This window comes from Musa acuminata, chromosome BXJ3-6 (assembly GCF_036884655.1).
Source record: "Musa acuminata AAA Group cultivar baxijiao chromosome BXJ3-6, Cavendish_Baxijiao_AAA, whole genome shotgun sequence".
Classification (NCBI taxonomy): Eukaryota; Viridiplantae; Streptophyta; class Magnoliopsida; order Zingiberales; family Musaceae; genus Musa; species Musa acuminata.
This window is the reverse complement of record NC_088354.1, coordinates 2,957,880-3,199,884: the sequence shown is the minus strand read 5'-3', so window position 1 is coordinate 3,199,884 and position 242,005 is coordinate 2,957,880. Positions and strand designations below refer to the sequence as shown.

At 38.5% G+C, this 242,005-nt stretch overlaps 21 protein-coding genes, 4 long non-coding RNA genes, 1 other non-coding gene and 1 pseudogene across 47 annotated transcripts; 11 read left to right on the top strand and 16 right to left on the bottom strand.

The window, feature by feature from the left end:
* Positions 1-1,533: 1,533 nt before the first annotated feature.
* On the bottom strand, positions 1,534-76,796 carry LOC135640441 (protein SWEETIE-like). Of its 8 annotated transcripts, none has more exons than XM_065154872.1 (48): positions 76,587-76,796; positions 74,545-74,752; positions 72,173-72,279; positions 67,303-67,539; positions 67,102-67,191; positions 66,944-67,031; positions 64,274-64,338; positions 63,633-63,737; positions 61,403-61,492; positions 61,242-61,322; positions 58,981-59,049; positions 54,955-55,080; positions 51,709-51,812; positions 47,210-47,342; positions 47,018-47,124; positions 46,072-46,185; positions 45,816-45,983; positions 45,587-45,673; positions 45,289-45,382; positions 44,618-44,686; positions 44,404-44,526; positions 44,241-44,309; positions 44,048-44,152; positions 41,964-42,052; positions 36,527-36,683; positions 31,066-31,215; positions 30,790-30,839; positions 30,566-30,665; positions 30,424-30,480; positions 27,865-27,932; positions 27,080-27,173; positions 23,043-23,272; positions 16,196-16,343; positions 16,037-16,105; positions 13,625-13,681; positions 13,333-13,419; positions 13,112-13,240; positions 12,625-12,825; positions 12,081-12,539; positions 10,361-10,423; positions 8,106-8,203; positions 7,920-8,010; positions 7,597-7,735; positions 4,254-4,567; positions 4,027-4,176; positions 3,788-3,952; positions 2,922-3,047; positions 1,534-2,802 (listed from the first exon to the last, which is right to left on the bottom strand). In XM_065154872.1, exons 1-48 carry the CDS (start codon positions 76,746-76,748, stop codon positions 2,002-2,004), a joined length of 6,693 nt encoding a protein of 2,230 aa, XP_065010944.1. In that variant the 5' UTR covers positions 76,749-76,796; the 3' UTR covers positions 1,534-2,001. The 8 variants fall into 8 exon arrangements, with proteins under 8 accessions (XP_065010944.1, XP_065010945.1, XP_065010946.1 ...); XM_065154873.1 differs by having other exon boundaries at positions 4,027-4,173; XM_065154874.1 differs by having other exon boundaries at positions 7,597-7,732.
* A 446-nt stretch (positions 76,797-77,242) lies between these two features.
* On the bottom strand, positions 77,243-81,831 carry LOC135641873 (beta-xylosidase/alpha-L-arabinofuranosidase 2-like). Its single transcript, XM_065157656.1, has 7 exons — positions 81,116-81,831; positions 79,811-80,092; positions 79,218-79,387; positions 79,019-79,116; positions 78,532-78,882; positions 78,054-78,470; positions 77,243-77,960 (listed from the first exon to the last, which is right to left on the bottom strand). The coding sequence occupies exons 1-7, from the start codon at positions 81,533-81,535 to the stop codon at positions 77,389-77,391; spliced, it is 2,310 nt and encodes a 769-aa protein (XP_065013728.1). The 5' UTR covers positions 81,536-81,831; the 3' UTR covers positions 77,243-77,388.
* Positions 81,832-92,523: 10,692 nt separating this feature from the next.
* LOC103986803 (transcription factor ILI5-like) lies at positions 92,524-93,075 on the top strand. Its single transcript, XM_009404904.3, has 2 exons — positions 92,524-92,681; positions 92,773-93,075. Exons 1-2 carry the CDS (start codon positions 92,580-92,582, stop codon positions 92,926-92,928), a joined length of 258 nt encoding a protein of 85 aa, XP_009403179.1. The 5' UTR covers positions 92,524-92,579; the 3' UTR covers positions 92,929-93,075.
* A 3,124-nt stretch (positions 93,076-96,199) lies between these two features.
* LOC135641893 (small nucleolar RNA Z162) lies at positions 96,200-96,290 on the bottom strand. The gene has a single exon (XR_010497831.1). It is a non-coding gene; the product is annotated as a small nucleolar RNA Z162 (small nucleolar RNA).
* A 1,352-nt stretch (positions 96,291-97,642) lies between these two features.
* LOC135640996 (uncharacterized) lies at positions 97,643-108,960 on the bottom strand. 3 transcript variants are annotated; one of them, XR_010497516.1, is made up of 14 exons: positions 108,532-108,960; positions 107,906-108,022; positions 107,453-107,517; positions 105,559-105,664; positions 105,399-105,467; positions 104,426-104,485; positions 104,129-104,258; positions 103,863-104,056; positions 103,573-103,757; positions 103,177-103,304; positions 101,134-101,408; positions 99,964-100,204; positions 98,080-98,926; positions 97,643-97,967 (listed from the first exon to the last, which is right to left on the bottom strand). XR_010497516.1 is itself a non-coding variant. In XM_065155929.1 (13 exons), exons 1-13 carry the CDS (start codon positions 108,796-108,798, stop codon positions 98,139-98,141), a joined length of 2,625 nt encoding a protein of 874 aa, XP_065012001.1. In that variant the 5' UTR covers positions 108,799-108,960; the 3' UTR covers positions 97,643-98,138. The 3 variants fall into 3 exon arrangements, 1 of the variants encoding a protein (XP_065012001.1); XR_010497517.1 differs by having other exon boundaries at positions 97,643-97,959; XM_065155929.1 differs by having other exon boundaries at positions 97,643-98,926.
* A 711-nt stretch (positions 108,961-109,671) lies between these two features.
* On the top strand, positions 109,672-116,298 carry LOC135641185 (AP2-like ethylene-responsive transcription factor AIL7). Of its 5 annotated transcripts, none has more exons than XM_065156335.1 (8): positions 109,672-109,821; positions 110,060-110,942; positions 111,048-111,130; positions 115,141-115,235; positions 115,317-115,390; positions 115,478-115,528; positions 115,811-115,896; positions 115,982-116,298. In XM_065156335.1, the coding sequence occupies exons 2-8, from the start codon at positions 110,170-110,172 to the stop codon at positions 116,122-116,124; spliced, it is 1,305 nt and encodes a 434-aa protein (XP_065012407.1). In that variant the 5' UTR covers positions 109,672-109,821; positions 110,060-110,169; the 3' UTR covers positions 116,125-116,298. The 5 variants fall into 5 exon arrangements, with proteins under 5 accessions (XP_065012407.1, XP_065012410.1, XP_065012406.1 ...); XM_065156338.1 differs by having other exon boundaries at positions 109,702-109,857; positions 115,814-115,896; XM_065156334.1 differs by having other exon boundaries at positions 109,702-109,857.
* A 2,683-nt stretch (positions 116,299-118,981) lies between these two features.
* LOC135640168 (transcription factor TCP15-like) lies at positions 118,982-120,853 on the bottom strand. Its single transcript, XM_065154361.1, has one exon. The coding sequence runs from the start codon at positions 120,177-120,179 to the stop codon at positions 119,058-119,060; it is 1,122 nt and encodes a 373-aa protein (XP_065010433.1). The 5' UTR covers positions 120,180-120,853; the 3' UTR covers positions 118,982-119,057.
* A 9,774-nt stretch (positions 120,854-130,627) lies between these two features.
* Positions 130,628-141,775, top strand: LOC135641297 (uncharacterized). Of its 3 annotated transcripts, none has more exons than XR_010497712.1 (4): positions 130,628-130,810; positions 134,258-134,394; positions 140,220-140,531; positions 140,798-141,775. It is a non-coding gene; the product is annotated as an uncharacterized LOC135641297 (long non-coding RNA). The 3 variants fall into 3 exon arrangements; XR_010497713.1 differs by having other exon boundaries at positions 140,675-141,775; XR_010497711.1 differs by lacking the exons at positions 140,220-140,531; positions 140,798-141,775 and having other exon boundaries at positions 134,258-134,513.
* LOC135641296 (gibberellin-regulated protein 6-like) lies at positions 134,624-135,975 on the bottom strand. Its single transcript, XM_065156603.1, has 4 exons — positions 135,610-135,975; positions 135,436-135,480; positions 135,294-135,327; positions 134,624-135,029 (listed from the first exon to the last, which is right to left on the bottom strand). The coding sequence occupies exons 1-4, from the start codon at positions 135,676-135,678 to the stop codon at positions 134,848-134,850; spliced, it is 330 nt and encodes a 109-aa protein (XP_065012675.1). The 5' UTR covers positions 135,679-135,975; the 3' UTR covers positions 134,624-134,847.
* Positions 141,776-150,002, top strand: LOC135641298 (uncharacterized). The gene is made up of 3 exons (XR_010497714.1): positions 141,776-142,852; positions 148,059-148,179; positions 149,674-150,002. It is a non-coding gene; the product is annotated as an uncharacterized LOC135641298 (long non-coding RNA).
* Positions 144,193-145,565, bottom strand: LOC135641295 (zinc-finger homeodomain protein 9-like). Its single transcript, XM_065156602.1, has one exon. It carries the CDS (start codon positions 145,228-145,230, stop codon positions 144,271-144,273), a length of 960 nt encoding a protein of 319 aa, XP_065012674.1. The 5' UTR covers positions 145,231-145,565; the 3' UTR covers positions 144,193-144,270.
* Positions 150,003-150,628: 626 nt separating the features above from the next.
* Positions 150,629-152,023, bottom strand: LOC103986797 (transcription factor MYB94-like). Its single transcript, XM_009404893.3, has 3 exons — positions 151,791-152,023; positions 151,491-151,620; positions 150,629-151,404 (listed from the first exon to the last, which is right to left on the bottom strand). The coding sequence occupies exons 1-3, from the start codon at positions 151,921-151,923 to the stop codon at positions 150,819-150,821; spliced, it is 849 nt and encodes a 282-aa protein (XP_009403168.1). The 5' UTR covers positions 151,924-152,023; the 3' UTR covers positions 150,629-150,818.
* Positions 152,024-156,517: 4,494 nt separating this feature from the next.
* LOC135639854 (protein FEZ-like) lies at positions 156,518-158,261 on the bottom strand. Its single transcript, XM_065153826.1, has 3 exons — positions 157,946-158,261; positions 157,547-157,848; positions 156,518-157,476 (listed from the first exon to the last, which is right to left on the bottom strand). Exons 1-3 carry the CDS (start codon positions 158,127-158,129, stop codon positions 156,751-156,753), a joined length of 1,212 nt encoding a protein of 403 aa, XP_065009898.1. The 5' UTR covers positions 158,130-158,261; the 3' UTR covers positions 156,518-156,750.
* A 4,019-nt stretch (positions 158,262-162,280) lies between these two features.
* Positions 162,281-167,179, bottom strand: LOC135586543 (uncharacterized). Of its 3 annotated transcripts, none has more exons than XM_065157635.1 (8): positions 167,052-167,179; positions 166,342-166,636; positions 165,623-165,694; positions 165,051-165,115; positions 164,783-164,936; positions 163,693-163,782; positions 163,516-163,605; positions 162,281-162,637 (listed from the first exon to the last, which is right to left on the bottom strand). In XM_065157635.1, the coding sequence occupies exons 2-8, from the start codon at positions 166,621-166,623 to the stop codon at positions 162,515-162,517; spliced, it is 876 nt and encodes a 291-aa protein (XP_065013707.1). In that variant the 5' UTR covers positions 166,624-166,636; positions 167,052-167,179; the 3' UTR covers positions 162,281-162,514. The 3 variants fall into 3 exon arrangements, with proteins under 3 accessions (XP_065013707.1, XP_065013705.1, XP_065013706.1); XM_065157633.1 differs by having other exon boundaries at positions 166,342-166,666; positions 167,052-167,168; XM_065157634.1 differs by lacking the exon at positions 167,052-167,179 and adding an exon at positions 166,758-166,930 and having other exon boundaries at positions 166,342-166,666.
* Positions 167,180-168,306: 1,127 nt separating this feature from the next.
* On the bottom strand, positions 168,307-170,665 carry LOC135641620 (aquaporin NIP2-1-like). The gene is made up of 5 exons (XM_065157134.1): positions 170,486-170,665; positions 170,173-170,397; positions 169,253-169,447; positions 169,108-169,169; positions 168,307-168,761 (listed from the first exon to the last, which is right to left on the bottom strand). The coding sequence occupies exons 1-5, from the start codon at positions 170,621-170,623 to the stop codon at positions 168,503-168,505; spliced, it is 879 nt and encodes a 292-aa protein (XP_065013206.1). The 5' UTR covers positions 170,624-170,665; the 3' UTR covers positions 168,307-168,502.
* A 1,965-nt stretch (positions 170,666-172,630) lies between these two features.
* LOC135640243 (uncharacterized) lies at positions 172,631-173,276 on the top strand. Its single transcript, XR_010497222.1, has 2 exons — positions 172,631-172,808; positions 172,875-173,276. It is a non-coding gene; the product is annotated as an uncharacterized LOC135640243 (long non-coding RNA).
* Positions 173,277-175,774: 2,498 nt separating this feature from the next.
* LOC135641327 (malate dehydrogenase, chloroplastic-like) lies at positions 175,775-181,486 on the bottom strand. The gene is made up of 3 exons (XM_065156676.1): positions 181,471-181,486; positions 181,253-181,394; positions 175,775-177,284 (listed from the first exon to the last, which is right to left on the bottom strand). Exon 3 carries the CDS (start codon positions 177,246-177,248, stop codon positions 175,998-176,000), a length of 1,251 nt encoding a protein of 416 aa, XP_065012748.1. The 5' UTR covers positions 177,249-177,284; positions 181,253-181,394; positions 181,471-181,486; the 3' UTR covers positions 175,775-175,997.
* A 10,790-nt stretch (positions 181,487-192,276) lies between these two features.
* On the top strand, positions 192,277-198,076 carry LOC135640731 (beta-1,3-galactosyltransferase GALT1-like). Its single transcript, XM_065155445.1, has 7 exons — positions 192,277-193,172; positions 194,483-194,718; positions 194,826-195,107; positions 196,173-196,301; positions 196,397-196,576; positions 197,155-197,262; positions 197,498-198,076. Exons 1-7 carry the CDS (start codon positions 192,422-192,424, stop codon positions 197,711-197,713), a joined length of 1,902 nt encoding a protein of 633 aa, XP_065011517.1. The 5' UTR covers positions 192,277-192,421; the 3' UTR covers positions 197,714-198,076.
* An 857-nt stretch (positions 198,077-198,933) lies between these two features.
* On the top strand, positions 198,934-200,525 carry LOC135639383 (GDSL esterase/lipase At1g74460-like). Its single transcript, XM_065153118.1, has 5 exons — positions 198,934-199,263; positions 199,350-199,480; positions 199,572-199,811; positions 199,893-200,142; positions 200,214-200,525. The coding sequence occupies exons 1-5, from the start codon at positions 198,978-198,980 to the stop codon at positions 200,420-200,422; spliced, it is 1,116 nt and encodes a 371-aa protein (XP_065009190.1). The 5' UTR covers positions 198,934-198,977; the 3' UTR covers positions 200,423-200,525.
* Positions 200,526-202,175: 1,650 nt separating this feature from the next.
* LOC103986789 (glucomannan 4-beta-mannosyltransferase 1-like) lies at positions 202,176-205,269 on the top strand. Its single transcript, XM_009404884.3, has 11 exons — positions 202,176-202,318; positions 202,449-202,613; positions 202,684-203,027; positions 203,110-203,208; positions 203,298-203,550; positions 203,651-203,761; positions 203,830-203,966; positions 204,082-204,195; positions 204,280-204,479; positions 204,567-204,767; positions 204,850-205,269. The coding sequence occupies exons 2-11, from the start codon at positions 202,607-202,609 to the stop codon at positions 205,016-205,018; spliced, it is 1,635 nt and encodes a 544-aa protein (XP_009403159.2). The 5' UTR covers positions 202,176-202,318; positions 202,449-202,606; the 3' UTR covers positions 205,019-205,269.
* A 437-nt stretch (positions 205,270-205,706) lies between these two features.
* Positions 205,707-206,648, top strand: LOC135641265 (E3 ubiquitin-protein ligase MPSR1-like). Its single transcript, XM_065156527.1, has one exon. It carries the CDS (start codon positions 205,792-205,794, stop codon positions 206,542-206,544), a length of 753 nt encoding a protein of 250 aa, XP_065012599.1. The 5' UTR covers positions 205,707-205,791; the 3' UTR covers positions 206,545-206,648.
* A 50-nt stretch (positions 206,649-206,698) lies between these two features.
* Positions 206,699-207,784, top strand: LOC135641266 (uncharacterized). The gene is made up of 3 exons (XM_065156528.1): positions 206,699-207,079; positions 207,175-207,242; positions 207,308-207,784. The coding sequence occupies exons 1-3, from the start codon at positions 207,013-207,015 to the stop codon at positions 207,431-207,433; spliced, it is 261 nt and encodes an 86-aa protein (XP_065012600.1). The 5' UTR covers positions 206,699-207,012; the 3' UTR covers positions 207,434-207,784.
* Positions 207,785-211,461: 3,677 nt separating this feature from the next.
* On the bottom strand, positions 211,462-220,624 carry LOC103986786 (transcription factor MYB117). Of its 5 annotated transcripts, none has more exons than XM_065157053.1 (6): positions 218,710-220,624; positions 214,943-215,779; positions 214,528-214,737; positions 212,911-214,455; positions 212,452-212,811; positions 211,462-212,026 (listed from the first exon to the last, which is right to left on the bottom strand). In XM_065157053.1, the coding sequence occupies exons 4-6, from the start codon at positions 213,281-213,283 to the stop codon at positions 211,812-211,814; spliced, it is 948 nt and encodes a 315-aa protein (XP_065013125.1). In that variant the 5' UTR covers positions 213,284-214,455; positions 214,528-214,737; positions 214,943-215,779; positions 218,710-220,624; the 3' UTR covers positions 211,462-211,811. The 5 variants fall into 5 exon arrangements, with proteins under 5 accessions (XP_065013125.1, XP_065013124.1, XP_065013127.1 ...); XM_065157052.1 differs by lacking the exon at positions 218,710-220,624 and having other exon boundaries at positions 214,943-215,230; positions 215,568-218,686; XM_065157055.1 differs by lacking the exon at positions 214,943-215,779.
* Positions 220,625-220,761: 137 nt separating this feature from the next.
* LOC135641581 (transcription termination factor MTEF1, chloroplastic-like) lies at positions 220,762-223,436 on the bottom strand (annotated as a pseudogene).
* An 82-nt stretch (positions 223,437-223,518) lies between these two features.
* On the bottom strand, positions 223,519-227,412 carry LOC103986785 (uncharacterized). Its single transcript, XM_009404878.3, has 6 exons — positions 227,048-227,412; positions 226,881-226,976; positions 225,778-225,996; positions 224,723-224,819; positions 224,099-224,161; positions 223,519-223,983 (listed from the first exon to the last, which is right to left on the bottom strand). The coding sequence occupies exons 1-6, from the start codon at positions 227,408-227,410 to the stop codon at positions 223,790-223,792; spliced, it is 1,032 nt and encodes a 343-aa protein (XP_009403153.3). The 5' UTR covers positions 227,411-227,412; the 3' UTR covers positions 223,519-223,789.
* A 4,620-nt stretch (positions 227,413-232,032) lies between these two features.
* On the top strand, positions 232,033-234,155 carry LOC135639831 (transcription factor MYB106-like). Its single transcript, XM_065153780.1, has 3 exons — positions 232,033-232,669; positions 232,736-232,865; positions 233,051-234,155. The coding sequence occupies exons 1-3, from the start codon at positions 232,297-232,299 to the stop codon at positions 234,033-234,035; spliced, it is 1,488 nt and encodes a 495-aa protein (XP_065009852.1). The 5' UTR covers positions 232,033-232,296; the 3' UTR covers positions 234,036-234,155.
* A 358-nt stretch (positions 234,156-234,513) lies between these two features.
* On the bottom strand, positions 234,514-240,043 carry LOC108953173 (uncharacterized). Its single transcript, XR_010497050.1, has 3 exons — positions 238,101-240,043; positions 234,971-237,008; positions 234,514-234,862 (listed from the first exon to the last, which is right to left on the bottom strand). It is a non-coding gene; the product is annotated as an uncharacterized LOC108953173 (long non-coding RNA).
* Between the last annotated feature and the right edge of the window lie 1,962 nt (positions 240,044-242,005).

Sequence of the window (242,005 nt, the reverse complement as noted above, 5' to 3'; positions counted from 1 at the left end):
AAAATAAAAGATAAAAAAATAATTTTAATATTTGATAATGGATGGTGTCAGTGGACGATAGTGTTGTTGGCGTTGATGCCGATATAATTGTCTGGCCACCTTCAATGATGATAAGATTCACTCTCATTGCAATGTTACTCGTCTCCATAAGGAGCACATCGCCAACCTCATTGCCACCCGCCCTGCGCTATCCTGTTTCAGATGCTGCTTGACAACTGTGTCATCATAGATGATGGTGACTATCGTAATGCATATGGTGAAGATGGGGGTTGCCTCACCACTAACCCATTGGGCGAATCCCAGTTTTGACTCAAAGTTAGGATCGCCAGAGCTCTTATTGCTTACCCCATTGTCATATCATTTCTAGCACAACCTCATGCCAAATGGCACCGCTAAGATAATTACATTGACACTAATGCAAATGGCTAACGACCCTTTTATCACTCAATAATTGTATCGATATTGATGTAGATGTAGAAGAATGAAAGGATCGCTCGACAAGAGGTAGTACCGAAACTGCCACGATAGCGAGGGGAGTGGTAGGAGCTTTGACAACCTTAGCTTCAGGTCGAGGTTGGGATTCACTCAACAAGTCAACATTGAGGCAATCATCATTTTCGTCGTAGACGTCATGGCGACCACCACCATCTGCGTCGACACTTGGCAACTACGTCAGCATTGATGCAACTATACAATAACATAGGGTGAATAATGATGAGGTCAATAGCATGCTCCTCATGGAGACTGGTGATGCCATAATGAAAGCGAATCTTATCGTCATCGAAGGCAATTAGATAACTGCATTGACATTGACGTTGATGCCCGCCGACCACCAAATGTTAAAATTATCATTTTATTCATTATTTTCATATTTTCATTGATAAAACTAATATCGTTAAAATAATTTGATCTAAATATTTTACTTTTGTAATTATAAATATTTCAATGAAACTTTTTAAAGTGTAAAGATTAAAATATAAATATAATTAATTAAAAAAATAATTAGCCCAATGTATATGCCTATAAGTATGTATATATATATATATTATAGAGAACCAATTATAATAAATTAATTAAACATATATATATATATATATATATATATATATATATATATATATATATATATATATATATATATATATATATATATTCATAATTTTTCTCATGTTCTTTCTATTTGATAGGTATCATATGGGTTGAAAAAAAAAAAAATATTTCATAAGAGCAATTATTATCTTTATCCTAATAAACTATCAAAATCTTTAACAATTAAACCAGCTCAGATTTCGCTGACTACCGATGAGAATAAAAAGAAAGGTTAAAGCAGCCACAGCTCTGCAACTTGATTTAGCTTCTGAATCTGCACTTACCTTTTGCAGACATATTGTTGCTGATCCTCCTGTCAAAAACATGGAGCACTACATTTAGATTTAGCATGTGAATATATTGATGAGTAGTAGACAAATGCCTCATAAAACAAGTGTTGCTGCGAGCCACATGCTGGATCAATATCCAATTATAACGAGAATGGATCTGACCGAACCACTCAACGATCTCAAATTCCATCAAACCAGTCGTAAAATTTTGACAAGAAACCTGACGGTGCTTTAGGGTGATGGATGTTGATTTAAGATACAAGCTATGTGCCACTCCTATTTATGCCATATAATTCCAATGAATGATAAAAAAATATACATTAGAAACCACAAAAGAATGACTTGGCATCCAAGAGCTATGTGCCACTCACTGGAGCAAAATCTACCTCACTAGCTAATACAATGAATTATTGATTGTCGAGTATTAACCATAATCTAGGTACCCTCTGCTTCCTGCTCGTGCAGGCTGCCTGACTCTATGATGTTCTGAGCCGGTTGCAATGAGCCAGTCATCCTTTCAAGCCCAAGTAATGCTTTTGAATTCACCTCTGCCCTCCAGGGATGAGTTAAGGCCATCAGCCTCTTTTTGATTGTCGTTTTGTGCAATCAGCACATCATTAAATTACTCGTCGGAGTCATCACCATGGTCCAAACGTACTGATTGAACCTCACCCTCATACAACTGACATTGACTACTCTTGTTCCTTTCAGTATCCTCGGAAGCAGCAGGCATTGCATCATGATGCATCTCAATGCAAACATCACTAGCCTTGTCCATTGCTTCAACCTCAAATTGAACTGCTTTACCTTTTTCCTTGGTCGGTTCCTCATCCTTGCATAGCTCAGTAGATGGTAATGAATTATGCACTGTACTTGTACTGTCCTCATTTACCTCACTACTCTCGTGATAGAGATCCTGACAACTTCTATCACTAGTATCTTCTGCGACTCGCTCATTGGAATATCGGGTACTCGAGCCTTCCTCAAATTCTTCCATGTTAAGACTCATCATTTCTTTGGTTTTCCCAGGAGATACATCCTGTGCATCATTGTCTTGTTCACACACATTAGGTTGCAACAGATCATGGTCATGGCCATTGTTTTGATTGAGCAGATGATTGTTGACAGTTGAAGGTTCATCACATAGAGCTGGCTCAGATATGGTTTTGCCATCACGTGAATCAATTGCAGTAACAGATGCAGCATTAGCAGGAAAAGATTGAAAGGCATCCCAGTCATCATCTTCATCTTCATCCTGAGCATCATCATTATGTTCTTCATTGTCATCATGCTTGTCAACTTTTGCTTGTCTAAAATCTGAAGCCTGCACCTTGCTTTTGTTTTCTGCATTAGGGGCAGGTTGTATATTCAATTTGTCATGCATCTTCATCTGACCTTGTCCGATGGAAGCACGAATCATGTCCTGAAGATGCAAGATCAGTTTATTAGTTCCGTATTCACATGTAAATGACTACATGTAACAGAAGAAATACAGGTACTTGAAAGCAAAACTTTAAACAAATTTTTCTCTCAGTTTAGCACCTGAAATTGCTGCCTTTTCAAAACTGGCATTTCCAACATTGAATCTCTAATGTGAGTTGCAGCTGAAGGAATCTGAACAAGACGAGAAACCATCCTCTTCGTAGTGGTATTCACCTCATTCAGTTCCTAAAATATAATGCATCATGAGAGAACATTAAGACAAACAAGATGAAAGATATTCTAACATAATGGTCAATTTTTTCATTTTTCTTGGCAAACAATAATAAATGGCAAAATACTCACCAAGGGAGAACAAACCAAGTCAAAAATTTGGCCATTATCTACAAAAGTATCTGAACCTAGAACCACTTGAGAATACTTTGCTTAGGATATGCTATATGCTAATCACCTTGATGGTTGGCAATTGCTTCTATCAGGAAACAAGTTACTGTGGTATAAGAGGCAGAGGGCAACTTGAAGTGTTGTTTGAATATTTGGGAACTCCTTTCCAAAGCTACTTGGAACTCTACTAGTTCTAACCATGCTGAATTTTCATGTGACTAGCTGTAAAGAGCATAATTTACTTTGGGATAAGTTTCATTTAAAGAAATGGAGGAGGTTTGTTGATTCCAGTGGGTTTTGCAAAACTCTTGTAGAATTGCGGCCTTCAATCAATTGCCAATCACATAATACCAACTGTCCTTTCCCTAAGAAGGTTAGAACACTGGCCTTCAATCAGTCTTTCATTCCAAGTTACCTTACGATTTTTTTGTGGTCTGGGATGTGGAGGAAGATTATAGAAACTTGGAGGTACTGCTTGATGTTTAGTTTGTTACCATTTGTTGGGAAATTTGGAATGAAAGAATCATAGTATATTTCATGAGTTCAACTGAGGCTGGAAACTACTGATCTATTGGAGAAAGCACCTGTGAATGACATCCACTGCATTGAGAGAATACAAGGTATAAGGCTTCCAGCAGCAGCACTGTAATATGACGCTGGCATTCACGTGCTTGTGCAAGAGTATGAATGAGGAAGAGCAGCTTTAAGCAGTCCTCACTGACAGCTAGCGATTCCCTGCTTACATCCTCCTTCATAAAAAAATAATTTTGTAAGGCATGGGCAAGTTGCATGTTTGCGTGTCTAAAAATGCTAACAAAATTACCTTCCATGTCCGCTGGATCAAAAAGAAAAGATTTCCAAGCAACTCTCCAGTGAAAATCAGAATAAATGATTGATTCTTCCGATGTGAGCCCTCTGCCAGTTCCCTTTGTGCATTGGTTTTAAGCACATGAAGTCCTAATGCCTGAACCTGCTAATTAAGATTCAGTCAGTTGTGTTTTCCTGCAATTATCAGGTTATGGAGGCCAAAAGTTAAAATAGTCTTGTAACCTGTATATTGTTATTAAGAATGATATCGCTGATACAGTTGGTACAACTCTTGAATATGCTAATCCAGATGATATCATCGATTGCACTATTTTGTCCAAGAAGTTTAATTTCATGAACCAGTCTAGCAAGAGATATTGTTTCTTCAAGATAGAAGACAAGTATCTTCATGAGAAGTTTGCATGACTCATTAATTCTGTTGTCCACAATCAATATCCTTTTAATGCAGTCTCCAGACAAAGTTGCCAGCATCCTAGCCCATGTTCCCAAGACTGTTTTTAGAAGGGTGTTATCATCACTATTATGTTCAGCATCATCTGCAAAATAGGACAAGGTACATGTAAGAGTTGCTATGTGATTTTAAATACTCGACGTTTAGTTTCAACTATTATAAAACAATAATCTGCATAAGACAAGTCACAAATATCCAGGCCTAATACGATGAGGGAAAAATTCAATGGAGTAACTCACAACAAGGGTGTGCATGTTCCTAGGATGCTATAGTAACCATCACTGCATGATGCACTGTAACAAGTAAGGACTAATGATTTTTCAACCCATGATTGATACGTTAACTTGCTTTTGGTAGCTGAGCAAGCTTAGAATAAGATGCTAACCCACAAATTTGACTAGAAGAGAAAATAAGGCCTACAGCCAGACATTCATATAAAAGATTCCTCGTAATTTCACATTCAGCAAAAGATTGCTAAAGAAAGAAGCAGAAGAATAATATTTGGTTTAATTATTTTATCAAAGCAAAAAGTCTATTAACACAGTAAGAGTACCAACTACTTCATGTCTTCCTCTAAGCATGTCTTCAATTAACATAATTGCTAAGTCTATGCTGGTCACAAATAGCAGACATTTGGCCAACTCTTCAGTCATATAATTGAACAAAGAAATTCTGTTAAGAAGATGGCCAACTCAAGTAAAGTTTTCCACCTCTACTACACAGAATATCACTTCATGCCCTTTCACTTGAGCACAAATTTGTTGGCTTTATAGTCATCAACAATGACGAACAATATAAGCCTTAATGCATATAACTTCTCCCAGTTTTTCTTCCTCTACCATACCAATTGAGCATTAGGTTGAGGAACAGAGAATATCCATTAAATTGGTCATAGCCACTCATCACACTCATTTGAATTTTTTAAACAATAAAATGATCAGGAGACAAAAGACACAATACATGTAAACTCCATTTTAAGATACAGAAGAATCAATGCTGTCTCTTTGGTTCACTTTATAAGAGGATATGATACAGTGATACAGTCAAATATTAAATAAGAAAAAAAAAGTAAAAGACAATTTGTTCAGCCTTGCACCTCTTGGGAGGATTCATTGGCCTTAATCTGGCGTTAAGCTAGGTCAATGGTTAGATAATCATGATGGTTGAATGACCAAAATAACCTCTCAACACAGACAACTGTTTTGTTAACATGGAGGAAACAGGTTGGTATCATCCTGCAATAGACCTCGTTAGAGAAATTATGGTTACTTTGGGAAATCAGTTACATAGTGTACAATGATTATTCTCCTAATTCAAGACAAATGAATATATCTCAAACGAGTTCAAATTCATAATTTAGCTACAAGAATCTAGGATGAAATAAAAAAAAAAGAAATTTAACAATTTTTATATAATGAAATATTGAGATAGACCTAGGAAAAACGACAAGATTATCCCTTTCCAAAAAAGTTGACTAGCTTCAGGTCTCGGAAATAATCTCTTTTCTTGCATGCATAAGGTTATATACATTAATCAAGACCAGACCTTGTCTTGGAAAGAGCCACATTCAGTTGGTTGTCCTTTTAGTTTTAAAATTATGATTTAACTAATTTATTTTTTTTAAAATAAATCAATTATTCTAAGATTATTTGGAAGCTAAAAATAGATTTAAGGAAATCTAAATAAGTAACTATTTTTTTATATTTTCTTCACCCTTTTTTCTCACTTCTGCTCTGCTTTCTCTTATTTTTGCCTCCTCTTCCACCTTTCATCTTCTTCTTTTATTCTCTTTATTTTTTTTATTGCAGTGCGCTTGGAACAACAAAATTTCTGACTATCTCTTAATTCCTTCACCCTGAAATTCTGTGAGCTTGCCGTCTCTCTCCTCTCTCTCATAGCCCTCTCTATGATGACTTAGTCATATAATTAGTTGCAAAAGGCAAGCATCAATTGGGGTTGGGTCACATGCGGTCATAGGCAATGGGCTAAAATGTAATGGCAGACAACTAGATAGGTTTCTAATTTCTAAGCCTCTTCTCGCATACTATTGCTCCCCATCACCACTTTTGCTCTTCTATTTTCATAGCAAAATCTATTAAAATTGACTTGAACTGTCAGAATTGACGGAGTCTGGCCCATTCAAGACCGATCTAGCCAAATTTCAATCAACACTATTCGAGTCTGGCTACATCAGGCTCATCCTGCATAATCTCAAGCCAACATGGACATGATGGGATGAAGCACCAAGTCAACAAAACAGGTTAGCAAATGGGAGAGGAGAGTAAGGGAAAAGAGAGAGGAGATTAAGGGAGAAGAGAAGAGAGATGAAAATCAGTGAAAAGATTAAAGGGTCTGACTTGCTGGATCCTCCCTCCAACTTATTCAATATTGGCTGTCACCATCATCATAGTTCAGAGCCTCACTGGTTTATCCAAAATAAGAGGAAAAGGATATACTTCTAGTATGGTGTTGCCTTTAGCCAAATCTCATTTGTGGGAACCTTCACAATGTCCAAGGCTTCGATGCTTTGTGAGATCATTGAAAAGTGAGATATATATGGGGAACATATATTAGTGTAATTTACCCTAATACATATGAATAACAACCTAAAAGAAGGATTGCAGTTGGTGATTTTCGTAGAGATTGAATTGACCTCTTATATAAACTGAATTTAAGTATTGATCGAATCCCTTCTCCAAAGTCATATTAAAACCACTGAACATAGAAAGGAAAAATGCTATCTTATTATTTTATGTCAAATGCAACCCACAATTGTAAAGTCCTACTTTCCAGAAGATCTAAAGGCTTAATATCTAAGTTACTGTAGGAAATTGTCTTCCATTTTTTTCTCGAACTTACATCATTTTTTCCCTTGATATTTACATTCTACATTCTAGTGCCTGCAATTTGGAACTATGTATCATTCCCAATATCTAGGATGGGAAAAAAAACTCAATTGGAAGGTATAACCAGATAAGTCAATTTACTGTGGTCATGCATGCTATTGAACCCTGCATTCATCTTATAATCAAAACTAAACATTTGTATTTTCTACACAAAAATAAGCATACATCTAATATTAATACAAGGACAGTAAATAAGTCAAATACATACATCTTAAAAGATCTTTTAGTGAAGGCACTATAGACTGAAGAAAATAGGCTACTTTTGACAAGCTTAGGTCGGTTGAAGCTCCTATAAACCACTGATGAGGGAGCGATACAATTGCCAGTATCAATTTCCATTTTGTCTGCTACAAAGAAATGTCAACAATTAGTATATAAATAAAAAGATACGGATAATAAGCATGGAAAATGTCAAACTGTAAATGGACTGGAAAAAATTTGTGTTCTATCCACGATATAAGATGATATGATGTCTCAAAAACTAAGCATGGGAAGTAGAAGCATAAGCTGGCATGATTAAATTTAACTAACCTTTTGCTTTGTTCTATATGCTATTTTTTTAGCAATAGCAGACAAGTCAACAAGCAAATCCTGGCCACTGAAATAATGAGTTGCATCCCTTCTTTAGCATTTAAGTTAAACATGAAAATAAAAGTTTAGTCATAATGACAACCAAACAGCTATAAGTAAATATGAAGTTATTTGCAAAGCTACTACCTTTGAAATGTTACTGTGAGGTACTTGATACATAGTTCTGTTATTGAAGTTGTGAAGTCTTCCGACTCAAAAAACGCATCAGGACAAAACTGGACTATCTGTTCAAAAAGCATAAATCATTATAATTAAAAGCTCATGCTACCAATGCCACAGTAACAGAATCAGCCAATTTGAAATAGATAACTCTTGCTTCTTGAGGCAAATATACAAACCATGTTATGAAACTTATTTACAAGAAAAATGAATTTTCTGTATGTCTGTGTCCACAAGGTCAGCAAACAAGACAAAGTATGAAGAGGCACCAATGACCAGAGTTTCTTAATCGCTGAAGTAAACTCACCTTAAAAATTATTTTATGGCTCAAAATTGTGTCTGACCTGACAAGAATGTATTAGAGATGTTATTGTTGTTAATCAGATCATTAAGATAATAAGGAGATTAAGCCTTGATATGAGGATATTAAGGTTCACAAGAAATGAGTCCCACCAGCTGTAGGTTTGGGTTTGCAAACACCTGTTTGTGGGAATCAATAGATTGATAAATCATCATAACAAGTTGACATGACCGAATGACATTGCTTACTATGCAGTGGCAGTTAAGATCTACATGCTCAGGCATCTATTACTGCCCATTTAGTTGCACCTTACTTGCAAAGAATTGAAAGTGATGTATAAAGTGTGACGATTCTCAACTCCTTTAGGTTCTTGTGTTTGATTGTGAAAAGTAAGAAAAGTGACATTAAATTCAACCATGATATGAACATCAAAGTCAAAAATTGAAAATTTAGTAATTTGAAAAATAAAGCTACAACTTTAATGCCAAAAACCTACGGTGAGCAATGAAAAAAAAAAAAGGTTGAGATCACTAACCAGGTATTCTCTTTCATTTAGTACCATCTAAGTCATTCTTAAGAAAAAAAAAAAGGTTCACAAAAGCTTGTTAAACTTCTGATGTACCAAGTAGGGTTCATGTCATTTCATTTGTATTCAACAAAAGAGTCCCAGGTGACACACCTTCATACTTTGGATCTAAGACACCAATATGGCATAGTACAAGGTATGCAATTTCGTACCGTACCGAAGTTTCGACATTCGTTTGGTACGATACGAAATTGTATACCGAGCGGTATACCGCTCGATATGTATATATATATATATATATATATATATACATATATATACATATATATACATATATATACATATATTTCATTCCGTCCGATAACGGACGGTCTGTGTACCGATAAACTGACGGACCAGTATGTACCACCCATACCGGACGGTATTATTCGAAATTACATACCTTGGCATAGTACAGATTCACTGACATGCAAAATCTAGAAAACATATGATATGACATGGATATACAATAAAAAATATTTTAAATATGTAATATTTTCTATATGACAAAGCCTGAAGTTTATTTGTAGTCTAGAAGGGTAGTTACATATCATGAAAATTAATAAGAAAAGAACGTGTTTCTAACTATTCACCTCGCAAGAGATTATTTTATGGCAACTACTACTCCAGGAACAAAAGATAACAAGAAATTAACATAAATCAATTAGAAGGTTATGTTAGTTTTGTTAACGATGAAATGATGTTTACTAAAAATGACATAAAACACTGTATTAATATGTCCCATCTATTGTAAAAATTTAACATTCAAGAAAACTAAGTTCTTCCAATAAGTAACAATGCGATATCTATAAAGATCTTCAAAGAAAGTCATTTTTCAATAATTATAAAAATAATACGTTATGAAGTATCAAACATGGATCCTAAAAGTATTATATCTGACATTTATCCTAAAGCTAATTCAAAGTATCTGCATTTTATACAGCACACTAAGGGCCATGTGCATTTACTAAATTTTTTTGTACTTTCTCATAAAATGGATATTTGACAGTCAAATGCAGCATAGAGTTACAGCCAGTGTTAAAAGCAAAAGAACTGGATCAAGAACAAACTCATCAACATGCTTGTTTATTCCCTTGTATGATATGACTAAGGTATATCTTCATTTATTAGGTATTGATATTTCATTTAAATAACAGAAAACATGAACAAGAATTAGTTTATAGTGATTTTTGGAATACTTTACATCTAATTGAAGCCTGTATTCCAGAATTTCATAGTGACATTGTACTAAAGCTGGCTATGCAACCTAGGATAATATGGAAAGTAAAAAATTCTCCCACTTATGTTTTGTGCATCCAATGGTAAACTTTAGTTGAAGCATCAATTGTACATTACCTGTGATAATAAAGATATGACAAGCCCACTCCTTGAATAAGCTATGTGAGAATACACAAGAAGCTGCACCCATGAGTAGATAAATCAGTGGTACATTCTCTGCCAAGAATGATGCTATAACCATATGTATCTAAATACTCCAAACCAAGGGTACCACACAATTAATAGAAAATTGTACATAGCATACTTGCATTAGTACCCAGATTTGAATTGCAAATGGCCCAGGAGTAAATGTGGCCCAAAGAATTTCTTGCAAATGCAATACATGTGTATACATAATTTATTTTTAAAGTTTGAAGGACTAATCTAGTTGATAAGATACACTAAAATGGAGACATTTTGTTAGTTTGATACCAAAAATTATCTGTTTGACGGCAAAGAAAAAGCGAATCATAAAGATTTAATAAAGAAGAATCAACAGAGGCCTCCAAAACTTGACAATGTACTAGATAACTCAGATGGAGCTTACAAATTATATCTGTTTGAAGGATCAATGAACACATCAAAGGACATATAAAATGTTAAGAAAAGTTGAGAGATTACATGGAGAAAAAGGATAAATGAGACAGGTATCGAGGATTCAACATATCAAAGTAGAGTGCAATAAACAAACTAAAGACCTATATATAAGTCATAATATTTTTGTTTATTTAAGAGCTATTAAATAAAACAGAGAACTTATATGCAAATAAAAATATTTTAAGTATTCTTAAAATATAATAACTAATGCAAATATTAATTGTATGCGAAGTCTAAATAAACATGAAAATGACTTCATATAGATTATAATGATTTCTAAGTTATACAAAATAACAATCAGACTAAAAAGTTCATAGAATGATAATCATATAACTGAGGGATGAATATATAAGATACATGATTTGTACGATACCATAAATTTACAAGGATTTATGTGCGGAAAATGATAAGACTGCTTTGTTAACACGAAAAAAAAAATCAAAGAACGATTAAACAAATATACTTCATATCCCTATATTCTTGATCCATTAAGTAACTTTGGTTCAGACCAACACAGAAGGATTTAAATATTGCCTCAAAGTAAAGGGCCCATCAATTAAAGTGGGATTGGTAATGATAAGGCTAGGCAAATGGAATAAGCTAAACATAAATAGAAACACTATGCTGAGTCCCATAAGAAATAGATGTTCTTATAGGAATTAAATAGAATATCCACTAATTTGTTTTAGGTATTCATACTTTTTCTGTTTTTTTTAGGTATTCACACTTGATGCTAATGCCATTCACATCCAATGTGGAACTGTTAACAGTTTAAGCTGGCCCACCAAAAATAGATAATGAATAGTTTGTATGAGAGAATATTCTTGTGCCACTCTTAGTGGATGGTAGTAGATATACACATGCTCACAAACAGAGGAACACATACAACACACCCACATATAGACACATAAAGATATAAAGGTGTTCAATATTTCAGAGGAAGTGACTGCATTTGGCCAATATTATATCGAAACACAACTTGATAATTAATACAATAGCAACAATACAATTAATTTTAAATTTTCTAAAATTTTTATTTAATTATCTGGATGGTACACATCTTGTACACCTGGTATATAAATATGATACTGGTCCAACAGATTACCAAAAATGTCGAGTAATTATTTAAATCCTTGATTCTAAGGGTGAATTTTTATCTTATGGTTTGTTTTCCAGAAATACTATAAATGTGGTGCTTTACCTGAAGGAGCTCAGTGCAAAGTTCTGATGAAAGAAATCCATGGTTGAAAAAAGATTCATTCACAAGAGACTGAAGTACTGGTAGAGCAATATCACATGAAGTCATTGAATCACGAGTCCCTTGCGGCATTGAGACACCACTTCTCTTTTCATCAGCAGCAAAGAACATTTTAACTTGCATATCTGATACAAGTTGCTGTCCCTGAAACATAATCAGCTGTGACAGCCCCCACAGAAAGTGGAATTCGATAGCTTCCAACCTGACCATGCTGTGACCAGACAGGAACATGATTTTGTTTGAATCTTCATCACTCAACTTTAAAGAGTCGTCTGTTTTGAACTTTGCAGGTACTGCATCCAGAACTGTTGCTTGCAGAATTAGTGGCCAAACTTCATCTAAACACTTTTTCACCTCGACAGAAACCACGGCAAATTGAATTCCATCCAAGAACGGTGTGTACTGTAAAAAACATCCATAAAGTGGTATGCATAAGTATTACAATAGTCTCTTTCTTCAAAAGAACTTGGATATTTCACATGCTTACATAAAATTTTGAATGCAAGCCAAAACAGATGTAGGTATAGTCCTTGAGGATGCTAATCCAGTACTTCCCCAAAATAGTTGAGCTGGAAGAAAACAACGGTACCAACTGCAAATACTCATGAGGAATATCTTCCTGCTCCTTCAATAACTGATAGACATAATTCTTTATGGAGGCATGGGCAGCCAAAAGTCTGATTTTGATCTATAGAAGGAATATAGTCATTGATAAAGATCATTATATTTCCAAAGAAATAGAACCAATTTATATAATTTTTTCTGGATGGAAGAGCAATAGCACAATGACAATTACACAATTCTCATTGAGCATTCCCCCAGTTCAGAGATATAGGAATATATAACTTCAGTGTGAAGTTCATGAGAGTGCTACGAAGTAATAGAAATAAAAAAACATGATGCCTAGCAAAATAAACAAAACAGATGAACCTGGAATTCATGGCCCCAGCATATTTTTCTCAAACAAAATTTACCTTGCATGCAATCCATTCAGCAAAGGATGGATAATACAAATCTTTTACTTCATCGAGTGGCCGAGAAATCAAGGCATACATGCGGCTAAGGGCAACCTGATCTCCACTAATGATTCTGCTAGTCACGATCTGAAATTTTAAACAGAATTATTAAAAAATTTGCATCTTACAATGGTAAATTGATGAAAATGAGGTTTAAGAATGGAAACGTAAAAATTGACCTTTGTAGCCAGTTCCAGACCAGCTTCCAAGAGAAGAGGACCAGATGAAGTGCTTATTGCAGATCGAACAGCAGACACAAGTTGAGCCTGTACCATGATGAGCAACTAAACTTGAATGCCTAACACTCATGGAACCTCTACCTTTTTTATCAGCAACCACTTGTCTTATTGTTTACTGTCACCATCTTGTGACAAAACGAGGTAGATTTAAAATTCAACTTAGTTTTGAAGTTACATATCAAACTAGTCAAAGAATATGTTTCTAGAAAGGAGAAAAAAGAAAAGAACTGACCTGATACTGCTCCAACAAGAGGTGCCCAGGGAGATCTGGGTCCGATGTACTACCAAACTGAAACATTATAACAAAAGGTCAAAATTCCAAAATGAGCCTCTTTTTAAAATTGCTTCCATAAGCCATAACACTCAAACTATTTGCGGTTAGAGACACGAATCTTTTCTGGTCGCTGAGCTTTATCTAGTGCATTAACAGTAAACAAGCTAAAAGCAGCCAAATTATGAGCACCATTTGCAAGTAACAGAATTAGATAATATGTCGTGACACACCAGGAAGACAGAAATGGAGGCTGGTATTGTTCAATAATGCATAGCCCGTCTCTCTTCTCAAGAGAATTGGGTTAATGTGCAATGAAAAAACTGAAGAATGCAATACAACCATATCACATGAAGAGGTTATTTCTAACTAAATGGAAAGAGAACATTTTTGTTTTTTTTCTTATTCATCAAGAAAAAGAAGCAACGAGGGAAAGCCTTAGCACAAGAGTGATGTTGCTCCTTTGTGCCTTGCTAGCGACAATTTTGGACATGGGGCAAGACAAACCCTTACCAAGCCCAGGCATCAGCCCTATGCATTGGATTTGGACCACCCTTCTTTCACAAGACAAAGATTTAGACTTCAACGCTTTTAATATGAGCACTCTGTATTTTTCATTAAGTACACTTTAACCATTGTAAAGTCCATAATCAACACCTCTTTCCTCCCTTTATCCTCAAATCTCCAATGAGGTTGCCAGTGATTGCAAAAGGCGCTCGGGCGCTCGCCTAGGCGCTCGGGCGAGGCGAGGCGAGGCCCGAGCGCCTCGCTAATGTCCCAGGCGGCGCGCTTCAATCAGGCGCCGCCTAGGCGCTCGCCCGAGCCCAGGCGCTGGGCGCTTCGGGCAAGCGCCTGGGTAAACCGAACCAGAATTTTAGGTCTGGTTCGGTCCTGGTTCGGTTGTTAGTTGGTTCAATCGAACCAACTAAACCAATATAACCCCAACCCTAACCCTAACCCTAACCCAACACTAACCTGTTGCCGCTGCCGATCGCGATCTCGTCGCTCGCTGCCGCTGCTCGCCGCTGTCGCTGCTCGCGCCTCCCGCGAGCCCTCTCACTGGAGGCGCGAGCCCTCTCGCTGCTCGCGCCTCCTGCGAGCCCTCCTGCTGCTCGCGCCTCCCGCGAGCCCTCTCGCTGCTCGCGCCTCCCGCGAGCCCTCTCGCTGCTCGCGTCTCCTGCGAGCCCTCCCGCGAGCCTTCCCGCTGCTCGCGCCTCCCTCGAGCCCTCCCGCTGCTCACGCCTCTTGCGAGCCCTCCCACTGCTCACGCCTCCCGCGAGCCCTCTCGCCTCCTTCGAGCCCTCCCGCGAGCCTTCCCGCTGCTCGCGCCTCCCTCGAGGCCTCCCGCTGCTCGCGCCTCCCTCGAGGCCTCCCGCTGCTGCTGCCGCTGCCGCCGCTGCTGCTGTTGCTGCCGTCGCTCGCCGCCGCTGCTTCCTCGTTTCTCCGTCAGCAGGTTTATACTGTTAATGTGATTATATTTATTAATTATATTATATATTTTTATATTTTTATTTAAAATTTTAAATAATTATATTTATTAATTATATTTTATATTTTTATATTTTAGCGCCTCGCTTCGCTCGGGCGAGCGCCTGGGCGAGCGCCTAGCGCCTCGGGCGTTTTTGGACCTTGGCGCCTTTTGGCGCCTAGCGCTTTTTAAATCACTGGAGGTTGCTTCTTTTTCTCCACCTAGATGTCAAGAGTTCCAACCATGAAAGCAACCTCTCTGCTTGTTGGGTTAAGGATGCAAATACTTAAAGTACCGATGACTTGACATTGGCAGGAACCATGTGTACTGGTCTGTCCATGTTCGCCAAACAGAAGGCCATAAAACAAATCAATTTTCCTTAATCATCTAGCTCCATCAAGTGAACAAGAAGCAAAACCCAATTTCAATGGCCATTTGTATACAAGGTCATTCCTAATGGTGTTGTATGAAATATAAATTATTTGTTTATATCTATTTGTTTTTCTATATCACTTGTGTTTGACTACAACAATAACCATAGATATAAATTATTTGTTTATATCTTTATTTTCAGATATATCACAAGTGATATAGCTAAAATGATCACATTCAAACTGTCTCTGGGTTTAGAAAGAAGCTAGACCAATCGTTCTGTCAAGACCAATTAGTATTCTGAGAACCTTTCAATTCAAAATATATGTACAATTAAAAACTCATTAAAACTTTATAACATATTGCCTATTGAAGTAACCAGTAAGCCCCAAGTGGTACCAGATCAAAGACTATAAAATCTGCTAAACATACAACATTTCAGCATTTGATCCAACACCAATAATGTGCAATAGCAACAAACTGTTTTCTAAATGGAATGAGAACCTTATTTAAATCAATACACTTTATGATACCTTGTCCATTATAATGCTTAGAACTCTCACACCTATGGATTGCATGCCTTCAAACTGGCTAGTGCTTATCTGTAACAAAAGAATATCATAAATTATCCAAACAATGAAACCTTGCATCAAGGAACCCAAGTAACACAAAAACCAATTTAGAGCAACAACCTGATAGGAAAGTGAGACTAACTCTTGTAAGTGCAGCACTAGCCAATCAGTTGACAAATTATGCTCATCAGTTACAGAACTTCTTGCCAAAGAAATATCAAAATGTGCTGGGTTTGATCCAACAGCTGTTGGTAGATAGCTCAAACACCTACATGTAATAAAGATGATGCTATTGTGATAAGTTTGTCCATCTTTCATCTCTCAACTGAAGATAATGTTATTACACAGCTACTGAATAAGCAATTAGTTTCAGACACTACCAGAATAAGTCTAGATAATATAATCATGTTGTTCCCACAAAAAAATGAGAAAGCATAGAAAAATACATCAGGTGATTACAAGCTTATATTCATTCAAGTTAAATGGAAATATCTGGCATAGAATATTGTCAAACTCTTTAAGATATGGATTGCATGGCAACTGGCAGGTGCCAGTGTGGGCCAAAACAAACTGAACTAGGAAGCTGTTGGCACGCTCCAAGCTATCCCGGCCCAAAGATGCATCACAACTTCCTTTCTTCCTACACCATATAAGAACCATACCTGTCTGATACTGGTTTTAATTACCTGTCAACCGGTACAATATCAAAAAAACTATTTTTACCTATGCAGCTTGGTATCACTAAAAAAGATAATAAAAAGGCATTGTACCAAACAGTAACAAGCTGTATTGAACACGACCGATGCTTGATTGGACCATTGAATACTGAACGGTGCCTATCAGTCAGTGCTTTAAACCTAAATAATGACCTTTATCTATCTCAATTTTCAAGCAACACTAGATATCTTGATGGAAAATCTTCAACTCAAAGCGGTCGACAAATTGCGTTGAGCATTACTGTGCAAGAATGGGCCATCCTTGCACTCTTCACAACTTCTCTTCCTCTACCGTCAATAACAATTATATGTAAGAGTGGCTACTATCTCAAAATGAATTATCTTGAAAGGACACTAGCTACATGGTTCATGCATGTCCCTCAATGGATCAGCTAGTTATACTGCCAATGACAACAGAATTTGATGTCTAAATATGGCAATGACCATGAACTCAAAGAATAACAAAATGCACACATATCAGTAAAAGCTAGATATAGCTTGTAGTGAAGTCTATAGAGTAGCTTGTGCTTCTCCAAAAGACAATCAATTGAATAATTCTAACCATAATAATTTAACATTAATGGAATTGACAAATTGGTCGGATACCATCCTATAAAAAACAACATATATATATATATATATATATATATATATATATATATATATATATATATATATATATATATATATATATATATATATATATATATATATATATATATATATATATATATATATATATATATATATATATATATATATATATATATATATATATATCTTGCCATACCACGGAATACGGACCTGTACTGGGCGATACACATTACATGACCCTGTATCAACCGATATGAGGTCTGTACCGGTTGGGACAATCAAAATCTGACTGTTATCGACCTATGTTGATCAGTAACGGTTGGATTTTGATCAATACCGATCAAGGGCTGAGATTGCTCTGTTTTAAATTGTCCATTTGACTGTTTGAACCAAAAGAAAGGGTTTTTAAACCTTTTCCTCCCCTGTCTTTCAACTCATTTCACTCTCTCAAACTCTTCAACTCTCACAAACTCTCTCACTCACATCTCTCTCTTATTCTCATATTTTCACTTTGTTAAACTCAACAAAGCTGTGATTTATGAATTGGATCAAATTTTGAGCAGTTCTTCAGCCAAATTGATGAAATCAACTGATTTTAGATAAATCATCCAATATACTGGGCCAAATGAGACAAAAACAACCAATCTTACCAATTTCATCTAATTCTAAGATTGGTTTAGTTGAAAACCAGCTCTTAACTATCATTAATGACATTTATCCATTTTTTTTAAGAGGACGAAGGTTTAATTTTCTTTGGACTCTGTAAAAAGATGATAGGGTGAGATAAATGATGATCTTTCAACCTTTGATCACACATAGTTTTCTTTGTCTTCATTTATTTTTTAATGTTTTTCATTTTTTTGTAATATTTTCTTCATTTTTTTAAATAAAAGTCTTTAAGCCCCATGAATCAATTATTCAACAAGATGGAGAGATTAATAAAATATTATTCAGAGAAAGAACAATGGGGTTAAATTGATGAGGAAGACAAGAAGTGTTAGGAGTCTTATTTGATCATCAGATACCTTTGACATTAAAATGAAGATTTTATTGGATAGTTGTTAGACCAACAATGCTTCATGGATCTGAGTGTTGTCAGTTAAGAAACAACATATACAAAAGTTCTGTGTTGCCGATATGAAAATATTAAGGTAGATACATGGAGTTAATAGAAAAGATAGGAAAAAATATATTTTCATTCGTGAACAAGTAGGTGTTGTATTGATAGAGGATAAAACGAAAAAAAAATCGTTTAAGATGGTATGAACATATGCTCAGGAGACCCACAAATGGGGTTAGAAGATGTGAAATGATTACTATTAGTGATATAAGAGGCAAAGGGAGAGCTAAAATGACAATAATAGAAACTATAAATTAAAATTAAAATGCTCGAAACTTATAGATCTCAATAGTGACAAAAAAATCAATATAGTCGACCCAAGGACTTTATGGCTTTGTTGTTGTTGTTGTTGTCTGTGTTTGTTTTTTTCATGATCAAGAGGTGGGGGGAGAGAGGGAGGGAAAAGTCTTCTTTAAGATCCCAGTGGAAGCATAATATTCATGTTTTAACTGTTTCTTAGCTAAGTTTTATACTCTTCCACAATTATTTGACTCATTAAGGGAACATGCTTTAGATTTCATTGTGACTTGATCACCAATACAACCTCAAATTATTCCATTTAAAGCAAGGATTGATGTGTCGCCCAGACCAGTACAAAACGGGCGTTACGTATCCGTCCGAACGTTAACAAGTACGCGGATCGCACCAAGTCCGATCCGACCATATAAAAAGGAAAGCAATTTTCATGACTCCTTGTTAACCCTAATATTCTTGTGCATGCCACACGTTGCCACCATGCACACCTCCGGTACACATATCGCCATGCACCTCCGCCACAACCTTGCCGCACACAACTATGGGTACACCTCTTCCTCAGCTCCTACACTTCTTCCTTTCTCTTCCTCCCTCCTTTTGTGCTTCCTCCTTTTTCCTCCCCTTCCTTCTTCCTCCACCATTCCTTCCTCTTCTCTTTCTTCTTCTTCCTCGATGAAACACCAGTATATACCAGTGTACTGACACATGGCACACCAGTATTGACGAGTTTGTACCAATATGATTAGATCACCGAAACGAGTCTGGTACTCGATACAACGATCGTTGATTTAAAGGAAGTGAACAACTTTTTATTAAAGAAAAACACCTGATTCCAAAATGCCACATTTAGGTTTTACTTGGTGTTCTATATTTCAAAATTAATATCAAATGAATTTTAAATTTAATCCACGTTACTAACAATCAACTATGCATATTACATATTGTCAAATTAATTGCATGCTTTACAAATGGAGATGACAAAACTAAAACCTTTTTAATACTCTTTACACATATTCTTAAAGTTTGGGGTTATGTGCTATCCACACTTTATTAATCTCTTCTAATAGATCTAAATTCCTTAAGTAGCCACTTGTTATAAAAAAGAAATGAAAACTTCATGATCAGTGCAAGAAGATTTCTAACGAAACAGGTTTAAAAGGTTCTACGGGTTTAAAAGGTTTAATAAACGATCTTCACTTCCCTATCCAGTGATTGAAAGAGGCGCTCGGGTGCTCGCCTAGGCGATCGGGCGAGGCGAGGCGAGGCCCGAGCGCCTCACTAATGTCCCAGGCGACGCGTTTCAAACAGGCGCCGCTTGGGCGCTCGCCCGAGCCCAGGCGCTGGGCGCTTCGGGCGAGCGCCTGGGTAAACCAAGTGACCGAACCAGGATTTTAGGTCTGGTTCGGTCCGGGTTCGGTTGTTAGTTGGTTCAATCGAACCAACTAAACCGATATAACCCTTACCCAACCCTAACCCGCTGCCGCTGCCGCTCCCGATCTCGCTGCTCGTCGCTCCTGCTCCCGCTACCGCTGCTCGCGCCTCCCGCGAGCCTTCCCGCTTCTCGCGACTCCCGCTGCTCGCGCCTCCCGCGAGCCCTCCCGCGAGCCTTCCCGCTGCTCGCGACTCCCGCTAGCCCTCCCGCTGCTCGCGCCTCCCATGAGCCCTCCCGCGAGCCTTCCCGCTGCTCGCGACTCCCGCGAGCCCTCCCGTTGCTCGCGCCTCCCGCTCCCTTTCCCTTTCCCGCTGCCGCCGCTCGCCGCTGCTTCCTCGTTTCTCCGTCAGGCTCAGTATACAGTATACTCTCAATATTAAGTTTATTTGAATTTTGAAATGATTAATTTTCAATACTGTTAATAGATTAATAATATATTATTTTGATTTTAATGTTGTTAATTTTTATTTTGATGTAAAATTTTATTGTTTTGAATTTTGAAACTTTTTGTTAATGTGACATTGTGATTTTGTATCTTAGATTTTCTTAATTTAATAGCATATTTTTATTTAAAATTTTAAATAATTATATTTATTAATTATATTATATATTTTTATATTTTAGCGCCTCGCTTCGCTCGGGCGAGCGCCTAGCGCGTCGGGCGTTTTTGGACCTTGGCGCCTTTTGGCACCTAGCGCTTTTTAAATCACTGTCCCTATCCCACTCACTATCTTTGTCATAACCCTACTAGACAAGATAAATAACCCATTAATTTGATAGGCCAAAACCACTAGCCCAAAATAATTAAACTCAAGTAATGGTAATAGGCTCATGTAACTCTCATAAGTTTTTCTTTCACTTCCAACGTGGGACTCAATCCCCTCATCAAGAACCGACATAACTTCGAATCAAATGCTAGCATAGTCCAAGTGTGGTCCCCTTGCTCCATGTTGCAAAATGTCTCTAGCCCCATCCACAGCCATGAGTAACTATTTCCTATTTTGATATCTTATATACCCCAATACAAGGTCGGCCCTAATACCATTTGTTACGATCCAACGCTATTGCAGCCCATTAGGGCAACTAACCTAAGAATTTTGTTGAGTTTGAATCAATAGTCCATAATGCTTAAACCAACGTAGTACACTCATCAAACTCATATAAACCAATTCAAGTCTTAGATTGTGTGTTGGACTAAAGTTTGAGGTGTTACAATCTTGCAATTATATGCTAGGAATAAAAGAAAACCAAAAGTAGAATATTCGATAGATAGGCTATAGAGGTGAGAGTAATTAACAAAGTCTGCCATTAAAAAAAATGAGTGTAAAATCAACATCCTTAAATACAAGCTAACCTTTACCAATCCATCTATTCTCTTTCAACTTATTTGTCAACATTATTTCGTATCTTATTGAAACAAGTTTTGGTAGGCACACATCCATATCTTTTGCTCCAAGAAAGAAAGGATTGCATGCTCTAAATCTTTCTGTCTGTCTTGTTTGTAAGTCATAGGGGACCCATATTTGCATTCTCAAATTCTGTTAAGCTTCTAAGCTAAAAAATTTACCCTATAAAGTATAAAGCATAGACATAGAAATTGGACACCAAAACATGGTATGGATAAGCTGATCCATTATATCTTAATACGATAGGATATGACTTGACACAAATACGACAAGAAGGAAAAAAACTCCTAACATATATAATACTATTTATCACAGATTAGCATTTACTTGTGGTGGACTACATTCTTGCATCTCATAGTAAATAATTAATAAATTATCATCCAATATATTAATCATGAAAACAATTATTTTTACACAGTAACTTGAGAATGTAAAGAAGGATTTTTAGTAAATGAACATCACTATTCTGATTCTGTTAATGATTTATTAGAAGCTTAATACAAATGATAATACAGACTACAGAGTCATATATCCATCTTATGTAAAACCAAATATCAACATATAATATAGGCAAAGTTCTCCAAGGAATCCAAAAGGATCTGATCTTTAAATAATTATTTAAAAAATTAAATGCTTTTTCAATACCCTATAAATATTGTTATATAATACATATCTAGTAATACAAAACAAGCATGTCAATACCCAATAAATATTGTTAAGTATCAATGATTCATAGGTTTTAGTTTACTAAGTGGTACAAGGCTCCAGCTATGCATTTTTATGATAATCCTAAAGTCATAATTTTTTGATCAGAAACCTAAATCAAGTAGAACTCCTAAAGATATAGCTTCCGACTATATCTCATATCTTGACACCCAGGAAAATTCTACATGGTCCAATCTTACTGGCTGTGAATGATTGATTAAGTACTACAGGATACACAAGCTTTCTGCAATACACTAATCTCTTACTCTATTTGCATGTACGTTAGTGGACCTCTTTATAATTCTTAATAGAGGGCATTTAATATTTATGGAGGTAGCATGAATCTCAAGGATTAATAGCTATCGCTTGGTTTAGAGGACTGTGTAGTGGCATTCAGATTGTCTGATTGGTCTTATATAAAATTTTCTGAACACTTCCTTTTTGAACCGCTTTCATGCATCAAAGAACACTGCATTATTCATCTATATCTTTTGGTCACAGCATACGGACTACATCTATGGACCTGAGCCTGAGGAAACCTTTGGCCTCAGCTGCAGAGAAGAGTAGTAACATCAAGAACCAAGCAAACTAAAGTTTTCAAAGATGATGCACGTTAAGAACTCTTAAATTCAGCCTTCATCCTTACTGCTCTGGAATTCTTAGGATAAGAAAAATGTCAAGGATAATTAATTTAAATAAGTAAATTAAATACAAATAGAATATAAAGAACATCACATACTCTGCAGCAAAAAGCCTGGTTCGATATCTGATATGATTTTCTCTCTTATAGACAGAACCAAAGGTTGAAGTGGAACCATGTATCTTCTCCCCTTTAGAACTAGCTATCATGTCTTCATCATCTTCTCCAAAATAAGATGCAGCATCACCTTCAGATGCACCATTTGATTTATTATTACCTGATCCTGAGTAGTTTTCAGAAGCAATCCTTCTAGCTGATGTTGCTAGAACCTAGCAGTACGTTTAGGACTTTTACCATTAGTAAAGGAAATTTAAGTAATGCCTCAAATAAGTAGTGATCTTGATTTTAGATGAAGAGGAACATAAGTGAACTAAATGGAACCCATGCATCAACAATACAAGCTGTTGTGATTATCTTAAAGATTCATTTAATTTCTTCAAAAGATCATAACAAAGATGCAAGGCATGCTTGATAGCATCTTATTTCAGTTTGCAAGACAAACTAGCATGATAAGACACGTCAAACAATTATGAAAAGAAAATTTTGGCAAACAATTGAATTTATCAAGAAATTCACAGCACATCAATTGTGAAAATTATTAGAAATGTGAATGGTTGAACCATGGTTCGCTTTACCGGTGCGTATCGGTGTATTGACCAGCTGTCGGTATAATACATACCGTATTGTACCGAGCGTACCAACACATAATACATGGGGGCATATCAATGTACTGCCCATACTAGTTTCCTGTCGGACTGGTACCTACCGCCCATACCGAGCGGAATATCACAGTACAATGAACCTTGGGTTGAACTATTCGTGTCAATATTATAAATGAGAAATTCACATGGAATGAGGGTAGGAGGGTACTTGTCAGTGTCCACAAAGGAAGCGACAGATGATACTACCAGAGTTCTCAATGTATTTAAAGGTTTAGCATCGTTCGACAATATGTGAGTAAGGATACAATATTATAAACAAGGTCTACCATACCGAAGCGTACCGCCCGTACCGGGCAGTACATACCGGTCAGACAGGTTATCGATGCGCGGACCGCCCGGTACCGCTACAGTACTATACTATAGCATTGCTACAGTTCTACAATACTATACTGTAGCACTGCTACAGTATAAAATAAAAAAAAAATATTTGGTACATCAAGGCGTACCGCTCGGTACGCCCTGATGTACCGCTTGGTACCATACCATACCGAGCCCGGGTCAAAACGCTGGTATGGTACGGTACAGCGAACCTTGATTATAAATGCATTAGGTTAAGAGATAACAAACAAGCCAAGTAAAATCAGAAAATTTATTGTTTGTCCAATATTAATTATCCCATGCATGTCTAAAGCATTTTCTGGACTTCCATAAATAAGTAGCTCATATATTTTCTCATATCTTGAAGACTGGAACAATCTAGTAATAAATGAATTTTCAAGACATAGTTAAGATAAAATTCCTTAATGCATGCTGTTTATTGATGATATTATTTTGACTGGTGAGAGTCTAGATGAAACTACTTCTAAACTTGAAATATGGAAACTGAGGATTCTAGACTTGATAGTCTAAGACTGATTATGTGAAGCTCGACCATCACAATATCAAATAAAAAGTGGGGGTTATAATTAAAATATATGGCCAAAAATCATGAAAAATAAAAGTTTATATGTTTTGGATCAAAATGATGGGTAAAAATATTGTTTATTGAGTTAAATTGAGATAATTTAAGTAGAGATGGGCATTAGGAGTGTTGTGAGATTGTCATGCACCCACCTACCCCTAAACTCTAAAAAGATGTTATGTTTGTCATATAAAGGCATGTATGATTTAGGATAAATAACACCACAAATCCATTAACTTTAGGACAAATTTTAGCTGGGTCCACCAACTTCAATTTTTTATTGGCACCCTAAACTTTAATTAATGTTTCACTCAAGTTCAACTGTCAGCTTTCATCTATAACCCTTGTTGGAAAGCTGAGGCAGTAGGGTAAGAACTGATTTAGTAAACTGTCGTTAATAAGTAAGGTTCTGATTACCGTACTGTACCATAAAGTTCTGAATACCGTACTATATCAATGTACCGATCAAATGTCGGTATGATTTGTACCGAGTTGTACCAAGCATACCAACATATAATACACTAAGGTGTATCAATGTACCGCCCATACCGAGCGGTACGATACAGTATTGCAAACCATGCATTAATGTTAGCATGCCAAACATGACTTGACTCGCCAACTAACACAAGCAGGTCATACATTTACATTTATATTTATATTTCATGCGTATTAAATATTGAAAGATATTTCTGATAGTAAAATAAGTTTAATTAGGTTTTATTAAAGTTATTGAATACTGAGATTAGTCATTTTAATGATGATTTAATCAAAATTTGATCGATTTTATGTCAATTCAATGTCTTTAATATCTATTAGGGTGTTTACCATATTTATAGTGTTGAAAAAAAAGTAATTAATGGATAATTAACTATGTTAATCATATAATAAGTATATCTAATTTTGATTTCATCGTAATTTAAACTATAGTGGATCAAATTACGTATTTAATACTTCTTTTATGTGTTTGACATTATTATGATAGTAAAATAGATTTAATTAGGTTTTATTAAAGTTATTTAATGCTACGATTAGTCATTTTAATGATGATTTAATCATAATTTTATTGATTTTAGACCAATTTAATATTTTTAATATCTATTAGGGTGTTTGACATGATTATAATGTTGAAAGAGAAGTAATTAGTAAGTAATTAACTATGTTAAGTAGGTGATTAGTATATCTAATGATGATTTTATCATAATTTGACCCATATTCGATCAAAATTATGTATTTAATGTTTCTTTTATGTATATAACATATTTATGATGATAAAATAGGATTAGTTATGTCTTAATAAAATTATTTAATGCTGTGATTAGTGATTTTTAATCGATATTTGCTCAATTTAATACGTTTATACTTTATAGCTTATTTGATTTAAATTTGGTAAGATCACGGCACCAAAGGAACAGCCACATGATGATGCATGGGTTCATGCCAAAAAGATAGATGGGAACCATCATCATTGGCAATGTATTTATTGTGACTACATTGGCAAGAGTGGAGGAATAACTCGGGTGAAGATGCATTCGACCGGCGAGTATCCTGATGTTGCAAAATACAAGAAGACTCCGACGGAGATCTGTAAATTATTTCAAAGCAGGCTACAACAAGCAAAGAAAGATACATTAAAAAAGAAGGCAAGAATTGATGAAGAATATTATAGGGCTATGTAAGAACTAGTTTATGATCAGTATGAGGGTTGCGACGATCAAGTCGACCCGAATCTCACAGCTGGGATTTGTGCATCATTGAAGCATCAGTATACGGTCGATGAAGCAATAAGACATCGACGACCTAACTCACAATTGGAGAATGACAGTGGTACTAGAATCCAGAAGTCGCCCAACATGACGTAGCCAACTGCTCTGTAACGGACTTGTAACAAAATAGTCTAACAATTCAAATAATTTTTCTGCGGATATTTCAATATTTACAGAAAGACAATCCGTAACGGACTGAAATACGAACCTTGCACAAGACTATTCCTCAAAGCCTGAAAAAGATATGTGATATTATTCTTGCCTAATTTATATTGATTTTGCTAAACTTATACTATTACTATATTTATTTTTAACTTAAAAACCCTATCCTAACTTTTATTTATTTTAAGGTATTTTCGAAGGATTTTACACCTAAATTAGGTGTACTGTTCGGAATGCCCTGGTGTACTGCTCGGTACACTGTATCATACCGTACCAAGCCAAGCTCGAAACATGATCCAATTAGAAGTTCCATGGTTGAATTCATGAAGGGAAAATGTAAAGGACTAACATGCTTAGAAAGACATGTTAATGCATGTGAGAAAAAAATTTAGAACCATGGCAAATTTAAGTTGGCCCAAGGAAATAAATCCAATAACATTCTACTATCTATTTAAAACTTTTTTCAGAGCATTAATTAGTAATAATACTCAATCAAGCAAAATACACCAAACTAGTGTCAATTTATACCTTATTATAAAGAATATTCATCCACCGTGATGGACAAGAAACACATGATATGTGAAGCCACTGAGTGATTGTTGAACAGACCAGATTTACAATCCTACAGGAGAAGAAATGACTTCATTAGCATACTTTTATTTTTACGAAGCAATATTGTAATCTGGCATGTCCTTTAACAGAAAAACAGACACAAAAATATCTAAATAAGTTGTAATGCACACATTGCACATCATATGGGATTTCAATTGGGACATGTTTTAAAGACCACATCATATGAGGACAAATATTAATCTAAATGCTTTCATATTTAGAAACATAAGTTAGGTCAAATCAATTAAAATAGCATAATAGAAATAAAAAACAGTGACAAACTGGGCAAATAGAACATGTTATAAAAGATAACAAGTGTGTTATCCTTATGATACAAACCTCTTATTTTTTCATATTGCTAAATAAATTATGGACAACAGTTAGGTTCTGCATTACAATGAACCAAGTTGAGCTCAATAAAGTCTGACAATATTCTAAGAATGGAGCCAATTGTAGAGCTAAGGCCTTGGAGTCTTGAAACATGAAAAGAGTTGTCTGAATAGCAGTCTTGAAACATGAAAATTCACTCATGTATTATTCTGATGGTTCCATATATTTAGTTGAATTATCCAAATTCCCTGATTTTATTTTAAGTTCTACTGAAAAAAAGGAAAAAATGCATGCATATCACCATCCCTATTTCAAGACAATTTACCTGTTACTATATCAATAAGTAAAAAAAGTATGATTCTGTAACCTACTCAGAGTCAGTTTCCTCATCAAGCAGACTGAACAGGTTTTCTTCGATATTTGTGTCAATCATGGCAACCTGTCAAAATAAAACTAACAGATAAATAAATGTCTAGTCTGGACCCTGAAGTACATCAATATTTAAGAGACAACTGCCACAATTATACCTAAAGACATGATTTCAGTAGAACACCTTTTTTCTATATCTTGTGCTAAGCAAACTACAGAAAAACAAAGAGCCTAGTAAAAACAAAATGGTCTAGTAACCCCCTTTAACTCTCAAGCAAACATTTTAAGCCAATTGTCAAGCAAGTAAGTCAAATACCTAACAAGACAAACAACTCATAGCTCATATCTTAGTACATCATTTCATCATTTAGTGCCATGAACAGATATTCCACCTAAAAAACAAGAATGGCACTAAAATAATAATAGATTTGCCACAGAACAAGCTTGTATAGTGCTGATATCCCCATGATTGTTCTTGCAAAGCAAAATACTGAATTAGCTGGTTTCTAATTCAATAAAGTTTAATACATTTGGTCGATAGATCTACCATTGATTCACTTGCTAAAATTTGTGGCAACATAGAAAATAAAATCCAAAGAGTGAAATGAGAGGTCTTTGTCAGATATTAGTTTTAAGTATAAAAGCGCCATATCTATTGTACTGTTATCTCTATAACACCCAAGTTTAGCCTACATCCATATTATCCATCACTGATCCAAGATTGAAAACAATATTTAAACCTGCAATATCCCAAATATAGTTCACACGCCTCTCTTGTGGTCAATGACAAATCCACTCCCACAATAAATAAATAAATAAATAGAATAAAATCAACAATAAAGTTAGACCTGGTCACCCCTGAACCATTTACAGTTGTTAAATACACAATAAAAAATATTTTTGAGAATTCTTTTCCTATTTAGTGTACTTGGCAAGCAATAAAGAATTGTATTCAATATATTTTCTAGAAGTAACTCTGCTGTGCATGGAAATGGAGTTTGGTTTTTATAAGTTAATGGGGACCAATCGGGTTTTCTAGCCTTTATTAAAACCGTTTTTTGTTTTTATTTATCTGTGCTTAAGCAATTCACTATGGCCTTATTTATCCTAAATTTTAGCTGTTAAAATATAACAACTTTTACAAAAAAATTTCCATCACAGAAATGACAAAATTCAGTTCATAGGTAAGATTATTTCTAAACTGATCATCATTTCAGGGAATTTTTTTCCAAAGAGCAGTATTGATACACCTTTTTTATATTAATTTGTCAAATTTTTTTTCACAAGCTTTTCTTTAAGAAGATGGCAACCAGGTGTCAATTGCAAAACAGAATGCTGGGCATAATGGATCCGACCATGCATCATTGGCTGGGCAACTGTAATTTCTTCAGATAGAAGGGAAGTGAATTGATAGTTTGCCAAAGGCTACCAAATGTGGCCAAATGCACTAAGTTTTCTCACGAGATATTATGTCAGATCCATAGGAAAGAAATGCAAAAGGAATTTAATAAACAAGCATGTGAGCAGCCCTAATCTAAGGACCCAACCCTAGATTTTACTCACAGTGTCAAAAAGAACATGGAAGAACTTAGACGAGGAAGTGGATGAGATCCAATAATGCATTTCTACAAATAAGCAACAGGACCTCTACAATGCAACCTCGATGTTATAGAATGCTGTAGGATAAGCATCATCAACTTCCCTAGTATCTACCAGTATGGTATGGTCCACCCAGTATCCACTAAACCGGCAAAGAACTGATAAACATACCACTCCTTAGTGGGTAAAAAGCCTAATATGACTTCAGAGCAGCTAATTCCAAGGTACTTTGGGTCAGGTTAGCTGCACCTAACATCTTAATACCTAATCTGGCTCAAATAGAACATATTTTTCACTGTCCAGGCCCATAGGGCTCGATCACAAGCATCTTCACCTTGAACATGCAGTATGAGGCAGATGGACAGGAGTCTCCTCTCGCATCTCCAATTGAATCTGTGTCATAGGTATAACAACATGAAGCTGGCTTTCTTAGCTGATAAAAACTTTCAGTTAGCTACAAGATCTCTGGATTAAATCCCGCTTCCATCGCTTAACTTAATTGAAAACAAGCTCTCTATCCTTCACCACTTACCTTTATTGGAAACAAGCTGTCTATTCATATTTGGAGAAAGGTGATCTTTCCCAAACCCCGCATTTGATGGAGCCACATGAACTGGGTTTGTCCTTTTAGGACTCCAACCTCTTGACCTATTTCAACTGGTAAGTGCCTTCACTTTATGAAGTTCTTTTAATATTTTTTCCCATTGGTACCAACTAGTATAACATGGTGTATTGATATAGTTTATGCCTCTATGGTACCATACCAGTTTGGAAGGTCCTTGAGACCTTTAATGGTCAATATTTGATATCTCGATGTCACAAATCCCATCCTGACTTGGATGATGACAGCATAGTATACAACAACATAACATAGTATATGTTACTTGAAATTTTAATAAATACTATGACTAATCTATGGATTATGACAAACTAATGGCCACAGATTCATAAGAGCTCCTCACCGGATCTTTTTCAATAAGATGACGAAGGGTTGACACAGCAAGGTGACGAAGAATAGGCTGTTGACAAGATGCATAAGCATATTACAAATCAAAATGGAAACAAGAAAATTGCAGACATTCTCTAATTTTCTATTAGGAGTACCTGTCTCGAGTAAAGAGTTGGAAGAAGATTCTGAACATGGGAAAACACAGAAGCAGCTTGTGGAGCAAAAAGGACAAGCTGCTGTGTGAATCTGACAGACCTGCAAATATTAATAGCCTATTATGTGCTATACTTGATATTAATAGAACACTGCTTAATACTCACAAAACCCCTCAATATAATCAAACTAAAAGAAACCTTCTCAGATTAAAAGAAATACTTACTCAAGAACAGTTGATGTCTCTTGGCAAGAGCTTATTTCTGCAATAACAGACTGAAAGAAACAAACATGTCACTTTGCAAAAATATGTATACATGCAAGAATAAATGTAAAAAAGCAAAGAGCTATATAACATTATAACCTAAACTAGTCAATTTCTCAGCCCAAGTACTCTGTAAGCTAAATCATATACAGGATTAAAAAAAAATCATACACAGTATTGTTGGCAACATGAAAAACTTGAATAAAAAAAATTTAATCCATTAACATGGTAAATGACCTTGCAACGAGAAAAAAATATACTCCTTGGAGCAAGCTCAGGACCAACAACAGCAACTATAGCATTGATTAGACGCCCTATCTCCTGCCTAAGATCGACCAATCCGCTCTCCTCTGCCATAATTATCTCCATTGCAAGGAAAAGTGTTGCCTGCATAACACAATCAAGGAAGGCAAGTAATGTTATGGCCAATCATTTGTACAAATGTGTGTTAGATGCAATATTACATGTCCAAGTATAATAATGTATTTACTCAACAAATCACCAAGGTTTTTTAATCTCACCCATCAAGTACCAATTCCCACCATATGCATGCCTTTGAAAAAAAAAAGAGTGAAATTAATTGGTTATTAGGGGCTTTCTTCTTGACATGATCTTGGCCAGTGATTTCAATAGGCGCTCGGGCGCTCGCCTAGGCGCTTGGGCGAGGCGAGGCGAGGCCCGAGCGCCTCGCTTCACTTCCAGGCGGCACGCTTCAAAGAGGCGTCGCCTGGGCGCTCGCCCGAGCCCAGGCGCCGAGCGCTTCGGGCGAGCGCATGGGTTAAACCAAGCGATCGAACCAACGTTTTAGGTCTGGTTCGATCTCCGGTGCTTTAGTTGATTCAATCGAACCAACTAAAGCACCGATATCAGTTGCCGCTGCCCAACCCTAACCCTGCTCGCATTCACGCTACCGCTGTTGCCGCTATTGCCGCTCCCGCTCCCGCTACCGCTGTCGCCGCTCCCGCTGCCATTGCCACTGTCACCGCTCTCGCTGCTGCTGCTCACTTTTACTACTGTCGCTGCACCCTCGGTCTTCCCTAACACTCCTCTTCCTTCTCCAATTTCGAAAATATACTGTTAACAGTATACTAGTAATAGTAATGTATTTGTATTTATTAGATTAATAATATATTATTTTGATTTTAATACTGTTAATTTTTATTTATTTGAAATTATTGTTAGGTTTCAGGATAACTGGCAAGTATACAGAGCAACTCAATAAAGTCTCCAATGGCATCAAAAAAATATCCTGCATGGAAGTATAATTATCTGAAGGATCCGAAAGATCCTAATGCAGTGACTTGCATATTCTACAATAAGACTACTATAGGTTGTATTTTTCGTGTAAAACAACATCTAGTAGGAAATTTCAAGAATGCAACAGCTTGCAAAAAATGTCCACCTGAGGTAAAAGAAGAGTTGCTGAGTTATATGAATGAAAAGAAGACACAAAAGAATGAATCTTACGGGAATTTATCATAAGATAATGTAGAACATCTCAGGGAAAAATAAGAAGATTATTCTATGAGTATTAACCTAAATGGAAAAAAAGCATACGACAAAAAAGGAAAAGAAGTTATGAGTACTAAGAAGGGTAAAAAAGGACCAATGGATATATATATGTTTCAAGGATCCCATAAGCAACAAAGGCAAGCAGGAGGCTCAAAATTTAGACAAACAAATATAAGTGATGCTTGTGATAAAGAAATAAGAGGAAGAACAATTCAGCACATTGCTCGCTTCTTATATCAGGTTGGTCTTCCCCTTAATACAATTCGTTTAGACAGTTTTAAAAATATGATTGAAGTTATTGGAAGATATGGTACGGGATTAAAACCTCCAAGTTATTATGAGATCCGAGTTACATTGTTGCAAAAAGAGTTGAATTATACAAATGATTTACTAAAGGGTTATAAAGAATCATGGGCAACACATGGTTGCTCTATTATATCAGATGTTTGGATTGACAAGAGACAAAGGAGTATAATTAATTTTATGTTTAATTGTTCTTTAGGGACTATGTTTGTAAAGTCAATAGATGCTTCATCTTTTGTAAAATCTGGAGACAAGATATATGATTTATTTAACAACTTCATTGAAGATATTAGAGAACAAAATGTCGTTTAAATCATAAAGCAACTATGTATTAGTTTGTAATATTCATCTTTTGAATTTTTTAATTATTTTATCTTCAATTAAATGTGTTAAACTCTTAAGTCTTATCATTTTTGTTATCTTGTGTCTCATGTAAATTGTTTAAAACAAAAAAACAACACTTATATTGGACTCCATGTACCGCACATTGTATTGATTTAATATTGGAGGATATTTGAAAGATCTTAGACATCAAGAAAACCCTAGAAAGGACAATTTTTATCGTTGGATTTCTTTATAATCATATTGGGGCTTTGAATATGATGAGAGAATTTACAGGGAACAAAGAATTAGTGATATATGGTGTCACCCGATTTGCTACTTCATTCTTGACATTACAGAGCGTGCATCGTCAAAAACATAATCTGATAAACATATTTACCTCTGAGAAATGAGTGACAAGCAAATGGGTAAAAGAAGCAAAAGGCAAGAGGGCTACTGATATCATCTTAATGTCATCCTTTTGAAATCATTTAGTTTATATATTAAAGGTAATGGGCCCTCTTGTTCGAGCCCTTTGGTTGGTGGATAATGAAAATAAGTCTGCAATAAAATATATTTATGAGGCTATGGATAGAGCAAAGGAGACAATTAAAAGGTCTTTTAATGAAAATGAAGAAAAATATAAGAAAATTTTTACAATCATTGACGAAAGATGGAATTGTCAACTTCATCGTCCCTTGCAAGGATATTATTTGAACCCTGAATCCTTTTATAAGATTAAATTTGTTGGGTTTGATGCAGAAGTTTTGGATGTGTTACATCAGTACGTTGCAAGATTAGTTCCCAGCCTTAAAGTTCAAGATAGATTATTCGTGAATTATCTTTATATAAAAATGCCGAAGGTCTTTTTGGAATTCCAATGGTTGTTCGATCCAAGACAACTACGTCTCCAGATATTAATAATTTAATATAATTAATTTCATATATATTATGTTACTATGTTATTGCTAATAATAACATAAATTTTGCAACTGAATGGTGGACTCTATTTAGAAATTCCACCCCGAACTTACAGCAATTTGTTATCAAAGTACTTAGTTTGACATGTAGTGCTTCGGGTTGTGAGCAAAACTGGAGTGTCTTTAAGCACGTAAGGATCACTAAATATTTTTATTTTAATTAATTAATTTATTTAGATAGATGTATTAATATATTTTTACATTATATAACACGACAGATTCACTCGAAGAGAAGAAATCAGCTGGAACATTAACAATTGCACGATCTTGTTTACATAAAGTATAATCAAGCTTTGAAGGCTCATCATGATTTGCAAAATATAATTGATCCAATCTCATTGCAAGATATTGATGATTCAAATGAGTGGTTGGAAGGAGACATGGGTGCTAACTTGCAAGATGCTGAAGACGAGCTTGTATTTGAAGATGATAGATTGACATGGGGAGATGTGGCAAGAGCTTCAGGTGCTGGAGAATTACAAACATATACAAGACAGATAACAAAGAGAAAAATGAGTGCAAAAGCATCAAGCTCGACTCCTGCTATTATTGAAGACATAAAGAATGAAACATATTTTGATGAAAAGGAAGGAGTCGAAAGACAAGAGAAAGAGGAAAAATTCAATAAAGATGATTTGTGTGAAAATGACGATAATATTGATTATGATGAATGACTTTGATGTAAAATTTTATTGTTTTGAATTTTGAAACTTTTTGTTAATGTGACATTGTGATTTTGTATCTTAGATTTTTTTAATTTAATAGCATATTTATATTTAAAATTTTAAATAATTATATTTATTAATTATATTATATATTTTTATATTTTAGCACCTCGCTTCGCTCGGGCGAGCACTAGTGCCTCGGGCGTTTTTGGACCTTGGCACCTTTTGGCGCCTAACGCTTTTTAAATCACTGATCTTGGCAAACATATATGTAAAAACCTGTGTCATTAAATACTGTGGCCTATCCTCAGGATCACATGATTCAAACAAAGTCCAGACCAAAATCAGCACTAACATTTTGACCAATTCCTTTGATTGTGATCCCATGGCATTTTAACAAATAACAGATGTATAAAGCATCGATCACTTGTATTCTATGATTTGGTAAATCTTTTCATGTTTCGTAATGATTATGATTTCATTAGACATTGAAGCTAACTCAGATGTCAAACATGAGATACCTTCCAAACTTAGGTCAAAAGAGGATGAATATGCAATCATATAAAAAATATATTTTATTAAGGAATCTATGAAAATTTCTTAACATGCCAAAATGAGCATGATGGAAGTGCATGCAGGTCATTCACATAGAAAATGATGTTTAAATTATGTCTGTCAATCATGAAGGTGGAGGGTTGCATTACATGTAGGTCATTCACATAATACCACTAGTGCCAATCCCAAGCCTGAATGAAAAAGGTGGACGGTTGCGTTAGACCACTAATAGACAACCTGCATAAAACTATGCCAAATCTCTTGAACATGGATCATAATCAATTTTAATGCATGGGTCTTGCAAACACACTATATCGATATACAATTTCATTATATCAAGAACCTCGACCCACCAACCAATGACAGACTATATCGATATATAGTTTCATTATATCGAGGACCCCAACCCACCAATCAATGGCTCACGACATTCATTTTGGTGGTAGGACCACTACAACAAATTCAATTAGGGAGACCAGTACCGGTCCTAGATGTATCATTATGAGTCCGAGGATGTACATATCTTCGTTTAGAATCTCATTTATTGTTTTATAGTCTTAATTTAGTTTAAATCTGTCTAATTAGATTGTATATAACCAGAAACGGGGATTTTATTGAATTATAGTATTATTTAAATGTTTCTTACAAAATTCGGTTCATACCAATGTATCAGAGTGTTGATACACACAATGTAAAAACCAATGCAAGCTAGCTGCAAGACCAAGCAAATTGGGGTTGCCAAGGCTACTACATGCCCCATACAAATTACCTATATGAAATATAAACCAAAAACATGGAAAATTTTGAACATTGCAGGAACATATAATCAATGGTTGCACTGTTGCAGAGCTGTGATAGTGCACTGTGAGAGTATACTGGGTGGTATTCTGACTTGTACCTCAATGTTAATTAAAATAAAAATGATGAATGACAAGTTTTCGACAATGAGCTACATGTTTTTAAATGAGTATTTGATATACTAATACTCAGTTGGACCAGTAAATACCACTCCATACCAATTGGTTGGTTCAAAATTTGAGATCTTGACATAGGCAATATGCCAATTTTACTTTAGTGAAGGCGTAAACAAAGGCTTATGGTTTCTGCCCACGGTAGCGTGTGGTGTAGCACGAGAGTATATAGAAATATCATAAGAAAACAAAATTACCATTTGAACCTCTATGTTCATAATTAAATAAAGAAATTAATACTTATTAAATGTTAAACAAGTATTTAATGCAAGAAATTAGCAGCCAGTCCTCTATAATAAAGCGAACTGAATTAGTTGGTGCCACATACAGAAAACCACACCATCATAACAGGCATCATATAAACACAGACTACAAATTTGCAACTAGGTACCTGAATTTGAGGGACATATGATAAACCAGCAGCTTCGATTATCAAAAGAAGAGAATGCAAAGCCCACAACTGCAGGCTAGCATTTGAACTCTTGGCTAACAAAGAAATTGACCTGACAGCTGAGGTCACCAGAGTAGTTAATGCTATTCCTCCTGCACTGCAGACATGTACCGAAGAAATCATCTATCAACTTCAAATTCAACAATAGAAAATTACTTATATATAAAAAGTTATAGCAACAAAACACTTTCCTACATCAACAAAAACAATTCATGTCAGCATTTACAGTACATAAGTGAAAAAGAATAGTTGGAACAATTATCATTTCGCAAATTATTTCCACAATGGATCAAGTTTCAAGGAAGTTCCTTGTAGGTTTCTGGTCCACCAAATAAAGGCTCCAAATTTGAAGGAAATACATTATCAGCATGGCCCCTACACAACATGGACTACCATGCCATCATCACTATGTCACAGTGAAGAATTTCAATGCCATCAGCACCACCTTTTGCTGACTGGATGCTGAAACAGCACATGCTGGTGTCCCGATTGACACTTCACAAATACAATACCAATGCCACTAAGAAAAGGAAAAAATGAAAAGGGAAAAATCAATCTAGAAAGTAGAGTAGAAGGGCAAACAGATACATAAAATCAGCACAAGAGATCCTCTTATTAAGTCTCGTCCCATTGCAAGTTGCAATAACAAATTGAGATGTGGCAAAGACATGGACTCACCAAGGAGCCGTGATGGAATTTTGTTGCAAACCATTCCCTCATCACTACCGAGTTATCCAAACTGAGCAGTGGCTGGAAACAATTTTTTACATAAAAAAACAAAAAAAGATAACTTGATTGGGCAAATGGCCATTTCAATGGCCTGCCCCCTCATCAGAAACCAGCAGCAGCTAATTTGTAGATCAATTGGCATGACAAGACTGGAGAAATCACCACAGATAAGTTTATGTCAAGCATGAAGCAGGAAGTATTGCAAGAAGAAACATCCTAGAATCCAGCAGTCAATCAGATTTCATTCATAAAAATCAATCCAACCACAACCAATTATATTATGATTTATTCATAATTCGTTTAAACTTGAATACAAACTAAAAAAAAGCTAACATGTAATGTGATAATCATGAGTGTATATCAGAGTTAACCAGATCTACAGCGGTGAAAACCTATTCTGAACTAGATACCTTGGCTGCATAAATCTTGTCCACAAGATCTGGACGATCTCTAATCATAGATGATCTAATAATGGTTCAAACACAGTCAGATGGTGACATATGATGCATCATGAACTCATAATCAGAAATCTACTACCAATTATTGCCTTGATGGCTGTACTCATCTTTTCCTTGGAATGTACATATAAAAAAGAACCTAAAGATATTCTGATGTTCCAGTTTATGCCTGTGATCAACCATCTGATCTTCAACTGGTTGCTCAGATTCACTATTTTCACCAACTATTTTGCACATTCACTTGATCTTCCCAAATTTATACACAAGTAGTCCCCTTAACATTGTTCCTTTTTCTTTTTACTCCATTACAACAAGTCATAAAGTTTGAATTATTTGGGGTTGGCTACATATATCTTTTACTGTCATTGAGCACTATAGGAAGTTATATCCTTGGTTAAATTAAGAGTATCTAAATATTTTTTTTATGGTTTGTAGCAAAGTGGTCTCCTTATACCTCTTCTCATACGACAAATAGTAATTATCTCAACTCTTCTAAACAAAGCATCTATAGGTCTTCTTAGCACATATCTATACCATCTTAAACAAGTCTCCCTCTCTTATTCCTCTATCAAAACCACACCTAATTCTTCATACTCCACTGAAGAGAAAATTTCTTTTTTTTTCATAATCATCTATAAGAAAAGGGCTGCTAAGTTACATTCAATTATATGATAAAAAAATTTTGCTAAAAGTTTTTAGCTAAACAGCACCATGAATCTTCAATTCCAGTGATGATATGTCATTCTTGAAATGACAGTTACTTTATGTACCCATGCATTCCTTGTTGGATGGGTCTGATAAACAGGTCAACACTATTATACGGTTGAGAACCTACGTTTCCTCCATTAGAAAATGTGTCACTTTGGCTTCTGAATAATCAAGAGCTAAAAAAGGTTGGATTATCAGCTCTAACGTGGAATGATCCAAATTGTCCAAACAATGGAGTTGAAGGCTGAAGGAAGATTTAAAATTCTAAAGGCCAGATTTGATAGGAAACAACAACACTTAATTAAAAATAAAAACTCAATATATCAATTCTTAATTGAGAAAAAGGTAGAAATTTGCAAGTTTATTCTCCAACACTAGATAAAGAGAATAGCGATAACATAAGATAATGGATGCAATACCATTCAGTTGAATCCCACACTGAAATGGAAAAAGACAAACTAATTTACATGAGCTAAATGGGTGTACAAGTAACTTGCCTTAAATATATTGGGTCAATGTTTCAAGCTCTGCAAGCTCGTAGACCAATTATTCCATCAAACCAAGTCATGTCAAACAGTAACAATGTAGACATAGCATCATGTATAGTAATAAGTCCGAGTAGGATAGAGTAACCGGTGGACGGGTGGATAGGGTTGGAGGCACATCATGGTTTGGAAGTACATTATGGCATGAAGCTGCCACTAGTGGACCTAGGGTTTAATTCTGGACAAAGTAAAGCTTCAATAAGGATGTCAAGCACGTATCTGCAGAGATTGCAATATCTTTAATTTATTTTCACATCAGAATAAAGAAGAGACTTGAATTAATTTATAAGGATTAGATCATTGTACTACCATTGACTTATGGTTAAGTATTTTGGGTATGTGGTTCACGCTATCAAGTTATTGTGTGAGTTATCCCACTGAATCGGATTGAACTGGGTCGTGACAATGGAAGTATAAAAATAAAAAAAATTAGGCTTTCCAGCCAAACAAAACAAACATTCATTCTGTGAAATCAATCCAACTACAACCTATTGTACAATCCTTTATAACAATATTTTATATTCCAGTCTTAACAAGACAAGCCCTAACAAGACAAATCTAACTCATAGGACAAGGCTTTCTTTTCCATACAATAAAAAACCTGACATAATCCAAGATCCCAAGGACCTCTAGAACCTTTTAAACCAAGAAATGCAATTGCAGCTACTGGACCCACATATTGGTGGTCCATGCCAATACGGGTCCGATCCATTCTAGTATACCGATACACGGTACATCAGAACATACCACAATATTGTAGGGGAAAGGAAGAGGAGGGTAAGAAGAAGGAAGAGGGAGAAGAAAGAAGAGGAAAATTAGGTACAGGTGGAGAAGAGGAGGAAGAAGGAAGAAGAAAAGAAAAAAAGGAAACAAACAAGAAGGAAGAAGAGGAGGGCATGAAGGAGGTGAAGCAAAGGGTATGCCAAAGCATGTGGCAACAAGAGAAGAGTGACACAACTCCTCACAAGGAGTCATGTAATGAGCCGAGCCCTAGCGCGGGTCAAAAGAAGAAAATATACATTGTAGATATAGTGTACCAGATCAGACCACCCAATTTGGGCTCCATGTACCGATCGATGATCGAACCAGCAAATATCGGACATACCATACCGAACCAATCAAGTTTGCACTCCATGTTCTAAACTCAGATGCCAATGTGTTAATAACTTCTATAAACAAAATAATACCTGAAAGTAGCTTTGATATGATTGATACCAAGGATTCAAGAACACAAAAAAAAACTATTTCAATGCTTCCTTGCTCTTAATGAAGTAATAATTTCACATGATTGATATCCACTTTGCATTATTGCTATTAGAGAGTTTGTACTACCATTTAATAGGCAGAGCTTGAATGAAATTATTATAGTTAATAATACAATTGTCATGATCCATACTGCTCTAACTCAAGTAACAATTCCATACGATCAATTTCCAATTTTCTGTATTGCTACCAAAGATAATCCACCACCATCTGATAACAAGAGCATTCTTAAATCGTTCCATAAATTGTATAAGACCACTATATGACCCATTTAGGTAGCAGACAGATCGACGCAAAATGACTAATATGCCCACCATGAACTGAAATTTCACCCGAAACAATATGGTATGGGCAGCATGTACCAGTTCATGGGCTTAGAAAAACCAAGCCTACCTGTTTTACGCAAAATGGTTGATATGTGAGGCATGCCGGTCGGTACACCTCACATAGTGTCACTCCCAATAGTCCAATTGACCATTGGGAGCTGTTTGGGGCTTATAAAATCTCCTCGTACTCCCACTTTCACTCACTCTCATTCACTCTCAAGCTCACTCTCACTCTTTCTCAACCTTTCTCGCTAGATCTCTCAATTTAGCGGATTAAATTTGTTTAATCTCCCTAATGGTCAATTAGTGAAGGTTAATTTCGATAAAAAAGGATTCAAGCTTGAGATCTGGTGGAACTTGTCTTCAGTTAAAGGTATTTTCCATATCTTTCTATTTTTCTTTTCTATTTCATTTAATTAGCACGAAGAATATTGGTAAATCTTGATTCATTAGGGACTAACGATTAAGTAATACTTAACTATAGATATAATGATTAATTAATCAATAGGGACTTATGATTCGATTAGAATGGTAGCTGGTAGATTTCCCTATGTTGCAAAATGCATTAAGATTCCTCTACATATAAGGAAAACCATCCATGCAGAACATTATATGGAAAAAGTTAAAACTCTATAGACATAGACCGAAGAAGAAGCAGAGTATAAGCATGCTGCCATGGCACCGATCTATGATCGTTATGAGGGTAATGGCAAGGGTCAACGTAATGATGTTGACTCAAACCTTGCAGCTAGCGTCCATGCCTTCCTGGAGCAACAACGCACACCTATAAGGAAGTTATGAGATGTCGACTAGGCAACTTGTGTAGTATGACCATGGTAGTGGCAAGGACAATACAAGTGACCCAAGTCAATTCAACATAACTCTTTTCACTGCAGGTGATTCATTCAAAATATCTCTTTTCTTTGTAGGTGATTCAAAATCATTGGAAGCAACTTCTTCAATGAAGGATGATGCCACAAAGTGCTTCCTCGACGGATTTGGAAAGATAAGGATTTTAATTGAAATTCCTTATAGCCTAGAATTTTCTATTGATTTATGGCTTAGATATACTTTCTATTTTTTTCTTATTAAATTGAAATTTATACACCAACAAATTAGGAGAATTTCCTTTTTTTCAAAAAAATCCAAAAAAAAGTTTTTCCAAATTCATTTAATTTTTCAGCTTTTTCTCGAATTGCCAGTCTGTGTTGGTGTACTGACAGGTACATACTGGTTCAGCTAGGGACCGATAAACATGGATAGTATGAGACTAGTAATAATGTTTAATATATGAGGGCGAATTTACATTACAAACTAAATAAAGAGAAATGAAATTTAAAAAGCTCACCTCCGATAAATACAACCCAAAGAAAGAGCAATAGATGCTATATAACTTGGATCCGTTGCTGCAACTATCTCTCCAAGAAGAGACCGAGTCTGATCAACAAAAGTGATTATACAATTTAGAACATAAAGAAGGAAAAAAGTACAAGAACTTGGACAAAGTAACCATCTAAATTTGTTAAAGAGCTATTTTAATAGTAGATGTCACATCAAAATCACCAGCCCACTAATGACATGACAAAAAATAAATATTTCAAAATATTCATCTAAAAATTGAACTCACACAAAGTAAATAAAATTGTATAATGCAAAGAAAGTCTGGGTTGAGAAACTATAATAATCAAGAATATCAGAGACATCAGAAGCAAACAAATCAGCGAGTATTAGAATTTCAAGATATTATGACATTAAAAAAACAATGATATGATATCAAGAGATTCAAGGGTACAAGATGTTAAGGACAGTAAGAAAACACTACTTAGCTAATGGACCATTAATAACTAGGTGGATCAAAATCACATTGTAGTTTCGTGCTACTAACTTGTGACAATTCAACTTAAAACAGTTCACTACGATATGGCACTTTTTGCTTTTGTTTGTTTTTAATTAACTTCTATTTGAACTGTAAAAAGCTTGAAAGGAACAGTGTCTAGACAATTTGTGTTCATCAAATAATCTCCATCCTCTCACAATTAAGTTGTATTCAGATCCATAATAGTTAAATTTAAAAGCTACAATTTTACAATAGTGTGATGCACAAATCTAAAGATATTCATGGAATTGGGAAAGCAAGAAAGTTGAACAGATGTGTGTGAGAAGACCAAAGGTTCAATGATCCCAGACGTTTAAGAACTTTATGATCACTGCCAGTGCCATGTGATAACTATTTAAGAAATTCAATAAATCAAAAAAACATGATCTTTCTACCATGTAACAGCTGCCTATCATAATGTAACTAGAGAAGGAAAGGTATCACAAGACTGAGGACACATATATAACAGGAAATTATGCAGCACTTGATAATAAAATTCACAAATCTCAATCTACACTGTCTTTTGCCTCAATCTAGACTTTCAATAAAATAACCACTCAGATACCAGTAAACAGATAAGCATAAAAATGTCACATTTGACTTTTGCAGAACCATGTAATGCAAAAGACTGACTCCACAACATTTCATTTCATATAAATGCATCTTTACAAGATGTAGATCATGTTTTCCATATAACATGACTGGACCAAAAAGCATACTTGTCCAACTAATACATTGTTACATGCACAAGATATGTATACAGTTGTTTGTCAAAACGGATATACATATAGAGTCAATGCATGTGTAAGTGTACCATCTTAAAGATAGTTTTCAAAATGAGGCTGGGAAGGATGCTTTTAGTTTTGTGCTTAGAAATGCTGCTGGTAATCCAGTTTTTGCTTCTTGCAGTTGCAGGTTCATGAAGCACCAAAGCACACTCTATTATAAGGCTCAGGCTACTATGAGTTGCAAGGCCACTGCTAAGAGTTCACTGCACCCAGATTGAATCTGACTTAGAGCAACTAATTCGTATACTGAAACACAAAGTGGCAACTCCTTGGGCTGTGGTGAATGTAATTAAAGTCATTTTTACCTTGCTGAGGTTCTTTTACGCCTATTTTATTAAGCATGTACATAGAGAAGGCAATAGGGTGGCCAATTGGTTAGCCAACTATGCTACTCTCTACGTGTAATTATTTTAGAAGAGGGAAATGGCCCTCTAAATCTTCCTGTTTTTTATTATCCTCTGATAGAAGGGGGATACCTGTGAACACGCTTTACAAAGTAACATATTTTAATGTTTTCTTGGAAAAAAAGATGCTTTTCAATATTTAGTGTAAAGCATTCAACTGACTTAATCCCAGTTTGGTAGTAACTTGAAAGTTTTGACAGAGACTGTTAAGAATATAGGTAATATAAAGTTGAACCTTTGTAGAAAATTATACAATAGTCTGGCTTCACCTGGACAGAACGAGAATTGTTGATAATACAATAATATGGTTTTACCTGGACAAAATGACTTAATCTTATAATAGCATCTTATATGTCAAACGCACCAGCTTTGCAGTAAAGATGTCATTTCCAAGGCGAGCCAGTAAACCAAGACCCTCACATGATGCTCTTCGTTGGGCTGGAAAATTTTCACTTTCTGCAAGAATACCCTGTAGATTTACAGGTATGAATATATCAAACAAAGAACCAAACTAGCCGTCTCCAGGAGATATTACAGAAAATTACAATGATTTGCACCTGGAAGATGGACTGAATGGTGCTTAAAACCTCAACTGTCAATGTCTGGTTTCGTAAAGCAAGCAGGGACTGCACACAAGGATAATCTATCACATGGGCATCAGAAACAATGCAATCCTTCTAATATATTAGTCTATGAAAATCTAAAGATGTTAATTGACACCTTTAACCCTGCTAGCATGCCTACGCATGCATTTGTTACACTGGCCACATGCCATGGTTGCTTCTTGCTGTTCTTTATACATTGATCAACTTTGTTAAGAAGCATTAATTTCCCACCATTATCCTTGAGGTGAGAAACAATAAGAAAAACAAATATTAAATATTAATATTACAAAATATCATATCCATGAAATATGACCATTGTAATTGCGTACCTGCGTAGCGAACATGGTCCCAAAGCACAATAGCATTTGATTAACCAACATTTTGCTGATCGACTCAGACTAAAATAAAACATCACAAATCACAATTAATTAGCCAAATCAAATAGAGACATTTCAACATAATACAAAGGTAAAGAATAAAAAGACTTCCATATTTGCATAAAATGAATCTGCATCATTGAGAGAAAGCAATAAGTGAAAGGTCTACATAGGAATTTCATTTATGTAGCAAGTGCCATGAGCAGGGAACAAAGAAGGATAAAACTTTTGGTAAAGAAGTCATTATTTGTAACCAATGCATTTTCCTTTTATCTACTTGTATTTCTGTTCAAAGGTTCAGTGTAAGTCACGGCTTACTTGAGAATGTACCAAGAAGATCAAGAACATCTTGAAACAATATATGCCCAAAACTAAATTTAGCTGTTCCGTAGCTTCTTAGTTGCAGGGTTGGGTTCAAGTTCATAACGTTCAACAATAAAAGCAATGTAATTCTACAGAAAAGATTAACCACAGACTGATTAGCAATGAACCAACATGTGAGGCTATTACCCGAGGAAAGATGCAAATGTGTTACAGATAGTTCAACAATAAAAGAAATGTAATTCTACAGAAAAGATTAAACACAGACTAATTAGCAATGAACCAACATGTGAGGGTATTACCCGAGGAAAGATGCAAATGTCGTCATCCCATACACATGGCATTAGTCCATCTTTGCCACCATCAAAAGCTCGAAGCTCATCTTCATACCAATCACTGAGCATTAACAATAAATAAGGTTATTAAATTTGCTTCAGGTGAATAACAAAAAAAACTGTATCTAAACAGGGTTTGGCAAGATATATGAATAAGATTAAGCAAATCTTAAGCAGTGTGACAAGAATTATATAAAATGTCAGTCATATCAAGAATATTACAGTATGCCGATAAAGAGTGCATGCAGTAAAATGAAAGAAGTACCTCCCAGGTACCCAAGGGCCTAAGCAAGCATCCTTCTTATCTAACAAGGTTCTCAAGCTCGAGCTTTCTTCATATCCCGATGGATCACTTTTTATGCAAGTCACCGCAAAAATTTAACAAAGCCAGTTTAACAAGTAATGAAATGCATATCAATATCAGTACAAAGATTGCTCAAAACACTCAACAAAACAACTTCCACGATACAAAATAGCAACTCACTTTAACTTACCTGAATGGAGAAGTGCATATTTCGATGATTTGCTGATGATCAGTTTCATATGCCATAGGATTTGGAATAGACTGATAAGCCATCAATGTTCTGGCAGTGAAGAGGGCTAAAGCAGACTTCATATTTGGTAATTGCTTTGAGGAAAAGAATGAAATATAGAACAAAGCTCTGCAAAATTTTAACATACAGAATTTAGAACAAGCAAGCTGAGAAGAAGAGCAGCACCAACAAAAAAAGGAGAGAAAGATGAATCTACCCGCTGAGGTATGCCAATACGGGTTGAAGAAGAACTCCATTAATAGCTGCTACTGTCGGACAAACAAAGCTTCTTATAAAGGCAGTTAGTGCCTCAACTGCAGCCGACAAGACACTAGAAGAATAGAGAAGTTGAAATGTAAAAACTAATAATATACCAAAAGATAGATGTTCTTGCAAATTAGTTGAGAATCCATATGAAATAATATACATGCACCATTTTCCATATACAAGCACATCACCGATCCCTAATTTAGCCCATTGTTGGGCTCAACTCAATGAAAAAGTGATGCTTCAACCCAAGGATTGAAATATCGTACCATACCGGAGTTTCGACATTTAAGACCAATGTCTTAAATGTAAAAATTTCTTGAATCCTCAACCTTTAGTAAGTGGATATGATACTATTCCAATATTTCAAGTTTAAAAATTTATCAAATGAGGTTTTAAATCTTCAACCTTTTACACAATTTGACATACAATCCAAAATGGTATGAAACAGTTCTGATACTGATCGGTAATGATCAGATTTCGATTGTACTGATCAGCATTTGGGGCAAATCATGTCCCAATGAGACCGGCTGTATTGAGTCAATTAGCACTTAAGACCAATGGTGACTAAGCTGTACAAAAATAACAAGATAAACTAGTCTAGCACAAATGAGGCTGATTATCTTACAAGTCTTTAAAAAATCTAAATATACTTTCATCAGATACTTAAACTATTACAGTTATAAATTTTAGCTAGACAAATAGCAAAAAAGGATTGAGCTGTGTCAGCATTTAATGTTCGATGTCTATCTAAACCATTTTCAATCATCATATTTTGCAGAGTTTCCAAATTCTAGTTTCAAAATAAGGACAGAAGCAAAATTACTCTAAAATGGACACAGTAATATTGCAAGGATGAAAATAGAAGAACCATCAGAATGTTAATTCAGTCTTACTATAGTTCTGCTGCCAAATCTTGTGCCTGCCTAAAGTAGGATTCAGGATTTCCAGCAAAAGGACCGGCCCAAAGTAGAAGAACGTCAAAAACTTGGTCTTCCAGTTCCTGTATATCATGATAAAGCTGAAGGTAGCACAAGCAAAACATCTGTCAAACTCAGAAGTCAACTTTCTAAAAGCATCACACATACCTCTTTTGGCATATTTGCTACAAGAGAAGCCAAAAGTAACCAGCCAGCTTCTTTCTCCACAATAGCAGCAAGAGGATTACGACTGAATGAAGAGAGCATCTTTTTGGAAACTTCAAAGACAGATTGGGGCAGCCTAGGCATAGCATATTGCAATTCTTATTGGTCAAAATGTAGACAGTTGAGCTACTCATGTTTAATACTGAAGATTTATTTTCAAATACCAAACTATAAATGTTACAAAAAAGAATAAACAAATGCTGAAAACAAATTTAATAAAAATGATACTACACTTCTCAAATCGTAACAAGAAGAAAAAAAATAGTCATAATTTTAAAAGGTACCAAACAAACATGAATCTAGGAATTTGACAGTGGGCCCATGGGTGCCGAAGGAAAAGACCTAATTTTGAGCAATATGTTATGACAATCATAACAAGTCATATGACCCCCAACCATTTGAGGTAAACTAAGATCTTTCTCTCCATTGAGTTCTATGTCATCTGTGGCATTACCCCTAGTTAAATTAAAAGCAATCAAATCTCTTTTTGTTATCTCCAGACATGAACTGCCATGCAGAAACAGTACGAAACAAGTAGTACGCAAGTGTCCGAAGGCTGGCCAAAAACCCAATGAGAAAGTTTCGACCGATACACTTGATTTGTGAGGCATACCGATCGGTAATAGTCGGATTTCGCTTGTACCTGATCGAAAACAATTGAATTTCAATAGGCAACAATAATTTGAGTCCCCAACAGCCAATTTGACCATTGGGAGTCCTTTTGGGCTTATAAAAGCCCCTCCCTTTCCCCCTCTTTCACTCAGTCTTAGTCTAACTCTTTTTCCTATATTAGAGGCTTAAACGTATTTAATCTCACTGCTTGCGATTAGTGAAGGTTGATTTGGATGAAAGATGGATTCAATCTTGAGATCCTATGGAATTTGTCTTCAATTAAAGATATTCACCATCTTTTTTTTAAATTTCATATAATTTTCCTAAAAAATATAAGTAAATATTTATTGATTAGGGACTAATGATTAATTAAGATATAATTAGAGGCAAGAAAAATTAGCTTAGATGGATCATGCATTGACTTACTCTACCATGATTAATGGACAATTAGAGGCTCCTTAATGCATGGTTAGGTAGATTTTTTTCTTTTTTTAGTAAAGGCCAAAGGGTAAGTGGTGAAGGCAGCAGTCAACCACAGGACCTTGCGATAAAATCCAAGGTTCGCCATACCAAAGAGTACCGCATATTGGACCGATAAAGGACCAGTATGGGTGATACATACAAGTTTGTTGATATACTCCACTATATCATGTGTCAGTATGTCGATACAATTCGGTACATACCATACCGATAACTGATCGGTACATTGGTATGAACCGGTAAGGCGAACCATATGATAAATTATCAAAGTATTTGCCCGATACCTTTCATGGTTACATAGATTGAGCATAATTAAAGTCTAATGAGTGGTAATTAAGGAAATTAAGCATATTGTATCATGTTTTGACTTCTTACATGAATTCATGACTCGTTCTACCACATATTACAACAAATTAGAAGCTTATTATTGCATGATTAAGAAGAATAATTAATCATAATTAAGAAAAAAAATTAGAATTATTTTCTTACATTTAGACCAATTAGGTACTAATTAGGTTTAATATACAGTTAATCATATATGATTATTGTTGTTTGAATATGAAATTATTGGTGGAAAAAGGGTTTATTCTTGCATTTAACAGGATAAAGGCTAATTAAAGGATAAAGCATAGTTTATACACGCCACCAAAATTTGAGATCACAGAGCTCAATGATCCACGCACCTTGTATAGCTAGAAGGATAAAGGAAAGGGAAAGACAATTGACAACTTTGAGTAGATGCGAAAAAACCTTTATGGCATCGACATTGATAGGAGCTCATCATATTCATAGCCTTCATATGATGGAAGAACTTATAACCAACAAATGTATGGTGTTGATTCGTATTTTCAGAGATTGTCATTCTTACGGTCCAACCTCCATAGCGCCACATACCTCTTTCATTCTAGGACATATGTTAATAATAATGTTGAGACAATGACTCTTAATACGTTGATACATTAATGTCACATAATTTACCATTATATTATATCATGGGACCAATTCCAAGATTGGGTCCAACAAATAAATCATATCAACATACAGCTTCAATAAATCGAGGATCCCGATCCACCGATTGCAAGTCATGCCATTGAGTTTGGAGGGAGAAATGGGTACATATCAATATTATCTCAATAGTTTTCTCTACTCAATTCTTAGAGTTTCAACACCTAATCCAACATCTCAACTCTTTTCTTTATACATGATCCAAGATCAACAAAAGCAACTTTCTTTTATGGAGGACATGATAAAGTTTTTCCTCAATGGATCTAAAAGGATAAGAATTTCAATTTTTTATCCTTATAGCCTATAACTTCTATTTATTTAGGCTCGGATATTCTTGATTCATATATACCAAGAAATTAGGTGTAAAAACATTGAATAGGATTTTTTTCATTTTCAATTTGCTGTTTAGCATTTTATCGAATTGCTTGGATATTTATGCAATTTCTTATATTGCAACTTATCACGTTAAAAATGATTCAAATATTTATTTTTTTTGAATTTCCATTCATTTAGCATATTCTTGATTCAAACATATTAATTAGGCATAAGGACCAATGAAGTAACACACAGTACACCAGCATCAACCAATACACACCAATCAGCCAAGAGACCGATATGCATGGTCCGCCTATGGACCAACCAACAATTCATGTTTCTAGCAAAATTTTCTTATTGTTTTCCTCCACTTCTCCTTGAACCATTAATCTTAATTGACTCAACTAAGACATTTCAAGTCTTGGTTGTACCGGCCAACTAAGACAATTTTTAATTGTTTGGTGCCAAACAAGATTACCTCTTGGTAAACTTGCTCCTGGGCTTACCAGAAAATTTCAAGGATCAACTTTGCCACATGTTTGTTCGTCAAAGGAACTTGATTACCACTAATGGCTGATTAGAAACTTTAATAACAAGTGTGAGAAAGAGTGAGACTGAGAAAGTAAATGATTGAAAGCGCCAAAAGAGGCCCCAAGCAATTTGACCCACCATTGGGGTCAAACTTGATTGATTTAGCACAACATGATTAAATTCAAGTTGATACTGACTATTGGGGTCAAATTTGACCCAGTTTGGCTTGGTATTGACTAAATTCCAATCGATACCGACCTGTACCAACCAATACAGCATAAGATTCAACCATATCAGTTGATACATCACCTGTACCGGTCGATATCTCTCAAAATAGGGTGGTCCACTGGTCTACCCAAACAAGATGGTCCACACAAGGAATGACATCTCGATTTGACTAGTGGTGTCGATCAATGGTTGGACCTCTACGTAACAATCAGCACCGGCGTACCATTTGTTAGTACATCGATATGTACCAACAAACCCAAAAAACCATCAAAAATGCCTGAAAATGTTTAGAAAATAAAGAAAATCCTATTTTAATCCCTTTAAATAAAATTTAATACAATTTAAATTAGATTTCAATAAGAATATAGTCAAAATAACATTTAGATAGCGAATTTATCTTTTTATTATTTTGAGTAGCAACTTTGCAGCATGTTCTTTTTTTTTCAACAATGTTGAATCATCTACGAAGATACAAACAATATTAGATTACGTATCAGACATATAGGCTTGATCTTCCACCAAATGATAAGTTTAAACATTTTAGTTCCTCCAATTGAAGCTCTAAGGCTAGAATCACCAATTAGGAAGGCCAATTAAGAAAGAGTATACGAAAGAGTGAGAAAGAGGGGAAAACTTATGTGAGAGGGAGTGAAAGAGGGGAGTGAGGAAGCTTTTAAACCATTGAACCAGGCCAAAATTAGGGTCCCTAGGACAAATTCTAGCCCTTGATGTGTATCGGTCAAGATCTGGCCATTACCAAATGAAACATGTTGATAACAGTCATGTTTCGGCTATTTCGTCCATTTTCTTGGGTGTACCAAGCGGTACACCCATGTTCTGCCCGATACGAGGCGGCCTATGTGTCGATCGCTAGCTACACTGGTACGTAATGCATAAACCATACCATATCATGTGACATTGCAATCCTTAGGTCCACGTATCGATCAGCAGGTGGACCGGTACATATTGCCGACTTCATACCATTTCAAGCTGTACATCAAATAATGGTCCTACATGGTGGGAGTCTTATAGAACCAACACAAACCATTAGCTTAACAAACTAATTTTTGCTAGAACCCTTATTTTTAGGGAAAGCAAACATAAAAAGCAAATGACAACTACAATGTAGATCACAAAATTCCAAAATACAGTCACTTGCAATGTGCCAATATATAAAGATATGCCTTTTGTCATAAATATAAGAAAAACTTTCTTGCAACATGACAAATGCAACACAAACTATAGAGCTACTTTCAGGACCACACACTAACCTTGCAGGATAACCGAGAAGTAACTTAGGCGAGATAGAAACAAGTGCTGCTAGAAGTGTGGCTTGCCCATGCAAAGAGTTGAGCTCAAGATTCAAATTTGTCCCCTACTTAAAAAACAGATTCATGAGTATGACTTCTAACATTCCAGATCAAGAAACAGCATTGGCGAACATCAATATCAAGATAATGAAAATAACCCACAAGAAAACCTTTACAGAAAGTTATGAACAGGTTTGAGTACAACAAAAGTGGAGTATCACATAAAAAAGTTAGTATTTTTCATTTAACCTGATCAAGGAACCAGCCATCAATTGCAGCACTAAGCAAAACAAGTAACCAAGGGAGACTAGAGAAATCAAAGAACAATCGACTATGCATAAAACCACCAAGGGTTTATGAGTACAGAAAAGAGCTGGTTGATTAAAAAAGCATCAAAAGGGTACAGGTGCAGAAGGTCACTAGTTAGTAGCTAGATAAACCATCTTAGCTGCACTTTGAGAATATGCAGCCTGGCAGGAAGCCACCAATTTAGCTGAACTCAGAAAGAATCTAGCACCCCTCTTTACTCATGTACCAGAATCTGCTGCTGTAGTCTGTACAAACACAGAGGTATGAAAGGAACCACTCCTAACGCTGGATCAAGAGATCGGCAGACCATTGAGAGGCAACCGTATTTAACTCTTATTATTGGCTGACCAACTCTTCACTTACCCTTTGCTGTTCTTGAGACTTGGGAAAGAAAGTAGTACTCATGAATTACCAATCGGGAGAATCAATGAATAGGAACATAGAATCAATTCCATTTTTTGTAGAGGGTATCAATTCCTAATCTGCTCTAGTTCCTGGTATTACACTCACTCAATGTCCTTGCAACTGCCATTCTTTCTCAATTGAAAAAATGACAAAGTCAAAGGTGGAGCAGCTACCATTAAGAGACCAAGTCCATCCTGTGTAAGTTGCATGTTTTAAACACGGCAACAACACTCGAGACCCGATACAACACTATATTACAACTTCACTTCGTATGCATCAAGTAACCTCACTGAATTTTGGATCTCCACCATTGGGATTTTATAAAATATCACATTAGTAGCATGATGTTTGTATGAGACAACATTAGTCAAGGTCCCTAGCTACTCAATAATTCCAATCTAATATGGTCTCTCATCCAAATTGGAAGTCATCACAACATTGATTGGATGCATTTTATAGAGAACCAACAGGTAGAACAATCTTCACTCCTATGTGGGAGACTTAATCTAGTCAACTCATGTTCAACCAACCTCCATATTTATCACATTATATCTTCCTAATCCCTAATTGTGATAGGTCTTCTCCTAAATGAACCAAAAAGAAACTGCAAAAATATTATGTTTCACAAATTGAGGCAGACCAAACATATTTATTAAGAGCAAGGATCATAATTTTGTACCGTATCGGAGTTTCGAACGTAGCTCGATACGGTACAAAGTACCAAGTGGTACACCAAGGTGTACCGCTTGGTGTGTGTGTGTGTGTGTGTATATAAGTAAAAGAAAAAAAAGGGCTTGTCTGCTCGTGTGGGGATAGTTTCCTTCTCCCTGCGCAAAAAAGCGCGACGAGGCAATGTCACCGCCTCGTTTCTTCTACCGCATTGGGAGAAGAAATGTCACCTTGACGAGGCGACGTTTCTTCTCCCCGCGACGTTTCTTCTCCCCGTGTGGATGAGGAGAAGTCGCCGACGACGTCGAGGCCTCGTCACCTCATACGAGGAGGAGGCAACATCTCATCTGCGGCGTCCGGCGAGGGAGGGCGACAGCGGATTGGGATCGTCGAGGGAGAGTGGCGTCGGATCTCCAAGTTCTCCCTTTTCTTCTCCCTCTTCTTTCTTCTCCCTCGATTCTCCCTCGGCTAATGCCATATAGTAACGAGCGACGACAGTCGAAATCGACCGTCACCGATCGATTTAGGGTGGTAACGAGGCAGAAGCAGCCCCAATCGACGGTACGGTAGCGGGCAGTCCGCGTACCGGTTTACTGGCGGACCAACACGTACTGCCCGGTACGGGCAATATTATTTGAAATTAAAATCCTTGATTAAGAGTAAAGATCTATAGAAAAAAATATTATCAATATTCAAGAATTTAATCAAGCACTATTTGAAAAGCACTCGCCGCTGTCGCTGTCGCCGCTCGCGCCTCCCGCTGCTCGTCGCTCCCGCTCCCTTTCCCGCTGCCGCCGCTGCTGCCGCTGCCGTTGCTCGCCACTCGTCGCTGCTTCCTTGTTTCTCAGTCAGCAGGCTCAGTATACAGTATACTGTTAATATTAAGTTTATTTGAAATGATTAATTTTCAATACTGTTAATAGATTTTCTTAATTTAATAGCATATTTTTATTTAAAATTTTAAATAATTATATGTATTAATTATATTATATATTTTTATATTTTAGCGCCTCGGGCGTTTTTGGACCTTGGCGCCTTTTGGCGCCTAGCGCTTTTTAAATCATTGGTTCCATCAACCCCAAAACAAGTGCTCTAAAAGTCGTGGATCCTCACCTTTGGGGCTTCCAACCAAGAAGGCTCCGATTTCCTTATTCTCCTTACAGAATGATGATTAATTTATAGACAGTAACGTCACCTAATTAGCTACCTCACTTCTATTCCATTTTTTGTTTCTTTTTAAAACTATACTCTACTAAAAAGAAAATGCTTCTGCACACATAATTTATTTTATTAATCAAACAAAGCTTAGTAGGCTTGCCTAACATTTATTAATAAGACTATCTTTGTAGTCAAACCTCCAAATTTCACATTTTCTAGGAGACCATAACAATAATTATAATTGCTACACTTGTTTCAGTTACTAATTTACTATCAACTAGCATAAAGAGAATACAACATTTAGGTGATCTTTATGTTTAATTTCTTTAGTTCATTATTGATTATCAAGTTAACTATAAACGGTAAGAGCATACAAATCTAGAATCGTGAATACAAATCAGAGACATGTCTTACAAAGCCACTATCAGTTGTAGTTGTAATAATATTTTTTATTCATTTCTTTCAGAAAACCAAACTTAGATAACCTAGACGTAACAGAAATGCATTTACAAAGTTGAGGCATTAAGCATAAAGTAAAATGCTTATTTCTAGGACACAAAAAAGTAGTAATTAATCGTTGACATAGACAGAACTATGACACATTAGGAAAGAGTAAATGAAGAATAAGAATATAAGAAAATACCCAAACTCACTAACTAGCATCACCTTTTCCAAAGATCCACTTTCTCTCAGAGCATGTAATGTTGTCGCACCATATGATATTAATCCACCAACACAAGAGGGATCCACCTTTGCCAATGCACGCAATGTCAATGCAGCTTCAATGCGCACCTGCAAAAAAAGGTCTGAGCCTCTGTACCATAGTATCTATAAAAAGTATAAAAAATAACAGAAAACAACATAATCAGAGCTAAGCTAAAGGCTTATTACTGGAGATACCAACTGTTAATGCTAGCGTTCAGCTAATTAAAGATCTCAACAGACGGAACCAATTTCATGTAGGGTTATTGTAAACATAATCATGTTTCAGGACTATTTCTAGCATATTTAACTTATCAAATCATAGGCTTGAATTACCTATCAATTGGTCATCAGTTTGGGGCCTGGTTCTAGCATCGTGATAAAACATAACAAATAATCATTATTTTATATGTCATTGACCATTTCAATAGCTTTTAACTAGGAAATAGAGTTCAGACTTTTTTGCTGTCAATTTTGATCAGTTCCAATTAAGATTCCAAACAAAAAAAGGATAGTTTGCCCCATAATGAGTTTACTTCACTACAAAATGATCTGATGCTATCAGAACCACCAGGCTGCCTGCCATTGATGTATGGTGCCTTCTTGTTATGGCGTCGTATAGATAACCAATAATTTCTAGAAACAGTTAAGTAGAGAAGAACAAGATAAAAAGAGGAATTTTTTTCTATAACATGTTTTTGATGCAACAGTAGCATTAGTTTTCTTGGCAGCAGTTACCACAGAATTAATCCAGACAAATTTTGCATGTCTAACTTTAAAGTTTTAAACATAATAAGATCTTAAAACCACAACAATTGGTTGAGTAATAAGATCTTCTTTTGGCATGAACCACCAATTATCAGCACTATTAGCCAGTTCATAAAATTCACTGTTCACTTAAGAGATTCCTACACAATAAGCAAAACTGGCTATCTTAAACTGACATACTGACAGTTGCTTTCCTCTTTATCACTGGTAGAGGACATCCAGATGCAAACAATTAGAATTTTTATGTATTTGGAATCCTGAAATGGTAAACACATTTCCCTATGTGAGGATAGGAGGATAAGTCTTCCATACATCAGATTTTTTATATCCACTTGTTCTCTCACCCCAAAAAAATGTGTCGCTGATATAATGACAGTTACACATTGATGCATACTTACTTTTCAGAGAACACTTATAAGTTTGCATTTAATGGATCAAACAAATAGAATATAGAAGGATCCTAAACACGTAAATTAATTTAGAAATAACATGAAAAAATTTCTCCCTTTGCAACCCATTATGCAAAGGAGCTGGTATTATCACAATTTTTTTGCTAACAGAACTTGGAGCTTATGTCCCATTCTCTATGGCTAGCCTTTTCTTCGGTAGCGGCTTGTGGATTTGACATGGTCATATAAGTAGAAAGAAACTAGAGTGCAACTGAACAATAATCCAGTGCGGTTCCTGGATCAGAACTAAAATTTTGCCTTTCAATTCATCATGCAAATTACTAGACAGAAGCTTTAGCTTAGGGTAGAATCGAATTAAACCAGACAAGGGGTTGAACACATCAGTTATTGTATGATCTTAAACATAGATTTCTTAAGAACTGCCAAGATAGACCAATATATGTTGCAAGCATGCCGAGTTAAGATTCAGGTAAATTATGGTGAGGGAATTAAATGAACATTTTCTGCTTAACTGGTGAATTATTCTCCAAGCCTTTACCAACTTATCTTCACTCTTACTGTTTCTGGCAGATAATTGTGGTTATCATGTCATTTCTCATTCATCCCCTGCTATGCCAGTGTTGAATAGCATTAGAAAACAATTGTGTACTAAGAGACAAGGTGCTGAAAGTCAAATGAGGTAGTGAATATAATAGGATAGTTTTGATCTATACAAGGTACAAATAGCTAATTTCAAAAGAGACGGTCGACTCAAAATCGCAATAGATGGTGAAAATAGCTAAGATCATTGGCTTCGGTCAAGTCCTTTCACTTCACCTGACCTCAAAGGAAAACCATACTACATTATAATAAGCAACAGTATCATTTTCCTCATCATAGTCATGCCCATCAAACTGCTAGCATGGCAGGTCATGTTCAAAACCCACAAAATGAAAAAGCATCCCATGCTAGTGCAGCTGTGCTGCTCATTCAATATTGATACTCTTATGACTTATCATCATGGCACCAGCATGATACAACCTGATATACAAGAAAACACCAGCACGATAGCACCAACAACATTGTATACTAGGAAATGGTTGGTAAACTAGAAAAAACTTTGGTTGATGTACTCACAGATATATATCATTCTGGTGGGAAACAATGCAATTGCTAAGAGAAGTATCCCTTTGAGACATTTTTTATAGTCTTGAAAATTGAAAAGTATACATGTCCTAAGAAATGGTTAAAAAATCCTATGTTAAAAAAAATTAATTTTTCATTCCAAGTAGACAACTTGTTCCTCAGAAGTAGTTTATACTTTATATGGCATACCGAAGCTTTAAATCCAACTTACAGAAGATTGTTAGAGTTAGAAATTGAATTGCAAAATAGAGTAACCAACCAACTCCTGGGAAACCATAAGGTGTCTTGCAAATTATAACTTTCAAGTGGGGCCTGGATCTTCAAAAATCGAAGATTACATATACTCAAGAAAAATAAATACTATAGGAGGATCTTCTAAGGAAACCTACAAACCAGCAATTACTATAGCTTTGCTTAGCTGAGCACCACATCTGATGACCAGAGCTGGTATCATCATTGTGTTTTATACAAGAGTTTGAGATAAGGTATTCATGGGGACATGTTGTCCAACTGCAGTTGAATTTATGTCTTAGCGTTGTTAGCTCACCAAAGGGCATCTATCAAACCAAGATTTTAACTACCAATCAGAACACTCCAAAGAAAGATTTCAAATACTGGATGGACCAGTTTGTTCTGACCAATATCTACCTATTTAACCAACAACAGTCAGCATTTTTTATTATTTTTACATTGATACTAGTGGTACAGGTTGGTATGCAGGTCCATATACTAGTATCAGACTGGTCCACTCGAGTTACAGGAATCAGTATTGGACTGAGATTTAAATCCTTATACCAAACTATATAGACATCATCTAGAAGCCAGCAAGATCTCACTAATGTGGAGTTTAAACACAATAATTAGCTTAATTTATTTCTCTTTTTAGTTTCGGTAAGATCCAAATAGCCTAGATATGGGGTTATCCATATCAGTTCTAACTTGATCTAAACTGAATTTGACAAATTCTAATTAGAATATGTTAATTAAGGTTTGAAGCATGCTTGTTTTCATAGTGCTTAGATTCCAACTCTTTTGCCTTTGCTTTCACAGTGCTTTCTGGCACAGTTAGCATGCCTCTTTGGTGGTTGACGCAGGTAAACGATTATTTAATCACCTGTCAGAACCTCCAGTGTATATATACATGGGCATGTGTCAAAACCTTTGTAGCACACTATGTTTTGGCCCACACCAATCCATGTCAATCTTGGCACCAAAATCCTTGGACCTTGGTGAATCACTATGTTTTCATTAATTTGTTTATGATTCAATAACTTACATCCATTTGGTAGTTGTATATTTATCTGATGAAATGGTTCACCATAAGATCACAGTTGCAAGCTCTCATAAAATAGGACTGCATTTATTTCTCATTTCATCCACAATTGGTGTAAGGAAAAGATTTAATAATTTGTTTAATTCAAAATTTAGAAGCTTGAAGTTACAAGCTTTCAGCATCAAATCTCATGTATGTATAACACAAAAATAAAATGCAGCAAGCTTATCACCAGGACTTGACCAGATTGTTCAGACCTTATTTAACAAAAGATATGAAAGTTAACTACAACTTATCACTTAGAGATCGCCATATCTCTTTGAGTTGGAACACCTGGCATATATATAAGTCAAAAGTATCAACTTAGATAAGTCAGGACAAAGCTCGTGCCCATAAGCCTCGTAAAAAGCTTACATGTGATGAGGAATCGCATAAGGCTCCCACAACTGTGTTATCAAGGATGTTTTTGAATTCAACTGGAACCTGCACATGTCAAAACAAAGATAGAATCAAGTATCAACATAATGAATCACAAACAAAAAGGGCTATGACACTATTGACATGAATCCATTAAGTTTTGCAAGAAATCATTGTTTGAAGCATTTAATTAACTGCAAATATGCTGGACAGCTAATGTCACATGTGGTATGATTTAAGTGCTATAAATCAACATTACTATCCATGGTGCAACCATCGATCTCATTTCAAACCTCCAAAGTAGGTGCAAGTACCAGAAAAAAAAACCGTAGGAAAGAAGGGGGATTGCCCTGGAAACTAAAAGACAAGTTTTTGTGGGAAACAATGCAATTGCCCCAGAAGCTATTGTATGCAAATAAAAGCATTTACCAGATTGTGTGCACCATACAGTAGTGACCAAGATTCAATAAAAGATGGTACACACCCAACACTATATCATTAGGCAAATAACACAGCAAAAGGTGTCGTAGACATAAGTTGGACTATCAGATACAAGGTGTCATAAACCTACAATGTATTCAATGAATATCAGTCAGTACCATTGCTAATAAGGCTGTACCAAAGTGAGGCAAGTTACCATATATGTAACTGAGTGATGCCCAAAGTAGCAGGCCAACCTTTTTTTCATATTTTCTTCTGTTCAACTCTTCCCTCTAGCTTCATCCATATTAAACACCATCTTTTTTCGCTGATGTACTCTTCCATCTTTATATATGTGTAAATAAGAAACAATCCCAACTTGACATGAGAAAGCAACATCAACTGGAACCAAACACAGAGGATAGTCAACTAGTTCCAAGCAGCTGTCCTTATTTCCAGCAGGGTCCACGAATGATGTCTAATTAAATGATGATGTGGCAGCCATACAGATGCCTAATCAGCAACATTTGGACCCAAAGATGATGTTGACCAAAGATAGCAGCTCGGCACTTGGTTTGTAAAATTGATTTTCTGAAGGTGATTAGAAAAATCAGTCGTTAAATGGTACGAAGGAGTCTCAAGCCTATTCCTAACTCATCAAGGACTACTCAGATAAGGAATCTATTCCAAGTCAAGCTGGGAATGAAATTATTCCAGGGCAAGCTTAAAGCTTTCTAATTCTAGAAGCTGGGAATTAGAAATATTTCAAGAGCTTAAAGCAACTAGAATTAGTCATAAGGAGCTGAACCGATTAGGAGAAACTATCACTATTCCAATCAGGAAAGGAGAAGGTCGTGATACTGTAGCACTGTTGCAGCATGGAAATAATATGCTATTCCTGCTAAAGCCTATTCCTGTCTTTGTTATCCTTCTTTCATAACATAAAATTTTTAGTTATAGGACTTTCAAACAAGCTTGGGGCTTCTCCGCCTCGAATGGAAGAAGCACAAATTAGAATTTTCACTACTAACATTTGAGTTCATCAAAAGAATTGACAGAATCTTTGTCTTAAAAATACCATATTTAACTTTCAAATTTCTTACAAAATACAAAATTGACACATCAAGTAAAACTTTATACTTGCTTGTTTCTTTTGCAAATAATATTATCTTGATGTTCCTTGAATCCTTCTGCAAATGTTTACTAAAAATTTGAAATGACTGATATTGGAATGTCATACTAGAAAATACCTAATCAAATTATGATATAACTGGGTAAGGCTGCATACATTGTCCCTTCCCAAACCACAGATTGTGGTACACCCTTTTATTTTAGCATGTAATGATATTGGAACGTGACAGAGACTTGAATCGTCGTATCTAGTTCCTTGAGAATATATAACTTCTATTTATACAAGCTGTTTTAAGCAAATAAAGAATGGGAAATTTTTGACATATTATATACCATATAACTAGACCAAACGGGCACCTTGGAATCTATTGAAGGAGTAAATTAAAGCTTAAAGCCATATCTTTTTTGCTAATCCAACCAAACATGAATTGTTTCGCTTTTCTGAACACAATGCATCACCGACTCTAATTAGTATGCCACATGCACATCATTCTGATTTCTTCCAACTTAGACATATATGTCAGAAAAATAAGTCTAAACATCACAGATACTTCTAGTATGATATAACTTTTAATGCTAATTAAAGTTGAAGATAAATATTGTACATGAAACGTGTTTCAGAAAACATAATACCCATTTTCCAACCACAAGGTTCATGATATATCAGGTCTCTGGGTATACAAAAATGGTGTTATTTAACATCTTACCTCACCCAAATTGTTCAAAAGATAAGAGAGGATACGCAATGTGGCAACCCTCATTGATGGACTACAATCAGCAGTCTCCAGCTGAAAGAGGAAAAAGAAAAGGAATGAAATAACAACAAACAACTCGATACAATTCCATGAAATTAAAAGCTATACCAAACCTTTCTACCCAGAAAACCCAAAAAGCTGCGTTGAGAAGACTCGGTCAACTGGTCTGCTATGCCAACCCGTAGAACATATAGAACACAGGCCTTCAAAATCAAGATATAGTTTTAGGCTTTGCGCTAAGCAAGAACAAAACAATATGAAATCAAACATATGATATAATATTTTGCAGATCTTGTTTTTAAGATTGACAGCTTAGGTATCAGCAGATCATGTTAAGTGGATGTCATATTGATACAAACATGTCTTTGAAGCAACAAATCATGAAACATTCAGGACAAAGCAGGGAACATTTTGTCCTGCTTAATGATACTTGTATCCAGATAACCAAAAGGAAGTCAACCAACTGTTGACCAACCCAGAAAATGTAAATTTAGAGTATCTGAATGTATATGTTGTTCCAATAGCCACTCAATAACTATCTCTGTTGAGACATCCTAGTTGTTAATGTAGGCCTCATGTTTGAGTCCCACATGAGGGCATCTTGTACGCGGTTTAATGTGATGAATAAAAATTATTTTTACAAAAAGGTTCAATTACTCATATAAAATAGGCCTATAGCCATGTGACCTAGAATGCTTAACTTCATGATATTAATAGTGAGCAACCTAACCTTATATATCAACATAACTCCTTGCACTTCCAATATGGACCCAATCAGAGCATCAAGGCAACACAATCCCCTTCACTCAAAGGACTGACATCTTCATCGAGGCCCAACACATAGCCTGTTTGTAGTACAACATTTGATTATACCAAATCACAATCTGACCAGACAGGTCCACTACCTTGGAATGCCTTTTAAGTATGATTCATCTTACCGGTCTGTACCAATGTATCGATTGACTATCAGTACGATATACCGAACCGTACTGATGTACCAACACAATGCACGATGGGGCATACCAATAAACCGATATGTGCCCGTATCTGTCCTTTATCAAACTGGTACATACTGCTCATACCGAGTGGTACACTCCAATACGATGAACCCTGCTTTTAAGTATATGATTGATTCACCCTATTTTATTTGAAGATTTAGTTTGTTAATCTGTTATTAAAAAGAGTAGCAAGAAGGTATAATATCTGATGGAAAGTGGACATCACAAAATGTATAATCCTGGAAAGAAGAAAGACATTATTAGAAACGGTGTAGATATGGAGATCAATGCTTGAATACTTAAGATGATACTTATAGTTTGCGTATAACTTTGTCAACATGTATATGATCATTTGAAAGCAGAGACTGTGACCTTGGTACTTCAAGAAAACAAAGGATCAGAAACCTAAATAGACCAGGTCCACAACCAAGCCCTGTCTATCATTTGGTCACTCATTAGGCACTTCATTATGAACCTGATCCATCAAGTATATTTCTTTGAGATAAAAGAAAATTCTTCTCTAGTCAGGATTTTTCCTTTCCTTGATGAAGGATAGCATGGATTAAACCCTTTGATATGAGCCAGACAAATGATAGAAATATGTGATGTGCTAAGGAAATGAATGATGATACTCACTGGGTACTTTCAATACATGTCAGATTCTTCAAAACAATCTTAGATACATAAACCACTTACACTTGTGTTAATTGTTGACATATGCATCTAATACTTATGTCACCATTAAACATGTTCAATACAGGTAAAATGTATGGATTCTGGAATTTTGACGTAATGTTTATAATGTCCTTAATGTTTTGATAGTTGTGTGAATGTTTTAAATTGCATACATGATGATCGTTTATTATTCAAAATTTCAAACTGTATGTAATATTTTTAACATATTAGATTTATAATGCATATTTATCATTTGCGGCGTCTACTTGCAGTGCTCTACTTTCTATGATTTGGCATGCTAACATGCTGTATGATGTCACATTTGTGTCCTTTCTTAATAAGCTTTTATTGGGTTTCTTATAGTGAAGACAGAGGGTTTCCTTCAAGTTCTACGATCTAGCAAGCAACTTAATAGGAAACAAAAGTGAATCAGACATATAGTAGAAAATTATATCTCAGTGAAAAATATGATTTAGTTAACTATACAAACAAATGTCAAGCAGACCAAAAACTACCCAAGGTTGCGTTGCATCTCTTCATATAGATAATTATCCAAACCTAATACAGTTGTGGAAACTTTCATAGACAATTAAATCCATATGACGGATGAAAAGTAACTTCAAATTGAGCTACACGAGAAGACTCCTGTTATCGAGGAGCAAAAGAATACCAGCACGTGAGGATCAGCAAAATCATTCCCTTTAAGAATGTCCATCACAACTAAAGCAAAATTTTGAAGTTCACTATCTGGGATATTATACTTGTGATGAAGAACCTGCAACATGTAATACCACAGTGGAGATAAACACTAAAGTACGGATTCAACCAAGCAGCCAGCAAATTTAAGAGGCACTTTCACAATTAATTATAAGAATATATGTTAAGTAATCCAAGAAGAAATGTAAAAACAAGAATCATTCTGAAGTAATATCCAATAAAATAGTTAATACAGAGTACAAATTGGCTCACATTCAGAATAAAAGATCATGCTGAAAAAGTAGAGAATTTTGTATATTTCTTCCTTTGACAAGGACAACAGTGATTCACAACCAGTTGAACAGAGAAACCACAAAGAGGTAAACAAGTCAAAAAAACTAGCAATGTGTAGAAGAAAATTATGTCTAACAAAGGATAAAATGATTATGTACCTCTTCCTAACATTAATTATCTGAGTATGAGCTACAATACTTCTTCATAACATTGATAATATGGGTATGAAACTGAATTAAAACGATGATACCTGGTCACAGATAGCAATGTGAATAAGCTCCCTGACCACAAAAGGAATTAGGAAACATGGAATAAACTTACCTGTAGAAAAGATACCCATGATAATGTGAGGCCAACCCGAAGGTCCTTTGCACGAACTCCGCTTGCTGTAAACAAAAAGGAGAAAGAAAAGTGCAAAAAGAGGATATTAGCAGATATAGAGAAATACAATCAATTGAGTAGAAATGGTCATATTTGATAGAGTTTTTTGCAGAGAACAGTCAACAATTTGCTCGATGAAATGTCAAACAACTGCCTCTCAAAGTTCAATAAGAAAAAAAGAACACATATGAATATCCAATATTCACATAAAAATGTTTTCTTGGTTTCCTTTATGCTACTTTCCTTTGTACCATCTACATATCATAGGTTGTGAACTGAAAACAAACCATATAATGGTAAAGAGTGACTTGGAGATTCTTACAGGTGTTAGTCAGATAATTGTATTTGTTGTAGTGATACCAGATACAAGCTGTTATGCAAGATCACACAAATTTGTAGTCACTAGAATAATTCTTTCAAATTAGCATCCTTCAGAAACGACGACTTATCCATGGTAAAACCTTGGTTGTTACTGCTGTAACAACCCTAGTTTGATCCCACATCAGAAGTGAGAGAAGTTTGCAGTTAGTCTATAAAGACTGCCACTAATTGGGCTTAGTCAGACCATATGACTCTATGAATATCAAGTTAATAGATTATCTATCCCATTCTATTTGAGTGGTGACAAATGGTATCAAAGTTGTCTTAGTATTTGATAACAGGGGCCTAAGTAGAAAAGGACCACCCATACAAAGCATTGAAGGCACATCAAAAATGTGAATTATTGTGCTGAGCATCATGTGCTATGATTTGATTCTAGGATATGTTGACTCTCAACGAAGACGTCAAACCCTTAAGTTGGAGAAATTGTAACAACTTTAATTTAATCTTACATTAGAAGTGGGACTGTGGGAGAAAACTTGAGTTGATCAACCACTTAAGCATTTAGGGCCACATGGTTTTAAGCAAGGTCTGCCATACCGAATCGTACCGCCCGGTATAGGCGGTACGTACCGGTCCGACAGGTCAACGGTACACGGACCGCCCGGTACCGGTCCGACTGTAGCAGTACACTGTAGCACCGTAGAAGTGCAGCAGTACAGTGCACTGTTGTAGTGACTGTAGCGGTACATTGCATTGTTACAATACACTGTAGCACTGCAACAATACAGTTACTGTTGCAGTGCACTGTTATAGTAGCAGTACAATGCACTAGTACACTGTAGTAATACATTGTAGCAGTGCTACAGTACTCGATGCACCTGAGTATACCGCTCGGTACACCATACCGTACCGGTCCCGAGCCCAGGTCGAAATACCGGTATGGTACGGTATTGCGAACCTTGGTTTTAAGCCTATCAAATTAATGGGTTATATATACCATTCGGCCAAGTCTAAACAATGACAAAGCATATCATCAATCCCACACAAAATTTGGACTACTCAACCATCTCTTCCAAGCATTAAAGGTATCTTCATGCATGTGCCAGCAGCCCTTTCTTTCTTCTCTGTTCTTTTCTTTTCCTTGCTTTGCTTAGTAATGAAATCGCTGTTTTGTACATTATTGCAGCAAAGAATGACAAGATATTATCTGCTTTTTACAAAAAAAAAAAGATATTATCTGCTAACAATACACAGAAATTCTGAACACAAGTTACAAAACACTAACAGATCACCGACTAATCAGATTTTAGTACATGAATTTTATAAAACAATATTCACAACTGTATATCACTCATTTCACATGCAGCTATCATTTCACACCCCATTAATTCTCAACTAGATTCCAACAGTGCACCTCAATTTGCACAACAACAACAGAACAAATAGAACAGAGAATAAGAATCAGAATAACTGAAGCAGTGAAAACCTATAGGTCAATCAATAAACAATAAAACATAGTCACACAATGTAACAAGTATTCATGAATAACAAAGTTAAAATGAAACATGTTAAACTAAAAAGCAAAATCTCTCTGAACCAGTTCAGGACTACAGTCAACCATTTAAACATTTAAACACAACTCCACTGGACACACATTGCTGAAATACATGCATGCACGCCAAAATCATAAAGTATAATTCAAGCAAGTCAAGACTTAAAGCCTATCAGCCAGCACACATGCAAGTCAAGTAACCAAATTCGTAGCAGAAGTCTGTGGAATGCAAAAAATATATATAAGAGTTATTTTTTATTTTGGACACTAGACGGAGCTGGAGCAAAGGCAGAAGCAATGCCTTGATATGGCAAGAGGTCGTGCTGACCACCATCAGCAAAGCACAACATCATTAGGCGATGCCACCACAGACTTGATGGTAGAGGCCAAATGGGAAAATAGGAAAGGAAAGATATTAAGAAGTGCCTACCTGTATAACATCTGGCCTAGTTTTATACTAATCTGTCAAATTTCAAAAATTAGTCGTGCCAAAAATCCTACCAAAGGCAAATCTAGTCAACAGGGAGCTTACCTTCAAAACTAATGTGTATGTAGAGAACATCTACAATATTAGTTTTATTTTCTCTCGCAACCAAGAAACAGATGTACAAATTTTAGCCAGGTTTGGTGGAGCATCTAGAAGAAGAGGAACATGACCAACCAAATTGTAGGGAGAGCATTTATTGCAGAAGCATAAATAAGTCATGCCAAAGAAAGGAACAATCAATCTTTACCTCTAACAAATGGTAATATAAAGTGCTTTTGCAAACCATCCTCCAACATCCGTACAGGAGCTGGACCTTTATTCCCTTGTTGTTTCACCTAAAAAGATATGTTTTCTCAAATTTTACCTCATGTGACAAACTTCAAAATATAGTGGTTGCTGATTTACCTGTGCGTCAGGATTCATTGCAAGAGCAAGCAAACCACCCAAGGCTTCGGCAAAAGCATCCCTAACAGATGAAACAGGATCATCAAGAGCCTAACCAACCAAAAAGAGGACAAGGTTGAGCAAATGGATAGATTAAAGTTATGCATAAAAAAATGTTAAGGGAAAAAATCATGAACCAATTTGGAGAAAGAGACAGCATACTTTGAGGCAATACAAAATAGAATTTTCAAGCTCTGTGACTCCTAATCCAGGTCCACCTATACTGGCAAATGCCTTCAAGCATCTTGCTGCAGCCATTCTAACGATGAATGATTTGTCACTTACACCAACACGCATTACCATGCGGTATGCTTCTGAATACGCCGTAGAGGGACCACTTCCACCACATCCTTCCAATGCATTCCCAAGCATTTGTAATGCATCTTTTCTAACAAAATCCTGAAGTTATGGTTTAAAAATTATAAGAATTGCTTAGGAAGATAAACATAATGCTTTCTATGTGGTAAAAAAAAAAGAATAATATAAGAACAAAAACTGATGGAAAATCCTAAACTAGAATATGAACCCATAAAGCCTTAAAAATCAATATCAAGAAATTAAGAACATCATGGTAACCAATAAAAACAGCAATATCAAATAAAAAAAGTAGATGCAAGCATGAATCAACACAATGATGCCATATACATCAGTGATCTAGTCAAGATCTAACCAATCAAGCAATTACAGATCTATAAACTAAATCTATCTTTGGTGAGCCAGACAATTAATTCTAATAATTCTTGCTGGGATGCAGAGGGAAGGGGTTTGATTTACAGAAGAACCAGAAAAACAAGAAAAGAACATATGCCAATGGTCCGTATCTAACTAATCAAAACAATAACAGATTCATACACTATATGTTAGTTTGGAAACTTGATAGACAATTCTGATTATTAATGCTAGATAAAGGTAAGAGCTTTGATTGATTAAAGAACAACAAACAAAAAGAACTAATCCAATTGTTTAAGCAATTTAATTTTTAACTGTAATAACCATAAGTAGAACATACCACTATTATATTTACATCTGATAAACAGATTATTTTTGGCTACCCAGAATAATCAAGATGTGCTCACATTTATATAAAATAACCTGTTGGCCGCCTAACTAATTGGGGTAAATATATATTATATACAGCCTTCTGCCAAACCCATCTTGAGAATAGCTGTTTGGAAATCCAGAACCTCAATTAGCCTATGTCTGTCCTCATTTAAACATCTTTGTCAGAGACCAGGAGTGTAGTTAGTGATTAAAAGAAACTAGAAAAGAAAAAAGATAAATATAGAGAGAAGGGAGAAGAACTAATGGACCACCTTGTTCAACCTAATTAAGACTCATTTAGGACTCACTAGAAGCTGTCGTGTCAATCTATTAAAAGATGATGATGATTAACATCATTCATGACCTGCCATCAAGTTCACCAAAAAAACAAAACAGTATGACAATTCTGTTTTGAACTCTAATTCATTATTAGAACCTCACATTTTCAAAAATTACTTCATGCTCCTGAACATTTGTTCCAACCTAATTATACAATTTACCCACACATCAACTTTTGTCACAAAGACTAACCTAAACCTTGGGTTTAGTAAACCAAGAAATTATAAATTTTAATCTAGTTTCACTTTGTGTAAATTTGCAATGTTACTTTAAACCCTAATTTGCACAGATAAAGAAAAAAACCCTTTAATTGTTACGTTCTTTACTAAACAAAGAAGATGCCTTGCCCTTGCCAACATGCAATGATGGCTGCAATACAAAACATGGAGATAGAGAAAATTGCTAAAGGGAGATGGGGAATTGACAACCAACAGATAGGTGATCAGTGATGAAGGAATAGAAAAGAAGGGAGAGGATAAAAGGAACAAAAAAGGAGGTTACTTTCTCTTTTTAATTTCAAAAGATACTTGCAAATGTGTAAAACAAAAAAATTACCTAATTATTGCCCCCTAGTTTATGGCAGTGTATTACCCAAAGTGCAATTAGTCTGTCAACTTCAGGGGACAGGATGTAATTTTCTGTAATGTGAAGTTCAAATATCACAAAAGGAGCCTTTTTAAGATGAAATGCTCACTTGTTAAAAACATAGATGGTGCAACAAAATCGGCAACCACATACTCATAGTATCCTAACCATATGGGGATAAATACATAGAACTTTTACAGCCATCAAATAGATCTTTTACAGCCATCAAACTGTACTGAGAGATATGTCAACAGAGAATGGTCTAGCCAATAACACAAATACCAGTTCAGCTAATTGTCCAACTAATATCAATCATATTTCCCAATAATACAACTAGAATTCATGTTTAGATACTCACCAAATGGATAAAAGTTATAACAAAAATCTGATGCAATTCAAAGAAGAATTTTTTATGGGATTAGTAAAAACCAAGGAATTATCAAACTTGAACCCAAAACTAAATTTTGTATATCGAATGCAATTACCACAAAGAAACTACCACATTGCCCCATGTTGCATTTGGGGAAACACATGGAAAAATTACCGAAAACACACAAAGAGAACAAGAAGGGGTAAAAAGATGCATGCCACCAATACAAGTCCAAAAAATGATGAAACCAAACTGATAAAAATTCCAGTAAAACAACAGAAGATATAAAAATGCAACTCAACACCGACGTTCTATTCCAAGCATCGTTTGCAAGACCCATCTATGACCTAAATCATGGATTAAAATTTCAGTCTGGTACTGACACTAGCTGGACTGATACAGTACCAACGTCATACGGTGTATTGAGTGTCAGTATAGATCAGTACCGATTGCCAACATTGTGTCAGTATAGATCGGTACCAATTGCTAACACTGTGTCAGTATAGATCAGTGCCAATTGCTAACATTGTGTTGGTATAGATCGGCAGCAATCGGTAACATCTAGAGAATCTGGACCACTATAAGCAAAAAGAGACAAACAGAACAACATACAGGGGAGGAGGCAATCACACTGACGACAACCCAGAGGAGGCAGTGACAGAGTTAGGGAGAAGGCAGTGATGTCAATGGGAGGAGGCAAAGGCGGTAGAGCCACACGTGAGGTAATTCAGGAATCAAGATTAGGAAGTCGGGGACAAGGATGACGAACACCAATAACAGGCAGTAGCTTACCGCCCATTACAGTCAATACCTGGTAAGTGCAACCAGGCAATAAGCCTGGTATCGAATCAGATCCAGCGACGTCACCCAGTTTCACTATTTTACCTGGATCAGCATGCTGGTCAACTATCAAACAGTATATACCAAATTTGTACTGACAGCTAACCGATTTCTAAACCTTCACCTATACAAGGATGAACACAACATGATAAGATTCTTCAGTCCTCAAATGTGTTATCGTGAACATTGTCTAAAGACTCTAAACTCTAAACATCAGTAAACTAGGGGAGAAAATAGCTCAATGTTGAAAATAGGATAATGCAAGCATAGTTAGCATGATCCAACCCAACACTTAAAAACTGATCAAAACAAGATCATAGATTTCCAATAAACAACAGGACATACAGATGTACAACTCAACTCAAAACTTTATTCAGTCCTTAAATACGAGCAATCCTCAAGTTGAACTTAAATTCTGAATACCTAACATCAGTAAACAGGCAAAAAGAACATTAGATTGTTCGAGATGCGACAGTAAAAAAATACAAGGTGTTCATGCATGGATTGCAAGTAGTGGATTCAAACCATAATTTGAACTTGGCCATGCTACACTGAGACCTACTACAAAATGGTCGGAGACTCAGAGTAACCCAGTCCGGCAGGTTGAGTCGTTCTTACCCAATCATCTGGTTCTATTGGATCCCAACTGGGTTCCAAATATATTTGGGCCAAGTTCCAGCCTAATTCCAATCAAGTGTCTTGGTCAACCATAGATAGACGGTCTCAATAAATTTCCAAATCTTCGCAATTGTTTTCTTATTGGTCCCACCAGTTCTCAACTATAGCAACTAGTTTGCACTGCTCCAAGCCAACAGTGCACCTATCGCGACCGATTTTGGTCTTGAATAATTTTCAACTAGCATTAACTGATTTAGTTGTTTCCTTATTCATCTCAGCTAGTTATTAACAATCCCAACAACTTTTGGCTGAACTGGACAAATATCGCACCTGTTGTTACTATCTTTCATGGATCTCAAACAATTTTTGAAAGTTTTCAATGATTTGAAATCATTTAAAAGGGCAACAAAATATTTTGAAGGCCAAATTCAATGCCAAAACCTATAGCTGATCTCAAACCCAATTTAGATCCTAGGAACCTTAATAGAATTGTGCAAGTTGCATGAAACACGTGGAACAAGTCCCCAAGCATCAATAAGCTCTTAGATCTCATACCTCCGCATGTCTTGTACGTGAACGATAGAATCATATCATCGACAAAACAAATATGATTTCACACCACTGACACACAATGTAGGGAACCGAACTCAATTCGTTCATCCATTTCTTATTCTATATTTCAATGTTCTTACATCTTTTTATAGGGCCAAATACAAAAAATGTAGAACTAAGTAAAATTATAATTGCATCAAATCAAATATATGATTAATTCTTTCCTTCAAATAAAATAATAATCTTGACTTGATTTGAAAAATAATCTTCCTCTCTTCATGATGACATTTTTGATTGATAAACTTTGAGATAAAGATAAATCTTCATAATATCCTCAATCAAGATCTGTAATTTTCAATTACAATCACAATCACCTTGATTTCTTCTAATTTTTTCAACGTTTGCTTCCTTCAGAGTAACCTAGGAAACTTATGATTTATGTGAAATAACCCTAAACTAATCAAATTTAAATAATTTATTTAAACAAGTGATAAACTAAATTGGTCTCAATGTGAAAGATAACTACATCACAAAGCGACCAACACTAGTGTAGCTCTATAATATGTGGCAATCATTGTAAGAACATAATTTAAATTATTTCATCCGCATTCCATTCAAGAAGAATAAAGTAAGTAGCAACATAGAAACACAGAGTAAAACAAAAGAAAGATGCATCACAGAAAGTACCTCATAAAACTTCATTAATTTTGCAGCAAGACTGGTTGTTTCTGTCAAACCTGAAGTAATCCTACGCCCAAATAAACTATACAATTCTCCCAAACAATGTGCCACACCTTCACCACAATTTAGAAGAAAAAAAGAACAATAAGAATGCAGAAATATTTTGTCAAAGAAGCATAAATATTGAAATAAATTACAAAGCACTAGGAGGGAGTTGGTCGATTATGCTACTAGGTACAAATAAATCAGTAGTTGGGATCAAATTTTCAAATGTCAGTTCAATACCAGTTTCAACTTGTTGGAGCAATATGACACTCAGATAGATAGAAGATAAGACCATGCGACCCGGTATCACTCAAAAACTAACCAAAAAAGAAATAAGACTGGGAAACCAAACAATGCCATGTGAGGTCCACTACATTGATTGGCCAACAAATAACAATAGGTATATAGCAATTTGACCAGTATTTAAAACCATGCTTGGGATTTTACCATATCGAGGTTTTCGTAAGCTTCAAACAGCTATATACCATGTTAGATATATTAGTGTTGTATAAGAACCCAAGCAGATAGTACTCAGCTCTTAAAAGGCAAAGAGTCTGCCAACATCTTTAGCATAAATCTTTTGAACTCTACTAACTATACTTGTGGGAGAAATCATGGGTCGCCTTACCGATCCATACCGGTGTACCGACCGACCATCAATACAACATGTATCGATTCATACCGATGTACCGACACATGATATGGTAGGATGTACCAACAAACCGATATGTACTGCCTATACCAATCCCCTGTCGAACCGGTATGTACCAAGTAGTATGCCACGATACGATAAACCTTGGGAGAAATTGAGAAAGAGCTTTTTATTTCACATAAACCTTATATGAGTTATCACAAATAACCCCATTACCATTGTTTGCATTCTGACCCAGCGAATGACATCATAAGTTGACTTTTACCCCACGTTGTCAACACCAAGTAACAACAATAGAGTATCTTAAATATTTCATTGTTTTTCTTGATAAATATAAACTTCACAACAAAAACTCCAGTGCAAATGAGACACCTATGTACCCAATGAAACGACACCCACGTGGTGAATCATGAACAATGACAGATACTCCATGCACCCAATCAAACACCCAAAAATTAGAGAAAAATTCGATAATAATGTCATTTTTTCAGCCATAATTAATGGATTGGTGTCGGGTAAGTATTTAACCGAGCCCAAAGAGTGGGAGTGTATTAAGAAGAAATTTGATGAAATCAATATTTGGGTGTCTCAGTGATCAAAAATGGGTATAACAAGCATTTTTATAAGGGCTATGTGATTTCGTTTCTACCTTGTCAATTTATGCACCTGGGTGGGAGTATTAAGAAGAAATTTGATGAAATCAATATTTGGGTGTCTCGGTGATCAAAAATGGGTATAACAAGCATTTTTATAAGGGCTATGTGATTTCATTTCTACCTTGTCAATTTATGCACTGGGTGCCAAATTGGGTGGGTACGCAACTTGTGCCCATGTATTGCCTAGACAGTGATTACATGATGGCTATGACAACTGCATGCCGCTAGGCCAGAATGGGCATCATATATGTGACATGTGCACACCACATCTTAGATCAGCAAGCACTCATCGAGCATTTTTTTCAATAGATCAAAAAAGTATCATGGAGAATGTTTTTCACTATTCCATTGATGTTCTTGGACATCAATGATAAGTAATATTCAAATACAAGGGCACTACCCAGGTTGTGATGCACATTCAATATTCTTTACACTTTACAGCCATGATGTGCAGGATTAACTGATCCTAATCTAGTGGATATCAGTCAAGACTAGACTCAAAAAACCCTTGATTGTTTGAAGATCATTGGAAAAAGCCTTCAACTAATCCTGATCCCACCAGTTCTAAAACCTTAGCCATCTGATTATTTGAAAGTTGGTCAAAACAATTTTGACTAACCACATCAATCCAGTTTAATTTGCACTCAAAAACCTGAAAATGCAACTCTATTATACAAAAGCATTTTTTCCCATCATATTTACCCAAATAAAATGATAGCTCCTATTATGGTTGATTATCCTATAATAAATATATATCATGGATGTTGCTCATGTATTTTTAAATCAGTTTCATATGATGTCATAGACATCTATCAATCTCTTCCATCCTTATGCATATCTATGGATCCAATTTAGTGGTTGTAGGATCATAATTTTTACCATCCCACAATATAGAGACATCTTACTGGAGTCCCTTTATAAGATATCATGTGGCACTTAGTCATCAATGCAAGAACTTTTATCAAAATAAACGGTCATTTTAACTTTGATGAATCCAAAGTATAGCCAGAGTTTGCCATTTTAACCTGCACAAGAGAGCGGCTCACTCCTTTTGCCATCAGCTAGCCATCCTTGGAGACTGCTAACTCTAGAGTATATAGAAATTCCATCACCTTTTGAAATTACTCTCCCCATTGCTAGTGAGGCAAGTCTTCTAACAGGGAGTCGTGCCCCTAGAATAAGCAAAGAGTAGAGTGCATCCTCACACTTCCGTTGCCACTGTTGTATAGATTCCTGCAACCATAACACCTGAAAAGCTTAACACCAACCATGCAATTTCATTCCACCTACTGGCATGGAATAGTCATCCCAACACAACAACAAAATGGTAACTCCAAACAAAAGAAATTTTCAAAATGGATAAACAACATCCTCTGTCAGCAAAAACACGACAAAGAGGATCTTTTCTACTCTTCCAATACTTAATTTTGAGTTTCATCCTAGCGATACTTGCGAAAAACATCCATAAGAAAACAGATAAAAGGCCAGAAATTTTAATGGAAAACAGATACAGTGGTCTAGGACCTGACAAGAACTGCCAATTCAGAATGCAAGTTGCATGCGACATATGATACGCTCAGGAAAGTCATCAACAACATTATCAAGCAATACAGTGAAAAAGAATCTACTGTGGTTACCCAATTCTTAAGTTGGAAATTATCATAACAATTTCTGTGGTCAAATTTCCCACAAAGTTGCCTTTGAGAAAAAGAAATTATCATAAATCCACACAATGGCCTGCATTTGTGAAATCTACAACAGGGCTTCGGAGAGAAACTTCAGAAGAACTAACCATGGGCTCATCTTTGATAGAAGAAAATAGCTCAAAGAGGTGATTGATGCAGAGGGCATCGTAGGGAGTTAAGCATGTCATGTGGAGTATTGTTGGTGATGACAAGTGGTTGCTAAGGTACTTATAGGCATCAAACAACTTGAGCTGGGTGAAAAGGAAGCCATTTAAACAAGATATCTTTGGCAGCCTCACCCCTCACTATGGGAGGAGGGAAAACTTAAAAATGAGAGAGGGAGGAAAAGAGAAGCACAAAAGTTTTTTGTCGAAGGAGAAATGGAACATAGACAAGAGACTTAAATAAACGAGGTTAGTGGAAGTGTTCATTCAATTTTCTTGCAAATACTACACCCTGCCACATAGAATTTGCATGTCTTTCTTTCTTGTCAACAATTCAATACCATATTTAATTGGTGTCTGACATTCACAACAGGAACCTTTTCTGTGGGTCAGGCACAATGTATGTGCTTATACACATGATAAGAAATAAAATAGAAAACTTCATTGTCATATGTGAGTTGAAGATCGCAAGTATAAGAAGCCCAAGAAAGTCCACAATAAAAAAATTTTCCAAGACTGCTAGTATTGTCATATCTAAAACTATAATTCAAGCGACATGTTGAAATATAAAATTATCATCACATGACAGGATAAGCTTTTATTATTTGTTTTCAAATGATTTTTTTTTAACTTAGCTTACTTGACTATAATGAAGTTGTTGTGACCTCAACCATGGAGCAAAACTTTTTGAGTGTTTTGTCTAAGAAAAACTGGCAGAAGTATCACCAAATGTCAGTAACAATTGGCTTGTGGCATTGGGAAATTCATACGTATGTCCAAAGTAAACTGGAAAAAGAACCAACGACCACCAGACGATATGCGTATTGCATTTCGCAAAAACAAACAAGAGGAATCTAGCCTTGGAAGATGTTCAACGAGTGTTTTCTTCTTTTCTTTCTGTTTCAACATCAAGGGAAGTCTTAGTCCAGCCCAATAAATAGCGCACGGTGGTGGATACCCAGACTTCCAACTAACATCCTCCCAGCCTAGATCAAGACTGCCAAACTGGAGTCCTGAGTACGAAAGATGATGCCCTACGGAAACGCTCAAGTGCCCTTGATTAAGGAAACAACACCAAGCCCATGCGAGCCCTAATCTTAAAAACAATTTGGAAATCCCAAGATCTCGCACCACAACCGGCGAAAATCTTCGCCATCACACCGGGAACAAGCGACAGGGAAGGCGGACGGGATATTAGAGAGGCGGAGCAGATCTTACCTTGGGCTCCTCTTCGATGGCAACGACGAGCTCGGAGAGGAGATCGAAGCATAGAATGGCATCGGGGGGTTGCTGAGGAGCGGAGGCGACGATCGAGCCCAGCTGCGCAACGAGAACGCCGAATCGAGAAAGGGGAATGGCGTCGGCCTCGCGCCTCGCCATGGAGAGTATGGAAACCGGAGAGGCTCGCAAGGCTTCTGTGGCGACAGAGCTAGGAATGGATCTTGGAACCGGAGAATGTAGGCGGAGGTCCGAAGAGTCACGTGGTGATCACGTGAACCATTTACGATTTCAAATATTAAATTTAATTGTGTTATATGACACTACAAAGTTTTCAGATATATGTGATTAATCAATAAATCGACGGTCAGTATTTAATCAATCGTTGAGTGAAAATAATTCTTTTACTATGCTTCTGATATTTCCTTTTTTTATGTTTGCGATGACGTGGCGCGAATCTTCACAACCACGTATGCAAAAATGTTATTAATAATATAAATTAATAATATAAAAAACAATATACATTTATGAACAAATTAAATTTTGCATGTTGATTTTGGATATTAACGTAATATTTTAGATATAATAATGTTGATTAAAGTTTTAAATAATACATACACAATGTGCAATTTATCAACTCATAAGACAATTAGAAATGAAGAAATCCATAAATATTTTCCCCATAGAGAGGTAAAAATTAATTCAAGGTTACAATTTTGCAATTGTAGGAATCAGAATGGTTACAGTTCACTAAATTCTTCTGTGGGGAACGGATTATTTCCACCGGAAGCTCTCATGAGCCTCAAATCTTCAAGCTCAGTGAGTGCTTCAAGCTCCCCGCATGGAGGACATGAGAACCCAAGGCCAGCTTTCGGTTCCCGAGCTCATCCACCACGCTCAAGTCCTTGCAGACATCGACCTTGAACACCACATCGCCGGCCGCTTTAGGCCCCAAGTACACCTTCTCGAACCCCAGCAAGTGCTTCCTGGGTGCGTTGTGCACCGCCGGCGGAGACGAGAAGAGGAAGACGGTGTGGCTACCCGCCATGCCTCCCGAGTTCTGCACTCGCAGGTGCACGTCGAATGCTAGGCCGTCGCATGCGTTGCCGGCGAGGTCGACGGAATTGCACCGTTGAGAGTAGCAGGAGTGGCCCTCTTCGAGGGGGATTGAGACCATCTTGGGAGCTTTTACCAGGTGATGGGTGTAATCGGTGTAGCTCAGGCCGTCGCCGAACTCGTAGACAGCGTCGCCGGTGTAGAACCGGTACGTTCGACCGGGGTAGTCCGTGGACGGATCCGGCCTCATGCGCATGTCGGTCATGGGAACCGAGTCTGCAAATGATTGAGGATACCAAGTGACAGGGAGCCTTCCACCTGCAGATGATCGAGGACACCGAGTCACAGACACAAGGAATCAGGATTCAGTCTGGATCAATCCTCTCTGCTAGATTCGACACTGGAACTTACTTGGATTGCAGTGTCCGAAGATGATGTCGGCTATGGCAGCTCCGCCGGCTTCGCCGGGGTACCCCACCCAAAGGATGCTCGAGATGTCATCACTGGTCTTGGCGAACGAGATGTCGAATGGGCCGCCTGACATGATCACGAGGATCACCGGCCCCTTGGCCACCTCCGCCACCTCCGTGATGAGGGACGTTTGCTGGCCGGGGAGGAGCAGATCTACCCGGTCGAAGCTCTCCCTCTCTATCGACTGGTCGGCTCCGACAACCAAGACGGTGGCGTCCGCCGCGGCCGCAGCCGCCTTCGCCGAGTCCAACTGGAGGTCGTTCCCGGCGCAACCCACGTTGGCGCACCCCGGCGCATACACGGTCTTGACGTTGGCTGCTAACCCCTGCAGCGGAGTCGTATACTTGCATGGTGTTCCTGAACACGAGCACGTTAATATGGCCTCATGAATCAAGAAGCAAAGCATTGCCGTTAGTACCTTCATAGTTGCCGATCATGGTGAAGGTGGCGTTAGCATTGGGGCCGATCACGGCCAAGGAACTGATAGACTTGGTGTCGAGGGGCAGAGAGCCCTCGCTGTTCTTGAGGAGGACGATGCCCTGCCTCGCGGCCTCGCGAGCGAGCTCCTGGTTCGCGGCCGTGCACACGTCCTTGGAGCCGAGATCACCGTAAGGGAGCTTCCTAGGATCGCCATCGAAGAAGCCTAGCCGCATCAAGACGGCGAAGTTGTTGGCGATCGCCTTGTCCACGTCTTTTTCCCTCAGCTTGCCTCCCTGAACCGCCGCCAGAGTGTGATCGCTCAAGAAAGTTCCACAGTTGAGATCAAGACCTGCACTCGAGATCAGCAGACCATCTTCGACATGACAAAAGTGGCCTTTGTTGCAGAGGTTCTCCACCGAAGAAGAAGAAGAAGATAGACTACTTTCTTATCCGTGCCAGTACGGTTGGAAGAAAAGGGACAATACCTGCTAAGATGGTAATGGCTGCAGCATCCTCAGGAGTTTTGGTGTAGTGCTGTCTACTGTAGAGTTCATTGACAGAGTCACAGTCGGAGACAATGTAACTGAAAGCATCGAGTTCAGCATTAGATTCTTGGGGAGAAATCATGCATATCTTAACACGAATGTAATATACGAAATCCGAAGCGACGGAAGAAGAAGATACCCATTGAGCTTCCAGTCTCCTCTGACGGTCCCAGCAAGGAGGTCTTTGTCTGCACAAGTGGGGACTCCATTGACTTGGTTGTAAGAGCACATGACACTGGCCACATTCCCATCAATCACGCAGCTCTTGAAAGGAGGTTGGAAGGTGTCATCCAAGTCCTGTTTTGTCACCTACCAAAACAACCAGAATTGCACATGATGAAGGAGATCAGAATTATCACATTGAGCTCGGCAAATCTTTCCCATAATCAGTAATCATCAAGCATGTTCAACTGTGGAAAAAGACTTATATATGATGCATTCCTTAATCTTTGTACAGATATTGGTCGGTTTAAGAACATAAGATGGCAAACTCATGTATATTTCTTTGTGTTTTGCTTTTTGCCAAATGGAATGTTCTAAGAGTAGCATATAACAGCATGCAAGAACAAATATGAACCAAACAGTCAATACATTTGTTGAAGCCTTTCGGATTCTTACAGATATATGAAAATGACAAGTATTTATTTCAAGATTGATGACAATCCACCAAAATATGCTCAACATTTGGAATATGTTAAAGCAATCCATAAAATCTTGTCTCCAATTAATTACCTTAGCATTGAAGGTGTATCTTTCGATGCCTTTCCAGTTATCGACATCATAGGCAGTGTAATGCTTGCAGCAAGCGGCAACTTTGAGCTTGTCTGGATCATCTGCCTCCTGCAAACCCCTCACATATCCAGTGGCATACTTGCTTGCAAGCACAGGATCCTCCCCTGGTGTCTCCTGCCCTCTCCCCCACCTTGGATCTCGAAATATGTTGACGTTTGGGCTCCAATATGTCAGTCCTGCAAGACCCACATTGTGCATTGCTCGGGCTTCGGTCGATACTACCTGTAGCCAAGCACAGGGAGAGCCATTACCAAGACATCGATGCAGAAGCTACTCATGAAGAGATTTGTTTTTGTGAAAGATATATATGTTCCTTCTACCAAAACAAAAGCAAGACTATATTTCAGTCCTTAAGATAAAGATAAAGGAGAGATGGCTAAGACAAGGGTTGGAACATCAGGGACCATGTCGCCACCACCCATATTATTTACTCCAGCCAAAGACAATGACATCTCAACAATGGCGAAGTGGTCACCAAAGACAAACCTCTAATCCATGTAGAAGACGAACACACTACAGTGTTGAGAGACATGTAAAGGTATCATACTTAATGATAGTAGGCAAGCGGATGGAGCAGCAAAGCCAGTCTATCTATGATCTGAATTGTGTGGTCTTCGAATCTATTGTGCTCGCTCATCGCATATCTCTAACAAAGTGATGCAGAGAAATCTAATGATGATGGCGTATGTATGGTAAGAAGCGCAAAAAAAGAAAGGAAACGAGAGGACAATCATGAAGACCAACTTTCCCTCTGTCTCCGCTGTCATTGGTCCACCAAAATAGTATATGGCAGTTTTCTTTTCAGAAGAAGAAATCATAAAGCTGAATTAGAAGAAACAGATGATGTGAACTCAGATTCAAATTAATCCAAGTTCTACTTCCTCTTCCAGATGTTACTCGAGATCGGGCAATCACTGACATCAATGCACACGCTTTGAGTCCCTCGTCAAGCATATGGAAGCATCAGTGAGTCATTTCAACAAGTAATCTTTAGAACCCACAGAAAATTTTTCTTTTCAGAAGAAGAAATGGTAAAGCTGCATTAGAAGAAACAGATGATGTGAACTAATCCAAGTTCTACTTCCTCTTCGTGATGTTACTTGAGAGTAGGTAATCGACTCATGAGGTAAGCACTTACATCAATGCACACGTTTTTAGGTCCCTCGTCAAGCAGATGGAAGCATCAGTGACACATTTCAACAAGTAATATTTAGAACCCACAGAAACATTGGGTCAAGATCTCACCTTTCCGATGGCTTTGAACAGGGTGGCGTTGAAGGAGGCCGCTGTGAGAATGACCTGAGGGAAGCTGGTCGCCCCAGGGACGAGGGTGGAGAAGCGCGTCCCAGGGCCGACGTAGGAGACGCCGTGCAAGGCCTCCGACCACCACTCGTAGCTCGGGATCCCAAGCCGAGGCACCGCCGTGGCCTTGTTCACCAAGAACCCAACTTTTTCCTGCAATGTGAGTCGCTTCACCAAGTCCTTCACCCGCTGCTTCGTTCCCCACGACACGTTGCAGAACCCGAGGCCCGCCAAGCTCCGGTTCGACGCTACGTCGCACGCAAAGATCGGACCTTGGCCGGAAACGCCATCGCAGCACAGGAAGCAGACGAAGCAGAGCGCCAGCAACAGATCAGAAAGATGGGATTTTGATGCTTCTCCCATCGATCCCGCGGCCTCAACGGCCGTCCTCCTCCCCACCCTTACTGGGTCCGGTGTCGGCGCAGGAGCGGTGGCGGTGTTTCGTTTGGTTGCGACCCGTGACCAAGGGGGGAGCTCGACAGGAGGAGATGGCCTACGAGCGCGTGAGTACTTACTTCGGAGGGCAATTTATTCTCGGGGAACGGTGGTGGCAGGCTTCACTGTTTAGCATCAGACTACTGCTACATTACTACCATTGTCGGGGGGTTAATTGGCAGCGCCCAGTCTCCCAGCTCGCGATTAGGCAAGAAACGTTCAACTGTTTCTCCCTTTCAGCTACTGGTAGATCCACCAGCTTCGGTAGATCGACTAAGAACCTTACAGGCACACGTAATTTGGGTTGACCAATTTGGACCGTGAGTTGTTGACCACATAACAGTTGAACTACTGCAGCATTTTTCCGTTCTACAAGCAATCAACATGACGCAGTAAAAGCATACGGGTTGGATGATGTGAGCGAGTCGACGATGTGCGCCCATCAAAGAATAAGAGTGTGTGGTGATGTGATGATGTGACCGTCCACCATCATGGATGGCATCCATTACGTGTACGCTCGTTCATTCATGATCTGCGTCCGCCCTGCTTTGAGATTCCCGCACGTGATATGGATGATGCCATTCGTGTAAGTTATTTTGATTATTAGAATATGATGCCAATAAATTAGATAATTAATGATGAATAAAACATTCTTCCAGCATATTAAACTGTGAATACGACACGACTACGTAGACTCGGCATCTGTGTCGCACATTCTCCGATGAATGCATTGTGCCGATAGGTATAATACGTTATATTCTCTATAGGAAAGCCAAAAAGTTCACGAGATTCCCGCAACTCTTTCGAACTAAAATAGTACGGGGTGAAATAAAATAATTAGCTTAAGGATATGTTGAGTTGAGTTGGTTTTTGTGTTGGATGGAGAGAATATAATTGAAATTTAAAAATATATGTATAAACGTCAATGACTAAAGAATATATCAAAAAAAATTGATGAAGATTGGGTGGAGAAAATATATTTTAAGCCAAAAGAGAAACACAAATATTAATAACTAAAGAATATATTACAAATTAGCATAAAATCATTATTTTTTATTTATATTTACTAAAAAAATGAGATTTTCACTATGTATAATTAATTATAAGATCATTAAGTTAACATTAACTCAAGAATAAATATCTTTGTACACTCTTTTTATATAAATTTTAAATATTTTTTTGTACTTTTTCTCTTACGCTTGTATGGATCCATCGGATAAAAATCTTGATAAAATATTTTTTCTCGTCTTGTTTTTCCTCTGACCAAAATTGGATCCCTAATTCAAATCTAAATAATTCATATCTAACTAATATTTTTAAATATTTATGATTAATATAGATTGTTCGATCTGAATATTAATTGAGAGTCGATCGATGTCTTATTCTACGCTTCTCTCTAATTAGTGTAATAAAATATTGAATCCCTTTTAATCCTTTAAGATTTGGAATATGTAAAACTATGTCGGTGATGCACCCAATAAAATTATTTAATACTTCAATTAGTTTTAATTATGATGTACCGATCAAATGCAAAGTCCTTCAGAGCCAAAAAATACTGGAGTTCTCAAATGAATATTTTATATCATGAATTTAGGATCGTTATACTCAAATGTGTGCATTGATATCGGAAATAATTATGCACTTCTCATAATTATGATGGAATGGTGTCATGTTGAACTCCAGCATGTACAACATCCACGGTATAGTTTGTAAAATTTGATGGACGATTTTATATCAATCATACGATCTCAAAATGTCTAATATATTTTATTGAACTATTATTGATGATATGATACTAAGGTGCTAACTATACGACGCAAAGATATTGATTATGTAGCATTAGATGTCGATCATATAATATCAATATATCGATCATATTGTGTATCGATTACGTGACATCAAATTATTAATCGCTTAATACAGATCAATTACGTATAAGATAGATCGGCCTCAAAAGAGATCGATCACATCATTTTTCTATCACCTACCAACCAGATCAATTACGTATATATATATATATATATATATATATATATATATATATATATATATATATATATATATATATATATATATATATATATATATGTCTGATATGATATGGATGTGACACGGATACGTGACATGTACATGAAACATGGATAGGTCCATCATGCCAAACTCTATGGCTGATATGATACGTATGTGAGACGGACACGTGACATGAACATGAAACATGGATGTGTCCATGAGGCACCCACGATGACAAATCCATTTCAAAGAGTAGTAAGAAATGGTGGGGACCTCACATCCATAACATACGAGTATTTGACGTCGATAAATGTAGATATTATATTAGATTGACAGGCATACACCATCATCAAACCTGTAAGTAGAGTACATGATGACACTCTGTAATGATCATGTTTTATGTTGGCCTTTCTTATCAGATGAAAGGTTTCTTTCAACCATCATCATCCAAAACATATTGATATCTTGTCAACTTCAAATCATCAGAGTGGCCCCACTCACCAACCAGTAATAATCTCACAGTTAAAGCCCTTCGGTATGCATGGCCCACTGTATCTCTGGGCCCCACATGGGTGACACAGTGGGGCTGCAAATTATTCCGTGGCATTTTACTGTTTGAGAGAAGGTTTAACAGACATAATTAAGGATTTCATCTTCATATAATTTACCATTAACCAAAGGTTCCTCAGATCCGGTCGTCAAATTGGATGATCATTCGGAACTTATTTAATTATATATGTGATATTATAGTCGAATAATGATAATATTTTATCATTAGCATATTTATGTTACGAGAAAGATCGATGAGAATCAAGATGAAGTAATTAATTTTAGATACCTTCGCAAAGTAAATGATATTTATTGTCTCTCTGGATTTAAGTTTAACATATATAAACTCATAAATCATATATGTCTTTTCTAATTTTGCTCTATCAGTTGATGATCATTCGAACAATAACTAAATTTCTAAGTCACATTACACTGTTTAAAGGAGTATTTTATTCTTTTCGAAACCTAATATTCCCTATTAAGTACACATAAATCAATTTAATATAAGTTATAATAAGGTTGGGAAGGTTAAATATTGTGAAAACTCCTAAAAGTGAGTCGAACAAGAAATAGAAAGCCAACTTTGTCGAAGAGGGTAGGAAGTGGAAGTCACTTGAGCCATTCGATACTACCTCCTCTCAAGCTTCCAAAGAGGGATGCATTATTGAGTTGGTACGGCAGCTTTTTCTAGCTGGAATTGAAGAGAGAGAATTATACTGGACAATAACTCATCTATAATTTTCTTTAAATCACATAATTGAAAATAGTTTTCGTTCTTTCTCAATATCAAGAGAAAACAGATATTATGTGATGAATACGAGAATTGAGTTCATGATCTTACGATAAATTATCAAGTCAGTAATCCTTTTAAGGAATCTCCGAGTGTCTTAATTATTCGACTAGTAATCCTCGAGTACGATGAATACGAGATTTGAGTTTATGATTTTACGATAAATTATCAAACTAGTAATCCTTGAGTACGATGAATACGAGATTTGAGTTGATGATTTTACGATAAATTATCAAACTAGTAATTCTCGAGTACGATGACTACGAGATTTGAGTTGATGATTTTACGATAAATTATCAAACTAGTAATCCTTTGAAGGAACCTCGAGTGTCTTAATCGTTCGACTAGTAGACATCAACAAATTCATCGAAGGCTTGTTGAGCATTATCGATCACCGAATCACGCATGTTGTTGGAGCGAATTAAGTACGTGGGCATCATGATTTGTATCTTTACACCCATGGTCTCCATCTACACTTCAACTCTTGGAATCTCATCAGATATGGAGTTTGATCTTGCAATCATGCACCAAGGGGACAAAATGAAGGTTCTGCCAAGGACATGTGCAGCTCTACCATGCATGAAGTTGGGATTCAGAAACACTAAATTCTGGTCCAATCATTCACTTGCCGGCAAGAAGATTGCTGGCAAGCATTAAGGACTTTTTGTTTGGGACCACCCAGCCTGCCAATGAGAGGATTATTTCGTAAGCTTTATTCATATTTATTGCTAAAAATCGATTGCAAATATCAAATGTAAGGATCACAGATAGTTCTTTTCTTTTTTTTTTTTTCTTTGCGAGTATTTAGATCTATCCGACTCGCTTAATCTTTCTCTATCGCACTGCTATGCTAACTTCCGATTCGATCACATAGTTTTTTCTATCAATGATTAAAGTATTTATTAGCTAAGCTAGTTAATATTTTTTAAACATTATGTTACGACATAATAATGTTATATCCGATTTTGGATAGAGGAGAAGAGAAGATAGATAAGGAAAGTAGGAAAGAGAGAGAGAGAGAGAGAGCAAATGAGGCGATAGGAAGAAAGATAAGAAGAGCAATAGGAAGGAACAAATGATGGAAGAAGATACAATGCAAAATGACAATGCCATATTTGTAGTCTTCCTTTGCGAAACAAGCAATCGAATAGCCTATCATCCCCTCCAAATGACTCCGTGGCCCAACTCGCAGGCAATCGCCGATAGATTCTGATCCATGGAAAGCCTAAAGCTCGCATGCCACGAAGCGTCTCTCCGATGGTTTCACGAAGCATAAGTGGGAAGGCAAGACATTTCTGCCTTCGAAGCGTGCATTGCTTCCACGAGTGCAGATCGGAGAGGCATGGCATCTTCGAGGCGCTGGCGATAAAGATTAAAGAGAGGACAGGGACGTGCATGGCAAAAGGATGCAGCAAGGTGTGGCTTTGTGACCACCGAGGTTTTTATTCCCCGTCCCTCCCTTGCATCGGGGCAGGAGAGAGTGTCCGGGTTCAATGAATGCAATCTATGTATGTGCTCCAACTTTGGATTCTCCCGGGGATAACTGGATAACCATGCAAGTGCTTGAATAAAGGAGGCTTAGCACCATTATATAACCCTGGGAGAAGCTAGCTGGTTTGTACGCTCAAGGAAGACTCAGTTCAGAGACGAGCGTCGGATGTCCTCTGGGGTTCCTTCAAAGCACTTCGGTAGGGCCATTTCCAGCCTCGGATGTCATCGGCCCTCACTGAAGTGTTTGGGGGAACTCCGGCTGGCATTCCACGGCCGCCGCATTGTTCATTCACACCATCGTGTCTTCAGCTACCATGCACAGACACACACACACTCTCTCTCTCTCACTCTCTCTCTAACATTGCATGCAGAGGAATGGAAGCAAGAGTTGGATGTCATCTGGAGTTCCTTCAAACCACTTCAGTAGGGTCATGTTTCGCCTCGGATATGCATCAGCCCTAACTGAAGTGTTTGGGGGAACTCTGGATGGCATTCCACCGCACCCAGAAGGACTCATATGTGACAGACAGGCATCCTTGCTTGCCAAATTGTTCAGATCATTCCATCTTTAGATAGACACTAAATCGTTTGCTGCACAGTGCAAAAAGGTTGGAACCATATGATCATTCTCTTCCTAAAAGGTGGATTGTGTCATCCAAAATTGCCTTTAGGTGTGTCGACTAAAATATTCCTCATAGCCATTCGGATGTGGGCGACGCTTTGTAAAGCATACAAGTTGGAGTGCTCCCCCCCAAAGAACTACTTTCAAGTATTTATTTCTGATCACTTGGCTCACATGATCTTTGGATCAAAGTCTGCATACCACAAGTGAGATTTGGGTTCAACAAAATCTCAAGTGTTTGAGAGAATTCTAGGAGACATGCAGCCGACACAACAGTTGGGAGGGGCTGGGCCAGTCGAAAAGGCCATGGCTCGGCCATGGCCTAAGATTGCCACTGCACTCCAGAAATGAGTCGCTGGACTTCCAGCCGAGTCTCAAGTGTCATATAGGTTTCTTGGTCATGTTGTCTTTGTAGATTCTGTAAATGAAGACTGGGTGAAGATCTTTCAGAGTCATAACCCAGACAGTGATCTGCGTCTTTAATTCCAGGTTACAACCCAATCCAAGTTTCACGTGAAGACTCCAAAGCTTCGTCTTCCAATTCCCATCTTGAAGAACGCATCAGGATGTCGTTCTTCATCCTTGAGTGCACCGATGTGTGAGTCGAGCATGTATGCATCATGGCATGGTCTCGAGAACTCTTTTTTTTCCTTCCTCTACAGGAAATAAATGGGTTGGGTAAAGGCCAAGAACAAACATCAAGTTCTGGATGCAGATCCTTCGACGAGCCAACCACAACAACTCGATCGTACCCGCCGCAGAAAGATCGGCCAGCCTTTCAGAGCTATAGTATTCTTGTGATCCACGTACAGAAGCGAAATGATAAAGCAAGAAATCTCAGTTCTAATGGAATCATGCAGAGGAGGAGGAGGAGGAGGAGGAGGAGGAGAGTACTCCAAACTGAAGCTGATCCAGACCTCCTCGCCATCTCATAAACTTGCCGAGGCTCGCAGACCTCAGCAGGATGGTCCACGACATGATAAAAGCAAGAAACATCAGACTGGAGACAATGGACTGCTGCTAATCCAGGCCTGGCAGTCTCTCCTAGATCGGACGAAGCATTCCCTATGGGATCACAGCAGGGACGAGGACCACCGGATCTTGGGGTGGTCCATGAAGAGAGATCTCGTAGCAGTGTCTCGTGCAGGAGGGGGAACTCCACCGTCGCGGTTGGACGGGGGTGGGGTTAAAACACATTCTGACACACCTTCAGCTTCGTTCTTGTGAGGCTGCTCCTTATTAGTTAGTAGGGTTTGGGAGCTTTCGGTAGAGATCTTCCTGTTGTATTGGCTCCTATAGCTGACAGACTTCCACTTTATGTTTCAGATAGGACGCAGTCTGAGCATTGCTTGCTTTAAGGGAATGCATGGCAGCGGACTGCACTTTCTTTTACTTTTTTTTTTTTTTTTTTGAACTTTATTTAATGTCAATATTTTCTATCAATAATTATGCTATTTTTTGAATGATATACTCTTTTTTTTTAATAGCAAGTAATGTGTTAAATGGTTTTTATTAATAAATATAAGGCGTATTAATGTTCTCAGGAATAATTTGCAGAGTTTTGAAATTAAATCTCATTTTTCTTGTAGAAAAATTTGTTATGCATATTTATCTTAGAAAAATATGATAATATGAAGCCGAATTCTTAAAAGAACTTTAAACCAATCAACTATAAGCCATTTATGACTGGTTTATAGGTTAAGATGTTGTGGATAAACTCATTCTTATTAGGCCCATTACATTATATTAAATATTTATGTTAATAACGAATATACCTTATGATTTTTTTAATGAATAATTAGTAAAATATTCAAATTATAGTATCATTTTTATTTACTTTGAATGCGTCACAAGAATAGGAAAAATACCTTAAGACTATCAATAAAAGATGAAATTGTAATCACCAACTCCTTTATGTAAGATGTGCATATTGGTTCACTGTTCACAATAAAACTTCAAAACTAGGGAAATTTTCCCATGGATTGACTAAAATCCAACTTGGACGAACTAAACAGCCATCATCAGACCCATGTTCTGTGATGGATTTCAAAGAAATCAAGAACATAATTGGTGAGTAATGATTATAAAAACTTGTATGAGCTCGTAAAAGAAAAATCATCACTTCATTCATGTCCCACTGTTATTTGCAAAGAGATTAAAGAAAACTAATCTCTGCATCTTTGATGCAAGCAATCCGTGTGGTGTAAATAGTTTGTTAACAGAGAATTAATGTCACAAATCCTGTGCCTATACAAATCACAGAGTTCACATCTGCTGCAACAAATGGGCATCAATCATTAATGAACCACTCATTGATACAATAATTACGAGCATCATCATATCAATCTCTAGTTCAGTAGATGTGGCTGAAAGATGTTCTTAATGTACTGAAGAAAGCTCAATCATTAGACAACATTACATTTCATGCTGATTAGTAGGTCCAAACAAGGGTCTAATCCAATCAAAGATCAGAGTATTGTAATGTATTAGCACATCAAACCAGTTCATGTCACTGGTTATTGTTACATGCAATTGAGGTTATATTAATAACAATTCCTTCATGATTAGTAGAAAGTTCTCATAAATCAACATCAGCTCCAGGGCCAGACAGGTAAGAAGACTGTGTTCATGGTTGGCAACCAGTCACTGTAATGAACTGTGGCTGTCCCTGTGAAGAAACAACATGGCAATACACTCTTAATTGTGTGAAAAGACACCTGCTTAAAACGCCAGAAATGGCTACAAACAAAGAGGGAGACGACAAACACATACATTTAAGAGGAAGAGAGAGATGACTGAGATGGAGAAGCTAATTTATCTTGCTTATCTTACAAGAAAATCATGGCATTTACCTGAGCCTTCGACACAGGGGAAGTGAAGCAAATTCACCTGACTACTGCCACCAGACCTTTTGCTGAACTTTTTTAAGTACTCCATATTAACCATGGGATGTCTGCAAAAGTATATGTGGTATAGATGCTTGTGATGATGGAAGGATGGAGAACTCTTGATCCACTTCAACCAAGTTAGCATTATGTAGTGAATGATGTTAACTAAAGCTTGATATAAAATGAGGACGAAAGTTATGTATGTTCCTACCTGAAGCAGTTGGGGTATTTGCAGTCGTGGAGTTTCTCTACAATTCAGGTTGCAGTGTGGACTGCTGCAACGCAGAGAGTGATACACAACAGGCTTTGAGACAAGCTTGCCATGCTTGTTTTTGGGTGATAAGTTGCCCACCAGCTACCAAAATACCTTCAAAAGTTGGAATATGAGTATATGTGACAGAAAACATATTTCTTATTTTGTTTGGTGAGTGCCTATTGGAAAGAACATACTTGATTGAATTTGGTTATTATTATTGTTATTATTATTATTATTATATGCCATTTTAGTTCATCTTTGTTAGTTGACCATGGAGAAAATAACAGTAAAACATAAATTAATATTAGTAGCCCTTCCAAAAATGTTGAAAATATGAAGGATCAAATAATTGATGAGAAAGATTGAGGGAAAAAACAAAAGGCTAACTTCCAAAATAAAGGCTTATCTAACCCATATATATATATATATATATATATATATATATATATATATATATATATATATATATATATATATATATATATATATATATATATATATATATATATATATATATATAAAGAGACAGAGAGATAACATCTACTATTTAATATGTATTATGTATATTAATAATCGGATTGAATTGTTAAGAAAGAGTGAGGTTGACTGAAGGCTTCTGGTTTGTAATGTTGGTTTAAATAGAGAGACAGAATCCGTGGGGTCGGTGTGAACTCCAACCAACATGCAAATTAGTCAACATTTCTTGACGTGTACAGAAAAAAGAAATTGAAATGGGTGGAGTTGGTGAGTTCACATGAATTGTGCTTCACCATCTAAAGGGGCAAAAAGAAAACTTCCAATCTGATCTGGTCGAACCAACTCAGGGGCAGGTCTAGATGAAGATTGGGATCCGGGCTTTAAGATGCGTGTAAGGACACGTGGCCCACTGATGTTCGGCGGCCCCTCATCACGTTTACCTAACCTAACCGCCCGTGGCAGTCGGAGCGCTCCCTCCCACCTTTTTCGTTCAGGCTTAGCTCAGCCGCACGCCACAGCGTTTCCCCCGGCTCTTCCGCTTCGCTTCTCTGCGGCGTTTGGAGCGGGTGGCTTACCCCTCGAAGACACCACCACGTTGGGTGCCAACCGTAGGGCGCATCCCATGCACCCATGCAATCACGTCCATAAAGGACGTGCCTTAGCCCTGCAACACGGACTTCCGGTGGGGCCTCTCTTGCCTTTTCATATCACTTCATACTATATATATATATATATATATATATATATATGGCACACGCAGAAAGCGTGACAAGGGTTTCGACATGAGACGAGGTGGAGACCATGTGCCGACGACACGCATGGCATCACGAGTTCGTACGCCATGTCTGTAAATGTTGGGTCAGTTAGTTCATATGACAAAGGCGAGTTAAAGCGCATGTGGGCTTGTTGGATATATATGGTGGCCAGCCGCTGTTGCCCTCCCCTCCCATCTCCACATATAGTAGCACTGCTGTTTCCTTCTCTCGCACTAACTCTCTCTCTCTCTCTCAATCTCTTGGCCCCATGCTTGCCCTTCCCTCTCAACTGCGTCTCTTTCCTGTTCCTGTGGAACAAAGGGTCATTGTGTGCCTCCCATGTGGGTGCCTAAAAGTAGAACTGGTCACATGAGAAACCACTCGATATGTAGTTACCTAACAGCTGCAGTGTGGAGGTTTCTTAGGGAGGGGGATGGAGAAGGAAACCCTTCACGGAGGCGAGACCGAGTCACATGATCGCCTTAATGGGCCGGGGGCCCACGAGGCATCGGTCACATGGGTGTACCGCCGGGGTGTCGACGCGGCCCTCGCCGTCGTACCCGACACGTGCGGTGTCCCGAGCCGGACCGGTCCGGACCCGAGCCAACCACGCCGGCCACCCTGTCACCGTCCTGCGGTCGACGCGGGCGAATTAGCACGATCGACGCATTCGGTGAATGCGGCCAAATCACAAGATTAGTATTCTAATTACTAGCGTGGATCGAAATATACAATGGTAGCTGCTGATTATGTTACTTGGCAGGTCCCCAGACGACGCGACAGGGTTCGTGTTCTCCTTCCGGGACATGGGGGGGAGACAAGCTCACAAGGCATCTTCGGACTACAAGGCTTGCGAACGTTCGGGTTATTAATGGCTCGGACAGCAAGAAGACCGGAGGAGAAGAAGAGACAAGGGTATTATTTTTTTTACAGACACGTGGCAAGTTGGGAGTGAGTGACCGAGTGGGACCAGGGTAAGAAACAGCGGGGGAACATCTGGGCCTCCATGGCCTTTCTCCATATAATGCTTCTTCTTCACACAACTCTCTGTTCTTCTTGTTCTATAAAGCTCGCCCTCCATCCCTCTTTCCTTTTGTCTCTCCCACACCGCTCTCCCTTTTCCATTGTGCCGAGATGTCGAGCAGGAGGTCGAGGGTTTCCGAGGAGGAGATCAATGAGCTCATCTCCAAGCTGCAGTCCCTCCTTCCGGAGGCCCGCCGGCGAGGCGGCGGCAGGGTAAGCGGGCACCAGACTGACGTTCTCCTCCCACCCCGACCCAACTCCCCACTGCCACATCTGACCTCTGTGTCTGTGTTCCGTGCTGCAGGCTTCAGCGGCGAAGCTACTGAAGGAGACGTGCAACTACATAAGAAGCCTCAACCGGGAGGTGGACGACCTGAGCGGCCGCCTCTCGGCGCTCATGGCGACCATGGACAACAACAGCGCCGAGGCCGAGATCATCCGGAGTCTGCTCCGGTCATGAGGAGATACCCCACTCTAGTGAAGGATCCCCACATCTACATATCCACGACATATCTATTTCTATATAGATAATGTACTTGTCTGAGGGGTAGGACGTAGATGTAGCAGCGGTGACTTGCCATGGATTTCCTGTACAAGTTTTCTACCTTTTCTTCTCTCTCTCTCTCTCTTCTCTCGGTCTGGCTCGAGTTGTTCCCTCCACAGGCAACCGACCGACATCAACTTAGAAAAATATTTATGTAATCCGGTTCTATTTAGTTCATCTATGATAGTTTAATTCATGTGAGAGAGTGGCGCAGTCTCTAACATGCGGTCATACGGTCTGCAGTCACCTCATCTTCTCCAACCTGCCACTTGAGGAACGTGGGGACTAATGGCCTGTGCAAGCTTGAGCGGAACACACTTGCCCTCGGCATTTGTATAAATCAAACCATGGGTTTCTCTACTTGTAATGCAATGCTATGCGTTTCTCTTCTCGATCATTGTTGGATCAATCGTTGAATCGATCGATTGATTATTCGAAAAAAATTAAAGTATAAATATATTATATTATATTATATCACAAATTTATAACAGATATCGAAAAATGAATATATAAGAGTTTTCTATAATTCATAAAAATTTGAGAATGTTTGGTAATAAATAAGGAGTTGAAGGTTTTAATGATTAAAAATAAAAAAATTTCAAATCTGAACAACCAACCCAAATAAGAGGCGAGCCGTCGACGACCGGGCCGCAGGAGCGGCGGAGACCGCCGATGAGGCCCGCCAATTCATCGGAACTCTCATCGACCCCCTCTCTTTCTCCGAGGGTAATGGCTTAGTCGCAATGATGGTTGCGAGCGCACATCCCAACCAATTAAAAGGTAAAAGAAAGGTAGGAACTGGCGATATGATAGATGGATAAACGACAGAAAAGATCTAGAAAGATGAAGGATAAAGGAGGACGAGAAGAAAAAAGGATCATAGCGAGATCACACCTGGGCCGAGGAGGACAACGCCGATCTGGAGCAGAGGACGGCGTCGTGGAGGAAGACGGGGAACAGCAGCCCTGATCCTGCCTTCCATATCCGATGGCGTCTTATGTTTGCCTCCCTGATCATCGAGATCGCCACCGCTAGGTATTCCTTCTCTCTCTCTCTCTCTCTCTCTCGCTCTCGCTCTTTTCCGCTAGGGTTTTTGGTTGGAGAGGAAACAAAGCAATACAAGGAGTCGGGAGCGTGCAAGAGCAGGTAGAAGGCAGTTGGTTAGGCCAGCCCGCCACGTTTGAAAGCCGGGCGGGAAGGGCTGCGAGGAGGACATATCTCGAGCCACGTGTGATTGCAATGAATAGTCTCGACGATCGTAGAATACAGCTTTAAATGTCGTGCCGTAACAAAGGACTCAGTTTGATGATAGGAATTAATGCTTAATGAGAGCTCGTACAGCTTAATGACATACTGCCAAATCAAATTAAGATCCGATCCAATTACACTTAGAAACACTCGAATTTAATAGAACTGCAGCTAGTGGATCGAATTCAGCAGTTGCGTGCATTTCGATTCAGCGGAACTCTTCGAGTTTTAGTGTGGAACAAAAGACCAACACGCAGACAAGGAGTTGGATTTGACAAAGAACAGTTGTTTGAGATTAAAACCTGGTGATGGAAATCTGAAAGAGATCATTTGTATTCAGTAATTATAAGTAAAAAATGCATGTTAACAATCATTCAGGACATGAACTCTGAATAAAAGAATAAAGCATTTCCTCCTGAACAAGACTCATTAGGAAAATATTTATTTTTTACAATCAAGCAGTATGATAGATGCAAATACTGTTTACAACAGACATGAGAAAGAAGAAGAAAAGGTAGACTCACAGATCTAGACACTATCAAGATACAGCAATTCAGATGACCATCATCAGAAGCAGAATCCCATTCACATCATTTCGCAATCTGCAAACACATTCAAAAGAGGTCCTCAGGACATGGATATATAGTTAAGGCTTAATTCAATGTAAAATGATCTTTTTTTGCTTATTCTACTCGAGGAGGAGACAATCGACTGAGCAAGTGAGATTTTGAGTTCCCGTTTCTTGTCGCGTGATGCTGTCATCCAAACATGAAAAGTGATCCTTGGTAATAAAAATGCTTCTCTTTGTCAAAAGAGCGAACTTGCAAAATAGAATTTCCTCCGATCTATCCTCATAAATCAAATTCAAATGGCGATATGTTCTACATCATGTTGATATCGGTTCTGGCATCCACCGCACAAGCAGTCAAAAGACGCTTGTCTACTGAATCAATACGATCTTCCAAAACAAAATCATAAAACTGTTAGTACATCAAACTTATACTGAGCAAATGCAACATAAAATCCAACTGCCTAGAAGTATTTCACAGATAAAGTATATTTCTTGAATATAAAATAGCAATTGTACAAAACAAGCCACCGACAAGAATAGTCAAAGCTTGTGTAGGTATAAGCCCGCAAAACATCATTATCAAATTAAGAACATCCATTTTACATCAAGTTGTCTGGATGTTCTTGGAGGCAATTATGAATGAGAGGTAATTTCCTAACCTGGGAAATGAGACTATCAGAATGAAAACATGTTTTCCTACAACATGATTCAATTAAGATGCAACAAAGCAATTATCTGGAGCAAAAGTGAACCTGTAGTGTGAGAAATTATCTGGAGAACAAATAGACAGTTAATGTATGGTGTTAATAAAGATACAGAATCCTATAAGTGAACACCATAGAGAAACATTTTAGTTAACTAAGATCAAACTTTTGTCCTACTGTTTCATTTTGTTCACATTATAGTTATAAATGATAACATTGATTTCACTTTGATGTGTGTTTGTTTGAAAGGTAAAACTAAAACACAACATTAGGATGATTTTATAGAAATTATTTAAATTAGATTTTGGATGTCAGGATTAAAGTAGCTAACACCAATAATAACGTCATAACTAATGTATGCACATAAATTTATAATCCTAGTACTCACCATCAGGATCATAATAGCCAAAAACATAGTTCCTTGTCATGAACAGAGGCATAAGCAGAACTCCCATAGATCATTAGCGGATAAATTAAATCTAGGAAAAGAGTGACTTTGGTTCTTGAAATGACAAATAAAATAAACCAAAGAGCACAATTGAGAGTAATAAATATGTTACTCATGTCATATTAATTGACGTCCCATATTTATCTACCCTCATTCAGCTGATCTAATGAGCATGTTAACTAAGTTAATGAGAAGTCAAACAATTCAAAGAAAAATCAGGCACTCAGAATGAAAAGGACTAAAATTTTCTGCTCATTGATCAGTTGATCTTGCAGATTGAAAGAATGCATTTCCTCATAGTGCTTATTTATTGAGAAAAACTAAAAAAATAAGCAAAACTTAAATCAACAAAAGAATGAATTGCAATAACTACAGAAATGTTTCCTTCCTCAATCATGCCAGTGATCGGGAGGAGACGTAACAGAATCTCAGAAACAAGTATAGAGACCATCAGAAGGATTTTCCATCATCAATCTAGACGCCAAAAAGACGTCTCAGATGACCATCGTGAGAAATAGAAACCCGTTCACATCATTTGGCAATTCATAATGCACAAAGGAAAAGAAAACCGCAGTGGAAAGTGAGAAAGCCAGAGGGCGAGCATATCTATGGGACGTAAAGAATTTGCCGTCCTCTTTGATATGATTTGCATAGTCTACTAATGTATCAAAACATGTAGTATGATGCTTTCTGAGAGCATATGTGTGCAAATGCCCCCAGTACCTGTTTATCATACTCATTAATCACGTCGATAGTATCGTTGAAACATTAGAGATTTGGCAGCAGAGATTTAACAGAGTGAATAAAAAAAACGATCTGTGTAATGGCAATCAGAGCGGCACGCTAAAAGGAAAGGAGAAGCATGGAACCGAGCGATCTGTCGAGGACAAGCAACCATCGCAGCCGTTGGCCATTGGTTAGCTCGCGCTCGCTTCATCTCCCGTTCGGACGGAGGACCGAAGCTGAAACCCTAAAACCCATATTTATAGATAGAGCCAACATAACATGACACGTGCGTCGCATGTGATTAAAAGAGATCAGAATTCAAGAATAAATCTGGACCGCTCGATGCGCCATAGCTCCTCGGCCAATGAAACGGTAGAATTAAGACCTAAAAACGAATTTTTTTGGGTTTAAATCGAATCGAGCCAAACAGTAGTCGAAACTTCGATTTAGTTTAATAGTTTGACTGACTCCATTTGGTTAGAGAAATATGAACAAGGATAGTACTATTTATTTATTTTTATTTATAATTTTTTTTAAATTTTTTAAACTATCTCATTTACATTATAAATGAACGTAAATACTCTCTTATTTTATTATTACCTTCCCCTCTATATATATATTGAGGAGGGCTAAGGATCGAACGAATAGCAACATCCTATATTGTTTACAAGGATTATAAACAATAAAATAATATTTTATTATTTTTTTTAAAAAATATTATAAATAATAAATAAAAAAAACCTCATCAATGGTAACGAAAGGGTTGTGAATAAGCTTCATATGAAAACAATGGTTTGGATTCGTCGCAAGAAACAGTGAGTAATCCTGTAATCGTTGGGACATGGTCCGGAGATTACCAAAAAAAATAGAGACCTAAAAAGGAGTTATAAACGGTTATTTTGAAACAAAAAACAATTTAAAAACAATAAGAAAAAGATAATTAAACTAATCTTATTAGCCATTTCCGGCAGTGCCATGTGATTATATTTCCATGCATGCAGGGCACAAAAATCCAGCTCTGATGTTTTCCTCCAAAATTTTCAACAATCAAACACGATCAAAAATCTCAACTACATACAATTGTAGGAATCACCACAAACTATGAGAATAAATCATGAGTCTTATCTGTCAACTCCTATCAGCAACTATCAGGGCAGCTTCCCTCTAAACTGTTCCTCGTAATCCCCAGAAGACTTGGATTTATGCTTCTCTTACTAGATGGTGCTCGGTACACCCACATCCATCCATTTCTTGGAGTCTCAAGCATAGAAAAAAGGTAGAGGGCATTATGATGAGCTATGGTGCTCGGTAACTTCCATGAGAAATCATATAAGTTAGCTATGTAATTGTAAAAGAAGATGAGATTTTACCCGGAAATCCTCAGATACAGGCCATTACCCTCGTAAACCCACAAATTTTGATAACATAGCTAGTCTGTATCTGGATCTGCATCAACAATATCCGGTAGTGAATCGAGGGACACTGAATCAGAATCATAAGCAAGCATTGGCTCCTTTTGCTTATAAGAGACATCCAAGCTGTTAGACGCATCAACTGCAACCACAGTTGCAGTCGAAATGGTTCCCAATTCCTCTGGAGCTCCTAAATTACTGGAAAATTCACCTGCGACAGTGTTGGACATGCTGACATCATTATTCTCATGAGCCATCTCATCCCCGGGTACATCGCGGATGGCAGCCTCACCTTCATCTGGAGCAGTCCTGTCAGTACGCAACATAACATTATTCCCTGAATTAAGCTCTTCCATTTTGTCTGACTCAACCATATTTTCTTCTTTGCTCGGGCATGATGCTTCCACTTCATGCTTCCTCGATGGTTGTTGGGTTCCTTCAATAATCTCATGACCTCTAGTTGAATCAACCCCTACATGTTTTTCTCCCATAGAAATGTTCAAACCCTGAACAGGTTGCTCTTCTTCACCAGCACCAAGCCAGCCATTCAACAAATCATCATCATCATCCTCATCCATTTCCTCTGCTGCTCCTCGATTGCCCATTGGAAAATAAGGAATGCTTGGTTTTTGGCTGCTGCGGAATGTATTTCCTGGGAATGTTTTTATGAAACCTTCATCAAGTGCAGAGCTCGTGGAAACTTGAAAGTCAACTAGAGGAAGGGCTCGGGGATGGATAAGAACTTCTAAGGCCAGTAATGCATGTGCACAGAATCCAGCAAGTTCTGTTCCAGTTTCCAGTTTTCCTGCAAAAACTTGTTGCATTCACTAAACTTGAACAGCCACATGTGCTTGGATGAAAAATGAGTTGGTAAGCAATGAGTATAACTGGTGAAGTTTGCAAGCGGAGACTAGGAACATCAGGTTAAGGTACTAGAAATTTCCAAGTCTCTGTCAGTTTTCTTGCAATTGAGATACCTGGGGTTTGTCCAGGCATCATTCACCTGAAAACTAAATGTACTAACACCTAGATTAGATGCTTCTAATATCATAAGGACACACTCATGAGCCATCTACAAAAACACTTAAAAAGAGCAGAATTAGTAGTACTGTCTATTTCTTTGTCATCAATGTCCTAATTCCCTAATAATACATGCAAAATTTTCCCACTCCCCAGGCAATTCACATGACAATAATGAAAGACGAGAAACATATTATGTTAATAATAAACTAATTCGGCAGAATGGAAAAATCAGGTGCACCAAGAAACTAGAAGCCAGTGTATTTGAATAAGACCATGCATGGTGACCAACTGCAAAACATGGATACTACTAAATGCTTACTATACTCAATTCAGTCTGTATCCAGGACCAGTACTTATCAGATAGCTTCAGTGAAGTATCAAAATTTTCAATAATTATTAACTGCATCATTTTTTTACCAACATTGTGACATATTGGCAAATCCATTGGTACTCAAGAAGTGACCAACTCTTTCAATGGGAAACACTGTACACAGTCCTGTTTATCAGGCTCATAATGTTGAGAAGTGATAGCCACATTCATGGTAAACATTCTATTAGTCGAACATAGGAAGCCTAAAACTGAAGCTGCAAAAGCAGAATCATCAATCAATGAAATCCAGGCCTTTTGGAAGCAACAGCTATGACAGGCAGTTAAAACTACCATCCAAGTATAATCCATAAGACTATATAGGAAACCCCACCAATGTAAACAAGGATAGTACTATAATCATGCTTGAAATGGTGACAAATTATCAGTTTCACAAATCTGATCCCCCATGTCTTGGGGATAGACAAACATCAAATGCTTTATGATTTTACCTTGGCGAAAAAGTTCAAGTCCTTCTGACAAGTATGGAGGGCGAACATGTGATGGAGAAAGCAAAGATGCTAAGAGAGCTCGTAATGCTGCCAGCTGGAGATTTTCTCGGGAAATTGTTGACCCTACATTTGCATCCAAACACTTATAGTAATCTGACCTCACATCATATGCATTTTTCGCTACATTTATCAAAAGCAAATCCATATCTGACCGCCAACATTCTGATCTCAAAGAACCTCCCTGGGAAGGAGAAACATTTGAGAGATTGCCATAAACATGTAACTAGAAATAGTTTTGAAGACAATTAACCACAGAGAATCAGTATGAAACAAATATAATATTGCAATAAACATGTCAATAGTTATGAATAAAATTAACTCTACAACTGATTTATGAAAAAGCACCCAACACCACAACAAATATCAACGACTCAAAATGATCCTCCAAGGTTCATTCCTCAGCAAATTTTAATATTGCACAGTCATATCAATATCTATAAGAGGGGAAAAAAAATTCCTTTTCATTTAAAAGCAATACACTTTAAATGGCATCAACAATCGCCAGCCCTAGACTACAGAAGGTTTATTAGGAATTCATGAAAAACATATATCATATAAGATTACTAAAGAGCTTATAGCACTTGCAGGTAATTACGCAACATGCTATATCAAATATAGGATTTTCTAGGAATGTACAAACTCATCTCTTGAATGTCATCACCTAAGAGATCAAGCTTAATGCATACTATTTCTAAGGTTCCAACCCATGAGAAAAAAAAAGAAATTTCAGTCTCTATAATTAACTTCAAAATTTTATCCCTTACATGATTAACAATCTCTTGTCTTCCTGCATACAGATCAAACTAGCTAAAAAGATAAAGAAAAACTTTTTAGAATAAACTTAAAATTTTGATTTTTTATTTTGCGGTGTCTGTTGTTTCTCCAAATTGTAGTATACATTCCAAAAAGAGGTGCCTTTGGAAGCACACAGTACAAAAGCAAACACATTTCTAAAAGCAAACATATTTCTGATGCAACAGGAACTTTTGGAAAGTGGATGATGTGCTCACAAGATTACTTTCTTATTGCAGCAATATGCTCGTAATCGATTAAACTTGTTATAGGAAAACAAGTATATGCAATATAGTCAACTAGTGTCGAAAGACATACTGCAGTCAAAAGAGCTTCCAGTGCTTCCAAGGCAGCTATCTTTACAGAAAGAGGAGTGGCTGGTTTGATGCTGATTACTGTTCTCTCTCTATCAATACCATTCGAGTGTTGCCTTGTTGATCCAGAAGCATGTTTCCTCTTCTTTAGGCTACTTTGCAGCAAACTCTGGTCATCTGACAAGTGCTTTCTGGGTAAAAGTGCATTGCTTCCAGGGTTATCAATCAGATCAACAAAAGCATTGTTGATTAATTCTTGAGCAAGGTACAAAGCCATTCCTGATCAAGACCCAAACCTGCAAATTAGTAAGAGTTTAACCTAATTACCATAAGCAGAAATACAATAACATACAAAACTAGTTTTAATTTTTGCATGTCGTAGATGCGCAAAGCAAGAACAGCTCTCACTAAAATAGGAGTCTTGTATCACATACCATACCATGCATAAAAGTCTTAGTAGTTATTGCCCCACCACATATAACATTATTGTGAAATTGTTCTTCCCACAAAATGTACAACACTACAATTAAGTTTGTATTTGTGAACAGAAGCACGGAAAACAAATAGGAATTTGCATAGTGAAATGCAGAGATGGTGGAGACACAACACAGAAGCAGCATTATGAAAAAAAGAAATAGGAAAGGCTAATAAAGTGTATTGTAGTATGCATTTCACTAGTCATCATCATAACAGAGGTAGTTTATTTGGTGACCAATTTGAGATAAACCACAAACATAGAGATCTTACTAGAGCATAAATGTCAGAAACATTAATTTTGCATTCTGTTAAAAGAACAGAACTGAATTGGTGGTAATTTTTACTTAAACAACAATAAACATAATAAAAACATATATTTTTGTATGTCAAAAAAGAGAAGACGCCAACATGCCAAATGTTACAATGCTCGAGACGAAAAGAAATTATTTCTGCGATACTAATAATTTGTCAAACTAAAGAAGCATTAGGACCTTTATCAGTTTGGTCAGATATGAGTTATTAGAAAACATGCTAGCCGGCTTGAGGGAAGTATTCTGAGATATCTTGCCAGAGACACATACCAAACATTATATTGCTACTGTTACATCACAAGAAAACATTTTTATTCAGGTTTCAGGAAGCACTGAAAACAAACTTCAATGCAAGAAAGCAAGAAACAATTCATGATCAATGACCAAAACTTAAGTGAAGAGCTTTCTTTTTCTAGTACGTCAGACAATCTAGAAGATACAAAATAACTCACTTGAACAAGTTGCAATTTCCAGAAGTAGACTTATACATCATAAAATGGAAAGCATACACAAGAAGCTTCTGAGTCAACTCATACAGATGAATGATAGCCCAACTTTTAATGGTATGCAATTTAATCAGTTCATAGTGGGCTGACTACTGTTACTTATTGAGTCCCAGAGATGTTGAACAACAAATAAGAAATGCAGGAAAATATTTGATAGGACAAGTATCTAAAGAGTAGCACCACCTAAAAGGTTCTGGTGAAGATTAATGCATAACTGCTAATTAATGTTAACATAAAAAGGAAACAACAAACATAACAAAAAAGAAAAAAAAGAACTTTGTAAACAACTCAGGAATACACCAAGATTACAAAGTGGTATTCATTACCTGACAAATGACGATGTTGGCAAAATATGGCAAGCATAATAAAACAAATTACAAATACTCTAGATTAAGAGACTAGAGCTTTATGGTATGGAGGCTGGTTAGTCACCATGTAGCACAATATGTGCCACAAGCACAGATCAGTACATTGATGCCAAAGAAGGAAAAGCCAGGATACAAGTGGGGAAAAGGAGTAACAAAATCCAGTTCCAGCATGTCTTCTGGCTGTCTTTGGGCAATCATAAAAGGAACATGCCAAACTGAACAGTGTGTATGGAGCTCACAACAATTAACCATGATGAAAAATCAACACATTTAAATGTAAATATTATCTCCCAAGATTGTTCAGCTGCAATCCTTGACAAATAATGATTTTAAATGTTGCAAAAAAAAGAAGAGAATACCACTGAGGTTGGAAAATGCCACTTACCAACACCCATGGAGATCAGCAATAACTGGATAACGGAATACAGTTTTATCCTTATAGCTGGCAATGTAGCTCTCCTGAAATACTCGGTGAGAATTCGTGCAACATTGGCAGCATGTGGTAGAAGCTGGCTGCAGGTAAATATCAAAACAAAAGAAATTAAACCGTTAAGAAAGCTAGTTTCCTGACTGTTAAAGAAACTGCTTGAATCATCCTATCAGCCATAATTCCACAACGCTGAGCTAAACATGAAGCTTAATCTACATTCAGCTTTGAAATCCGGGCAAATAACATCTTCTAAGATATTTGGTTGCTGTATGACCCACTAAATAAACTTAAGGTACTCAAATTTCGTTCAATAAGCTACAACAACCACAATGATATGCAGATGATCCTTACCTTCGTACTCCCTTAACAACAGCAATCAAAAGATCCAAAGTGTCCAAATGCAGCGCTGGAAGCTCAACACAGATAAGTTCTTGATGCATGACAGTTGTGAATGGCATGAAGGATCCACGTACAGAACCATCCACCGTAAGCACTCTCCCAAGCATAGCAACCAAAGGGCGAACAGGAACACTTACCTTTGTTAAATTAGACACATCAGCAATAACAGTAGGAACTTATCTGACAAACAACTTACAATGCTCCAGTAGCTCTAGTGAAAAAACAATGAATAAGCATCAGACCTGAGTAGGAAAAGGATTGGTAAGCATCAAGCAGCAACAATGCATCAGAGTAGATATTGTGGGGAATATCAATTCATGAAACATTTTTGTTGGTAGTTCTGATGCTTCTCTCAATCTTGACTGAACCCCCAATCGAGAAGGGGGATCTTTTCCTGGTGGAATTAACAGCCTCACAACAGTAGAACCTTTAGTTTCTGCACCAAATAAATGATATGTTAAACAAAACAGAAAAAGGCTCATAGACCATAAACAATAGCTTGGTATACCTCCTTCTAGTCCTTCTAAGGCATTGCTCAGAAGCATATCTATCTCTATTATAATCTTTTGCATCATGATGGACCAGCTATCTTCATCACCTTTTATCCTAGGTAGTAATGCCAAACAACGGGCAATTTTCTGAACAACAAGAACAAACCATTTTTTCTAAATAAGAAAAAAGAAAACAAGTAAATTGTACAAGTAACAGGAAAAACCATGTATCCAGGAACAAAAAGACCATAAGAATGCAACATTAAGCAAAAGAGAGTGTTGACAGTGAGAGAGCAAACACCATCACCACTCACCCTCGATAAATCTGCATTGGATTTTGCTGAAAGAATCTTTGATACCAGAGCAGCTTCTACCTGTCATGATATTTATCTAGTTAGCAGTCTTACTGTAGTCTTGTTCAAAAAAGCCATAACAGAAGTAGAATAATTCCTTTAACTGAAACTTGAGATGTAGGCTAAGCTATTTATTCATTAACATGAAAGGTCCAAGCCATTCTAAACTCATATTTCATACTCCAACAGTCCAACCTTCCTTTCACACATGTATGCAAATACAAGCTTCTCCTCCGTGTACTCATCTATTCTTAGTTGCATATGAACCCGACATATTCCTAACTTCCCAATTTATTTACCATATGCAGCTGCTAATGTTACCTAATGAAACTAGTGCTTCATTCTCCCTCTATTACCACACTTTCTTTCTTCCAAACAGGAAAAACACTATATACTGCTGAACAGGTTAAAACCAACTCTCTTAGCACACACTTATATCAAGCCAAAATTGTGGCTAAAACACTTCTCTAACAGACACAAAACCAAGTCTAATTGATCACTTACAACATGTAAGTTCAAACTTCAAACCACCCAGTTGGAGATGTTATTTCAAGCCATGACATAAAGATCCCATTCATTTCACCACTTTGCAATGACCTGGTATATAGATCTCATTCATTTCTCCAGCACTAATCAGCAATAGGATGACAAATAGTCTCAGATTCATTGCTTGAGGCCCATGACCATCTCAGCCCTCCCAAGAGTGTCATTGCTCAAAAAGATGTGCTCGGAATGAGGGTTTTCCTGAAGACATATACTGTGAATCCTATAACAATTCCCAGAACAAAAAAATGAAACTAAATTTACCAAGATATACATATATACACACACACACACACAAAACAAGATCCTGATATTCATGAAAGAAGACTAACAGAGAAGGAATATATTTTACCATCAAGAAGCACAAAACAAAGCCAGAAAGTGAACTCACATTGTCATAGTGACGATGCACAGGAGGAAAGAACATTAAAATGACATATAACAAATCAAGCACCCCTTCCTGCAAGGATGTAGAATTCACACCATAAATTCACTACCTAGCAAGCAGCTAGAGACCAAGACGGTTATATTGCTAAGAGAACGAAACTCACCAATACAGCATCCGATTCACTCTCATTCAACAACTCAAGAACCAGCAGGATAACCTTCCCAGAAAGATTTGTTGCATCTTTCTTCAAGTTTGAAAAACGGGTTAACCTAATCTCATAACATTCGTAATATCGTTTAGAAAAACAGGACTGCAGAGGGAAGTTAATGTCTTTAATATCAACTGCATTTTCAACGTAAACAGAACAAAAAAAAAACTAGAATCATGAAAAAGACACCATAAAAACCAAATTGTATGAGAGATTAAGGTAACAATAACCAGTAGAATTTGCATACAATTTACAAAGTCTGCAAAATATGAACTATGCAGTCAACAGAATATTACCAAAAAAATTCACAAAGGCAATTTACTCAACTAGATTTCACCAAATGGATTATTACTTAGTAAACTTAATTTCTGAACACCTCCAAGGCAACCTGATGGTGGGTGCCCATTCAAACTGTTGCCCACCATACCAAGCTTAGCATGAAAGGCAAGAAATCATACTCATATATCCCAATTGTCCAAAAAGATACTGTGAAGGCATCAAAATTGATACCATAAAAGATCAGACAATTCAGGACTGATTTTGACAGGATTCAGCAATTGTAGGCAGTTAAGATAAAGAACCGAAGCAAAAGAGGTACACAAAACAAATAGCCAAGAGAAATCGAATAAAAATAAGAAAATATAGACAGAGTAGACAGAATCAAGAGGAAATGTCTGTAGTGCATTAAACTTCTTTATTCAAGAAACACATAAGTGTATGACATTTGCTTTATCTTAACCTCTCTTTGTGAAGAAAGATTTAAGTTAGACTTGAACAAATATTTCCATAAGTATTAATGGCCAGCAGTAAATTGTTGGTTATATGGCTACACACTAATGTGGCAGTTAATACTCATTTGATCTCTATCATGGGTTCATTAAAGCCTAAAAACTACTAAAACATCACAGAACACAAAAAACTGAGAATAGATTAATAAAGATAGAGTACATGAAATGTTCAGAGTCAGAATTAAAATGGTTCTGAACTAATGATATTTATGAAGGTTGTATATTGGAATCCTTGCAGCAGGAACTTTGCAAAAACTATAAAATATAAACTCCAAATTTCCATAATCCAGAAGCTTTATAAGAATCACGATTCCTAATATTTGGAACCAAGATTAGTAAGATGTAATCCAGTCTATCTTGAACCATTTCCTTGAGAAATATGGCATCACTTTATCTCAAACAAACCTTGTTAAATGCAAATAAATTTGTAAGAATTAGTTCAACTAAAAGATCATTTTTGGATCCTCTCTCAAGGCAAAGAAAGTGTACAATGCTTGATGAAAGACAAATATACAATAATATACATAGATACAAAATACATCCTACCTTATCTTTCTAAACCTTGCTGCTTCCTCAAATTTGCACTAACACAACCTAAATCCATAGTTGGACCTGCTTCGTGCTACTTAAATCAGAATTTCATAATCAACAAGTGACAATATGAGATTCTTTTTTCTCATTATGTGTCATTAATTTGTTAACATTTTGCATATTTTGCATATTCAACTGTTCCACAATGAAAAGAAAAAAAACCAATGGTTTCTTATGACGTTCCAGTTCTTTTCTAGCAACCAATGGAATTTTCTCTCCACACATCTGAAGACTCATGATCAATTTGGTTCAGCCCAATGCGAAGACATTCAAGCATAAGTCAGAAAACAATGCAACAACTGGTTCATATAATTAAGACAAATCAATCAGTTAGTTGGAAGAGGCAACAAACAAGAAGGTGCTGCTATTGAGTGAACCTGAAATGTTCTTCAATTACTTGTATCCATAAGAATATACAACAAATCAATAGTCTGAACTATCAGTAAATATGAGCTCAGAAGTCAACAAACCTCGTGAAAAAATCAGATAAGGAAGCACAAACAGCCACTTTTACAAAACTGGAGCTGGATGGTATCTGCTCACAGCAAAAAAAAAGTAAAACAACCATTGCAATATATGCTTTCCATGTTAACATTTGATGTATCCTCTATAAAATTGCATACATGAATACATGTCTGAAAGCAATGAGTTGATATATTGATTTCTTATTTGAAGTATAATAATTAGCAGAGTTATTAAAATGCTAACAAAAACACCAATAGATCACAAATGCTCCACATGATAGTAAAGGCAGAGTTGTTTGAAACATCTATTACTGTGGAAAAAACAACAGGGAGACTCCATAATTCAATACATACAATCATTTAAGATTCCTAAACAAAACATGAATTAGGCAAAAACATAAAATGATTGGGAAAATAATGCCAACAGAGACGGTAAAGATGCAGTCGTAACAAGTTTACCTGTATACCTAACAGGAGCTTCTGGAACCAAAGAGAATATGATGCCATGAAACGAGCAGAGCTGCACTCTTCACAACTTACACCAAGCAAAGATACACCCACCCAAAGTTTGTCTGGCTACAACCACTCAAGAAACGAAAGCAGCTTAGGTGAATGTTCATTTGTTTGGCTACAACCACTAAGAAAAAAGGGCAGATGAAGGTGAAAATGTTCATCTACATGAATAAACGGAAGCCAAAGCTCAACAACTTTAAGAAACATGCTAAATAGCAACAAAAGCAACAAACTATTAATTTCAATTTTCACCATTAAAACTGCATAAACAAGTAATCACAATGTTGATATTCTTGACTGGACTATTCAAACATGATAAAGCTGTGCTCGAATAACCAGAACACCAAATCTTAAGGCGAATGACAGGCACCAGCAAAGTTGAATGGATCAGTACAAAAAGACTTATGCTGTTAAACCAGACTTCCAGAAATAGTAATTGCTTTATCCGCAATTTTTCCCTTCCACTGCATGGAAAATTTTCCCTAAACACAAAGATATAAAATAGTACCTCATAGAAAGTGACAGATCGGTATGTCTAAGCAGGAGGAATCGTAAAGCAGCGGAACCCATACCATGTTACTGGACGCCAATGACAGGACACGTTCGATCCAGGCATCCACGGCGGTCCGCCAGGCCTCGATCAGCTTCGCGTCGGAGAGATCGGGGACGTGCTCGGAGAGGAGGCTGTGGGTCTTGATGGACGCGAGGATGGATGAGAGCTCGGAGGGGCTCGGGGCGGGGCCGCTCTCCTCGGGTAGGCGGTCCCTCACTAGCGACCGCAGCAGGCGCGGCTTCAGCCGGGGGTCGTTCATGCCCTCTAGGTAGTCAGTGATCGCCATTGGAGGCGCCGAGGAGCTCCAAATCCGTCTCAAGGAGAAGGATAACGGGTGTATGCACTTGAAACCCTAGAGAGAGAGAGAGACAGACAGACGACGTTACGACAAATAACGAGGTGGGAAGGGTTAAGCCACCTAGGGTTTAATCGCCGCGTGTTGCGCGGGGGCAGAGACGAGCGGAGAGGTCGCGAGTAGATCTCAACCGTCCACTCTACCGCCCATCATTTTATGAGAAAGCAGAACCCAAAAAAAGAGAAATTCCAATTAAAAATATCCACATACTGTACATATGACGTAGCTACATGTAAGGCTTAATCCTTAGTGATCAATCAAAATATTTCACGAATCTTAAAAAGTTGCCTACCCAAGCCCCCCAATTCTCCAACGATTTGTCTACGAATCTTGAAAATTGAACGAATCTTCAAGTAAGGGATGCATGTTTCGGCCCACCATGTCTCGAAATATTTGCCTACGTAAGCCCGTTAAGTCGAATTGAGCCGGTCCATCACAATCGGTACCAAGTGAAGTGACGAATCACGTCCGTTCATTAATCAATCCGCTCTCACGACAGCCGTCTGATCGATGGGCTTCCTTACGGACTTCCGCACTATACCGTCACCGCCCACATCAATCCCATCGGACGGTCCTCCGCGCTCGGGGCCGACCCTTATCCCACCTGGAGATCCGTGCCGTCCATGTGACCGCACCGCCTCGCGCGTGCGAGTCCCGAGCCACACGCGTCGTACGTACATCAATCTCCGGCTCAGTCCTCGCGGTTCGGTGAGCTGGACATTGAGATCCGCACCAAGAAGCAATTGAACGGTGGATGATAGACCCGTGTCACGGGAGTCTCGTGCTTCGCTGCACTTGATCCACTGCCTCCTTCGATGGGTCAGGTCACCCCGTTCGGGACTTTAAATCCACGTCGCAACTTACCCTATCCGAAACGTATTCCTTGCCTTCCCTTCGACCGATCGAGCACAAATCGTAAGGCGTTCCCCATGATGCAATCTTCATCGATCCGAGGCACGCTTCCTTGATTTCCCCCTAATCTCATCATGCGTACGATTCTCAAAGAACTTCTCTTTTATGCAAAATTTGGGGATGAACGCAAATTTTTAATCTTGTGAAAACGTATTAAGGTTTGGATCTGCACGGAAATTATTGGAAGCGATTAAATTTTTTTGTTTTTCATGCTTTTGGTATCTCTTTGGCAACTTCTTCACAGATTATTCAATCGAAATTTTCGTTTTTGGTGTTGAAGGCATTGAATGAAATATTGTAAACCTGTAAGATTTACTCCAAGAAAGGGGATTAGGGTTTGGAGGAAAGAATTTTCGACTGTGGAAGAGTGGAAGGTAGGATTTTGCGCGGATGAGCGAATCAGGAAAACCATTGAAATCACTGGAAGATGCAGAACTTCCCGGGAATCGTAACCCCATGCTGCCGCTTCTTAATGAGGGGTCTGACATGGTAACCTGCCCCCGTGGAGATGGAAAAGCTGGAGCTGAAGGCTCAGTAGTCGTAGGACTGGAAGTTGATTCTGTGGTAGATGATGTACCTGGCACCATATCTGATTCCCGAATAGAAACGACCGTCGTTGAGAAGAAACCTGATTTTTTTGAGAATGCAGTGGCCAAGGATTCCTATGGAGCGGAAGTGGCACATGTGAGCAGTGGTGGTATTAATGCTACTGCTGGTGTTGCTGGTGAGGAAACGGCTGTTAGAATGGAATCCGATGGCTTGGAAGCAGCACCAATAAGTATTGCGGATGTCAATGCTACTGATGTTGTTGATGATGAGGGACCTACTGTTAGAAAGGAATCTGATGGCTCAGAAATTCTGTCAGGATCCCATCATGATATGAATGCATTCAATAGTGTCGATGAAGTGGATAATGCTGCTGGGAAGGAACGTAATGGTTCAGACATGCCATCTACTAGCTACGAGAGGATAAAGGCCATTGATGATGCAACTAAGGCTATTGATCATGTTGCAGATAAGCAGATTGATTTTGAAGAAGCTACTGATGGTGGTTCCATGGTTGCTTTGCCTGATAAGGTTCCCCAAAAGGTCAGTACTCTTGTGGCTGCGGCCATGAAGAAGTATGCGGCACCGAGATCATCCAGTTATCATGGAGTTACTAAGTGAGTTCTGAAGCAGAGCTTATCCAAGAGAAACTTTAACCTTGATGAAGGCCTTGAAACTGATTTTTGGAACTTCATGATGATCTGTTCGTGATTTGGTTACAGGTTAAAGTGGAGTGGAAAATTTGAAGCACATCTCTGGGACAACACAAGCAGAGTTGAAGGCCGGAAACGAAAAGGCAAACATGGTATGTGTTACAGTTTTTATTTTTTAGTATGTGTTACAGTTTATTTGCCTTGTTGTAGCAATTGTATTGCATTTATGGAAGTTACTAATGCAACCATGGCATGAACATTGTATCTCACCAAGGATTTTCTCTTCAAAAGAGATGAAAAGTGTGTTTAAAACTGCTTTTGTGAAGAGCATTTAGGATACTGCTTTATACATTTATGGAATTGAGAATACATTCTTAGATACTAGTTTGTGTTTGTCCTTTTGGAAAACAGTTTATACATTGATGGAATTGAGAATGCATTCTTAGGTACTAGTTTGTGTTAATCTTTTATGGAAAACAGTACGTCTTTTCAATTAGATTTCAAATTGGATTGTTATTATCAGCTACCAAGGAATGGTCATCATTGTCGCTAAAGGGCGGCTTGATAAAATGAAAGAAGAAGCTGGGAGGGAATTATCTCTAGGTATCTACAGTATAACAATGGTGAGCCATTGTTCTTAACAATCAGATATTGACTACACTGGACCCTTTCCTACATTTGAGTTTCTATTATGGAGCTTCAACTTCCCTTCCCCCATCCTCTTTGCAAATCAGACAATCAAGTTATGTGCATGTCCATTAATTACCACATCTCCCTTGACTGTATGCTGTCTCACTCACTTTCACAAGTCGTGCCTTCCACATGCCACGTCAGCTGCATTTGCAACCTTCATCGTGACTGCCACTCATGCTTGAGTTCTTTGACAGCAAGGACTTGGAAGTCCTGTTTCAAGCATCAGGAGCCCACGACCTTAAGAAGTAATTGAATATTTCCCCTATTTCCTTCTCCAGGCATCCTAGGGTGTGTGAATCATCAAGGCCCTAAAAAGGCATTCAGTTAGACTTAACAAGAGAGCAGAAAAGACTGCCATCAAGTTCAACTATGAGGCTTTCCTGTTCTGTTGGGTTCACATTTCTGACCCCATTAAGTCATTGTACTGTTTCATGTTCTATTTCTATGGGTGGTGGTTGCTCTGGCATTTGTACTTGCCTAGGCTCCCTGCATAACAATAAGCCAGACTGGTTGAGTCTCAAGAGAGAGAACAATTTTAAGTGCTCCTTTGAGCTATTGTATAAGAGACTTAATGATCACCTTGACTATTAGACAACTATCTGTCCCATTGAGTTTACTTCTTGGAATTTATGATCATGGAATTGCTAATTTTTTGGTGCATTGGATGACACAATATCTTATAGTTACACTAATATATGAAATAATGAATTTTCGGTTCTAATTCCTAGAAGGTTACTTATGTACCTTTGGTGGTGTTGAAGTTTAGGACTATATGGCAATGTTTCTCTTGTAAGAGCTGAAGTAAAAAAGTTTCTCGGTGATGATCTCTCCATTTGCAATTTTCCATGCTTATTTTCATTGATAGTCTTACCATTTTGGCTTCTATGGGACTTGCAGCAATATCCAGTCATATAGTGGATATGAGATAAACAACTTGATACTTTTTATTATAATATATTCAATTCAAGTATATTTGAAGATGCAATGATGTTTAACTTCTTTATAAATCTTTTTGCCTGATGACTACCTGTTTGCAAGGGCTAATGTCTATCCTGTTGAAAGCTTTACTACCTAGTATCCCTATTGTTATTGATAATGAGTTTCATACTTATTGATTATGATACAAAAAAAGAAACAAAGAAGAGATGGAATTTAGGATCTCAAAGGATTAATTATCCAATTTACATTGGATGGGTCATATCTTCCACTTACCTGCATATTATATATGGAACTCAATGGACAATTAGTGGTGCCAAGGAGGTTCGAGTGGTTTTTGGAGTCAAATCTGTTTAGCACTTTCTTTTCTCCCGTCATCACTTTCCTACATAAACTTATGCTTCCTCTAAATGCTCCCCCTTCTCTCTTTCTTTTCCTCTCTCACTTGCAAACACATGCATAGAAACATGCACGCACACACACTGTTACAAATTCCATTTGTATCCTTGTACATCTCATTTCATTTAGCAAGAGTAATATATGGATCTTTTGCTACTATTGAACTTCGTAAAAAATCACATCCTTAGTTAACTTGTTAGTATTTAAATCATTATTTATAGTGTCTAGTAATATCTTATTAGTCTTTTTCCATCACCCATCATATCGCTAATAGCAATTGCTTCATCTCTTCTATCTACAATATATATACGTCTCCTCTGCACATGTTCATATCATCCTAAATGATTCTCTCTCATCTTATCTTATATTGAAGCTATGCCCTAATTTATTTACAAATGACTTTTTATATCTTTCCTAGTAACTCCATGTATCAATCTCAATATTCTCATCTAAACGACAAACTTTTTTTTTTGTAAATGTTATTTCTTAACTGTCCAACATTCAGATCTATAGTGCATCGTCAATTACTAGTAGGGATGATATAGCAGCACAAAATCCACATGGTAAGAAGACATGTTGATTAGATCAGTCCGATAAGCTATACTTCTTTCCTGATTGGTTGTGGATGCATACTTCCTTGTAGGCATTTTCTTCTCCTTTTCTAAGTATAATATTGAAAAAGATTTTTATTTATACATTATCAGTTGTTAAGTGCAATAAATTAGGATTACCCTATTCCCAGATTTGACTGTGTTGTAGCTAGAAATGACCACTGATAGAGGAGTACTGTGTTGTAGCTAGAAATGACCACTGATAGAGGAGTATATCAAGTTGAACATGGATTGGAGTTATCTGTGGAGTCCAGATAATAATTTTAGATTTAGTAGAATTGTAATCTTTCATAAATTCAGATTTTTTGTGTTCTTTAATCAAATTCTTCACTGTTGTTGTTCTGGGATTATAGTGTATAGTGGCTAGATATGATCACTGATGCAGGAATATATCAAGTTCAACATGGATTGGAGTTAACTTTGAAGTCCAGATAATAATTTTGGATCGAGTTGAATTGTCTTCTTTCATAAATTCAAAATTTTGGTGATCTTTATTTGAATTATTCGCTGGTGTTCTGGGATTCCGATGTATTGTGGCTAGATATGACCGCTGATGCAGGAGTGAAGTTCAACATGATTGAAGTTATCTGTAGAGCCCACTTTATAATTTCTGAATTTCTGATCAAGTCTAATTGTATTCTTTCATAGATTAATTTTTTGGTTTTCTTTTTTTTTTAATTCTTCACTGTTGTTCTGAGATTCTTGTAGCATCAAGTTCCCTTGTTCTGTTTTGAGCCCAAGAATTCATGGTTAGGCCTAAATCATGTATTTCTGTATTTTCTATATGTCATTTTTTATGAGAACATTTTTGTCTGAAGTTAAAATTTCAGCAAATGCCTTTTCTTTCAAATCTGTATCTTATAGACCATTTTCTCCTAGAAATTCCATTCTCCTTGTCCTAGATCAATATAAAGCTTAAAATAAAGGTCTATTGGCTTGAGATAATTGAAGATGTCAGTCCTCTAATTTGTGTGTTTGTGTGTGTGTGTGTATATATATATATCCAAATGCAACTTAGTAGACTCCGGACTTACTCTATACTTCTTTTCATTTTGGTGACTTGGGGCTCACTTGTTCATGAGTTGTAAGAGATTTGCCGATGTATTCATTAATGGACTTTCAGTCAGTTTGGAGTTTGATGTAAAGTTTTGTTTTCTATGATTCCATCCTTCAGGAGTTGTTGGCATTGTATTTTAGCAGGAGTGTTGATGAATCATGGTTGCCTTCTATGTTGTTTGGTGTGCAGTAGCTCTTCACTCTTTCATTCTTTAATTCCTTGTTTTTACAATTCAATTCTGTTGAATCTCGTCATGACAAGTACATGTTGCTGAGATAGAGATGTTTTTCTGATTCCTTTTTCTTGGTTTGCAATTCTGGGACATATGTGTGGTTATGATCATTGCAAATGGCTGTTGCAACGGTTGTGCTTCAGTGTATTTAGGTCAGTATCGATAATAATGTGTCTTTCATTTAGTCTATCAAGCAAAACTTGTTTTTACAGTGGTTTTGATAAGTTGATGCAGGTAGCTATGTTTCTGAGGAGATGGCGGCACGTGCACATGATCTTGCTGCTCTTAAATACTGGGGTCCAGGCCCGGCCACCAAGCTTAACTTCCCTGTAAGATATATGTAATTTTTTATCTTCTTAATACAATGTTTGGAATTCATGATTTATTAATGCATTTATTGAAATTTATAGGTTTCTGATTATGAAAATGAACTCGAAAACATGAAGACTATGTCTCAAGAGGAATTTGTTGCCTACGTGAGGAGGTATACTGACGAAACTGAATAATTTCTGAATCATCATATCATTTTGCTTTTTATCTTTTTAGCTTATCCTGATATTTGCTTCAACAGAAAAAGTAGTTGTTTCTCCAGAGGGGCTTCCGTTTACAGAGGAGTGACGAGGTTGTCCTCTCATTCATGTTATATTTTCGGTTAATTAAATGTTTTTTCATAAAATGCAACCTTCATGGCTTTGGTTGGTCCTCCGTGAACGAGCCTTGGCGCCATGATAACGTTGTTGCTCTTTTGCAACCTGATCATGTGTGATCAGGTCCAAGTCACGGAAACAACTTTTGTGCTTGGTACATTGATCATCTCCAGACACTGCCATTTTTTTACTTTCGTTACGACGTCACTTACTGACCAAAGCTTCTGTTGCATTTTGGTATGTCATCTTCGGACCAGAAGACGAAAAGATGGCAAGTGGCAAGCTCGAATCGGTCGAGTTGGTGACCTCAAGGACGCCAAGGACATCTACCTCGGAACCTTTGGTGAGCAATCCCCTAGATTCGTCTCATCTTTTGGAATTTGAGGTCAATGTTACTCACACCATTGCCGAACTTCTGTCAACGTCAGATACTGAAGAAGAGGCTGCTGAGGCATATGACATTGCAGCCATTCAACTTCGCGGAGTGCATGCAGTGACGAATTTTGACCTTAGTAACTATTGCGAGGGAGGGACAAGACGACCGGATGATTCGTTTAGGCTTGAGATGTGAAGTCGAATGATGTTTCGGCTTGTTGAATGATCGATCGATTTTCCATGATTGGGGATGTAGTGTGGTTGCTACCTGTAATTTGTGTTTGTGTCGGTGGCCGGAGCCTTCTTGTGGCTCTTCGGATGACTCTACCCAAGATCAAATGGAATTTGTTGCAGTGCTTGTAGATTTCAATCCCTACATTCAAATATCAATCTCTGTTTGCTTGTTCATCGGACTGTTGTGCGATGGAGTGGTTCACCCACCAACGGGAAAGAATAAGCCCAGGTGACAGTGGGCCCCGAAGAATATCATTCATTCTATCCAATGGCATGTCGGGTGGTTGCGTGGGTACGCGAACGTAAATTATTTATGTTCACTACTTTGTCATCGTTAACCCACTCCGTAGAGACCCACATAACTACCGCACAGAATCTGGGCCATCAAGTGTGGGATCCACAAGGAGTGCCTTCCCTTTTGTCCAATCATGATAGACAGGGCGCATCGGGTAGAACTACAACAGTCGATTTAGTGTTGCTGCTTTTGAGTCGTCCACAGAAGCGCCCGAAGAACGCGGAGGGGGTACGTGTGGGTGGCTTATTGCCCGCGTGCGCTGCACGTGAGGCTTCTACTGTTACGTGGACCATTAGATCCCATCGGATGATGGCTTCCACATGCTTTGATGGATGACATTGAATATATATATATATATATATATATATATATAATCACTGTTACTCTTTATGTTTATGATCGAAGAATGCTTTCCAAAACACATATAATTTAGAAGTACAAAAAAATTGCAGACTAAGTTGATAGTCGAAAGCTTTCATTTCTATTGATTTTGAAAATAGTTGATACTTTTGTAACATCAATTGTGCAATAATATGTCTTCGATTTGGAATGCTCGATCTTCAATTTGGTATTTTAATCGATTCCATCATGATCATAATTAACTCCATGATCTTGATCAAAAATTGCATCTTGTTGGTATCACCTATCAATTGTGTCAACCATCATAAAACTAGTGATCCCAACAGTGCATTCGACATCCTTATCTCATCCAATTCCAACTACATATATATATATATATATATATATATATATATATATATATTAGGGGTAAGTTTCCTTTTTTTTTTTTTTTTCTAAATGGTATATTATTTCTTTAAGAGCTAATTACATATTAACCCTTGTAATTAGTTATCTTTATCATCCCATTTTTTATATTTTCAAAAATTATATTAGGATTCTTATACTTTCGAAAGTGAAACATTTATCCTCGTTTCTTCTTATATCATTAATTTTACTAACATAAATATCATATAGTTTACCACTGAACATGTACGATATTTTCATCAATAAAATTGACGGTGTGAGCAGAAACAAGATTAAATATTTCACTTTTATAAAATATAAGAATCGAAATATTAAATGTAACTAATTATATGAGATAGGTAATATGTAAATTGCTAAAATCTAGCATCAGAGTTTTTGTTTATTTAGTTCAAATATGTACTCTTGACACTAAACGCACTCAAGATTGCATGACTTGTTGTCAGAGAAATCTGAAGTGTTCAGAGGAGAACATCTTGTCGAAAATGAAGTATATATCAGCAGATAAATTGGAATCTCATGTCAATCATATGCACAGATCTCTCTAATTAATATTCCATCACCATTATATATGCAGGTCTTTCGGAAGTTGAAAACTGTGGCAACAGGACTTGTGAACACGAAGTATACAGTCTTTGGCAACTGTAGGATGAACATGGCTGGATCTCAAAGTGTTCCACTGGTGGACTTATCATGAACGCATCACACAGAAATGATCCATCGAGCTCGAGAGAAAGGAAAAGTAAAGCATCATATGGTAAAAGCCTGAAACGAGACTTTTCTCCCATAACAAGGAGGAGAAAGAAACCTCGCAAGCACACACGGATCATCATCCCTCCATAAAGTGGCTACCTGTGTCAGATGTTGTTTGCGAGAGTAGAAAGAGAGCGAACATTGAGATCCAAAGTAAGTGGTTTCATCAGTCTCACTCGATCTTCCCTAACATGCATGCGACATCTTCTTTTCACTCTCGGTCTGCATGAAGAGAAGAGGGTGGAGCTGATAATTAATGCGCGGGAAGAAGAAGAGTTGCCTACTTTATTAAGAGGCGGAGCTTAAAAGGAGTGGGAGGAGAGGATAAGACTACATGTGGGTAGGGTTTCTCTATACAGCCCATCAGCTCAACGTGACAGCTAGATGTGATAGGGAAGAGAACAACCGACAAGTCGAGCATGGAATTATGCCGGTTTGGCCTTTTGCCATGTCTTCCTCCTCGCGTCCATCTTCCTCTGCCCACACTGGTTCAAATAAACAAGGCATGCATGGAGCTGAGCTGAGCTGAGCTGAGCTGAGCTGAACTTTTGTAGGCACCAGCATGCATTTACAGGTAAGGCAGCACATAGGAGAAGAATGATTGCTTGTACAGATTAGAAGGAACTCATTCCAACAACACCTACTAATCATTGATCAGATGACTCGCTCATTTGAAATTTAAAGTTGACTCACTGTTTGATGAGTACCCTATGCGTCTTCTTTTTCTTTTCTGATGCGTGCCTGCAGCTTGTTCCTGTTCTCTCTCCATACCTTTCTTTCCATCCCTGTGCGAGGGAATGAGGAAGAGATGGTGGACCGGCGTTGGCTAAGATCACGGCTGGGATAAGAACCCTAGGAAGAGCATCATCGTATCAAGGCTGGCTTAGTGCTGCAGCTGATGAAACCCTAGCGAGAGTTTCTCTCCGTCGATCAGTCACACAAAACGATGGCTTGCATTGGTATCACGCGAAATGTTGTCATCAGAACAAATACGATAATCAACCGATGATGAGAGGGAAAAGCAAAAGATTAAGCAGCGGCAGAAGACGAAGAAGAAGACATGAATTCATGGAGAGTTGGGAGGACTAAGAATCGCTGGTGTTCAACGTGTCGTGCCGCTGGCTCCCCCCGAGTGCTTGCTGGGACTGTGACGGCGCGGCTTCGGAGGTGGAGGGCGGCGGCCGATACGCGTTGAGAGCTGCGAGGATCCCCATGTGACCCTCGCCGCCGCCGGTGCTGGAGCCCAACCCGAGCTGTTGGCTGGGCAGCAGGGCCATGGGAGTGGGGAAGTTCATGAAATGAAGCCCGCTGGAGAGGGATCCTCTGAACATGGTGGGGCTGGTGCTGCCGCCCAGCTGAGGGAACGTCCAAATTGACTCACCGCCGCTTCCACTGCGCCCGCCGCCGAGCATGCCTTGTGTGTTAGGGTTTGTCACCATCCACACCGTTCCCGGCATCCGGCCGCCGTGGCTCGCCTGGCTATACCCTGCCATCTGATGCTGCGCTTGCTGCTGTTGGTGGTGAATCTCCGACTCCCACCTGCGCTTCCTTATGCTCCCGATGTCGGCGTCCGATGAGCCCTCGAGCCCGATGCTACCGGAATTGAAGTTGAGAAGCATGGACGCCGAAGACGCTGACGATGGCCCCTCGGAGGAGAAACCGGGGCCGCCGCTGAAGTCCCACTCGTTGTGCAACCTGCTGAGGGGCTGGCCGGCGAGTGCAGTGGCCGCGGTGTTGAAGTAATTCGCCGCTCGGAGGTGGGAAGGAGCCGAGATGCTGGACCCGGAGCTGCGGAGGGAGATGTTGAGGGACGTGAAGTTGGCAGGGATGGTGCCGGTGCCGGTGGCCGCAATCACCGCCGGCTCGGCCTGCTGCAGGAGCCACTCGATGGTCTCGCCATCGGACTTGTGGCCGAGCTCGCGCGTCAGCTGGAACACGCGCGCGGCGCACAAGGCCGGCATTCGGATGCGGCGACCGCGGCCGTCGACCTTGGTGTGCCGGTCCTTCGTGGAACTCCGCTTAGGCGGCGGCTTTCTAGCAGGATTGGCGGCGGGATCATGGCTGCAGCCGCCGCCGCCGCCACCTGTGTGGCCGGAGGAGATAGCAAGCGAGGGGTAACCGGAGCTGGAGCACGAGTCCTCTTCCTTCTTCTCGAGCAGCTGGAGAGGGAAGTTTGGCCGTCGGGGGCCGCCTGCTTCGCCCTCCATGTCGGATCACACCATGCTACCGGCTTTATGGTCTGTGAGCGAGAGGTCCGATAAGGTGGTGGGGAAGCGACGGGGGGGGGGGGGGGGGGAGCACCACAAACTCAGTACACCTCTGAATCGCTTCCAAGAACAAGCAATTATAAATGCTTTTATGGCTCAAAGAGTGGCAGATGAAGGATCCCAAGGGAGACTCAAGCTTCGACCTCCATTTTTCTAGATGTCCGTAGAGCACCCAAGATTCAAGCGTTGATGTGCATGGGGCTGAAGAGTTGGAGTGGGAGAGAGATCCCCGAAAGGAAGAGTTATGGATGGTCCTATTTTATGCAGTTTGGTAGGACACCCAACTCAGAATTTGGTGAAGTGCCGGAAGAGAGAGAGAGAAAGAGAGAGAGAGAGGGATCACAGTATTTAATTCCTCTCTCATGGAGTTTGAAGGACACCCAAGCACGGAGACATATGTGCAGCGAAGTTTACCAAGGGGAGATCAAAACACTGCGACTTGTTGGTTCGAACGAGAAAGAGAGATGGACTAAATAGTCGACGGAGAGAGAGAGAGAGAGAGGGGATCCAAGTATTGAGGAAGTTGCAGAGCACCCAATTCAAACGTACGCCTGTGAAGATCGATGACAAGAAGGAAGACAGATACTGAGAAAGAGAGAGAGAGAGAGGATAAGGGAGAAGGAAAGCGTTAAGCAAACATAAAGGAGGAGTGATGGGAGGCATTAGAAAGCAGCAATACGTGAAGTGATTTAATTTTTCTTTATTATTTTTTAATCATTTAAAATCCCATCGCCTGCTTTCACTGTGGTTGGCTCAGGGTTCCACGTGTGCAAAGACAAGGGGGCGGGTGGGCCGTATGTGGGACCGGCACCTCTCGCCCAGTGAAAAACGAGGAGGACCGCAAAAGAAAGATAATTACGCATGGGGGGCCCACCCCCTCCTCATCCCCCTCTCCCGCAGTCATCATTCCCTCGCCTTTTCCCATCATCCTTTGCTTTTGCCTTTGCCTTTTGCCTTTGCCTTTGTTTCCTAACCATGGTTGGGATCCCGGGATGGGTCCTTCAAATCCCCTCCTCCTCCTCTCTCTCTCTCTCTCTCTCACAGTCTCTCTTAGGGTTAGGGCTGGTGGGCTGTGCTTTCTCAGGTAGGCTTCCCGGATGTGGTCAATAAAGAGTCACGCAACATTCCCCCTTCCCTCCCACAATCTTGAGAGAGATGAACTGCAGAGGCACTTGACTCTTTTTCGGCAAACCTTTTATGACGTAGCTTTGGTTTTGCTGGTACTCCATCCATGGCCGCCGAGGGGATCTGGGTGTGCTTGCATGCTTGCACACACCCAGTAGTAGGACCTGGGGTCTCTCGGAGGTGGGTGGAACAGTTTGGCGAGGTACACATAATAATTAAAGCATGAACATGTACCCATGTCCGCTGCTGCATCTTTCTTGTGCCAGATTTAGAGGAGACAAGTGCATGTTGTGGAGATAAATGGGCATCAAGAGGATGCCCGATTCAGATGTCCACCTACCAGCATTCCAGTGTTGGTGCATGGTCGGAAGCCGAAGCTACTGTTCATCGTCTGGCGAGATAGAGAGATGATGATGATGATGAGTCGGAAGCAAAAGTTTGCCTGATGAAACAAAACACAATAATAACAGTTGCACGAAAGAGAAGTGGCTCAGCTTGTTTCGGCCGTGTTGCTTGAGGGAGGATGTCCTCCGAGATCTGTCCTGGTGGAATCTGGATCAACAAGTGGTGTTGTCACAGTGAAAGACTGTGCACTTGTGCGCTCGCCACCTCCCCTTTCCATTTTCCTTTTTCTTTTCCTTGTTTAAAGAGCATATGTCTCTGGGAATTAAAGCTTTGAGTTTGATATCATTACAAAGGTCTTAAAAGGACAGGCGAAGAGAAAGGGAATGAGGTGTTCGATGAACAGCGTGTTTGCTTGCAGCTCGCTCTGATACCACAAAACCATGGAGAGAGAGAGAGAGAGAGAGAGAGAGACAGCGCGAGAGCGAGAGGGGACATGAAACCAGAATACAAGGGCGAGTGGGGATGGTAGGCAAGCAAAGAAAAGGGAACAAGGAAAGAGTAGTGTAGAGAGGAAATCAAACCGAGAAGATTCCTGCAACACAATCAGGGAATAATAAAGATTGCATTGGTCATTTAATATAATGACATGATATAGTGATGGAATTGTTAATGAAATGGTCTACCGCAAAAGTGTATGGAGACACCAACAAGATTGGATGAGGACAAAGAACAGTTGTAAAGAGCTTCTCCCCTTAAGAAATGATTTGACTACTCTAACAAGCAATCAATCATGCACCCCCATTGCTGGTCGAGTGAAGAAGAAGAAGAAGAAGAAGAAGAAGATGCTCATGGGGGATATAAATATGTATACGAGCATGAGATCATCAACCAAATGGTTCAAACTTACATATCATGCATGACAGGAAAAGAGGTGCGACTGATCTCATCATGTGGTGGCCTTAGGGAAGCAATGACTCTCAGAGTTGTTGTTTGTGGATGAAAACCTTTGGCCACTGGATTGTTGGTGGATCAAATTGGCAAGGGTGGAGGTAGGAGGGACATCCATTGACATCATCTCCAGCTTTATCTTTATGTGGCAGAAAGGGTAAACCTTTGCAATATTTCCAACTTATATAACCAAAAGTGTGAATTTGGCTAGTAGCTATTAGAGTTTATTTGATTTAATTCTGTGCATTCATCTCTCTCCCTCAAACCAAAAAAAAAAAGAAAAAAGTTCAAAATCAACAAATAAAGAATATATAAAATTAACATAGTTTAATAACTCTTGCCTATATACAAATTCTTTACCATTGAGTTATTCTTACTCATTTATATACTCTTTCACAATTTTTTTTAATAATTTATATTTTTTTCTCTTACGCTCATAGATTCCTCGTAGAAAAACTCGGGAGTTATTTTTCTCCCTCACTAAAGTTTAGAGATATACGAGTTTTCATTTTTCGTGAGAACTTCAATTTCTTATCTTCGTAAGAGACTATCTCCACGAATCTCAAAATACTTATCAATCTCAATACTCTAAAATAAATTATAAAAATAAAAAAAATTGATCCCTAAATATATACTGTACATAATTATCATCAAAATTTTAAGCGATACATGTTCGATTTAATTCTTGTATCAAAATTATTTGTGCATTATTATCTTATCGGATAAGAGGTTGTGTATAGCTCAATGATTTAAAAGAAGAAAAAAAATACTTTTGACAACCATTTTATGAAACGCTTAAATAATAATAATAATGTGACTGAACGGTGTCAAACCATACAAAATTGGCAAGTATTCTTAGCTTTTTCCGATGTTGGAAAAGTTGATGGATGTTGATTATGTGTTGGACGGACAAAATGCGTCAAAGAGCAAAATTTCTATCTCCTTTGGATAGAATACTCATCCTCGAGTAGGGTGTAGTGAGACAAAGAACGGGGCAGAGGCAAGAAGCATGGATAAAAAGGAGGAAGGGTTACCAAATCAGACAAGACATGCTCCAAGAACCGAGGATGGGTTGAAAGAGCGGAGGTGCCACCTGCTTTTGACGGCATCACGTTCCTCCCACCGGAGTTGAATGCGTGACATGGTCAGAACCCCACATTTGGACTGAGGTCAATTCCTTCGGATCCAATCTCTCTCTCTCTCTCTCTCTCTCTCTCTCTCTCTTAGTCCCAATCAAGCTCTCCTTTTCCATGGTCTCTCTCTCTCTCTCACACATAGTTATAGAATTATGAGGATTGATCGATCGAATAAGTCGGATTGATCAAATCGGACCCATGATAAATTTGACTCAAATATTGTCAAAGATTTGAATTTTCTTAAGGTCATTTAATTTTTTTTATGATAATGATGAATCAAAAGAAAATCATATAATATATGTTTATCTTTCTTTTTATATTTTTATCTCTTCCTCTCTCAGTCGTTCATTTATAAGATTTGGATTGAATTGATTGGGCAAACCGAAACAATCGATTCGAATGATAAGAAAATAATTAAATCTAGATTGATTCAATTCATTCGCTCTTATTAGAATAGTAACTTCAATTCTTTATTTGTGATCATATATTATTATTTATTTTTTTGAAAATATTTAAGTATTTCAATATGACGATGAAAGAGGAAAAAAATACACCTACTATACTAATTATTCTTATGTTTCATCTTTTTAACAAAATATATATTTTTCCTTAATTATTAAATCTATAGTTCAATCAATTGACCCATCTATTCATGCTTGATTGGATATCATATTTTTAATTCAATTATCATAATTGTGATATCTCCTTCTACCTTAACATGGATGGGATAACTTTGGATTGTCAGATAAAAATAATAATAATCGATACGAAAAAGAGAGATCTTTTTTATGTGGATATAATGACTAAGATAAATAATGGTTCGTAATATTATGAAAGGAATAATATACGTGAATAGATAGTGAGATACTTAAAATCAAAAACTAAAAAAGTGTATATTAACTTTAGACACAACAATTGGGAGGTAATTATTGATTAGTATAGTGGCAACACCTAATCAACCAAATTTATGACATTCTTTGTTTTGTTTACTAGTCTCAATAATTCAGACATATCTCAAACATTAATATAGGATGCATTGATTGAGTCATCGCTTGTTAGTCAAATCGGTGAGCCATCAATTTATTTGATGTACTCAATATTGGTATGATGTATTTACCATAACCCCAATATCAATCAATTAAAAAAAATAAAATTACACATCTATCCTATCAAAGTTTTTATTTATGTATATATTATTTAAAAAAAATAGAATTTACATATTGTTAGTGTAGAATTAATCATCAACACCACATGGTAAAATTGATTAGACCCATCCTATTTCTTGAGTGTTATTGTATCTAAAAATTAAATTTTCTTAAGTTGATTATTCCTTCTAATATCATTTCCTCAATGATAGACACCTTTCTAGTCCAAAAATAAAATTGTGTAAATCTATGTTAATATTTGGGAGATGTTGGATAAGATTAGTGGTCCCATCATAACTTAAGTGGTGGGAACTATAAGGGTTAATTAAAAAAAATGATTTAGGAAGAAGACATATTCAATAATTGGTTTATGAAATTGATTCTGATTGTTATAATTTTCTAGTATGTTAATCTAGACATCATTCTATATGATTTTTAACATTTATTCTTTTGCTTAATTTTTCTTTCAATTTTTTGATTTTTATATGATATTAATATACTCTAATTAATCTAAAGAGAGTGACATTGTGGTAAGTTGGGATATATGAAAAGAGATCGTAAAATACTTAAAAAGGGAATACTCAAAAGAACTCAATGAAGAAAAGAAAGAAAAAAAAGATATAACTGCAATTGCTTTTGATGATGATATTATTATTACATATTATGACAAAGTAGTTAATCTCGTATGCTAGAATTCTACTTGGATTATTGATTTAGTTACTTCATTTAATGGTATCTCATAGTGTGAATCTTTTATAGATGGTAATTGTGATCATGTCAGAATGAAAAATGATGCAATGACAAAAATTATGAACATGGAAAAGATTTATATGGAAACCAATATTATATGTAAAATTATATCAAAAAAATATGAGACATGTTCCTAAAATGCACTTTAACTTGATTTCAACAGGTATATTTTGATGATGAAGGTTATGCCAATATCTTTGGAATAGAAGATGAAAGATCACAAAGGGTGATCTTGTGCTAGCTAAAAGAAGGAAAGACAACAACCTCTATATGACACAAGTGAAATAAATTCTAGAATAAGTTAATGTAGTTGATGACTATTTTGAATCATGACATAAAACACTTGCACTTATTGTTTAGTTGATAAGTAATATAGAATTACATTTCATACATTATTTTTATAGAAATTAAATATTTTAGATTTAATTCATATTGATGATTGTATTATGAAATCAAATATTTCATAGATTTCATTTGATTATTCCAGAAAGGTTTAGATTTTTGCTTTGAAACATAATGATTAAGTGTTTAATGTACTTAAGTATTTTCATGCCTATACTGAAAGAGAAACATGAAAGAAACTTAAACGCATCGTAGTTGATAATGTTAGAGATCGTAGAGGGTCACTTGAAATATATTACAGCAAACATAATATCAAACTTGAAAAGATAGTTCTTGTATCATTGAGTTACATTCTCTCATCCTTTTGTGGTGAAGCTGTAAGAATTGTTATGGATTTGATCAAGCTTTCTCCTTATGTTAGAAAGAGTGCGAATAGGAAAAGATGCTTCTTATAATTATTTAAGAGTATATGGGACATTTGTTTATGTTCCAAAAGATGATAGATCAAAGTTTGATGTAAATAATGTCTTTTTGTATTGTGCATATGAAGAACTTGGTTATAGATTATGAGAATTTAAAAATAAGAAAGTCATTAAAATTAGAGATGTGATATTTCTTGAAAATCAAACTATTATAGATTTAAAAAAATTTCAGAAACTAAAGTCATTCAATAAACATTCTATGGATTTGAGTTTGAGTCCTATGCTTTCTCCCATAGTAGTTATCGATGATGATAAAGATGAATAAGAAGATCATAGTGATATATCCTCAAACGATGATTTTGATAAATATATTGAGCAAAGCTTCATAGAACCACAAATTAAACATCGATTGAGAAGATATACCAGAAAGCATCGACCATTTCAAAGATATTCTCTTCGTAAATATGTGTTATTTACTTACGAGAGTAAGAGTTAGAACGTTACTAAGAAGAGTTTATGTTATATGAGCGAATAAATAAATAGTTGATTGCCATATAAGAAGAGATGAAATCATTACATGAGAATCATATATTTGACTTTGTAAAATTATATAATATTAAAAGAGCATTAAAGAACAAATGGGTGCTTAGATTGAAAAGGGAAAAAAAAAAAACTCATAGCTAGAAGGATTTGGTCAGAAAAAATGTATTGATTTTGAGATTGAATAGCTTGATTAAAAATTATTTTTTTTAATGATAACTTGGAGGAAAAAATATATATAAAACAACATGAAGAGTTCAAAGCTAAAGGTAAGACAAATTTAATATAGTCTTAAATAAATACCAAGATATTGGTATAAAAAATTTGATTCTTTTACGATAAACCATGAGATGATAAAACTACTTTTGTATCTATATAAGATATTTTTTAATAATAATCTTATTATTCTTTTACTTTGGATGACATGTTAATTGTTGATCATGATACCAAAAAAAATATAGATTTAAAAGAAGAGTTGAGTAAAGCTGTTGCTATAAAATTGGTTTGAGATTTAAACATATTTTTGGTTTGATAATTATTTGTGATAAGAAGAATGATAAACTTTGATTATATATCATGAGAGATAGATATATCAAAAAAATTTTTGATAGATTAAACATAAATAAGTTGAAACCTGTTAACTATCCATTATTTACATGTCATCTCAGTTTGAAATAGTATCCTACCAGTAATAAAGATAAAAAAGATAATGGACAGAGCATCTTATATGTAGTTGCCTTGCATCATTTCCATGCTCATTGGGCATATGCTTAGGTGACACTATTTGGCTATTTGAGCTCATAGTTTAACTATTACTAACTTTTCATATCCTCATCAATCATTTGACTTTTCATGTTTTCCATCAATTATTACTTAGATAACGGTCAACGAAGAATAATTACAATGACACATCCGTAAATCTATGAACACCAAACCTCAATCAATCTAGCAAAGCTAAAAACAAATATCACTTGTTTTTGGAGTATACATATATATTGTAAAAAAGGAATTTAAACCGAGGCAAAGGTTAGAAAAGTGTGGAGTACTTTGTGATTGGAGACAATGATGTGATTCAATGTACTATCACAGGATATACCGAATATGCCACAAATAATATAATTTTTGGTTTCCCCATAGAAAGTGACATCTGAGTTGGCATTGTTCAAGAAAGGGCAGACCTGTGAATGATTCCGTTATTGGCTTCTTCCACACGAGATTGCCTATATATATATATATATTACATTCCACCTGTTGATTTTATTGACCTGGTCTTCGTCTTTGACACGGCTTCTATGCTTTTTGACTTTTTTGTTTGACTCTCGATGTGGAACAAGTCACGAGCTAATGCTAGAGATGTGATCAAATACCCAAAACAGAACAAGATCCAGGGTTCTCAACCAGACAGCTGGAGAGGGAGGTTACCACCGATCGTGTTGACGTGGAAAGCCTGGATCCTGACTGACTCAGGACAGCTATCAATCAGCAACTGCCGGTCGCTGCCTCGTTGGCGTGGTGGTGGCCTCGCTGTCTCCACACCATCAGACAACAGGAATCCTCGTCTGGCCCCCACCTCCTCCTATCTGACGTCATCCATTTCTCCCTCTCTTTAAGTGGGCCACCCCGGTGGGCCCCCACCATTCCCCTTGGTCGCCATTTTAGCTGCCCGCCAAGTGCAGAGGCGGGCGTTCAAAGATGAACGCCTCCCCTCACCCTTGTTTGGCACCTGCAGCTGCAGATGTCAATGAAACAGCTTAAGAAACCTGAGGGAGACCTCACGATGCATGCATGGTTTGGTGATTCATCTCCCGTCCTGGAGATCAAGGTCTGCATGCCATTACCCTACTCGAGAACTGGTGTTGGATTGCCATGGAAAACTTGATTTCTCTCAGGTGAGTAGATCTGAACTCAACTTGAAGTTCCTGTGCCAAGCTGAGAGCAGGCATGTGCTGCGCTGCTCTCATCCTCCACTGGGGCCAAAAGCTAGATTGCAGTAATGGCATGCGAGGTGGCAGTACATGAAAGAGCTAATGTTTCCAGAGGAGTCCCCCCCCCCCTCCCCTCCCGCTCCTTCAACATGAAACATACGCTGCTGCGGTGACACTTGCAGTCTTGTGGCCCCTCTCAGTTCATCCCCAAATGGGGCTAAGGCTGAAACAGGCCACATGACCACCTGAAAACTATGATGATCCTGAGCCACCACAAACATTTCTCTATCCAACAAAGGTGTCAGTCTCTCAGGTGTACTGCCTACGAGTTCATCTTTCTGATCATGGCCCATCTTTGAGCCTGTAGGTATCTCTGCAGGTTCTCCATCGGCAAACATCAAAGCTAAAACATTTCTTCAGCAGATAACATCAGCATGCATTTGGTAGAAGATATTCATGTGCGAGGAGAGATTTAAAGAAAAAACTAAGAGAACGGATGATATATATTTGAGTCTCTTAAGCTTTTGATTGACTCAATACATATAAACCTTAATTAGTTTGACTCATACTCATCGTTAATAGATTTCCAACGGTTATAAACCACTTGTTTTCAGCATTAGATATGTCAGCAGCTATATCTAAGACTGAGGTCGATATCTGAGAAGACAAGATCAAGCAAAATCAACTAAAAGCATGGGAAAAAGAAGGATGATTGCCATCATAAGCGACAACGTTCCTGCAGCATTCCCAGCCATGCCTATCGAGTGAATGATCAGTGTCGAGGTGCAGAAAAGGAGCTGACACCCGCATCGACCCCAGTGGTAAATGGGACATCTGCTTGAGCCCAGCATGTGAGGGTGTGTTAAGCTTGATGGAGTTCTCAACCAAAGTAACATCAGTATCATCTACAGTGTTCAAAATAGACAACACTGACCGCAGATGCAGCAAAGAGTGTCTGAACCATTGGCAGTAGCTATAAGACCATGCAATTCAAAGCTCAGGGTCAAAGCAACAGCCACCTGATCCGTATCATCGAAAGGCAACTACATAATAAAGATCTCCTTCTCTTTGCATAGAACGGGTAAGATCGTTTACATGTGCAATGTCAAGCATTCATCAGGGTTCCCTTCTTCTACGTGGATGATAGATAAGTGACTGAGAAAATATGAATGTAGTTTGGATGATGACAGGAGCAAAGCAACCAAAGAGATACAACAAAGAGCATGAAGCTAAGCATGGAAACATGCAAACCCTGCACTGTGTGGTGGGGAAGTAATAAAGATTCCTTCAAAGCCAAGTAGGGAGGGAAGAAAACTGGAAGAGAACTCAATCTAAGCTTCCTTACTTTTAACACACAACATATAATAGGATTGCTCAGTTTTAGATGTGGCAACCTATTGGCTAACATATCGTATATGCGATGTTATGTGGACATTTAAGATTGATTTAGCAAGCAAATTAGATCTCATTTTTCCTGTACTGGCAGTTCTTCAAATGACACAGTAGATGTTATATTATGAAAGGCTGAAAGGCTCACTTGGGCCGACCCATACAAGTCATGGATCGAAGCGGATTAAACCGGTGAAGGGTTCTTTTGCTTGGAGGCCATGATTGAACCGGACCCAATCGGACCGCAACATGGTTCGAGCGAACCAAACGAAAAGCATATATTGAGTTCCTTTGTCGTCAATTTCAAAAGAAACCCTCGCGTCTTCCCCCGTCTCGTTGGAATCCTCGCCATCTTCCTGAAACCCCAAGCTTCGATCTCGCCGTCAGCCGACCGACTCGGCTCAAGGTATTTCGTTCCTGCATCAGCGGCGAGGATGGGCGCCGAGAGGAAGTGATGGAGCATGCGATTCTCGAGATTTGCCTCAGGTTCGACGAGCTTTACAGGTCCAATAATCTCTTCATCCTCTCTTTCTCTCTGTATTGTTCTATATTGGATCGTCGAGTGTGCGCAGGATTTGATTGGTATAGTACTTCTAGTTATGTAGATATTGTGTCAATCTCTAAATTTATCCCAAAATAGATTTATCTTGAAATTTTTGGGCCTAGTTTGCAGATTAAAGGTGTGATATGTATACTTTTTGTTGCATTTATCCGTAATTGTTCCCTGCATACCTTAATCGATGACCTTATAAATCTGCGCTATCCGTATGTGCCTGGATGGGTATCAGAATGTTTAGGTGATGCTAAAAATTAAATGATAGTGTTTTCTGGTATGGATTTCATGTCACTTAGCCTAGCATCATATATGCAACCTCTAGAGGGTAGGCGATTCTACAGTATTGTGCATTAAAGTCCAAAGTTGCACATCTGGAGGTAATCAATTTCAGTATCGAAATAGTTCATCCAGCTATGCTTGTCTTGGTTCAGGACCACATCAAGCCATAGTTTCTTGTTCTTATAAGTGTATTATAGCTGCACTTTGAATCTCATCAAGACCTACACTTGGATTGTAACCAAGTCCCATAACATGGCAAGTCTTACCCAGTGGCTTTGTGGTAGTGTAGAAGGTAACTAGCCCTACTGGAAGTCAGATGTTGGGTTCCAAAGAGTTCCAATCCTTTTCTGGCATAATGAGTGCATAAAACCTGATGTCAGATAACTTGAGTTTTCATTGTTTTCATTAAAAGAATGTGCATAATCATGCTGAAATGCTTAAATAAACTGCAGATCCAGAAATACAAGTAAAAGTTAGTTAAAATATTAGAGAAGGATATTAAAAAAAGGGCAAATTCCTGGAAAAGCCTCCAAGTTTCAGAATTTCCTACATAACGCCCCAAGTTTGAAAAATTCCCACAGAATGCCTCTGACTGCGAGAAAAGGTGATTTTGTCCTCGTCATTTTGAAAATTCTTGCTGCACCCTAGCTCTGCCTCTTCCCGCGTCAGCCCTGGCTGTGCCTCTGCCCTATCGATGGCCCCCCTCTGTCTCACGTGGCCACCCTGCTCGCCTCCCAACCCTCACTGTTGCCGTTGGCTGTGAGGACAAGCCGCTCCCCCTCTCCTTCCTCGCTTGTGGTCGACGGCAAGGAGGGGGTGCGAGGAGACCTCGCTGTCAAGGCAGGGGTGCTAGGAGGCTATGCGACCCCTGCCAGACCCCTGACCCTCACCGTTGTCACTAGTCACTCTGTCGCTGGTCCAGCGCTGCGAGGGCTGCTCCGTCGCTGGTCCAGCGGGGTGCTGCGGGGCCACTGTGTCTCCGCTGTTGGGTAGGTCCAACGGAGGGGGGCGATCGGCAGGGCGACGATGCAACTAGGGGTTGGGTGGAAGGAGGTGGCCGACGAGAACAGGATAGTTATTTTGAAAAAAAGATGCTTTCTGAAAAATTTTCAAACTTCGGATGCTATTTAGAAAATTATGAAACTTAGAGGATTTTTTCGGGAATTCGTCCTTAAAAAAAATCATGCTGCTAGCAAACAAGCTATGGAATGCAATAAGTGAGAGGAAAAAAAAAATAGCTCAAAATTGAAACAAGGGAAAAAGAGGCAGCTAAAAAGCATTTTCCTACCTTTCTGCAATGTAGCTGGTTCAGATGAGTCATTCAAGTGTCATGCTCGCTCCGTATAGTTAAGAATTTGCTTTGGTTCCGGGTATACATAAACTGCAACTTTTCTTGTCGGCCATTTTTTGTGCATAAGGTTTGAACAATTCAAAATGTCTTTGATGATAACATTGGGTGCTAATCTTCCTCCTTCAGATTCTTCTACTTTTCTTCTTCACGTTCTTTTTCTTCTATTAAGTTTTGTAGAAGCATTTGCCATATTATTAATGCCTTGTGCCTTTCACTTAGCACCATTTCAACTCTTATTATTTGTTAGGATTCTAAGAACTATGAACAAAAAAGCTACTACATAATACCTACTGAGAATGCCTGTCATCAGAGTTGCAGGGAAATTTCACTAGATTAAACAACTATCAGCAATTTTGTTCTTCAACTTAGATAAGAAATTGAAAAGTCACATGGAGTAAAGAAAATTCTTCTATTTTGTTGAACAGTCCCTTGAATTGGACAAGATACATGTCTAGGTGAATAGGATGAGCAATTTAACTTTATTTTTCCTTGTAACAGAACGATTAATAATTACCAATTTTATACCTCTCTTGAACCCATTTTCAAGAGATCATGTTAGTAGACTCTTAAAATATCTCTTTCATAGTTTTGTATATATAGATTATGTAAAGTGTTAGACTTATAAATACCATTGCTATCTGGAGAAATTGATATGTGTCTTACATTGATGCAAAGTTGTGAAAGTAACAGAACTTCAAATGCACTTGGAAGCTTTTATGGATTCCAAGCATTCATCACATTAATTTATGTGAGCATTTATGTAAGGCAAAAACATGATGAAAGATGTCCAACAATAGCAAATACATTTTACAAATATTGGTAGATTTAATCTATAGAAGAATTAATAGAAGTCAAAGAAATCTATATATTTTTCATCTCACTTGATTAGTTCTTGCTCCTTGGCCGGCTTCTTCCCGCTCTCCACTAATGTCATCGCTTCTCCAACTCTCTCTAGAGCCTAGAGCGTTCCCCGCTGTCGTTAGGATCTTACTTAACTCAATGTGCAGAAGCTCCTATGCGCTATCGCCTTTTGCTGTCGCCCTCGCCTCTCGTTACTCTCTGGCCTTCACAGGCCATTCTTGTCCTCCGCCAGTGCACTCGACTTTTACAATTAGATGCGTTGAGCCCCGCGGCGGTGTCGAGTTCGATAATGTCACGTTGTCAAGTCTTGGCGAGGTTGAGTAGGGCACCAAGGTTCATTCTACGCTTCCGAGCTCCTTTTTGACACTGATGTCTTTGTCCAGATTCCCATCGGAATGCACCGAGAAAGTGATGGTGTGCAGACTGCGAGGCAGTCGTTTGATGAAATAGTTGAAAGAAATAGACATCCAAAAGATGCACTTATGTTTGTTGGATGATGCCATATGTTGGGTATGTTGTCTATTGCTTTAGCGAAGGATGCAACAATATACAACTTTGACTGTCTTATAGCTAGGTCTAAGGATCGAATCTCATCCTCGTCACTTATCATTTTCAAAAAATAAAAAAAGAAATAAATGCTTTTTGCATCAAATGATAAAAAACACATTTTTCACAGAATAATACACCTTGGAAAAAAAGGCTGTAAAAAACTGTAAGCTTTTCCCACCAAGAAGTACATTTACTATATTTATATTGTGATTTGGTGTATAATTATGAATAAATGCTATTTGCACTGAGCATCTAAAATATGAGCATGGAATGGATGATTATTTGGTAAACAGCTGCCTTAAATTGCACATGAATGTATTTTAGAATTTCATACCCAGGTTGTTTCTTATTTCAGGTCAGTTCAATGGCATATGATCTTGCACCCTGCTGCCAATTTAATCAGTTTTGATGTTTGCTAGATTGCTGGAGCAATTTATTTATGGTTGCAGATGAACTCAGAAACTATGGTGAAAGATTACAAAGTCCATCTACGTGAGTTATTTCATTTTGTTTCTTAGGAGAATTCGATGAGTTTACAGATATTACCTCAACCCAAGAATGGTATCTTTTAACTGAATTCTGAAATGGTACTCCCAAAGTTTGCAAACTTATATCTAGATGATTCTTCCATGGAATTATTTGCTATATGATAAGAAACTGCGAGGTCCACTTTAAGCCAAAGAGGCATTCATGAAAGAATAATATATTTAGAGTAAATGGCTTATTCATAAAACCATCAAATATCAGATTGTTATTGGTTGATTAGGAGGTACAAATAAGAATCATAATATTGATTCTTGATACAAATTATGTTGCCTCCTACCACACTCAGCAATCAAGTTGAGGTTGGTCGGGCAGATAATGGTAATACAAGAGCAACCTCTTTAGGTTGAGTGAAGCAAGTGAACAATACAAATAGGCTAGGGAAAACTAGTTTGCTTCAAGTCAAGGGCATTTTGGGCCCCCTCTCTTCGTTTTCCAGTTGTTGTAGCAAGGACACTCTCCTTTGTTGCCATAGAAACCTGAGGGTACACAGAGGCACTTAATGCAACACTTCTGGCAGAAGAACATGCATGGCTTGTGGTATTGTGTCTTTGAGCACCTCCTTGAGCATTGGGATGGGCATTCTGATCATGGAAATACAATGCATAAATGTTAGAAAAGAAATAACATTCATAGTTCAGAATAGATTTTTCCATTAGCCTAATTATACAAGAACAGATCACTTCCAAGTATTTTTCTTAGTAGTTCTTAGGTCATTCTGAAATGTTTTGTCTCAGAATCTCTCTTCTGCTGTTTTAAATCTCTATAACTATTGTTGCTCAATTACTCATAATAAGACCACCATTTTTGAGACTTGTTTGGATGAAAATGAAAAATGAGAAACTTACGGTAGGTTTGCAGGGTGCCTCGTCCATTTGAAGTCTGAAAAAGTGCATATTAGTAAGAAAATCAGAAAAAAAGAAGAATTGCTACTTTAAACCACTCTATTTAGGAAGTATTTACAAAGCAGGAAGATGTAAATAATTGTACCAGCATGTACTCCCCTTCAGAATGCTTAATTTCTTTGGCCAGCACCTGGAATGCAAAGAAATAACATAGAAGCTAAGAGCAAGCATACTTATTTACATTGTAAAATGGACTTGGTAATGTTATGTGTAGATTGGTAGTATTGGTATCACTGGCTTTCAGAGAAGAGATCCTGACCTTGTAACCAGAGTCAGCCATGGAAATGGCTAGGAGGGCAATGGCCAGCAGAACAACAAGCTTAGCCATGGCTATTGTTCTTCCCAAGTCTAAACAGTGCTACAGACAAATGGGCTAAGGAGATGTAGTGGAATGTTGGAGAGGCCGCCATATTTATAGCTTAGATGGGGCAGACAAAAGTCATAAAGAGGGATAAAAGATGCCTCCTTGTGTACCCCTTGGGGATGAAGCTTACACTCTTGACCTTGGTACCTAAAGTGTGGCCTTTGTACCATTGAGGCAATCACAAATCAATATGCATTCAGTTAATACATAATAGCTGGTAGATTCTATCTTTGTAAACAGGCAAGCATACTCTATTATGTAACTTTGGAGAAACCTAACTAAAAGTTTAAGTTTACTTCTGACAAATTAGCAGAACAAATGGAATCAACAAAATATTGCAAGATTTGATCACTAGTAGTTCACAGTACAAATTAGAGCAACAAAAATATTAGATTAGGGAGAAATTATAGTTGGACCCTAGCACAAAGTGGCACCTTAAAAATTGTAGGAAGATTGGGTGGTTTTTGGGAGGCCATCAATTAAAGTGAGGAGCATGTGCTGGTCTCAGTCCATCATGTGATGCAAGGACAAACTTGTGGACACCCATGACATTCTTTGCTATCAAATCTAACCAAAAGTTCATTTTATTTCTGTGGCAAATTAGCAGAACAAATGTTACTCTTTAAAACCTTGCAAAATGTTATCATTACTAGTTCATACATAGTACAAATCAGACCTACAAGAATACTAGTTTAGAGGGGAGTTATAGTTGGACCCAAAAACAAAGTGGTGCCTTGCGAATTGTAGGAAGATTGGATGTCCTTTGGGAAGCCATGCAATAAGTGGTGAGGAGCATGTGCTGGTCTGAGTTCATCATGTGATGCAAGGACAAGCATGGGACACCCATGACATTCTTTGCTATCACATTATGATGGGTGGAACCTACAAGTACCTCTTCTGTGAATGAACCCAACCCCACCCATGTTCTTCCCTTTGTAGTTGTCAAGAAAGAGACACATCTTGCAGAAGGTCATGGCCTCACTGACAAATTGGCCACAAGGTGCACAACTGCCTCATCCAAATCTCATCCCTTTGAATTCTTTAGACATTGAACCCTTTAAGTGTGGGCTCGCTTCCACATGCATATCAGTTAAGCTATTGTCTTTATCATAGATTTGATTTTTTTTTTTAAATGTCAGATTCTACTTGAAGTTAGACCTATATCATCAACAAATTGACATGAAGTCATTTTAGGTCATGACATCCATATACAAAGCTAATCAACATACTGATTGCTTAATAAATTGCAATCTTTTTCTAATTCCTCTGCATAATGGATTAATTATAGCCAAGGGTTTTGTTTCACTTTAATATTTATGACATTTTAAGTGTATTGTTCATGTAATTTGTTCATTATTTTCTTTCCATAAAACAAATAGAAAATTTAGATATAGTGTTCTTCTAGGTACATGCACCTACAATGCACGTTATATTGGATGGTGGATTTTGATTGTGTCCCGCAATGACAATGTTTTCTCAGCTGCCAAAATAAAATTTACCTAAGTTTATTGCTTACATTGACTCGCTTCAGTGATAATGTTTTGTTAGCCACCTGAATGATCTTTTACCTGAGGGTATTGCCTTGCATCGACTCTCTTCAGACCTGTACTGGTAGGAGTCTTGTGCACTGGACCAACCTTAGTATAGACAAGTTCATTAGTGCTTTGTAGTGGAGGATCGACATCAATGGGACTAAGTAATAGCAGATCTTCTAGGGTTATTGAGATCTTAAACAAGAGAACATATACTCAATTCCCAGGAGATGGACATTTCTCAGAACAATGCAATCATGGTCTTGGAGAAAGTGGCAGGTTAAATTCTAAAATGAAACATATTGGTAGCTTGGGACAGAGGTCAGAGTCACCCATGTGAGAGCATTCACAAAAATCCAACGTTTGTTGCCAACTCCATTCAATGAAGGCTTTTAATTTTTGGTTCAGTGGGGATCTGCTAACCTCTGTAACCTCCACATGCATCAACAACATGCTCACTTTGCAGGTTTCAGATTCTTGCCTTATCTTAGCCTTTCTATTGTTGCTCTTCTCTCGATGCATCTTTTACAAAGATCTAAAGTAGTAGTTATTTTACTATTTGAACTAGTAGTATCATAAGATGCTGATGATCTTGTATGCCATTAAACTAATTATCAAATATGAGTAAAATATATTGTGGTATGATTCTTTAATTCTTTAGTGAAATGGGCATGGTAAACTTCATCCTAAATGTTCTCTTAAAAATTGTACCATATGTGTATGTTGTAGGCTTGTAGCTACACTATTCCTGATTTTTTTTTTGTGTGAAGAGATTGTTTTAATAAGTGTCTGCTACTAAGAAACTTTTAACAGCAGGATGTAGGAAAAGAAGGTAATGTGTGGCATGCTAGGATCATTTGTTAACCAATTTCTAGTGAGTTAATAAAAGCATAGATGTTATATAGATTACGACACGTACTTCATGTTTTATATTTAGTGAGTAAAAACATAAAGTTTGTGTCAGTCCAGACACCAAGTTTGTTAATGTGTTTGAAGGCTGAAACCCAGAAGAATATATATCAAATGGAAACTGTAAGTAGAAACTTGAATTCTCTGCAGTTTTAGCTACCTCTAATCACTAGACTTCACTGCATATTAAAACCTGAACATAAAGTCATTCCAAAGAACCAAACATATGAAAACGTTGTCCAAAATTACATGTATCTTTGAATGCAGTAAAAAACTTTCAGTACTTTGATTTGAAGACAAATGACAAAGATGTAAACTTTCAAAACACAATTATAAAAACCTACATAGCAAAGTCTTGTGATTGCTACAAAAATTAACCACCTTTTTATGCATAAGAAACAAAAAAAAATCAGTGTTTTTTTGGGTATATAAGTTAAGATATATGATTCATGTTATGCATGGATCACTAGGATTACTGTATATGCCGTGGGATCTTAAGGTGTTGTGGTCGTTGTCCTCACACCAACATGATCTGCACATCATGAGTAGTTAGTTGCTTTGATGTTATACTGGTCATGGCCTAGATCTAGTTACCACGTGGGTCAAACCTTCAAGAAGTATTTAGAAGTTGCTGAATATAAATGATAACGCATGTTAATCAAAGTCATTGATCACATCTAATGTGAGACTAGTTGAATTAATTTGTAGGCCTCAAGCCAATTGGCTGGACCGAAACTGTTGGGACATGGTTTGTTTGTTAATGACTGCATCTTGTTACGTTGTTCACATAAGCCAGGAGGTGGTGAGAGAAGTTGTTGGGAGTGGACAGGGGAGAAGTGAAGCACCACTCTCTATTTGGGCCTCTCCGGTCCTTATAATCTCCATTTGGGCTGAAGAAGAGCCTGAGTCTTTCAATACACATGGCCAGCCCCATAACTGTGTATCTTATAAGTTCTGGGCCTAAGACCAGCCCAAGTACAGCCCAACCCAAGTTGTTTAAATATAATAATTGCAAAATTGTTCTATCCCTGTGCCAGCAACTCCTTTTCCCCCCTCGTAAACTATGCAAGAACTCTCAAATTGACTTTCTTGGGGATGCCATGAAGTTTAAAGGATGGTTGGGCAGTGTGAAGACAAGACAATTCATGACTTGATGTTGTGCAAAGTAAAATCATGTTTTTAGAATGAGTAAAATCTTGTGATGGATGAGAAAGTATTATTCTTAGTTTGTCTGTTTCCTTTTACTCAACCTTTGGCTATTACTTCTATTTTTTGTAAATAAGAAAATGAAAATAATTGGAATGTTATTTGATTTTCTATGTACTTCCACCCAAAGCTTTAGATATAAATATTTATCTGTTCCTTTGAATATCTTCTCAAAATTATCTTGCGGGATTTATGTGACATTTGATCCCATTTTTTGATTTGAAATTGGAATTAAAATTTTCTACTGTCAGTATATGAATGGCAAACTCTCTTACTGTCTTTCGTTTATAAACTTTGGAATTCCAATCAAAATTAAGTATGAGAACAATAACATTATCTAAGATTAATACATTAGTTAACCTCCTATAACATTTTTATTATTATTAAATTATAATTATTTATTTCATAATTTTGTTATTTATTTTATTCTTTATATTATATGTTATATGATTTAATAAAATAAAAATATTTCAACCCCTTATTTATTATTTACTATGTTAAGAAGACTAAAATTAATTAGTTATTGTACTTTATCATGAAAGTTATCATTAAAGTATTTTGTTTGATTGAATGACCTTAACTAAGATTTATAGTCTGATTTTCGTACATAAACAAAAATATTTTGTCATTTTAAAATTATTTTGTTAATTCTTTAGAAATGAGAATTGAGATTTATGCTGTTGCTTGTCTTAACTAATCATGCATCAAGTACCACATGCATTCTAACTACGATCTGGATGGGTACAACAAAAACAGGCTTCCATGCCACATAAATTGTTACCTAGTTTAAATTGCTAATTTACTTTTGACATGCTAATGCAACTCATGTTCATGTTTTTTTTTTTTTTCCCTCTAAAGAAAAGCTGATCATTTGCCATTACATCATTGTCAAGCAACACAAAATTCCCCCATCATGTTGACTTTTACAAAGGTTAGTGCTTGACAAGAACCTTGAAGGGAAACAAGCTTTATTTTCTGCCGCAAGAGTTCCAAGGAAGAGAAGCAGGCCAGCAAATCACTCCATCGATTGCAGAATGGCTTGGAATTAAAGAAGAGTCGTCTGTGTCCACCATGATCCATATGGTCCAACCCTATGTGATTTCTGAGGACTAAGTGCTCTGAAGCTGCTTAATGATCAGCTAATGGAATAAAGAGGACAGGGACAGAAAGGTGAGTGCATGACAACTTTCGGCTTGCTTTGATTGGATTAGGGATAGGATCCTTCTCATCTCTTCCGACCATTAGTTTCACTGTCAACTCCTTCCTTATCTGCTGCTCACGTAGAATCTGACTTCAGTGTGTCTTCACTATAGGGACTTTGGATTTACGAAATAGGGGAATCACCCAAGTGAGCATATCATTTGGGCATGGAGATGACTCTTTGGTAGGCCATGGTATCACTGATACAGAAGACCTTTCTTTTTTTTCTTTTACAGGTAGAAGAATCAGGAACCAAACTTCAAGTAATTGGTGGCTCTCCTTGGCTCATCTAGATTACGAGATAAAGAGCATGATTCATGATCTTTCATTGCTCTAAAAAGTATATTTCCATAGATAGCGAGGACGAACACGAGGATTTCCTAAGACGTTGCCGGGTGCTCCGGCAGGGGATGGGGTTTTATCAGCTTTGACCAGAGAAGAGGACGGGATAAGGTATACCTTTTAGAATCTTTTATCAGTACCGCTTATCATCGTCCCTCACCCATCTTAAAAACAGCGGTCTTGATAATTACATATCAGTAATTATTTTTTTACTATATTATAAATAAAAGTAGTCTCATGCATTTATTCATATAGCAAATCCTAGTATTCATGTATCGCACTGGTGATGGTATTTTATTTTTTGGTCTATAAAGAGACATCATCCTAATAGTTAAAAGCACTTTGTTTGCTATTTAGAAGTCAAGGACTAGTGGTAATCTTTTAATGGGAGTGTTCTTTTTTTTTTTCTTTTTTTTTCTAAAGGTGTTTGGTGACAGAGAGATAAAATAATTGTTAGGGAAAATGCTCTTGAAGAAATGCAGAATCTCTATATTTTGTAATTTAAAAAAATCTCTACGGCTAATAAAGAAAGAAAATGATGATATGGTGGGATGGAGCCGAGTTTAGATCGACCCTCTCACTCTTCTTTTCTACAGGGCTAAGTCTAAATGAAAGTTTGGTGTCTGTCATGGAGTGGGATTATTCTCAAGTAGCACTAAGTCTTTTTTGGACGCATTCAATGCTTTACTGTTCTTTCTTTTTCTTGATGGGGTAATGATATGACATTTACGTTCTTTTCCCTGCTTGATTTATTTAACAAGCTTCAAAAATAGGGTATAAGGATATTTCATCCTTATGAATTTAGATCTGCTATTCATTTCTTTATGTTATATATATATATATATATATATATATATATATATATATATATATATATATATATATATATATATATATATATATATATATATATATATATATCCAGTTTTACATAAATAAAACTGTATCCGTTGAAGTCTCTTGTGACCAGAAGATGATAAAATTTTGATTACCCAGGAAGTGGCTGGTAACATAAATCAAGTTAATTTTCTTGGAAGACCATTAATGTTGCTTTAAAGTGTCCTCTAAAATGCCAACCCTTAACCTTAACACAACTTGGTCCTGGCTTCTCCATTTTAATGGGATTACAAATTAGCCACTAGAAATAAAATTTTGTATTAATCTTTTTTTTTTGCTTAAGTACCACCTTGCAAAAAAGGAGTTTCTCGTTTTTAATTTCTATCCTCACAATATATATATATATATATATATATATATATATATATATATATATATATATATATATATATATGCAATGTTACCAAAATAAAAAACACTTGATTTTCTTCCTTCTGTGGGGAGGATGAAACTAATGCTTTTTTAACTAAAGGTATGACATGACCAGCCACCCTTGCTCCAACCTTAAGAGAGAACCTAGAGACCAAATCCTACCAGACAAAAGATCACCACTGCTGACATCAAACAAGTTGAGAACAGAGAGGAAAGAAGCACAAAGGCCAAGTATCTAAGCTGGCCTTTCTTAAATGGCTTAGCTGACACCACTTGGACTTGTCTAATAATAGCAGATTCTTGATTAATGCAGTTCCTGGTCCTCCTCTGTGATGCTTACCCTTATTGAATGAAAAAGGTTAGCAGCACATACACAAACACACTTATTTCTTGATTAGAAAGTGAATTATGTAGATAGAGATGGAATGAGCATACAGGTACAATTATGAAGGCTAAGAGGTTTCATGACCCCCACCTACCCAACACTCAGATCTTTGTGAGTATGGTGAACAGGAACTCCAGGTACCAAAGTGCTGAAGATTGGAATTTTGAAGCAAGAAACAGAATCATGGAGCTCAAAAAGTTCAGCATCAGCAACAATGGAACAAGCTAAGCAGCAGGAAAAAAAGGCAGCGGTGCCTGAGCCTGAATGGGGAAATAGAAGAAACATCCTCATCACGGTAATCTTCTCTCTCTCTCTCTCTCTCTCTTATCTGGAATTCACAATAATATGAGAGATTTAGAGTTGAAGATGTTCTTCTCTCCCTAAAATATTTTCATATCTGACATGACCTCCAAACCCAGAAAAATAAACAGGAAAAACAATTCAGTAATCAACTCAGTTGCCCCAACAAGGATTGTGAGTTCCAAGTTCCACAGAGAACAAGAAATGGTTGCTATGCCATCAGTCTTGAACAGCCCACAGCACATGATCAATTATGACAAGCGTTTATAAAAGCATGCTAGCAATGTGAGTGACACACTATTAGGATTTCCATTTCCATGAGCTCTAGCTTCCTTCATAAACATTTTTAAGATAAAAGAACTAATTTAAATTGATAATAATAGAAAATTGTTGGGAGGAATAAAGAGACACCATGTCTTTAGCAAAGGAATATGTGTGCTATTAACTACTAATACAGGATTTATAGTTTTTATAGAAATGAATATCTAATTGATTGAGCTACTTGACTAAATATTCCACCCCAGTATGCTGCAAGATCCAAATGTTCATTCATGAACCAACCATTAAGACATCTGATCTCATTAATATATTTCTTTTATACATCTACCTGATTACATATTACTTAATTTTCAATTGACAACATGGTAAGAGTCAGACTCAAAACAAAAGGATGAAGTAGTAGAATATACTTTTCCCAATCAACAGAACAAAGAAGGCATTGACTTTGCACAGGCCAAAGTTTCAAATTTCAGATAATCTAACTCAAAGATGAGCAACTGCAATAACACAAGTAGATTGTTCAAAGTGCCCAAGATGAAAAGAGATGGAAGTAACAACGAGGTGCTGCTACATCCTTTTAATACTTCTTTGAAAAGAGTCAAACAGGGAGCAGCCTTAAAAAGAATAATTCCAAGTTACCAAGTGTGTAAAGTTTGATTAACAAAGAGAACCAACTTTTGAGCTTCTCAAGGTTTCTTTCCCTAACATGTATGTGTGAGCAGGTTTGTGATCACTTAGAATCCTAGAAAGCATTGCCTTAAAAAGTCATGCGCATCCCATATCTAATCTATCTTCATCAATAGCCCCCAACAAGTGTATATGAGTACATGTAACCAGAGCTGCATGAAATCCTAATAAAGCCAATTTTAACTGGTTAAGCTCTCATCCTCTTCCTCTTCCTCTCTCTCTCTTCATTATGCTACCATCCACCAACTTCAGATCACTAATGTCTCCTCTTTCTTTACCTACTGGTTAAGCTCTCATCTTCTTCCTCATTATTAGTAGCTTAGCAAAGTTACCAAAGGAGCAGAAGAGATGCTTTAAAAGAGCAATAAATTAACCATGAACTGCAACTACTACTATCACTACTGTAATAATAGCAACAACAGCATGAGTAGCACAGTGACAGCCAGCTCAAGAAGAGGAGAGAGAACCATTCACCACATGCCCATGGCCGCCGTCGCCCTCGTCGCCGCCGTTGGCGTGGCCGCTGCCCTCAGGTTGGCTGACGTCTCCGCCACCAATGCCACCCTCGCTGCGGGCGCTGCGGCTGGCCGGGTCGCCTCTCCTTGCCAGGCCCAGGAAGGTGTGCTTGTTGTTGTGCATCCAGACCTTAAAGACCCCTTTGTCGACGCCGATCTCCCGGCAGCACTCCTCCACCAGCCCCTCGTCCCTCTTCTGCATCCGCCACCCCAGCCGCTCCGACAGCTCCTGCATCCGCCCCTTCTGCTCCGGGCTGAACTTGGTCCGGAACCTCTTCCGCGGCTGCGCGGCCTCCGCCGCGGGGGCGCCCACCGCCGCCACCGGTGCCGCGGCCGCGGTCGGAGCGGCTACCGGCCTCACCGGGATCGTTCCCGGGCTGCCGGGAAGGCCGGCGCTGAGGGCGAGGAGCATGTGGGGGGCGGAGGAAAAGAAGGCCGGAGGCGAAGCGGAGCCCCGGAGGGGGCGAGGACGGTCCCTACGGCCGTCGATCTTCGCCCCGACCTCCTCCTCGTCCTCATCCTCGTCCTCCCCCTCATCCTCATCCTCCACGCCGTCCCTCTCGTCATCCTCCTCGTCCCGGGGGTGGCCACGGTGGCGGTGGGAGGGCGGGTCAGCAAGCCGGCGGTGGAAGTTACGGTGGCAGCCGCAGGCGGCGCAGCGGAGGGAGGTGGGGTCGGCGGGGTCGGCGGTAGGCGAGAGCATGAACTCGCCGCAGCCGTCGAGAGCGTGGCCGCCGAGGCTGGCGGCGTGGTTTTTGAGACACTCGCGGTACAGGAACTCCGCCTCCGCGGGGGCCGGCGGGCGGTGGTGGTGCTTCCTCAGCGCCCCGTTGGGGAAGCCGAACCCCTTGCCCTTGCCCTCGGCCTCCGCGACCTTGGTGGCCTGGTCCATGCTATAGAAGACACCGCTAGGGTTTCGTAGGTGCGTGCGTGCGCCCCTTTCTTTTCCTTATTTTATTACAGTCAATATAAAAAAAAATTAGCTTCAAGAGATGGTGGTGAGGGAAGAAAGAGAGGAAGCACAGCACAGTTACAAAGAAAAGAGAAGCTAGAGGAGATGACTATGGAGAGAGAGAGAGGTGAAGAGATGGAAGAGAATGATGATGGTGATGATGATGATGATAAGAATAAGAGAGAGGGAGGAGAGGATAAAAAGTAAATGAGTGGGGGTGAGTAGCAAGTGGCATGTGGTGCAAGCCACATGGTGTGTGTGTGTGTCTGAGAGAGAGAGAGAGAGAGAGAGAGAGATCTGGCTCAAAACCTGTGGTAGGGTTGGGGTTGGGAAGAGTGAATGGAAATGGTGGAGGAGATCATGATTAATTTGCTGGAGAGAGAGAGAGAGAGAGAGAGAGAGAGAGAGAGAGAGAGGGAGGGAGGGAGGAAATTGTAATAAATATCACCAGGTTCCTCTTTATTGTGGAGCACATGTGGTTGTTGGAGGATTATTTTTGAAGGGGGAAGTCCAAATTCTAATTCTTATTTCTAAATTGGAAACAAAAGATTAAAACATCCACTCTTAAGTCTACTGCACATTTACTTTTCTACCCTTTCCAATTCTCACTTTTATTTTTATTAATTTAAATATTAATATGTATCCTAAACTTCAATTTTAGAGAGTAAGAAACCAAATCATTAACTTTGGAAGGATAAGCATGTAACATTGCCATCAATACATGGGGTGTTGTGGCAGGGAACAAATTAAATGATAGTGGTTTTCCTTCAAGTGATGTTAGAATTGAGATAAGTATCCTGTCATTTGGTGCCTCAAATGGTCCCAATTGGAGCATAAAGAATGATAGGTTTGACATTTGAATCTTTCTTGAACAACTCTTTATCTCAACTCAATCTATCCAATTATTGCAGCAAGCAAGGATTCTTTGACATAAATTATTCCTCTTCAAGAAGCAGGAGATGAAGCATCCAAAGATAAATTATTCATTAAGTCTGAATCATTTCTCACATCAACTTGCAGGAGTTCCATGGAAGAAGTAATCTTGTCTTCCTTCAGTGATTCTCCACATAATGTGCCTTCTTTTTAGCAACCCCTTTTTATCACAAAACATGATTGCTTTATTAGTGAGGTGTGGTGGAGTACATAGTTATCCCACATAATCTTATCTATAACAAAACCATTTTGTCATCTTATTCTTACAACATTAGGGAATCTTGCATTTGTTCTTCTTTTTGTATGGTCTTGATTTGGAATATTATCCAATCCTGTATTGTGCATCTTTGGGTGAACCAAGTGGTGGTGGAACTCTTTGGCTTCAGGTCTCAAAGACAGTGGTGGTAGTAGTAGGTTGACTACATTGACTATATAATAATTATATCTGAATCTGAACTTGATTCAATGCTTATTTGAGAGTCCTATGCTATGATTAAAGGATATTCAAGTACTTAAACATCAATTTATCATCACTATTATCTCATATTAAGAACAATAGTAGATAAAATACCTATAAATTCATTCTATCATATTTGAGTTTAATTATGCACCCAAATCTAAACCAGATTTGAGCACCTATTTATCTATCCCAAAATTTATTCCAAACTTCATCAAAAGGGGTTGAGCCTTATTTGAATATGTCAGATAGATATGGATGCCTGAGGCAATCTGATTCACTGTCATTCAGGCCTTGTTAGAATACATTTTAGGATCCCATATTATTTATTGTCTTATTTATAGGAGTGTTAAAAGGTTTCAAATTGTCTCTTTGCCCAAGTCAAATTAGCATAGCTATCCAATTTAGGATGAGACTATGATCAAATTAACATACCCTAAGTAGGCCCTCCCCATTCATGCCCATATAGTCCTTGGCTATTTAATACTTGTAATATGCAACCATAGCCTTGCCCTGAGATGTTCTCTATGCAAGACTAGTCCAACATGATGCATTTAGAGACTGCCTTGACTTGAAATGCCTCTTAAATGTTAGTTGTTTATCTTAGCTGGTCTACAACCAAAGAGATGTACCAACTGGCCCAAGACTGCTGTTTTTGCTCCAACTTGTTTCTTTGTCAGAAAAATAATTTTGTACTGCTATGTCAAAGTAGTGTCTAAGGGCTAATTATCTTCATACTTTCTGTTGTTGTTTTGCCTTCTAAATTAGTCATTCACATAAATAGTCTCAGAAATGTTGGATCCTCATTATCCCATGCACCTTTTCTCCTTGTTGTCTACATGAGGAACATACATACAATATATACATATATATATATATATACATACAATATATACATCATGGTACTCTCCATTCTAGTGTAACTTCCTTTGAGAACCAGCTCTGGAAGTGATCCTAAAGCTAAGAGGTAGCTATTTATCCAAACCATTCAAGTTGAAATGATCTAATTTATGTAAACCTAACATCCTCTTTCATAAGTACATAATAAGCCAATTAAAGAAATAACTTAAACAGAGAGGGACAAACATATGATTCCAACTCACACTTGGTCTGTAGTTATGATAAAGATTTTGAATTGAATAACTATTAATGCTAAAAGGTTAAGCTTTTGGGGATGTATAGTAATCCTATCAAAATCTTTGTCATTGTACAAATTAATGATGATAGAAGAAGATCCACTTTATATTGTAGTCTAACAAGGTTTCATCTACCTACTGAAGTTAAATGCCACAAGAAGGGTGAGTGAAGACTTGGGGACATATTTATCTTAATTATGGAGTCTTGAAACATATTTATATGTTAACATCTCCTGTTGCAGACAAGTAGGCATGCACTGGAACATCTACTACCTTACATGACAAAATCCAAGAGATGGATGCTGCCTTCAAGGAGAGAACTAAGTTGTTACTGACATGTTTGAAGATTTCAGCAGAGTCTTGGTCAGTGTTCTCTTTCTCTTATCTTTTCTGGTCTTACCATATACAATACTTGGATCCATCTCTACATGTATTTGTTTCCTTATCACATCACCAGTGGTGGAACCTGGAAGTAATCATCAGTGTTCCACATTAAGATAACGAAAGCAGAAAAGGTGAGATAAACCCAAGACTGCTTGATCATCACTGGGAGGAAAAGAAAGAAACTCATTTCTTAGATGATGAAAAGAAAGGTCCAAGACTGCTTGTTCTTTTAGATGATGAAAATTATAGATTAGAGTCTTTAAACTCAGTTCTTAGCATGAACCACTGAAAAATAGTTTTTGCAGGGCATTTTGTTGGGATAATATAATTAGAAATGGGAGCTCATAAGAAATTGAAGGCATAAGGTTTTTATACAAAAAATATATACTTCAATTGTAGAATATTTATCAAAACATCAGCTACAGTAAGTAAACCACCAAGTCTTCTCATTCATCAAAATGACAGCCTTGGCAGATGTGATTCCACTTGAAATACAAATAGTTACAATGTTTGCAAGTGAGAAGTCCAACTTTTAATGCCAATTGATGAGACATTTATTTGACATGAATGAATACATGTTTAATCAACCTACTAATTGTTGACTGCAAAAAAAAAAAAAAAAATCCTAGCATGTGCCCTAGTACTATCCTCCTTTCTGATTCATCTTTATCAGCAATTGTCTGTCAAAAATTAACTGACAAAAATGACTGTGTCTGTTCATCATGAAGAAACCCTCACTATCTAGTTCAGTTCCAAGAATCATGTGTATCATATGAGAAGGTCTAATGTCATATTATTGTCATTATATCGACCTAAATTCTCAGAATATGTTTCTTTACCAATTATCATCATAATAGGCTCTACAAATACCACTATGATATAACAGTAATTATTTATCTACTATATATATATATATATAATAGATTTCATTCAAATCATTTTACAACAACAAAGTCATATTTAGGTTCGACTACATAGGTTTTTTTATCGTCATTGAGATGATAATAAACTATATGTTAAGTTAAGTTTAGAGTACGTATATATTAATTTATAGTTTATCTTGGGATCTTTTTACGTCTTCCTCTATTTCTTTTCATATTATTAGCATTAGTTATTTCACCTCTTTTAATTACTGTATATGGAGGTCTCATCAGCATATAATATATCTATATCATTTTAAATAATTTTCTCTCTTCTTATTTTCTATCAAGTGATACATAATTGTTCATGAATAATTTTTTTTTTCTAATTTTCTTAATAACTTCACACATCTATCTTAATATTCTTACCTTAATAACATAAACTTTATATATATATATATATATATATATATATATATATATTCTCTAATATTTAGATTCATAAAATATTATTGATCTCACAATTATCTTATAAAGTTTTCTTTTAATTTTGTCAATTAATGTACATGGTCCACCTCAAGACCCTAATAAGATGCACATGTGGTGTCTACAGAGAGAAGTTAATTCATAGACAAGATGGTTTCAGAGGAGATGTAAGGGTGACAACGCACTCAACTCTGTTATCATCAACCATCTTTTGGACTTTGAACATCACTGCTGTGTACATGTTCCCTCCATTCCATTCCTATGCTGCAACCTTGAGATCAGAGCTGTCTATACTTGGCAGTAATGAATGTAGAGACTCACATGTAAAGTAGGGGGAGTGCATTAAGTTTGCTGCTTTGGAAAGAAAACATATTGTGGTTGATACTTGTACAATCCCTTGTTACAGTAAGAAAGCTTAAAGGGCTTTCTTCTCCTTTGGCATAAGGTCATGGCATGCATGAGAGCCTTTTGGGTTTCCCATCTTTTACAGCTTGGGTTGGTTGGTGCATGCATGTCTTCAAAGTAGCTGACAACTTGCAAGTCCAAGTGTTGGAAATGGGGAGAAAAGGGAGAAAGAAACTTCACATGTGGTGCATTTAAGACCATCATGGCCATTTCCAATGTGTCCTACTGACCTTTCTTCTTTATTATTTCTCCTTTTCATTCACTCACTGATATTTATTCTTAAGGTTGGTGATGATGGGATCCAATGCCTCATGCAGAGCTTCCAACACTTTGTTAAACATCCATATTGATGTCATATAGATGATATCTTTCATATTAGTCAGGAGAAGGATAGTAATCAGGAGAGTAAATTGATCATAGTAGACCTCAGCAAAGCTCAAAATAGTCTAAACTTCACCTAGTGGACAGATGAAGTATTTATATATATATATTTGAGTGCATCATCAGCATCCATTCAAAATAATAATAATAATAATTCAAGTTTGTCATTACTTATAATAACTGCTTACATAATCCTTTTATTTCCACAACTTGAAAAAACATAAAATAAAAAAAATATATATAGGCATCAACAAAACCCAGTTGAATAAAACACACACACACACACACACAAACCATGGGGAGCTACTAATTGGAACTTCCATATACCACAGACCCATGAAACACATATCCATATTGTGCATGTAGATCTTTAGAATTTACACTTATTTCCTTGCAATTTGAGGGTCTTTCCCTTCAATCATCAACTGCTATGACCTATTTCCTTTTAGTTCATCTCAAGGCCTTCCCTACAGTAACGAAACACAACTAAAACAGCTCCGCCGTGTAATCTAATGGCATCTCGACCAGCGCCGCATTCCCTTGTCCAAGGCTTTCATCGAAGAGCCAAGTCTCGAGCAACGGGAGATGCTCGCTCTCCGACACCATCGAAGCTGAAGACTCGATATCACTGAGCAATGAATTAAGCTTCTCGGCTAACACCGTCGTCTTGTTGTTGTGGTCGTTGCTGTCGGCGACGGTGGCTGGCTCGGTCCCTAGAGTTCTTTTCTTGGGTGGATTCTTCATCCACTCCCCGAGCAATCGAGATATGTTCTCTGTGCTCGATGCGTAAGAGGTCGTCGATGGCACCGGCGAGCTGAAGCCACTTGGACTTGTCGGTTCCTTCAAGGACAAGGCTTCGCCTAGGGCTTGCTTCGCCACGTTGATGTCGGTTTGGAGCTTCTTCTCCCACTGGCCTTTGGAGACGGGTTGGTGGATCGAGAAGGCATCTTTGTTGAGATTAGCCTCGAGGTGATCTGGTGCCGTCCTCAGCTTCTTCTTCAGATGAGTGTTCCAGTGGTTCTTGATGTCATTGTCTGTCCTCTTCGGGAGATAGGAAGCTATGGCTGCCCACCTGCAGTCGATCAAACTCCTTTCTCCGTGAGGAATAGTCCCAAAGAAACAGTAATCACCGACTTGACTACACGGATGATCTTATACCTGTTTCCGAGGAGAGCTTGGAGGTGGACGATGAGCTTCTCCTCTTGCTCTGTGAAGTTGCCACGCTTGATTCCCGGCCTGAGGTAATTGGTCCATCGAAGCCTGCAACTCTTGCTGCATCTCATTAAACCTGGCCAAAGCACAGAAGACATGTATGTATCTACCGATGCTCGATGCTCACAGAAAGAAACCTTGGACCAATAATTAAACGTAACCGGCACCCAACAGAGGAGTAAATACACCGCAAAGCTGCTCTCCGGAGAGTTCCAACATGGCTTAAAGAGGAGTAAAAGAGCTCACCGGTCTGTGTAGGAGCGGCCTTCCAGTTGCCAGGTCCATGTTGTTGGATGTAGGAGACCAGCATGAGGTCCTCTTCTGGCGTCCAAGGACCCTTCTTCACACCTACCTTATCACAGCAAGGAGACCTTCCCATGTCATCCGATCTCTCTGATGGCTGTGTTCGTCTCTTCCTTCTCAGAGGCAGAAGCAAGACTCTGACAGGGGTCCAAGCCAGTAGTTGGGTATCGTATATATATATATATTATATGTACTGAAAACTCCTCTTTGATCCATGGAGAGGCCATATTATCCTAGAGGAAAGAGAGAGAGAGAGAGAGAGAGAGAAGGACGGGTGGTGTTAAATGCTTGGTACAGCAGAGCTGTTCCTCTTGAGGGTGTTCCAAAGTCAAGCACCTCACTCTCTCTCTCTGTCTCTATCACTAGATTTATTTTGGAGGCACTTTTCAACTCATTACCAGTAATGATCAGCTGTTATGATTTAGAAACCCTTGTTAGAATTATCCTGTCGATGATGAAGCAGCCTCTCAGCTTGCGTGTAAATAGTGGACCGATAAGGGTTACTCCGTGCTTAACCAGAGCTCGGAGAAGGAGAACGTCACCTCTTTCTACGTCTGATGCTGACGCGTGGCACCTGTCATTGCCATTGCATGGAGCCATTCTGCCACGTATTCCCAACCTCTTTTCCTTCCTCCCCGACGTCGTCATATATATATATATATATAAGACATTTTTGTGATTACAGTTGAATAGACAATTATTTTCTTAGATGAGTTTTAGATAGTTAGGTAGTACTCAGATTTAAATTTAAGTAAAACACAATTATGGGTATTAAAGAGTGAATTATCAGAAAAAAAAAGTACTTCTTTGATTTTTTTTCAAAAAATATATTTTTTTCATATTTTTCGATTGATGCCTTCTTTGAAATAAATTCTTTCGTTATAATATTTTAAAATAGACTTATGATATTTGGGTTAAGGTATCAAAAGATTATAATTTTATTCAAAAATACTATAATTGATATATAAATTTTTATTTTTTAAAAAATAAAAAAAATATTTTATTTTCTCTCACCAATATTGTAGAGATTATTTGTCCGGTCCGTTCCCATATGAGAAAATCGAAGAAATCTCTCTATTCTATTAAGGAGAATCCTTCATTCTGTTGAGGGAAATCCTTCGTTCTAATATGTATAAATAGGAGAGGGACATGTTAATGTATTTAAGCTTTTTCACTTCTTCGATAAAGTTTCTTCAATAATTGTTCTTATCTTCTATTATTTTTATCATGGTATCAAAGTAGTGAGAAAAGCGAAGCTTCGCTCTTACCTTTGGTTAGCGACCAACCAAAGCTTCGCCCTTGCCTTCGGCCAGCGACCAATGCCGCTATAGCCAAATTCCTAAGAGGCTTCACGGCCAATCCTCATCTTCCTCACCTTGATAGTCTTCGTTGATCTGCCAACAGTTGGCTGACTTAAGGAGAATGAAGGACGAACTTAAGGGGAATGAAAAGAACGCATGTGACCTCATAGCAATAGCAATCGCAGCAGCAGCGATCTGCTTTTGCTCTTCATTATGTTTAGGGAAATCCTTCCTTCTAATATGTATAAATAAGTGAGGGACATTTCAATAATTATTTTTATCTTCTATTATTTTCATCACCTTTCATATACCAAACAATAATATCTCACAACAACAAAATTATGTGACCCTAAATTGAGCAACGTTATGCCATCAATGAGCATCAAATTTCTACGAGAAAATTCAATACAGTGGTTGGGTGATCGTGTCAACATGACACGTGCCGAGATTAAGACGAAGAACTAATCTAATTATGAGATAAAAGTAGACAGTGAAACGATTAGTGGATTTAATGCTGCAGACTTTTCTTCTTCCCCTCACCAAAAGGATCCAATTTTTCGGCTGAGAAGGACAAAGAGGACTCCGTTGTCACTCACACGACCTCTTCTGATGCAATGTAATGGGACAACCATATCGTATCTGCAACTTTGTGTGAGCACACGAAGTAACTCGAGTGGAGTGCATCTACTCCACCAATCTCTCTATGTGTTCTTGGATCTCAATCTTGTGTGAGAATCTCAAAGCACAAGCATAAAAAAGATATCGAGACTAAGAATTATGGTGCTATTGTCTTTTTTTTTTTTTTTTTAAATCATTGAGTCATTCTGATTTTGATAAAGAAAAATCAAAAGATAAAATTATAATGTCTCAATTATTTGAGATCGACGATATGAGAGAAGAATAAGAATGAGATAGATGCATTGAATCATGCATCAACTCTGTTGAAATAATGCGACCATGAAGAACCATTAATGCTGAGAGTGTTGCTGAAAGAAAGGGTCAGAAGTGTGATTAGGTAAGGCTTGTTTGATTAATGTCCACCTAATCCATCAAATAAAAATATTAGGCTATGGAACCTTTTTATGTTCTAAGCTCGAAGATAAAGCTAATATTAAAATTAAACTTGTCAAGACATAATAAAAATTGTTGATCGTATCAAGAAGTGAAATATATTAAAGGTTTATAGAATAATAAATTAAATTAATTATTAATTCTCGAAAAGATCTTGAGAGATTCATATTAAATGTAATGAATATAATATATTTATGGAAACTATATAAACCTTATATGTTAGATTTTTAAAAATAATTTTTAAAATTTAGTAAAAGAAAATAACTCAAAGATAAAAGGAAGAATGAGAAAAACATATTTGTTACGATTTATCAAGAATTTGATGAGACAATATTCGAGATTATTGCTCTAACAAATATTTCGAAAGAGACTTGAGAAATACTTCAAAAAGCATTCGATGGTATACATAAAGTAAAAAAACTTCATCTATAAGTTTACCGAGTTGAGTTTAAAAAATTACTATAGGGGATGTCCCGACCCGACCCTTATAACACTCGAGTTAGTAGAATAGATGAAGGGGGTTTAGTGAAGCTTAGAAAAGTTTAGATAGAGCATGCTTTTTTCTCTTTTTTCTATTTGGCATGGGAGCTTTGGGTTTTAAACCTGAGCGATCGATGATACTAGAGATGGGTTAAGGAGTCTCTTACTCTTAGGGGATTATTAAGGACAATATTAGGATAGGGCAACCATGATGATATGTTTTGCCATGACTCTTGGCCTATTTGGGATAAGTGAGGGATGACTCCCTACGTCGTTTATCCAGAAGGTAAAGCTGGGGAAGTTGCATCATGCTGCTTGGATTCAATGTGTGTGCAAGCCTTCCTTTTGAAGATGCTAATCGGGAAGATGAAGAGTGGGCATTGTTTGCCTTTTTTTCGGGGGTTAAGATAGGTAGTGATCAACGGGTCGTTTCCTGTTGGTGGTTGTAGAAGATTTGGTGTGAGTTTGCCTATGTTGTTGCTTAGGTGGCAAGGTGAGTTAGTAGCGTTGTTGTTTTTCTATCAAAAACCAATATTAAGGATAGTTCTACATTGTGGCATCTTACAAATGCTCACTTAAAATTTGAAACTTTAAAACTTCTAAAGAAGTATAATATAGTAACATAATTGTTAAGGAATGATCACCCATTAAAGTCATATGAAGTATGTGTTTTGTGCAAATATGAAAGAAAACCTTTTAAAGTCAAAAGAACATGACATCGACTCGATGTGATGCACTCAGATGTTTGTGGCTCTATTCATCTAGTATCACTTAGAGGAAGCATGCATTTTTTTACTTCTACTGATGATCATAGTAGTAAAACTTGGATTTACATGTTAAAGGAAAAAAAAAGAAGTTTTAAGTAAACTTAAAGAATTTAAGAATTTAGTTGAAAGATAAAATGATTGTAAGATTAAATGCTTAAGAACATATAGGGACAATGTATACATATCAAATGAATTTAAAAGCTTTTATATAATTTTTTTTTTTATGTCAATTCACCCTGCTATACACAACTCAATAAAATGATGTCTTAGAAAAAAAAGAGACTATATTAATATTGTCTGATGTATGTTAAAAGGAAAAAAGAATTCTTAAAAATTTTTAGGGAGATGATATTACTCGTGTAATTATTTGCCTTACGGATTTTCAACAAGATAAATTAGTTATATTATACGAGAAGAAGTATGAAAAAATACCAAAAGAAAAAAGAACATAACTTAAAAGGATAAAACTTAAGGATATTGTGACAAGTGCAACTTTTAATGTGCACACGAAGTAGCTCAAGTGGAGTGCGTTTACTCAAATCTGTATGTGTTCATGCATCTTGTCAGAATTGCATATCACAAGCACAAGAAAAGAGTGTAAAAAAGATATGAGACTAAGAATTATGGTGCTATTTCTTTTTTTTGAAAACACTAATGCATTCTAATTTCGATAAATAAAAATCAAAAGATAAAATCATAATATCTCAATTATTTAAGATGGACGATATGAAAAAAATGAATCAGGATGAAAAAGACGAATAAGTGCATTGAATCATGCATCAACTCAGTTTAATGCTCAGACAGTGTTGTCTCCCTGAAAGAAAGGATCAGAAGTGTGATTAGGTACGGTTTATTAGATTAATGTACACCTAATCTATCTACCAAACAAAAATATTAGGCTATCATACCTTCTTATGTTGTAAGCTCGAAGGTGGAACCTAAAAATAAGAAGTTGTACTTGACATGGATACAACTCTCAAAGAGACCATTTAGAAGTTGATTAACACCTAATCCACATGAAGTAAGTATGTTGTTTGAAGTACTGAAAGTATAAATAAAATGAAGCTTCAAATTTCTTGGCCATGCAAACTTGATCCAAGAAATATTTTCCATTAAGATGCATAACCTAATGTCTAAGGAGTTACATTTTTCCCACACTTTGCCTCTTGATCTGATAGCTTTGCTGTTAACAAGCATTGTTCTCTCTCTCTCTCTCTCTCTTTCTCCCTCTCCTTTCATGCTGACAGCAATGCTAGCAGATGATGTTGATTACCTACCTTTAGGTTAACATTTGTTTGTGGAGTAACTTGTGGAGATCTCGCTGGGGTAGGATGAAGAATTCAATGGCAAGTTTGGCTTCCACTCATCAGAGAACATTGTTGGCAGGCCGAAGGGGAAGTCCACACTACTCTTCCGGCTGCCTCCCCACCGGTTGCTGTTAAGACCGCATGCGTTCACCATCTTCTTCATGGGCACTTCCTCCACTTGGTGCCTGAAGTTGGCGTTTGTCTCCAGCGGCGGCAAGTCGACCGCGAACTCATTGCACTGCTGCGGCTGTTGTAAGAAGTCCATGTGGGAGGCTTTCTCGACGTCGCCTAGGATCGCCGGCGACAAGTTGAGAAGCATGGATGTCACGTCCATGGTGCACTTGGAAGTCAGTTGCATCTCGGCTGGAGAGAACGTGAAGTTGGTGGGCATCTGGACGCTGGGAGGTGGTCTGCAGTGCCCCAGATCGATCGGCCTGTAGCAGGAGAAGTCCAGTGGAGGATAGCTGATGATGGTGTTGTGCTGCTGCTGACTGCTGCAACCTACTTGTATTGCTGGAGCAGACCCAGCTTCTGTGATGCACGAAACCATCTCGGAGCCGAAGTGGATGCTGTGTGCTGCTCGTGAGATGGAGAACAAGTCGGGCTCAGTGGCCTCAGGTTGGGGAGACACCCACGAGTGAGACAGTGCTCTTTGCGCCACCGAATTCGTCTTCTTGAAGATCCTACATATTGCCCATGAGTCCTGCGCATGAGACGATCACAGTTGGCCACCGACAAAGAAGAAGAGGAAGAAGAAGAGCAGCAGAGCTTACATTTGCAGGAATGTTCTTATCGAGGGGTCGCTTGAAGAGAGAAGAATCGGTGAGGGAGGGAAGCCTGAACTCATGCATCATCCAGTCCGTCTTGATGCCCTTTGCGGCTCTGCCCTTGTAGAACACGAGAGACTTCTTGAGGCCAATGCACTTGGATCCTTCCGAGGAGTAGATAGGCCGGTCGGTGCCGGTGGCCTTCCAAAACCCTGCTCCTGTAACCCTATTAGGCCTCGTGCTGTTCCTGTACTTCCTGTCCCTCGGGCAGTAGAAGTACCATTCCTTCTCCCCCGTCGTGGCCAACTCTTCTCGGTCGCAAGACAAAAGAACCACTTCGGTAAGCCCACAACAACAACACACACACGCACGCACATATATTTCTGAGTTGCAAGGAGAGCTTACTCGGAAGATCCCATGGATCATACTTGTAGATGTCGAGTTGCCTGATGAGTTCGATGGAAAGAGGCCTCTGCTGCACCTTCCTCTTCAGGTAAAAGCTAACCAGCTCTTCATCGGTGGGATGAAACCTAAACCCCGGCAGTATCACCTCATCTCCCTTCTCCATATCGTGACTTCTCTCATCCATAACTACGGAGGAAGAAGAAGGCAGGATCTTCTTGGCTCAACCTTTTTTTTATTGCCTGACAGAAGAACGACAGCTTCTTCTGATCGATCGCCGCTCGCATGTGCTCCCTCTCAAGCCTGCCTTCTCCGCATCTCCGGCGTATCTTCGGATCTTATAAACACTGATCCAGCTGCTTAAATCGACTGTCAAGGAAGTGGAAACACTTGTTTAGGCGGTCATAGCCGGGGCATCTCGAAGCGTAGCTGCTTATGGAGATCGCCAATCTTTACCTGTCCCTCTAATATTATATGCAGCAACTCCTGTCCTGGAGTTCATACACATCCTTTAAGCAGAGTGCAAGCTTCGAGGTGAGTTCATCTTGCAATGTCTACTACAGAGTGTCAGAGGACTGGACACTTCCCAACAGAATAGAAGCTTCACATTCCCATGTTCAATCCCAAGATCAACCTGCAAATTCTAAGCTCCACATATTCCTTTTACTCTTTATATCAGCTTGTCAGTGCCTATTCTTGAATGATATCTATTATACTTTCCACCACCACCAAGATTTTCTTTTTGTTTTACTTTTTGTCATTTCACTCTTGTAGGATTCATTCTATTTCTTTTTTTATTTCCCCACTTGATGTATCACCAACTCCAACAATATGCACTCATGCATTGGTTGACTTGCTTTTGAATCATTTGTTGCACTTTTATGTTGATCTGAAATTAGAATTTTCATTGGCAGAAGAAACAAAAACATGTAAATACTATGTTTGATTTATCAATTGTTCTGACAGATTTAGTAATGCCACAAAACAAAAGCCATATTCTCTAAGCTTTCCAATATGAGAAAGAATGAGACAGAGTTCCCTTGCAAGAACAAGCAAGGTTTGTCAAGATTCCTCAGTAGGATGGTTTGAAGAATCCTTAAAAGGCAATAATGTTCCATGATAAAAGTAGTTTTATGCCTGTTCTAAAAAGCTTTGAGTTTGTCATCATACCATCATGATTGATCTCTCAGCTTAAGTTGTTCCTCTCCTCCATTGCAAGAACAAGCCCTACAAGAGCAATGGCAGCATGCATGGTCACTGCCAGCAAGTGCAGCATGGATAACAGTGCATGTTCCATGATATCTTGCAACATTAATGTTGTGACTGTATGAGGAGGAACACGAGAGAGAGAGAGGAAGAAGAAGAAGAAACGAAGCCTGTTATAGTGTATTTTAAGGTGCTCGACCCATTCCCATGACCAAGATTTTCTAACCATGTCTGCCAAAGAGGCAGCAAGTTGAGAAGCATGTAATTAATTGAGGGAAGGAGAGAAAGGGTGAGGAATCCATTGTTTGGGGACCCCAATATCCAATTGACATTTCCCAAAATGAAGCCCTCCTCGGTTTGAATCCCCCTTGTTTCTTCTTCCTTGACCTCGGGTTGCATCCCAAACTCCTCCCATGCGTGCAACCTAAGCTAAAATATGGGTCAAACCCTTCACCCACAAGCTTCCCTCTCTTCTTCTTGGTTTTTGAACGCCACTCCTCTCTCTTGCTTTGCTGTAGCAGAAGACACTTCGCTGATCCATCCTTCGTTCAGCAAAATCTAGGACATTAAATTTTGTGTCGACGAGATCGAGTCCCTGCAGGAGTCAAAGAACTCATCGAGTGTGATGCATGCATCTCTTAGGGTTCTTCTTCTTCTTCTTCTTCTTTGAGTGGTTTGCATGAACTCAGCGGCCATGCATCCGCATTCTCACTTTCACATCAGATCAGATCCAGTGGTCAAAGTGGGATTAGATCTTCCAAAACCTCTCTCTCAAAAATGCAACTTTGTCAGTAGATTAATACTGCTCGTACGACAGACTTGACTCCGCCACCATCTTGAAGATTAACACACCGGGGAATTAAGCAGCTCAATTATCTTAATGGGTGGGAAACTTGCAAGTAAAGGGTTTGGGATATCAAGAGAGTGAATGAGCTACATGAATTGAGGCCTAAGTTAGTGTTGGTTTCAAGGAAAACCAAGTACGACTATGGCATATAGATCTGCTTAATAGCCCATGCAGAATCCATGCTCTGTTCATTAGCTAAGCAGCCATATGGAAAACCATCATCCTCTTATGCTGTGTATTGACATTGTAAATTAGTAAGGAAAATTTGATGTAATTATAATGACAATGAACCAATTTTCATATCTGCAACTGAACTGAAATATATGTCAGAATGGCACTCTATTTGGTTCTCCACAAGCCACTCACTCTTTTTACCTCCTGTTCATCCACATGCAGTGCACTTGCTGCACATATATGCAGGCCTCGATCCATTGACAACATTGTAGAGCAGATGGATTGTCTCTCTAACATGCCAAGAATTTGTAGGATGCAATTTTCAGATTTTGGATGCAATGGCTGCAGTGTTCATAGCTTATTATATTAGGATTATATAACTAAGGATAAAGCAAAGGTAAAATTTGTGGCTTCAAATCCAACTATTATTTCCCAACAAGCACTGTATGCATGTGTTCAGTCATGAAACTGTGACTTTAAATAGTGATGTGTGTGCCTTAAAAGTCTTCATGTGAGTATTTTACATGCTATATTTGGAGCTGTGATGGTAAAACTTGGCCATTAATGACACACAGTTCATACTGGTGGTGTGCAACCCAATAGGTCACTTTGTTCTAGTGACCATCTCACAAGAAATATACATATTCCAGAGGCCAAGAAGCTTCAATGCAGCAGATTTGCTTACAGTCTACTCAAACATCCCTTCTCTTTTTCCTCAGAAACCCTACAGTTTGAAAACCTCATGCACACAGACCATCTCATTCTTTGTTCCATGGAATACAGTTTCCAGCCAAAGCACCACCAGCATATACTACAACAAAAGCAACAAATGTGAGTATATAAGAACAGAGCAAATGGTTACTGAATGCTAATTAGCCTGTTAACTTTAAGTTTATCAATGAAGTAGATAAATCAACACATTCCTGATTAGTTTATCTATCAATTTTATTCAAGCATAAAAACAGAGTTTTGAAGTGATCAATAGCTGACAGACCATGTCAAGGGTGATTCCATGTCTCTGATCCTTGTTGAATTCAAAGAGACACAAAAATTAATCTTGAAGAAAATTTGGCCATCATTTTGACCATCTACAAAAGATTCTCATCAGAGTACCTGAAAATAATAATGAAGTTCTCACTAGAAGGATTCCACTGGTCAAAGTTAAACAGTAAGTGAAATGCCTTTGTACCTCACATTCATTCATAAATGAAAATTGTCAGGACTCTGATTGATTGAGTCATCCTTCTTTCTCACTGTGGATCACTATGGGCATGAACTAATGATGAAACAAAACTTTATCTTCTTTCAAAAATATTGTTGCATTTTTTTTCTTCTGACAGAGATGGATAAATATATGTGCATTGTCTGATGTAGAACCTAAAAGGAGGCTATCAACTCCAAATGAGAAGAAACATAAACAGCAGATAGCTGCACAGGCAAAAGATAAAAAGAAAAGGACCTTCTTACATGTCACATGTTGTATAATATGATATGCTTTTATAACATTTCAGAACAATATATAGATCAAGTAATCTTATTATCTGACACTAAATAAAATCAGTCCTATGACTCATATTAAGACTCCAAAGATTAAAGACCTTCATGCAGTGCTATCCAGTGGTAGATGATGACCCTCTCTACATTGGAATTAATTAAGATTTGAAAGTTACTCTAAAAGATAGAACTACTGAAATCAATCACGCTAAGTGGAAACCTCTTAAACATCATCTCAAAACATATATTAGTATATCATAATCAACATCAAAACATTCCAATGTAAATCTCAATAGTCAATCATGGTAATAAGATCGGTAACAATAACTAGAACTCATGTTATACTCTCAACAGCCGATACCACTATCAACTGGTATCTCTTATCATGCAAAGTGAGACACTAACAACAATCTGCTACGTTCTGCTTGGTGTTTTAAAGCCAAGTTGATGACCACTCAAGCACAAGGCTCTGATGGACTCATGTGTACCTACTGTGAGATATAGAGGAAAACAATGTTAAATACATTTATTTCCTTTATACATTTTATTCACATGATAATAACATGAAAAAAAAAGGTCAACACGAAGTTTCTAATACAAAAGAGAGAGAGAGAGAGTTGGATAAGTACAATTTGAAAACTTTAGCCTCGGGGAAGCGTGAAGTTACATGCAACTGAAATTTACAACAAAATGAAAGAAGAGTATCGATATCAATGTCATCCTATGGAGGCAGCAAAATGCTGCCAAAGTTGCAACCTGCGGTTCCAATGCCTCGGAGCTTACAAGAATGGACAAGAATCTATTCTTGTATCAACAAAGCCTACAGAAAGGAGGCTTCCAAATAATAACTGTTATTGTTGTGGCTCTTGGTGGGGAGTGGCAGGTGACTCTGGTGCTAATGTGAAGTGCAAGCCACGTCGTTCGCCAGACTGCAGTATGAATGCCATTTCACTCGCTGCTAAAGTAGCTGCTTCCTGGGTATTTGAATTCAAAATTACATGTCAGATGCAGATAACAACTGAAGAATGGTAACAAAAGGCTTAAACCACATAATGCCATTTTTTTAAACTGATCTTTGGGAGGAAAAGACAGGATTAAACGATTTACTAGCTTCCGGTATGTAAATCAATTCTTGATCCAAAACAACAGATATCCCTCAAATTGTGGTCAAGTAATGATGCAGCATAATCAAACACCTATATATGCATCCACAAAGAAATATGCATTTACATCAATGTAATCTCAAACCAAGTGTGCTTTATTCATGTGAAAATAAGTGGATTGCATATACTGTTTGTTTTGGTGATTTGATCCTCCATGCCACTGTAAGGAGTTTTCTGGGTTGCATGTGCAGTCCACATTCAACTGATCCTAGAGTTAGATCAACTTTATGCATGCAAATTCAATTTCTACAAATCCAGACTTTTAAACTGGTTACGGTACCATGTTGACTTATATTATCTCTAGAACTAATAATGATCTAGTCCGCATGAGGCTCACTAATTCAGTTGGAAAGCACCAGCTTCAACTAGTGCCACCATAGAACTAGGTTTCCATGTTGGAAGTGATAGGCAGAATGTTATCTGTCAAAAGGATTGGTACGATGACCATCACGTATTTAGTTGTGTACAACAATTTTGTTTTAAATATTTAAAGGATATACTATTAAAAATGGAAAACTGGGATTAGTCTTTATACTTATGCTATTATGGTTGACTTGCTTTCTATGGATGTGGCGTTGCTTGTTTTGCATGCCTTAAAAGTTCAATCTTTGCAACTCTGGAGAAAATCAAATCCTTTATCTAATATGTTCCAAAATGCACTGACATTTTATAATCATAAGAATTCTGACCTGTCTTTGCCGTCGACGCTGCAAAATACTTATAGCCCAAGCCATGATGTAAAATGGCAACAGAAATCCAGCAGCCCTTAGCAGAAATATCTGAAAATCATCAATTATATGTTATTTAGGCTAGTGGCAAGCAAGAACTTAAAGAAAAAAAAAAGTAGTTATTTAATTTTCAATTACTGAAAAGTAGGTGGAAGCATCGTCGTCATCATCATCTCCATCAGCATTCGAAATGGTCAATGCATGCCTCAACAACAAAAGAGCCATTAACTGCAAAAAAATAAAAAAATAATCATAAGTATACAAATAAAACACTCAGGTATGCAATAGATTTGAACACCTATCCGTGTGATAATACTTTTGGCAAGCACCTGACTGACAATTTTTAATGTTGAGATTAGGCAAAAAATATCTGCACAAGCCAACAAAACAGACCTAACTTCTAGAGGCAAACAATAATGTAATGAAAATTTAAAAGCCCAAGAAAAGATCAGGATAATAAAAAGGGTAGCTTGACAAGAAAGTTGGGGGAATCTCAAAATTTTGATATCAGCTATATCAAGTTTAACTACCCCCTCTTTTGTAACAAAAAATAAATAGAAAACAAACAGTGTAGGTGGTTTTTTAAAGACTAAAGCAGTAACTCTGAATGGACCTATCTAGGAGATCATTGTATGAAATATAAATCAAAATAGATACCATTCCAAATCAAGTACTTGTAAAATAAGAAACAATGAAACCAACTATTATGATGATCAAACGTTAAAGAAACAACACAATCATAACTACAATATATTTTGCACATTTACATAAAATAAAGAAGCAGTCCATTGAATCATTATAGAGTTTGTATTACAGCTCTAGCCACTTTTATTTGAAAGTTTGATACCTACACGAGTAAGGAGGAAACAATTTCCTAAAAATAAATGCACAAGATAATTGATTTACTTGGTGTAACAAGGCGTATTGAAAAGAGCAGAAAAAAGGAAAAGGATTTGTTCTTCCAAAATAATTCCCTTCCTATGTCATCTTCATTGCTTCATGAAAGGAAGCTATTTTATGATTGAGAGGAATGTGTGTCTACATAAATAATTTACATAAAAAACAACTACAATTTTCATGTACATTTTACAGGATAACTAACAAATAGATATGTGAAATAGCCAGAACTTAAAAGCTTCACAATTTTAAATGAAAAGCTATATTTTGAAAGGGTTTATTAAATAAATAAAGCATCACTGGCTGATTCCACTTCATAATAGGTTCTTACTATTAGAGCGGCAGAGCGGCAAAAAGCAGCCCCACTAGCATTTGTTGCATATTCATCATATTCAGCTTCAACTAAGTGGCGCTGTGCTGTTGCCATGGCTAGTATCCGGGGGTTATGCAAATCCAAAGGAGAACCTGTAATAATCCAACCACCACTGCAGTTCAAACAAAAAGAATCACAATAATCAGAATATAAAATTAAGTCAGAGAAAGTTATTGCAATCCTTCACCATAATTTAAGTGTCATAAAAATTATGAACAGAACATACTTGATTTCAATTGTGGTCTCATCAGGATGCCCTCGTGGCGGTGCAGTGTACCCAGGTTTATATTGCTGCAAATCATAGGGAAGGGCTAATTAATAACATACATTTTAGATTAAAAAAAATACTGTTAACTTTTAACACAACAGATATGAGTGCGCCAGTTTAGTCAAATCAGGTAAGCACTTGGAGTAAGAAGCTTAAAATATATTGCAAGCTTAAGACAAAATGAAAACATGAGTAATGCTAAACAGAAAAACAGCCTTAAAGTATTGACTGAATGAATCACAAAGCATTATATGTTAGTTATTATCCATGATTTGGAAGCCAGGAAATAATTTAAGATCGACTTCCTACCGCATTAATATAATACCTGGTGATCCATGAATCAGAGCATGAATAGATAAACAGACAAATACTATTATGAACATCAAACACATGAAAACCCTTTTATGAATAACATCTTAAACTCATCTAAGAAAAAAATATTAAACTGTATATTCTTCTATACCAAGGAACATGAATAACACGTACATGGAGGAGAATACTGAAAAATTATTGTTAGAACCATGACTCACCTCATGGCAGATCTCACAGGTTGTATCACCCTTCTCATTACACCAACGCTGCACACAGGCCCTATGAGCATACTGCACAACATAAAAATCCAAGTGAGAACAACTTAGACATAAATAAAATGGAAAAGAAAGAATAGGCATACATACAAAAACAAGTGTGAAATTGTCACGGCTGATCGGATAACTAACCTATCAACTTCCTTAAACCTAAATCATTGATTAAAATACTTAAGCTGAAGTTGTTAGTAGTACACCCATAAAACCTGACGTAGGATTGTTACAATCTCCCCCTTGACATCCTCGACACAGTTCGCTGGTTGCTCGTATGAGTCCTGACCCCGATAACTTCTATCAACTTCGTTGAGGTCAAACCATTGACCAGAATACTTAAGTTAAAATTGACAATAATATATCCATAAGACCCTTATAAGTTAATATTAGTCTTGATCACTTCCGATGTGGGACTAATTGAGGTATTACAAAAATTATAAATCTAATAAAAATTCATATCTCTTCAAGTAACATAACAAACCAATTTATCATGTCTGTTTACTTTTAATGAATCAAATGACGAAATAGAAGAAAGCAAAGTTGCCAGCTAAAGAAACTTATTAGAAAAAAACATTAGAAGTAAATTCCCATTATAGAGGAATTTTGACCTCAAAGCAGTTAGCTAAAATTTAAGCCAAAAAAGACAAAGTTGCCAAAATGTCCAAGACCTTCAGGCTGCCACTGCAAGCACAAGGGGCCTCCAAGTTTTTGATGTGATCCTCCTCTTGGCATATGCGGCAGTCTACCATCTGAATAAGAGGCTCCTCTTCCTCAGCAACCTTGCTTTCCTCCTGCCCTCCTTTCTCATCGCCTGAGCCGGCTTCCGATATGGAAGAAAGGGTCAAAGCGGGGACAGGGGCAGCTTCCGCTGAAGATGCCGAACCCCCTTCAGTCTCAACGGTTTGGGGAGTCATCAACCGGTCAACGTGCAACACCACATGATCGCCCATCACCTTCCTGCGTCTTCACCACCAAAATCCCTACTCAAACTTTCTGTAAACCAAAAATAGATGACCTCATATGTGTCAAAAACCAGCAATTCCAAGACAACTGAAGAAAGTTGTTCCTTTTATCAGCCATTTACATTGAAAATTTAGAAGCAAATCTGATGGTTGAACAGGAGTCTCTTATTTAGATGACATTGAACACCCTAATCAAGAATCAAAATTTAGAAGCAAATCTGATAAACCAAACTCGGGAAAGAACGAAAAAAACGCAATTGACAGGGAATCCAAATCGAATGGCGCAAATTTCAGAACCTAAAAGAGAATAGGGGATCGACAACAAAAATAACAACAAATTACAGCGTTTCTCCACCAGAATCCAGAATTCCCACAAGGAAACTACAAGAAGGAGAAGAAGAGAGAGATCGGGGTACCTCTAAAGAGCGGAAGAATAACGCGTCCACTTGTTTCGTTCGTCCACGCTGCTATCAGAAGGGGCGAGGCAATTGTTATAGAGCTCATATATAAGGCTTGTTAGCAGAAAGTTTACCACCCATTATTACCCACAAACCTACCTACGTTACCATTGGCAACCTTTGGTGGCCCTGAGGATAAATCATCACGCCATCATAAAACGTCTTTCCAATTCAAAGGCAGGTAAAACAGTCAGGTATTTGTGATACGACTCGTGGAGCGACACTTTACTTTCCGTTCCTAAAGAACCAACGGGCATACCTGAATAATGAATGGAGTGAATTCCGATACCACCAAACCGGCCAATTGTAGAAAAGGTAGATGAACGGGTACTTAAAATAGAAGTAAAAGCATTTGTATTCTTTGGAAAGCGAGTGACGGCTGGTAGGAGGCGTTAGTCGTTGACGGCGATTTGGTTCACCGCGTAGTGGAAGACGCGGCATGACGTGATTTGCGTAGAACGCGGCCCTGATTGAGGCGGTGGGGGCCACAATCCGTGGAAGGTTTGGGTATATATATATATATATATATATATATTTATGAATTACATGCCAAGTCAAAAGTTTTATTGTGATTTATGTACTTGAAATCATATCCTAATGTTGCTCTATTATTGTAGTTACCAATGGAAAAGAACGAAGAAATGAATCCGGTCGTCTCAATGAGACTATTTCAAACCTCTATAAGAATGCATGATGTAGAATAGCACTCACCCTTCCTCAAAAGTCAACTTCTAAAACGACTGAAAGATGGAGAGGAGATGGGGACAGAAGAGCAGTTGTGACTTGACCTTTTCGTCTCTCTGACTTGTTCGCTAACTCGGTTCTGCATGTCTCATGGTCAAAGCACACCTCTTTTGACCTTCCTCTTTTCGTTAAAGATCGACTCGTACGTTAAGCAGTAGCACAATGCTCTACGCGACTCGCCAAAGGTGAGATATTCTATTGAATGATCAGCACTAGAATTTCTTATTATTTTTCCATTGGACTTTCGGTCAACATAGTTTCTTTCTCCGGTAGAAATCCCATTTCGTTAACGACAGTATCTTTTGTGCGTTGAGAATGGAGCAACAATCAACTATGCATCTCTTTTCTTGCTCTGGTCAAAATTATTTTTCCTAAAATGATAGTCTTCTCATGCAGCTTCTTCGCTTTGTATGGCATGTCCTCTTGAATGATCGTTTATAAATTGCTTCGAGAAAGTTGAATTTTCAGATGATGGTGATAATAATGCTTCATAAGATGATGTTGCAGTCTAAAACTGCACCATAGATTACAGAGGAGGAGTAGTGACTTCAGAACTAAGAAGCCTACCACCGGCTTAAGAGGCACGGCCTTACACGGACATACATCATTAACATAAGCTGCAGAAGATGACGATACTTAGCAATGCCCATAGTCTCCTGACGAAGCTACACATTCTCGAAAGCATTGCTTGTGGGGCTCGCCATTTCCTGGCTCTGCAAGCGTCGAAGCTTGAAGGAGGACAGCTTCTGTGCAGCAGGAGTATGCTGCTGCTTCTCAGTCATTCTAATGAAGCTGTAGGAGAATGAGCCTGAGACGGTGCCCAGCACCGGGCCAACAAAATACACCCAGAGCGATTGGTAATTCCTGCTCGCGACCGCCGGTCCTAATGTCCTCGCGGGGTTCATCGATCCTCCTGAGACCGGCCTGCACAACTCCATTTCATCTTAAGTGGTGTATACCTACGATTTCCTTTGTGTTTAGCGTTGTTATCGCCTAAGAGTGGAGTTACAGTCACTTCACTCGTGTTAGCGCTGTTCCTAATCTTTGTTGCTTTCAGTAGTTATTGGCATGGAAAGTTTTGGTGAGCAGGTGGCTGCTGGCTATCATGCTTGTGTCTGATGTGTACATATATTAGGGTTTGTGCATGTTACGTTAGATGATGATTGATCTTGCAAGATTAAGATTGAGATTGGGATTGGTTCATGTGTTTAGCATTCCTGATAGTCTCTAAATTACTACAAATTGATCAAAATGAGATGTCTTGTTTTACCCAGCTAGAATGGAGGTTATGCACACTGATGAACCAACAGCTAACCCTGCCAACTCTCCTACCTGTATCACCACAAAGATAGGTCACAAACAAGCATGCATGCAGTAGCAGGATGTCGGAACAAGAATAAGCATCAGAGACTCACAGCTTTGGTATCGGTTGCTACCGCCGACGTGACGAACATCATGCAGAAGGTGACCACGGTTTCCATGACCAAGGCCTTCGCCGCCGTGTCAGACGGCGTCGTCGTCCCGAGGTTGGTGATCGGGTGCAACAGCTCCCGGAGGACGAAGGAGGCGACCATGGCCCCCGAGATCTGAGCACACATGTAGAAGGGCACCTGAAAGTGATTGCAAAAGGTTAGCCATGAAGAGAGGTAGGCACTGAGGCATCTATGCGAATTCAGTGGTGGAGAAGGAGTTGATGGGACCTGAGAACATATCCCTTTCTAGCTTTGTGGTGGCAACCTTAAAGAATCTCTTCTGAGAAGGATTATTTTGGCTCTATTTTTTTTTATTGTGGGATGATTTGATCCAATTTGAACATGTCATTTGGCCACTTATCTATTGGAACTACTAATGAAAGCCAAAATATATACCTTGTGATATAGACCACAAAAGGTTTGCTTTTCTGTCTCTGTTACACACTCCAATACATTCATTATCAAAGAAAAAGAGATTGTTCTCTTTTTTATTCTTTTCCTATTTATTGAATTATAAACTACAAGAAGAAAATTAATGGTCAGTCAGCACCATTAATACTTGTTTTTTTCTCTAGTATGGTGCATGCGTATGGAGTCTAAGAACATGCAGCTTCATTGTTTTCATGACCGACCGACTGTTATAGATGATGCTGTATTCTGAGGATAGAGGAAATATATGGCAGCCTATATGTATGTCAACAGCTTCTCAATAATTTGCATGCCTTGTAAATGTTTATTTCATTATTCTATTTCTTAGTTCGGATGGTAAAAGGATGAAAGCTTCGAAACTGTGGTGTAAGCTCAGTTAAGGGTACAAAGAGACGAGATTCGATGTAGTGGAAGAGATGTGTGGATGAACACACCTGAATCCATGGAAAATGCCTCGAGACGGCGAAGGCGAAGGTGACGGCAGGGTTCATGTGTGCCCCTGATATATGGCCGACGGCATAGATCATCACCGTGACGATCAACCCTCCGGCGACCGATGCGCCGAGCTGCGACACCACGCCTGAGTTGCTCTTGTTCAAGGCGCCGGCACCGCAGGTCACGAACACCAGCAAGAAGGTGGATATCATCTCAGCAACGACCTGAAACTCCACGAACAGGAATGAGTCAGAGGGAAGATGAAGCGAGTAGTCGTTGTGAACCGTGTGTGTTGGGGGCATCATGCGGCACCTTTCTTGCAAGGAAGGGTGGGAAGAGTTCTCTCAAGCTCTCGTGGTGAAGAACACGGGGAGAGACGGAGCTCTGAGCTGTGACTACATCTATGTCATGGATCTCATTGGAGATGTTAGGCCTTGTTTGGGAAGCCATTTCCAATCTCCAAGAACTACTCCTCCTCAAGGTGTGGTCTTCCTGTGTCCTTCCAGGCTGCTATTTATAGAGGGAGCTGCTCATGTTGATGCCAAGCATTGGACAAAGAAGCCTGGACACAGTATTCATGTTGTTCTTCTCATGAGCTTGCACACACGTCACCTCCACATGAAAGATGTCAAAGACATGGGATCAAATTTTTTGTGGATCTTTTTGGCACTCATTTGTTTTAGCCAATCCTATCTTTTGATCTCAAAAGGAGAGAAAGCACTATCTTGAGAAACCATAGTTAATAGAGGTAGGATTAGTAAGGCCAGCCAAACAACATCTAAGCTTTTGTGGATGCATGAGTGGCTAATCCTCCGTATCTTACCATCATTTAGGAAAGAGTAGTTTTGACTGGAGTTTTCTTCTTTCATTGGTTGCTTTGTTTTGAGTACCATGTTTGGATGCTGATACATGCATATAATGGACTGTACTGTTCCTCAAATGATTCATGTTCTCTCACTGTATGATATATATGACAGTCACATTTATTAGATTTGTCATTTTGGCCTTTGTTTTGTTGTCAATGTTTAATAAATAAAAAATCTGAAGAGTAATTCTAAAAATTTAATGAAATTATTAGACATCAATAAGCATTTCAACATTTTCATGTTCTTAGGTTGTATCAATTACAACTTTTTGTCATCTCAAAACGACAATAAGACCTTCACACAGTAATGCTCGGAGATAGTGAAGTTGTAATGATGCTATTTCTAGTGGAATGAACTTACACCAAATTGACACATGATTCCAATTGTTTTGGATGTCAACCATGAAGATAAACTATGGCAAATTCCTCATAATATGATTCGTATAAACGAGACCAACTAAGAAGACAAAGGCATCATTCTAATGTGCTGCGATTTCGTAGGCGATGGCTAAAATGACACAATTAATACACATTACGGATTTACTTTAGAGAAGAAGTTTTTTGTCAATTAATGCATATTAAGATTACTTTTTATGTCAAACATGTTTAAGTATTTATTTTCTTAACTCAAAACCACTTGAATATTATGTTAGTGGAAAAGATACAATGAACCTAAGTTTGGTACCATGATGACAAAGACAAGAAGATAGATTCATCACGCTTTGCATGTGAGATATGCTTCCATTGCTCTTGATGTTTGACCTTGCAAATCTAATGCTAAAGAAGGTCTAAAAATTGAGTGGTTAAGGTAATAAAGATTTGTAGTCTTCATGTAAACTCGCACCTAAACGCATAAAATAGCATGTATTATAGAAAGATCGGTCGGCTCATATCTTCTTGCATATGATTCAAGTCATTATTTGTTTAGCCAACTAATTGAGGAATTATGTATGGGATTGATATGCACTAATTGAGGAATTCTGTGCACAGAAGTCAACTTTCAAGGAAGGGACAATGGCATGTTGCTTGCACTAACTCCTACCTTTCGAAAAGCCTTATTATTGAAGCATCTCTCAACCATGGCAACACAGTTTGGTGCACCATCTTCACCACTACCATAAATATGTGACAACTATTCATGGTCGATAGGTATGGCTTTGTTTGGAGAAAACAGTGCAAGCGGTCACTCGCATTGCGCAGTCCTCATCAATACATTTGTCAGCATTTGATGAACAGAATACATGTTGAGGACCGCGTAAATGTCAGTCCATTCGACATGGACAACCATTGCTTTGGTGCCATTGGTTTATCCCTCTCTTCTTGTTCTTTCCTTTCATAAGATTGTGATTCCTATCCATGTCTTCTTACATCTCTGACTCAGCCGAGTGACACCATGCAAGTTGTTTTTACATGCTAAATGCAGACTGCATAGTTAATAAGCTTGGGTATCACTATATGTCATTTACTACCAGTACAAGAGAGAGAGAGAGAGAGAGAGAGGTGGAAACTGAGTAAAACCGGCAACTTTCTCGTGGTGGATGTTTTGTGGCTATCAGAGTAATAATCATGTTGATGTTATGGACATGGATGCAGTGCACATGCCACTAAGCATGATTCTTGGAGGCAACTTCTTGACCTTAATGTCTCCACTTCAAAGCTTGGAGCCAATTGATGTTACAAGCAACAATGGCAGTGTGGAGACGTTTCACTGCACCCAGATGCAGAACGAGAGGCATGGAGAGATGTGCTGATTCCATTCCGTCATCTCAGGTAGAGATATCCAGTCACCACTGAGTCGGTCAATGGCGATCCAAGCTTCTCAATCTCCTGGAACAGGTTCCGTGTGCGATGCTTCAGAGAGAGAATCTCTCTCTTTCTCCACCGCCCACGCTGCACCCCGAGAGGACGCACACGTACAGATCATGGCATCGAGTCGTTGTTCCCGAGAGATGGTATGTCACAGGTGATATGCTCGTCAAGAAGACAACCTATTGCAGACCCCGAAGAAGCTTAAACCACAAGTCTCCCTGCGCCGGAAAAGGAGATTTGAATGACACAGAAGCAATGGAAGGAAGCTGTTCGTGCTATATTCTATGTGGAGGTGACTGTGGATGACTATATTCCGCCTGACAAGGATGCGTTTGAGCCATAGAACTTGCCAATGGATGTGAAGGATGTGCTTCACTGTGCTCTTTTCTCTTTTGATATGTTCTGGTGCTAAATTCCTTCATCGTTTCACTGTGGCCTTCCTTGGCTCTCTTTTCTCTCTGATGCCTTGTGCCAAATGCTTGCATCTTTTTCCATGTGATGTTGCAACTGTTTCTTAGCTTTCGGCGTCGTGCCATTCCTCCTCGACCTCACTTTGTCTTCTCCATCACCAAAACTTGCTTCATTTGGCTGCCGTGCGGATGTTAGATGCATAAATGAGCAACGTTTCTGGATGAGTGTTGTCAGAATAGATTTCGCTTCACGGTGACGCCCAACGTCAAGAATAAGTTTTAGGCTTGTCATTCGGCGTCTCATCGAGCCAATTGGTTCTATGTTTGATCCGAGAGGAGCTCAGCAAATAGGATCTGCGATTCAGTGTATGACTCATTGGATTCTGCTCTCCAAATGCATGTTTTCTTAAGACAAGATTTGATTGGTGTGATCACAAAACAAGAGCGACATGATTTGCGGAACGGAGGCCAACAACTCGATGGAATGATAGAATTCTACTAAGTATCGATTGGTGAAAGAAAATATAGGGTTCATAATGCACTCACTGTTCATTCGATTTACAGGATATTTATAGAACATCACTATGATTTTATATAAAGCCAATCGACAAGAAATCCAGATCACTAGAAAATCTAAAGAAGATCTAACTAATGAGAAAAATAGCAGGAGAAGCGAAGCTCTTGACGGCCGCTACCAACTGTGTTTGTTCCTTGGGATTCACCGATCGAAGCCTAAAAAGCTCAAGATGATGATATCCATGCATCGTAGTTCTTCAGGACAAGAAGAGGGTTCTCAGATCTTGGCAGCGGGAGAATCCAACACGTAAAGACAACAACATAAAGCACATCAGATCTTGGCATCCATGGCCTTTGGCCAAACAACAACGATGGAATTTATTCGTCTAACTATCGTCCGACTAAACCTTACGATGCCACCAAGGTGGTGCCTTATTTTGACTTCTTCTTCTTCTTCTTCTCTATCTTGTGGCTCTCTTTCTTGTGATTTCTATCCATAAAATGTGTGAGAGAGAGTGACCTGTTAGGTAGCATGATAGTGAACCTATCAAGCTTGGAATGCCCTAGTGGCGATAGCAACAAGTTCTGGAGACACGAATGGGAGACGCACGGTACCTGCTCTGAGTCTATCAGAGACTAGCACTCCTACTTCCGAGCAATCCTCAAGCTCAAGGAGCAAGTGAACCTTCTCCCGATCCTAAAGAATGCAAGTAAGCGACAAGGCTCACGCACCAAGTGTTCTCTCTCTCTCTCTCTCTCTCTCTCTCTCTAAGTAATGAAGCTGAGATCACTGCTAGTATTCATCAGTAAAGCGACGAATTATACTTGGGAAATCGAGTGCAATAGGGGACGTATCTAAGAATAGGCAGTTGTATCAAGTTTACGTGTATGTGGAAACCTTAGCATCTAAGCTCATTGAATGCCGAGTGTTTCCAGCGGTGTGTGATTCCTCTACGATTAGGTTCCCTACTTTGTGAGATGCTCAAAGTCAGCACAAAGCAACAATTCAATTAAACAAAATTACTTCTACAAAAAAAATCTCTTCCATCCAAGTCTCAAATCTATTGCAAATTCATAGATTACTCTGAAGATAAATATAATATAAAAAAATCAGTAACCATTAGGAACCTTAAAAAAAAAATCATAAAAAATATATTAAATGCTCATGAAACATATTCATTATTAAAAATAAAATATATCAATTTATTATGAAATTCATGTATCATACGAACAACGATACTTATTTTAATTCATTATGAAACGTTGATAATGTATCAAACACATGTATCAAATAAAAATATATACATTCATCAACTTATAATTTAAGCTTAAATGATCATTATAAGATAAACATCATCAATATGAAATTAAATGATTATTTTAACATTCAAAATATATATCATAAAAAGTATAATAATTCTAATATAAAATATATTAAAATATAAATTCAAATTTGTAAGAAAAGAATAGAGTATCATATCTCTTCTTTCAAATGTGCATAGTGGCGGTGATCACACTGCAAAAACAAGTCAGAACAACAATGGAGAAGTCGGCAGCAAATTTTGACATCCATGGCCTTTAGCCAAACAACAACAACGATGAAACTTATCCCGCTAACCATCGTCTAGCCAAATCTTACAACGTTACCACGGTGCCTTACTCTGACTTCTTCTTCTTCTTCTCTCTATCTTATGGTTCCTTTTCTTATGGTTTATATCTACAAAAATGTGTGAGAGAGAGATTATTGAAAACTTGTTTGCTCTTGGATTGCAAATCATAGACTTATTAGGTAGTGTAAGAGTGAATTGGAATGCCCCATTAGTGACGACAACTGATTCAACAGATTCCACGACGCTTGCTTCGAATCCATCCTATATCAACACTCCAACTTCCAACATTTTTTTGCCGTCTTGACCACTATGATCAATGATCTGTCTTTAAGAGTGGTCGGACAACACAATAAAAATATTCCCCAACAAAAAAAAATAAAACCAGTTGATGTAAAATTAAACACCCAATGCAACTGCGATATATAGAACATCCCTGAAACCAATCCAATTTAGCCTGCCTACCGCATCTCATCCAGGACACGATTTCTCACGGTTAGAACTTAGAACAATAGATAACCTGCTTTAGTATCAAAACGGAACGAAATGGTCATCCCGGTCTTTATTCTATTCTCCTGGAACCAACTGCTCAAGAAGAGGAGGAAGCAACATTAAAATTAATTAGCAGAGGCAGCGGCACTTGCTGTTGCTGCCTGCTTGTGGACAAATGCCACACCCTTCTCAATGCTGGTCTTCAGCTCCGGCTTAAGTGCTTCCAGCGCCTTGGCCTCATAGTCTGTCAGACCTTGGAGGTCAGCAGATATAAATGCTTCTATACCATTCTTCCCAAGCTTAACTCGTGATGCAAAGAAGGGCAGCTCGGTTAGCTCAGACTCAACAAAACAGCACTCGTAAACATCCCCATCACCATCAAGAGCACGAAGCGATGACTCGACAAACCGTGCTGCCGCATACGCCATCGACAGGGTTGCAGATCCAGCACCAGCTTTTGCCTCGACAACCTCTGTCCCAGCATTCTGTATTCTTAGAGTCAGCTTTTCAACTTCTTCATCAGTAAACGTTGCTGATGGCCTCGTCTTTGACAACAATGGTAAGATAGTAATTCCAGCATGTCCTCCTATAACTGGTACGTCAACATCAATGAGCTTCAGGTTCTTCTTTTGAGCAACAAAAGCGTTAGCTCTGACGACATCAAGAGTAGTCACTCCAAAAAGCTTCTTAGGATTGTAAACACCCTTTTGCTTAAGTACTTCTGCAGCTATGGGAACAGTAGAGTTCACTGGGTTGCTGATGATATGGATGAAGGCATCGGGGCAATTGTCAGCGACAGCCTCAACCAGTGTCTTCACAATGCCAGCATTGATGTTGAATAAATCATCCCGGGTCATGCCTGGTTTCCTCGGAACTCCTGCAGGAATGACAACCACATCCATTCCCTTCAAACAATTGGCTAACTCTGATTGTCCAGTGAAATCCAAAACTTTGGCAGGGGTATTGCAATGGCTAAGGTCTGCAGCTACTCCTTTAACATTTGCAATATCATAAAGATGCAGTGCTGAAACCAAGGGAGACATCTTGATAAGAAGTCCAAGGGGTTGGCCAATACCACCAGCAGCCCCAAGGACAGCCACCTTAAATGAGGATGCTCGGGGCTGGAGTTGATTTGAAAATACTTGTTTTGGTCTAATCTTGGGAACAAAAGATGCCTGGAGAGATGCAATGCCTTCCTTTCCCAAAAATGACGTATCTGCTTCGATAACAACTGATGATGATGCTTTCAGGCCACTGAAAACATTGATGGTCTTTGAGCAACTAAAACTCAAGCCAGAGGGCTTGGATCTTGCCCCCAAGCTAGGTTGTGCACAAACTGAACCAATAGACGCAGCTGTAACTGCTGTTGATGTCATCTTAAAGTGCGATAGGAAGAGCTAAGAATATAAATCCTGATATTTATACAAAAAAATCAGGAGTCATTCAAAGTTGTAGAATTCCATCTAAATCATGATAAAGGAACCCAAGAATACTAAAACTTATGCATGAAAGGAATCATTAAGAGATAGAAAAAAACAAAATTAATTAGGTAAAGGATGCATCCTACTATTTTGGCATTAGAAGAGAGTATGCTTCGTTAATGATAGTTACCTTTAAAGTTAACAAAGTTCAGTGTGCCAAATATGGCTTACAGATTTTTGCTTCCATAACACAACTTGTAACAAAATGTAATTTAATCAAATGACACAGTTGCTACCTATGAGGCAAAGACATCGGCACAGGACATGGACACATATGATACTAATAATTCTGATGTAACACTGAAAAAGTAGGGTTTCTATCCATGATCACCAGTTCATGAAACTTATGATAAGTCATAACAACTATTAGGAGTTACCTTTACTGCCTTGCAAGTAAGTGATGTTAGAAAGAAGAAAAAAAAAGAAAAAAAGACTTATAAGATAATTACATTTTGAGTCAAATGTTGGTTAGAATCACAGAAATTACAAATAAATTCCCCCAGTCAATTTATTCATTATAGCTGATGGGTTGACAAGTAACTTTCATATACATGGTTTATTTGTAATATAAACAATAAGGGGATTTTGCATATACGCTGCACAATGCTCATAATGCCAGCATGTGAACATATAATTCCCAGAAAAAGTAGCTGTTTGCATATCCTTGGAAACTTAGCATACACTGAACAATAACCTCTTGAACCAGCTAGACAATGCTTGGTACAAATTTATCAGCAACCAACCCAAACCTTCGTATATTGACTAAAATGCACTGTTAATGATTGATTCAAGGACTACCAATATTTAAAGGGTATTGTCATTATGTAATGAAGCTAAAGACATAAGTGTCTTTTCACAACTTGCAATAAAAATCTCCACAACCTAGGGGATTGGCACCCTCCATAGGTTTCACTGTCACGTAAGCCAGGAAATGGCATGTTGGTTTGAAATATTCCATGGGTAACTTATGATTTGAAATCATGTGTTCCCATGTGGTTTTGAAGCTTGGATCACGAAAACATATGCAAACCAAATTAATCATATGTCAAAGTCTAAATTAAAAGAAAACCCATGTCATTCTCTCTAACATTCTCTCTTGTCATCCAAAACTTCATACGGTCAAATGCACATTAAGAAGCAAGCCATTGTGTCATTTAACCAATTGATAGAGAATACAATTTGGTTCAATCTTACTAGTTGTCTAGAGTTTTGTCTTATTTTGATCACAAAAGCAAAAAAGAAAGGACGAAGAAGACCAAAAAAATTAAGCATATAGCCCGAATGAGTGAAATTTCTTCAACATATCTATACATTCTGCAGATATAGGCAGAAAAATACTATTATCATGGAACAGCAGGTCTTTCGGAGTAGAAAAATCCATAAAGAATTTTTTTAAACACTTCTTGTCACTTAAAAGCATTGAGCAAACATCATCTATATTAATACAATTACACATTGATCAGATCATACCCAGTTCATGTTCAATTACAACTGTGATGTGACAAACTTCATTATGACAAACTATATAGATTAAATAATTAATGCCAGTTTAATACCAGTCTCAGTAACCTAAAAAATCAAAAAATAAAGTATACAAGTCAATGTCTATATACCTTTGTTGTACTATACAGTTTCAGACAGGTACTTGATCCGACCAGTAGATACTGGTTAGTCCGTACCAGTCCATACATGTTTAAATCCATTATATATGCAGATCTTGAAGGTCCAAATACTAAAGATTCCATTACATTAAAACTAAAGGTAGACATAAGAAAATTTAATTGCCGTAGGATATGGTCAAGCCCTCTGATCCAGATATTCTACAAAACCACAAAAAAGGAATCTCTATCTTATAACATATGGAGCAATGATGATAAGATAGTGAAACAAATGTGATTTTAAAGTCGATCAAATTAATATTGCACTCATGTTGAATTACAAATAAGATGTGGCTAACTTCAACATGACAATAAACTACTAGATCAAGGATTTAAATGTCAAACTAATACCAGTATCAGTAACCTAACAAATCAAAAGAGAAAAACATAAAAGTGAATGTCTACATATGCTGTAAAACGAAGTACATGTTTTTATACAGGTGTTGATGGGCCTGGTAAATCCTGGTTGGTTCATACCAGTCCATCGATGTTTAAATCCATTATATATGCATATAAGATAGGTCGAAAAAATGAAGATTCCATTGGCAATTAAACTAAAGGAAGACATAAGAACATCTAAATGCAATAGGAAGCCTTTAGTTTCAAACTTATTAGTTAAGGAATAGAGCTCTAAAAATAAAGGTCAATCCCTCTGATCTGGAAATTATACAAAATCACAAAAAAAAAATCTCTATCCTATAACATGTGATACAATGATGATAAGACATATGAAACATCTCAGCTGCTATAATTATGTGAAAGAACTTAAAGTAAAGCATTAAATAAAAGAGTGGAAAATAAGAAAAGGGGGGGAAGGAGGGGGGTTTGTTTTAGATGGGGAAGTATGCAAAATTTATGCATGAATTTTCATCCCAGAGAGGACTTTCGACGACAAACTACATTAGAACCAAAGGCTAATAAAGTTATATTCTTTGTCCATTAAAAGAACCTTTATTTCATCACTAAACGAGGCCGAAAGATGGCTAACATCGGGCGCATTTTGGTACTTAATCAACCAAATTACATGCCCATTGAGCTTCTATTTCTTTTCTCCTCTTGCTTGAAAATTAGATGTGAGAAACTGATGCAAAAAGACTGTTTAGTTCATTCATTTCTAGTACTTAACTTTTTTCTAAATTATTTATGATATCTTGGTGGTTTCTGGGAGTAGGAATATGTGACTTGGAAAAGATTTAGTCAACTTTCTACTTTTATAAGTTCCACGATGATCAAGCAGTCGTTATCACACCCAAGCCACTAAAGATCCACCCTCTAAATCTTCCGATGAAAAGCCCCAAGGAGTTTAGAAACAAAAAAAATAAAAAACAAAACTGAAATGATGTTTCCGTTTCCTCCCTGAAACACCCAAAGCAGAAGTGTTAAATGGGCACTTTACTATTTTGTGTGGTGGCAAACATTTCTAGGCCACCATAGGGCTCAAAAGCAAATAAAGTGCACCGAGGTTCCCATCAGGCCCAACCTCTTTTGGCTGCGAGTAGACGATTCAAAGCGAAGAAAAGCTGTCAAAATAGTAGAAGAATGGGAAAGCAGGGCACCAAATTGGACCCACGAATCAAGATTCAAAATAAATCAACACGAAGGAAAAAGACAACCACGAAATATCATCCAGGGGACCAACCATCCACCTACTGATCGGATCCAAGAGGCGTAATGAAATCAACGAGTCCAGAGATATGTGTACCGACAACCAATACCTCGGCAAGAAAAGACTCCAAAATAGAACGGACGGTGCTTGAATTTTCGTATATCATAATAAATCAAAAGATATGTGCACCGGAATCTTGTCTTCTTTTCACAAGATCTTGATAGCAAATTTCCAGAGAGATCAAGAACCTAATTCCAGGTACTATCCAAAAGCAAGTGAACGGAGAAGAAGAAGGTTGCCATTCGACATTCATCCAGATATCTTCGGAGATCACGAGACAAGAGATCAAGCTATCCTCTGTCCGAATAAAAAAAAACAGACCGAGGCAGCCAAATAACCAAAATCTTCCGAGTCTACGGCGATCCAGATCTCAGATCCCAGGCATGAAACCGAGAGATCTCGATCCGGCTACCTCCCTACCCAATCAGTTTACGCGATACCAAATTGATCATACAAAGATCTACAGGGACCGACTCGAACCAGACAGATACAGGAATGCGCAGCAACGAACGCATCAAATTCAACCACAAAAGACGATGAGTAACCAAAATAGAGGAGGGAGGAAGCTATATTACCTTTTCGGCCGTGATATCTTCCCCCTGTCCAAGGATCGACGCCCGACGGAGATCGCCAAACAATATGCGAAGCAGGCTCTCCCTCTCCCTCTCCCTCTCTCTCTCTCTGCCTCGTGTATGTGTTGTGCCTTGCTCTCGTTCCCTGTAGATTCGCATATCCCATGTAATAAGCGCGACGGAAGAACACAAATTGCCCACGCCAACTTCGAGGTAGTTACCCAATTGCGTCGAAGCCAGGATCCAGACTCCGTACCCGCGGAGCGAGCACCACGACCGACTCGTGATCCCGCTTCACTGCCTAGTGACTAGGGCCCACCACCACAAGAAGAAAAAGGAACAAATACCCGGTCCTCCCGGACGCTGCCGTGTCTGGACTCAGACAGGAAATCCCCATTCAACTGCGGGTGCTCACGGTCCGATCCGGCGTCCGTGGCCGTTGGTTGCAGCGGGAAGCCGCCGACCTCGCGATTGATTGCCCGTTCGACTCGCTTTCGGCCCTCGTTGCTTCTTCCAAGTAAATAAATCAGCTGCATCTACCAACTACCAAACAGGGTGGATTCGTGGTTGGCGCCGATTCGCACCACACCCGTTAACGCACCCGAACCCAATTAAGAATCCAAATAATCCGAATCCGATTCAGAAACATTTTTATCTTAAGCTATCAAATCTCTATTCCTCTTAAAGATACAATCACACACAAAAAAAGATAAATCAGATTAATCTTATCACGTCGAATTGATGATCCAAATTTCATCTAAATATAATTATATATGGGAGTAAGGATCGTGCCATATGGATCGATCTGACTGTCATCCATGGATGTTTCAGTTCAATTAAGTTTATTATATATGATATTATTAGCGAATCATTAATTTGACTTTTAAGGCATACTACTATTGCATGTAGATTTTTAGTGAAAAAAAATTAATTATTTTATATTATTGTACATCTTTAAATTTTCTTTTCACAAATAAATATTTTACTAAAAAAATCCAATTATTAATTATTTTCTAATATTAGATTTAAAAATGTTTATCACTTTTACCTATTTATATTAATTATATATACATTATAGAAAAATAGTGAATTATTAAATTATTGATATGCTAATCAAATTTATATGAGATGAAAATTACGAGAAGCCTTCAAAATATCTTTGATTACATGGTTTCTCTTTTTCAAAAAATTAATAATTTTTAATGTATCAAATCGAATAATAAGCTTTTACCAACCTTTCTCTATTATCCTTTGAAGTGTCAAGAGGATCATCATTGATAGCAACTATCATCCTCATCGTGTCATGTATAAAGTATCCATCACCTAACGAGAAAGATATATACATAAATAAGCCATCGGAATTAATGAGCCATCGGAATTAATGAATAGTATCATATCTATTATATGTATCACATCCTTCCACCTTACGAGGAATGATCTTAGGATAACTTTGGCATTCATTGAAATCTTTTGTACATGCTATTATTTCAACTAGTTGATAGACTAGACAATTGGTTCTTGAAATGTGTCTTATTTCTATTGATCTAGATCATCTAAAGAAAGACTCCTATAAAGTTGTGCAACAACTAGGCCTCCTAACTTGATAGATTAGCCCTTAATTTGACAAGCTCTCATATTTGCTGAGACTGAACTTCTGCTCTACTAGCCTCCAATATGCCTTGGCCTCTCTGCACCTAAAAAGGAAATGTTTAGGGAAATCCTCCAAGGATTTAGAATTAGAGAGATGAGTTTTGAAACTAACAATCGGTTCTAAAACAACTTCTATAGGAAAATCTTGACCTTGATGGGTAGCCCAGTTCCCATATCTTCCTCTAGTAAGTCCACCTTCCTTCCTTCACATATTTATCATGTTTGGCAAACTAATATGCATTTTTTGTAGAATTATACTTATCTATCATGAGAGTCTAAACCTATTTATCTTACTCCAAAGTAAAGGGGATATAGATATTAATAATTTTCTCCCTAAGATAGGGATGGACCATAGCCTCAAGAAGATTAGAGTTCTACACATATCCCTCAATAAAATTAGTCACCCATTTGAGCCACATCATATCATCTACGTTAACAAACATTAACCATCTATTTAAAACCATATTTGACATCAATATTTTCTCCAAATATCAATATTTTTATCATCTCTTAATAGTTTTTAAAGATCCCATAAGCTCAAGATATCATATTAACATAGATTTGTTTATTAGGTTTTTAACACAAGGTCATCAGCGATGGCAAGACCCATATTTAGTTATTTAGTTTGGATAACCTTCACTCATAACTTGTCCTCAATAGACATGATTCTCTTAGTCCAAATGATTCTATTTATTATTTTTAAATCTCTAACCCCTAACCCCATAATCCTTATGTAAAGTTATGGTGTCCCAATTAAGAAGATTGTGTTTCTCTTGGAAGGTTTCCATATAAAAGAGCTCACAAAACATCTTTTCAGCCTCGGTGATAGTTCTATCACTTAAACACATGCTCATCGAGAAATGCATTGATAGGGCATTAAGGAAAATATTGATAAGCAAGAGCTTCTTAACTTGATTTAGGCGACCTTTAAATTAGCCCTAAACCTTAGTAGCCTTGGCTAAAAGAAAGTTATGATGACTTTTACTAAGCTTCCTATTAGTGATGAAACTGCTCAGATATATTTGATAGGCCACTTGCTTTCTCTAATTTCCAACAAATCACATATATGGTGCTTCGTGCTGAGGGGACAATTGTTGAGAAATAAAATATCAAATTTGATAAGGCTAACTTTGAGATTAGAGTAATGAATAAGTTAAGCATAGAAATAATATTCTTATAAGACTTGGAATTTGCTCTAAACATAAGTAAGATGTCGTTCACGTAAACCAAATAGGATATGCATTGACCATTAATGTTGAACAAAGTAATTTTGCCCTTTTCAATCTTATTATGTAGCATATAACTGAGCACCTTATAAAGAGGTAAGCAATTATCTGGTCTCCTTGATGAATATCTTTATGGGTAGTAAAACACTTAGAGATTTTTCCATTGATGAGACAATACATAAGTGAAGTATAGAGATAAGCTGAAATCCACTTAACAAACTGAGAAGAAAATTTTATCTTATTTAGCACCTCCTTTATTGGCTCCCATAATATCTTATCATATATGTTTTTCAAATTAATCTTAAAAAAAAATCAATGGGTATTTACCTTTGGACCTAACCACAGTTCATTGTGAGAAAACTCCATTGTTATAAAAATATTATCATAAATATTACAACGGGGAATAAAATCAGACTATTCTTAACTAATAAATTTCTTTAGAAATTTTTTAATTATATTAGCTAAGACTTTAGCTAACAATTTGTATATCATATTATAAAAAGCAATAGGACCACTTATAGCTTCAAGCTAGATCTGCTTGATACTTGCTCGTGATACATAAAGCATGTGTTATATCAGACTTGGTCCATAATATGATATACATGATAGGCCCTATCGCTGAGGCATAGGGTATCATATCCATCTTCGCCCTTTCTTCAGAAGTTTTTAGGGACATACTCTTAAAAAGCGATATCTTATGTCTCATTGGTATAAGTCTTCTTTTAAATTTTTCATACTAAACCTTTTGACAATGGTATCTATATACTTAGGATAAGCCAAGCATCCTTTTGGATCTATCTCTATAGATTTAAATCCTCAAAATATAAGATGCTTCCCCTAAGTCCTTCATGGAGAAGTGCGTAGATAACCAAGTCCTTATTGTGGAGAGCGTTCCTACATCATTTTCAATGATCAGGATGTCATCCATATATAACACTAAGAATGTGATAACGCTCCAATTTAGCTTCATGTACACACAAAGCTCATCTTTGTTCTTCATAAAGTCATAAGATCTCATTACCTCATCAAATCTTATGTTCTAACTTCGAAAAGCTTACTTTAGTCCATAAACGAATCTAAGCAATCTACACACCTTATCTGAGTTATCCTTGGACACGAATCTCTTATGTTGTATCATATACAACTCCTCCTCGAGGTTGTCATTGAGGAACATGATTTTCACATATATTTGTCAAATCTCATAATCAATGTGTACCACAATAGTCAATAGAATTCGGATGGATTTTAGCATGACTACGAGTGAGAAGGTTTTGTCATAGTCAACAAATTGTCTTTGACAATACCCCATAGTCATTAGTCTTGCTTTATAGATATTTACCTTTTCATCTACTCTGATCCTCTTCTTGAAGACTCAATTGCAACCAATGGGTACAATACCTTAATTAGGTTCCAAACCTTATTATAGTATATAAAATCCATCTCAGAATTCATGGCTTCTTGTCACTTCCCGGAGTCTATACTCGTAATAGTATCCTCGTAGGTCTAAGGATTAATATTCTTGACATTCTCTCATCTAATATATCCCACATATCTCTGTGGAGGATGAGATACTCTGCTAGACTTACGTAAAGTTGAAACTTGTGTGCTATGTACTTGAACAGACTTGGGCTGTAGAGTGATTATTGAGCCAAGTTTTCTAACCTCGCTCAACTGTATCATGCTCTCATTATCTCCGCCAAGAATATGTTCCTTGTCAAGGAACACCGCTCTCTTAGCTACAAAGACTTTTTGATCCTCGGGGTGCTAGAAATAAGACTTATAAGTTTTCTTGGGTTATCGTATGAACTTACACCACTCCGTCTTATATTCCAATTAATTAGGGTTATGTCTTTTAACGTGGGCAAGGTAGCCTCAAATCTTAACAATCTTAAGATCGAGATTCTTCCATTTTCACATCTCATATGGTGTAGACGCTATCGACTTAATTGGAACTCTATTCAAAAGGTAAGCTACAATCTCTAGGGGGTATCTCCAGAATGAGATAGGTAGGTCGGCGAAATTCATCATGGACCACATCATATCTAATAGTATACGATTCCTCCTTTCAGATATAACATTGAGCTGAGATGTATAAGGAGGTGTCTATTAGGGTAAAATCTTATGATCATTGAGGAACTGGGTGAACTCTATACTCAAGTACTCACCTCCTCGATCTGATCGAAGAGTTTTGATTCTCTTTTCAGTCCGGTTCTCCACTTCATTCTTATACTCCTTGAATTTCTCGAAGGCCTTAGACTTGTATTTCATCAAGTACATATGTTCATACCTTGAGAAATCGTCAATAAAAGTAATAAAGTAGGAGTAACCACATATGACATGAGTTGACATAGACCACATATATCACTATATATGAGTTCTAGCAGCTCAATGACTCTCTCCGATTCCACTAGATAGAGAATTGTTTAGTTTTCCATGAAAGCAAGGCTCGCAAGTTATATATGACTTATAGTCGAATTGATTTAGATATTTATCCTTTAACGACTTTTGAATTCTTTCCTCATTGATATGACCTAGCCTATAATGCCACAAGTATACATTGTTCACCTTATCTCATTTCCTCTTAGATACACTTACATTCATGATATGTGGAGCAGTGCCTAGCATAAACAAAATATTCCTCTCGTGATGATCTTAACATATAATAATATTGAATAACCATTATTCTCAAAAACTAATTTATATCCACTAACTATTAAATACGAAATAAAAATAATAATTTTGATAATAGAAGGAATAAAATAGCATGCATCCAATATAATAATAGCTCTACTAGGGAGATGTAGAGTGACATTGTCAACAGCTACTATAGTAACTTTTACTCTATTACTCATCTTGAGGTCCATCTCGCTTCTTGCTAGTCTCCTAAGTCTTGCCAGAATCTATAACGAATTACAAATATGATAAGCACTATCGATATTCAATACCCATGTATTATTACATGAATATGACAAATAGAGATTGATTATGAATGTACCTAAAGTTTCTCCAAGCTTCTGTTTCACTCTCTCTACAAGGTACTCTTTGTAGTTCCTCTTTTAATACACATCTTTGCTATATTAAAAGCATTGACCTTTGTCCTTCGTCGAGTCCTTCTTAGCAACATTTGCTTTACCCGTTCTACCCTTACCCTTGCCATTCTTAAGAGACTTTTCTATATTCTTTTTTCTTTTTTTTCTCACCAGTATAGAGAATTGACTTCTCTTTCTTAATAGTATTCCCTGCCTCTCACAACATATTGAGGAACTCAAAGAGAGTCACATTAAGTTTATTCATATTAAAATTCATTATGAATTGAGAAAATGAATTTGGTAGGGATTGAAGCATAAGTTCAATACATAGGTTATCCTTTAGAATAATTCCTAGACCTGTGAGTTTCTTTATCCACTCAATCATCCTTAGGACATAATTCTGAACCGATATCTCCTCAGTCATCCTAATACGAAAGATGCTATTTGATATTTTATATCGCTGAGTCCTTCTCTATTCCTCGAACAATTTGTGGACATGTAGGAGAATGTATATGACATCAATCTTTTCATGTTGTCTTTGTAACTTGGGAGTCATAGAGCCCAACATATAACACTAAGTAAGAGTGAAGTCATCTATGTAAATTATGTAACGAGCGAGTCATCTAGATCTGGAAGTTTCAAATCTAACATAATCGATCATCGAGAGTAATAGCCAACCTTATGAGGGCTATTAAATATCAATAAAGGATCATTCGTTCTCAATGCCATGAGAGGAATAACCCATGTGTTTCCACTTAAACAAATCACTAGTCAGGGTCATTCGAATTGAGAGAGAAAGAGTTCTCTGGGAGAATCTAATTAGAGTGAGACTCGAGTAGAAATCATATAGGCCTGATAACATCATACCCGGTATATGGTCTCTGGGGTATTAGATGGATGTGAGACTATATATATATATATATAGTAATTGAGGACAAACAAGTCCAATAGATTGGATTCCCATGTATCATTTGTGGATTATGATGTAGTGGCTTAATACGTCCGTAGTCAATGAATCGAGTGAATTATTATGAAGATAATAATTTATTGAGCTAGAAGGAGTTTTGACAAGTATGACAAATATGAGATATCCACTAGAGCCCCTATTTTATTCAATATCAAATAAGCCCATGAATTATTGGATCCTATGGATGAGATTCAATAAGAGCCAATGAGAGATTATTGCGTAGATATCTACTAATCTAAGTAGCATGGATAATTGGCTAGAGATCCAGTACCCAATATGACAGAATCTATTAGGGTAAGTTGATAAGGGGTCTCTATAAATAAGAGGGAACTAAAGGGGCATGAGCTATATTCTTTTTTGCTGTCTCATCCTATTCTCCTCTCTCTCTCCTCCTCCTCATACTGTAGACCCTATTTGAGGCGTGTGGATAGCAAAAAGGGACAACCCCTTCTTGATTGCGTGGTGCATGCGAGAAAGAGATTTAGACAATAATTTGAGGAGGAGCATCACAGCCCCTATTGTGTGGATCACCGAAGAAAGGAGGATAGTTGACCTCCTTCATCCTCTCTCACAGATCTATAGGTTTTTAGGGATATAAAATCTCCTTAGGTAACATATCTTTCTTATATGCGTAATTTTTAATTTTATGGTTTTTACATACTAATTTTTGTATGATGATGAAATCTTATTTTTCTACGAGAATTTTGATATTTTGTTTTCTGTACTTCCGCTAGATTTTTCAACACTAACAAATTAAACATAACAAATTTATTCTTTTTAATTAAAAATTTGAGATGTGTCAAGTATTCTTTCTTAGCATCACCCTTGTAATTCCAAGATAGAAAATTTGTGGAGACAAATTACTAGGAAGTGTCTCTTGATAGTGAGAGATAAAATCGTTAGGCTCTATAGCCCTATCGCGCTATTAGGTTTTAAGGGTTTTTTAGTGATGTTTAAGAGAACACAAAAGAGGGTTGGCACTTCTTTGAGGTGGTTTCTTCCTCGCCTTATGTCCTTGGCTACAAATGTCTCTTATCCACTCGGGATCTTCTTCCATAGAAGAAACCCAAAATCTATCTCGATGACTTCATCAGTTGATTTATGGAAGACCTCTACGACTTTCTCCGTGAATTTCACTAAGGGGATGGAGTGAGGCATTGACTTTTCACTACCACCATCAATATTCTCCGATTGCTGGTATTGTATTACCTTTTTATCCTTCTCGCAATGATGATCTCATCCCCTCATATTACCTTTTTATACTTATTATCTTGTACCGTAATGTTTACATTAACGTTATGATTGTGAAATCCCTATCTTACCACACCAGCCTTCAATGACTTACAATTATCGATTTATTTTATCGTAAGCGTTAACACAAGTTCAATAGATTATCTCTAGCAAATCTTACACAAAATTATCGAACATGTTCAAACATATGAAATCTAACACTAGAGTTCCTTTTGAGAGTCCATAAGGAGGACTAATCGAGAAAGAAAATATCCCCTCCCTCCAAACGGACTCTTAAGTCAGAAAAAAATAATCACACAATCGTTCTTAAGCTCGCACAGAACATTTAGCATTGGTCAATAGTTAAGTAATAATAATAATAATATATTTAAAATTTCTTCATAGTACTTGTGTCTATCGATAATTTAAATAAAATTTAACCAATATTTATTCAGGTTTAGTTAGTCAAATTTAGAATTTGATTGGGTCATAAAAGCCGCCCCGCAGCCGTCTCTACTTTGGACGATCAAAGGTTTTAAGTAGGGAATTTTATATGGTTAACTCCATCCCGTAACTGGGGACGCATGCGACCGGGTAAAGAGGAAGGTGCCAACTGTCCCCCTTCCCCAAAAGTCTTCGAGTCGAAAGAGCGCAACACTTTTCTGGCTTCCTCATTAAGTACCCGTTCTTCCACCTGACATGCCACGGGTTTACTCAGTGGCGAGGGCGCACCCGAATGACAGGTACGATGTTGAGTTAGAACGAAGCGGGTAGGTAAACTATACCTTTTAAACAAACCGAAAACCAAAAGAGGCCGCTGGTCAAACCCGGCATTTGCACCCTCTCGTCAGGGACCCACACTTGTTTTCGTACCTGATCCAAGTACGACACTCCGAACACTGGACAGATGAGTGTTCGAATCAGTGGGGGCCTGAGTTGTGTCCATTGAAGAGGCGGGTAGCTCTCGGGGCGAAGCCGAAAGCGTAGAAGAATTCAGCATGAAGAGTCGGGCGGGGAATTCAACAACCGCTCGGATATCTTTTCCTTCACCGGCGAAGGACGACGACGAGGGGAAGAAGAAGAAGAAATAGGAAGCGAAGCGAAGGCAGGCTTACCGACTCTGCTCTGTCTCTTCCGGTGGCTTGTTTTCAGGGGGCGGTGCAAGGGCGGTGAGATTACCCCACTCACGAATGCTCATATCCTCCGGTGCAAATCGGTCAGTTGGCCTTCCGACTCGGTGCTGCTAACCGAACCTTATTCTAACCGCTCAGACGTCGCTCGCTCGAATCCAGCTTGTTCGACTCTCTCTCTCTCTCCCCTCTCTCTCTCTCTCTCTCTCTCTCTCTCTCTCTCGCTGGATGTTTTGGCGAGGAAGACGCGAACGAAGAGGGAATTTGTGCTCCCTTTCTCCCCCGACTTTGTTCCCAGCCGAAATCATACGCCGTCTCTGGAAAGAAGGCAACCGGGTACTGCTCTTCTTCTCTTCTCTTACTTGATTCTGTGTGTCGCTTTGTTTGAGCGAGGTTCGAACTGGAATGCTCTTCTGTGTGTGATTGGTCCTGTTTTCTTGTTAGCTGGAAGCTCATTCTTCTTCTTGTTTGACGAAAAACTAGTACATTTTTGCCCCTTTTACCTCTGGTTTTTTGCCTTTCATATTTGCCGTCTTGGATTATTCTAGTTCTTGAAGAAATATTGTAATGATGTGCTTTCGAATTCTTCCCTCGAGATTTGGCGGCGGGTTTGGTTCCACGAGATGCACTCGTTTCGCGAACTCGCGCGTACTTGCATGGTTCTGTTTCTAGCTCTTTGTTGGTTTCTGGAACCCATGGTTTGTCTGTGTCTCTCCTTGCTGTCGGAGATTAGTCTTGCTGTTTTTACCTTTTTGTTTTCGAGTTGACGCTGGGGTCAGCTGGTTTACACATAATGATGCAGCTAAGAGAGGAGGAGAACAACAATTAATAGGAAAGGCTTTATTTTGGATCATTTTTTGGGGTGTGGGATAACATTTGCTTTAGAGAAATTAGAAGATGGGGGGATTGGTGGAGGCAGTTGATCGTGGGCGGTTTCTGTCTGCTGCGAAGTCTCTCTCATAGGGTTTCGTCCCCTCTCTGTGGAATCTTCACGGAAATGAGTATGTTTTTGGGAATAAAAGCCAAAAATGCTATTCAACTGGGAGTAGCATCTTTATTTGAGTGTGGAAGAATTGTTTTCCAATCTGAAAGTAAAACGAAACGCCCTGTTAAAATCCTTTGTAAAAATTCTCAAAGTTCCTGGCTGGAAGATTGGGATACTAACCATCTGGAGGTCTCAGTATCTTACCACTCAGTGGTGTTCTGAAGGGGAGAAGTATTCATGACTTAATACTTCTTCTAGTGCTGCCATTTGAGCGCAAACAGTTCTCTTTTTGGCCCTTAATTGACTTTTTAACTGTAGATTTGACATGATTGATCGCAATCTGCATAGCTTAGTTGCTAATATAACCATGTATGTAGAGGGTCCCGTTTGGTTGCAGACATGCCTGTTGTCTGGTCATAATTTCATTGTTTCCAGATAATTTATGAACCTAATTTGTTGCATAATTTTGAAAATAAAGGAAAAGGGGAGAGCAGAATTTGTTGTGGATCTATCCTACATTTCGTGCCTCCAAAGAAATGCCTTTTGTTTGCTTACTTTGGTCTTGAATTGGTTTTTTACCATCAAATGTGATCCAGTTACTTCTTTGTTGTTGAAGTATTAAGAATAAGCTGAAGTTTTTGAATTTTGACATTTCTTTCTGAGCTTAAACAATCCACGTATGAAGTTTCTCTAGCTCTGTTTCTTGCTTTATCATTTGATACAAATTAGTGTCAACACTGAGGAATTAGTATGAACGAATGATTTTTATTATGTTTTCTCTTTCTATTGGCATGTTGCAGAGATTCCTATTGACTAAATGCAGGAACTTTGATTGCTAAACATTTGCCAGCAACAAAATCAACTCTAGATATATATACATCTAACTTCCTAAAGGTTTGAGTTCAATGGAATAGTTGTTCTAGATAATTGTTATAGGATAGACAGTTTGTGAAAGATGAAGAAATGGTCTGGAGCTGTTATATTAGTATTTCTGTTCACTTTGCTGATTCTGAGGTATGGGATATTGGAGAATCCCCTAGCTGAAAGATTGTTGCCAAGTCCTTTATCTCGCAATTCATCTGAACCGCTTGATTGGTTGGACTCTGCATTGCCTGCAATTCAAAATCCAGGGAATGGATTTCGTGTAGTTTCTGCTAATGCCATAGTCTCCCGTCTTTTTGCACCAAGAAACCTCTCTGATGCAGAGCAACATTCATTGCAAACATGGAATCATTTGGATCATTTAATAAATTATTCCAATCAGTTACCTCAAGCTATTGAGGCTATCAGGGAAGCTGGATCTGCATGGGAAGACCTTATGGCTGTATTCGAGGATAAAAGATCAAACAGAAGTACACAGCGGAAAGTTAAAGAGAAACAATGCCCTTATTCTATAAAAAAAATGAACATTACAGAATTTGGCTATGATACATTTAAGTTAAAACTTCCTTGCGGTTTGGTTCAGGGTTCTTCGATAACTCTAATTGGTACTCCTGGTGGCCTTCTTGGTAACTTCCGTATTGATTTAATAGGAACAGCTCTTCCAGGTGAACCTGATCCTCCTATCATCTTTCATTACAATGTCCGCCTTCATGGTGACAAATTAACAGAGGATCCAGTGATTGTCCAAAATACATGGTCTGTAGCTAATGATTGGGGTGCAGAGGAGCGTTGTCCTTCAGACACTCACCCTACTAGTAAGAAAGGTAATAACTTTTTGCAATATATCAAGCATTACAGTATAGAAGCTCATGTTTTGTTGTTGGCTATGATATCTTTTCTCTATCCAGAGGTGTAGCTTTAATCTGTTGCGCTGAATTCATATTTTGCTCACTTCCTGACTTTCATTGTTTCTCATATAATAATTTTTATTTGCTTGATGATTTCGATGAATGTAAATATCTTTCAAGGATTCTCCAACCTCTCAAATAACAATGAAGTTGCAGATTTTTTTAAATCACAAGGCAGATGTGTGGAGGTAGTTATGGATGGACGAAGCGCTAATGAGGAGCAAGGACTGGTGGGGCTGGTTGCCATGGAGATTAAATGTGTCATGGATCTGTTGCAAGTGAAAGTTAGATATGAATAAGGGTAGCACGTAAGATCGGATGGATTATTTAGTTTTGACTACCACATACATGTCTCGTGCCCCTTAGATTGTGTAATCAAACTGTAGTGTCTTTTAATTATTGCTGTTTATACAAAAATGCTTCTTTACTACCTTGCTTGGAGAGTAGCAAGTGTTGTGTCATATACATTGGGGTAAGATGAAGATGGTTTTCTCGACTCCTTAGATCAATAACATTGAGCCCTTCTCACAGTAAAAAAACCAATAAATCAAGAGCTAGATGACAAAACAGAAGATAAATTATTTGTTGCCTTTTGCGAGTCCAATTTAGAAGACATGAAACATAAGCAGCTTCTTAGACAATTACCATTCTTTCCATTTAATTTGTAGTTTTTCCCTAGTCTCCACATAACTTACTTCATGACAGTTTATCATTTTACAAGTATTAAGGTGGGTATTTCTGAAGGGAACTTCTTTATCTTATTCTTGATAAGCCATCTTGGCCTATTGCCACTCAATTTTGATGATATCTAAGAGGAGGCATCTGACCAGTTTTACTTCCTATTGAAATTGTATTTTGCTTTTGGACATAGCAAGAAGTCCAAAGCCAGATATATGGGGCAGTTTCTGGAAAGATAACTAGTTCTAATTAAAGTTGCACACTCCTTGTGCTGTGAAAACATCTAAATCTTTTTGCGGTCCCCTGATGGTGAGAATTTTGTAATGATTAAGCTGCTATTATGTGGTTTTTGAAAAAGTGTACCTTTATTCCCCACATATCCACCTGGGAGTCATCTTGTATGCTCTAGTTTCCATGAGCCCTGGCTATGATTTCTTATTTAAGAATTTTACCACAGTTGTTCTGATGTGCTTAGCCAATATTATGTGTTGGTAGTCTCGTTTGTATTCTGTGTTTCCTATAATTGTTCCTTTGATCTTTTGTTGCAGTGGATGATTTGGAGCAATGTAGTGCAATAGTTGGTAATGATGAGAAAGGGATCATTGCATCTGATAAGCATCATAATGTTTCTAGATCAGTTCCACTCAAAAAAGGGGGCAATAAGCCGAGAAGATATTTCCCTTTTAAGCAAGGATATCTTTCCATTACTACCATTAGGGTAGGCATCGAGGGAATCCAAGTGACTGTAGATGGAAGACATATAAGTTCATTTGCTTTCCGAGAAGTACTGTTACTGCAACAAACCCATCATTTCTTTTTTCTTTTCAGCCGTTTCTATAACTTTAATGATTGACTGACATTTTGTGTTCAAATAACTTTTTGATTGGTCAGACCTTGGAGCCATGGCTTGTCAATGAAGTAAGGATTTCAGGGGACATGAAGTTGATATCAGTCCTTGCCAGTGGCTTACCTACATCAGGGGACTTAGAGCATGTTATCGATTTAGAGTTGTTAAAGTCAAATCCTTTGCCCATACACCAAGCTGTCAAATTTTTTATTGGCATCATTTCAACAGCAAACAATTTCAAACATAGAATGGCAGTCAGAAGAACATGGATGCAATACGATCTTGTACGTACTGGAGCAGTTGTAGTGCGCTTTTTTGTAGGCCTGGTAAGCAGGTGCATCAATGTCTTAAAATTCAGTTGGCATTACTTGGACACATTGAGCATCTATCTTTTTTTCTTCTTTTTTTGCTGGCTTATTGAGAAATGGTCATTCCCTTGTAAATTATGAACTGCTAGTTAACTTCAATGCAAGATTGAAGTATATGCATTTTTTTCCATTTCTTGTACAGCAGTGTCACTTTAGAGATTTATCACAATAGAACACAACCACTTGACATGCGACATTGAGATGCATATTACAGTGAGAAATTTATGCTGCCATACTGTGAAAAATATCTAACTTCATTAGATCTTTCCACTGAACTATAGTGGTATCTTTTGACATTTTCTATTTGGTTTTATCTAATTTAGGAAAAGAAATGGCCTGCTTAAAGAGAAGAGGATAGAAGAATATTTAGTAATCTATTTAACTCTATTATTAGTCTTAAAAGAGACTAGGCCTACAATGTAATATATATACACATGTATAGCTAAGAGATCTAATGGAGAAAAAAAGAACATTTCGTAAATCTCGTCATTCCGCAAAATTTTATCTAAACACACTTCTAGAACTTTAGGAACACACATCCTGAGGGTAATAAGGACTTTCCCAACCTTATCTATATACATAATAGGCCATTTCAGCATCACCAAGGCTCAAAATAAGACTCCAGTTATACTGATAAAGATAAAAAAATATTTGCAAAATTTTAAATGATAATTACTAGAGCACGGACCGCTCCTATTCTAACTAGGAAATTTGTCTTGCTCATCATGTCACTTGTTCTGTGTAGTCTTGCCAATCGTGTTAGTTGTTCTTAACTGATAGTTGCATTATTAAACAAAATTTTATTTTGCATTTCTACATTTTTAAGTTTTTGTGATTGGGACTATATTGCCTGTGTTTTTTCTGTTATCCAATCACAAAGTACCTTCTAGGAAGTTTTATTTTACTTCTGAGAGTTTGATTGAAGTTACTCGTGTTGTGTTCTTCTATCTTTTGTGATCTTAAGCCATTCTTGGTAGCTTGTACAAGTTGGCATACCTAAATGTTCTCTGGTTTTTCGAACAGCATAAAAATCAAATGGTAAATGAGGAGCTTTGGAATGAGGCTTCCACATATGGAGATATCCAACTGATGCCATTTGTTGACTATTACAGTTTGATTACCTGGAAAACCATAGCCATATGTATTTATGGGGTAAGTTTGTACACTAATTCATGAAGACCTATCTTCTACCTAGTATATTTGTTAGTTTGCCTTCTCTAAAAGTTCTATTTTGCCTGTTCTGATAGACAAATGTTGTATCGGCCAAGTACATCATGAAAACAGATGATGATGCTTTTGTTCGTGTTGATGAGGTGCTTTCTGCATTAATGACAACTAATATCACAAGTGGGCTGTTATTTGGTAGGATCAACTCTGATTCCCAACCACACCGAAATGTGGAGAGCAAATGGTACATATCACCTGAGGTAAAATTGTTTTTCTTGTGTCTATTTATCAAGTTATTCTTCTATTTTCAAAATTATAGAAGCATCCACTTATTTTCAAAATGAGTTCTAAGACACAAGGGCAATCAACGATATATCAAGTTATTCTTCTTTTAAATTGTTTTTCTTGTGTCTATTTATGAAGTTATTTTTCTGATTTCCAAATTATATAGAAGCATCCACTTATTTTCAAACTGAGCTCTAAGACGAAAGGGCAGTCGACAATATAAAAACTAATCGTGAAACACACAATTCTACTCTCTTTTGTTTCATGTTAAGGTAGCAGTAAGTATTTTCTGAACTGAATTCTCATCTTGACATAAGTGAGATGAACTTTTCATATATGTCATTAACCCTTTTGAAATATTTTCTTCAAATATTCTTTACTATAATGCACTATAGATATATGGATTGAACCATCACCAGTTGTTTTGGGATTGAAGTCCAAAATTGTCCCAAATAACTAAAGTGTCTTCCAGAATATTTTTTGGAGTCTTCCAGAAATTATTTGTTATTCTGCTTTGTGTTTCTTTGCTCATCCACTATTAACTTTCATGAAGGACTGGCCTAGCGAGAAATACCCCCCTTGGGCTCATGGTCCAGGATATGTGGTGTCACATGACATTGCAGAGGCAGTGTACAAGCAGCACAATGATGGTCATTTAAAGGTACTGAATCTCACCTGCTTCATGTGATTCCCCCATATTTGACATAACAGGAAAACTATTTGTGCAAGCCTCAAAGCATAGCACAGTGCTTGTTACATACAATGTGAAGGAATTCTAGAATCAAGATGCCTTGAAGAGTTGGCAAAGTTGTTTTATTAGATAAATTTCACTAATTTATGCTGTTTAATTGAGTTTGCATTTCATTGTATTAAATGAAAGGATGTTAATCATGCAGATGTTCAAGCTAGAGGATGTTGCAATGGGCATATGGATAGACAAGATGAACAAGAACGGGTCAGGTATTAAATATGTGAATGAGGGGAGGATTTATACAGATGGTTGCGAGGCCGGGTATGTTCTTGCCCATTACCAGGAACCACGGGAAATGCTATGCCTGTGGCGGAAACTTCAGGAGACGCAAAGAGCAAGATGCTGCGGAGAGAAGCAATAATTCTGGTGTTTGCCCTGATTGTCTTCATTCATGGTTTGCAAATTCACGCCTTGTGGTATAGTAAATGCTACCAACTTTGCAGGAAGAGGACATCTACATAGATATTGGTCGTCCTTGAAATGATTGTCTTGGAAAGGTTATTGTGATGGCCTAAACAAGCCCTCTTTTGATGGCTGACCAACTACAGTGTTTAATCTTCTGGTGGTTCTTGGAAATATTTAGTGATTAGTAATTTCCTCTAACCATAGGCTTTTGATGGTGCCATACTCTAGTTATCACAGAGAGAGAGAGAGTTATTTAGTCTTGTGAAATTTCCTTTGTTCTTGTATTCAAGGGAGATATTTACTGTATCAGAGAACCGAGTAGAGAACTTCGTTGATTGTATGTTTAGAAAACATAATCATATAGCAAAATTGCCATTCTTTTTTCAGGAGAATTCTCAAAAGCTGTGTGAAGTGTTCTACATTTTCTGAGCTGCAGGGAGTTTTAAATCATCACTTACTGGCAGAGAAAAGCACAAGGAGACAATCTTGGAATTTAATTCTTTGTTAGTGTTATCAAGCATCTGGATTCAGATGATCCTCATAATGTGATGACTTGCCTCTCTCTGTTCATGGTGCTCAACATTTCACAGGCTTGTAGAATTCAGTAGTTGAAAACTTGAATTAAGATGAAATATGTGATTTGCTGATCAGAACTCATCTGGTAGACTCATCAGTGATTGATGGATGGTATGGTGGATCTTGAGCCATGATACATTGTAACCAAGTTCTTTTGGTCCAGTAGACATCTCTCCCCATGTTTAGATATATGATTAATGTTGTTCCAAAAATAAGCATCATCCATGCAATCAAGATTGATTGTTTCAACATGAGTGTTTTGGTGCATCAGATATCTCCAGAAGAATGTTGTAGCAATCTGATACTTGAAGAACAATTAAATTGATTGTGAGCATCTCAAAACCCAAGTTTTGGTGTCTCCTCAAAGCATATAATTAGATGAATATTTCCAGTTGTATTCCTCTGTTCCATTAGCAGCAGATGCAAGTCCATGAGAGGAGAAAGGTTAGGCCAACACCCCCAGCAGCAATCCAACCGAGCCTACATTTCTAGTTGGTGAAGTAGTAGTTGAAGTAGTTCTACTGGTTGGTGCATCCATCCATCCATCTTCCCCATTTCTTCCTTCTCCAAACTTCGAAAGTTGAGAGAATCTCAACTACACATGCACTGAGAGCTCCGCAAGTGCTTCCCTCACGCTTGTTTAAATGGGACCAGCCTCTTGCGAAGCTCTCAAGTCGGTGCTCATGGAGGGAAGGAAGATGAAGCTGTCAGTGGCCCTCATCGTGTTGCTTCTCTTCGGTGTCTCCAACCAGCGCTGCTCCTGCGCCATCGTGCAGTTCATCTTCGGCGACTCCTTGTCGGACGTCGGCAACAACAACTACCTCACCAAGAGCTTGGCTCGGGCCGCTCTGCCATGGTACGGAATCGATCTCGGAAAAGGCCTGCCCAACGGGAGGTTCACCAATGGCCGAACCGTCGCCGACATTGTCGGTATCTCTCGATGGATCCCTCCTCCATCTGTTCCATCCGTGGACTTCTCGTCGAGTAGAGTCATCGACTCTGCTCATTGGTTGCAGGTGACAAGCTGGGCCTCCCGCGGCCGCCGGCGTTCTTAGACCCGTCTCTGGACGAGGACACGATACTCAACAGCGGAGTCAACTACGCCTCCGGAGGCGGCGGAATCCTGAACGAGACCTCCTCGCTGTTCGTAAGTCCCCGCCCCCGACTCTGTAACTTCTTCACTCGCTCGCCGCATGCATGCCGATGGTGATCTCGCGAGCTTCGGGGTGCTGCTGCAGGTGCAGAGGTTCTCCCTCTACAAGCAGATCGAACTGTTCCAAGGGACTCAGGAGCTGATAAGGAGGAAGATCGGGCGCGCGGCGGCCGACGACTTCTTCGCACAATCTCGCTACGTGGTGGCCATGGGGAGCAACGACTTCATCAACAACTACCTCCTCCCCGTCTACTCCGATTCGTGGAGCTACAACGGGGAGACCTTCATCGACTACCTCATGAACACATTGGAGGGGCAGCTCAAGGTGAGTTAAGCGAGCGGAAGGCCATCGCAGGCGATCGAATACGAGACATCCACCTCTGATCCTTCTCATGCATGCATGCAGATTCTGCACTCACTGGGGGCGCGGCAGCTGACGTTCTTCGGCCTCGGACCCATGGGATGCATCCCCTTGCAGCGAATCCTGACGTCCTCGGGGGGATGCCAGGAATCGACCAACAAGCTCGCGCTAGGCTTCAACAAGGCGGCCACCGAGCTCCTCGGTAATCTGTCGAACACCCTTCCTAATGCCACCTTCCGCTTCGGCGACGCCTACGATTCCTTCCAGGACCTGATCGATCGACCCTACATGTATGGTGAGTGAGTCTTCTTCTTCTTCCCCATCCTCCTCCTCCTCCTCCTCATCATCTTCTTCTTGGTGTTGCAGGGTTCAACAACTCGCGCGCGCCGTGCTGCTCGCTGGGGCGGATTCGACCGACGCTGACCTGCACGCCATTGTCGACGCTGTGCGAGGACAGGAGCCAGTACGTGTTCTGGGATGAGTACCACCCGACGGATCAAGCCAACGAGCTGATCGCCGACGAGATCATCACCAAGCTGGGGTTTAAGCCCATCAATGAAACCAACACCCCGTAGGGTTTACCGTGCTTTGTATTCAGCTCTTGCTTGCATCCTCGACGTGCGACACCGGAAATCGTGTAGCTCCCCTACGATCAAAGAACAGCCGTCTCTTCTCTCATCTTCTTCCCCTCCACCCAGCACAAAAAATCACCTGATCCCAAAAATATGTCTTCTTCGACCGAATTCTCTACTGATGTGTGCGTGCATTATACTCAAATCTAATCAATTAAATGAACTGATATATTAACTTATCAACCCAAAGAGCTAACAAATAGAGGCTGTTGATGTTATGATCATTATTTCTGCCAGCGGGGGAGCTGTTACCAACTCAGCCATTACCATTACCACAGCATGAGTGTCGTTTGCATCACTTCCTCCCCCTACCAACTCTTTCCTGCGAATTCAGGGAAGCCACTGAAGACTGGGGAGTGGTAAGTGAACATGTGGTAAGTTGCTGCTCTGTATCCGACTCAGAGATTTAGAGGCTGGAGAGCCTGCCAAAGCTCCCACCATGGAGGAACACATGCCCTGCTCTTCCAGAAGCCAACAAATCTAGGAACGCTGGATATACAAATATACATGGCCACCCTCTGGATGAGTGCCGTGATCTTGTTTCCCATGTTTGTTTATATCATTGTGGTTCTCGTGCTTGTCTCTCTCTGAGATCCATACAGCACACTTATCAGCAGGTTTCTTGTCTCTGTGTTGACTCACAGAGACATTTATGGTGGTCATGCATGCATCCACATGTGAGTTCAAAGACAAAAACTATATGATCAGGGTGATTGATTGTGAACATTGGGCACTCTTGGGACCATCATAATCACAAAAAAAACACACATAATAATAAAGAGAAAAGGTAGAGAGCAAGTATCATTATGTGCTGCATTATTCATTATGTTCACCAAGAAGGCCACCAATCCATTCTTCTGTGCATGACATATTAATACATGCAAACCTAAGGTTCTCATATGTGGAGGCCAATATCTATACCCTCATACCAACTTATGTTAAGTAAAGATATTACTCTAAGTTTTCTGATCATAAACAATTTTAACATCGAGGCTCGAATCAAGGAGAGTCCAAGGAATAATGCAATGATAAGGAGGGGAAAGAAATCATTTTAATGTGCTTTATTTTAGTTCTAATAATGAATATTTCCAATCATTTCCTCCGAAGATTAGTACACGAAGCAAATAATTGTGAGGTGCATCATTAATATTTAATTGTATGTATCATCATGCACTTCATGCCCTCAAAAAAAGAATAAAAGAAAGGAGCACATGAACATGAATGCATGCACTGTGCTTGTCATATTAAATGGCTAGAAATTGATGTTAAGTTAGTGTATGTAATGAACTAAATAGTTACTTAATAACCACTAATTTCTCCACTCAATGCATGTTATTAGGTATTGGGAGTTTGATTGACATGCAAAAAGGACTGAATGAGTATACTAAGCCTTTTGAAACAGTGGTTCATACTATGCTAAGTCATCACTAAGCTAAGACAGAGAGTGTATGAATGATTGGATTGGATGCCACAAACAATGGGACAAATATGTAGCTTGGTTGCTTCGTCTTCATTTTCCCTGCAACTCATGCACCGACGGCATGAGGTTTCCAGCGCATGCTAACGTGTCGCCTCTCGCAGTCGATGCTTGCATGTGATCGATCTATTGCATGACCACAAAATGCCGGCCGGTGTGTATCCGAAGTCCTGCAGTAAGACGTCCATGAATGCCGTCCTCAAGATTCGAGGTTACACAGAGATGCACGTGTGTGTCGATGGATCTACCATGGATGGTTACCTGAACAGAGAGAGAGAGAGAGGTAGGAATTGATCTACAAAAGAGAAGCTCTTGAACGGAAGAAGAAGAAGAAGATCGTGGATCTGCATGTGGAAACAAAGGTGGCTGTCTATCTCTGTTTGTACTGAATTATTTCATCCTTGTCTCCATTTGCTGCTACTTGTTGCAATCACAGTCACATCTTTCTTTCTCTTTTGTCCGATTTCCTTCCTAATATTCTTATCATGGAAGGTGTCCGATGCTTTGACGAAGTCGTTCTATAAGAGAGGCTCACCGGCGTGCTCTGCCGATGGAGCTCATGTGAAAGCTCGAAGGCGTTCGGTGAGTAGACCACGTCCTCTGCCATTTTCCCAGTAGCAGCAGAGGTTGCAGAGGCGGAGAATTCAGCAATGGAAGGTACACTCTTTGACCGCTCCGGTCATTCCACGTTGTGAGCACAGTGAACCCATGTCAGCTTGCAATGCAGAGCACGCTTTCTTCGACCTCACCGTCTCGTTCGACGAAGCCTCAGCCGTTCTCTTCGGCATCGCCTGGGACGCCCTGCCGAACCAGATCGGGTTGCTGTGGATGTGGGTGAGAGGGCGTGTGGTGGTGCCACTGGTGAGAATCGCAGTAGTCCTGTGCTTGGTCATGTCGATCATTCTGCTGATCGAGAAGGTGTCGATGGCCCTCGTGAGCCTCTACGTGAAGGTCTTCCGCCGGAAGCCGGAGAAGATCTACAAATGGGAACCGATTCAGGCCGACGAGGAGCTGGGAAGCTCAGTGCATCCCATGGTGCTCGTCCAAGTCCCCATGTTCAATGAGAGAGAGGTAATTCCCGTTCGATCGTCATGCTCCGACAATCCAACCTGCCAAGATGTTGGGTTTGAATGAATCTTTCATCCCCCTGCAGGTCTACAAGCTATCCGTGGGAGCTGTATGCAGCCTATCATGGCCACCTGACCGTCTCATCATCCAAGTGCTCGATGATTCTACCGATCTAGCGATTCGGGTTTGTCTGTCCTGCCTTCGCCAGCTGATTCGAATGAATCCGCATGAAAAGGTCACAAGCAACGAGCTTTATCTGCTTTCCAAGTGCAGGAAATGGTGCGGAGTGAGTGCGAGAAATGGATCAGAAAGGGGATCACTGTGCATTACATCTCGAGAGACAACAGGAACGGGTACAAAGCAGGGGCGATGAAGGAGGCGATGGAGATCGACTACGTGCGGCAATGCGACTATGTCGCCATCTTCGACGCCGATTTCCAGCCTGCTTCCGACTTCCTCGTGAGAACAGTCCCTTTCCTGATGCACAACCCTGAGATCGCTCTCGTCCAAGCTCGCTGGAAGTTCGGTAAGCTTGTTCCCAAGTCGTCGTCGTCGTCGTCGAATCATGCAGGCGATGAGAAAAGGGGATAATCCACTGACAAAGTTCATCGTAAGTGCTGATGCAGTGAACGCTGATGAATGCTTGATGACGAAGATACAAGAGATGTCACTGAACTATCATTTCAAGGTCGAACAACAAGCTGGTTCATCAACAATCGAGTTCTTCGGTTTTAATGGTGAGTCCCAGCTTACTTCACTGCTGACTCTGTGCCAGAAGGATCACCCGATCTTGTTTCGAACACAGGAACTGCCGGAGTATGGCGAATCTCTGCAATGGTGGAGGTTGAAGGGTGGAAGGAAAGAACAACCGTGGAAGACATGGATTTAGCAGTTCGAGCAAGTCTTGCAGGATGGAAGTTCTTATACGTCGGCAATGTCAAGGTACTAATCACGTCGGACATGGAAGTTCTTCGACTCGAACAGAGGAATTGTATCGAGTAGAATTAAGTGCATGCCATATCTTTCTGCGTCCGACAATGCTGTTCTTGTTGAACAGGTCAAGAATGAGCTACCGAGCACCTTCAAAGCATATCGTTTTCAGCAGCACCGGTGGTCTTGTGGACCTGCAAATCTGTTCAAGAAGATGGCCGTGGAGATCATCACTGCCAAGGTTAGCTCATTTTACTGCACAACAATGATGAAGATTTAAAAGGGAGAAGGAAAGAGTTCAAATCTTTTCGCTTTTGTGCCGCAGAAAGTGTCCATGGTGAAGAAGTTCTTCATGCTCTACAACTTCTTCTTTGCTCGGAGAGTGATAGCTCACAACGTCACCTTCTTCTTCTACTGCATGATTATTCCGCTGTCCTGCTTCTTCCCCGAGATCCAAATTCCCAAATGGGGAGTCATTTACATTCCCACAGCCATCACTCTTCTCAGCGCAGTCGCCACTCCAAGGTTCGGACTCTCTTCGCCGCGATGCCCATTTCTCCATCTTGGCACCGCTTTCCATACCCTGTTGACGTCTGTTCGCCATCGTTTCAGCTCCATTCACTTGATCATCTTCTGGATACTGTTCGAGAACGTCATGTCATGGCACCGGTGCAAAGCGGTCTTCATCGGCCTCACAGAAGCCAACCGAGTGAACGAATGGATCGTCACCGAGAAATTAGGAGACACGATGAAGACGAAACCAGCAGCTACTGCAGCAGCACCCAAGAAATCCAAGACCAAGTGCTGGGAGAGGTAATCTTGTTCTCTTCCTTCTTCTGTAGCTCCTCCACGCCTGCCATTTCGTTCGGTAAAGACCTGCACTCCTTTGTTGTAGGATCCAGTTTGACGAGATTGGCATTGGGGCCTTCCTCGTGGCCTGTGCGACCTACGATTTTGTACATAACACCGATCGATACTTCATCTACATTTACCCTCTGGCCTTGTCCTTCATCCTCATGGGAGTCGGCTACGCCGGAACCTTCGTCCCCGGCGGTGGGAAGTAGGTGAGGCGAGGAGCAGAACACCCATGGTCGTCAACGAATCGGTCCACCATTAAGATTTGCGCAGCTCCTATCTTCCGGTCGAGGTTTCAAGAGTTGTACCTGCAGGTGTGATGGAAGACCGGGAGCTTCTCGCCATGGCAGCATCAACTGAAGCAACACCTGCAGATGTTAATGGTGTAAATGTATTGGTTTGTATGTGATTCTGCGTATTATTTTGTCGAGTCAAATAAAAAGGAAAGATTTAACGTGCTCGTATCGGTACCCAATAAATAGCTCTTCTTTTGTGATTCCGTTAAACGATTGGGCGAGAGGTGTGGGCCCCTGCTTGTGTAGGAATAAATATCTTCCTTGCCCCGTGCTTATCCGAACCACAATACGACGAAACAGCGACACGATGCACCCACCCGTCAAACCGCTCGGGGAAACAAACGGAAGAACCGGAGAAAACATCTGCACCGTTGATCTCCGACGCCTTTGGAATCTCAAACCATGCGATGCTCCCACGTTTCATCTCTTCGTCCCACGCGCTCGCCCACAGCATAGGTCGTTGTTTCGGGTCACGTGATGATTACAGAACCACGTTTGTTGTACCCATGGGTGAACCGAAGATTGGGGCCCAGATCCCTTCGATCGTAGGGAGGGTAGAAATGGGGTCTCGGCTTCAGCTGCTCCTTCGGGAGACTTCCAAGTTCCCCAGTTTTAAGTTGTCCTCGCACGCTCCGATCGACTGCTCTAAAAATATCTCCTCTTCCACCTCCCAGGAGAGGAACGAGATGGCGGCCGGGAGAGAGTACACGTCGGGCCGCTTGGAGCAGCTCATGAGCGGCGGCAGAGATTGGAGGACGCCGGGTTTAGTCCAGGTCATCCTCGGCGTGGTGGGGCCGTCGCAGGAGGTGGCCGGGGAGGAACCGTCGCCGCCGGACAGGATCGTGCTGGTGAACCCCGTGACCCAGGGTATGGTGGTGCTGCAGGGGGACCCCGATTTGATGGCGGAGATTTTGTCCGAGAGGAGCGTGGGAGATGGCGGTCGCGGCGCTGGGGGCCCGCCGCCGGCGTCCAAGCCGTCGATCGAGGCGATGAGGACGGTAGATGTGGGGGAGGGGGAAGGGGTGCGGCAGGAAGAATGCCCGGTGTGCTTGGACGGACTAGGGGAAGTAGGGAAGGAAGAGTCGGCGGCGGTGGTGAGGGAGATGCCGTGCGGGCATCGGTTCCACGAGGGTTGCATCGTGAAGTGGCTGGGGATGCACGGGTCGTGCCCGGTGTGCCGCTTCTGGATGCCGCCGGAGGAGGGCGTAGATCCAAAGAAAGGCGACGGCGAGGGGGACGGGGTCGAAAACGAGGAGCAGAGGAGGAGGAGGATAAGAGGGATGTGGCTTACCATCGTCTACAGACGAGGCAGAGGTGAAGTAAGCGATCAAGCGTCGCAATCGCCGGGAGAAGAAGACGGTGGAGGAGGATATAGTGGCGGCGATGCTGCCGCTGTTTCTGCCGAAACCGACGGTGGCATCGAACGAGTGGCTCAATAAAACTGATCTCTGTTTTTTTCTCATTTCTCTTTTTTGTTTTTTTTATTATTGTGTGTTTTTAAATAAAAATGATGAAATAAAGACGACTAAAAATTTTTGTATAATGATTGGTGGGGCCAATGAAGATGCTTCCAATCAGAGTTTGACATGTTTCACATCATGTTCTTTCAGGCCTAGTCAAAGTCAGATCCGACCCAACCCAACACGGCTTATTTAGTGTGTGTAGCCGAATCCGACCCAATATGTGGGAACGGATCCAAACAAACCGGTTGGGACGATTGACCAAATCAAAATCATCTTCTAAATCAGAAGTACGACCGAGTCGTATCGTAGCACGCATCTCAAAGGCGCCCATCGGCCCCGCACCCGCGGGACTCGGTTGGCGTGTGGCTCGATAAAGACGGCGGATGGCTCGGTTCATCCTCCGATAAAAAGGAGGAGAGGAGGAAGAGGAAGAAGACGACGACCATGGCAAGGCTTCCTCTCCTGGCGCTTGTGCTCGTATCAGCCCTCCTCTTCCTGTCTTCCCCTCAAGGTGACGGAGCTCGCTGCTCTCGTTCGGCTTCCTCCTCTCCTTCTTCCTTGTCTGCATCACATGCTCTTCATTCCCTTCGTGTTTTGGCTGTGCAGGATATGGGAGAAGGATTCACGTCATGAAGCATTATGAAGCGTGGAACTCTCCGGTGCCATCGCATAAGGTCAGCTCATCCTTATCTCGTCATCAGTTGGTAATCATCGATTCATGTTCTTGGTCACACATCAGGAAGATTCAAGGATGGGAAGAGAGACGACGGAGATGGAGATGGACTACCCGGAGCCGGGAGCCAATACAAACCCCCGGGCCGGAGCAATCTTCGGCTCCCCACCACCATCACCTCCCGTCCACTAGCCACCATCAACCACCGCAACAAGAACAGAGAGCAGCAGCAGCAGCAGCTGCAGAGAAGGATGAATAAAGGTTCATTGTCTGTCTCCTATAGATTAGCGGGTCTCTCGTCTTCTCCTCTCCCATAAATAATGGCTTCTTTCCTTTCTCCTCCACATGTGTGAGTACATGGAGAGCCACCTACTGTTGGAAAGAGTGGATGTCTTAGGTTTTGTTAATGGAGCTGCCGGTGAGGGCTCATCATCAGGCAGCATGCAGCAGGTGGGCAAAACCATTGCCATGTCCAACTTGTGTGTATACTACAACGCTATTGCACTCAAAGAAAGCATGTGATCTACTCGATGTTTCTATAAAGCAGCTACTAATGCATGGATGGATAAGTGTTGTGCTTAATCTTGCATTTGGTCACAGGCTGTTTGACATACACCAACCAACCTACCAGGCAATAATGAGCAGGGCACCTCCAAAGCTGGGAAGCTGCACCAAATTGAGATCCCTGTCACAGTCTGCCAATACAGTGGGCAGTTGTCACATCCCGAATTTATAAAAAAATAACAAATCAGTAATTTATTATCCATAATTTATATAATAAACTTCTTCTTTTTCTTTTCGTTCAATTCATTATCTTTACATATTCTATTAGCTAGAAAAATGATCCTTCCACTCAAGCTTCAGATCTTTTACACAATAGTAAATTATTTTAAAAATAAATATAAAATAAAAACACATCAGCAACCACACATGTTGGTATGAACCTCAGAAAAATCATAAAAATAATATTTAATATTCATGAAATATAAACAAATAGCAATAATTCAATATGAAAATATATCTATCGATCATAAAACTTATGCATTAGAAAATTGATGATAATTTCTTGCATAATAAACAAAATCATGCATCAGCCACATGCAACACATACATAATAACAAAGGCGTACATCACCAATGATGCGCTCTCCCAACAACAGATGGAAAGACATATTCCACGGGATGGATTCCTCCCAACAGCGGATGGAGATAATCCATATCACACTCCCAACAGTGGATGGGAATGGAGGAACCGTCTAACCATCACGTTTGACGGCCCGCTAATCCCCGAAGAGAATTGTCATACCTGCCCTCGGCAGGGATACATAAACATCCATGATCATTCATTTACACTCATTCAATCACTCACGCATACATCAAGAAATTAATATGATTAAATATTATGAGAGACTATACTTGATGTAAATCTACTAGACTGTTCATTGGTGGCTCCGCACTATGATAGGCTCGTAGCTCCTTTCACAGGTTGCACTCCCAATGTGAACTACTAGTCTAGTCACATCTACTGTATGATACTTATCATATCAATATCATAAACATATAAAACTAATAATCATTTTCAAATGACATCTTCAAATAAAACCTTTAAATTCATCATATCATAAAAGCATTAAATATCAATATCTCAATAGTCCTCAATCAATCAAAACCCTAATTGGAATAGTTCAATTGACTTAAACCAAACTCAATTCGATTATGATCTAACGGAACCAATATCAAATCCTTATGGAACCGGTCTGGAATCACCATAAACCGGTCTAATTAGATTTGATTGATCTCGATTAGGTCAAAAAGGTTTGAACCAGTCAAATTAGTTTGGAATCACCCTAAATCAGCTTTAACTGATCAAACCTATTTGATTTCATCGATTAATGAGCTCAAACCAATAGAGAAGGAGATTAGACTATGTTGTATAGTACTAATCCAAACCGAACCAACCCACCTGAGTCTTGGGCGGGTCATATACATTGCATATACCTATTCCAAATACTAGGTTGAGTTAAGGTACGACGGGCTATATAAAAGGAGCGACGATATATCTAATACCAATCGCGTAGCTGGACAGGCTTAACTTCATGGAGTAGGCTAAGCCTCACTTATAAGTTTGGCTGGGCCTTACCATTGAACTGAGCCATGCTTAGATCACGAATTGATCATAGACACATGAGTTGGGGTCGTATCTGACCACCTAGCCACATAAGCTGGCTCATGCTTAGCCACATGGTTGGGTCGTACCTTACCATATGAGTTGGGTTATACATGGCCACATGGACCGGATTGTATCTAGCCACATGAGCTGGTCCATGCCTAACCACATGGTTGGGTCGTACCTTACCGCATGGGTTGGGTTATACATAGCCATATAGATTAGATCGTACCTAGCCACATGGGTTGGGTCATGCCTGACCACATGGGCTAGGTTGTACTTAGTCACATAAGCTAGGTTGTACATGATCACATGGTCTGAGTTGATTCGATCTAATCGATCAACTTGACTCAAGTCAGACCCCAATCAGACTCCTCTTATCAAATTAGATTTCAATATTTAAAATTATTAAAGAATTACTCAAATATATTAATTAAATCTTTAAATTCATGATCTAAAATTTAAAACTAATTACATTACAGAAATTCACACATTATTCTTGAAACATAGATATAACTAATTAAATAAATTAGAACTATTATACTAAATAAGAATTTTAATAATTAAATCAATATTAAAATTCACTTAAGCCTAAAAGATTAATACAAATCAAATAATCAGTCTAACATCACAAATCAATTATTATTATTTAAAAATCATGAAATTTCGAAATTAAAACATCATCATTCATTATAAAATTATAACAATCTCAATGTCAAGATTTCAAAACATAAATCAAAACTAATTAAAAAGAAATGATCCTACCTCTCTTCGATTATCTTTTCCTTGATATCATCTCCCTAGAAAGTCATCTCCTCAATCCTCTTATTGTTAGGCCTAGTAAAGAATGAGAGATGAATAGTCCCTTTATATAAGAGAAGATGAGATCTCCCCGAAAGGTAAGTAATAATTTAATTTTTATTTTTAATTTATTTTACATTTATTTTCACACATAAAAAAATTAATATAATATTTCTTTCTTATAGTTCACACACAAAAATGGAATGTAAACTATTTACTTCCTAAATATCAAATCACTCATTAGGAAATAAATTAATTAATAATTTAATTGATTAGTAGAATTCCTAACTTATCCATATGATTAAGGAAACCAAATCTAATCATTTCCTTAACTATAATACACAAATATAGAAGTTAATAATAAAATAATATATCATTTATAGTAATTAATTTATGTTAAGGGAAAAATTATCGATGATTACAACAGTTGCATATGGTTTGCCATAGAAAAATGGGTGAAAGAGTACAAGAGCTTCTTTGGGCTTACCCAAATGCCATGACTGCAAACCTTTTTGATCTGGGTCATTTATTTTTTTATATTATTATAAAGGATAAATGATAAAAACAAAAGTTGATCTCAAATCTTTAATTGATATCTTTAAAAAATTATAGTGAGCCTCAAACCTTTTTGATAATTAGGTTTGATATATCACAATTATAGTATGTGTAAAAAAAAGTCAATCATATGGAGTTTTGAATCCTTAATATTTTATAAGTGGGTTTATACAAATTTGGTATGGTAGCACACGATGGGTATATGTATATTGTATTTTGTTGATTGTATTTTGATTTATTATTCGATTTTTGTTTATACAATAATTAACCTTATGTGGTCGAGTCAACTTCCTACCTTGTACAATAATCGCTTGTCAAGTCAACTTCCTACCTTGTATAATTAATCTTATGAGGTCGAGTCAATATTCTTGTCACTGTCGTTGTTAGCCTCATAAAGTCAAGTCTCATAAATCAATATCCTTGTCAGTATCATTGTTAGCCCCGAAAGATCAAGCCTTATATGATGTATCACATGAGTAGAAATAAAGTGTTGAGACTCGACGAAGATAAATGCCTCTCCATGAATAATATCCTTGCTTGCACACAGAATTTTTCGATCACTAATTCCAGTCCTTTCTCTTAATTTGCAGGCACCAGCATATCGTTTTCAACTATCATCAATAATTTGTTCCTAATGCAATTATATTGATACTGTGTTAAAAGATACTGTAATAAGCATTTCAATGTCCAAATTTGTATGTGCAAATATTTTGTGGATTATGAACTCTCTCCCATTTTCTTGGAGAAAAATGTTAAATTGAGTCTCCAACCAGAATAAACACAAGTTTAGCCAATTAGTAGACTTGACTGGAACTAATTTTACCTACTAAAATACAAATATTCTACCCTGGCTTTGGATGTTTAAATCACATAAACTGAGAGGTTAAATGGCCAAGCAAAATTTGTCCCCTTAACTCAAACAACAATGGTATCTTCTTCTCTGTGCTGGCATCTTGGTCTCTCTATTCTCTTGGCACCCAGCTTTTCTAACTAGTCCTTTTGCATTGTTCTTCTGCCTGCCTTTGTTTTGATCCTTTCACCTCACAACTCATGTGGCTCCTACTCCAAGGAAATCTATGAAAGTTGGTGAGGCTGCAGCATCAAGGTGGCTGCTCTCTGAGTTCTCTTCAAATGGTGTCTCATTGGCAGAAACATGGGATAAGTGGGTTGATTGTTGCATTGACAAGCTGAGGGGAGAATGCTGTCCAAACACCATGAAGGGCTCAGCACTTTGCATATCACCCTTCTCATCAGCCTTGTTAGCTGCAGTCAATTCACAACAAACATGGTACAAAACAACAGTCACAGACACAAACTAATATAATATGTATAAACAATGATTTTTCAGCTTTATTTAATTTTTCTTTTCCCATCATCAGCACATCAAGAATAAATCAGTTTTGTGTAGCTACAGTTATGTCTCATTTCAAGAAGATGTTTATTAGAGTTGATCCATGGAGGATCAGAAGGACAGAAACTTGTTGAGACAAGGTTAAGAGGAAATGAATAGATATGTTTTCGAGTGCAGTACTGAAATGAGACAACCCCTAATATTTAATTGTATCAGATTTAGAGTAGAAAATGATGCCTACAGAACTGGAAACTAGCACATGCAGCAGGAAATAGCAGTGATGATAGGAGGGGTGGAGCAGACGAAGTGGAAGACGAGGTGAGGAGAGCGTACGTACCAGAGAAGGAATCAAGAGGAGTAAGAGAAGGGAAGGAAGGCGAAGAATGACTGCTGCTAAAGCCACGGGCGGCTGTTGCGCCTGCCGCAGCAACTTCCTCAAATCTCCGGTGGACAGCTTGGCTTAGCTTTCTCCTCCGACAGGCGAAGGATTGCTCCCTATACTTCCTCGCCATGATGACATGCCAGTGGTTCTTCACCGCATTGTCGGTTCTACCAGGGAAAAGCCTCGCGATCATGGCCCATTTGTTACCATACAATCTGTGAGCGGTCATCAGCTTCTCCTCTTCCTCTTCGGTGAAAGGCCTTCTGTTGATCCTCGGATCCAACTGGTTGAACCATCTCAATCTGCAACTCTTACCTTCAAACCCAGACACGAGGGAGTAGAGTAGAGCTTCATGTCAAAACAAGCTCCTACAGTTAGCAGAAGAGAGAGAAGGAGATTCGCTCAGCTCTCTACCTGATCTGCCCTCCAGCTTTTCTGCTATGAGGTTCCAGTTCTGGGGACCGTAGAGTTCCACCAGTTCTTTGAGCTTGGAGTCCTCAGCTGGCCTCCAATGGCCTCTGGCACAGGACTTCGACTGTCCACTTTCGGCAGCGCCGCTCCCAACAGTCGTGTTCTCTCCAAGTAAATACTTATCATGACTGACCTCGCTGTTCTGCTGAGCGTTTTCCTGCAAGCTGAGGCAACTCTCCATGAAAGGTAAGGTACAACAGCCGCAGTGATGTCTCTCCACTGAAGAGGCTGTGTTGAAGGAGAGAGAGTCTGTTTGAGAAGGAACTCCTTTTGCTGAGGAAGAAGGAGAAGAGTCCGCATAATATCTACTGGCCATGCCTTCACCTCCGGCAGAAAGTTGCAGGGTCACTCCGACAACAAGGGAAATGGGGGAAATAAAGCGTAGGTCATGAAGAGAGACAGAGGTGGTGGCAGCGGGTGGGGGGAACAGAAGAACTAGAAACAGAAACCCAATCAGCTTCTCCCCACCATTCACCAGCTTGACAGGCCCATTTGTCACGCTTTCACTGCTTCAACATCCTCCCCAGAAGAACCAGGCTCAGGTCCACACGTGTGGGTGTCTTCTCATCTCTCTCTCTCTCTCTTTCTCTCCCCTGTACCTTCTCAGTCTAATTTAATGAATGGCTGCTACCTTCCAACCTTGACCAGTGTAGAGCTCAACATCACTGAATTTTCTGAGGGAAACATCTCTGATAGATATCACATCTCTCTCTCTCTCTCTCTTCATCAACCAGTGCCACTTAGAAATTAAGAATCCAGCGGAAACATTGCTTGCTACTCTCGCCACTGAGGCTTCTTTCACGACCAAACCCTTCCATCTTCCTGAGCTATCCGGTGAAGCAGTTCGTTTAACTCACAAACAGCAAGTGGTTCTTCCCGAGGGCGGCCATTGTCTGTTCCAATTTTTGGGTGAGAGACAAAGAGAACCAACTGAGACTTGACAAACATGGTGCAGGTGAGTGGAAAGCTTCAGGTCTCTCATCGACACCCAGTTCTGCATGGTGCCAAGAAGACAACATCCAAAAGAGAACACACAAGGGCCTACAGGTTTCCACAACAAGGATGTACCCGCCTGCACTCACATGACCTGTGGCACCACCGCTCACTTTCTTCCCCACCTCAGAAGAAAGGTCAATCCATTTCAAGGGTTTTAGCTTCTTTTCTCCGACACCACATCTCAATCTGTAGGATTAAGTGACACAGCTGGAGTTTGGTTTATTGAATGGAGCAGCGGCAGGAATGTACTCTCTCAGACTGAACAGCAGTGAAGTGAACCAATGTGCTTCGCGGTCAACGATACAGTGGCCAGAAGATGCAGAGTTATGGAGAACAGCTTCGAGTTAAACAAACCTCCCACCCAAAAGTTCTCTCTCTAAAGTACCAGTCAACAAATTTCATCTGTCTTCTTTAACATCACTGTTCTTACTAAGCATGCTCACTTCTGACGCAGTGAGGTTCCTCCGGTGAATGTATCCACCTGCATAGCAACTGAAAGATTGCAGGGTTCAGCTGGAATTGTCGAGTGATTAATCAACTAAACATGGGGGTGAAATAACAAACCCTAGAAGGATAAAAAAGCAGCTGGAACTGAAAGAGAGAAGAAACTTATTGGTATGTTTTTGCTTCTCTTTTCACTAAAAGATCAGAAGAACAAGCATTGGATGTTGTTCCACTCAGCATCTGAATTGCTTCATATATACTCCATGCACGATTAATCATCTCATAGGTATCTTCCCCTCCAATTGAAGCAACCAAGTGAGATGTCTCACCCTAAAATACAAAAAAAAAACACAAATGCTTGTTCTTGTTAGGTTGTCAAACAAAGAATTGATCAGCTGTAGCTGTAATATCAATGCTGTGCGCAGATCAGCGCGTAATGTCAAATAACAATAAAAAATTATCAACAACAACAATTAGTGTATCTTAAAAAAAAAAAACAGGGCATATATTTAGAACAGATAGAATGTTCAACAACCTAACAAAAAATTTGCACCACAACCACTGAAGACAAGAATGCATCATTCTGCCTCCTGTGAAACCACATAAGAAAGGGCTTTAGAAAAGCTGTGTGCCTGAGGTAATACCATTGAATGCACAATTAACGGATAGGCCCCATTTGAATGTCTGAAGAAGATGAGGTCACATGGCTTTGTCCACACTCAACACAGGAAGTGTTTGAAGAGTGTAGGATGTCTACAATTAACTCCACACTCTGGGAACAAAAAGGAGAATATAGAGATAGAATGTGCTTCCCTCCCTGCAACTGGATCGAGAACAGATACCAAATGAAAATTAAGTATTCGAGTCAGTTTTCCCAATGATTCGGACACCCAAAATAGTTTGTCATATTTCTAAACAGACAATGTAATTCATCAGTACCTTTTTTGTGTGTCTTTCCTAGCATTTCATATTTTGTAGTTTTGCAAATTTATGTACTACAATAGTACAAGGATACTAATACTCGGAATTGTAATTAATCAAAAAGCGATCTGAACTGCTAATCTAGGCATGTTCATGATACAGATACATGGACCAAGGCAAGCAGATTGCGATTGCACTGTGACTGTCATCCAACTCTGTGACAGAACTATCCAACTTACAGTGAAGATGTTGATGCATCATTCCTTAGAACTTTGCTGGTGCCCACTCTATGATGTATTAATTGCTGCACATAATAATTTGAAAGGGAAGTTCCCTTCTTGAAGCAAGTTTAGTTGGGTGGTACTAAGCTCGAATCAGAGAAGGATTTGTTGATGGGATAAGTCGACAAGGGAGGCTTCCTGTTCTTGTCAGCTGCACAGTATCGAGGTACCTGAAAAGAAGTCCATAAGTAGGGAATAGAAGTTGTTGAAATGTAAGGGAGGGATTCATAAATAGTACTAATTTGTTATGATGTAGTAGAAGATGTAGGGAAAAGGACTGAAAAGTTAGGGCTCTCATCAGGCATCACCACTGCTTCTCTTTTAGATAAATGAGAAGAGCTTTCTTTTGTTCCCAACTTTTCTTAACATCCAAAGTAAGGAGAGGTAGGAGATCTTGTAACAGTGAGCCTTTTTTTTTTTTTTTCCTTTTACTGTTCAAAATCTTCACTTCGGATAAATCAGTAAGTGTTTAATGCAGAAACCATCTCAAGGAATTGAATCCTATGACCTCATATACTGTCTGCTCTCTGGCTTCCAACCTCTTGGACAAATCAGTGCCAAAGGCCTGCATTCTGACTTGGATGATGACCAATACTTATTTGCAGAAAGCACTAGGATGAGTACCATTTCATCAACTGCAATGGGAATTGGTTTCATTGAGAACATTGACATGATGAATGAACATGCACATACAAACAGATACATCTTCTGGTGGTGTCTGTGAACTTGAAGTGAAAGGACCAGGGTAGTTACAGTTCATTCATAGCACATAAGAGCAGGTAGGTCGATATTGATGCTGAGTTTCCCAAGAGGAACAAAGAACCAATAAGGAAGACATGGTAAAACTACCCTTGAACCAGATGAGGGTGGAAGGATAGATTGGCAAAAAAATCCAAACATCTTTTTCCTTGAGCAGGAGAAATATTTAGAAGATATAGAACTTCTGATACACAAAAAAAGAAAAAGGCAATGCAATAATAGTAAATACACAGCAAGAGAAGAGATATGGTCCTACCATGTACAGAAGGGGCCTGCATCATAAGATTTCTCTGTCTGCCTCTCTTTGATTGGTTCACCATCAAAGCAGTTGATGGCTCGCCCCAGAACCAAAAGATTGCCTTCCTAAACACTAGGACAAGTAGGAAATTTGTAACCCCTCTCCCCAAGAGGAGAAGTGAAGCAATTGCAAGTCATTATTTTTAATTAGCATTAAGTTCATCTTGTTTAGGCAATTTCCTTTAGGTCATGTGCAGGTTCCACTTACCAAACTTTGTGACACCAAAGAAGAAATGTCACACCAACCCAATTGCCTCAGCATTCAAAACCTTGATATGAACTAGGCAGATGTCTCACAGATCTGTCTTCATGATAAACCATGGACCACTACTGTGAATTGCCACTAGTTGGAAAGCCTCCATACTCAATATGTGAACACCACTTCTTTAGCATATCTACTTGCATTTCACAGAGAGCAGGAGGCCAAGAAAGAACATCATTTAAGACAGTTGCCCCCGGAAGGGAACGAGAACAAATGGTCTCACCTCTGAGACAATTATACTAATGGCTCAGAAAGTAAGCATATGCCATCCCCAGAGATGTTGTCAATGCTCCCTTCTCATCTGCACTTTTCCTGGTCTGCCTTCTTACACAGGTACCCTAACATCAAATCTCACCGTATTCATTGACACAGAAATGCTCCTTCCCCCACACCCTTCAGAAAGGCAACAAGGTGCTGAAGGAAGCCTATGCATGTGGACAACATTTATGAACAATATGAGACAACAACATGGCTGTCCAAGTGACAAAAGTTCTTTGATATTGTTATCAATTACAACCTATCATGCCCTATATAAGACCTGGTGACACAGGAAGGATGCAACAAACCAAAGACCTCTCGAGGAGCAAGTATGTCTTCCTGGCATTCAAACAGGTTCATGACAAGGGCCAGTAAGAATCTAAACTATGGTGTTTGGATCACTGAAGAGTAATCAATGCCCCTTTTATTATACTGATTTTTCATTCTGATAACTGGTACGTAGGTTGTCCAAATCCTCAGGAAAGTTTCAGAGGATGGATTGGTTGCAGATACAACTTAAGGAGGGGTCTGACCGCTGGTCCAATCAGTCCTACTCAGCAGGACAAACACTGCGGGCATTTCCAAGGAAGCCAGCAGAAGAGCAGACCTTTTCCTGACAATGGTGAAGTGTTTTAAGGGGTGCAATGGAGGTGGGAGTGACAAGTGGTGAAGTGTGTCAGAAATCATGGGGACAACAACCCCATGTTTCCAAGAACTCTAATCCACACATCCTCCAACTTACAGCAGCTACCCACTCTCCAACTGCATTATACTGCACTCTTCTTTGAGTATAGCATATAAGACCATGCAATTATCTGAAATTATTAGTCTATCCATGGGTAAAAACCCCAGGATGGACTGATTTGTATATTATTAATGTTCCAGAATCACCGATCCACAACAATCATCAATCTCTATGGTCAATTCTACCCCAAAACCTGGATGAACACTCAATAGTACATTGGCAAGCAGAAGGCACAAGTGCAATGCTTTAAATGGTGACTTACCTTTATGCATGTATCTAACTAAAGATGCTTGGATAATGAGGTATTCAACCTTCAACGAAATCTAAGCCTACACCCTAACAAGATGGAACTACTAAACATGTTTCATAGTGATTATTGACTCCTACACCCTGAACCAGTCTCCAACAGTAATTTCACTGTTGGGCAAAGAAAATTCAACTTGTTAGTAATACATACAATTTATGCATCTCCTTCATGTTTCCATTTGTTACAGTCTTTAATGATCTAGAGCATATAAAAATAAAAGAGCTGTCAGATTTCCAACGTTTACAAATAGCTAAAGTGAAAAAAAAAAAACACAATAGCAGCTATATCTTCAAAGCAACCACTGAGCAGTATGCTAAAGTGTTAGCAACGAAATCCAAGTTATAATTTCAAGTTTGCTTCAGAACAAACTGACAGTAATTTATCAATCAATGTGAAAAAAATGTTGAATTGCCCATAAAATCTGTGGGGAACAGAGAAGCATAAGCTGATACGTGAATCCTTTAGAAATTACCTGAGAAAGAGTGACAATTTATCTTCAGTATCCTTTCTTCCTTGCCCTACAAATCTTTGTGAGATTCGATGAAAATATGGGTAGAAAGAATGAAGCAACGAGTTCTGACGGGTTGACATGGAATTATTTCCAACAAAGCTATAACAGAACCATGTGGATTTCTCTGTATAATTTGTCTGAATCCAAGAAATTGAGCAAACAAATCATTTTATGTCAAGAACCAAAATTAGAGGACCATTTGGATCTGTTTTCATGCCTGTAGCACAATCCAAGAATGCAATATATAACAAATAATAGCACAGTGCAAGTTAACCAAACAGGATAGTCTGAACAGAGGCATAAGAAAGTTCTAAGTATGAAGATCAACTGGAACTTGCACTAGTCTACAAATATGCAAAATGACATCCATCAACAGCTTGCACAGTCCTCTTCGAGCACAATCATTTACATGTGGCCTCTTGTTGAACCTTCGAGGTATTGATTATATGATCATGAGTCCAGGACATGTAATGCAGTTGAATAACCAGGTAACATGAGGTATGGTCTCTTCTTTATGTCTTCTTAGGCTCTAAATTTCAGATGACCGGACTAATAAATAACTCAGTACTTTTCAGTAACATCTATCCTCTGAAAAGAATATACCAATTTTCATACACCAGGAAATTCATTACTTAGGATCAAGTTTGAGGGGCAGGAGTTGCATACTGTCGAGGTTCTAAAGTTCTGTCATTGTAGGTGTAACAATTAACCCATCAAGACCATTACTTATCATAATGGTTGTAGTAGGCTGTTCTCAACACTTCCCCCACAACTTCCATGATTTTTTATTTTTAATATTCACCGTTATAGTAGGCCATTATATTGGATTATAATGCAGGAGAATGACAACCAAGAGTCACCAGTCCTCTCAGAAAATAGTCACTGTCCATTGAATGATTAGTAGAGCAATAGAAAATAAGAGCTATTGAATCAACACACATATTTCTAGCCATAAAATTCAGAGTCTTTATTTAACAGTGATAAAAATCATTAACAACTGCTATAACCCAGATAGGATGGTCACTACAACATACAGCAACAGGTTATAAGGGATTGTTATAACCCTCCAAATTTTGTGCATGGCCACTATAAGGGAACAATTACCTTTATATTACACATTATTCAATTCATTTTCCTCAGGTAGGTAGTGTTGGTATGAAGATTTCACCGTTATCGGTATATTAATCAAATATCACTAGTATAAGTAGGAACCAAAAACTTCTACGGTTTTCAGAGTGAAAAATCTCTGCAATTGTATCACACAAGTTGTTAATGTAAACATATATACTCAGTTTTATAGAGTTCTCTGTGTAAATGCTTTGTGAAGACCAACAACACATATCTTAATGAAGTAGACTCCAGCTGAAGTCTAAAGATCTTCTGAGGCTGGTGTTCCTAATAAGCAGCCACATGGCCCTCAACCAGCATTTCCATGGCAGATATCTCCAACAAAATGTCCCCTAAAGGTCTATGAAGGATCTTGATTTTATCCTTCCAATCACACATGTTGTTTTTGAGGACTTTACTCTTCAAAAGGTGTAAATGAACTTACTTTCATTTTAGTTCAATCAATTGAAAGTTGAGGCACACACTTGATCACAAATAGACTTGCATTGAGAGAAACTTGGTTAATAGTAGGAATAAATACCTTGCTAGTTAGTTGCATTTCCCATTCTGTGGAATTGCAGAATTGAGTGAGTAGAAAGGAATGCGCCTATTTAAAGTCCACAATAGTTATTACTTAATCACGATCCTAAGAACATAAGATGATTGGACTATTTATTTATCATTATTGGAATCATTAACAAGAAAAGCCCAGTAATAGTTAATCTATAATAACATAAGTTTCAAGTTTAATAAAATAGGCTGCTAAACAAGGCAGCATATAGCTCAAGTTAATCCATGAAATCCTATGCCTAAAAAAAAAATAAATGGCTAGTTAAGTAGATCGTATTTTACTATTAGCTTCTAAACACGTTCAAAGTCAACAAATTGAGTGTGTGAAAAGTACATAAATGTGGGATGTCAAAGATGGGAAATCACATTTTAATTAAAAGAGAAAAAAATAAGCAATAACTCAAAGAACATAACCACATGTGGCACTCATATGAAAGACAAAAGCCAGGATTCCTACGAGAAGTGAAAAGATCAAAAAATAAGGAGAATCGAACATGTGCTTAAGTTCATATGGCTTCAAGCATCTTTTCTTGTTTTGTTGTCAAAGTAGGATAAACTAGCTGTGCAGATCTTCAATCCAAAAACTGTAAACATAACCCTTAACAGACCCGAGAGTAATCATACGTTTACATGCAAGAATTTACACGCAGCACAATGTAAGATCAATCAACTCGAGGAAACCTCACAATTAAAAAAATGTTAATATTTATACATATGATTCACATGGGAGGCACCTTAAAAGTCTACAATAATTTTGTACAGAATGTATGCTCAATCTTCCAGTTCTTCCTTATCAGTGCTGATCAGTTTCAGTCTAATTTTTATTAACAGTAGTAGCATAACCATACAACAAAAAGTAAATAAATAAACACAACAAAATTCTATAAAATAAGACATGAGAATGTCACAGGAGATACTCATGAAGCTGGCAACACTAATTTTCCATTGTAAGTCAGAGATCTTTTTCTATATATGTAAACTAATTGCAGTTGAAGTTTTAGAAGATCTAAGTCAAGCATATGTGCATACAAGGCTAGTTACATATTATCCCCTTGGTTAGTTACCTTTAGCATTATGATCCCTACACTTTAAAAAGTTACATTTGTATCCCTATAATTATGAAAGTGAAACATCTATATCCATTTATTTTAACGTCATCGGTTTTGCCAACAAAAACACGAAAATAAAGGGCAAAAGCATAATTTTAATATTCTAGTCGGTAGTGGCCGACGACGACGACAACGCCACTAGGGCCACGGATGGCTACTGTGAATGAGGAAGGCGACGACGAGAGATGAGGGTCGCTTTGCATTCACGTCGACACCGACGCAGTTGCCGAGCAACCCTTTCGCCTCTCTGCATCTGCATCGATAGCCCTTTCGTCGCTCGAGAACTGCGTCGGCGCCGTCACAGTTGTTAAGCGACGCCGCTCTGCATCTACGTCAACATTGACGTAGATAGTGGTGGCCGCCTTGCTACTGACCCGTTGGGCAAATTACTTGACCCGAAGCTAGGGTTACTGGAGCTCCTACCGCTCCCCCCGCTAGCGTATTAGTTTCGGCATGAGCATAAAAAAGGGGAGATAGAGGGCTCGTCGAAGGAGGAGTTTTATTCGCTATAGTTGTCGTTGACCGGAAGGGAATCTCTGAAAGGAAGTGAGCGGTTGCCGAGCTCCCAACGAACATATACAACGATGATAGAAAAATATGGGTCTTGAAATTCGACGCTGATTATGCCGTCAAACTCGTTGTCGACGTAGTTGCCAAACAACTTTCACCTCTCGTCATCGCTCTCCTCATCCACAATAACCATCTGCGACCCTCAATAGCACCGTCGTCCGCTACTACCGACATCGTCCATCATCACCAACTGAAACATTAAAATCATTTTTTTACCTTTTATTTTCATGTTTCTGTTGATAAAACCGATGATATCAAGGTAAATAAATCTAGATGTTTCACTTTCGTAATTATAGAGATGTCAATATAATTTTTTAAAGTATATGGAGCGAGATCCTAAAGGTAAGGGTAAAATGTAATTAACCCGTGCATACACCATATCATCTCTTTCATCAAAAGAATAAAAAGGACCGTAAAGTGACTCACATGATGATGTCCTACAAGCGATGACCTTGAACATCGCAGGGAGAGGCATCCAGAGCCGCTTCTCTGCCAGCAAGCGATGCCGGGCCATGATCTTGCCCTACTGCGGGAAATCCTTGAGTTCGGCGAGATCCCTGCCCATGTCGTGGATCAGGGACTCGACCTTGGGCCTGAAATTATTCTCGATGCTGAAGGTGAGCAAACCGGGCGAGCGGAGCACCATGCTACGGGTCTCCTCGTGGGAGAAGCCAAGGCCGCGGAGGTAGTCGAGCTTGGGGAGGAGGGCGTCCTCCACGCTGGAGACGAGGAGGAGAGTGGTGCGGCGGCGGCGGCGGCGGCGGAGGAAGTGGAGGGCCGGGCGTAGCTCTTCCGATACGCTGGAGACGAGAAGGCGGGGGCAGAGGCCAACGGCCTTGCGGAGGTCGGGCAAGGGAATGGCGACGGGGGCGATGAGGAAGCGGAAGACGGGGAGGGGGTGGGCGCCGGGGTCGCAGGTGAGCAGGGAGGCGTCCATGGTGAAGACGCGGGCGACGTCGGGGGTACGAGGCCAAAGGAGTGGAGAGAGTCGGCCGAGGCGCGTAGCGCGGAAGGGGGGGGCGAGCGGAGGGAAGGGTTGAGGGCGATGGCGCTGGCTCTGGCGCGGGAGGAATCAACGCCGAGGTCGTTCTCGATGTAGAGAAGCTTCTCGCGGAATCGAAGGCCGGCGACATCGGAAGAGGCCGGGGAGACGAGAAGGGCAGGCGGGAGAGGACGAAGAGGAGCGAACCCGGTTGTGCGTATGACGGAGTCGGGATTGTGGGTATAAGGTTGCAGATAAGTAGCTTGGGAGGAGGAGGAGGAAGAGCGGAGCGTTATATCCTTCGTAAAGGCGGGCGGCGGGAGGAGAGCGTCACCGCCTCCCATCTTCATCTTTCGCCATCGCCTTTATATACACCCGTGTGGAAATCCACAGTATACATACAGTATGTCTTTGATTTAGAAGAGATTATACTCATAGTTAACTGGGCTTCTACTAAAAATATTGTTCCGTCCACTGAACAACCCACGACAGCATACAACCTTTCCACAACCCATCACCCGACGCGTCTCACCTTGTAACCCACTTGGAAGTCCTCCCCGAACCAGAAAGCGACACCTACCCCGTCATACAGCTTCATCAACCTTCCGGTCCGCGGTAGGATCCAAAAGGTCACATAGTAATCGGAGGCCATTCCACAGCATGAATGGGGGTCAAATCCATGACATCAAGTACTACAAGAACACTATTTATAAGCAATTCCGTAGACATGAGGGCTAAAGAGAGGAACCGTCCGCAGGAACGCAGCTTGAAGGCTGACTCTGGAGAAGCCAGCTTCAGAAATCTGCTTCCCTGTTTCCCTTGTGAGATGACACCCATCGGAAACAAACTGCTGCAGAGGATCAACAAGTCCTTGCATGAACCGAAGCAGCGAACCATCTGCACAAGCAGTACAATTATCACCCCAAAAAAAATAAACAGATCTTGTTTTCTTTTCTCTTCATGTCGAGTTCCGAAACGCAATAGAAGGAAAATTATCTGAAGAATAAAGTACCTCGTGCTGCAACATGTTCGATGAAGACGTAGAGACCGCCAGGCTTCAATACTCTTTTTACTTCTGTATGAAATCGTTTTAGATCATTATGGCACAAAAAAAACACGAAAGGCAGACGATACGAATGAGGTTATAAACATTTTTGTAGTTTCAGGAGCAAAATTCAGCAAAGTGGGCGCAGTCACCAATTTCTATCGAACCAAAGTGTTTATCGTATTGCTAAGAACTCGATAAGGTTTCCGTATGTCTATTAGGTTGGCCAAACTAGATTAACTACCTACTGCAAAAGAAACTATATTTATGAATCAACCAAATGATGAGCTTGGTCATATCATCATGAAGCTGGGTCCGTGACCCATGTAGTCTGTCATCAGGTTAATTTTTTGCTATCATCACAATTACTTGAACTGGGAAGTTTTTCAAGCCACTAATATCCAGGTATTCATGCAACCTTAGACACACAGGTGAAGGGTCTAATTCCATGATCAGAATGCATGAAGCATGGATTGCAATTTAGACAAACTTACATTGGGCAAATGTCGATCATTTCGTGTGGATCTTTAGTGACATGCAAAAGAAGATGTAAAACATATCAGAAATAAAGGACAGGGGAATGTTTAGAACCTCTTAGTGTCATCGCGACATCGCTGACAGAACATAATACCAGAGTCCCAATCACAGCATCCATGGTATTATCCCTTACATCTAAAGCTTCTCCGACCTACAAAATAACAAAGACCTGTAGTCCGTCGAGAAACTTTAATCCTTAACCTGAAAACACATCTATGCATTTAAAAATCAAATCTTCATAAATATTTTAAGAAATCATAACAATCTATACAAGGGAATGCAAAACATGTAACTACCCTTACATTCCCAAATATTTGAGTTTGGAATATGAAATTAAGTGTAGCAAAAAGCGAATGATTTCGCATTCTAACTGTTTTAGCTGGTGACCAGACTAATACAGAGAGTGAAGATAATTACATAAATTAGTAAATTACACACATGGATATAAGTTAATAATCAATTTACTTCTCCTAAGCTAAATATTACGGCATTTCCATAACAAACTAGTATAAGGAACAGATATGCTTGATTTTGGATGTAAATTGCATTCCAAGGTTCATTTCTATGAAATTTTACATTTAATCATGCAAATAGCACACAGGCTTACGTGGCACCATGTCGAATTGTTGGCATCCAGAACTTTAGAAACTATACATAAACTCAAGAAAACAAGAAACCGATAGTTCTTACAGCTGTATCACCAAAGGAAGCAACACCAAATAGTTTCGTTCTGCTAACAGTATAATTAACTGAGATGCTGAATACCTTCAACCTATAAAAGGATCATTTAGAGCTAATGCTTTAGAACTTACAAAAGCAGTACTAGAATAGAATGCTCATCAATGAAAAGACAAAAAGATACCGTATGTACAAAACTAGGAGCGGACCGGTCATTAGTAACATTTAGCAACGGCTTTCGTGAAAGCTAAAATGCAATAACAGGATTTAAAATAAACAAAAGAGCGATTTGAAATAGTTGATTATGCCAGCTAGTATAAGCTCAGGCACCTGTTACCATATTTAGATCAACAGATACCAATAAAATATGAAGTTACTAATGTTTGGTGATAGGAAGATAATTTTTGATAAGACATAAGAGGACATCATACCCCTCTAATGAAGCTGAAATTTGTTGATTGCAGCCCAGCAGCTTCTGCTGATGCTCGCGCATATTTCTCCATCTGTTTATTAGGATCCACACCGATGACGTAGCGATCACCAGCACCAACATAATACTTGAGATTAGGACCAGTGCCAATGCCTAGTTCTAGCACTTTTTCAACTTTTCCTGTCAATTGAGGAAAGAGCTTTTCCTTGTATGTTGCAACCTTCCAAAACATGCAAGAAGGCAAATACACATTAGTTGGGGCGAAGCAAAAAACCAACAATTGAAGCATTTTCCAAAACAATATTAATAGAAAGAAAGTTCAAACAAATCTGCTTGAGTCTAGATACAGCACAATTCTTAGCTGTAGGATATTGCAAGATGATCATCCTGTGGAGATATGAAGGGGTTCTTTGACATTAGATGCTACAAAAAGTTGAGATCTTTACTTACAAGAATGTTGAGCTCAGGAAAGATAAGTATGTACATTTAGAACATATAATCAGTGATTGAGTAACACCATCGCATATTAGGGAAGTAGAGTCGTATATAATTAACAAAATCTTAATAGAAAAAAGCAAAAAAAAGGACAATCAGAAGCATACAGCCTTGTAAAAACACATTAAAGCAAACAGGAGTAGAATCGATGCACCATGATTAACTAAACATAATGAACCAAACATGTTTTATACACCAAACAAAAGGCACTTGAGAAGACAAAGAACACAATAAAGGAAGAAGATTGTTGTTGAGCTTTGCTGCTCCAACAAGTATCAAATAAGTTGACACCATATATTTCAGTTCTCTCTCTCAAATTCATACTACATCCTCGAGCAGATCTTTATGAGTTCACCTGAATCACTTCAGTTAATTTTCCAGTTAAGAACATGTGTCCCAAAACAGTTACTTTTTCCAGCATATTTTTTCTGCAAAACTCTATCATGGATATAAGCCTTGTTCTTCAGGACAAAATCCTCAATGAGATAGCTCTGCTTCAGCACACTACTGGTTTAACACATATGATTGGTTAGCTTCTTAATTTAGCAGCCCACAAACACTCTACCGCAACAAAATTTCTTGAAAGCATTCATGTGATCTACAACTGACCTCAGCTTCGTAGCTTCTCATGCTCTTCTCCATGGCTTGGGCGTAGATCTCCTCATACCAATCCGGCCTCGGAGGATGAATCCTCTCGACGGTTGCCTACAACCAAAGAGAAGAAGAAACATCTGATGATCGTGATGACAGACTAAGACGCGGGTTTAACATCTCACGGCTGGATCCGAAGAGAGGCCCGAGGCGAGGGAGGTGGAGGGAAGAACGGGCAGCAACGCCGTCGAAGCTCCCAGGAGGAGGAGGCGCCTCTTGCCGACGCAAAGGCGGCACGGGCAGAGTAGGGCTTCTGCTCCGGCGGACGGCGTGACTGAAGGAGCTCGAGATATGGCTCTCCAGGCAGGGCGTGGAGCAGGGGCGGTGTGTCGCGCGAGCCGCCGCAAGAGGCTCCTCCTCTGGGCGGCGTTTGGCGTCGGGGATTGGGTTGGACCGGTGACGAGTACAGAGAAAACATGGCCGCCGCTAACCGTCTGCATTCCTCTCTCTCTCTCTCTGCGATGAAAGGGTCGAAGAGTGGTGTCCATTGGGTCAACTTCATTCGTGTCTTAAGTCGAAACCGTCGGAGATAATTGTCGTCAAAATGAACCAGATCATGTTGTGCAATGTTGTGCCACGTGGACTAAGTGGTGTGTTCAATGCGAACACTCCGATCTACGAGTCTGGCCGCGAGCCACGCCAAATCTATTATGTTGCAATAATAGGTTGGATAATAAGAATATTGAAAGTAAACCAAAATATTCATAAAGAATAGGGAACATCATAAAAGAAAATATTAAAAAAGCTAACAAAAATCTTTTGTTCGTCTCCATCTTCTCCTATTATTCTTATTACAAATAAAAAAATATTATATATATATATATATATATATTGATTTGTATGCTATGAACTGTTTTGGTCATACAAACGTACAACACATATTTCTAGGTCATCTGCATACCTTTTCTCCAGCTTCTTCTAATCATCTCAGACGAAGTACCATTCCCTTTGATGGCATTTGGCAACCTCTATACTGTAATCCAAACTCTTTAATGACCAACCCCTGCTGTGCCCATGACTGCTACATCAGCAACGGGGGTCTTCACCATCAGATGCCATCAAGCTTCTCAACACACACACACACACTCTCTCTCTCTCTCTCCCCGTTATGTTGTCATAGTTCATCTGGTATGTCAAAGTCGATGGAGTTAGGCAGGAATGGAGTGTGACGCTTGGCTTAGCTATCATCACCTTCAAGGCATGAAGTTACAGCAGAGTACGTACCAGCAAAAAAAGAACTGTGGCATGCATGTGGTACGTGTCCGGAGCTCATTCTCCAACATACACCATGAGTGCCTGAGGAGAGAGTCTCGTGGTACGCCATGTTTGGGAGACGAAAACCTTTATGTATGTCAGGCAAGAGGTGACTAACTTTTCGTAGGTTTCGACTGCAATGCACTGTCAAATCCTACCAAACCTTCATAAAAACCTAGCTGACCTCTATCTTCCTCCATTGGTACTACTCCGAGCTAGACGACCATCTTTATAAGCTCCTCCTTCCGAAGCCCAACGCTACCCCCCCCCCATTCGTTAGCTTCTCCTATGAAAGTTCCCACAGTCCAATGGGGATCTCCCTTGCTGTTTTGAGCAATGATGCCTCGTGTTGGGGTAAGGAGCAGTAGATGCATTCCTTGACTCTTTCCTGTAGTTGGCACGCTCATCTGAGGCCCTGCATGCGAGGATGAGGTCACACTGTGCAGCCAAGGATGACTTGCCGGCAGGCTTCGGTGCATGTACGTATGAGAAAGCCGGCAAGTCGTTTTTGGCTACATGTTTACCTCTTCCTCTCATGCTGGACCAAAGATGAAGAAGAAGAAGAAGAAGAAGAAGAAGAAGAAGAAGCATGCGATGAAACAGAGACTGAAGTTGCTTTCTTCGCTGCAGGTTGCATTGCTTGCATCCTTTTCACTCTCCATTGTCTTCCACATAAATCTGTATCATGTGGCTGTTACTGTTGAAGGACCGAGGGCCATTCAAGTGGGAGATTACCAGAAGTCCTTGGAGGTACTCTGCGTTGTGAATGCCCCCATTGACTGAGCAACCAAAGGACAGATGAATTCTGCAGCGGGTGGACCTTCCTACAGTTTGAGATCCAATGGAACACTGTTGCTTCGCATTCTTCGGTGCTCTGTATTGATTGCCTGTGATTGTAACAGTGAAAGTCATGTGTTCTACTTTAAACTTCGATCATTTGCGTTGCATGCAAGCAGAAAACTGATATCAAGCTCCGTTTCTTTCTTTTTCACTCGATTGAAGGTTTGGGATTCTCCTGTTTCGAATGAACACATCAAATCTAGTGCAGTAGGATAAAGTTTGAAGTCTGAGGTATCAGAAAACAGCATAAATGTGTTCCTTTTGGCTTGTGATCGCAATCACAGCGCAGTAGAATTTAATGTCTGAGTCTATCGAATCTAAGAAGATGTAAGCATAAAATATGTGATATGCTATATGTAATATAAAAAAATTTTATGTCAGGATTGAAATCAACATTAGATCGGATTTACGATATGTAACTTTCAATGCTATATGAAGAAGAGGAGTCGCGTGGTGTCAGAGGGAGAGGAAGCCTTCCTTAACGAAGAGGCCGCGCACGAGGATGAGGAGGCTGAGGGTGATGCACTGTAAGTAGGCGCACAACGGCACCGCCACCCCAACGCACCCGATCAAGAACCCGTTCAGGTTCCGATCGTCCATCTCCTCTCTCTCTCTCTCTCACTCTCTCTCTCTCGATCTGCATAGACTATTATAATTGTAAAAAGCAAGTTGTACAATGATATAAAATATATAGTAAGCATAAAATATTGACATATAAAGTGCTACATCATAATAAAAGGACTTACTCAATATTATCATATAGATAAAATGATAAAATTAATAATTAGTGCAAAATAGTTTTGCATTTTGCAAAATACTTGTGTGAGATATAGATTGAAAGAGGACTATGACAACAATAGTTTTACATTAATAAGAATTTAAAAAGTCCTATTACATATAAACTTTGAGTTAAATCGACATCGAATCTAATATATGTTAATCCAAACCAATTTAGCATAGGCTAATTATCATTGATTTCAAGGCAGTATCAAAACTAATATCCATAAAAAAAATATATAATCAACTTAAAAGCAAAAAAGCTACACATAAATAGTAAGAGATATTAGGAAATATTATGTTAGATAGAGATAGAAAGAGTCCCATCACCCATAATCTAAGCTTAAATTTCTATGTTGAATTGGTATTATATTTTTGTTTCTAAAAGAAAATCTATTATGTCGCATAGATAATTCTTTCTTACTCGAATTTATCATTACGTCTTAGATTAGCTACATACTATCTGTTATCCGATTCATTAATTTAATTAAATTTAAAATACTAATTCAAAATATATAAACTCGAATTAATAATAATAATATCCTTATTAAACTAACTATTATATGTAAATCTAAATTTTTACCTTATACAAAACTAAATCGAGATATCAAATACAAAGTATAAAGGTCATTTGTACAGATAAGAGGAATTAAAGAGGGCTACCCCAATGTCTCATTTAGTCTTTGGCCCTTTTCAGTCCTTCAATCTGGGAGGTGACATATATGACTAGTATCAGTGTACCACTTCACTGTCCTTTGGTCCTTTTTAGAACTTCCTCTCTTCTTTTACCATGGTAGACAATCTATCTATCTTTTCACATCCCTCAGGTCAATTGATCACTTTCACTCTCTCTCTATCTCTAGAAATAAGTGGAGTGCTTGCTGTTCTTGAGCTCTTCCACTGCTCCATGGCCTTCCCTAGTCTACACAAGTCCTCAACCACACTCCAACCTCATGGACAAGAAAAGAGTGAGAATTAATGTGAAGAACAAAACTATTGTTGTTGCCTTACTTGTTAAGATTAAATTAAACATGTTCCCAACTCAATTACTCATCAAATAATGAATTTAAGCTCAATCCTATTAGACTCAAAAGTTTTGACAAGTAGTATATTGTGAATAAGAAAAATAATGAAGGATAGATAGTATTTCTCTCTACTTCAAATTTTTACTATCCATTTAATTTCTACCATCTCCAAACCTTCTCATAAAACACCATCATAGAGTTCTACAAGAGATGAGTTTAAACATAGGATTGTGATCCGTAAAAGAAAATACTTGCAAGTTTTGCACTCGAGGAATGGATCCGATGTCCCATACTTTGGTCTTAGGAAAAGATAACATGTGTTGTTTTGCCCATTAAAGAGCTGTGGGAAATGGAGTCCACAGCAATTTGGCGTGTAGTCACCCACTTACTTACTTGCAAGGCTGGGAAGAGAGAACGCCAAATAGCTCGAATCCATAAATAGATTAGACTGAGGAATGCCACATTGTCGTGGTTGGATAGATGCCAAATCCCACTCCTTGTTTTACTTGCCGGTAAATAGATTGCACTTTGGGACGTCGCATTACTGTTGTTGGTCGCATTGTTCCTTTCATGTACTCTTTCCTTTCATCACCAAAGAGATCATGTAGCATTTGCCATCTTGCTTGCTTGGTTTTAGTGAATGAAGCTTCCACCGATAATAATAATAAATTTGATATTATTTACAAGTATTTTTATTTTAACCCCTATGCTCTATATTAAATTTAATTTTATGACGTTTTGGTCGGATCGACGTGAATCGAGCAATATATCGATATGATCAACTAGGAGGAGATTGGTATAAGAGGTAGGTTTATTTACAAGTATTATTATCGTTCACTTCTTTTTTTCTATTGTCTCTTTTTATTCTTCTTTCTTTCTATTCAGATACACATCGATATATATCGTGTGTCGATATATCGACATTGGCAAATCGATCCTAATTATAGCGAAACTCTTTGCTTCACTCGTATGTTGAGTATTCAATAGAGATAGGAAGAGAAGTGAGAGATTTTAAGTGGTTGATCAGAGTATTAGATTCCTCAAATTTTCAACAAAATTATGCTTAAAATTCCTCAAATTTTATTATGTACAATCATTCTAATCAGAGAATTGGAATACTATTATTATGTCAAAGAAGGAAGCAATTTGGAGCAGACCAAGCAAAGCGGAAGATGATGACCGGATACAAGAATTGGACCCAATGGCAGATTAATAGCAGCTGCCGGATGAGGAATGGCAGGCCTGAAACAGGTAGCTCCTCTCGACAGACTCAACTACGTGGCAGCCTTCTCTTCCTGCAAGCCTTCCCAATCTGCTCTGCTGATGACCCCTCGCAGTTACCCTACTCCATGGATAAATGTGGAAGCCACCCCTCCGCCTTGACCTGGAAAGAGAGCACAGAGGACAGTGGTGGTGGTGGTAGAGGAGGAGGAGGAGGAGATTAATGTGGCTGTAACCACCACTGGGTTATTTAGGTCATGGCACACATGCAAACCTTATTTATATCTGTGCTATTTATGTGTGCTGACCCTCCTTTGATGCCCATCTCTCTCTCTCTCTTCTCTCTCTCATTCCAGTGCAACCATAAAGGCTCCACCACATCTTGGCTTTGCTGTGACATCCTGCACCTTCTGCATGTCAATTACTATGGGGATGGAGACTTTGAAGGCCCTGAGAGCTTAAGCATCTTGTCTTCTGCAGGTCGAGATCCCACCGAGATGGGTCGATCACCTTGCTGCGAGAAGGTGGGCTTGAAGAAGGGGCCCTGGACGCCGGAGGAAGACCAAAAGCTGCTCGCCTACATCGAGAAGCACGGCCACGGGAGCTGGAGAGCGTTGCCTGCCAAAGCCGGTGAGCCGCCTAAGCCGTCGTCGTGACATGGTAGGAGAGAATTGTGATCTCTGCCATTCTGTGCAGGGTTGCAGAGGTGCGGGAAGAGTTGCAGGTTGAGGTGGACCAACTACCTGAGACCAGACATCAAGAGGGGCGAGTTCAGCTTGCAGGAGGAACAGACCATCATCCAACTCCATGCTCTCCTTGGGAACAGGTGAGTCCCCCTGCTTACTCCTCCTGTCCTCCACATATCACAAATCCTTCAGTGATTCTCGAGTTCAGCCATTACTATCTCATTGTGGATCGATGGTGGTGGATGGATTACAAGAAGAACCCTGGCTTTCTTCACTGCTTGTGATTGATCGATGGTTGATGAGAATCCCAGTTGCTGTGTTTCAGATGGTCTGCAATTGCCACCCATCTGCCCAAGAGAACGGACAACGAGATCAAGAACTACTGGAACACCCACCTGAAGAAGCGGTTGGCCAAGATGGGCATCGATCCCTGCACCCACAAGGCCAAGAGCGACGCCCTCGTCTCCGCCGACGGCCACTCCAAGAGCGCCGCCAACCTCAGCCACATGGCGCAATGGGAGAGCGCACGCCTCGAAGCCGAGGCGCGCCTCGTGAGGGAGTCGAAGCTTCGTACAGCATCCAACTCCACGATCCTGCAGCAGCAGCAGGAGCAGCCGCAGCATCAGATGGGGTCGTCCTCGTCGTCGTCCTCCACCACCGCACTGCCTCCTGCTCTGCTGGCCAGCAAGCCGGGCGCGCCCCCCGGACCGCCTCCCTGCCTCGACGTGCTCAGGGCGTGGCACGGAGTCTGGCCGGCGAAGCCGGCCATCGAACGGGTCGACCTGGAGTCGCCCACTTCCACCTTGAGCTTCGCGGCCGCCGGCGTGGGGCTCGTGGACGGCAATGCGGCGGCGGTCAGGCATCAAGGAGGCGAGAATTTGGAGCCGGAGAGCGCGGACTGGAAGTGCTTGGCGAAGGACCGAATGGACAGCTTCGCAGGGTTCTCCGTAGATGCCTTCGGCGGGGAGGCGCCATGGCTGCCGGAGCCATACACCTCCCAAGAAGGGTGCGCATGGGGACAGTTCGGAGCAGGACTCACCGGACTGCTGCTGGGTGACTCCGGCGCCCAGAAGCCTCTTGGCTACTGCGGCGATTCCTACGCAACCCGACGTGAGACCTGCGAGGAAGACGAGGAGGAGGAGGAGGAGGAGGAGGAAGAGGAGGAGAAGGAAGGAGAGGCGAAGAAAAGCTACTGGAACAGCATTCTCAACTCGGTCAACTCCTCGTCCTCTTCCAACTCTGCGCCGGCGCCGGCGTTCTACAACAACTCAGCTCGCGTAGATTTCCTGCGTAGATCTCCTGTGCCATGAAGTAGCCGTTGGATTCAAATCCACTACGTATAGTCTAAGATTGTGGTGGGAACCAAAAAAATAAGAGGAATAAAAAGGGGATGATGTGCTCGTCTTGTCCTTTTCTTGGATTCTCCTTGGAATTGTAATGTTTGAAGTATATATATATATATATATATATATATATATATATATATATATATATATATATATATATATATATATATATATATATATATATATATATATATATATATATATATATATATATATATATATATATATATATATATATATATATATATATATATAAAATTGTACTGCTCCATTCCGTAATTGCTATCAAGAAACGAGTCAAGCATTTGGAGGCCTTTGCTGCAGTTGATCACGAGATCATCACCATGGCGACTGTGTTTCTGATTTGATCGACTCCTCTTTTCTTTTCTTCTTCTTGGGGATTTTGAGTATCATAAATTTCATTTGTTTGTACCTTTGGATATGAGACTAAATCTAAGTATATACATCAAAAATCTAACAGTTAAAGGGAAATATAACTCTGGGAGGCACCATTCTGAGGCTTAAATCCTCCTCCGAACGCAGAGAAAGGTGTTGCAGTGTGGCGATGGCATGAACAGACACAACCCACATGCTCATAACTCCCGCTTTACCACGAAGAGAGCCGAGAGAGAGAGAGAGCACGCACGGAGTTTGGTGCAGGAAAGGGAAGTATCTAAGGTTGCATCATCCAATGAGCTTGCGTGGCTCAAAAGGCATGTTTCATGCAGAGGACAAACTATTACTTGCTGCAGTGGATCAACCTCTTCTTCCTTCCCCTTTCCTTACTCCACCTGTTATGACACTCATGTGGTTCCATCAATCTATCCAAGTAAGATTTCTTGTATCTAGTAAAACAACAAGAAAGGGACATTCATGGCATGCATCAGACATCTACGTACCTCAGTGCAAGGCGGATTCTCCACGGTGGTGTGCATCATCGATACTTCTCATGGAAAAGGTAAATGGATGTTACCACAATGCTGTGTCATGAGCACATCAATGACAGTTCTCATGCCATAAATCATGTACAACATGATCGTATAGGTGTGGTCCAGAACAAGTAGTCGGTAATATTTTCTTCTCTGTCTTCTTCTTCTTCTTCTACCTCTGCTGCTGCTTGTGCTTTGATGAGCACAAGTTTTTGACTGTCGAACCAAACCAACCGACCAAGCAAGCTAAGATATGAAGGCACTCGAGGAGTACTGCCATGTGGTCAGCTCCACAGGGATTGTTGTGCATCGCCATCGCCGCCATAAAGGCTCTGCTGCTGCTGTTACTTGCCCCTCTTCTCATGACTTCTTGCAACAAGAAGCTGGAAAGATGGTCGAAGCTGGGCTTGCTTTTGTACAATAACCATCACAAGTGGCTTCAGCACCACCACAGAGTTGCTGAATTGTGCGTCTCACGCTCCCAAAACAGGTCAGCAGTGAGTAAATGACAGTAAAATGGGCAAAGATTGACCCAAAGTGGAAGATGAAGGTTAATGAAGGGGAAGAAGTTACCTTTTCTCCAAAGCAGTCAAAGCAGCTCGAAAGCAATCGGCAGGAGGGTCATACTGGATCTTCTTTCTGGCATACTCAAAATTTATCGGAGAACTTGCTAATCAATTTCTAATGTGTCATCAACACATATAAGGGGAAAAAAAAATTCTAATAATGGAATGGAACATCAAATTTATCTAACAGTACAGATATATGTTGGGAGACAGTTTCAGCAGAAAGGAGGAAAGAAAAATGAGTTAAAGAAGATCTTGGAAATGTTCACCAACTATGTTAACATACAAGTGAAAGAACAGTGGAACACTGCAAATTTCCCTTCCCCAACAACTCAACTTTCTCCTAAATGATAATATAGAGCTTTGACCTAAACAAAGTTCACAAGAATAAAGCTGATGTATGGCTTATGTCAATAGAAAAATAATTTAACATGATCGACAACTTATATTTGCATCTGGAACAATGTGGATATAAGCACATGCCCTTCCAATCATTCATATTCTAAACAAGTGATATGTTGATAACTTCAAATTCATATTAGGAGGACCCTGGTGCTATTCAGATTTATTTATGCTATCGTGCTGTGTATATGTTGGACACCTGAGGCTTCAAGATAAGTTGAACATTGGCAGTGCACAAACAATTTCCTTTGCCTTATCCCTTAATGTCTTATACAGGAGCAGAAGTACATAGACATCATGTTCTCTAATTTTCTGAATGACTGCTGTGTTTCTCACAATTGCATATTGATGAACATAAATAATGTACATTGCATTAAGTGTAAAATTATAATACTATTTGAAATATACATGAAATAATTGTCATGTTGTGTCGTACTTCTAAAATACTTATCATGTCAGCTTGTCCATACCTTGTTATGTCTGAATCTTGTGACCATGTCCATGCCTCATATTCCAAGAAACTCTATATATTTACTGCAGTTAAAAAGCATAGCACATCAAAATTTCTGACTCAAGAATGCTGGGACCTTTTTATAATATATATACATGTACATATATGTTATAATGGGAACTCCAAAGTCATCATGAAATATGATGAGATAAAAAGAGCTACTACATTAGGAGAAAGGGTTAGTATGGCCAAATTGCAAACATATGTTCACCTTCATAGCATGAATGGAAATATAATCACAATTCAACAATCCATTAGCATGTTGTGAAATTTATCATCTACAACTGGTTAGTTAACTCAATTCGATGGTCACTCAATTGGCTAGTGAAAAAAGTCAGCACAAGGCTTGACGAATTTTCACAGCAAGAAGAAGAATATATCCATTTGCATATTGTGAAAATTATCATCTGCAACCGGTTAATTAATTGCACATTCAACTCAATTCTTGAAGAGTAACTCAAATCGTCGCTCAATTGGCTAGTGAAAATAGTCAGCACGAAGCTTGATGACTACAGCTCTGCCGCTCTACCTGCCAATTCCAAGAACATCCAAATTAAATAACATAATTTTAATGGTTTCAGACAAGCATAAATCCGACTGTATCTGATATATAAAGTAACAGCCAAGATGAAAGTCTAATTCCAATAATCTAATTCAATGGTATACGAAAATTTACTGCATGAAAATTTCAATAGTATCCAAAAACCAATCTAATTCTAGTGGTTTCATGTAAGTCTAATTCCAACTGCACTGTTTTTTTTTTCTAAAGGCATTTGTGATGATTCAAGCTTTAACCAGCAAGGAGAAGAATTCAAACATCAAATCCATGCAAACTGCTGTAAGAAGCAACTACCTTATGCAGCCATATTCCATAATGAACACCAATTATAACCCAAGAAGTTTCTTCCCAGTATGCTGGCACTATTAAATATGCAACTGACATTACTTACCATTCTGGCACTCCTATTGGAATAGAGCTTAATTTTTTTCAACTCATCTACCAAGGTCTGAAGCAAGCTTTTCATCTGGTTAAAAAACCTAACGAAGAGCCCTACCAGGGATTGATGAACACATTGAGTAAATGGTATTAATGCAGATCAATTATGCTCTAATGAACATAAAAATCATGTTCAGTCTAATCCAGAAGATTAGTACAGTTCACAGATGGAGAAATATCTCTTTCCCAAGATGACATTAGAATAATTACAGGGTCAAATGTTTTTTGGACAGAAAACATACAGTATTCTGGCCAAAAACAAGTAAGCTTAAGCAGTTGAATCAACGGTTCAATTTTTTTGACCAAATTCATTTAAAAGTCAGTGCACTGATAGATCCTCCCTCATAACCCTATAACCAAATCTGATTCTAACATGTTTCTAGGTATGGGTCCCTCGAATACCATTCATTAAAGTAAACTATTGGGTCAAATATGAAGCCTCAACTAGTATAAAGTAGCCTAGTACATTTGGTTTAAATGCAGTTGGATCATTTATAACAAAGATGGTCATTGGATCAGGCAAAATAAACTGGCAATATACATATATTACTTAGAAACAAAAAAAAACATTGATATTTAGCTGCTAGTAATTGGAATATTGCACAAGCTAAAGATAAGCCTCACTGTTACAAAACATTGTTGTTGCCCTGAGGCAGAGATGAGATGGCTTGGCGAGGTGGCAGCCGCTTGGTAATTCTTCCACTCGGTAAGGAGCTGGCTGAGACACAAAAAGGAAGACAAGAAAGCTCAAGCAGTTATTCTGCAGGAGAAAAAAAACCTAAGGATTCACCAGGAAGAAAGAAAGACTAACCCTTCATAAACATTCAACTTCAGTAATATTTCAAATCCTTAATGGCTGGCACTTCAGAAAAGAACTTACAAACAAAGATTCATGAAAACACATTCTCTAAAAGGGTTAATCATTCACAATGTCATGGTCAATGTGTACATTCTACTCTGGTTAAGCATACTGTGCACCAAGGAGCTAATAAGAGAAATTACTGAAAAGCAAAGATCTAAGCAACAACCTATACCTTTCAGGCACCCATCATGATTATGTTTCAGTGGCAATAGACATCTCTGGAAATATAACAAGAAACCATTTAACTGAAAACTATAGTCAAAGGATGAACCAGAACAGATTTCTAAAAGTCCTACAATAAAGGCAGGGAAAATGTCATTGGATTGTAGTTCGTTCTTGCTACCAAATATCAGCAAAAAATTTCTATGAGAACACACAAAACAAGCAGAAGTGACTCCTAAAATGATATATAGCATTGCATCGGGACTCAATGTTGAAGGGCCAGGAGCGGTTCACCAAGATTCTTCATATAAGACTGGACAAGATCTGAACCTTCTCCATTCCATAACTTTTCTACATACACCTTATTGAATCTCTGTTGACTAATGGCAAATGCCTTTAATAAGTCAAAATTTTGGGGCATCAACGCTCTTGATTGCAGGCTCTGCAGCAGCTGATACCTTGGCACCAGCCTTGAGTCCAGGCTGAAAAGCAGCAGCGAAGTGTTTGAGAGCAGGGCCTTGGTTAAGCCCACAGTTCCAACGAGGAAATCCAGCTTCTTCCGCATGTGCTCATCGGTGAGTCGCAGGAAGAGAGGAGACCTCCGGAGCATGGTGAACAGCTCTTCGTTGTTGAAGCCGTAGCTCCTGATGATTCACAGCCTTCTCACGAGGCTCTCTTTGGGCAATGAGGCGCACAGGTGGAGTGCATCGACATATTCTTTCGAGGAAGGGTCAATGCCCAGTTCCTTCTCGGCGACGAGGAAGACGGACTCTAGTCAGTCGGGCTTGAGGAAGAGGAAGGGGGCCTTGTAAACAATGGTGGGCACGTCGACATCAGGGTGCCCACGGAGGATGTCCAGGTTGCGGCGGAGCACCTGGTCAGCGTCGGTGGCGAGGAGGCGGGGGCAGCGACGGAAAAAGGAGACGACCATGCTGTTCTTGTGCCTGAAGAGGGAGCGGAAAAAGTCGATGGTGAGAGAAAGGCGGTTCGTGCTGTATCCGAAACAAGGGGCGCAGGCCGTGACGAGTCTAGCGAGCGCCTTGCTGAGGCCGTCGTACGGTCGGAGGAGGCTGGAGCGGTCGTCGGCGAGAAGGTAGCAAGGGCGGCATCGGACGAAACGCCGGATTTGAATGGGGGGAGGCCGGCGGTAGAGCGGAGGAAGCGGAGAACAGCGTCGGGTCTCTCGGGGGAGGTGACTCCAGCGAGCCGGTTGGCGATGGCGGTAGCCTTCTCCTCGATGTAACCGACGCGATCCATCAGATACGCCAACATGAAAGGCGAAGGCGAAGGCGAAGGCGAAGGCGAAGGCGGGCGACGAGGAGAGGAAGAAGAGGCGGGTGAGGAGGAGTAGAGACAAGGAGGCGAAGCTACAAAGACAGGACACCTGGAATGAGTAACGACGCACGGGAAAAGACGAAAAGCCTTCACGTCGATCGCCGTCGCCATTACAAGCGCAGGCGGCGGACGGGTGAGAGTTTTAGGGTTTTAAGCGGCATCCTGTACGCGACATGCGAGAGAGAGAGAGAGAGAGTGAGAGAGGATATCTCTGCTTTTAGATTCGCGTCGTCTTGACGGAGTCGGCAACACATCACACAAATAAATAAATAAATAATATTATAAAAAAAAGGGTGAGGATTTTATGGGGAATTTGTTGATTGCAAACCAAATTGATGCATAAGAATTTTTATTTTTATAACCATACTTGAAGTAGAGATTAATGTGCTAATGAAAATAAAAAATATTAGACTTGAGATCAATATTAATCCATAAATGAAGGAAAAAAATATTATATACTATTAAATAAAATATAAAGTAAACCTTAAATGAGTGAATATTAATGATATAAGGAAATGGTAGTATATATACATCTTCAAAATATTTTACTAAAATTTTATAAATAAAAATTTAAATTTTTTTATTATTGAATGGGAGTAATAAATTTCTTTGTTAGAGAAAGAAAAGGAAGAAGAAAGAGAAACTTGGCACCATATTAACCTTGATTTTTTTGTCTCAATATAACACTTTTGATGATGATGATGATAAGCACATACAAAATATTATTTAGGACATGTAACATTATTGTTTGTACTTAAATCATTGAAAATAATAAGGCATAGTGTTGGTTGGGCACTTAGAGCTTGTTAGTCTTAGCCAGGAGGATGACAGTGCCCGAAGTGACAGCAGGGATGAGTATGTCATCAGACACTCTTGCACCTCCAGGGATGAACCTCTTGAGGAAGAAGGTACATATGGGAACCCCAAATATGAAGAAGATGGTCTCAAGTGCTCCTTTCCCCATGGAGAAGCTCTCAAATGTAATCACATCCTTGATGATGTTTTTGAACTCCTCCTTCAACAAGGCTTTGTTCTCTCTGGGGTGGTGCTTCTGCAAGGAAGTCAAAACATGCCAAGTTGGTAGGTGAATATAATCCAATCTTAGTGTGCATCATTCCCTATTATGTTTGTCAATAATAATTATGCATGGAAAAATTGTAACTAATCTTAGTTAGTCAATAATAATTATGCATAAGAAGATAAACATCATCAATTTTTTTCTTACCTCGAAAGCAGACTTTAAAGCATCACTTGATGGCAATTTGAGTTGAATTGCCCCTTTGCTCTCACTAAGCTTTCTGTCAACAATTGAAAGAATAATTAGTGACTTCATTCGGGTAAGTTTCCAAATAATAATGAGGTGTGCAATTCAAATAATATAGTGGAAATCAATGAGTATGTAAAAAAAAAAAAAAAAAAGAACAATACATATGTTTCTAATTTTGTTTGCAAAAATCAAACACATAGTAGTGTATATTCAGCATCTCCAAAGGAAGGTTTGGCTCCCAGCTTTTATGACCATGTGTGTTGTGAGGCTGATGTTATCTCCACACTATATTAGGATCAATTCATCTTTAAGCAGAACATATCTTTCCTATGACTGATTTCACAAGCAATATAATCAATTTCTAATGTAGGAATAATGATGAGGTTTTCTTGGATAAAATAATCCTTTTCAAAAGGCTCCTCTGATCTTAAATCTTTTATAGCATGGTTTAATTTCACTGTCTTTTCCAATTATATTGACTGATGAGTCTTTGGGCATGGGATAAGCATTGCTTCTTAAGCTTACAAGTCCTTTTGAATCATTCATGTATGCCCTTTGTGAAGTGTTGTCGAGGCCATCTCTGCTGCTACTAGTAGTGTTCATTAAAATAACCCCAGCTTATTCTTTATTTAAAACATTTAACAGCAATTCTGTGAGTTCACAAACACATGTTCCCATTGGTGTTGAGTTCACAAACACCATCATATTGGCCATATGCAAATAGGCCTCCTTTGTGTTCTTGACAGCTCTTGAGATCACTTTCATTACTACCCTGTGGTCAATCGCATCGTCGGTGCTCGACTGTGTTAATTGTTCCTTCGATCGCTTGTTTGTTTTCGAATCCTCTCTATCGTAGTAGTTCATGTTTTTCTTCCTCGCAACAACCATCATCAAGCTCCTGCG

What these genes read in the sequence shown, in the direction of transcription:
- LOC135586543 (XM_065157635.1), bottom strand. Translation starts at nt 166,623, where the DNA reads ATGGGCGATCATGTGGTGTTGCACGTTGACCGGTTGATGACTCCCCAA. An exon ending in GAGACCACAATTGAAATCAA is followed by an intron (nt 164,937 to 165,050) that starts GTATGTTCTGTT and finishes TTTGAACTGCAG; the next exon opens with TGGTGGTTGGATTATTACAG. An exon ending in ATGCTTCCACCTACTTTTCA is followed by an intron (nt 163,606 to 163,692) that starts GTAATTGAAAAT and finishes GATGATTTTCAG; the next exon opens with ATATTTCTGCTAAGGGCTGC.
- LOC135641620 (XM_065157134.1), bottom strand. Translation starts at nt 170,623, where the DNA reads ATGGCTTCCCAAACAAGGCCTAACATCTCCAATGAGATCCATGACATA. An exon ending in GGCATTTTCCATGGATTCAG is followed by an intron (nt 169,448 to 170,172) that starts GTGTGTTCATCC and finishes AATCACTTTCAG; the next exon opens with GTGCCCTTCTACATGTGTGC. An exon ending in ATAACCTCCATTCTAGCTGG is followed by an intron (nt 168,762 to 169,107) that starts GTAAAACAAGAC and finishes GGAGTTGTGCAG; the next exon opens with GCCGGTCTCAGGAGGATCGA.
- LOC135640731 (XM_065155445.1), top strand. Translation starts at nt 192,422, where the DNA reads ATGAAGAAATGGTCTGGAGCTGTTATATTAGTATTTCTGTTCACTTTG. An exon ending in GTTCATTTGCTTTCCGAGAA is followed by an intron (nt 194,719 to 194,825) that starts GTACTGTTACTG and finishes TTGATTGGTCAG; the next exon opens with ACCTTGGAGCCATGGCTTGT. An exon ending in AATGGTACATATCACCTGAG is followed by an intron (nt 196,577 to 197,154) that starts GTAAAATTGTTT and finishes ACTTTCATGAAG; the next exon opens with GACTGGCCTAGCGAGAAATA.
- LOC135640441 (XM_065154872.1), bottom strand. Translation starts at nt 76,748, where the DNA reads ATGGCGAGGCGCGAGGCCGACGCCATTCCCCTTTCTCGATTCGGCGTT. An exon ending in GGCCCTTGGGTACCTGGGAG is followed by an intron (nt 45,383 to 45,586) that starts GTACTTCTTTCA and finishes GTTAATGCTCAG; the next exon opens with TGATTGGTATGAAGATGAGC. An exon ending in TATTTTTTTCTCGTTGCAAG is followed by an intron (nt 30,840 to 31,065) that starts GTCATTTACCAT and finishes TGTTTCTTTCAG; the next exon opens with TCTGTTATTGCAGAAATAAG.
- LOC135641266 (XM_065156528.1), top strand. Translation starts at nt 207,013, where the DNA reads ATGGCAAGGCTTCCTCTCCTGGCGCTTGTGCTCGTATCAGCCCTCCTC. An exon ending in CTTCCTGTCTTCCCCTCAAG is followed by an intron (nt 207,080 to 207,174) that starts GTGACGGAGCTC and finishes TTGGCTGTGCAG; the next exon opens with GATATGGGAGAAGGATTCAC. An exon ending in CTCCGGTGCCATCGCATAAG is followed by an intron (nt 207,243 to 207,307) that starts GTCAGCTCATCC and finishes GTCACACATCAG; the next exon opens with GAAGATTCAAGGATGGGAAG.
- LOC135641295 (XM_065156602.1), bottom strand. Translation starts at nt 145,230, where the DNA reads ATGGACCAGGCCACCAAGGTCGCGGAGGCCGAGGGCAAGGGCAAGGGG.
- LOC135639854 (XM_065153826.1), bottom strand. Translation starts at nt 158,129, where the DNA reads ATGGATGAGAGAAGTCACGATATGGAGAAGGGAGATGAGGTGATACTG. An exon ending in TGATCCATGGGATCTTCCGA is followed by an intron (nt 157,849 to 157,945) that starts GTAAGCTCTCCT and finishes GCGACCGAGAAG; the next exon opens with AGTTGGCCACGACGGGGGAG. An exon ending in ATAAGAACATTCCTGCAAAT is followed by an intron (nt 157,477 to 157,546) that starts GTAAGCTCTGCT and finishes TCTCATGCGCAG; the next exon opens with GACTCATGGGCAATATGTAG.
- LOC135639831 (XM_065153780.1), top strand. Translation starts at nt 232,297, where the DNA reads ATGGCACACATGCAAACCTTATTTATATCTGTGCTATTTATGTGTGCT. An exon ending in AGCGTTGCCTGCCAAAGCCG is followed by an intron (nt 232,670 to 232,735) that starts GTGAGCCGCCTA and finishes CATTCTGTGCAG; the next exon opens with GGTTGCAGAGGTGCGGGAAG. An exon ending in CATGCTCTCCTTGGGAACAG is followed by an intron (nt 232,866 to 233,050) that starts GTGAGTCCCCCT and finishes GCTGTGTTTCAG; the next exon opens with ATGGTCTGCAATTGCCACCC.
- LOC135639383 (XM_065153118.1), top strand. Translation starts at nt 198,978, where the DNA reads ATGGGACCAGCCTCTTGCGAAGCTCTCAAGTCGGTGCTCATGGAGGGA. An exon ending in AACCGTCGCCGACATTGTCG is followed by an intron (nt 199,264 to 199,349) that starts GTATCTCTCGAT and finishes CATTGGTTGCAG; the next exon opens with GTGACAAGCTGGGCCTCCCG. An exon ending in CATTGGAGGGGCAGCTCAAG is followed by an intron (nt 199,812 to 199,892) that starts GTGAGTTAAGCG and finishes GCATGCATGCAG; the next exon opens with ATTCTGCACTCACTGGGGGC.
- LOC103986789 (XM_009404884.3), top strand. An exon ending in CTACCGATCTAGCGATTCGG is followed by an intron (nt 203,209 to 203,297) that starts GTTTGTCTGTCC and finishes TTCCAAGTGCAG; the next exon opens with GAAATGGTGCGGAGTGAGTG. An exon ending in CGAGTTCTTCGGTTTTAATG is followed by an intron (nt 203,762 to 203,829) that starts GTGAGTCCCAGC and finishes TTTCGAACACAG; the next exon opens with GAACTGCCGGAGTATGGCGA.
- LOC135641185 (XM_065156335.1), top strand. Translation starts at nt 110,170, where the DNA reads ATGAGCGAATCAGGAAAACCATTGAAATCACTGGAAGATGCAGAACTT. An exon ending in GAAACGAAAAGGCAAACATG is followed by an intron (nt 111,131 to 115,140) that starts GTATGTGTTACA and finishes AAGTTGATGCAG; the next exon opens with GTAGCTATGTTTCTGAGGAG. An exon ending in CATCTACCTCGGAACCTTTG is followed by an intron (nt 115,897 to 115,981) that starts GTGAGCAATCCC and finishes TGTCAACGTCAG; the next exon opens with ATACTGAAGAAGAGGCTGCT.
- LOC135641296 (XM_065156603.1), bottom strand. Translation starts at nt 135,678, where the DNA reads ATGGCTAAGCTTGTTGTTCTGCTGGCCATTGCCCTCCTAGCCATTTCC. An exon ending in TGGCTGACTCTGGTTACAAG is followed by an intron (nt 135,481 to 135,609) that starts GTCAGGATCTCT and finishes TTTGCATTCCAG; the next exon opens with GTGCTGGCCAAAGAAATTAA. An exon ending in AGGCACCCTGCAAACCTACC is followed by an intron (nt 135,030 to 135,293) that starts GTAAGTTTCTCA and finishes TTCCATGATCAG; the next exon opens with AATGCCCATCCCAATGCTCA.
- LOC135640996 (XM_065155929.1), bottom strand. Translation starts at nt 108,798, where the DNA reads ATGGCGATCACTGACTACCTAGAGGGCATGAACGACCCCCGGCTGAAG. An exon ending in TTATCTGATTTTTTCACGAG is followed by an intron (nt 105,665 to 107,452) that starts GTTTGTTGACTT and finishes TTATGAGATTAG; the next exon opens with GTTAACCCGTTTTTCAAACT. An exon ending in TGCATCGTCACTATGACAAT is followed by an intron (nt 104,486 to 105,398) that starts GTGAGTTCACTT and finishes ATATCATGACAG; the next exon opens with GTAGAAGCTGCTCTGGTATC.
- LOC135641327 (XM_065156676.1), bottom strand. Translation starts at nt 177,248, where the DNA reads ATGACATCAACAGCAGTTACAGCTGCGTCTATTGGTTCAGTTTGTGCA.
- LOC103986786 (XM_065157053.1), bottom strand. Translation starts at nt 213,283, where the DNA reads ATGGCCAGTAGATATTATGCGGACTCTTCTCCTTCTTCCTCAGCAAAA. An exon ending in AAAGCTGGAGGGCAGATCAG is followed by an intron (nt 212,812 to 212,910) that starts GTAGAGAGCTGA and finishes CTGGGTTTGAAG; the next exon opens with GTAAGAGTTGCAGATTGAGA. An exon ending in TCCTCTTGATTCCTTCTCTG is followed by an intron (nt 212,027 to 212,451) that starts GTACGTACGCTC and finishes AATTGACTGCAG; the next exon opens with CTAACAAGGCTGATGAGAAG.
- LOC135641265 (XM_065156527.1), top strand. Translation starts at nt 205,792, where the DNA reads ATGGCGGCCGGGAGAGAGTACACGTCGGGCCGCTTGGAGCAGCTCATG.
- LOC103986797 (XM_009404893.3), bottom strand. Translation starts at nt 151,923, where the DNA reads ATGGGAAGGTCTCCTTGCTGTGATAAGGTAGGTGTGAAGAAGGGTCCT. An exon ending in GGCCGCTCCTACACAGACCG is followed by an intron (nt 151,621 to 151,790) that starts GTGAGCTCTTTT and finishes TGCTTTGGCCAG; the next exon opens with GTTTAATGAGATGCAGCAAG. An exon ending in CAAGCTCTCCTCGGAAACAG is followed by an intron (nt 151,405 to 151,490) that starts GTATAAGATCAT and finishes GATCGACTGCAG; the next exon opens with GTGGGCAGCCATAGCTTCCT.
- LOC135641873 (XM_065157656.1), bottom strand. Translation starts at nt 81,535, where the DNA reads ATGGGAGAAGCATCAAAATCCCATCTTTCTGATCTGTTGCTGGCGCTC. An exon ending in GATACACCTTCAATGCTAAG is followed by an intron (nt 79,388 to 79,810) that starts GTAATTAATTGG and finishes TTGTTTTGGTAG; the next exon opens with GTGACAAAACAGGACTTGGA. An exon ending in CATGATCGGCAACTATGAAG is followed by an intron (nt 78,471 to 78,531) that starts GTACTAACGGCA and finishes GCTCGTGTTCAG; the next exon opens with GAACACCATGCAAGTATACG.
- LOC103986803 (XM_009404904.3), top strand. Translation starts at nt 92,580, where the DNA reads ATGTCGAGCAGGAGGTCGAGGGTTTCCGAGGAGGAGATCAATGAGCTC. An exon ending in GCCGGCGAGGCGGCGGCAGG is followed by an intron (nt 92,682 to 92,772) that starts GTAAGCGGGCAC and finishes TCCGTGCTGCAG; the next exon opens with GCTTCAGCGGCGAAGCTACT.
- LOC103986785 (XM_009404878.3), bottom strand. Translation starts at nt 227,410, where the DNA reads ATGGACACCACTCTTCGACCCTTTCATCGCAGAGAGAGAGAGAGAGGA. An exon ending in GCCTCTCTTCGGATCCAGCC is followed by an intron (nt 226,977 to 227,047) that starts GTGAGATGTTAA and finishes CTTTGGTTGTAG; the next exon opens with GCAACCGTCGAGAGGATTCA. An exon ending in CGAACATGTTGCAGCACGAG is followed by an intron (nt 223,984 to 224,098) that starts GTACTTTATTCT and finishes CTGCTTGTGCAG; the next exon opens with ATGGTTCGCTGCTTCGGTTC.
- LOC135640168 (XM_065154361.1), bottom strand. Translation starts at nt 120,179, where the DNA reads ATGGAGGGCGAAGCAGGCGGCCCCCGACGGCCAAACTTCCCTCTCCAG.